Source organism: Struthio camelus, chromosome 1 (assembly GCF_040807025.1).
Source record: "Struthio camelus isolate bStrCam1 chromosome 1, bStrCam1.hap1, whole genome shotgun sequence".
Classification (NCBI taxonomy): Eukaryota; Metazoa; Chordata; class Aves; order Struthioniformes; family Struthionidae; genus Struthio; species Struthio camelus.
The window spans coordinates 40,679,266-40,967,623 of record NC_090942.1 but is presented as its reverse complement, the minus strand read 5'-3'; the positions used below and the strand labels follow the sequence as shown (position 1 = coordinate 40,967,623).

The 288,358-nt window shown below is 40.9% G+C and overlaps 7 protein-coding genes across 15 annotated transcripts; 2 read left to right on the top strand and 5 right to left on the bottom strand.

Annotated features, from left to right (window-relative positions):
- Positions 1-59,039: 59,039 nt before the first annotated feature.
- On the bottom strand, positions 59,040-104,273 carry MYRFL (myelin regulatory factor like). 3 transcript variants are annotated; one of them, XM_068935478.1, is made up of 25 exons: positions 103,987-104,273; positions 97,457-97,547; positions 93,707-93,774; positions 93,369-93,624; positions 91,815-91,906; positions 89,830-89,977; positions 86,365-86,560; positions 85,146-85,222; positions 84,126-84,236; positions 83,454-83,544; positions 79,208-79,408; positions 78,690-78,798; positions 78,101-78,210; positions 73,617-73,780; positions 72,933-72,996; positions 71,661-71,743; positions 70,814-70,885; positions 70,684-70,730; positions 70,405-70,569; positions 66,013-66,087; positions 63,114-63,201; positions 62,817-62,891; positions 62,330-62,438; positions 59,628-59,702; positions 59,044-59,538 (listed from the first exon to the last, which is right to left on the bottom strand). In XM_068935478.1, exons 1-25 carry the CDS (start codon positions 104,030-104,032, stop codon positions 59,452-59,454), a joined length of 2,700 nt encoding a protein of 899 aa, XP_068791579.1. In that variant the 5' UTR covers positions 104,033-104,273; the 3' UTR covers positions 59,044-59,451. The 3 variants fall into 3 exon arrangements, with proteins under 3 accessions (XP_068791592.1, XP_068791579.1, XP_068791586.1); XM_068935485.1 differs by having other exon boundaries at positions 70,684-70,727; XM_068935491.1 differs by lacking the exons at positions 97,457-97,547; positions 103,987-104,273 and adding an exon at positions 93,903-94,854 and having other exon boundaries at positions 59,040-59,538.
- Positions 104,274-106,700: 2,427 nt separating this feature from the next.
- RAB3IP (RAB3A interacting protein) lies at positions 106,701-141,944 on the bottom strand. 2 transcript variants are annotated; one of them, XM_068935468.1, is made up of 11 exons: positions 141,845-141,944; positions 133,327-133,602; positions 132,869-133,130; positions 125,499-125,594; positions 122,860-122,937; positions 122,286-122,489; positions 114,867-114,995; positions 112,825-112,937; positions 109,369-109,468; positions 109,207-109,276; positions 106,701-107,063 (listed from the first exon to the last, which is right to left on the bottom strand). In XM_068935468.1, the coding sequence occupies exons 2-11, from the start codon at positions 133,575-133,577 to the stop codon at positions 106,981-106,983; spliced, it is 1,386 nt and encodes a 461-aa protein (XP_068791569.1). In that variant the 5' UTR covers positions 133,578-133,602; positions 141,845-141,944; the 3' UTR covers positions 106,701-106,980. The 2 variants fall into 2 exon arrangements, with proteins under 2 accessions (XP_068791569.1, XP_068791564.1); XM_068935463.1 differs by lacking the exon at positions 125,499-125,594.
- A 14,065-nt stretch (positions 141,945-156,009) lies between these two features.
- Positions 156,010-181,006, top strand: BEST3 (bestrophin 3). 2 transcript variants are annotated; one of them, XM_068935452.1, is made up of 10 exons: positions 156,164-156,206; positions 159,934-160,103; positions 161,866-161,960; positions 162,601-162,834; positions 167,192-167,346; positions 167,963-168,040; positions 168,450-168,602; positions 172,551-172,631; positions 173,837-173,988; positions 176,435-181,006. In XM_068935452.1, the coding sequence occupies exons 2-10, from the start codon at positions 159,952-159,954 to the stop codon at positions 177,339-177,341; spliced, it is 2,007 nt and encodes a 668-aa protein (XP_068791553.1). In that variant the 5' UTR covers positions 156,164-156,206; positions 159,934-159,951; the 3' UTR covers positions 177,342-181,006. The 2 variants fall into 2 exon arrangements, with proteins under 2 accessions (XP_068791549.1, XP_068791553.1); XM_068935448.1 differs by lacking the exons at positions 159,934-160,103; positions 161,866-161,960 and having other exon boundaries at positions 156,010-156,206.
- A 1,313-nt stretch (positions 181,007-182,319) lies between these two features.
- On the bottom strand, positions 182,320-192,081 carry LOC104140686 (cathepsin E). Its single transcript, XM_009669602.2, has 9 exons — positions 192,012-192,081; positions 191,662-191,839; positions 189,488-189,605; positions 188,458-188,576; positions 187,409-187,608; positions 186,291-186,413; positions 185,507-185,651; positions 183,678-183,776; positions 182,320-183,592 (listed from the first exon to the last, which is right to left on the bottom strand). The coding sequence occupies exons 1-9, from the start codon at positions 192,065-192,067 to the stop codon at positions 183,413-183,415; spliced, it is 1,218 nt and encodes a 405-aa protein (XP_009667897.2). The 5' UTR covers positions 192,068-192,081; the 3' UTR covers positions 182,320-183,412.
- Positions 192,082-196,662: 4,581 nt separating this feature from the next.
- LRRC10 (leucine rich repeat containing 10) lies at positions 196,663-197,499 on the top strand. Its single transcript, XM_009669603.1, has one exon. The coding sequence runs from the start codon at positions 196,663-196,665 to the stop codon at positions 197,497-197,499; it is 837 nt and encodes a 278-aa protein (XP_009667898.1).
- A 2,796-nt stretch (positions 197,500-200,295) lies between these two features.
- On the bottom strand, positions 200,296-223,789 carry CCT2 (chaperonin containing TCP1 subunit 2). The gene is made up of 16 exons (XM_068935378.1): positions 214,670-223,789; positions 213,430-213,504; positions 212,883-212,948; positions 212,673-212,784; positions 211,723-211,799; positions 210,583-210,695; positions 209,151-209,353; positions 208,861-208,961; positions 208,645-208,772; positions 206,463-206,566; positions 204,546-204,665; positions 203,789-203,917; positions 203,597-203,700; positions 202,413-202,512; positions 201,347-201,488; positions 200,296-200,622 (listed from the first exon to the last, which is right to left on the bottom strand). Exons 1-16 carry the CDS (start codon positions 214,670-214,672, stop codon positions 200,592-200,594), a joined length of 1,608 nt encoding a protein of 535 aa, XP_068791479.1. The 5' UTR covers positions 214,673-223,789; the 3' UTR covers positions 200,296-200,591.
- Positions 221,364-277,168, bottom strand: FRS2 (fibroblast growth factor receptor substrate 2). 5 transcript variants are annotated; one of them, XM_068935386.1, is made up of 7 exons: positions 276,976-277,157; positions 236,020-236,126; positions 233,494-233,585; positions 231,459-231,645; positions 227,940-228,098; positions 226,867-227,030; positions 221,364-226,038 (listed from the first exon to the last, which is right to left on the bottom strand). In XM_068935386.1, the coding sequence occupies exons 3-7, from the start codon at positions 233,557-233,559 to the stop codon at positions 225,088-225,090; spliced, it is 1,527 nt and encodes a 508-aa protein (XP_068791487.1). In that variant the 5' UTR covers positions 233,560-233,585; positions 236,020-236,126; positions 276,976-277,157; the 3' UTR covers positions 221,364-225,087. The 5 variants fall into 5 exon arrangements, with proteins under 5 accessions (XP_068791487.1, XP_068791508.1, XP_068791498.1 ...); XM_068935407.1 differs by lacking the exon at positions 276,976-277,157 and adding an exon at positions 241,967-242,239; XM_068935397.1 differs by lacking the exon at positions 236,020-236,126 and having other exon boundaries at positions 276,976-277,168.
- Positions 277,169-288,358: the final 11,190 nt, after the last annotated feature.

Here is a 288,358-nt window from a genome sequence, read left to right as displayed (position 1 = left end):
CTGCACGCTGGAGAAATGGAAGGTGCTATAACTGATGCAAATTCCAGTTTGGATCCATTCATCTAATGAGGGTGCTTTTGGCCTAAGACTGCTACTAGCATAGGTCCCTTACGCCTAAGGCCAAAGCTTCAATCTTCAGCACCCAAAGGAGGGTCGGATAGGGCTATCTGCCATGGCTCCACTGAAAGACTCTAATACATCCTAATATGTGGAGGGTCACAGGCTTGATTTTTGCTCTGGGGTCCCTGAAACCTCTGCTCACCCATATGCCTCACTGGAGACCCTGCCTTGACAAGTGATCTCAACTGCACAGAATAATGTAACATTGTAATCAAGACATTGGTGAGTCTTGATTCACTACTCTTGATGACTAAAACGTAGTCGTTTGAAACCTCCGCAGGTGAAGGAGAAGATCCCTGTGGTGTGCATGCAGCTATACAGCTATAAAATGGCTGTAAGAGTGTTTGAATTAATTTAACTTTTTCATTTCTCTGCCTTAGAGCTGCACTCCCAACACACACAGTTAGACTGAAACTAAATTGAAGCATTGATAACATTAGTATAAAGCCATTTCTGCTCTGTCCTAGGAGGCGTTTTAATACCTATGGTGACCTGGGGCTCTTGCGGCAGGCATTTCGGTGTCACTAGTTCACTGCAGCGTAAGCAACTACCAGTAGCACCTGGAGTATCTAAAATAGCATGTGGGTAAGAGATTTTATTTGTTCTAATTTTGTTCCACGGTGAGATAATTCTCCCCCAAAATATGCTATTCAGCAATATTCCTTGAACCTCACGTAACTGAGCTGTGTTATTAAAGCCTGCCCACCACCTGCCTTGCTCAGGCCTGCTTTCAGTTGCTTATAACCAATGAGTTGAGGCTAGCATCGCTGAGGCTGAGCACAGGGCATGGAGCCACGAGGGGAGCAGAGGGAGACAGAGCAACCAGGAGCACGGGGAGAGAAAGCGGAGTCGGAAAGTGTGAGTTTGGGAGTGGGCAGGAACCAGGGGAGGAACGAGCGGGGAGGAGACGATGGGCTGAAGATGTGCCGGCAGCACAGGGGCAAGAGGCAAACAGGAGAGGAGGCTGTTTGGACACAGGGTCCAGGAAGAGAAAACACAAGAGACAGATAAGGATAAGGAGCAGGGGGATGTCACAAGACAGGGATTAATTGTTGAATTTTTGGTGTTCCTACTACTGCAGTGAGGACAATCCCCAGATGACAAATGGTTTATTCTGTTCAGCCTGGAAAGGTACCATCATTTGACAGTCTCTGCTGCAAGGAAGCTCTTTTCGCTTGAATGAATGAAGAGCCAGCTGGCTCTTCATTGCCAAAACCTAGGTGAAGATCAGTTCAACAACACTATTTTGTGCTCTTCCCTTGTGAGAACTTCTGTCCTGGCTTTGTAACGCTCACTTGTGATTAAAGCTGTGAGCTGAGTAAAGGCTGAGACAAAAGGAAGGAGTTGTTTAAAGTATTCTCTGCAAAAGAGCTGAAAGCATGCATTTGGGGCTGTTCTTAGCCCAAACAATCCTCATTTTGCAAAACTGCAAGAGCTTTCAGAACTTAGGGCCAAAGCAAATCTCTTATCTTCAGGTACTTGTCAAGAATGGGAGTTCAGTTCATAAAGAGTGGATCAGACTGGATTTACTACAGAAAATCAAAGCAGCATTGAAACATCAGGGAAAGCTGCAGTTCAATTTTGAAGAGGCCTCGGATGCAAGCAAAGGACCAGATCCACAAAAGGGTGTAGGGACAGATCCAGGAAGGGGTTCTGGTGCATCAAGGGGAATGTGGCACCTTAACCCCAGAGTGTGATCTGCTCAGCTAAACTCCATAGTGCCTTTTATCAGAAAACTCCTGTATCCCACTGAATTTCATCCTGCAAAATAGAATTTGGGTTCTGCTGAGCCCAGTGGCAAATCTAACACTAAGGGCATAACAGGGAGGTACAGATGTTGGCTGCCATCCTTCCCTGAGGCTTACCATCTCCGGTGTCTTTGGCAGATGTCCCAGCCCTTCTCCCCTCTCCCTCCCAACAGCACGGTGCCCAGGGCAATCTCCTGGGAGCTGGAAGAAAGGTGTACGTTCAAATGCCTTTGGGAAAATGGTCATCCGTGTTGCGGGAGAACATGCCCCTATGAGGAGGGCAGCAACACGACCATCCATACGTGCAAAGGTCAGAGCAACTGGTATCACCCCTCCAATGACCCAACGCACCAGCATGTGGCTTTTCTGTGGCGACAACAGCACTTTGAGATACGAGCAGCTATGAATTTTCCCCAGTGATACGGCACTGCGGATGCACTCTTTGCCGGAGATATTTGGTACTGAGCCCACAACAGCTTTTCACCTTAAAGCAGTTATGTGCAAACACCGCACTGGGTACTGCAGCATCGCGCATGGCCCTCTGAGAGGGACGCTCTCTGAGGCCTGTAAAAGTTGTGTCTTTTGTGCCTCAGGCCGGAACAGCCATGGCTATGTGAAGTGCACACCAGAGCTATGAACCATAAAATCAAAGAAATTAGTGTTAATCTGTGCCTGGAGGTTTCAAATGCTGTTGCACAGGGCTGTACATGGCAGAGTTTCTGTTTCGCCCAGACAGAGAGGAGTCAAGGGGTGGGCTGGCAAACAAAGCAGCAGATGCAGATTCAGTGGCAGACAAAGTAAGCAGACCAGCCAATTAACAGCAAAACACCGAATTTTTTCGTTGCTGAGCACAATGCAAAGTCCCATTTTAAAAAGCCAAATCAGAACTAAGTAAGGAGAAAAGCAAAAACCAAGGGCTGGTCAGGAAGACAAAACTCCGATATGAAAAGAAAAGCGAGTGGCTGGCAACGACGGGTTGGCCGAGCGGGGCCGTGCGGTGCGTATTTACCCCGGGAGCTCCCACCAGGGCTCCGCGGCAGAGGCGATGCAGCTGCGCCGGCCGCGCTGCGAGCACGAGCGCATGCTGGGCGCCCTGCGGCTGGGCTGGGGCCGGCTGGGGCCAAACAGCTGGTTTTGGGGCTGGGAAAGTCCGTTTCCCCTGCACACCTGGAGGTCTGCGGGAATATGTTGTTTCTAAGTGACCGAGCTGTGACTGCTGTGGATCCTTAACCTCTTCCCCGACCCACCCACTTTACATGTCCTGCTAACAACCAGAGCTTACGTGTATTAATAGTCACCTAAAGGGGTGACCTGTAAATCTGTGCTAGAGCAGCAACGAACCAACGGTCAGGGCTGTCTGGAAATGGTCACCAGAACTGTGACCCGGGGTCTCCCAGAGCCCAGGAGTTTGCGTAGAGGCAGTGGGAAGGAAGCAAGCGGAAGAAATGAAAGGGGTTCAAAGCAGTTCTTCCTCCCCACAAAAGTAATGTCATTTATACGAAACAGGCAGTCACCCGGTTGCGATAAAAATCACATTCTTGAATGGGAAAGTGGACAATTGCTCATCCTCTCTCTAAAAGGGAGGACATGCAATTCCATAAAAAAGAAAATATGCAAAGTATGAAACCAGAAGCTGGTGACTGTTTAGGAGAATACAGCAGTTCGTGCACCCAAAATAAAACACCTCTGAATAACCGCAGTCTCTGCCCTGCTCACCCAGCCTTGACTCTGAGGTCAGGCCCAGGCAGGCAGGCTTGGTCACAGCGCAGGGGGCCTCTGCACTTACGTTTGTTGCCTGTCTCCCATCATCTGTCAGAGGTCTTCTACAATGATAAGTTCTTCGTAATAGGGGATGGCATCTCCTTATTTTTTGGTGACCCCTTGCAGTATTCAGCCTTTGTTTTCCCTGAGGTTTCTAAGTGCTGTTGCCACATACCTAGAGAAAATAGGGAAAGCACTGTATGTCTGCTACCAACATTTGCGATTCGACATTCTGGCACTACACACAGTCTAACTATCTAGAAAGACTGTCCGATTATGCCATGAAAAAAAATTCATCACAATGTTGGATTGAAAAGAAAAACCCTTAGTCCTAGAAAAACTCATTATGGTGTCATTATTAGGTGGAACTACCATAGCAGAAGGAGGCTGGTTTATGTGTAATGGATTCTTGCGTATGTACAAAAGTGGTATCATCCCTCCTGGTGATGCCATTAAGATGCAAGATTGTAATGCTAAACAATTTCAGTGGAAATCTATGGAGACCCCATTGAGCTACAGAAATGAAACAAGATTCTGCTGTGCAGAAGTCCCACTACCACTTTACAAAGTAAGAAAAATATATATCATCTTTGGTTTCTATTTTGCTCTAGAGTCTCATAAAGTAAACCTCCCACCTTTGTTAGTGTTCCCACACGTGTCAGCCGTGGGAGGCTGCTGGCTGCTGTTCTCGCTCTTGCAACGCAAAGTGCACAACTGGTACAGAGCATGCAAAAGCAGAGGATCCTGAGCAGGAGGGTAGGTTTCAGTTCAGAAAGTCTTAATGAGGTGTAATACACCTTAATATGCCTAGGTACCTTCAAATCACCATCAGCAAAGAGGTGGGTGCGTAACAATGAAACATACATCATATGCTGGAAAAATGTTTACCCTGTCTTTGTTAAACACAGAATTGGTTATAAATGTTTGTATATCTTCATGGGGAAATAATTTTTGTAAACATTTGGCTTGGCCTTTGTCCCATCCTTGAGGGAAAACATAAACACCTTCTGCATTAGGAGGAACTTAACTGTTACAGGAGTTTGCTTGGAGAGCTGAGTGGCTATGAAACCCTCAAGTTTCTTCAGGTTTTCCCACTCTCATTTCATGGTAGCTTCCATTCACCAGGGCCCTGTTGCCAAACAATAGCATGGTTTTTTTCTTTACCAAATTGTTGTACACAAAATCCGGACTGTATTTAATATACTTGAAACTTTTCAGTTGCTCTGGTGAACCCTGCAAAGCGCCAGCATCTTTAAGCGCTGCGGAGGTGACTGACGCGAATTGAGGGCGTTCAGTGCTAGCCTGGAGAGCTGCGATTAAAATGACTGAGTACTGAAACGGTTCGTGGAGCTCTCAGCTGTGACCCCACTATCTGTTCTGAAGACAGAAAATACCATCACCACTTAAATACAATAAAACAGATTTGACAAAAGGTGTGCAAAAGCCTGAACTCAAAAATTCCTGAATCAATAAATGATAAACTGACACATAACCTGTCTCTGTCTCTCTCACTATGGATGAGTACATCCTACCGACTGCAAATGTCCTCACACAGCAGTCGAAATCCTAGGGTTGCATGTTGCACGCACCATTTTTTTCTGAATAACATCTGCTTCCCGTTAGTCTGTAACTGACAGCTTACGTCTATTTTACAGCAAACCAGTAACCGTACTATTGTGGTAGCTGGAATACACTGTGGTGAATAACATCCACTTTCATGACAAATACAATGGAGCTTCTTTTGTTTTCTGTTTTATCCAGCTGCAAATAGTAGAAAAAACACTGTTCGAAAGCAGGCAGGTTTAATGTTACATTCAGAGTAATTCCTGAAGTCAACCATCAATTCTCGGTGGTATTTTTCTACCCGTTTCCAAACCCTGCTGAAACAGGAACAGGAAAGGTTGCTTTAAAGTAACCCTCTAGAGGGGAGGCCTTCGGCTCCTGCTGCGCCTACGTGGGAGAGGCTCCGTCCGCGTTTCAGAAATGTTGCCTGTGCTCACAAAGGCAAACGTTGGCCATTTCAACACATAGGTGGATTGACCGAGATGGGGATTACCAAAATCCATACAAAATACAGTCCGTTCTTTCAGTTTGAAAAGTGTTGATAATGCTTGATGAATGCTGTGACTAAATATATAATTAGATGGGAGCCAAGTTTCTTTGATCGTGACTTCCTAATTTAGCTTTGAATGTAGCCTGAAATAGCTGCATATAGTCAAAGTGTAGTCTGAGAAGGAAACTGTGCCCCTAACAGGGCTTGCTTGGGAAACTCCCAGATCCAGGTGGCTCAAAGGGAGAGCTGGCTGTTCGCCAAGACTTGTCCTACTCTTTGGATTAATTCCCAGAGTAATTTCAGGAAACTTATCGGCCATTCTGTATAAAAAATACCTTTTCCTATAAAAGATTAAGCCTTAAAATACCCGCTTGGGAACAGACTTTGGAAGTAAATGGCTCTACAGAACAGTGTTCCGTGGCCCAGGGAAGAAAAAGACTGGACGATAGTGAGAAATAAAATTTCTTCTTGCATTTCCTTGGGCCCCTTCCTTTCTGTTTAGAATAAATGAGCTATTAGTGCTAAGTTAAGTCAGATCACTTTGGCTTTTTGTGCAATATGTAAGTTATTTAGTGAGGCAGTAAGCAAAGGCATGAATTCAGCCAAAATACTAGTCATTCAGGCCAGCTGATGACTGACAGCGACATAGACAAAAATTAGCGAGCTAGCACATCTAAAATGTAAAAGTGGGTGTGTGGGCCTGACTGTTGTGCTCAGGACAAAAATCCCACTGACTAAATTTTCACCATAATTTGGTCAGGCAGAAGGAAACGATTACTGTGGGAAAGCTCTCGCTAGCTTTGCTAAGATCTGTGTCCATTTGTCAAATGATTCCTCACCAAAGGTTATAGTAACCTAGTTAAATTATGTGTATACCCATAACACCCAGAAACCTCAATTACAGCTAGAGATCCAATTGTACCGTTTAGCGGCATTTGATTTGTTGCTGTTAAATGTTAAGAAGAAAAGAATAAAGGGAATAAATGGAAATTATGCTCGTGCCCTCAGGAGTGCAGGTGTGGAATGGACATGATTAGTACATGAAGGGGACTCTAGGTGAGAAAGTAGTCCTATATAGCTATACTTGGAATTGCTGATTTTAAGAGTCTGGCAAATCATGCTAGGCCTTAGTATATTAGGAAGCTGTCTTAGATATTATGAGATTATTAACCAAATTATTTAACTGCATTCTAGTTTGAAGGCTATGCTCTTTCTCAGCTTGTGATTTTAGGACTTTTTGTGCTATCAGGAAGAAATTTAGATCAGAAGAAGTAAACATGGATGACAGAGCAAGGACTGGAGATGTCAGTGATCATGTAGTCCACCCTCCATTCCAAAGGTCATAGTCAGCTCAGTCTACGTGACTTCTATCAGATGTTGGTTTAACCAGTTCTTAAAGAGCTCCAGCTGCAGAGATTCCGTGAATGCAATTTATTCCCAAGATGTTTGCAAAAGCTTTTGTGACAGAAAGGCTAAGATTAGTCTGACTAGGGAATGAATGGAAATGTCTGAATGTGGAAACACCAGGAGAAACAGCAGAAGAATGGCAGGGATTGAAGGTGCCTTGGTCAGCAGAGCATCAGGATCCCAGCACATCTACAAGTAGCTTTGTAGGACACCCAGACTGGGAAAACAAGGAACTACCTAAAACAGAGGACAGCCTACGTACAGACTAAATCAAAGAGTCACGTCCTTAAGAGATGATGGTGGGAAGATAAAAAAGATAAACAACAGGGCTGAAACGTTAAAGTATGCAGAGAAGAAGGCAAAGAACAGTGGGTAAATCCTGTACACAGCTGGGACAGGATAAAGAAACAAAATATCCCAATTACTTTCAGCTCCTAAAGGGTGCAAAAAGCACACCCAAAACCGGCACAAGGTCACCAAGCTAACCAGAATCCAGGAGAGGTGGTGGGGACTCAAGCTGGCTTCTCTTGTGCTCCTCATCTTTGCAAGGATCTTGACCAGACCACTTGGATACTTGCATGCCACTTTCCAGTACCTAAAGGACACCATCAAGAAGACAAAGCCAGGCTTTCTACAGAGGAGCAAGGTGGGAGGATGAGAAATAATGGTTACAAATTGAACTTGGGGAAGTCCTGCCTTGACCAGGAAAATAAGTGTCCCAAAGAGGTTGTGAAGTCAGCATCCCTGGAGATTTTTAAGACCAAAATGGAAAAAGCTCTAAACAACCTGGTCTGAATTCAGTGTTGACCTTCCTTGGAGCAAGAGCTTGAACTAGTGACCTGGCAAGCTTCTGTCCAGCCTGAACTACCTCACGGTTCTGTGATACGTACATTTTGGTGTCTACAAGTATATGGCTATTAGATCGTGTGACTGAGTGAAATCAATTTTGTATTAATGCGATTGCCTCCCCCTGCTATAAGGCCTTTCATGAAGATATGCCACATCACTGCTACAACTATGCAAAATTATTTCTTAAATTTGAGGATATTTTTTGTAACATCTAAGCTAAAACCTTCCCTGCAGAAATATATACTTATGTCTTGTCTGATCCACAGTGAATATGGGACAAGACTCTTTTCCACCTTTCAGTTGCCTTTTACATACCTAATGTCTGTTATCATGTTTCTATTCAGTTCTCTCTTCTCTACATTTAACGCCTATCTCTGCAAACCTTGTCTTGTAAGGAATGCTTTCCAGACCTCTTATTCTTCTTCCAGACTCTAAGTGGTTTGCACCTTTGTTAAGAGTAAGGGCCAAATCTGATCATGGCCTTCCGCCTAGAGCATTTTTGGTGCAAATCAAGGGAAAAGAACAATATGAGATGCCTATGAGGCCATAGTGCTTACATATCCATACCATGTTTGCCTTCTTTCCTAATAGCCCAGCATTTGCTTGTACCCATTCGTGATCTGTTATCAGTTCTCCATCCCCTTCTGTGGAGCAGCTGCCTTGGCTGGCATCTGTCACCCAGTACCAGTGCGTACAGTTACTTTTACTAAACCTGCCTGCAGCTCTGCTCTGCTTAATGAAGTCTGCATATTTCATAAACATACACCCATTTCCATCATCCAAGTCATTAACAAAAACATTGCCAAGCACCAGACCCAGGGCAGACCTCTGAAAGGCAGAGAGAGAGAGGAAGAATGAGAAATTCTCACAATCAATTCACTTCTGAATAATGTAAAACTTACACTAACAACCTGAGAGTTTCCTGTACTGTGCGGTTCAGGAGCAAGTTGCAGTCCAAGTTAGGGGTCAGGATGGTGGCTGCAGGGAACTGCTTCTGCAGAAACAAGGGAGAGAAAAATACCAGAGAAGGAGGAGTGCGCTCGGCACCTCCTGCCCAGCATCACTTTGATGTGCTCAAGGCAAGGTACTGGGGGGGGTGTCTGTAAAGACTTTCCATCAAAGCAGAGCAAAGAAAGTACATTTGCATGTGCACTAACACATGCAGACTCAGCATTTAAAGCCACTCTGCTGTGTCCACACAATCTGTTCCCCATGACAGCAAGGTAGATATGCCTGCTGCGAAATAAAGCTTCAACGGCACAAAACAATTACATTAGTAGTAAATGAACCTCTGGCATATGTACATCCCTCACTGGACATTGTCTAGGAAATATACACTTTCATGTGAGTTTATTAAGGCAACCACAACCTGAAGATAAATATTTCCTTTATAATGGTATTCCTATATTAGATTATATGTAAAACAGGAATGAATCCTCAGTTTACACATGTTCTGTCAGTCTACAAGCAGAGATGCTTCCAGCGCAGTCAGCCTCCTTCCTCACAAAGGCACTGTTTTCAGTTCAGGATATTTTCACCAACCTAATGTTGAAGGTGGAACTGTGGTGCTATAAAATATCTTCTTTTCTTAGCAGCAGGCGTGGATCCAGCTCTGAGTGCCAAAATCACAAGTGATGGGCACTTAATTTTCTACTGCTGTGAGTAAATCTAGGTGTTCAGAAAAACATTCTTAATTACAGATTTTTTTGGCTGCATTCGTGGTTTTTGTATCTGTACTGAAAATTAAAGCCCAGTCTCTCAAATACAGGCAACTCCACTATCATCAATATTAGGCTTAGTGCACGAATGTTTACCAAAAAAACAGCATGACGACAGACTGCAGAATAATACCTTGGTAGCTTATTTACCATTATTCGTTTTTTACAGGCCATGAGTGCTTGCGCTATTAGTCCAACAGTTTTATGCAGTTACTCAGTCCTTTATGTTCTGCTAATCACTTGGTAGAGCTGAATCACTGTAGGCCAGGATATTTCCATACCACTACCCAGTAGCCTGCAGAAACCGGCTGCGGGCTGTTTCGGAGGCAGCCTCACGCCCAGGTGCGGCCTCGTGCCCTGGTGCCCGGCGGGGAGCACAGCGCCGTCCCAGGGCAGCCAGACCCTGGCTCACAGGTGGCTTTGTGCCAGAGAGCAGAGCAAAGCCAGGGAAGTGTCTTCTAGGGCAGGAACAACAAAGATGGAGGGATAAGCCTGTTACTTATCGGTACCGCGCGTACCACGTATGTCCCTCGGCTAATGGCTTCCAGCTGTGACCTCTAAAATGTTCTCAGAGAACTTAGGCCTCCTAATGATGTTCCTGGTTTTGTTCTTAGTTGTCTTTCACAGACAACTTGCAGAAGTCACCCCTGGATGCCACCAGACCACAGGCTGCCAACTGCTGCTCAGAGGCACCAGTGGAAAGATTTCACAGGAACAAGCACATAAATGATGGCTAATCGAGGAGGAGAAAGGCCCCTTACCAATACTTTCCCTCCCTTCCTCACCCTCCCGGCAGGATTAGTCATACCTGAGAGTTTAATTTCTAGAACTGGTTAAATAATCTGCAATTTTGAGCTCTGGGAAAAAAGAGGAAATCATACACAGAAATTATCAGGAAATAGGGTAACTTTTTTTCTCATCTGGCAATGGAGATTCTCCCTCCCTCCATGCTTATAAATAAGCATTGTGGGGACTACAGAACAGGCTACTTTCATCACAGATGCCCATATGGGGGCTACTATTAAGTTCCTACCCACAGTTCCCATAAGCAAGCAAAGTTAACAACTACAAAAGGTCCTCCAACAAAGAGGTACTACAAAGGCCACTATAAGAAGCAGTAGTGTTTATTTTTGTTAAGATGATTACATGATTTATTCTGAGACTTTGTTTTTTAACATCAGTGTGTTTATTATAATCCACCATATGGATTTGCCCTGGATTTAACATTTAGGAAAAGATTTTTAAGTTTGGAAGGAGAGCTCAGAAAATCCAGGACTTCAGCAACCAGACATGAGATTTGATTTGCAATCTGTGCAGGATATATCTATTGCTCTCAGCCTGGCTTTCATTTCAGAAATCAGTAGTAGCATGTGGAAAGGGCTCAATATCACCTCTTTAAAGAGGAAACGTTTCTGTTCCTGCTTTAAATTGTTCCTGCACATTCTTGGCTGTCACTCTGCAGTCATCAAACCAGATTCAGGTGCGTAGCTGGAACAACCCTGTAGGAGTGTGGCATTGCCCCAGCTTTCCAGGACTGTTAATGACATCCAAAGCTCAGCCTTGGAGATTTTCCTTGCTTCAAATAAGGCGTAAGGCAATTGAGGAAAAGTTAAATTAGAGAGGGAAGATGTAATTTCTGAGATAGAAGTTAATTCTTATAAGTAATTGTTATTCCCTCCTCTCAGCAATGCTTTAATCTTCCTGACAGTGCTCAGCACAGAGAAATAAGGCTTGGCACGGCTCCAGGCTCAGCAGACATCAGGACATTTTGCCTCATGTATCTTCTCACAGGGGCAAAGCTTCACATGCAGCAACTTGAGCCAGGGAGGAGGAAGAGGATCTTGCCTCTGCGAGCAACAACGTCTTCCAGCTCCAGCTGATCTCATTGATAGCTGGGACCCGGACCCTCCCGTTCCTGCAAGAGGCAAGATATCAGTGGTGTCTTGCCCCTGGGAGAGGTAATAACTCCTAAACCTGTCTGCTCCAGACTGGCTGAGGACACTGAGCAGGAGCAGACACTCCCACTGAATGCCTCACCCCAACTGCAGCACGTGACACCAAATGCAACAGGATGTTGGTTTCCTAAATTTGAAGCACAGCAGCATGGCGTTCTGCAGCATGCAGCTTGTCCTGGAGCACTAAAGCCCATTGCAATGAGTGCAAGCCCTGTTGGTACAGATACCAGCCTCTTGCAGAAGTCAATCTGCAGAAGCTGAACTTTGCAAGGGATGTTACCATGAGGCGAATCATGCCTTAGAGGAGCTGATCCTCTGTGTTAGACCTCTGGGCTGCAAACTCACCGAAGACCGTTGCTGACCCCCTAGGACAAAAAGAATCCTGAAGAAACTCCAATATTTAGATGGCATTTTCTGAAGGGAATTTGCCTTTTTAGGACAGGCTCATAACATTTGCTTAGCTATGGACTTGCTGAGAGTTTGAAACAGGATGCCAAAATACTGTGGTCATGTGCTGGCAGTTTGTACCACACAATACAGGACCACAGATCAAACCCAGCAAATCACCAGATTGCCAGATGGGCTTCTGGAATACCCTATCCAAGCCTTTGTGCAACCCACTGCTTTTGTTCATGAACACCCTGAAAATAAGTAAAGGTTTCATATCCCAGATTATTAGAATGATATTGTCATATCATTCCCATGAATGATATGACAATAATCTAGCCCTACAAAGCTTAAATCAAAGTAAGATGTTCTTTTCTTCTATGATCTGTACTTTCAGGTTTGCTAACAAGACCCCAACAGCATCAGTTCCTATTGGAAAACTGAATAAAACCCTTACCAACAGCCCAGTAAAATGGTTACATTTGCTATTTTCCCTTTCCAGCTTGGACACATCATAGGTTATATCAGGCTGCACTGAGGCAGCGTGCTGTTGCAACATGTAAAGCATAAAAACAGCACCAAATGTTTCACTCAAAGGCAACCATTTATACTATTCTCCTGGAGACAGACAGCTATTTTCTCATTATTTAAATAGGACCCAAACTCTGTAAGAGAAGCTGCAAGAAACAGTCTCATTGTGTCTACAAAAGAGGCTTGCTAGTTGCTGGCTCTAAACCAGCTCTTATTTCACAGCCATGCTACAAGTACATCTGTGTCAGGAGGCATAGGCTGACAAATTTTGTCTGGAAACAATAATTGGGAAAAGAAAGCAATAACCAGGCAGAGCTAATAATTTGTCGATCAATTTTATACTCCTAAAAAAGCTTTTCCCTGGTTCTTATTAACATATAAATTAACAGAGAATGTAGATTCTGAATAGCACACAAGATTAATAATAAAACATTAGGAAAACCCAGAAAAATATGTAATGGACTCTGAACACTCACCTGAATGCTCTGGAGTGGGGAAGTGAAGCAGTAGCTTGACAGTTGCCATAAGAGATAGGGATATTTGTCCAGTCTAGTAGGAAAGACAATTTGCTTTTCCAGCTCTTTCCCTGGGAGACGAGATACCAACTTGGTCATCCATTTTTCTTTATCTTGCTGCATTCAGCGTTGATTTCTAAACTCTTATTCATTACACTGACTAAATGATTGTGCCTTTAAAGTAGCCTGTTGCAGTGAAGTTTCTAAGCACTGATTGCTATTAGTGTAAAACTGCAAGATATTTGTGGGAGGCTATTTTTCCTCTACATTTTTGGAGTTTCTGATACTTGAAGTAGATGCCTGACTGAATGAGATTGTCAAAGACTGAGTTACAGCTGTGCCATAAATTTATGAAAGTAGTGCTAAGAGGCCAGCTAGGATCAGAAAAGATGGTTGCAATGATACGACCAATGATCTAGCTTGACTTTCTGTGTAAGAGATGCCAGCTAGTCATTTCAGTATCAAGGTGATTTCTTATGTTTGTGCTACAACAAGCAGAACATGTCTAGTGAGTACCAAATAGACAAGGAAATGAGACCTTCCTGGGTAGACTTTCAGAATACCAAACCTCTCACTTTCCACCTATATTTACCATCTGATACCTGCAAGCGCCTGTGGTGAACCAAGAGTTTCTCCAGGGTCCTCAATGCACCTATCTCTCCATTAACTTTTGAGATAACGTAGGGAGAGTAGGTGGTGAAATCAGACATGTAAAGCAGAGCAGTGCAACAGCTCCTGTGTGGCACTGTGGAAAAAAACATATGCCCGAAATAAGCAGATCTGAAGATAATCTGTTCCATCATAAATACATCACAGAGACCAAGTGCTTCAGTAGAGCTTACCAAGAAGAGTCCTGTAGTGGCTTGATAGACTGCCAAAAGGTTATGGCAACCACAGCCCTGGCATTGTCTCAGGAGCGAAGCACAGAATTCTTTCAAATCCAGGGATAAGACGAGAACCTTTATAAAAGATCTCTACCTTTTCTGGGATGGGTTAGCTTCAGATACTTTTTCAGGAAGTTTCCTTTACTTGGAGAAGACGTATACTATCAAATGTAAGATCTTCTTCCCTTTTTGTCACAGAGGTTTGCCAGACATCAGCTGATCAGGAAAGAAGTCCTTGCTCTGTTTAGCTTTGTCATGGAAGTAAAGCAACATGGCATAGATCATTTCTGTGAAAAAGAAAGTGGTGGCAGCCTGCTCACCCGTGTTGGCTTCTGGCCTGGCAATAGGTCAAGCACTATTGCAATGGAATCAGGAGTGATTAGCGGGCGAGGAGCACAGGAGCCTCTTGTCTCTGATGCCTTCCCATGCCCGAAGAGCGGGGTCTGGCTTGAGGAGAGTCTGTAGGGGAAAGGAATAAAAGCAGAGAGTAGATGCGGTAGAAAGGAGAGAGTTTGAACTTGCCTAGGGATGGGGGGAAGCTCTAAATATATAAAATGTGGGCGGTCATGGAAAGGAAAGGAGGAAGTGGGAAAAGCCTGAACATGGGTGGTCATGAGGAACTCAGTGAGGGAGAAAGAGAATTTAACAGCATAGAACAAGCTTTTTTTCCTAGCACAGTCAATTAAGGATGGGTACTTTCTTCTTTAAAAGGTTTTGGGTTAAACAAGGTGCATCCAACACACATTCAGAGCATTGACCCAGCTGAGCCAACTGATTTGATTCTCCACCAAGGGTTTTAAGTGTTTCTAGCATTTGATTTTATCCTCTACTTCTCCACACAATCAGTTCCCCTTGCTACACAATTCTCTGCCTCTGTGCAGGGTAGGCAGAGCAGGAGGCACGTGTGTTACAGGAGTTTGCATGAAAACATGAACGTGAAGCACACTCAGGGCCTGTCAGAGGGGCAATACCCAGCACAAAGATGTGCTGCATTTTCTGCTGCCGCTGCTGTTTGGATGTGATTGCCTTTGAAATACAATAACCATGCATCCATGCATACCCAACTGTACTCATTCTGAACATTCACAAATCCTTCCCAGCAGAGGAGGACAGCACTCCACACCATTTGTGACCATAAAACAAAAAAAGGTTCATTAATCATTTGTGTAGTTGGGATGATGAAGCAGTTAACGAGATAAAGTTATTTAAGGCCAATAAGCTGGGACTGACAACCTCCTTCCCTTTTTTGTAACAAAGGTTCACAGAGCTCAGTAACTATAAGAAACCTCTGAAGGAGGCAAAATGAACAGATGCTTCTGAAGAGTGAGGAAAACTTCTAGTGGTCACTAATGTGCAACCAGATTTTGACACACTATAGTTTCTTTCAGACATCCCAATGTTCATTTCAAAATACTAAAAGCATTATGTTGCTTAAAAATATCAAAAGATCAACACAGAGACTCTGTAACAAACAATACATTTCATTCCCACACAGTTCTTCCCCCAGGGTTACAGATCATTTAATGGCAGGATTGGTTATTTCAAAATGAACTGTTCATTATAGTACTTTCATTGACAGTTCAGTGAAAGTGTCAGCTCTTCTTTCTCTCTAATTGCTTTTGATCAACAAAAGAAGATCTTGAACTCTTGAAAGAAAATTATTTTGATGCAGCTGGAACTGCTCCCTGTTTGAAGAGACTGTCATATAAAAGAGCAAGCAACAGGCAATAATGAGAAGAGATAGAAAGAAAAAAAATCCAACATATTTTCCCAAACATCACTTGTTACTTCAGTATTTCTGCAGACAAGTGCAGAAGAACTTCTTTGGCTCTACTCCTGCTATCACTAAAGAAAAAGCCAATTCTCAATGATCTGGGGGGAAGTAAGTTGTTAGCTTGTCTTGCATGAGTCAGATTTCTCCACGGTGCCATTCCATCAAGCTACAGAGATTAATTTGGGTATATAATCCGGTTAAACCTGCCGTGGAATACCAGTAATTGAATTTAGACTACAACTCTAGTCATAACATAAGTTGTAGTCATGTAATTCTAAACTATACTGGAAAGTGTAATCTGTCAGCACTTATGTTTTTACAGATTTTTGTAAAATTCCTTGCATAAAAAAGCCTTGATCCCTAGTTGGTAATCATTAAGCATTAGTACATTGCATAGATTAGTACATGCTCATTTAAAAATTAAACCAAAATTCACGTTCATTTTTTGTCCTATTCCTTTTCCCCAAATGCTGAAATATGGAATAGAGAAGAAAGAAACATTGCATTCCAGTTACGTTTTGGAACCAGAATAAAATCAAGACCTTGCATATTCACAAATAGTACAGGAAAGCCTCCAAATGTTGACGAACCGACGAGCCAGTGCATTCACTGGATCCTTTGGTGGGCCACATTCAGATCCTTTGCAGTCTCTTGCGTTACAAAAGTCAGAGCATGGTTTTGAAGCCAGGTCTCACCCATCTGTGTGCCTCTCCTGCTCATTTGCAGCTTTCCCTGCCTGAATCTCAGAGCTCTTCCTTTCTTCTCTCCTAGCGCTGTAGCCTCCACTGCACACATCAATGTGCTGCACGAACCAGATCTCAGCCATTAGCTTCATCCTCCCTCGTGACCAAAAGCACCTGGTTCCCTTTGCAGGGCCAAGAGCATCAGGCTTCACCCAAGCAACCTGTGAGGAGGCTGAAAGCAAATTTCCCAAATGGTGATGCTGGTAAGTTATATTTGATTCCCAGCCAGAGAAGTCAGCTCTGATGTATGAATTCAGGAAAAAGAAAGCAGCAACATCTACTGCCTAGCACATCTGGTTCATGCATCAAAATGCTTTTTGAAAAGGACAACGCGGCTTACGGGCAGTTGGGGGACCGGCTTACTCGTTGTTATGGTCCTTCGTTCTAACAAGGTCCTTGATTTCTGGACATTAAAGATTATAGTTGATTTTGTTTTAAAAAATGTTCTTTGCGTATAGTGGTATAGGGCTTATATTATCTTCTAGCCAAAACAGTTACACTTGAGATTTCAGCAGAATATATGAATGCTCAGCACTTCCGGGAATAAAATCACTTAGATTAAACTGTGCAAATATGGACTTAAAAGCTTAATTTCTGACACGCTTATTTGGAAATGTGGCCACCTTGTTCCTGGTTATACATATATGAAACAGCGGTAAAAAAATAATAATAACAGAAAATGTCACTTAGCCTGAAAGATCCTATTTTGATGGCGGACAAAACAGAGGAGCATCCTGCGGGAGCATATCAAGGATGTCTGTGTTTAGCTGAGAGAGCTGAAAGAACCAGACTTTGAGACCAGGCCTTTAAAGTTCAGCTAAAAACTCCAGAAGAAAAGAGAGAAAAGAGGAGCACTCCACACGTATCTGAAAGCCCTTGGTCTAACCAGTAAAACGTGTTGATCCCTAGCCTTTGTCTAACCAGTGAATTTTCACAGTATGTTTGAGTTGGATAAAGTGTCTTCCTCGCTCTGTAGAAACAAGGCAATTTAGAAAATCACTCTGGGCTTCACACAGTCACATTTTCTGCGTGGGTTTGAATAAGACTATTCGCACAGATAAAGACACAGGGGTTATGCCATATCTCTGAAGTGCTACCATTATTCAGCCCAGAAATGATCAAGCATAAGAAGGGAAGGAGCCAACAGAGCCCAAATGCCGTATCTGAATCCTGCAGTGATAGTAAACTTTCTTTTTCTCTGATGGCTTAATTTTTTTTTCTTCCTTGCTCTACAGCTCTCCTAGGAGCCTCCCACTCAGATTTCTTCTAATTTTGCCTTTTTTCTATTTATCAGACATTGATTATTTTTACTCCTGTGTTCCTAATGTAGCTTGAAATTAATGCAGCCTTTTTATTTATGTATCAGCCTCCTCAATGATATATGCACAGTTTGAGAAGAGAAATAATTACAGGCTGTTGCAGAAGAGCACAACAGGCTGGTATCATTATGTCCTAGACAAACTCCAGCTTTGTTTGGAATTCAGAGCATATGGGATTTTTTTTTTCAGAGGTTTGATCTGAATGTCGTTTCTCTAGACAACATAATAATTTAAATCAAATCAGGATGCAGGCAGTTTCATACTGCTCCTAAGCAGTGCAATGTATACAGTGCCTTGTCCAGCCTCAGAAATAACAGAAAACAGGGCTGAGAACAGGACTCAGAGAACATGCCCCTGCTGCCTGCTAGACAGGGACCTGGTCTTTCATTCAGGAATTTCTGAAGCCAAATAAAGAACAGTAATGTTTTGACTAATGTTTTAGTTAAAGCTTCCAAATTAATACAAATAAAACCAAGAAATGAAGACAGAACTTTCAGAAAAACCTACACTCCCTATGCAATGCCATCACTGTTGGATCTGTAATATATTATCAAGCCCTAGATAACTCCCTGAGAGAAAAAAACCCCTGATGTTTCTCACGCTCCCGTTTCAGAGCAGAGGTTCTGCTGTGACCCCCTGGCGCCAGCCACGGCTGTGGATTTCACATGGTGGGGACTGCAAACGAGGAAAACACCAAATGTCAAGTGCTGCCTTTTACCTGGAGGCTCTGACTGGAGACAACAGTCGAAGAATGAGAAAAAGAGAAAAGGAGAGGAAAAAGGATAAAAAATTTCCAGTGTCATTCCAGTGGAATTCAGTGGTGTATTTTTACTGCGGTCCCTAAACGTTTGGATAGGATGAACACAATTAAAACGAATATGCTTTTCTAGTTTAAAAAAAAAATTGCCTTTAGAACAGAAGTATTTCTTGGAAGCCTATGGATTTTGAAGAGCATTTCATCAGGAGCTGCCTTAGGAGCCAAAAAGCAGGAGAAGGTGAAACGCCGGCTCCCACGCAAAGGGCCCTGGTCCCACCTGGCACTCTGCTGCAGCATGTGGCTTGCAAAGCTCCACCAGGGAGGGAGGTCACCCAGCAGCGAACAAGAGCAGCACTAAAACAGAGCCAGTCAAAAAGGGTCCCAAGAATTTAAATTTGAGGGTTTTTTTTTTTTTTTCCGTGACTCAGCCTATATGGGCAGGAGTGGAAGAGCGCCTCTCGTTAGACCTCCCAAGGTATTTACGCTGTCTCCGAGCTGGAAATCGGCATTGTTCACAGGTAGCCAGAGGGAATTTCTACAGAAAAATCTAACTCCTCACCCTATTTCAGTGGTGAGTACCTGTAGCAGAAGGGTGTAAAAGTGCGAGAAGGGTGTATTTGTGTTTTTTTTGCTGAGGACAGGGCAATGGGTACATTGCCCCCCTGCAGCTGGCGTTCTCAGGCCCAAAATACAGGAAAGCCTTATTCTTCGGGTGACCAAGAGAGGAGAGCTACAGGACACACTGTGGAGCGCTCCTGGCTGGAGGGACTGACACAGACACCACCACCACGGAGTACTGCGAGTGTGGCAGCGCCACTGATTTTCATCAAGGCATAATAACACCGTAACTTCACTGTATCGATTCCTTGGAGTTCACTGTAATTAAGATTAACAATGGCTGGGAAATGGTTTTCCCATGCTACAGAAACCACAGAGTTTCTACAGCCTCTGTCTCTTTCCATCAAAAAAGAGGTGATGGGTGGAGGCCTAGACTGGATTTAAGAGGAAAAGGCAGAAGAGCAAGAAAACCCCGAACTTTCAAAATATGTAAAGCACACACATCTCATACTAAGCAGAGCCCCATCTAGAGTGTCTACGTGTCTTTACTTCCAGGAGAGATTTTACTGTACCTCTGGAAAGCAAGTGGGTTTTATCCTTTTTATTTATCATTTCTATTCATTGCCAAATTCAGTTTCCATTTAAGAATATTTGCTGAATGTTCTTAATTTGTTCATTGCACAAATTTCATATATAATATGAATGAAGATAGGAAATAATGAAAGAATTGCCTATGAACATGAAATTTTAATTCATTTTAAATAACATGACACTTAGTATTATTTAAACAAGGTGCCACTTTTTATTTAACAATGTTATGATTTATTTTTCATGAAATAAATTTGGAGTTGCAACCCAGGTACTGAAGCAAGACTATTTTGAGCATTCTCAGTATACTGTGCGATCAGTAAGATATTTCACAACCTCTTGGTCTAAGGACCTTTGTAAATGTTTAAGAAAATGGCTAAATTGGGGTGGGAATGGTAAGCTGGTCTTATTTTGACGTAGTCTACATTAGTCTAAACTGATCATCTAGGCTCCTTCTTCCGTCAAAGCGGAAAGAGAGGCTTCTCTAAAGGGCAATTCATCCGTAAGTGTTGAAGACTAGCAGGTTAAACAGTCTTCTGTGGGTGCCACTCTCCCTGCTCTGAGTATAGAAAGCCTAGAAGAGTACTTTTGACAACAACATTTAGTGTTAGATGAATAAAAATAGGGAGCTGAATCTGCATTTTAGTAACCTGATTAAATTAAAGCCAAATCTTTCCTTTGTTAACTTTGTCATTAACTGTTGCAGTAATTACTCGGGAAAAGAGGTGACATATTTTGGAAAAAAAGCATGAAAATAGAAAACACAGCACTTCAAAAGTCATTGTTCCAGGTAAGCAGTTCTATATACAATGATAGATCAAAAGCTAATTTATAAAGAAAATCAAAGAGAGAGGGAAAAAATTAAGCTCCCGAGGTCAATACAATTTCACTCTGATAAGAAACTTTGTTAAAATTGCCGTTGGTTCAGTTGTACTCTGAAAAGTACATTAAAACATCTCAGAGGGAAATCTCATTACACTAGCAACAGCAACAACAAAACCATTTTTCTACTTGGCCAGCGGAGCAATTCTACAGAAATGCATATGAAAGAATTGGACATAAAGAAATGGATGGATTTTGTTTATTTTTACACAGAAAGTTTACTGGATAAGTCGAGACATAAACTTGGACAGCCTCAGCTCTGCCAACTTCTCGGTGTAGCAGGGAGTAGGCACCTCTCCCACGGATTCCTCAGTGAGCGAGAAGAAAAAAGCTGGGAGACAGGCTTTGTGCAATGGCATTGAGAGGTATAGGAAACTACACAGTAAAACTAGGGAACACACGGTGAAAAAAAAACCCGACCCTTTGGCAACGGTTTGAAAAAAAAAATCCCACAAGGCAAGGCACTTCCTTAGCACAAAAATAAGAAAACAGAAAAATTCATGGACGATTTCAAGGACTATTAAAGACAAAGATCAGTGTATCAATGGCACTATGTTAAGCAAAGAAGTTCATATGCTGATAGCGGTACAGACACAAAGTTTTATTTCTAAGTGTCTGTGACAGCAGTCTCAGTATTCCCATATTTGCCATATTTCTTCTCTGTGAGTTGGAAAGCAGCCATTTGATGCGTACGTCTAGCATTTTGGGAACATATGCTTTCATTGCCATTTAGAGTCATGCTAGGGGATCGTGTCAAGGTAAAAGCTCACTTCCAAGAAGGTTCCCCTCAGAAAGCTACATATTGGCCTCACTGCCGGCTAAAAGACCAAAACTCGTGGTGGAGAGAGAAAAGTGTTCCTTGCTGCACAGCCGAAAAGGCAGAAGAAAAAGAAGGAAAGGTCATTATTTAAAGAAAAAGCTTGACTAATTATTTACATTTCAAATGTTTTGCAGTTTTTATTTTAACTTTAAAAAAAACAGTATTTTTTTCATGCTTGTTTTTTGCCCTGGGGACTAAGCAGACCTAGATCTCCATGCTCAGAGCACTGAACCCCTTTCCAGTCCCTACCAGCATGGTCATGTTAATATTTTAAGTCATGGGGCCCATTTGGGACATTAAAGTCACCACAATACCACCTACAGGTTATACTGTATCACTATCAGCTGCAAGAATAAGCATACTATTAAAAGGCAGGACAGAGATATAGTAATCCAAACAATTCAAATGCTTTAAATTGGCTGCCCTAGCATGAACCTGAAAATTACTATTACAGTATCATGCAATTTAGTCCTAGTTTAAGTAGTTTGAAACTATGCATTATATAAGAGCACACCAAGCCGATACCAAAGCACTTAAGCCTATATTTATAGACATAAGAAAGTGGATTTTTTTAAGTACCTTCTGCTGAAGTTCAGTTTGGCCTTTCTAGCATCAGAGACAAGGTTTTGGGGAGGCTCCAGACCTTCTTTGATGGATGAAACAGCACTCCAGCCTGCAGCAGGGTGGGGAACGTGTACGTGATGCCAGGGAGAGAGGGGGTCACTGTGCCATTGGCCTGTCCCCAGTGGGGCTCCTGGGAGCCCGAAAGGTGTTCCCTCTTCATCCACCTCAGGTGCAGCCCCATGCGGCAGCTAGTTCTCCCAAAGAAAGGACCTTATATCTCCCTCCCTTCTGCCTCGTACTTTACAGGGCAGTCCCACGAGCATCCTCCTGCTCCACAGCATCACACCTGGTCCAGCAGGTTGCTGGAAGGGAGGAGGAACACAAGGTGGAAATGAGTTGCACAAGCCTCACATCCAGGTGAGACTCGACAGGGCTGTTTTCCCCTTGTAGCCAAAGCCTACTTATTTTGGCACAAGAAGAAGAGCCATTTAAACTGAACAGAGATACTGGAGCTGGACCCTGCCCAGTTACCACCCTGAGCAGGTCCCAGGGGACGTGGGATCCTCCTGTGTCATTTACCCCATGGCCCTGCAGCACGGCTGGTGCTCGTCCCTGGTCCACGGGGCTCTCCTCTGCACTAGCAACCAAAGGAGAACCAGTGCAGAGAGAAATGCTTCCTCTCTTGCTGCTCGTAACCTGTGGGATCTGCTGTCTCAGGAACCTGAGGAGGAAAAAAAGGATAGAAGGTGTTTCAGAAAGAGTTTAGATAAACTCATGGGAGACAAGTGTGTCAGAGGATGTTGCAACCTTTAGCTAGGAAGTATTTAACCTGTCCATTGCCAGAAACTGGGAATCATCCAGATAGGTAGATGGAACTGCCACTCTATGCTCACCCTGGTTTTACATTTTTCATTAAACAACCATTTCTGCAAGTGCCTGAGACGAAATACTAGGAGTGAGACACCTTTCATTTGACCCAGGAGAACTGCTGCTTTGACCAAGCTGAAGGCTTGTGAGGTCTGGAGCAAGACTTAGTCCCTCCCTAGGATTGAAAAGTACAAAAAACATGTCCTGTGAACACTAAGAAGAAAGAGCCACTGTTTATAGGCGACAGAAACATGGGCATTGTGTCCCTACCCCATGCGCTCGTTGGACAGATCCGTTCTGTGCCCTGCTGCCCGTTGCACAAAGCCCCTTTGTTTCTTGTGAATTAAGTGTTGAATTTCACCCATATGTAAACACAAAATGTTCCCTACAGTGTTTTATATCTCTCTCTTACAAGGTAGAACGCAGAATTCTGCAGAGCTGGTTGACCCCAAGCTATCTAACAAACAGCTGCAGAATGCAATATTTGAAGAGAATGATGTCAAACGCTCAGGTTATTTGACTGTAAAATCACCATACTCTTTACTGAAACCAGTATCTGTTAAAATATGCTACATTTCAATGTGATATCTTGTAAAATGGTAATAGTGCAATAGGCATTTGACTGCTGCAAAGGTTGTGTAATTGCATGATTCAGGATATGCAGAGCTTTTGGAATACGTTGTTTTTGTTCCTTTTAGCAAGACGGCTAACATTTCCTTTTAAGACAGTGCATAAATTTTACAGTGCAAAATCCCCCATCATCCTAGTAGTAGAAGAAAGTTCGGCTGGGCTGAGTTACTTTCTCTGTACTCTTTGCCATTTCATATCCTTCCACCATATCTCTGTATTCAACTCCTTATCTAAATGAAAAAAACATTTTTTTCTCCTGTATTTCACAGAAAACTTTTCTTGCTATCCTTATTTTTGTGGCATGTTTCTGAGCTCCCTCTGCTCTGACAGACGATGAGCAAGCACAAAATAGCACAGCATTTCTGGTAAGGGTGGACAGTGAATTCCTAGAGGGTCAAAATAATAATCCCACATAATTTTTTTTCATTCTGTTCCTTACACAATCTCACACTTAGCTTGTTATTTTTAAATCACTAAGCATGTCAGCTAGTGGGTCTCTGTGATCTGTCCACAGTCACCTCTAGCTTTTCCTCTCCATCCATCCTGCGAGTTAATCTAGCATCCCCTGGGGTGAATCCACCCTTCAGATCATTCCTGTCAGCAGCACGTCAGCGTTTCAGCTGGCTCACCAGTGCCAGCATCCCCCCGAAAGCTAAAGCTTTCAACTGCTTTCTTTTCAAGGCATCAGCGTCATTTCCTTAAAATAACACAGACTCCATCCTTTGGCCCTGCCCCTTGCCCCAGCCTGCAACTACAGCGGGAGCCAGCCAGTCCCCAGCAGGATCTCACCCCATGACCGACTGTCCAAGGGTCGGCAATGACCTCCTTTTCTCCTCTGCTCCGTTCCGTGCTCCCCGCAGGACTGCAGTCTGTGACCGCCTGACCCAGAGCTGCGTCTAGGACCCCTAGACCAGCTGCTTTCCCATGCAGCCCAGACCAGCTTTGCCCTCAGGTTTTTGTGGCCCAGCTGAACTTCAAGCTGTTGCTTGATCCCAGCCCTTATAACCTCGCCTGGGAGACAGCTGCTTGGAGGGTTCAGCTGCCCTAAAGCAAGAAAAGTCAGGCATTTTCTCTATCAATCATCAGAGGCATTTTATCTATCAGCAGAAGGCATGCTCAGTGCTAACTTTCATTTATCATCCAGGAGGGGCAGAAGTACTTTTGGCCTCCACTCTCTACTGTAACCCCAATGGCTTGTGCACCCCCTCATAAACACTAAAATACAGAAGTATTAGGTTGCTTTGTCTTGCTGATTTGCCTGTTCCAAAAGGGAAACAGTTAACTGCGAATGAATAACAAACCGTACATTTGCATATTTTCTTTTTTTCTTTCCTAACTTAAATATTTGATGTAACTTGCAAACTGTGTGCCTAGGTTTTTCTTCATTCCATTTTTAGACTATCAATACATAGCACAAAGACAGAAGGCAGAAGTGTTGGTCTTCTGAACAGCGTCAAGTTCCAAACAGATTGCTGATTTTTCTCTCCCTCCCTCTCCATCAGCAGAGAAAAGGTCGCATTAAATTCTGTTCAAATTGACTACTATGTACCTCCATGATTTGAGGCAAGATATTTCCACAAGATGTTAGAGGCACCAGAGTGACTTAGTTTGCTAGAGTTACTTCCCTTCTCTTTACTCAGCTGGGGTCAGAGAAACGACATATAGTCACATCCTGAGGAGTCCTTCCCCTTGGAAAATCCGTGATGTGACGACCAGTGAGGGGCAGGGATCAGACTCGCTTAAAGCCCGTCAGTATTGACTTTGGACAATACAGCCTCTGTGACACAAAACAAAGTTTTCACGGAGAAAGCAAATTCTGCCTGGCTGGCTCAGTGTAAAACCTGGCGGAAACAAAACCCTGATCAAAAATCTTTTACCTCAGCATCACCGTGAGGCAAGGCTCAGCTAAACAAAATACAGGCTTTGCCTCAAGTAACTGCAGTATAATAAGCAAATCTATCTTTGCTGGGATTTTTACATTACTGGAGCTAATCCAGTGCTAAAAACCTTTCTTGCAGTGAATACTTTGGCATTGAAATCAAGCTTTGCAGGATACTCCCACCCCATAAGAGACAGTTACTCTGCCTTGCAGAGTTTATAACTTGTTTTCTTCTCTCTTGAAAAGCTTCTTAAAGGCTAAAACATCGAAGAACAATGGATTTTCTAGTCTACCTGCAGAAAGCTTGAGTACAAATAATTGTGCTTTATGGTGCCTGAGAGAGTCCAGCAAGCACTTCAGTGTCAGCTTTTCCACTGAGAGGAGTCGACCTTGCAGACTAAAGTACTATTAAACATACTGAAGATGCATAACTCTCAGTAAACTCTAAAGCTCATCATATTGTAAATGTAATTTCTATGATGACTACTGTGCCATTAATTCAAACACCACCAGTCCTTGTTTTTTAAGCAGGCACAGTGCTTTTTGGGAAGTGCTGAACTGACAGTGCTGGGAGCTGAATTTCTTCATTCGTAGACCCCTTACGGAGATGCCAGTGCAGTACTGGCTGCAGCAAAGTGGCTCGCCCGCGTGTGTTCGTGTCTGCCTGGCAAAGCTGCTGCTTTTGGAGCATGAAAAAGATCCATCCTTCACTTGTCCCCGGGTTGGCCGCCGCAGCAGTGATCAGCAGGGCACACCTGCAGTCCCAGCTTTGCAAGCGGTTCCCCTAGCAGGCAGAACAACATCCATGACTAAAACCCCTCCGGACTATATCGGTGAAAACCTGCAGGGACACCAGTCCTTACCCCTTCGCCGTCCACAGGAACGTCCGTCCACTTCCATCTCATGCTCCACTTCTCCAAAATGCTCCTGCTGCAAGATCCTATATCACTTGAAGCCTTCTTTATCGATATGAATCATTTTTCTCTTTCTAGTCATAACATATTGGACACTGTGTGCCCGTCATAATTTATGCAGTATAGTAAGGAGAAAAAAACCCTAAAAGTTAACAGTTAACTTACCTGAAGGAGAAATGAAGGGAAGCAGTTGAGAGAGGTGAAGAAAAGGAATATATCAGCAAATGGGAAGCGAAAATAATAGAAAGAGGAAAAATGAAAATGAGGTGGGGATTAAGGAATAATTGAAAATGTTAGAATGGAAAGGAAGAGGGAATTAAAGCCATTATTTTTATGTTAGTAACAGAGAGTCCTAATTACAGGTGCGATCTTCAGCATACCAGTTAGCGTAGAGACAACTGAAAACATAAAATCCTTCTCAGGAGCAGATTTTAGAGATTGTATTTCGTTAGTCATAAAATTATGCTTACTTTCTCTGGAGATAGGGCAACACTAATATGCCCTTTTTTTTTTTGTTTTATTTTTCCTCTTAGCTCAACAAGGTCTCTTCAAGCTCACACCGACAAAAGGTGAATGACGGAAACAAGAGCAGCGCAAAGACAGGGACGTTGCTTTGAAATTAATGCGGGGGTGTTTTGACAGCGTAGGAAGGAGAGCGACCTCCTTGATACAGCACCTCTCAAAGGCGTCTACGACTGCTCCGCAAAAGAGCTGCCCATCTGGTCCAGGGGTGCAGCTCTGTGTTATAGAACATTAATGGGTGTGCAACGCTACTGTTATTTTGTGTGCAAACCGCCAGTCCTGTACTTGACAAAGCCCTGTCCAAAGACACATACCCGAGATCAAGCCTGGGAAAGAGGGATGCAGCACCCTTTTTCCATCACTTTTTAATCTGCACCCTGTCCCCCCTGGTTGCCTCTTTCCTCACCTCCGAAGCCTTGCCACCCGCCGGCGGTGTGAGGGCGAGGGGGGCTGCACAGTGCCCCGCGGCGCCCCGGTTCCCGCGGCAGGAGCCTGCATCGCGGCCTGCCCGAGTCACGTCCCTGGCCACCAGCCAGGAATAGGTCTCACAGCAGGCAACGGCAAGGCAATCCGGCATTTCCATCGTTCATATTCACGTGACCAATACAGATTTACTGCTTAATTACTTCTCAATGAGAAGGGGTCTTCCTCTCCACAGAAAGCATCACTGATACCAGGCGGAGGCCAGCGCTGGCAGGAGTGCAGAGAGGGCGGCTGAAATCTCTGCTTGGAGCAAGGATCTCTCAGAGGGCATCTCGGAGCAGGTTTTTTCTCTTGCTCTATTTTAAGTAATCCGTTGTGGTTTGATTAGAAGTCAGCAATCACAACAAATGTCTGTTAAACTGTTTAAAACAACAGTTGTGCATTAATTAAAAGTCACTTGAATAAAAAGACTTGAAGGCCGATAGCTATGCAACAAATTTTATGTTTCAAAATTCTTGTTCTCCAATATTATTTGCAAAAATCAATTGACACTTAATTAACCTTATACCATTGTCCCATTAAATTAAAACTAATAGTACTTAGGACATTTAACCCAATCTATTAACAACCTTGTTAAACAAAAGAATAGCCAGAGTCCCAACTATGCTTTCATAAAGAAATTTCTTGAACGCAGGTTCTGTCCCCAACTACTCTTAACCTAAGGATAAGTCAGAACATATCAAATTTAACAGGAGGTAAAAGGGAAGGCACTGCTGTGTCATGAAAGTGTTGCAGAGTCACATGAAGCGGTATTGGTCGTCTCCGCTGGTCTTCCTCTCACCATGCTCTTTCCAGAGCTGAACAACACCCCCCAACCGCGGCTGCAGAGCACTCATTCCTGACAAGCCATCTTACTCTGGCATTGAGGAGCGAAAGCAAACCACCCAAGCCAGCGCCGCCACTCTGTCTTTAAAAATAAAAAAAGGAAAAGAAAGAACGAGACATAGCCATGGTAAGTGTATGGCAACCGAGATTCTCTCATGTATGGGACTTTGAAATGGCAAATTAAAAACATCTCTGCAACACAACATATAAGCAGGCAATTATAATGCTAAGATTAGGATGATGAAAGATGCAGTACCCCAGGCGTATTCTCATACACACGATTTGGCAGCCATCTGACCTAGTATTTAAGTTCGTCCGTGGACACAGCTCATGGACGTTTTGAGGTGGTTAGAGTCATAACCGAGCTACTAGGCTGAGGGTGGCCTGGATGGTACATCTCACGTCTTTCCCCTAACTGACTGCGGCTATGAGATTGAATGTATTATTTGTACAAAATGCCATATTGAGCTGGATAACCTCCCCTCCACCCCCAAAAAATTCTGGAGAAGTACTGGGATGACAGGCCCACAAGGAGCAGCCTCTGTAGCTGCCCACACAAATGCAATGAGTTGGCCAACCTGCTATGGGCCAGGCAGGATATGTGGCGCTCAAGGTGGGCACATCGCCCTTTTCCCAGATGCACATGCAGTTTCTTTTCCTCGGCCCCAACAGCCTCCAGGCAGGCAGAGGATCAGCTGTCCCTTGTTTTTCTTCCAATGGGGATGGCATTTCAGAGGTACCCGCTTGCCATGCTGGGGCCTTCTGGCAGCACCCAGGCTGTAGTCCCCTCAGGTGCACCTAAACACCAGGATGCGCTCCAGCTGCCAGCAGGCCTGTCCTCTTCATCCAAAATCACCTCTCCGAGGGAAGTATGGTCAGACACTGGCTCCTCAGCATGGCCACATTTGCTCTACAGGCAAATTTGCTCCTCCTGCCCTGCGACGCAAATGCAGACGTGGCCACAGAGGTGGGAGGAGAAGGACTTCGCCTCCCCTCAGTCCTCGGGGGCAGCAACACTCATTTTCCCTTGGGACAAGGCTGACCTGCCTCTGCAGAGCATTCAGGCACAGCATCAGGCCCCTGACCCTTCTTCCTCACCCTTCGCCATCTCTTCTGGCCATCCTTTGTTGTGGGAAACAGTCAGATCTCACCTGTGAAAAAGCTGCCGGTGCACCCATACATAAGACACTGGCAGTGCTGACAACTATGTACGAAGCAATAACAGAGATATATGGGATCATACCTTTAAAAAGCATTATTGAATTGAAAGGTTTTCACAACAAAGTAATACCTGTTAGCCTCAGCCTGTTACCACTGCAACTGAAGTCTGTTTATAAATGTGTCATATTTTCATAGTTCACAAAAAACTTAGGAATGTTTGTTAGAGAGTCCTCAGGACACCCTTTCTAGAGTGCAGCCTGCAAAAATGTTCTTATTTTCCATCTAATCACAATGCACTGGAGAAAAATTATAGGGATTATTGATACTCATGCATCAGACACAAAGTAGCTTGTGACAAGGGAAATGCATTAGCACAGGGTTTATGGACGTTTTTCACAGCAACACTGGCCAGTATCAAACACAGGATACTGACCTAGATGTGGACCAGAGGCTTATCCTGGGATCCAGTTCCTATGTCCGTAAAGCAGTGATGACAACCCATTACTGAGAATCCTGCACAGATCTTTATTAATCACCTTCTGACACATTAAACCAAAAGAGAATTAAGACCCAGGGAAAGCACTTCCCCGACAGCCATTTCCTGCATGCTGTACAACCCCACCTATGTACTGCAGTCAGAGAGGCAACCACTGTGCACTGATAACAACCAGCACCTCCAGGCAGCAAGTCTTCAGCGTTAACTTGAGCTAAAATGCAGCCAAACTTCCTTAACTTTTAAAGGTGCCGGAATTTGGAGTGTTCTTTCTTGGTGTCACTTTAGGAGAAAAAGTACACCTCCTGTCATAGCTGACCTGGCACCTCACTCATTCCCAGTAATTCATTAAAATAAGAAAGTTTTGGAACCCACAACCTGGCTGTGGTACTGCACAATAACAGCTGGAGAGAAGCGATTACAGCGTATTTTTGAACTTTCTTTGGCTTTGGTTAAGGACAAAGAATCATGCCAGTGACACTAAACATGTATGCTTTATGCTTATACAGTAACCAATGTCTGGAGCAACACACAGATGCATATTTGGAGGGAGCGGGGACAAAGACTTCAAGCTTGGCACGTCAGGCTGCGTGAAATCCTGTGATACTTTCAGGCACTGACAACTTTTGCTTGTTCGTTTGCTGTATTCACACATTTCACTGTGTTTCTCAGCCCAAATCCAACGTATTGCACCACTGCCCAGTAGGGCAGCAACTACTGCTAACTCAGGGTGGAGACGGGAGCGGGACGGCGGGCTGACGTAAAGGACAGATCGAGCCCTCCTGGAGCAGCAACTACCTCAAATCACCTTGAATAAGACACACAGGCTCACTTAGGGGGTCAGGAAGTGGGGAGACGTCAACATCTCCAAAGGACAACTCATCGCCAGATGGAGGAGCTTATCTCACTCACACCCTCTCTCCCCACATGTCTGGATTAGATCAGACACCTCCCTTTTGGAGAGAGGCCTGAAGTTGGATTCCCTTCCCAAGCCTTTAAGAAGTTTTATGTTGATATTTTCTAGGGCTGAGCATGAGCTCCTTGTGTAAAACAAGCCACAAAGCTGAGAGTGCTAGGCAGTGGTAATTAGCACCTGTAAGATAAGCAACAAGCCAAACTGGTACAGCCCTCGCTTCAGTTCTTCCTGGTACTGGTGCTTCATCTTGACATCTCAGAAAACATTGGAGAAGACAATTATACTAAAACTTAGGTTTTAAAGAAAAAGCCTTGTCATTCGCCACACAAAACCGAGCAACTGATTAAATGCAACCCCATTGCTTTTGCAGTGAAAGGCAAACGTTACATGAGCTTGAAACACAAAAGAAATACCAGAGCAAGGTTCAGTAAGGGCAAGTAGCACACACATGCTTTTGGCTGAGAGTCAAACGCATTGGCTGTCAGTGACTTTATGTTGTGTCTGTGTATAAATATTTTCATGTTTTTGCGTACAACGCACGTGAGGGTACCTGCAGACAATATTTTAAGTGGAGGGCATGAGACATGCTCAAAAGCCAGACCTGAAAATAGGATTTAATCGTATTTTTCAAATCATTTGCTAAGTTCAGCATCAGAGGCTGAGATTAGGATCGTTTTGGATTAACTGACCCAAACCTTTTGCTAAGGGCAGGCCCATATTTTAATCACATATTAAGGAAAAGCCATCACCAGCCAAGATTTAGGTAGTCCATGTGATCTAACTATTTGTTTAGTCTAAATACACCTTTAATAACAGTGAGTAAGTCATCTTTTCTAAATTGTTTTCTCTCATCTATAAAATGAGCATAACACTATCTACCTGTCTCTCAGGGAAAATACACCTTAACATTTTTACTGTGCTTTTACGTTTTGGATGATGTCTAACTCAGTACTTATATTGTTATTTCTCACCTGATTCTTCCTTAGTATTTCAGCGTTGTTATACCCTGCCTGAACACATGTTTCAGGAGACACATAGTCTCTCCTTTCAAGGGTGTATTTATGATTACGAGCTTATTTTAAGTATAAAATATATGGAGTGGTTACCTCTGCTAGATACCAAAATAGTATTCAGTCAGGAGAATTAAGCTTATGCAAGAGACATTAACCAAAGCCAAAGATCTTTTAGGAAGACAGAAATTCTGTGCAATAACAACATGGTTGTATTAACTTTACAACAAAAGGCAATTTGACGGGTTTTCTACAGCTAACAATATGATTAACATTGAATGAATGGAAAAGGCCTCATTCATGCTTGGCTTAGCCCAAATTAATGTGGCTGATTTTTAATGTGGTCTTTCTGCTCCAGCTGAAATTCCTGCGTCTCCTAGGCCTTCTTTATTCAAATAGTCTCACTTTTAAGGGGATTGACCCAAACCAGAAGCAAACACCAGCAGAAAACTATGAGGCTTTTGCTCTTACACTTCTTTGTCCTTTCCTACTGACACCCTGCTCCAGTTTCATACTTACAGGGGTGAAAGTCCATGGCCCGCCTGTTATAGAAGATCCCACTAAGCTCTCTCAGGACAGGTCTTGGATCTATTAATATAATAACCTGAGGAATCATTCATTCCTCAGGGAAGTCTATTTTTATCTTAAATTATTCCCACACTCCACGTTGCCAATTATTAGACATCCGAGACAGAGGCTAATTCTAGACTTGGGATTAGCTGCTTGCCCTCCCTCAGGAGTTTCCCCAGCTCCCCAAGATGCTATAAATTAAGCTGCTGCTGAATAACCTCTTTCTGCCAAACACCTGAGGAACCTGAGAAGACCATATGGGCTGCAAAAATGACAATATGCCCATCAAGTGCTGTTTGTGTTCCCTGTGAGAAGACAAGTCCATACAGATTGACATAAATGTCACTGTGTTGAAGGCTGCAGAAAAATACAGGCTGTATATTAACCCCAAGAGCCTAGCGGCCAGCTGGGGCAGGGGACTTCCCATCCCTCCCTCTCCCCATGCCCCACCTCATCAGTAATACTCTTTCACTGGAACAACCGGCTGCAAATATATCATTGACACCAAGAGCCTTGCCTTTTTCTCTTCTTCATCCTCACCAAGGTACAACACAGACCTAAAACCAGAGGCAGTGAAAATAATCTGCAGAAAATAGTCTGTAAGCTTAGCAGTAGGCAGACAGCTTTCCATGATAGTCACAACGTGGGGTAGGTAGCTATGGTAACGCTGGAATCCACCCCCTTTCTCCCCCAAATCTTCAGCTAGATTTCTGGAACCACACTTATTGGTAAACTGAGTCCTGGCTTTATCCTTAAACACATACCACTTTTGTTTCATGGCTGGTTCAAAGGAAAGTTGCTAAGGATACAGTTGTGCTGCATGGCCAGAGCGCTCATTGTGGTATTGTCACAGACCAGTGGGGTCCTGTCGACCACCCTGCAACTTCTTACTGCCTTTTCAACTGCCAGAAAATTGACTGTGCTCTCCTAAATGGCTATTTTTTCCATATTAGTTTTATTGTTGTGTGGTAAATAAAGTTACTGACATACACAATAGCTCTGTTCATATCTTGGCTTCAATATAACCTGTTTTTATTCAATATTTATTACTTTATACAATTTACTTCAGAGTAGGGTTCTTTTAATTAGCATTATTTTTTTACAACTGCATCAAATGTACCAAAGCACTGACAGCACTGAGTCCTTGGCTGGACCAAACGCAGGTAAGGCCATGGCCTCCACTCCTATGTTAATTTTGTACTTATGTACTTAAATGAAAGCAAGTGTGTGAATACTGCTAGGACCAGCAGTGCCATGTTAGGGGCAGCACAGGAGAGGTGGCTGACCCGAACACAGCCTGGAGGGCACAAAATGCAAGCAAAAGCATAAAGCCCAATTAGCTGCAGCTTACCTGGCTTCTGCTATTGCCTGGCAAGGTACCATGATGGGAGCAGTGGAGATAGCTCTGAGGAGCCAGAGAAAGCTAGGAAGAGGTGGGAGGAGGAGGCCTGAAGAAGGCCCTGATGGTCAGTACATGGGAGAGGAAGAGAGCAGGCTGCTCAGATATCCACAGAGGACACCGACGAGAGCGAGGGAAGTCCCAATATTGTCACATTACATACCATTTTTAATGGCACATGTATACACATTCGTAGCACAAACAGGATGGCCAGAGGTATTTATAGGTTACTTAAACAAATCTGTTTTCAAGAATGATTGATGGAGAAGTTGAATGCCCTGGTTAGTACAAGGAGGTTTTTCCAAGCTAGGGAGTAGGGTACTGATCAGTATCATTGGGAAAGTGAAGGCAGCATCTCCATTTTCACTGTACCTGCCTCAGAACAGCGGCTGAAGGAAATTGTTCAGATTAGTCATTAGACAAATTATTCCTAACACAACTCTTAACACTATAAGATAAGCAAATCTTAACTGCTATGTTAGCTCAGGCAGGCAAAATCCAAAAACAATCTCAGAGCAAAGTTAAACATAAAACCAGTTACCACTGGCTGTGAAGCATATGCCCATCTTATGGGTCTTTGATCTTGTAGAATGGGTCACAGAAGCTTCTCCTTTTAACACACTTTATACTTACTTGAATAATTTGGTTATGGAGTCGTTGCCTGTTAACAAACACACTGGTCCATATTGCAAACAATTTGACTCAGAAAAAAAAAGTAATCCTTCACCAAGTTCACTGAATTCATCTTTTTGGTCTGTTTTCATAAACTCAGGTCAGACACAGAAAAGGAATTCGTGAATGCTTTCTCTAAACAGGATGCAAATTTGAGTACCAGTAGCTCTTGCAAGAGGAGGAGGCTTCCAAAGGTCTTTCTGGCATCTGCAGTGCATATGTCTATGGCAACCAGAAACAAGCCAAATCCCCCACAAGTCCTCTAAGGCCAACAAGAAAAGAATAGGAAAGTATTCTAATACTCTTCCTGGTAAAACTCTACAAAAGCTTAATTTTTTTTACCATTGTGTAGATTATGCCTGCAAAAGAAAATAAAATAGAAAGGAAAAAGAAAAGGTTTCTCCAAGAATGCAAATATAATTTTCAAAGCAGGAATAAGTCCTTGAGTCATGCGAAGGACAAAACTGTGATAATGATAAAACAGTATCACCATGTTTTCAGCCTTACAAGCTCTAAACATTTCATATCTAGCAATGTTTATGTGCATTCTAAAAGGTTAAAATAACGAATTACTACAGAAACAAACATTCATGCATACATATATATATAAAAAATATATATTTGACTCCTGTCTGGAAAAGATGTGCATTACACTGGAAAGCGCTGCAGTACAGAATATATGAGAATGAAAAGAAAACAAAACTCCATTCCGGTAGAATGTATTGTCATAGTTTGCCCTTAATTAAAAAAAGGATCTATGATTAATTATAAAGACTTATCATTGGGACAGATATATGTAGTAGTGTAAGCAAGAGACAGGAAAGACTATTGGATTCTCTTACTAGTTCTACCACTGATTTCTTGCTTTAGACAACTCATTCTCAGTTAATTCATCTATAAACTTAACTACTTGAACAAAAGGTTTTGTGGCACTTAATGACTTTATGCTTTTCAACGTTAGCCTTAAATAGAAAAGAAAAAAGGCATCATAAAACACATAAACCACAAACCATTGTTTCAATGATGATGGTGGTGTTTAATCGGAAAGACTGACCATACACTCTCCTGAAACAGTTATTATTAGGATTTCTAGAAACAAAATAATAATGCTAGTAATACGGCACTTAAGCACCAAAAAGGTGGATATATAAGAACAGTCTTACAGAATATCACTGAAGGATTTGGTTTTGAGGAGTATAAAGAAAGGATTTAACTCTTGACAAGGTAAATGCAATGCCAGAGTCTGAGACAGGGTACATGTGGAACTGATTTCACACCAGGACAAATATCCAAGATCACTGATGTTGATAAAATACACTGTATATCTATTGATCGATCTATTTACCTACCTACCTACCTATCCATCCATCTACCTACCTATCTAACCATACATACACTACATTACACATATTTCTTTAATCTTGCAGGCTTCGCCTCCTCTGTCACACACACAGAGCTTTCCTGGCTGGCTGCTACAAGGACAGAAGCCATTTATCGAAGGTCGTCCCATAAGCAAATCTCTTGGGACAGATGAGAAGCCTGAGCCCTCTGGGGCCTCCTGCCTCAAGTCCTTTGATCCCGGCCACGTGTCCCCGCTTGGCAGCAGGAACGTACAGCGCGCGCTGGCTCCCGGCCAGGCACACTTAGCGTCTGTGATTCCTGGCAGAGAAAACGTGTAACTCATGGGAAGGAAAAGCTTGTCCTGGGCTTCAAGTGAACAAAGCTAAATGATTCCTGGCAGGATACATAGCGGAGATTTTCATGCACAGTGAATCTAGGTATCGGTTTGCAGGGTCATAGATTGAAGGGCTAAAAAGGCAAATGCAGCTGTGAGGAGGAGGAAGGACAGATGGACTCTGAGAGCTCTTACATGGGGGGTGGAGTATGGAGAGAACTGTCCCCCTCTGGGAGCCAAACATACTACTTTGGCAATAACATGATTCAGATTTAATTACTAGGTAAGAACAATCTTAGAATTCCCAAAGGAAAATCTTGTATCGCTCATGGCAGGAATAAAACATCAAATTAATTTTTGTCAGCACATACATAATCCAGGCTGAGGCAGAACTATCATTTGACTTAAAATTCCCTGCAACGCAAGGGAATCTTGGCCATTCCTGACAGGGATCAAATATCCACGAATACTCTCAATTGTGGTAACACAAAGCAATAGGATTTCTTGTAAAATAAACTTATGGAGTGAGGTTTTACAGAGCTCATTTCATAAAACAGACCGTGGAGCTAATTTGGAAGGATTGTCTGTGAACCAAACTTAGCAGCTTCACTTTGAGAAGCACGGGGGACAGCTTGAATTCCAAGCGGGAACATTTGGCTCCCAGGATCAGCCAACTCTTTTCCCTGCAGCCTCAATTTCTCTTCCAGGAAGACCCAACATCCTTTGTTTTTTATGTTTTTGCAGGAGCTAGAATAACCAAGTGAGGCAAGTTTGCCAGCTAAACATCTGCTTGGATAACATTACCCAACAATCACCGCACACTCAATAAGTCTGGGGTGAGATCACTGAACTTGGGTCAAGTGCTACCGCCAGCTGCCTTCAAGCTCAGCACTGCTTGAACCTGCAGTACGCAGCTGAATTACTAGTCAGACAATCTGCTCTAACATCCTTGGTTGATTCCCAAGCGGTGTGTAACTCAACAAATCAAACACAGCAGACTAAGTGGCAGGAAGACAAGCCTATCTTCCTTCAAACCAGTGTTGTTTCTCAACATTCACTCCTTTACTGCAAAAGCAGAAATCACTGGTAGTTTACAAACTCAGATTTTGAGAAGTGTGGATGCTTTCATACAATACTCACAAAGAGCCAAAATTCAGTAAGTCCAGTGGAACTTTCACTGCAGCCCAGTTACAGTATTACTCTGAGTACCAGCCAGCCTGTTGTCGATGCCAGCATACTTTCTCAAGGTATTGGGGTAGAGGGCTGGGTTTAATGCTTTACTTTTTCCTTCCCTTATTGGGAGAAATTAAAGTCACTATAAGAGCAGTATGCTCATCCCTTTGGTGAAAACCAGTGCGTGAAGGATCCAAAGAATCAAACGGCTACGTGCTGGGAAACTGATTGCAGTAAATTTCCATTAGTGAGGTGGGGGGAAAGGCTGCTTGCGAATTCCTGCGGGGCCCTTGTGACTAGGAAATTAGAGCTGGTCAAAGTAATTTCTCTGAAAAAAATGTTTTCTTCAGCAATAGCACAATAAGCTTTGGTGGTCTTCATGTTGGCAGCAAACTACCCATGAAGACTTCGGCTCTTTTTTTTCTTTTTTATTCATGAGCAAGCCTCTAGTCCTTCCCTCCAGGCTAATTTTTAAATGCAAGACAGTTGCTGGAGAGAATCAAGGGAACTGAAACATTTGCTGGAAGTTTGGCAAGTGGGTGTTTTCTTGCTGTACAATCCCCAGTCCTCAGGAGAGGATCATGAAGAAAGCTGTAGACAGCCGCCTGAAATGTCTCTAACGCAGGAAGCGTAGAGATCGCAGTTCATTGTTAATGAGAACTTTGAGTCAGGGCCTCACAGCACGTCTTTGATAAAATAATAGATAAAATAATAAGCATTAGAAAGAAGATATGAGAGCCTTCTTCCACCAAGCGACAGTCCCCACTGATTGTAGCAGCAGCTGGTTCAAACCAAACCCCTCCAATGCTCTTAAAAGGCCAGTTAGACTCCCAGCTGTGCTGTGCACTCCTTTCAAACTGAGGCAAACAGTGGCAAAACTTCCAGTAACTCGATATTTCAGTTGGATCAAGCCCCTTAAAACCTGCACAGCTAATTCAGTTTCATAATTGTCCTCAGCTCGGTTTCTCCTCAGCCTGAAATTATATTTATGGCTTGGTCTACTGCTGGTTGAAATTTCCTAGCAAGTCTGTGACAAAATTCACAAAATACACATCTTCTGTAAAACTAACAAAAGCAAAACACTGAGCTTTTTAACTCTCCTAAGACCATAAAGGCAGACTGGAATTAGCATAGCAGTTACATAAATGCAAGTAGGAAAGAATGAAGAAATTTTACAAGGTGTTACACAGACATAAACAGGAAGGGACCAAGAAACTGAGGGATATCTAATAATATAAAGCTGTAAATATTCCATTAGCTGATGCAAGTGAAGCTGCACAATTTTGGGCTGCTTAAGAGCAAAGCTGACTATTTCAGGCCTGAAGAAAGGCTTGCGTGTCCAAAACCTTGCCTGTTAGATCAGTCAAGACAGCTGGAAAACATAGACGATAACTACTCCAGCCTCCATGTCGTGCTTTGCTTGCGCTCCTGGTGATGGAGCTGAACGCAGCTCCTAGGCCCATGCTCCAGACCCCTGCCCGGGACTCCCCATGGAGCAGTGCCTGGAACGGTCCATGCACCCCGCAGCCCTCACTGCAGCCACCTCACTCCAGGACCCAAACAGCTGCACCAACCCCAGGGTCGCTCTGGGCTAAAGCGTCTTTGCTATTGCTGAGGTCCAGGCTCGAGCAGCGCATGGTGGTATGCTGTGTCACATGCACGCACCAGCCTGTTGAGCAGTAGCTCCGTTAGCTCAAACCTGCCATTTCACTGTGCACGTAGACATGTCCTTTGCACCCACGCAACCCCTCTCTGCATGTTTAACGGATGCACGCTCACAACGCGTACGCCTTTGGGAGCAGCACTGGTGCTGTGCACGCTCCGTTTCTTCTGCGCATCGCAGCAGCTTTCTGCGGCGCCTGCTCATCAAACCGCACACTGCAAATGGGACCGCTTCCAGCATTTCTCAAGTTTCAAACAAAAGCACGGATCTCCGACTGAGTACTTCGGTGTCACTCTGGCTCCGAGACGCTCACCGAAGCGGTGTGGGAGACGGAACAGAGCGGCTCAGATAACCAGATGTACAACTGTGTCTGAACAGCAGCCGGCCAGAATGTCAGATGCAGCAGGAGCTCACTAAAGCAGAGCCATTAGCCAGAAATCTAGGGCACTCTGCCAATTAAATTTTTAACCTCCAGGCGTATTTAAATGCATTGAACACATTCAGTTTTTCTGCTTTTACTGCTTTTGCTGTACTCAGTAATACTTACATGTCATATAGATGGTGCTTTTCATTTCTAAATAGCAAGGTGGTTTACAGGGATAACAAAGCATCTTTATATCATTTTGTAAATGAAGAGAGGGAGAGACTCTTATTCTGAGTCCTGCAGAAGACCATACATCAAGTCAAGGGAAGAGCCAGAAATAGAAGACATTATGGCTTCTGACTTTGTCCAGTGCTCTGTCTGTCAAATCACATTTCACTGTAGAGACATTACTGTATCTGCCACATGCTCATAAAGTTGCATAAATTTAGACAAGGCGCTAAGCTCGCAGACTTAGGCATATGTGTCATATTTTACTTAAGTGAACACTTTCTTTGTTTGCAGTTGGACTGTTGGACTGTTTGTATGGATTAAAGTCATATGTATTTTAAAGTCTTCTAAAGATCTTGCATTTCAAATTCCGTAAGAAAAAAAATTTGCAAAAATGGGAGAATCTGTTAACTTGCACAGTACCCTTTTGTCTTCATCTCTTCTTTCGAGCAAATGCATACTCCCATCCAATGGCACTTTGAGATACGTAAAGTAGGATACTTTGGCCTTAAGGAACCATAAAAATTCACAGCAGCAGCACAGAATCAGAAACTGGCCAGATCCAAGTGGAATTTGATCTTCAAACTACATTTATGGTTTAAAATTCTTGTCTGGGGTTGAAGTTGAAAGAGTGAAATTTCTTTCATTCCTCAAGTCCTTTTCTAATCGAGTCAAAACTTTCAAAAATCACTTGATCATTTAAATCATTCACAGCCAATGGTGCATTTTTCCTTAGCTTGAACTGGGGGAGCAGAGATGTAAGTGCTGTAGGGGAACAGCTGCAGTTTAGGAAACTCAGAATTACAGTTCTGGCTGTGTTTAGATGGGAATTATGCCCTTCAATCCCATACATGCTTTTAAACATTTATTCCATCAACGCACATGTTCTTTTTTAAGCCGCATGCAGAGTTGCGCTCTGCATTAGGAACATTAGGGGAATTCTGACTACTCTCCCACTTCTTCCTTGCAGTCCTATGACTTTTCCAAGTTGGTCAAGTGGTGCCAGTCCCTGCCCTGTTTTCCTTCACACTGTTAACGGGCAAATAGGCAATTTTTGGTACCAACAGGGAAGTGGAGGAGAGAGAAAAAAAATACCTTATGTCAAATTGTGTTGGAGCAGGATCATCTATTCAATATAAGAATATCAAAGAAATTTTTTCTTAAGTTAATATATTTGACAGAGCTTTTGGGGAGGGTCAGGGAAACTACTTTTAATGCAGTCTGAAAAAAAGTTATAGACAAAACTAGGTGTTAAAAAGTCTCTAACTCTGAAGAGCTTCTCATATTGTAGTTTCTTTTGACTGTTAATGTCATGAAGCTAAGAGTTGAACACCATCGTATTAGCATGCTTTAGCACCATCTAGCTTGCATCTAAGGTAACTAAACTCCATTATTTTCTCCTCAAGCAGGCAGATCCTTAATCACATAATTTCTCTTAAGTATGGCTGTCTATATGTTGGTTATTTTGGGTACCTCGGCATTCTAATCCAAGTGAAAGTAAAATTAATGAGCACAGGATAGCTCCAGAGGTGAAAGAAGAAAATTCTCGAACAAATCTTCTGCAACCCACATACACAGCCCCACCTCAGCGCACCCTTGTGCTGTTGTACCTTTAAAAGAGTTAATGACTAAAGGGTCTTCAAACAGAACAGAGCCTTATCTACTGGAAACCACCTAAAGCACTCCAGAATGGATAGGACTTTCACTGAGCACTTCCTTAGGCTTCATCCTTATCTGTCTGTTTCTCTCTCCCCTCCTTTCTGGGCTTGAATCCTGGCAAAGATACATGTGCATGTTAATTTTTTTGAAAGCTTACATTTCACATGTTGCTTGCTTAAATAAAGTTCCTTAGAGGAACCTCAAAGAAGGATGTCATTAAAGAGAACAACAAATAATGGGACAAATTATCACAACAAAAATTATTGTTGCATATGGAAAAGCATCAAATGATAAGAAAAACAAACCACTTCCAAGAACAGTTGCTGCTCAGGGGACAAGCAGGATTAACAGCGGGTACCGGGAATGGGTTTGCTCACACTGCTGGGAGGTATTGAGGTGGGACCCCCTGCCTGTGCAAGGGTCATCGCACCCCGCAGGAGCCACCTGGCTGCTCTCCCTGGCTCTTTGTCCAGCAGCTGTAAAAGCCAGATAGGCTCAGATACAGGCAAGGCAGATAAGGAAGAAAAACCTTCAGTTAACTATTCAGCAATATGGAAGCTGATCTTCAATCTGGCTCACACAGCACATTATACAATACAAATACATTTACTACTTCAGTTGACAAAAACTCCCCTGCCCAGACTCCTCAATGTGAAATTCATAGTCAGGACAGATACTGGCAGTTATGTGAATTGTGATAAGAACTACCATTATCCTGCTGCAGACGTCAGAGGACATCTCTTGCAGAGATAGGTCCCTGTTACTTGATACAAACGCCAAGGGAGCCTTTGCAAGGTGTGAGTACACTCCACTCATATCTCTGCATGGCTTATCAGCCTGGGCTCACTGCCGCAACGCTTGTGGCTACCTCGCCTCCATTTTGGAATTGGTTTTTATCTGACTTGATCACTTTTCCCTGAAAAGCAGTGTGTAGATGAACTCTCACTCATATGGCAAACACAAGCTATCCCTGACTTCCACTGAACAATGGGTGAAGCCAAATTAATGAGTCAAATTCCCCTTCTCCTGATTACAAATGGACATAGCTGAATTATAGCACCTTGGTTCTGGGGTTCCCAGTGCAGACTCTGTGAACCACATCACCCATTCAGGACAGCTACCGTGTATTTCATGCGCATGGAAAAACCACATGCGTTGTGTTTGAATGGGTTATCTAGATCCATTGAGACAATCCAAGAAGAAGGAATAAAAGGCCTCCAGAATGGAGCACAGTGTATATTTCCTTTGCAACACATTGCACCACCTCTGTTACACAAATGGCCATTTCCCTGTGCCGGCACACAGCACAGGCATGGAAAGAGAGGAACGTTTGCTCCAGATGTATAAAAAAGTAGATGTCAGTCAGTACCCATGCCCGGAGCAGAGCAACTTAGCACGACATGGCACTCAGTCGAAGCGTATTCATACAGTTCTTGTTCCGTGCTGGCCATTTTGCTGCATTCATTGCCAAAAAGCATGGGCAAATCTGTGGGAGAGAAAGGATTAATATTCCTGGAGATGCTGAAGAAGACATTTTAAAAATAAAATCTGACATCACTACGCTAGAGCAGAGCACTGCACTGACTACATGTCCTGGGATTACCCAGAACCTGGTGAGGGAGCTCCGTTAGCACTGTTAAAGTAAATTTGGGAAATAGGCTTGTCAGTGCATTTTGAAAGGCTAAATCTTCCCACAGGGGAGGCAGCAATTGAAGAGATGCCTATGCAGGAGTCTTTGAAAGTATTTCCAAAATCAAGTGAGACAGGTGCCTACAGAAGAAAATTAACACAAATCTGACCTGTAAGAGGAAACAAAGACAAGACACACCGGTGTTAGGATTTAGAACTCCATAATCCATGCATATGCTGTAAATCCAAAATGGATCATAAGGGAAGCAACTCTGGCTCCTCTCATCCCTTTCATACTATCCTATGGAGAGCACATGTTCCCAGATACACCATGCAATAACGGCTCCCTTTCCTTCCTCCCCAGAAGATGAGCCAATAACTCCATGAAGCCAAGGGAGAACTTCACTCCTGAGATAAGCATACTTTTCCATTAGCCATTTTGGAAAAACAAAAACTTAATTCCACAGTCAGTGAGAATTCACCCAGCATGAAGCTATTATTTGTCACATCATCAGTGTGACCATACCTGCGCTTATGAGAAATATTATCAGACTACTTGCACTACCCTTCAAGCCTACATATGTTAGCTCTTTGCCACCTGCTGAAATACAGGTACACAGCAGAGCTCATGAAGAGGAGTTAGGAGATGCCTGTGCCAGAGGAAAGGTGAGCTGTTGGCTTGGAGGCTGCTCTGCAATTTAGAAGACGCAGTTTCTGCTCCTTCTTCTGCTATGGTCCTCTTGGGTAACCCCAAGCATACTAGTCTCAGTTTCTGCTGTCCCTGGCTCAGCTTGGCAATTTATCCCCTTGCATCCATTTCATGGCCATCTGGGCTACTTGTCAGTCAAACTGCTTATGTCTTGATATTTTAAGATACACCCTCACCAGTATTGATTTGTCCCGTGACGTTATTCTTTTAAGGGCTGAACCACCTTCAAATTCTGGATATTTAGCTCTTATGACAGCTTGTGAGTGAAAACTCATAATTGCCTCAAAAGGTACAACAGCTGACCAAAGCTGCTGTTGTTAAGTATAATTACAAGAATTACAAGTTTGTCCCTTGAGAGAGAAAAGAAGCTACCCTGCCAGAGTGAAATGTCTTTCTGTTTAGCAAAGATTAGGTCACTTTCCTGTTTGATATAATGCATAGGTGCAGGTGCACAGCCAATTTTTTTGAGAATCGACACTTCAGTTCAGTTGAGGCAAGAGCCTGAATACAAATCTCAATTCTTGCTGTATGACTTAAGGTAAAAAGGTTCATTGTAAGGTTCCCCAAATGTCCTGGGCCTTCACAAGGCAATCAAGCCCAGTAAACAACTTGCAGAAGTTGCCTACTCTGGGAAGAAGTACAGCACAGGTTAGACAATCAAAATAAGTGGGTTCATAACCAGGAGTGACTCAGCCAGCCCTCACTGCTCTCTCAGGATTTTGCTAAAAATACAAATATTATATTATTTACTGATGGCACGAGCGCCTCTCACAAGTTGGCTAAACTAATTTTGTGACCCAGCTCATCACCAAAACGCATGAGATCAGTACTGAGGCAGTCATGACAAAACTAGAGCTTTAGGAAACCTGGTTTTTCTATGAAAAAAACTAGAGCTTTAAGTTTTCTTTGCTTCCTCTGCTAGTGTAATGGGAACTAATCTGTTACGTACTGGAGGCAAAGGAGGAGGTCTGCAGACCAACCACGTGCAACAGCACTGGAGTATGTCACATTAAACTAGTGCTCATATCACCTCCTTCCTGAACAGCCCCTAAGACCACAGTGTCTGCAAGATTAGCTCTGGCAGCCCTGGGGAACAGACTCAGCTCCTCAGCCCTAAAGGAATTTGTTTGGCAAACGGGAGCTAGGGGTGGGCATTGACTCTGGAATCACTCCTAGGTTTGCTGTGTTGAAGCTTTGGAGAGGTCCTCGACAGGTTTATTTTCATGTCAGTGGCTTGACCCCTAAATCGGCTGGTGAGTTACAAAGTGGCAATGCAAACTGAACAGCAACGTAGGGAGCCAGCTCAAAAAGGGGTATATCTAGAGAGCAAGCAAAACCCATCCCCTGCCATACATTTCTGTCTAAACTGCAATATAGCTTTACTTGCTTATAGGAAAAGCCCTTAAGGCTGTCAGTCAAGAGCTTTAAATACAATTTTGCAACTATGGTAAGCCTCCAAGACTTGACTCTTTTTAATAAAATTCGTTGAAAAATATAGGGCCTGGGATCAGTAGGAACAGCGCCCTCCAGGGCAATTTAGAGATTTCCCAGTTCAGCACTATTCCAGGGCAAATCATTGACAAAACTGCATTTTAATGCCTGCAGGTTATGACACACTCACAGAGGCAGAAAGCTCATTATTGGACCTAATCTAAAGCCAATCCTTCCTGATTTACTGTGCACACATCATGCGCACGCCTGAGTTTTTCATCACATTCAGCCTCTGTGAGGATTCCAGTGCTTCGGAGCATTTCCATCCCCGGGCAGGCAGCTCGCGGGGCGCGTGGTGAGAGCATGTGCGCGATGACAGACAGCTCGTGTACTGATGACTTTTGGCAAAGCTGCATTATTTCACAGAGGACATGCCATCTGTCACTGTACTCTGCAACAGAAACTGACCTCACTAGCACTAAGGAAGCCCCAGCAGATTAACATTTAATGATCGTTTCAGCTTCAGCCCTTATAATTTTTCATCTTCCAGAGGGCAGACACAGAAGAGGAAGAAAGCCATATATTATGTACAGCATGTGGGTCTTCTCTGAACCATCTCCTTTGAAACTCCTGACTTTGACAGATTGGGATTTTTTCTTCTTTTTTCACTGAAACAATTTTCTCTCTACACATTTTACAACAAAACAAAACATCGGCTGCTTCTTGTTTTGATTTGTGATAACTAAACCAGTTCAAATAAGTAAACACAGAAGATACGGTTCTTGGTAGCTGTCTGAGGAGAAGCAGGGGAACTACATACTCCTTCCAAGACATTCAAGACAAAGGAACTGGGGTAGATCTGATCTTTCAGGTCAGTCTTTTTGTTATCTTGGAAAAGACACTTAACTCCATTTTCCTAATGCAAAAAGAAATACTTATGGGACAATAAAGTGCCTCAGAAACACAAAGTTTGTATTCTTTTTGTTAAGCAGTTCTGCTGATTTTTGTATTTACTGCCTGTGAGTTGTTCAGCTTGTGCCATGCTATGGAATACGTACAGACAAAGACACCCAGAAGCATGCTCTCCGTAAGGCCTACTTTCTTTGACTTCATATGAGGGAAGATCACCGGTGCTATATGGGGCACCAGCTGAAGTCAGTAAGACTGCCCACAAGCACAGAAACCCATTGAAGCAATGGTATTATAGTATGAAAGCCAAAATGTATTAAAAGTACTAAGAATATTATAGCATGAAAATACAAAAATATAGTGCATATATCAGGGACACTCAGGGGAAGCACTATATTTGGTGGCTGAGCCTCTGCTGGCCTGTATTGATTTGGGTTAACGTTTGTGGGAAACAGTGAGCTTGAAGAGCGAATTACACGAGAAAGCACTGGGACAAAAGTGATGGCCTGAAAGGAGGGAGAAATATGGATGTGATCAAAGAGATTCAAAGTTGCTGAATATTTCTGGAAGATAAAGACAACAATTTTAAGGTTGGCCTGATATTTACCAAGGGAAGAGGCAATAGACTGTTCCTTAAAGCAAGCAGATCACAAAGGAAAGTGATAAGACAACTGCACAGAAGATAATTTGAGGTGCTTCTGTCATGACACAGTAGAAGGAAGCATGATGGAAATTCAGAAGGCTACAGGGGAAGAATATAAATTGAACGCAGCTATGAGTAAGTTCTGTGGCCAAAACCCTACTGCTATGTGCAGATGCGAAAGAAAGCACCTGAGATGGCACATGTTCAGTTAAAGTAATAGCTGCATAATCATGCGGAGAAATAACAAGGCAATCAAAGTTCTTCACCCAGCAACATTTGGGGTTTGGTTTTCAGGTAGTGAACCTTCAGCATCTAAACAACCAGTGCTCACCAGCATCCTAACAGTAACAAGAAGGTCATCACAGCAAACTGCTAGTGCAAGTTTCTATGCCTTAAAAAATTAGAGCTTTGAAAATCATTGTAAATGCCTGGATAACTGACAAAAGTAAATTGGGAAGAAAGGAAGCCAGAAGCAACTTTTCTGGACCCAAGACCTTCCAAAGCATGAAAAAAGGAATGGCTTTTTGAAGATTAAAATGAGCAAAATCGTAAGGCTGCAGCAGCCTCCAAACCATCTGAGAAACTGAGAAATGAGGCTTCCAGGAAAGGTGACTCTAAAGAGGCTTATGGCACCTGCAAGATAAAAAACAGTTCAATTCACAAGACTTGTGTTCAAGTCAGAGTAGAGCTTGTTTTTGGGAAACTTCCTTTTCCTTGGAAGGCCATGTTTTTAACACAGCAGATATTTCACACCTTCATAGCTCAACTCTGTCTTACTCTGCTGTAGGCTAGGTACCCTGCAATGGTGAGAGACATGTTGGGCTAGAGGATTTCCTGCTTTAGAGAGAGAGAAAAACTTCTGGAAAACTCTGGCACTCAGACTCTTCAATCAGCATCACTTACAGCTCCCTGAAGAAGCTCAAAACAGATAACAATGACAGAATTCAAAAGGCAATTTATTCTAATTAGTACAAATGGATGTTTCCAGGTAAGTGCAACTATGGAGATAAAAGAGTAAAGCTTTAGGTCACACTTGACTCCCAGTAGCACAATTCCCAGGTATCAGCAGGCATTATTATTTATACTGTGGCAGCAATCACAAGTATTCATTATCATTTTGTGCTGACTCTGCCCCTACCCTCACTCCAAATGTACGTATTGATATAGTCCCCACCAGCAATAAACGGTAGGGAAGGGAAGAGCGCAGTTAAAGCCTCTATGTAGATCTGCATATTTACACAATATTTTCATTGACTACCATCCTGAAGAGATGTGAGAAATCAGAAAAAGATAGATTACAGATTATATTCAGATACTGCCTCATTTTGTTAATGAGAGAGAATTGGAAAAAATGCATGCTAAAACGATTGCCTAATCATCACACCAAATTACTTATAAAGTCAGTTCATGATGAGCAAGTCTTTTTTGGTTTTTTTCCCCCAGAAAAAACATGCACGGCATGTTCATCGTGCAGTGCGCTCAGGAACATTAATTGTTCAGGGTGAATTTCATCCAGCCTGGACCAATGGTCTGTGTGCAGGGAAGTTCAGACCAAGCAGGACAGTCTGTGCCCCAGCAGCCTTTGGATAAATTTGAGGAGTTAAAGCATCCTTGTTGCTGCTCCATCACCTTCCATTCAAGATCAGCTACTGTCCCTTTGCTGTGCCTTCTGAGGAACCTCTGACACTCAGACTGGTACTTTCCTTTACAGGAACCCCCTGGCCCCCTTCATTCTCCCTCTGCCAGCAAGTTAAAGGCAGTGAGGGTTCATACGCAGAGCTTGCCTGACTAACCCTAACCAAGAGAGGCAGGATTAGGCCTACTGGCAGCAAAAATCCTCAGGCTCTGGCCTATCGTATAATGACATGCTTTTAATCTAGGTTTTAACTGAGGAAATATGTCAGCCCGATACATACAAAATTCTTGCTAAGTAAGTTCATCTGAAGAGCTTTGTTCCAAACAGTGTAAGGCTGTGTGGATATAACGAAGCATTCAGGATGCAACTTATTTCAGGAATCAGCAATACGCTTTAGGCAGAAATCTCAATTTGAAAATACTGCATTCTGTTCCAACAAATTTCTTTTCTGATAGACCATGACCACTTCATAATTCTAGGACAGAACCATGAAGATTAATAAAAAGCAGGAAGAGGATTTTAATCAACACAGCCAGCTGGTCTGTGGTTTAGATTATGTTGTGGAAGGGAAAGCGTAACATTAAGATTGAATGAAAAATGCAAAGCACTGATTACTCCACAGAGTATTTCTGCAAGCTAAATTAATGTTAAACTCAAATTTGCAAATCCTGCTCATATTACTATGTGCAGGCAATGCAATATATTTAACATTAACAATAAACTAAAGCATCACCTTTAACAAAATGAATTTTGTTTTAAATCCTGTTCATAAAAGCCAGTTTCCTTCCTACCCATTAATAAGAAGATGATCTACTTTAAATTTCATCCTTTAAAAGTATTGTAACAAGTTCCTTCTTTGGAAGGAGCAAAGCAGGACAGAGGATAGCTGAAAAACAGCTAGTCAAGTAAGAGGAGAGTGAGCCTGCTAAACCCAAGAGCAGCAAGAAGGTGAAGGCTTTTCCAGTATTTGGGCATGTAGCCAAAGGAACAGCGCTATGGTCTGAAGGGGAACAGTACTGAGTGACTGGAAGAAGCCCAGAGAAGATGACTTCTCCGGGAGACTGACCTGGAGAGCCGGCAGAGGCTGCACTCTTGCTGTTGCTCCTCACCTGCAGACGAAAGCAGCCACCAGTTGCCGCAGGGTGGAGGGAAAAGAGGGGAAACAAGCTCCCTGGATCCAAGCCAAGGAGAAACAAAAGACTTATGTACCGTTGCCACATCGCTCTGCCTATGCTGACCACCCAGCCTTTAACCAAGGTCAAAATTGGGTCAAGACTGCCAGTGTGAAACCTATTATTTTGAATCCAGGGCTCATACTTGGGCTGAAAACATTCATGTGCAATTTTGACAGGAAACATGCTATTTGGGGAAGCTGGATTGGGGGAGAGGAGACTACATTTATGAGGAAGTCAGGCTGCCTGAAGTACTTAGAGTCCATTCATTTTTCTTCTTTTAACCTACTCTGACCTGGACAAGACATACTAGGACCAACTGAATTGCCTTAGCATTAAACCTTACTGTTGCTCTGGTTGTGCTTGGACAAATCTCATCTTTGGAACTGCGCTGGAGGCAGCTTAGGTGGAAACACAGCTGCCTGAACCTGGCTGCTGGACACTGCCCATGGTGCCCTTTGCAGCAGCAGCCAAGCCACTAGCACCTACTGCCAGAATACGACCACCACTCTGCATTCCCCAAAGCCTGGAAATCGGCAGGAGGGGCAGCAAGCTTAATCTAGGATTGGGACATGCCTATGTCTTGGCCTTTTCTTAGGAAGCGCTGTTGTCTCAACCAAACGGTTCTGAGAACGTGACATATTCAGCACCTGCCACTCCACATATTATTTAGTTCTTTGCAAATGCTAATTAACACTATTCATTCTATAGTGAGCAAACACACTCATACCCTATTAAAATAAAAAAATAACAACTACTATGCAAGTATGAGAGCAAGGGGGTGGGAGGGATTTAACTGAAAGTGAAAACTGCTTTTTGCAGTTACTTGATCACCACTGTCCAGAAAGAACTTTTCCATGCTTTTTCAGAAGAAATATTCCTGTAGAAGACAACTATGTCCCAGTATAATGAGCATTTCAGTTAGTGTATTAAGATCAAAGCATTCAAACCAGAAAGGCTGAAGCTAGACATATATACTCCTGTCTTGGCCACTAGGAAAGGGGCCTGATTTTTCATAAGGGCTGAGGTTATTGTTTCACTGAAGCATGATTTGTTTGATTAGTCCTAAACACACCTACCCATTACTGGAACATATAAGCACCTTAGTGCCTTTAATACATTCACCCTCCCAGCATTGCACTGCTTCAAGTTCCCTCTACACCTTCAAGAAGGGAAAATACTATCAGCTCAGTGTTACCAATGAAGAATCGAGGCTCAAAGGCTATGTGACTGGCCCAAAGTCCCTAGAGCAGCAAGACTGAATCCAAACCTCCGTGGTTTCAAATATGTCATCCAAAGCTCCGAATCTACAAACTAGAACTTCCCAAACATCTTGTACGGGCAAAAAGCACCATCTTCCCTGTGAAATCTGAGATGCGTCACTCAAGATTATCATTTGTCTGGAACAAATCAAATCTTGGTTTTAAATAGAACTTAAATTTTTCAAGCTTATATCATCAACCTGGCCTACAAATAATTTTTAACGCATTCACCAATTACAATCAACTCTGAGTCTCTACTCAACCATATTATGTTTTACATGATTCACAAAAATCTGAAGCTGAGCAGAGAAAGAGACCCAGATTCACGGTCCACGTAGAAAGACAGTCACAATTCACTATTTTCAGAGGTAGGTGGAAATCCCCTTTCTGAAGAAGCAGCCAGTCAGTATGAGAGCAGTCAGTATGAGAACGGTCTCCCAGTCAGTATGAGAACAGCTCAAATGAGAGCTGGTCCTGCCTTTTGCCTTGTCAGACAGGTAGAAGTGGGAGGAAGTAAACCCTTCTTGGATGGAAGAACCATGGAAGGCAGGGAAGGGGCTGGGGTTTTTGCAGTGGTGGAGTGTTAGGGATATATATAGAACCCAAATCTGTAGGAAATGTAGGTTCTTTGTTTAGCTGGGACAGTAGGTACAATTATTCCAAGATGAAGGTGAGATCCAAGTGTGAGATTCTTGTAATGACAGTTTCCATTGTTTGTGTCCAAATTTTTTAAGTCTACTATAGTATCACTTTATAAGAGCCATGTCTTAGTATAAAGCATTATATTATATAAAAGTCTTAAAGTACTGCAACCAGTTTCTAAATCATGATGACTTTTCTGTGTATGTTGAAACACTAGCTTCTATACCTACAAGGAACTGACCTATTTTTAAGCCATTCCAACCCTCAGTTCAACAGGGAGAGAAAAAGTAAACACAACATAATCAGATATTCATTTTTTCAGTTAGATTGTCTCAGGTTCCATCTATGCAATAGATTTGTAATTGAATAAGTGAATGACTCCTGAGTGAGCAAATTACCATACTGTGCGCAGGATTTAACCTGTCAACAACTGTAGTGCAAATATTTTTCTGATTACAGTAAAAAAGCTACGATGCTAGAAAAATGCAAATAAGCAGGACTTTATCAAAAGCTCATCTCTAGGTATGTCTTCAGACCTGTGCAGTGCAGGACTTCAAATTCTGATTTTGGATTTATAATTTCTCACAGCGGGCTCACATCATCTGACTACATGAACAGAAACATCCTATTCATTACTTATCAGGCCTCTTCTGAATGAAAGAAATAGCTGTTTTATTTGAACTGAGCTAGAAAGCAGAATGCTCCTTTGTTCACAGCTGTATACAGCTTCAGCTCGGGTTGTGCCTGAAGGTAACGCGGTTGTCTCAGCTATGCCAGCTGCAGAGTTATACCCCAGAATCACTCATTCTGAGGTTCTGCCTTGTGCTTGGTTTTCATGGGGTGCCAGTATAGCATTTCCCCATTATAGCCTCTTCTCTTAGAGTACATGGCTTTCACATATCCTAAGGTGCTTGCTCAGTCTTCAATTAAAATGCTGCCATCACCACTAGATCAAACTGACTGAAACCAAAGCCAAATAGTTTATGTCACAGTGAACAAAAATTTGAACTGTCATATCATATTCTTGGTATGAAAAACACGGCTTGTAATCCAGACCAAACCATACCAGATCAAATTGCCCTATTCCAGCTCTAGGGTGCTCTGCCTCCTGGAGTTAATGGCTGTCTGTATCATCTAGAGTGGAAGGTTTGCTTTGCCCCAGTTCCCTTTCAAGATAGGGGAAAATATTTCAGTGATGTCTGGAATTTGGCTAAAAAGAGCTAAGAGAAGGGGGTTTCACATTCCGGGTACAATGTATGTAAAATGTTAATAACACATTAGTCTATATCACAACACTTTTTCAAATTGCATTGTAATGACCACTGTTAAAAAGTGTAACTTTATCACTGAACAAACAGAAAATGCAGAAAAATGGCTGAAACACTTGGAAGCTTTAAGAACAATGGTTTTCATTCAGAAAAAAATAATCCTTACTTCCATTTAGTTGTTTGGGAAGAAAAATGCTGCTGGCCATATTTTGCCCATGGTATTCTCCTATGGCAGTCATAGTTCAATGTTGCTTTCTTCAAGGGATAACAAGACTAGCTCACACATAAAGGAGGATTGCCAGGGGCAGAGAATGTTGCAGGTTTGGTGGTGTCAAGATGAATTCCACCTCTGTGGATGCAGGAAAGTGAAGGCTTAGGAGAATAAAGGAGTGAGAGTCATTCCTAGATCATGCCAAATCATACCAACATGGAAGAAAATACGGACACGTGCATCACCCTCTGTATTTATGGCAAGGCTGCCACTCCTTGGGTTTGCTAAACCTTCCGAATATGCACTTTACAGACGGCCAGCACACAAATTAAAACTCTTCTGAAAATGTTATCCAGGTGAAAGGAGACTTAAAATATTTCTTGGGATTTCGCAGATGACCAGCAGCCTGGCTGACTCCAAGACAGAGGAGACATAATGCAAGCATAGGCTAAACAGGGAATAGGAAGTATCGTGAATAAGAAGTACAGGCATGAACACTGGGTATCTTCTCTCGCACTTTTGGATCTGGCGTATGTGCTCAAACTGTATATGCCCAGTGACTGTTGTCTGGTAGCTGCTGGTCATACAGAAATCCCAGGGAGCAGCAAAGCTTTTCTAATGGGACAAAATTTCTGAATGGAAAAAATACGGCATGTTCAGGGATGCTCAGAGTTCAGTTACACTACTGTTACTTTCTTCTGGCCTCGCTGATTCACTAACTTATTCTCTGGTACCCCTCCGACAATATAATTCACATCAAGAAGAGACAGAAGTCCCTTCTGATTCCTATTTAAAATGATCAAAATGCTACCGTAAATACACCCTCCCATTTTAAAAGTCTTTCAGCTCACTGTGCTTCAGATTTTCTCAGGAGCCTGAAAACTATTTATCACAGTTCTTTCAGTCAAGTATTTCATTTCTGCCAGTTTTTCCCTAGTTCTTGCCTGACTTCAGGAACAGGCTGAGATGGATTTTTTGTTACCTTGGTCATGTTAGAATGGTAGAAAACAGTCTTTGTACAGCAACTTGTCATCTTAAATCTGAATCAAATCTTCAAGAGTGCCTCACCAAAAACATATGCCAGGAGCAAAGAACCAGTTAAAAATTCTTAAACTGGCAAATTAATTTCTAATAAAATCACTATGAGCTTTTTCATAAAGAAACTATTTGCTGTCCCACACGCATCTCAAGTCAGACTCTAATCATAAGAAGTGTTTTAATGACATTAAACACTGGGAGCTTATACTCTCCTACTGCAGTGCTTTTGGCCATAGGAAAAGTATTTCACAGAATCACAGAATGGTTGAGGTTGGAAGGGACCTCTGGAGATCATCTACTCCAACCTCCCTGCTCAAGCAGGGTCCTCTAGAGCATATTTCCCAGGATCACATCCAGGAGGGTTTTGAATATCTCCAAGAAAGGAGATTCCACTGCCCCTCTGGGCAACCTGCGCCAGTGCTCTGTCACCCTCAAAGGAAAAAAGCTTTTTCTCAGGTTTAGGTGGAACTTCCCGTGGTTCAGTTTGTGCCCGTTGCCTCTTGTCCTCTTGCTGGGCACCATGGAGAAGAGTCTGGCCTCATCCTCTTGACACCCCCCCTTCAGTCTTCTCTTATACTTATACACATTGAGCAGATCCCCCCTCAGTCTTCTCTTCTCCAGGCTCAACAGGCCCAGCTCTCGCAGCCTTTCTTCAAAGGAGAGATGCTCCAGTCCCCTCATCCTCTTTGTAGCCCTCCACTGCACTCTCTCCAGTAACGCCATGTCTCTCTTGGACTGGGGAGCCCAGAACTGGACACAGTACTCCAGGGGAGGCCTCCCCAGGGCTGAGTAGAGAGGGAAATCACCTTCCTCGACCTACTAGCAACACTCTGCCTAATGCACCCCAGGATACCATTGGCCTTCTTGGCCGCAAGGGCACACTGCTGCCTCATGCTTAACTTGTTGCCCACCAGCACTCCCAGGTCCTTCTCGGCAGAGCTGCTCTCCAGCAGGTCAACCCCCAGCCTGTACTGGTGCATGGGGTTATTCCTCCCGAGGTGCAGGACCCTGCACTTGCCTTTGTGGAACTTCAGGAGGTTCCTCTCTGCCCAACTCTCCAGCCTGTCCAGGTCTCTTTGAATGGCAGCACAGTCTTCTGGTGTGTCAGCTACTTCCCCCAGTTTTGTGTTAGCAGCAAACTTGCTGAGGGTGCACTCTGTCCCTTCCTCCAGGTCATTGATGAATAAGTTGAACAAGACTGGACCCAGGACTGACCCCGGGGCACACCGCTAACTACAGGCCTCCAACTAGACTCTGTGCTGCTGATCACAACCCTCTAAGCTCTGCCATTCAGCCAGTTCTCAACCCACCTCACCATCCACTCATCCAGCCCACACTTCCTGAGCTTACCTAGGAGGATGTGATGGGAGACAGTGTCAAAAGCCTTGCTGAAGTCTAGGTAGACAACATCCACTGCTCTGCCTTCATCTACCCAGCCAGTCATTCCATCATAGCAGGCTATCAGATTGGTCAAGCATGATTCCCCTTTGGTGAATCCATGCTGACTACTCCTGATCACCTTCTTGTCCTCCACGTGCTTAGTGATGACCTCCAGGAGGAGCTGCTCCATCACCTTTCCAGGGATGGAGGGGAGGCTGACAGGCCTGGAGTTTCCTGCCTCCTCCTTCTTACCCTTTTTGAAGACTGGAGTGACATCGGCTTTCTTCCAGTCCTCAGGCACCTCTCTGTTCAACCCAGAACAACATGTGATGAAAAGCAGATGGGTCTAGAAACGTACAATCTTTTTTGCAAAATGCACATGCATTATCATCTGTGACTAGGTGACACTTTTTTTTTTTCTTTTTTTTTTTTTTTAGGAATTACCCTCAAGCGTTTACCACTGAAATCTAAAGGCAAAAACTTCTTCTGATGCTTTTGGATCCATAGTTCCAAGTCCTGTTAGTCGCTGGGATATTACAGAACATGTAATCTGCATTATAAATACCTACCAATCAAAAAAAGCCAGTATAAGGTGAAGTCAAAGCAGAGAGTCATTTAAGGCAAACAAAACAAAGCCTAGGACACTGCAGTTAAGCTCAATTACATACGCATCTAAAAAATTCAGTGAGAAAGTCACACTTAAAAGAAGTCCAGTAATAGCGATAAAAGAAGCGCCAAATGAAGGCACAGAAACAAATTAAACTCTCCTATCATGTTGTCAGGCAATAAATATACAATGAAGACATATCAATGTTTACAAAGACTGTGGCGAGCTTGTTTTTAAAGATTTTTTTTCCATATTTTTTCCACTCACTGCTAAATAATTTCATGGGTTGTTCACATGTAACCTTTACACTAAAAATCTTTACAAACCTACTGTTTTTCCATAACATTTACTTTCCTTTCTCTACACAAAACAAATGACTGCTCTAGGCATACCCAACAACACAACTCATACTTGGTTATTATATCTGTTTTCCTTCTGTCTGAGCAACTAATGTGAAATTTCATGCAAACAGCTTTACCTTGTAAATATATTTCCTAATTACAAACAGAAAGATTTCTCCAGGCAAGTGTGTATCCACATCCATCTTAGAAAGTTGTACAGGTAAGACACTATTCCTCTCAAATATTTATATTCTTCAATCACACTAGCACAAATCACAAATGTCAAGAAAACATAATCTGAAATTAGGAGCAAATGGTTCATTTCTCTTTTACAGTTTAAAAAAAGGTAGCTGAAACACATTTCATTCAAACAGCAGCATCATTAAGTTGCACAATCATAATGGTAATGATGGTACTACTTTCTGAAATGGAAATACTTACATGCACCAAAGAATTACCTAACTTTAGAGGGCATTTGCACTGTGGTACATTTTTTTCTCTCAAAGTTTGTTTTGTTTCCATGTTCTGGCTAACACGGGTGACACTGTTGTGGGGGTTTACTACAGGCCACCTGATCAGGAGGAAGTTGTCGATGAGGCCTTCTACAGACAGCTGGAAGTAGCCTCACGATCACAGGCCCTGGTTCTCATGGGAGACTTCAACCACCCTGACATCTGTTGGCAAGACAGCACAGCTAGGCACAAACAATCCAGGAGGTTCCTGCAGAGCATTGAGGATAACTTCTTGACCCAGGTGGTGGAGACGCCAACGAGGAGAGGTGCAATGCTAGACCTTGTACTAACAAACAAAGAAGGTCTGGTTGGAGATGTGAAGGTTGGAGGCAGCCTTGGCTGCAGTGACCATGAGATGGTGGAGTTCAGGATCCTCCGAGGAGGGAGCAGGGCAACGAGTAGGATTGCAACGCTGGACTTCAGGAGAGCTGACTTTGGCCTCTTCAGGGACCTACTTAGGGGAATCTCATGGGGTAGGGCCCTAGAAGGAAGAGGGGTCCAAGAAAGCTGGTTAATATTCAAGCGTCACTTCCTCCAGGCTCAGGATCAGTGCATCCCTCTGAGGAAGAAGTCCAGCAAAGCGGGCAGGAGACCTGCATGGTTGAGCAAGGAACTCCTGGCCAAACTCCAACAGAAGAAGGAAGCACACAGAATGTGGAAAAGGGGACAGGCCACTTGGGAGGAATACAGGGACGTTGTCAGAGCGTGCAGGGATGCGACAAGGAAGGCTAAGGCCCAGTTGGAATTAAATCTGGCAAGGGATGTCAAGGACAACAAGAAGGGCTTCTTCAAATACATCCATAGCAAAAGGAAGACTAGGGAAAACGTGGGCCCGCTGCTGAATGGGGCAGGTGCCCTGGTGACAAAGGATACAGAGAAGGCAGAGTTATTGAATGCCTTCTTTGCTTCCGTCTTCACTGCTAAGGCCAGTCCTGAGGAATTCCAGACCTTGGAGACAAGAGAGGAAGGCTGGAGAAAGGAAGACTCTCCCTTGGTTGAGGAGGATCAGGTTAGAGATCTTTTGTCTAAACTTGACATCCATCAATCCATGGGCCCTGACGGGATGCATCTGTGAGTGCTGAGAGAGCTGGCAGATGTTATTGCTAGGCCACGCTCCATCATCTTTGAAAGGTCCTGGAGATCAGGAGAGGTGCCTGAGGACTGGAAGAAAGCCGATGTCACTCCAGTCTTCAAAAAGGGTAAGAAGGAGGAGGCAGGAAACTCCAGGCCTGTCAGCCTCCCCTCCATCCCTGGAAAGGTGATGGAGCAGCTCCTCCTGGAGGTCATCACTAAGCACGTGGAGGACAAGAAGGTGATCAGGAGTAGTCAGCATGGATTCACCAAAGGGGAATCATGCTTGACCAATCTGATAGCCTGCTATGATGGAATGACTGGCTGGGTAGATGAAGGCAGAGCAGTGGATGTTGTCTACCTAGACTTCAGCAAGGCTTTTGACACTGTCTCCCATCACATCCTCCTAGGTAAGCTCAGGAAGTGTGGGCTGGATGAGTGGATGGTGAGGTGGGTTGAGAACTGGCTGAATGGCAGAGCTTAGAGGGTTGTGATCAGCAGCACAGAGTCTAGTTGGAGGCCTGTAGTTAGCGGTGTGCCCCGGGGTCAGTCCTGGGTCCAGTCTTGTTCAACTTATTCATCAATGACCTGGAGGAAGGGACAGAGTGCACCCTCAGCAAGTTTGCTGCTAACACAAAACTGGGGGAAGTAGCTGACACACCAGAAGACTGTGCTGCCATTCAAAGAGACCTGGACAGGCTGGAGAGTTGGGCAGGGAGGAACCTCCTGAAGTTCCACAAAGGCAAGTGCAGGGTCCTGCACCTCGGGAGGAATAACCCCATGCACCAGTACAGGCTGGGGGTTGACCTGCTGGAGAGCAGCTCTGCCGAGAAGGACCTGGGAGTGCTGGTGGGCAACAAGTTAAGCATGAGGCAGCAGTGTGCCCTTGCGGCCAAGAAGGCCAATGGTATCCTGGGGTGCATTAGGCAGAGTGTTGCTAGTAGGTCGAGGAAGGTGATTTCCCTCTCTACTCAGCCCTGGGGAGGCCTCCCCTGGAGTACTGTGTCCAGTTCTGGGCTCCCCAGTCCAAGAGAGACATGGCGTTACTGGAGAGAGTGCAGTGGAGGGCTACAAAGAGGATGAGGGGACTGGAGCATCTCTCCTTTGAAGAAAGGCTGCGAGAGCTGGGCCTGTTGAGCCTGGAGAAGAGAAGACTGAGGGGGGATCTGCTCAATGTGTATAAGTATAAGAGAAGACTGAAGGGGGGGTGTCAAGAGGATGAGGCCAGACTCTTCTCCATGGTGCCCAGCAAGAGGACAAGAGGCAACGGGCACAAACTGAACCACGGGAAGTTCCACCTAAACCTGAGAAAAAGCTTTTTTCCTTTGAGGGTGACAGAGCACTGGCGCAGGTTGCCCAGAGGGGCAGTGGAATCTCCTTTCTTGGAGATATTCAAAACCCTCCTGGATGTGATCCTGGGAAATATGCTCTAGAGGACCCTGCTTGAGCAGGGAGGTTGGAGTAGATGATCTCCAGAGGTCCCTTCCAACCTCAACCATTCTGTGATTCTGTGATTTGGGAAAAATATATAAATATATATACACACACATAAATAAAATGGTAATCAATACTAAGAGAAATGACTGTAGGACCGAAGCAGGCCTCCTGACTGTCAGTGACATTTTATTATCTTACCGTCTTCTGAAGACTGGAGTGTCTTATTTCTTTTTGTTATATGCACCAGATCTTGTAACTTCACAACAGAATTATTTCTCTGCATATCAGATACTCCACTGCACTATGTCCTTTTAAAAGCAGTTTCTGGAAGTGCGGAGCTTTGATCATGGGTAAATGCTTTATTTGTCTCCTTTTTTTAAGTTAAGAGCAAAACAAACTAGAAAACGCCATACAACTCAGCACAAGGTTTTAAAAAATCCAAAGAAACACACAAGTCTCTTTTTCATACCAAGTGTTTCATTGTTTTTCCCCAAAGAACAGAACGATTGGCAACATTTTAGTTACACTGTCGATAAAAATAGAAGTAGTAATCAGTAAAAAACATTCCAGCATAATGAAGATCTGTTGAGCAGTCTGCAAGATCCTGCAGAAGGAAAATAAAGGAGATTAATATAGGATCTTCTCTCAGCTCAGATGTTGTCGATACTGGGTTCCCATTTGAAAAAAGCTTACCGGTACAGCTACACGGAAATAGTATGCGCTGTCATACAACCTAGCTACAGGGAGAATCCAAATATGCTGATATCCCTAGATGATAAATGAAAGAGAAAGATGTGATAACCTTATTTCACATTAAATTGGAGAGAAAGACAGGCTGTGGAAACATTTCACTGACAAATGCAGTACAAGTAATTATGATAACAAGACTTGATAGCTAGTCAAAGTATTTAAAGACAAAGTGCTGACTTTTAAACCTTGCAAATGTGGTTCTGCTCTGATCAGCTCTGAAGAGGAACTGACAGACATCTGGCTCCCAGAGACTCTCAGCTGGCTCTGAATAACTGAACTCCCTCTCTAATCTTCAAAGCAAATCATAACAGCAAATAGTAATTGTTCCTGATGTGCCAGGTGGCCTGAAAGCTTTAATAGAGGGAAACGGCAATTCTGCTGATATAGAAGTAGCAACATTAGTCTTGTTCAGAGGGCAGTGAAAGTTCCTCTATATATTCAAAAGATATGAGCAGCATCTTCACCTTCACTCAGTATTTCAAAAAAAGATGCTGGGAAGATTTAATTTTACTTTTGATTGCAACGTGCAAATTAATATATTTTGTATCTATAATTTTTATACTAAACTAAATAAAATTCAATCCTCACCTCTTTGTTGTCTAATGATCCATTCTGGAACTCCCATGATATTTTTTATTTCATCAGTTCCTAATGTCTTTATTCCTTTCTCTTACCTTCCTCCCTCCACTTTCTGACGTATTCTTTCTGTTGGAGATGATATGCTTACATGATATAACTTACATGAGAATTGCCCAGAGTCCAAATGATTGCTGTCCTGCCCTTTGGTTGAGGATAAGCCTTCCAGTCCTCAGGAAAATCCTCACGAAAAAAATTCCTCCAGCAGGCAGCATTTCTGTTCTGAGTTGGGTCAAATCTGAATGCTCACTGCTGCTGGAGGCTAGTTAGCTTTAGTCTTTTGATATGGATTTCAGGTTGACACATGAAACCTCTTTGGCCAGCTTGGGCAGTAAGCTTCAGGGATATTTCTGCATGGGCAAACTCTCTGGGTCTGACTTAATTTCAAGGAGTGATAGATTTACAGCAGACAGGTCAAAACTTGGAGAACTTTGTTTACTTGAGTCTGGGGGCTTTGCAGCCATTGTAGACAAGCCTATAACTTTTTGCAAAGGTAACTGGAAAGTTTATTTAAAAGTCAGCTTAAGGATGCAGGTATCCCAACTGCTCTATATTGACAAAGCACAAAAAACCCAATTAAGAACATATGATGTACAGTACCACAGACCAACAGTTTGAAGTTGGTGAAGGGATTTCTAGCTTCACGTAGGCTCCTCCTACCATTTGTTCAGAAATGCTACAGACCTTGCTTCTGTCTTTCCTACTTTTTTTGGCCAGAACAAACATTTCCAAGGAATGTGGGCAAATCTGAGGACCTGGTCACATAAAGAGTCTTCTGTTTCTCTAGAATGAAGGGAGTTTAAGGTCCTCATCACTTCACTGGAGATGATCTACAGCTTTCAAGATCAGGTCTCTAAATAATTTTTTACTGCTAAAAGCTAACATGTTTTAACATCTTTTATTCCCATCAAGACAATCCAGAGAAAGACATGAAAATAACTCTTGCTTTTACATTGAATAACTTTCTCTACAGAGCTCTACTGGTAAACTCCTGTTCGAACAGAAATTAATGGGAATACTACCACTGTTTTCAGTGAAGCCAAGACCTAAAAACTGGAATTTGCTACCCATAAGATAACGATGGAAATAGTACAATAGATGAGAGTTTGGAGGACTCTGTCTCCTAAGGCCCTGGGTGAAAAAAACTCCCATTTCTTAAGTATCTCTGGAGATGTAATGAGTCATAGGAGTGAGTAGGCTCAAAATACCCTTTGTAGAGTCTTTAGAGAGCCACTAGATGGATTTTTATAAAATGCAGCAGAAAACTGACTCACACCAAAAGGTCACATCCGAAGCATCTGATTATGGCCATGTCAAAGCCAGCTATGTCTGGCAGACTTGAAGTACCTTCTGGATTTCTACCACCTTAACTAAGATAAGAATTTAGTGGCTAATAATTTTATGAGTCAGCTTCTAATGGGCCATTTCTTTCCCCCAAGTGCTCACAAATGCACAGTTGACCTGGCCAAGGGGACTAGCTGCCATCAGTTACTCTCCTTTTCACACTTTGGAGATGGAAATCTTCTCCCTGTAGTCTTTTATCTCTTGATTCATTCATTCATGCATTCATTCATTTCTTATAATCAGGGCCCTGTGAAGCTACTCAGTGAAGCCAGATGTCATAAGTCTTTTCCACCTTCTGGATGTCCCTCTGTACCAGAATGCATCCACACAACACCGCCGGAGTCAAGAGCACCTGAATTCGAGGGATCATGATGTCCTCTTAATGAGGCTCTGATGCTTTTATGAAAAATAGAGATAGCTAATAGAAGGAAACATCATTCTGAAGGGCAAGGGGAAAGGAGAAAGCCAATAATAAATTATTTCAGTGCTGTATGGCTCCAAGAGCCAAAACTGTCAGAGAACTCAGCACTTTTTCCTCCACAAAGCTCAACTTTCTTTTCATTTTTTCAAAGTACTTTTAAAGGGAGAGATGAAAAAGCAGCCATGTGGGACACAGTATATAGAAATGATTCCCACAAGCCAGAGTATTACTGTAAAAATCTTACCTGTGTGGTTTCTGGGAAAATCTTCCCACTGATTCTGCTTGTAGCATAATAGGGGCAATAATTTCCAAACGTGACTTTGCAGAGGAATACAATTAATGGTTCTGTGGTGCTTCAAGAAAAAGAAGAAAATAAGGATCTATTCCATTGCTTTTAAGCAAAATAACCATATATACACAATACAATATAAATAATACCAAAAAAATCCAAGCAGTGGAACAAAATACTAATTATGGAGAAATAAAGCAGAGGAAATTACTTAATTGGTTGATATGAAGGAAAAAAAAACTGAGCCACCAACCTCTAAACTTACCCCATTCCCTCTCATGAATGGAGGAATTTTTGCATTTGGAAATCTGGGTGATCTTTACAGTCATTAAGATAAATCTAGAAATTTATATTAACTTCTTTAAACCTTAAACCTAAAAAAACAGTATCAAAAAATGAATCACTATCTTGTTATTGATGCATTATCTTTAATTGTACTTACTTGATTTCCAGTGAGATTTCTACATTTGTGGGTGTGTATTTGTCAATGGGAATAACATAGCTGTAATTTCCAGACCTGATAAAAGGTGATATTAATGCACATATAATTTCAATATAGATAGTGCCTTTGCAAAAATATGGAAATTGCTTTTAAATTTAGAAAATAAAAAATGAGAAAATGTAGAAAAAGCTCATGTTCACTAAACAAAACTGTGAGAAGGAGCCAGTCAAGTAGCCAGGTCACATTTATGGTACTTCCATCCCGCCACAATATAGCATAATAAAACAATTTACCTACCTGCACTGTAGATTTCTACTACAATAGCGACTGTCAATGCTTTGCTGAGTTTCCAAAATCTGTATGGAACTGATTGTTGTATCAATCCCTAAAAATATTAAGAATAATGTTTTCTTCTTGATTATTTCAGAAGTCTTAGATAAGAGCATAATAATATTGCAGTTAATGCAGTAGCATCCACTTGCTTGCTTGCCGCTACAAAGTTGCCACTGGTCTAAATTTACCTTTGGTAAAAACCTTTGGCTGATTACATTCATTCTGAAGTTAGAGAGGAGATGGAATCCTTGTTGGATTTACATGAACAAACAGTCTGGACACCTCATTCTGAAACATTTTCTTTTGACTAGACACTGGAGACCACTTTGATGGTAGTCCAATTGGCATATAAATATGTCAATGCTCATTTTAATGTACTAGGAACCATGCTCATGCAAGTATCCATTAATCTGAAAATCATTTACCTTTGCTGAGATAAATGACTTGGTATGGAACAAAACTTGTTTCTAGCCATGTGTCCACATAAACTATCTAACTCTAAAGGATATTATAGTATCTTCATAAAGCTCTGCCTTTGACTTTTCAAGAGCTTAGAATTCTGTAATGTGCTACATAACAAGAACACCATGAAACATGGATCAAAATACACTCAGCTAACTAAAAATACGTTTCCACTTGTATCCTAAGTAAACTGTGGCAATAGGAGCAACCAAACACAGCACAACTGGGATACTATGTTGATCCCTTTCCAATACTTAGATCCTGATCTTGCAGGAAGTTTACAATCTGAGGAATGGGAATGTGGAACACAAACTCTACAAGTTCATATTCTAAAATTAGCTCAACATCTTACGTATAAATACACACATGTAGGTACACTATATATATACATACACATATATCATAGAATATATTTCAGGGTAGTGTGCAATGCAGTTAAATATTTAGATACGGCTAATTGAAAACTTACTTTCTGAAAAAAAGAACTCAAAACATAGCTGGTGTACTAACTACCAGGAAAGCTGAGTAAAGTGATTGGTTAACAGAGCGGTTATGTCCCTAAACAGACCAGATTAAGTTCCCCAGTTTGCCACAAGCTTTCTCTCTTACCTTCGGCCAGGCCCTCTGTGCCACACAGGCATTACCTGAAGGGGGCTGTTATGATGAGAGGAAGAGTACAGCCATGCTAGCATGGCTCTCCCCTGAGGTGAATAAGCCCTGCAAAGAGTTAGGCAATAAGAAGCAGTGTGCTAACACAGCTGTACCGCTTCTGTTTTCACAGCCAGCCTAGGAACCTCTGCACTGCGCTGCATCCTGCAAAGTTTATTCCTTCTGGATACATCTACAGAGTCAGATCAGTGCTGGTCCACAGCTCGACCATGTCTCAGGCCCCCATGCTAACCTTCTTCAGCCTGAATCATGGATCACCTGAAACAGATTTAATCCCCCCTAAGGGGCCTACACTCACACCGCTGATGAGATGGGGAAGCCCCAGGTGGGGTTGGGATATGTGAGCCACAAGCAGATAGCCAGAATCCAGTTGTTGCCTAAACATGCTGCCAATGCTTTACATCTGGCAACGTGGTGTAGAAAGCATACAGAGGACGTGTTTCAGCAGGCCCAGGTCTACTCTTCAGCTTGTACTACGAGCAGTGCTTTTGTGTTTCTGTTCTTCTCTTCTGCAAAAACATTTCCCTACTCTGCAGAGGGACTTGATGATTGTAGGCTGACTCGTGCTCCTATGCAGTAGCACTTATTTGACTTTCAGCATGCAAATAGCCCCACGTACACTTAAGTGGTGGAGGGAAATTGAGCATGTCTGTCCCAAAGAGCTAGCAGAGAAGAACATTTCTGTTTGCCACAGAGACCCTATTCTGGGGTGTGTAGCCACCGTAAAAAAGTTAGAAGGGGAATGATTTTTCTCAGGTCTTGTCACTTATGTGTACCCAGGCAGCAAGCAGAACATGTGCTCTACTCCTTGCATGGCCATGGGTAGCAACCTGCTTTCAGTGCATGTCACTGCATAGATGTTTTATTATCCAAGTATTGCCCAGTCTTTAATTAAACATCTATTAAAAAAAACAAACCTTAGAACAGAGCATCCACATAACTGAAAAAACAAGGCATAATCCTGCTCATATTAAATGAATGCCAGAATATATCATTACAATATCATTATAATCAGCAGCTACTTGTCATCACAGAAAAGCATCAATGTTTTCAGCCCAGAATGGCTCTGACAGCAGTGCATAGCCATTAAAAGGGGAGCCTGAAATCAAGCTGGAAGTCCTGTGCCCAAGAAATTCATTTCATTTCCACTAATGCAGGCAATGTCAGGATCCCCAGGTAGAGATGGCCCCCTTCAACAGCTCATGCTTTTATCCATCAACTGGGCCAAACCACAAATACTTCCTTTACACTGTAGCATGCACTTCCTGTACACAAATACACCCCCCACATGCTTAAGCATTTACTGCATAAGAGCTGGCAGTGTTGATCATCTTAGAAGATTTTAGCCCCTGTCAAAAAAAATGTCACTTGTCTTGCATGTGAAGCCAAATCTTTTGTCTCAAGTGGTAGCTTGAGGAAATAGGTGCAGGTTCAGCTGATACGAGCTCTTTATGTGTGAGGTAGTCTTTACACAATAATTCCCCAAGGATGAGAGGAAGAACTCACTGAGTTGCCAACATATTTATAAAAATCTAATGAAGATGCAAGAATAAATTGTAATGACAAGAAAATTATTTAGGTATTTAATAGATTCCTAAGTTCTAATTTCCTATAATAACCAGTTATAAATAAAATTTCTCTCACTTCTAGCAGCAGAGCACCAAGCCTGAAGGTAGCCTTTCAAACTTGTACAATTATACATTACAACAGTTGAAAAAAGTGTGGGACTTACAGTCATCTCCGAGATCAAATCTTCTATTACGATTTTTGATTGAATTTCTTTCAAGTAATGTGTTACTTTTGCTTCCTGTGAAATGTGAATGTGTTTATAGATGTTCCCAGGTTAGCTTTGCACAGTTATAACAGCAAAATATGGACACATCAGAAGATATGTTGTTAATTATTACTTGGATAAAGGCACACATAACTAACATGAGAATCCTTTAAAATGCAAACCACCTCTATTCAGATGAAAACAATATACAAACAAGAGACGTTTGTAGATAACAAGAAACAAGTTTTTGAAATTCTACGGGATATTTAATGTATTTCAAAAACAGCCTAATAGAAAAGATTTCATCCCACACAAGGAATATCAGTAATGTTATAAGGGAGAGGCAAAGAGAAAACCAGCATCCAGCCAGGCAATGCAGCACAAGCCTGATCATAAAGCCACATCTTTCTTATCAGTGAGAAAATAAATACATACCTGTCCTGTAAACATAGCCCATGGGAATAAATTAGCTTTTTGAATGTAAGACAAGACATTGAAGACTGACCTACATACTGCTTCAGACACAGAGAGATGAGTCACCAGACCAAAGAAATTAATATAGAGCTCTAACAATGTGGTCACCATGTTCACTGATGTCACCTCCGTAATTTCAAGTGTTGAAGTAGGGTGGGAAATCTAAGCTGATGAGTTTCTTTTTATTCTATTCATTTTCTCAACACTTCTCTAGAAAAGTGAAGTTTAAAAGATCTTTTGAATAATCACTACATAGTCCAACTCGTGGAAGGTAAAAGACCCTTCAAGCCCTTGGGAGATGATTTAAAGCTACTCCTGTGCTTTTAGGCTAATTGCCAACCAAGAATTTGTCCAGGGAAGTATTACTGATAAACTGGTCCTGAGGAATGTTGATCTTGCCTAAACTATTACAATCCATCAAATACCATTTCATTTGGAAAAAAATGGAATCACATATTTCTAGAATGCTGAAATACCGTATTCCTGTGTTTTCCAAAGAAAATATTTTGATTTCTAAATGACTGTTTAAAACAAAAATCTTTGTTTCATTATATAAAAAATTATTTTTAAAAAGTAAGGATTGGAACGCAGTATTTCACAGAGATGGAAACAAAACAACTGGACTGACCTTATTTATTCCAGATTTTGGGTTTAGTTTCATTTCAGAATTGGGAAATAAGAAAAATCCAGGTTTTCCTAGTGTTAATAGGTAACCTGGAGCATGGAACAACAGTAACAACTGGAATCTGAGGGCACAGAAGCAAAGGAGTACGAAAACATCTTTAGAATTTCTGCCTTTTTTGTGTTTTGTTATGAATTAGTGATACTGCTAGTTATTCCTTCCATCCAACCCGTTTATTTGCTCATCATTCAGATCTGTCAGTTCTACCAGCTTAGGTGGCAACTATTGCATTTAGCAGTAATCTACCATCCTATTTCTTTACATTGGGATCTGCTGCCAGACACCTAGAATGTCTACCAAACACATACAATCAGTTGTACACATACAGTAGATCTTGAGGCAGATCTAAAAAGGTTTATTCATTCTTCCTTTCATTTTAAACTAGTTCTCACATCTTCCTTCTCTCTTCTATTTTCTTTTAATAGGCTAGATACATTAACAACATGCTGACAGGTCCCTGAGACTTTGCATGCTCCTTAACAGAAAACTGTCCTGCAGAAAACCTGCGTCCACTGGTAAGGGTAACAGGATGCTCACTGAAAGAAATACATTCTCCCTGTAGGTAAAATAGGTCAGCTCTGCAAGTGTTGGCAGAAATATTTATTACATATTTTGAATTACTAAATATTTGTCACTGTAATTCTTTGTCTGGTAGATGATCAAAGAAAGCATTAAGTCAGTATCAAAATTTTGTACCAAAGTAGGATGAAGACAAATTTATTTTATTATGATTTCAAATTTTTAAACAGAGTCAGTAAACAAGCTAGAAATATATTTTTACTTGTTCTTTACTCTTCATAAAATTACCACTTCATTGTCCTCCTAGGCTAGTCCAATCCAAATGAAATGTAGAAAACTAGACTGATATTATTTTTATTTGGAGTTCAAGATGCCAATCTAGAACACCAGGAACTATGAAAAAGCACTGTAGCATCTTCTAATAAATTAGGGTATGATTCCACTCTGTCACACAGAGCAACTCTGAGAGTTTTCTTAAAAGCCCATGTGGGATGTGAAGATCCAGTTTACTCAATAACGAATAGAAAAGTTCGGACATGATCAAAATGAAATGACGACAACCAAACTCCTGATATAAGATTCAGATAAACTTATCCAATAAATCTGGTATTCTTTTTCCTCACATATTGCCTGGTTTTAATTCATATGAATTGGAATATTCTATAGGCACTGCTGAATTAGCATGGAAAAAACCTGCTGATGATTTCTTGTGATGTTATCTTGCTACATGAAGATGGCAAATGTCAATGTATAAAGTTTTACTGAAATCTACCAGAAGCTCTCAGCAAGCTCTTACCTCAAGGGAGGAGACATCAGGAAAGAACAATGTTTTGATGGAAAGTAAGGACACTCCCCTGCTTACCAGGGACACTTAACACGAATAGATAGGCAAAGAGCATTGCTGGGATGGAAGCACAGAATAGAAAAAGCCCAGATGATGACAAGTATTCACGCTCCTCATTTCCACTGAAAGCAACAGGAGCCACACAGAGGAACTGCAAAAGGTCTGTTGAATATGCCCTACTAAGGTAGCATTATTTCAACTGTAATTGCACATAGTTTTATCTTTCTATGACTTAGACTAATCAGCTGATTCTAAAATATCCACTGTTTGTCTTGGTTAGTCCTCGTATTTAACTCACAGCTTTTTGTTCTGTTAAAACATTTTCCTTTTCATTTATCTTGGCTACAGCTACAGTAAGCAGCTTGCTGGTTTTCTTTCTGTTTGGATTTCATATTGACATTGTTACCTTCTGTCTAGGGATACACTCAGCTTCATTAAACTTGTGCAGATCTGAAATATTTCAGTAGCTTGTGTACTGTGCAGATTTTTCACTCTTGGATCAATGCTTAATGCTATTTGGAGCATGAGACTGAGAAGGTAATGCTTTGTGTTTATTCTTATCTTCCATTTCCACTTAATATCAAAAGCATCCAGCTGGGAATAGAAGGTTTTCATATTTCATTTTCCTCTGCCTACAGTTCCCTCATTTGTAAACGAGATTAGTGTCTTTTTAATTAATCAACACTCTTTCAGGCTTCAGAACAACACAAATCTCTTAGGTATGACCTCTTGAAAGTATTGTGTTGAGCTATATCTGCCACAGGACTTACTGCAGCAGTAATCCCAAGAATCACTTGCACAGACTTGTCTGCAGACAACAGCACTTTGCAGTATAAAGAATGGCCAGTGAGCAAGCCCCACTCAAAATGTTTTGTGGTAAGGGTTTCGCAGCAATCAGCAATGCCTGTCCTTACAGACATTTGCATGTGAAAGGCTGAACTAGGTCACTTCCCAATTTTACCTCAAATTGTCAACTGTGGTTGATGCAAGAATTGTTCCCAAGGCCAAGAAAGGAAGAGAACGAATGCTGAGTTTAGTAATACTAACACTTGCTTCCAGACATGGGCAATGTTAAGATCTGGGAATGGGGAATAGAGATTCCAAGCTTTTTTCTCATCAGGGCTGAACTTTACAACTTCATAAAAAACAGAGTGCTGTTTTTTTCCTGCCACTTCTATGAATAGTATACCTTTATGTATAAACCATTTCTTACAGATATTTTAAAGGTTGTACACAATATGCCTACTGATAAGTTACACGGACAGTACCTGAAAGGGAATTCATTCCAGTAAAAGTAATTCATTTCATAAAGCTCTGCCTTCAAATAATACTTCTCTGCTCAAAACCTCTGCCTGAATGAGCAGAGTTAGAATTCTAAGTTTTATGTTTTGTGACAGTTCCATTTTTATCTCTGCCTGCAGAAAGATGCAGCATCACCACACTGTGACACTATTAAGCGTATCAGTTTTTTAAATCTGCTACTTCACCCTCCACTACCGGAGGCAAATTCCTGGCAAATTGTAGCTGAAGGTTAATTAAAGGGATTAGTGATGTTCAGATTCACATCAAATCATTTAGCAAGAGCGGCCAGTAAGAACAGTGACGCCTCACAAAGCATTTTAGGACCCAGAACTCTAAAGGTAACCAGGCCAGATTTTCAAAAACATATTAACTGCAGGGACAATTAGTTATATTAGGACTTTTGAAATCCTATGGACTACACACTTTCTTAGGAAGCTAAATACTTTTAAAGATTCCTGCCCCTTCCCCCACACTCTTCATACAGTCTTTACTCAAATGGTAAATCACAGAACTTCATGTTTCAACTTACCTTCCTCCTTGGTGTTGGTTTCCCCAGAATTTAGAGATCTGGATTCTGACTCATGAATTGGACAACAATAGACCTTGTCACATGGCAAAATGTCGCAGAAATTCACTTCAGGGATCCCACTGATGGGTTGCGTACTCTGAGAAATTGTGCTTTTCCCCTGCAAAGCTAAATTTTAAAAAAGATACAATTCTCACTAGCGCTGTTTGTCTACTGGCATTTTATAGTAGCACAGAAATTGTAAGCCTGTTACGTGTATGCAGAGCAGTAGAGATACCATACCTGCTACAGTGGTAGAGGGAAAGAGTGCAACAGAACTTGAAGTACTGCTAATGAAGAAAAACAGTTCATTAAGAAATGGACATCACAGTTGCAGACCAAAACAGAAAACAATAGTAATTCAATTACTTGCCTGGAAATGGGATGTTTTTCAAAAAATCTGTCATGCATGCTAAGCACATAAAGGGTCGATATTGTCAGAGCACTGCAGAAAGAGAATTATTCTGTAGATTGATATCCATCTCTTATATAACTTAGTATAAACAATACTTTGAAAGTACCTCGTCCAAATGCAGTAATGGTAAGAGTTAACTGACTGATAGTAACCCTGCTAGCGGGAAAAATTCCCACTGATTTTAATGAGTCAGGTACTTGTTCACAGCTAAATTGAACTTCTAGAAGACGTGGATAGTTTTTCCTTTTAAATAGAATTACAACAGTAGCTCAAGGTACTCAGTACATGAAGAGATTGTGAGCCACAGGTTTTTCAAATAGAAACAGAAATTGGCAATCTGGAAGGCCTGAGCATAGTTTCCCCCACACAAGTCTGCATTTTCACACAACAGAATCACTGTGGTATTTAGGCACAGAACATTTACATAAAACATGTGTGCATGGCTAATGCATCCTGCTTTGGATTTGTAGCACAAGCCACTGAAAACCTTCATACCTTGTGACACTGACAGAGATTACAGCTGTGTGTGTACCACGTGAATATTTCATTTTTCTAAAAGCATTTTGACTTTGCGACATTACCAGGCGTATGCATTATTCATTTGAATATATTGTATTCTTACAATGGATGAGAGAAAGAAAAAACAGATGTGGTTCATTTTTGAAACTGCTACTTTCTGGAATACTAAAAATTAATTTAAGCCACTTATTTCAAGCCAAAATCAAGGAAAAATTGCAATCTTTCTAATGAGACAAGTGAAAAAGGAAAGAAGAAACAAGACAACTTGTTGATAATTAGTTCTTACCATAGTGCCATAATAGCAACTAAAGCTATGATAGTTATCCAGAAAATCTTGGAGCAAGACTTTTTCTTCTTTGACAAACAAACCTGTAAGAAAAACAATGCGTGGTCAACTTAAGTGGCCTATAACTGAGCTACTACTAGTAGATTAAGAAATACTACATTAGTCTGACTTTAAGTTAACCTTGTTTATTTCAGAGGAACCATACAAGGTCATACTTTACTTCACAGAATGGTTGAGGTTGGAAGGGACCTCTAGAGATCATCTAGTCCAAGTACTAGATGCAGTAATGCAGTACTTAGATGCAAGGCTTGACTGCTAATGAAAAAAATGTAGGTAATGAAAGGTTCCCTAAAAATGTGCAAGTGTTGCACAGTGTTGATAGCCTGGGGACACAAATACTACGCAGGAAAGAAGGATGGACAAAAACAACAGTTCCTTCTCTTCCTAATATTTTTCCTATTCTTGGAGTATTTTAAAATCAAATGAAAAAATCAGTGAGCAATGGCCACACCTAAAAGACAAGCTCCTTCCAGTATACAGTCACATCAGGTCAAACTGGGGCTGATATAAATACAGAAGAAAACCACTCTCCAAAGAAGAATAATAGTCTCAGATGATGAAGTATTTGATTGTCCTTATGGAATAAAGAGGACTTGACCTATTACTTTCTCTTGTTCTTTGGCACTGGCATGAGCAAGGTAGGCGAAGGAGCAGCAGTTAATCTTAAAGAACAGGACCTAGCAGCTTAGGAAGACTGTCCTGAAGAAGGCCAGTCTATGTTCTTTAACTCATTTAATCCCTTTAAAAGGAGTCTCCTCTTTCTTTAACAGGATATGGACAAGAGGTAGTCCTCCAAATATAGCAAGGATATCCTAGCCAGGTCTTAACCACCTGAAGGGCGGTATTATCCAGTACAAAACAGGAGATACAAACAGAAGGCCACAGAGAAGACGCATTCAAGGAATATAGCTGCAGAAGAATTATCACTGTGCAGACCTTTGAACCCAAATCAGCATTTCCACATAGGGCCGCACTGCATGTGACACCTACACACTTAGCAATTATGCACACAATGTACAGGCAAGAAGCAGAACAGTGTCTTGTGCATGCTTTCTACCCCAGAACGCTGAGCTTTTAAGCTTCTGGCATGACCCTAAATAATTCTGGCAAAGGAACTTAATTCTATACTTAGAGACAAGAAAGCTTTCACAAGTATTTCAGCACTTACAAAACTCTCTCATAGACATATTTCACGTATTTAATTTCACTCACCTTGCTAGATTTTAGCAGGACTGATTTTCTTGACGGCAACAGACTAGTAGCTCTACTATACCTACTGTAAGAGACAAGATCTCATTGACATTCAAATATTTCAGCAAACAATGAATGAAAAAGAGATGCTTTGTTATGGGGTTAAGGTCACTCCCTCTTGCAATTGTAACATTTAAAAAGAAAAAGGCAGAAAAGCCATTACATTTATTTTCAAGAACAAAGGCCTCCAGTTACCCCAGTCTGGTGAATGCTATTTGAGGCTACATTTGATTTCAAAGAAAACTTGGGAAAATGGTTTAGAAAAAGGGAATGCACATCATTTTTCCATTGAAGCACTAGTGAAGATTCTTTCTTGTAAAAGAAGCTCTGCAGATTTCTCTTAGCAGCAATTTCTAAGTGGCAAGGTTGTAACTGGAGGTGGTCTGCCCTTGTTTTACACTACTGAAGACATCACAAAAATGATTGCAATTTAACAGCCATTTCAAATATTAATTTTGTCAGTAATTTACAGAATGCGTGAATTTGCCTTTTTGGCACAACTTAAATGATGAAGATTTGAAAGACAGAGCAGCTGGAGATGAGGTGGACTCCACTGGCAAGCAAAATTAGTTTTCTCTACCACAGAGGCTTTATCAATTTCTATGATAAATAAGAGAGAACGTCCCAGAGCTGGGACGGTGGTACCTGACTGTACTCTTTTCACTGACTGTTGACTTTAAACTGCTTAACCGTTTCAGCTTGGTCAGTTTTCTATTCCACTGTTCCAGTTCTTCTATTCTGATTTCAAGGTTGTTGGTCAGCTTACAAAGTTGCTTTACTGCACCAACGTTCTCCATAAAGATCTGATCCTGAGAAGCAAAACAACGACAAAAGCAAGATACAGTATACTCATCAATCAGATGCAACAATCAGTGACGTGTACAGAATTCACCTATGTAAGGACAAATTGAATATTTAAAACACAAACACAAGTTACCGTCACCATAAATGGGAGGTCACTTAGGGCTATAAAACCCATTTGCCAGAGTGTAAAAATTGCTCATGTTCAATCTGCAGCGAACTGGAAAAGGAGGGCTTGCAGAACAACACAACTGAGCTAAATGGCTTTGTAGACCAAGAGCTGAAAGCATATTTTGAACTCATATTGTGCTGAATTTTAAACCTGAAGACTGTCACAGCAGGCACCTGCTATTTGAGTTTTATCATCGCAGCTAAGCCTTGATTTCAGAATGCCCTAGCAACACAAACGTTCAACCATTTACCTACAGGATAGACTAACCAGGGGCAGACAAGCTAGAATTGCTGTCCACATTGTGTATGGAACATGAATTATATAGGAAGTCGGTGAGACAGAGAAAGATACAAAATAGAGGGCCAAGCATGCTACTTCTAAGACTGGAAAGGGCTTCAAAAACTGTGATGGCAGGATATTTTCTCTCCTCTCCAACCTCTACAGCCTGTTACAAGAGTCCTATGCGTTCTAATACTGTGTGATCAGTTCCTCAGCTACCCCAGTTCACATACCCTCCATTTACTTCATCTGACTATTTTACCCAGCACCAGGAAAAGCCTTCAATTCTTCCACCACTTCTTCGCCTTCTGGATACCAATTCTGCTGCTGGAGAAGCTCTCAGTACACCCATCCAGGTAATAAGGGTTTCCTCTATTTCTGAGCAAAAAGTGGTTACTGATCCACTGCAGCAGCTCGGCAACAGCATTCTTTCATTGCTGTGTTTGAAAGAACAGCTTTCTTACACTAATGTAAAGACAGACTGTTGCCAACAAACCTGGGATGAAGCTACTACTGTGGTGAATGCTGCTAAGCATTCTAGTCTACTCAAGGCATGGAGAAACAAAGCAAAAGGAGAGTTTTGCTTTTCACCTTGTAAACACCATGCAGAATAACTTATTTTAAAGGTGACTGCATTCTACACAGTGTTTTCACAAACAAAAGCAGAGCACGTGTATTGGTGTTAAGTTGCAAAGTTCTGTGCTGCCGGAAGATGACAGTCTGTTTACAAAAAAGTGACTTCAAAATAACCTCCTCTGTCTAGAATTGTGAAATTAGTTATAGGGTCACTTGTTATGAATTATATGTAGCAGCTGCCCTTTACATTCTTTTCATAACATGCATGAATTTCTTCTAGGTGGCTTCAAAAAGCTGAGAAAATGGCTCACCTGGGAAAATGAAGGAGTGCTTTCTTTGGAAGAAAGGGCTGATTAGACTTTTTTATGCCTCCCTGATGACACAAGTATTGAGCACAGTGGGGCTGAGGAAAAATATTCTTACCCCAATATAGCCAATTTCCCCATGGTTAAGACATTCCCTTAGAATGCTGCAGAGCCTGGGTCAAATGTTTAATACAATTAATTAATTCTACAGAATGGTAATTACACAATTAATTAATTTTTACAGAACTCCAAACAGGCAACCGACAAACAAGCACGACCAAACCAGCCAACATCCCACTCATGTGAAACTATACTTGGGATGCGAGATAAAGGTCAAGGCTTCCTCATCTGCCTGACGGAAACCAGAGATACAGAGCGCTGTCACCCACATGTCCACTGACTACTCAAAGTGCTGAGGTATTCTGCAGACAGGAGCTGCAGATATTTAGAGCAGATATTCCACCTGGGACATAAGAAGTCCCAAAACTCTGAATTCAATATACATCTTAATTTGTTAGATACAGGCACACCCCCTCCACCCCAAGGTCACAAAATGCTGTATACGTTGATATTCACATCCTCTACCACAGACATTAAGAGAAAGAGAAGATACAGATAGCACTGCAGTGATTTACCTAACCTCATTCAAACCAAGTGTTACAAGTATTTGTGAAGTGATCCCAGAGCTAGTCAAGAAGGCAAGAAAAAAGGAGGTAATAATAAAACCATGTCTGTAACAACACATTCCTGCTTGGGCCACATCCATGGCAGAATGACATCCTGTAGGGTGCAGTAGGCTTTCTCTGTTTCCTAGGTCACACCACTGGAGTGCATCCTGTCAAGTGTTATCCAGACTCCTAGGCTAGGGAGGACAAAAGGAACACAATGGGCCCAAACAGCACTGCCTTATGAGGCACTGTGAGAGACAGTATTCTGTGTGATGTTTCAGCAGAAAGAGGTATTTCCATCAGATACATTTTGTAGCAGTTTTTTTCATTACATTAGAAGTGCACTTGCCCAAGTCTAAAAGTCTTGTCAGAAGAAAACTGACCACCTCAAAGCAGTTTTGTGGGCAAATGATGCTGCAGCTGTCACACATTGTAACAGGAAGGGCTAAAGGGCAAAACGAGCCCAGTGTCAGCACCGTTGTTCTTCAGTGAGGATCTAGAAATCAGCTAGAAAGGCTGGAACCCTGACCAAACAGAGCAAATTTTCTAACAGTTCCCCTTTCAACAGTGGTTCTAGAAAGTCCCACTCCCAGTGTTCAAAAAGACACAAGGTCCATTTGTCCATCCTGTAGGAGGTAACCCATGGCTTCACTTGTGTTTCAGCTAGATAAGACTCCACGAGCAAAAATTAAAAGTACTTCAGTCACCTAGTTCAATCCTTTACTCTTCCAAGTTGTGTAATAGATGACTTAGTCTAGAATGCAGAGTTGTGTAGTAGATAATTTAGTTCAGAAGAGTCTTTTGAAAGTCCCCATCCTATCCATCAACTTGCACACGCACCATGAGCAGCAGCACACATCCTTTCTGAAAGTACAGAAAAACTAGATCCTTCCCAGCCCTACTTAGTCTGGAGATAAATGGAATATCCTTTAAATGGTAGATGGAACAGAAGGATGAAAAATATTCTGGTCTCCTACAGAAAGGAGAACTGTTGTGCTAGGAAATGATCTGATTTAGCCTGGCTGATCTCCATGCTTCCCTTGACCTGAATTCACACACTGAATGATGATAAAAACACCTTACCACTTTCAGCACTCCTGGGGGCGGGAAGGGGAGTGGAATAAGAGCTGTAAGCCACAAGCAGCATATGGAGCATGTTTGCTGTTACTGTCAGTAGCCTCCCATTTTCCTGTTAGCCACCTGAAACCTGATATCACTCCTGTGGATAGCATGAGTATTGGGAGGCTCAAGAAAGTGTGCTTTCAACAGCTTTATTCAATGTGTTTCACTGGTGATTGCTTTATATGGAATATAGCCTAGCAGATTTAAGCTATTAATTTAACTTATTTGTAGCCTATAAAAAGAAAACAAGACAAGCAATACTTTTGATAGATCTTTTCTCCGAGTTTGGTGGTGTAAACTTGTGCTTTCCATAGAACAAAGAAAGAATACATGACTATAATGAACGCTCATATTCATGACATAACCCAGACAAGACAAAATTACCCATCTGTAAAACTTCCCTCTTCCCATTATCACCTGTCAGTGGGATGAAGCTGGGAAGTCGTCCCTGACCTGCAGTGAACCAGTGGCTCAACAGAGGAGCTGCTCTGAGTAACATTCTGGATGAGTGCTCCCTGCAATCATGCGTTACTGGTCTCTGAGACTGATTAGTCTCCTACGATCCTATTCTACATGGAACGTAGGAGGAGAGAGCACAGGACAATAGAAGGCTTTGTTTCCAGCCTAGGAGCACAGTAATTATTTTGTGTGCCACAAACATTTCATGATATATGATTTTGAAGCTATAATAAGGATTTAAGATAGTCAAAGAAATTTCCCACAGAGCACACAGAATTAGCATTTGCATTTGGTATAAAGAGATTACACAGGCTATTAGAGTATGGAAGTTTTTATTTAACAGATAAAATGCCACCATTGCTTAATTTATCTCTGAAGCATCTGATTAATTTAAACACTTAGATGCAAAAGAATGTTTTGGAGGCCCACTTGTAGGACCAATGTTCTGAAATCTTTATCCAACTTTATTCAGCAAAGTTAATTTAAATTCCTTGCCTTTACTGCTTCTATTGTATGTTTGTTTATTACTATAGAGAGCTGTTAATGTAAAATCTTTCTATTATCAAAAGATTCAGTCTTTTACCAGCATCTGGGAGTTCAGTTTTCCTGAATGATTTTCCCAAGATCATTCTTGTAAATACATGTACTGGTCTACATCTTTGTATAAAACATAGTATATGTTTATAGCTCCATATGAGAAGGGAACAGTCTAAATACACACATCCTCTTTCTCTCTGAAAATCATACCTTATCAACCATGAGGAAGTTTTCTATTTTTTCTCCATCATTACAAGCAACATCTCCAACTTCTGTAACGGCTTGAGGTAAAAGCTCCTTTACTTCCTGGGCTATTATTCCTGTTTACAAAATAACAGAAACTAAAGTCAGGAAATGCAGTGACATCCAGACATGCAGTGACCATGCTTGTGTGCTTTCTTCGAGTTACTGTTCCCAAAAGCTACAGGTAGGGCCAAGCACGATCTGGAACTTCCCTGTGGTAGGAAAATCCAGGATTTCACTTTTTTCTATCCCAAAACAGAAAACAAACAGAAACCTTTAGAACTCCCTTTTCTCCCTAGTAACAACAGAATTGTTTCTGTTCCAATACTCCATTTTCATTAAACCTGTGCAATAGGTTTACTGTATTATATCTTTAAAAATTGAAATACAAGTTAGAAACACACCAGAGAAACACCAGAAATGCTTCATTTTGGCATTTTCATTTCACAAGAGAAACATAGCAGAAGTATACAATTATAATATCCTAAGAGATGAAACACAGGCATTAGACAACAGTTGAAGCAAATGAAAAACTGGAACAGAGCTGACTGAATACCTGTTTCATGAGTATTGCTTATTCCCATAACAGATGCAAATTCAGGCTTGTAGTCATACTCCACCAGCTTCATTTGCGTTATTCTTCTCAACTGCTCGTTTGTATCAACCTAATTGCACAAATACCAGGATTGACATGTTGAAACATTAAGAAGCAAAGTGGCATCGAGGACTCCACTGACCTAGCAGCAAGTCTGATACAGCCACTTGGCCAATCGTCCCATTGGAACATACTGACAGTCTTTCCATTCTTCCTTAGCAGAGCCTTATCTGCATTGGTGATCCCAGCTACCCTTCAGTCTTACAACTCCCATTTATACAGGTACCTCCAAACTCTATAGTCTGCCTTTTCAAAAGTCCTCAGGCAACAGCTCCACAGAGCAGTCATACACCCATTTTCCTTAGGCCTGCATTTCAGCACACCCAGGATATAGAAGCTACTTTGCATGTGTCAGAACAATGATCCATACATATGCTGCAGTACAAACATAAATGTCTTAAATACTCCACAACCTTTACCTCTCGGATATTCTGTTTTGCTCGGCTGTCAGATGGATGCATGACTCTACCCATAACTTTTGCGTTTCCGCAGACAACCAGCGCTTCATCTGGTGCGTCTGTGTTAATTCCTACTCGACCATGATAGACTACCGTCTCTGGAACGTGTCCTCGTTGCCACAGTACATCACTGTCATTCTCAAACTGCCCTGGGTTAGATGCCTGGAAAAAATAGATATAGTATAACACAGATGTGCCTGTTGCTTTAACCCATTTGTTGGTGAAAATCAAATGCCAAATCTTTCATATTTAAATTGCATTCATGAGCTTTTTAATACACCAACACAAAAAAAAAAAAAAAGAGTGGAGTCACTTCTAAGTAATTGCTTCTGCACATACAGCCTTGGCCTCACTGTTTGTTCCCTTGAATTCTATTATACTTTAATATTAAGTTAAATCATGAAGCTCCAAAGCTTTTCAAATTTTAGGTTTGAAATTATGCCACGTAATCATTCTTGATTTGCTAGTAAATTTTAGCTGAGCTTCCAGCCTGAGGGCTGGAAATTACAAAAGAGAAAATAAGCCATATGCAGTTCAAAAATATTTTTTGCTAGGCTTTGGCCATACTGGTTTCCTTCTTTTACATGCTGTTTAACAAGCTTTTCCAGCATGTATCCAAGGCCTGTGCTGAACAGATCAGAGGGGATCTTGGACTGAATTTACAGGTCCTCATCTCCTAAAGCACATGCTCCAAACCATAAACTGCGTGGACTGCAGGTTTCTAGAAATAACTCTTGAAAACAACTAAGTGGAAAAAAGAGGTTCAACTACGTTACCTAAATTGAGAGTTACAAAGTTAACTGTAAACCACTTGTGGAAGGGATTTGTTTTGTTCTTTGTTTACAAAGCACCTAGCATAGCAGAGCAGTGCTCCACAATAGTAATGTTAAAAAGAGGAGCAAGAGGGGAGCCAGGAAAAGGTAGTGATGCTCCCCCCCCCCCCCCAACCCCGACCCTTTTCATCAGCATCAAAACATCTGCTGGAGAGCTGTGGTCTCGGAAGAGGTGTGGTTTTGCTGGCCTGAGATTTTCTTTTTAGGCCTAATCCATTACCCACAGACATCCACCTCTGCAACCCGAGGGAAGGAAGAACTGCAAGGCAGGGGGAGGAAGGCACTACCAAACTATGACCCAGGGCCATGGCTTGATGTACCCCTTCCGCAGCAGGGCCAGCGTAGGCAGCCCGCTCCTCATCACCCATCTCGACCTCGTCACTCACTTCTGCTGATACCCGATAGAGGAACCAGCCTGACTGAAAATTAACCAGCAGCAAAATTAGATGTCTATTTAACCCAGACCAGCCCCCATTACACTTCATCACAGGACCCCAGAAAAACAATCATATCAGCATGACAGGGGGAAGTGTGGAATAGGAACAAGCAGCCTGACAGGAGCAAGCAGGAGCCAGGCATTGCTCATTGCAGTGCAGCGCTGAAATGAAACACGCAGCAAACTTAACTTCCTTCTGCGGGTGTTCCACAACACATATTCCGCAACAAAATGCACACACAAAAAATTAAGTCGGTTACTAAATCAAAACATGTGACACACTCTGAATAGCATAAGCCTTAATAATATGCCTCAAAAAGAAAACAGAATGATAACTTCTTTTCAATTATTTGTGGTTTTGGACTGGTAGAAAACACTGCTCAATGAAACAGATAGGAACAAACCCATTTTGTAAAAGCAATTGCTGCAAGTCACAGCTACCGACTGAATTCTGCTTTTATTCAGTAGCCGAGATACTGAATCACATTCCCAACCTATCCACTAGGTTCCAGAGAACTGCAATGTTTAAAAATTGCAGTCTCTGTACAGGTCACCATCTGTAAAAACAAATAATCTACTATGTAGTTAACCAAATGTCATTTTCACTGAGGTATCCCAGAATAAACATAACTACACATTCTCTAAAATCCTTGTTGACGTTTAAAATTAACTCATGTTAGAAATACCATGTCAAGGAAACAGGATCTCTCAAAGAATATCAAAAAAGGCATCGAAAGAAATGCATATAATTAGAAAAAGCATTCAGGTTTAATAATTAATTTTGTTAATTTATGTTTTTTAAAAGAACTCTGAATTTCAGCTTTACATTTCGAGCCTTAACAAAAGTATGACCATGGCCAAAAAGTCCATGCTCATTTAAAAAAGCTGGAGTTTGAGTGAGGCTTTGCGGTCCACAAAACAGTGTTGCCCACTTATTACTCTTTGCCCTAATTAGAGTACGATCCCATATGCCTGAGAACCACTACTCAGCTGATAGTTTTCTAATGTTACGCTTGACCACAGCAAAAGGCCAGAATATTAGCTGCCTTCTATCACAGGGCACTCACCCAGCTTTGTTACTTTACAGCAACCAGTGGCCGGTTCCTGGTACCCGACCATTCACAACTCTTTCAGACTTTTAGAAAACCACCTTTTTCCCCCCTTCACTCTTTTATTGTTGACAGTTTCATCGGTGGCATGAGCCTCTGGTGTTGTTTCCATTTTTCTGCCTTGCTGTTTCTTTGGCTGGCATTGGTAGCCAGGTTTGCACAGTATCTTCTCATTTACAAGATTACCATTCAAAAAAACTCACATAATCTGTTCACGCATATATCCAAAGAGCTCTGCCCAGTGAAAGTTGCACACAACATAAAGTAACATTCTGAAGAAAAATGCAGGTTTCTAAACCTTATATAGATGTATATATGTCCTAGGGTAACAATACGGCTGACACTAAATAAGCTATATAAAAAGTACGATCTTACTAAATTAGCAAACGGACTACTTTCATAACACGGCTTGCTGCAGAAGAGAGAAAGTGGGATTAAAGCACTACTGTAGGAGATAAATGGACAACTATGTAAACGAGCTAAATGTACAGGAATTAAATAAATTCCATCTTTCCATGTCTGCTTCAAAAGATGAAAAGTCAAGGCCTCAATGCAAAGGAAGACAACCCAAAAATCCAACACAGTTTTGAAGCCCCTTAGCATTGCCCTGGGATTTCTCTATCTCTGAACCCTACCTGTAGCTTGAGGTTTAACCTTAGACAAAAAAATCAACTGACATTTGATTTACGTTTCATCTCCCTACTCTGAAAAGCCATTTGGCAACTCCTCCATGGCCCCACTCAAAACTCAGGGCTCCCATTTCCCTCTCCCCTAACCTGAACTCTAACCCTAAGACTAATCCCAGAAGAGGGATGAGCTGCCAAATAGCATCACCTTACGCAGGCAAGACAAAAAAGTGCCCATACCAGAAGTCTTTGCCCTCTCCCAGGCACTCACAACCCAGCACTGCCATTTCTCTCTCACCTAGCTCAAATCCATACCCCAACCCCAACCCTAACTCCAGGAAAGGGCTGAGCTGCCAACATGGACAAGACAAAAAAGTGCCCACATCAGAAATCTTTTCCCTCTCCCAGACTTCCTCTGCCAACCCCCTCACAGCGACACTCACAACCAGGCACTGCCATCTCTCTCTCCCCTAACCTGAACCCTAACCCTAACCCCAGAAAAGGGCTGAGCTGCCAACAAGCACCACCATACACAGGCAAGACGAAAAAACGCCCACACCAGAAATCTCTTGCCACTCCCAGACTTCCTTTGGCAATCCATTCACAGCCATACTCACGCTCTTAGCTTTTTCTCTCTTCTAACTCTAAGCCCTAACTTTATGCAAATATTGAGATCTAAAAGGAAAATGTGGAGTGGGGCATTTAGAATTAAAGGCCTTGAGGAAAAATATGGAACTCTTGTTGTTTTGTAACATTTATTATAAGCACCAAGCTAAGAGCTCAACTACTCTGAACAATTCAAGCAATAAGTCTTACCCTAGTACACCTTCTTGACCCTTTTTGTTTGATTTTTTTTCCACTCATTTCAAAATTAAGGATCTAGCTAAATAAAGCATTTGTGCATTTCCTGGCATATGCAAGAATTTGTTGCCACTCAAAACAACCCCAAATTGAAGGTAGTTTGTATTGCAATTCAAATCAAGTGGGTTTTTTAAAGTTTTCTGTAACCTTATTTTTAAAATATTGAAACCTTTATAGTAAGACAATGACAAAAAAAAAAGAATTAACTATCCAACATACTTTTTTCAAGCTTTCTGAGTTTATATTTATTTTCACTGACCAAGTATGACCCTTCCAACAGTCCGTTGTGAATAACAAAACAGTAAACATTGTTCATGTGAAAGCAATATATTTTCTACCTACCCTCACAATGATCCTTTCAGAGACGTGTGCAGAAAGTAAATAGAATTGGTCCTGAGAGACTGCATACAGTCCAACCACCAGCATGAAGTATCTAATTTTTTAATGAAGATAATAATTGAAATAATGCCTCATCACATAAAACATTAAAAGTTTTAAATACAGTGGTTATTATTGACACACAAAAAGACAATCAGATGTTCATTTTTAAAACACATTTATATTATACTACAATGTGAAAGAAAAAAAGTTTCCTCTACCCTCAAGTAATATGCCCTTTCAACCCCCAAAAGTCACTGAAAAGGCAACAAAGATTTCAGTGATTTTGACAAGTTTCAGTAATAAAGACTTAAAGGCGAAGTCCTGTCTCAGAAGAAAACAGCTTATTTTGTTTCATTTGCTTCCTGATTTATGAGTCCATCAGTCAACATTCTGGTTATAGTTTCCTCAAATAATCTTTAACTATGAGGATGAGACATTTACTTTTCTTTTGTTTTCATATTATCACGTGATTCAAGCAGAAAGGCCTTTAAGCAGACACCAAGTATCAGAGAATTTGCGACAAAAATCACACCAGTTGGCAACACTGAGATTTTTCACAGACATCAGCCCCATACAAAACTAGATGTTCCCTTTTCCCCTTCACACACACAGGTCAACTAGCTACAACAATACCTTTGGTCAGGATTAGGTTTCCCTTTTTTTCGCATATTATTTGCTGTTGTTTCACTAAAATGCAACCTTCCCAGCGTTACTTTGATTACCTGGTCCCCTGGCAGATCAATTCTAAAACAGAAAAGGAAACAAGACAGTAGAAATAAGCATCTTCCATCTGGAGATCTACTAGGCTCTATTCAGATTTCCTCATGCTCATTAAAATAATCCTAAAAAACACCTGACAAATGAAAAAGCAACAGAGGAGCACTAGTATAAATACAATAACTCTAGCATATACTAATGTAATGCATTTCCTTTCTCTCTCACAATTCTCAGGCAAAACACTCCAGTCACGTTTATCCATCACAGTGACTATGTCAAGGAGATAAATAAGCAAGAGACCAGGAGTGGGAAACTGCTGTTAGTAGGAGTCATCTTGTTTTTCTTAGTCTGTCTGTACACAGTCTTCAATATAATAAACCATGTGTGCTCTATATGATGGGTATTTGTTGCTTGAAAGGGCAATATTGCTTATTATTGGCTCTGAATTTATATACTAAAGTATTAAATTTTAGTTTGACTCTTTTTTTCACCTGCATCTAATTTGTGTGTCTCAAAGTATAAATACACAGCTAAATCTGAAATACATAGTGGCATCACTATTGGAAGTGATAAATAATATAATTAAACAGTGTGCATGGTGAATTCAACAGCCTACCTATTGCATTCACATCTGGTATAAATCAAAACTACACCATCAAGACCCATGAAAAAAATACATCTGCCAACCAGCTCTAGACACCATATGTTAGCTGAATATAAATATTTCGGCTGGGCATACATAATATATTTGTAAAGATGCTTGAATTTTTCCTTAATAGAGGGAAATCAGATCTATATTAGTACTGTGATTCTATGCACTCACCTGCAGTGGAATTTGAATAAAGACCAGAAGATTGGCTTAGAGCTAGTAGGAGTTTTCAAGAAATAACACATTAAAATTGAATTAAAATAGAGTAAATTTTTCAAAATTCTTACTTAACAGGATGGAAAGTTTTTTTGCTTCGATCTGACTGAGACTGTTCAATAGCAATTGTTTGATTTGGAGCTTCCACCTATAAAGAAACAGAAGTTTTTGAAAATGACAAGAACATTACATATTCACACAAATAGATTTGCAGTAGAAATTAATAGCCAAATTATGTCTGAAACAGTGGAATCACCTTCATTTCTTGTGGAACTGCACAGAAACTAACCTGGGAATTGATACCTTATCAATTGACACCTTACTAGTGCTTTGTTCCATCTGGTCTAAAACTCTAAGTCATTCTGAGGCCACAAATTGGGGGGGCCGGGAGGGGAGAAATCAAAGGAAAAGTTGCACAGTAATTTGCAAAAGAAATATAGCTTCCTGAATCTAAACTGCTGCTGCCTGGTTTCTCTCCCAAGGCATAAATGTAGGTATTTAACACGACAATTGAGCCAAGGCAAGGCAGTTCCTTAAGTTATTTTAATGCAAATGTCTGGACCTTTCTTGAATGCCAGCAAATAGCACTTTGTTTCAAAGAGAAACACAAGACAGTAATATTCACTAATTCCTTCTATGTTAATGTGTTAGAAAGCATTAAGGAAAACTGGTACTAGCTGCCTTGTACAACATCTACATAGTTTTTTTAAATCACTGAATTTCAGTAGCAAGTAAAAAACCTGAGAAAATCTTTCAGAAAGAAAGAAATTTCTTAGTATTTCTCCATACGCAAGATTATGGACCCAAACTGAAAGGGAAGAATTTGGTTCTTACAATGAAAATGGAAAACCTGGAAAGAAGAAACGGGGAAATTTTGTTGGTTTTCTGCTTGTGAATTGTTTGGGAAAAACAGATTTGATTCTTCTTTGCTTTGTGAATCGTTTTTCTCAAATAGTCTTTTGACTTAAAAACCAGCTAGTACCACCGCACTACCCACAAATGGGCAACATTTCAGCCAACGAGAGGGAAGCTGGTGAAACCACAAGTCAGGTAAAGAAGACACCTTTCAGCATCTATCAGCACAAGCATCCGTAAAAACATCATTCTGTTAAAAAGTTCCACATAACAGCCACTGGTAACTTTAAAAGCTGTCTTTGGTCAGTTCTTGGTCAAAAATCACTAATAAAAAGAGTTCATTTCAATTGTTTACCTTATTCTATGGATAATCACATAGTTCTTAATGAAAACTAGTAAGAAGAAAAGAGAAGCACTGAAAAGAGAAATACTTGCCTTTATTCCAAAGGCCTTTAAGTAAAACTTTTCTATTGGCTTTGCCCCGAGGAGAGTTTTGACATATTTTGGATGTCCAGGGATTCTAATGTGGATTGTGATCTGGAAATGGTTCTTCTTCTGGCACACAAAGGCATCATCTGTTATTGAAAAATTAAATCCTTTGTCTGTGGCAATATGATAAACTATGGCAGGTCTATGAAAGCAAGAGGGAAAAATAGCAACCATAAGTACAAGTACATTTACTTGAGCGACCTCAGTTCCTATTTTTTCTGTTGACTGAAAACACACCTGATTTTTACTGATAAAAATGGGAGTAGAAATACTTCTTCACAATCATCAGTTCTACAGGCATTTTCTTTCGAGCCTCTTAGAAGTGTAAAAATGAAAATATATAGAAAGTGTACTCTAATCCTAGTCCAACACATGAGATGTTTGGACACCAGAGATGGGGAAGTTCACATAATCCTCACACACAAATCTGACACAAAATAACTCTGCGTACCTAAAAGCACAACCAAACATTTTAGTGTATTCAAGCACCTATTATCATACTGCTATAAAGCACAGAACTGAACTACTGCTGCAGACAGCAACATGATAATAAGCCAGTAAGATACCCTACTTTGTTCCCGAATTCCTATACCAAGGGCTTCTGCAGAAACTGTTGGGGTTGAATACGGTGAATAAGATTTTACTCAAGCTAAAAGTAAAGCTATTGATGCTGATCCGCTCACCAGGTCACCACAAAACTCTCTTTCATAAAGTTGCCCATCCTACTCCAAATAAAGAAATCCTATTCTATTTATTCAAAGGACTAATTTGTCACTTAGAGAGAGAGAGAGAGAGAGAGAGGAGTAGTCTGTCCTTATGATTCACATCAGACAAGGAAGGTATCCAAAGATCTTTCTAAAAGAGCCAGTGAATTCACCACTGCAACAATTCTTCCAGTCATCTGATTACAGTGATTGATAATTCTGAAATAGTACGACAAGGCTGTCTTATACGGACAGTGAATTCCCTTGTTAATGACAGTTTGGTAATGAAGATCTGTTTGATGCTACTGGAGAACCTCTCATTAACACAACTACTGAAGTTGGCTTTTCAGCATTCATCTTTTCAGAACTCATTTGCTCTTTATAAATTGGAAGAATTAAAATGTATAGGTTTGTCAAGAAATGTAGCAGGACTCTATTAGCTTTCTATAAATGATGAGTTAAAGGCCCCTTTCAAACAATCACAGATAATCTGCCACAGGGAACAAAAACAAAAGGCTTCAAAACTACTAAATCTTACTGCTGTTAATTCACTTCTTCAACTACAGTAACGTGTCTACCCGGTCCTCAAAGCATTGATATTAACAAAACAGAACTCCTTAGTGTTCTTCCTTCTGCCTTCTTCTACCTTCCTAAGGCTATATTTTCTGTCTAGGCATGAAATGCATGTGTTTTGTAGTAGGAAAAGGAATAGATTGTTCAGATATAGGTGAAATTGAATTCATTAAGCTGATATTCTTAAAGCAATTTTAGGATATTTGCTTAAACACAGGAAAGCAGGCTGAGAAGCAGAAGTACAGATCACCATTTCTCCAAGTAGAATTGTTTGGAACAATGACTCCAAAAAGGAATTTCATGTTTATCATTTTCTGAGTTTGCCATTTACAGCAACTAAGAGCAAACGCATATTTTGATCTGATCTTACAAAAGGTGTCAGCAAGACAAAGGATGGTCAGTCTTAGCTAGCAGTACAATAAAACTTGAAGAATTTTGAGATAGCAAGGGCCCCTCCCTCTGACATGAACTGTCCTACTAGAAATTCACTTTAAATTCCTCTTTTTCTTTAGAATTTGACTGTTAAGACTACACATTCAGAACAGAGCCTCGCCAGTCACAATGAGTGACTAAATGAGTGCTTTTTTTAGGGGGACTAAAAAAAGCACCCAGCAGACTCAATGCAGGGCATAATTAATGTTAGAGTAACCTCTTCTAATAAATCTACCAACAGCTACCCACATTTGGTTGTTAAAATGAAATATTCAAAAAGTTAAAATAGTGGATGAATAAAACAGAAAATAATAATAAACATGAGAAACGCTCTTAAAGACCACACAGCAATTTCAAGAGGTACAGGATCAATCCGTCTACACTGAGCAGCGATAGGCATCTGTCTCTCTTGAGGCTAAGAGAGTACAAGATCACTAATCAGAGAAAATCTGTGCACTTTGTCACAATTACAGTGCGTCTGGAAGCAAAGGTTACTGGCATTAGGATCTCACCTAAATATAACCCTGATTTCCTCTGCAAATAATATCACCATCCCCTTCCACAGTAATGGTAACAACATATGTATTTGATGTTTATTGCTCAGCACATCGTTGTATCTCTGCTGACAGAAGCCACCAAGAAACGTGCACCTGGAACCTCAGTTTTAAGTTCTGAGTATACGAGACACAGTAATTGGGTTAGCTGCAGGAGGTGGAGTCTCCCACCACCAGCTCATAGCTTTAATGTAGTCGTTGACCAAAAGCATAAATAAGATTTATCAGGAGTTGAAAACCACTTCCATTTAGAGTAACAATCCATGTCACAAACGTCTGGAAGCATTGGGAGATTTCTTGGCCCATCTAGCTCCCAAGGGGTAGAAAGGTGCAGACATTGAAAACCGCCTGTTCTTTCATCATGTCATTCCTTTAGGTAAAGAATTTTGTGGGACACAGTAAGATGTGTATTCCCCTATCACACTGCGCACAGAGAAGGAACGTCAGAGTCCAGCACTGACATGCACTGACTCCAGTCTGCCATGTGTGCTTTTGACATGTTGAGCTAGAGGAAAATTCAAATGTACCGTGCTATTTAGGTCCTGCTATTTAGGTGTAGACAGTGACAAATTGTTTGCTCCAACTCTGGAGAATAAACAAGCTACTACACAGGGGCTTCAGTTAAAAGGGATCATTCACCAAACTCTACAATGTAGAAAACCAGGGATGGAAAGTGAATCTGGAATGAACTTTCCTAAATCTTACAGCAAAAAAATCTGACTTTAGTTCTGATTTACACAGGAAAACTCTAAGTCTTTGATTAAACAGAAGCACACTATATACATCTATAGTTAGGAGAGTCAGGTTATATGAGCCAAGAGATAACAGAGATTTCTTTTTTAAAAAAATATTTTAAGTCATTACAGGAAAAGGTGCAATTTGTTGACAAAAGAAACAAAAATAACAAGGTATTTAAGGTTAAACTTGTTATTCTTTTATCTCAACATCCCTGAAGGGGAATCAGAAAATTTGGTATCATGTTCAACAAGTGTTCAGTGATTCTGACTCCATGACTGCTATGCCCTCTACTCCAGCCCTATTTTCAGTAAGAACAAAGGATGCCAAGTCAGCATTTATTCCTGCAAAACAGCAGTACCAGCAAAAAAGGAAAATAATACATTTTTTCCAAATGCAACATCAGTGCTTACAGTTTTTCATGATTAGAGTTAAATAAGCTGTTCCACTGGGAAGTTTGATATGGTTGCCAGGTTAGAGCTTGGCAGCATTTGTCCAAAGCGGCATTCTGTCCATCACTGTCATATTCTTGCACTCCAGGAGCACAGTCCTTAACACTTGCTGTAGAGAGATAGCGACAATTTAGTTATTAGCTTTGTGACTAGCTAGAAATCTTGCATAAACATTTCTATGCATATATTTACATATATATACACACACCTATAAAACATAGACAAATACATTGCATGTATATTTAAATCTGATTTTCATCTGCAGCTATTCAAAAAGATTATGTTGTATTCCCTTGTCCCAGAAAAAAAATTTTTAGTTTTCCTGATTTGGAAAATATTACACAAGTAGCACATCTTATTTTATTTTCTCCAAAAGGGAGGACAGTTTCCTTTTCAAAAAAAACACAGTGGTAAACTAAGTATTTCATCATAAATCTGCAACATTGCAATAAGACTTAAGCAAAAAAATTATAGATGTTTCCTATTCTCTCTACTGCATGTTACCATCAAACAGTACTCCTGCTCACTGCAACAGGTACTTCGCTCTAGAGCAGGAGACATAGTTTTCCATAACAACTACATTCATCACCACAGCTGGTTGACTGGTTAATGATTTCTGACTGCACAACATAGCATTCTGAAATAAACAGGGTCAACCATAATTCTTTGAGGTATTATACATTTCATGAAGACAGAAGAGAATGTGACAAGAGAGACAGATAAATGAACTGCAGTAAGGAGAAGAAAAAACACGCCAGTGACCATATAAGCTAAGATCCTTTCATGGCCTGAGGCAGCGTAGTTTGCTGGAGACGACCACTACAGGAATAATTTCAGCTCCAAGCTTTCATTTGCAGCACCACGTTTCTGACAGGCAGAATGGTGAAAATGGAGAAAAAAAAAACACAGTACAAAAACTCACACTTCATTTCTAAATGATTCTCATGCCCTTTTACACACATTTATGTTCTTTTTCCAGTCGCATTTGTGTTGGTCAGATTTTACTAACATAGACTTCTGGAGAAAGCATATTTCAGTACCAAAAACAGGAACAGCAACAACTGTAAACAGATACAGAAGCGTTTGCTCTGGAACTGCTTGTCTTCTCTTTCCAACAAGGGTAGAATTAGAGGATCAGTCACAATGGAGTAACACCGATCAAACAAAAGATAACGAAGGAAAGCTAGTCTAGTAAACCCACTTGCTAGTCATTAAAGGAACCTACTAAAAGATTGACTTAGAAATAATTTGGTCTGAAGAAGTGACAAGCAACTCTCAGATTTTCCACTAACAGACGAGGCTGAAATTTCTCAGATAAATTGTTTATTATGAACTGTTGATTCTTAGATAGCCTCCCACACCATAGAAGCTGATCCATTCCTGCACATGCCCTATAAGCTTTTGTATACATAACAATCAGTATAGGCTGAGCATTTTTATTTTGATTAAATCAATTAATTTGGGGAAGGAGTGGAGAGGAGCATACAGTTTTTACCAAGCTGGATACGCTTGGATACGCTTTGTGGAAAAAAATACAGAGTTGATAAATCAGACAATAAAGCTGAAATCTGTTTGCTCATCTACCACATTAATCCCCTATTAAACTGACCCAAGATGGTTTCTTTGCCCAGGCAATTTAGCACGAAGTAAGTCAGCTGAGTATGGTATCATCTGTGTTCTGCAGGCTCCAGTGCAGAGGAAGGGCAGAATATTTCAGCTAGATAGTACTCAAGGAGCACAGACCTCTAACACTTCACCTCCTTTGTCCAAATATATAGAGTTGCTTGTTTTTGAAAACATAGACAAGAAAAACTGGCCCAAATCCGGTAGCAGAGTACAGACTGTTAATATTGCTACCTTCTCAGAGCCACTAAGAGCTCTGCTTTTAAAATGTTCACTTGCCCATGGTATGAAATAATACATTTCATCTTCACACAGTTGCTTACCTTGCCTGGAGCTGCTAGTCCATATTGGAGAATCAGTGGTATCTCCCAAAAATTGTGAGAATTTCCTTTTTTTTGCTGATGCTGCAGAAATACTTTTTAAAAATATATGTTACATTACTCATTTAAGTTTAACATGGAGAACACAGAATCATTACAAGAGAACACTTAGGTATCTCATTCTAACTGTATTGTAGTGACAATACAAATTCTGATTGTTGGGGCAGGGGAGAGGTTGGCTTTTACAAATAGATTTATGGAGTATTTCCTTCCAATAAATATTTTTTGTTCCATATATTCTCTTTTAAAAAATTGCACACTGCATACAAGATAGGGTTTTATTGTTTTCTGACATTTGCAATAGAATTTATCTTGAATAATATCTTGAAAGTGAACTCTCCTTCTCATTAAGTAAACAAAAAGACCTTTAGGAGTTAAACTAACGCATTGATGAGAAGATTTCAAGGGACAACGTTGGGAAATACTTTTCCCCCTTCTCAGAAACTGAGATTTCAAAAACTGCTCTTTTCTCCAAAGGGAAAAACTTAAATTCCAAAATTTTGATATTATAAAACCTAACCTAGAATATTGTGACATCTGGTCACTGTCTGAACGGAGCAACACCCAAAACCACAACCCAGCTCTCAGTCAGGCCAAACTTGTACTCAAACTAGGGTTTTTCCACAAGCAGAGGAAAAGCATGTCCAGCACATCAATTGTTAATCTTTCTCTGGATTTGTTCAAAAATTTCACATTAAGTCAAGACGTATTTTCTGTCAGAAGTTCCACAAACTGAAGTATCAGAAAATTATTTGATTCTGACTAACTGGCACTTTCGTCTGGACAACAAACAAAAAAAGAAAACCTTAAGAGCTTCACTGAGAAACCCAGGGCTAGCTTGCTTTACCCACGTCCTTTGTGTAACATGTAATTAAGCTCTATGCAAAAGAGACAGACAATCTGCAACTCCAAGACTAACGCTGACGAATTTATCATCTTTCTCAGCAACCAGAGAGATTCCCCCTGTGGCCTGGATCAATCAAAACATTCTTACTAGGCATCATGCTTGGATGCTTGCACTACCTAGTATTTTTCTCAATAATTAAGCATCCAGAACATGCAGGTGAGTAAACATAGCAGATGGTATATGAATACCACTTCGCTCGGTTAAATGGATAAGACAATGGATAAGACATTCTTTTTTTTCCTCCTCGTGCCACATGTCGGAATATTCAGAAGACCCTTACGGACAAAACCCTGCAATAGACATTGTAAAACTCCTAAATATTTTTATAAGCCAGTTATGCAGCTGATCCTTCTTTAGCCTCGCAAACTTTTTTAAACTTAAATCCATTCCAACTCAGTTTAAGTTGAATTTGAATCAAGATGTTTAAAGAACTCGCAACTACAGGCGTCCCAAAAAATGTCTAAATACTGCCATCCTGTGGAAAATCCTGCACCTACAGGGATTTTACACTACTCTTAAACCACGTGGTTTTTTGCAGGTCCAGTTTTCTGTATCTGTCTCATCTCCTATGTAAAAGTTTCAGCATTTACCCAGAAGTCTGAGGTACGTTTGGCTGCAAGTATGAATAATTGAAACTCAAGCAGCTGGAGGACGCAGAATTATTCCAAGGAGTCACAGCGTTCTCCGTCTTCAGACAGCAGCCCTGGGGGATGCCACAGGGATGTCCGCTCACACCAGGGTCAGAGGTCTCCGGGAACCTCCAGGGAAACTTGCTAGGTGCCACAGCGGATGGGAACGGGAGCGGAGCATGCAGCCCAGAGGGCCACGTAGTGTCATACCGCGTGGCTGCAAGGAGCAAAGAAGGTGGTAAGTGGAGAGCAGAGGACCTTGCTGCCAGCTTGCCAGAGGCAGAGTTCACGTCACATACCCTTCAGCTGCGGCGGAGAGCATGGCTCCGACCCCGAGTCCGGTGGAGAGTCTGGCAACTGGCTCTGCCTAGGGATGAAAAAGAGATTTTTAACTCCTGCTGGGAGGAGATGTGGACAGCGACGGCTAGGCCATGCAGAAAGCACCCAGGGGGACCACCAAGCTATTGAAAACGGCCTCCAGGAAGCACCACTCACCGTGGTTGCTGCCTCTCCTCGCAGGAGCAATAACCACCACGGAGACCTCGCGTGGCCCTCCACCTCGCCCCCACGCAGCAGCCCCGGCCCCGCCGCCAGGACTCGCCGACTTTCATCCTCCGTCCGTCCATCCGTCCGTCCGTCCGTCCTAGCAGCCGTTCTTGCGCTTACCTCCGGGCACATCGGCAGGAAGTTTAACATGGGGTTTCCACGGGGCGCTCGGGCAAGCTACTTTCCCTCTTGCCGTTCCTACGTACACGTTTCAGTTCAGTTTGGGAGGACGCAGCAGGGAGCCGCTCGTTAGTGCTTTCCCCACGGTACTTTCCAAAGCGCTTTGCCTAGCTCTGTGATTTATTTATTTTTTTAAAGTTTTCCCTGGCGCTGTATCAATCGAACAGGCAGGTCTCTAGAAACACGGAGTCCCCACCCCTGCTTTGCTTCTGGAGATTTCTGAGCCCCGCTGCGTCTTGCCCACGAGTAAATCCAGGGCACCTTCCTCCTGCTCTTGGGGGAAGAAGCAGCGATTGCTTCCCCGCGTGCCGCTGCCGCGCGGGGCTTCGCTCTCAGTCTGTGACTCGACCTGCCTCCGCTGGCTCAGCCCAGTCACGCGCCTGAGGTTTGAGAGAAGCTTGGGGGGGATCGTTCACCCTCTGGCACAATTCTCCGTGCCAACGTTTTGTGCTTACACGGTTTCTCCTATCAGACTTTCTGAGAGACCTGGCAGCCCGCCACAGTTTAAGCAACGCCAAGGCCTTCGCAAGTAGCCTGCAGCAACGAGCAGGTAAACTCAGGCTGTCCAGCAAAACTGCTTTATTCCTCCTCTGTTGGAAACTGGACTAGCTTAAGTCGCGGGCAGATAACTATGCTCCCATCCCCAGTCTGTCGGGGACAGACACCGCTCTGTCACGTTTCCTAACCTCTTTATTTCAAGTTGTTCAGTTCTTCAGAGCGGTGTTTTCAGCTTACAGCCGAAAAATTCCCGTGCTATCTCATTACCGTTTAAAGGAACGATAAAGGGTTCCTGAATTACATTAGGAAGAGATGGCAGTTCAGAAATGGGCTCTTAACCCTCTCAGGCACTCCTATGTGAATTGTAGTCTCAACCCTCACTTTTAAGTACTACCTGCAAGAGCAGTGCTTAAGATCTGTTAGGCTAAAAACACTACGAGGACATTTTGTGAGGCTGCAACCTCCTTCGCTAAGGCCCAATGTTCTGGCGGAAAACGAATACAACAACAGTGCTTAAAGGGACATCCTCATGTTACGAAAACACAGGTGTTTCCACGTGTACAACAAATTCCTTTGAATATCAAAGGAAAATGTCCATGATGTAATTTGCTTTCTACTGTTTCTGCTTTTCAGTTTTATATTTCTGAGTTTGGATGGCATGAGAGATAACAGAGATTCATTTTTGTCATGGCCTATCACTTTACAACATCCTTGTGTGTTTCATAACGGTATTCCTCTTGCTTTTTTAAATTAACACATCCCCAACCCTACATTTTGGGTTAGCCTTCCAACGAAAGCATGATTGCTCCTCCAAAAAAAAAAAAATATATATATATATATATACACACACACATATACATATACACACACACACACACATATATATATATTCTGCATTAGTGGAATATTCCAATAACCATTATTTCCCTTCAGAACAGGAAAGGTTTTTAAAGCTTTTCAGTAACATGTCTATTGCTGTATTCATTGTTTTCAATTTCTAACAAACTATAGTGAGTTGGGATACTTTTCAGTCACGTCTTACGTGGGATACTCAGTTCGCAGTTACTGAATTCCAAACGTGCCTTGTAAAACTTAAAACCGTAAAACTCGTAAACTTCCCTTCTAAATATTCCTAGTTTCAAATGCTGCCTTGGGTACTGACTCGGTGTCTGTTTTACATTAGAATAGCTCTAATAAAATACAGAGACATACTTATAAACACTTTCTAGAAAGAAGAAAGTATTCATGAAGTGCAGATGCAGTGGGGATATGTCTTCTAGTCAAAACTTACCTGCAACTGCAAAGGGTTTGTGTTTTTTTAAAGAAAGAAAAAAGTTATTTTAAAAAATTCTATATTACAAACACAGTATATGATTAAATAACTACAGGGGAAAAAGTATAACCCTTTTCCTCCTCTCATCACTGAACAGTAAGCCCTTACTGTGGCAAAAAGGAGGAAATCACATGGTGCTTCCTGTGTGGTATAAGAGAATAAGTGTAAAGCCAGTGGCCTGTCTGAAGCGAAACAACCTTTTATGGAGCGTTCCAGATGCGCTCAAGTCCTTAATGGTAACAGCATCCTTTCCTTTGCATTCTGCATTCAGTATTGTATATGCCATTTTGTTCATCTGCGTTTTACATATGTGAAGCCACTCCATTTTTTTGCCATTTGCCACATTTTGGCAAATTTTTCTATGCAATTCTGTTCTGTTTATACACAAATAATCTGCAGTACAGATAAATACTTCATAATGTTATATATAGAAATGTAATGATTCAATAAATGTTCTTCCTCATCCCGTAACTAATGAAGTATTACTGTACTATCAGTATAAAAACCTGTTGAGCCTCCAAACGTATGGTAGCTTTACAGATTATTGTCTTGCACATAAATACTTACAGAGCACTGCAACTATATATGTCTAACCCACTTGAGCTACATAATAGCAGACATAGACATTTATTTTATAACAACAAAGGTCATGAATATCTATGTACAGCAAGCCTTCCACTCTTCTTTCCTTCTATGAGTGTGAGCAGAGATAGGATCAAGTCATTATTCATGATTTAGAGTGAGTAAAAGCCTGTTTAGCCCATTGTAAATATGCAGTGCCTGAGTGCGTCCAGAATGAAAAATGCTGTGGACCGTTTAATTATTTTTTAAACATCCCCTCTTGCTCTGCCTCTTGGCAAAAGTCAGCTTGTTAATAATAATATTTTGTATTTAACAACAGTCATCTGGCAGTTGTAGACATGAATGAGTCTTCGATAGATCTGTGTTGCATAACTTTCCACCCTTGCCCATGGCCCTTTGCATTATCTATCCTTTGTAACTCAGAAAATTAGTCTCAGAAAAGATTAATGGATAGTTTCTCTTTTCTAAATCAAGCATTAGGATTTAGCCCTTTCCCCCTCAAACTGGAAGATTTACATTACTCTCACATAATGTATTAGTCATACTTGTATCTGTTACTCGGTACACACACACTAAACTAGTACTTACAGTTATATTAAAATAGCTCTGCTTTAATGCCATAATTAGTGTAACAGTTTTGAATTATCCTAGACTTCATTCTCATTCATTTTGTTGAACTACAAGAAAACCATATTTCCATTACCACCTCTAATTCATTTTTCCAAGTCATCTTACACAGTTTCAAGTAAGTAAATTTATCAAACAGGAGCCAGACTCCTATCAAAAAAAAAAAAAAAACTTGCAGATTTTGAGTCTGAACGCTGCATTCAGATTTTACCAATGCACTAATGAAACCAGAATTTAAGAAATGTTGCTAAGGAGTAGAAGTGCACGTTGCTTCAGTACTTACAAGGCTCCAAACTCAAAGTCACTACTGATGAATTCTTCCAACATACTTGTGTCTACCGTGGGATTCTCCAAGACTCCATGTACATCTTGCCCTGTATTTAAAAATGTGAAGAAGACTGAAATACTGACAGTGGAATCTGAAGTCTGCTTCAGTACTGCAGAACAAGTAATGCTGCCCACCGTGTTACAGACAGGAAAACCAAATCCGTCCTAACACAAGTGAATGTCTCGCGTGTAACATGGGTTACGCTTCTGCTCGGAAATCTAGTCACTGTGACAGAAAACGCAAGGTGAAAGAGGACGTGCAGGGGAAGATGATAGAGTAGTTCATACGTGTCATTAAGGCTTCATTAATTATCAGGACAGTAGGATGAAGGGTTCCAGTCTGCAACCAGAAAAATTAGGCTTTTGAAGTTAACATCATATTGTCGGACACTGGGATCAAAACAGGTGACTAAGTTAGAGCTCAGACATTGTCACACATAGATCTGCTTTCTGCACTGGTACGGCCAGGGAGTTTCTAAAACACTCAGTGTAAAAACCCACTGTCCTGAGCTTAGATTGAGAAAACAGAAATAAAGCTTTAAAAATGTTACGGGAATTCGTGGCTTCGTATTATTTTCCCAGCAAAACCAGCCCGCTAGCGTGCAACTTATTAAGGAGTGGAAAGGTTCAGTACTTTGTCCTTTGTTGCTTGGTAACTGAAGGCTATAAATGGATCTTATGATTATAAAGTCTAGAGAATTCACGAGAACTTTTTTTAAAAGTCAGCGAGAACTCTCTTAAAGAAAGAGACAAAACTACTTGGTCGGCTCCCCACCTTTCCAGCAAGTGGTCCATAAATACAGGTGTGGCCAATCAGAAAGCAAACAAGGTCTCTGGTGAGCTACAGGATTTGTGTGGCTCTAGCCCACTGCTACACAAGATAAAACGGACTAGCTTATAAATCAAGAGAGCTGTGTAGCTCAGCCCCATGTGGCTGACACAAAACACTTCCCTTTAACTGCAGCAGAGCGGGAGAAGACAAAAGGTCAATCACTGGCGCTGAGCGCAGGAACAACTGCCTTTAGTGCATCAACTCAGTCTTCTGACTGTAGCGAACAGCAGACATCTGCATAGTACGAGGTCATTCCGTAAAATTTCTTCTATTTTTTTTCTGTTTTCTCTTTCCCAGATGTTTCCATCTTGACCCAATGTTTAGACATCACTTAACTGTAAGGAGCATCAAAAATCCACTTCCGTCAGCTTGCACAGGAATTCCCTCACATGTGTCTGTTTTAATTCATAACCTCACGCTACTAATAAGCCTTTCCTAAATTGCTTTGTGATCTCAGAGGTATCTAGAGATCATTTGCTTATCAGTGTTGTGGAATGAATTTCAGCTGCCCTTCACTGTGATCTGGCAACTTGCAGGCCTGTCACTGACAGACAGATCCTTTTGCATCTAGACATACTGGTTTCTTACACAAACCTGTCCTCAGCAGACCAGACAAGAACAGATTCAATAGGTGCAGTATACCTGTTTGCCTCAGCAAAATTGTAACATGGAAAGTCTTGAAGGAACAGTGGACAAAGCAACCGTGGACAAAACAACTTGAAAGTACAAAAGGGACTAGCTGTCTTCAACAGCATTCCTCAGATTTATTGGCTTCTTATTGCTTCATTCTTCCTATCTGAATTTAGGATATTCCCCCTTGTGTCTCAAAAACTTCTTTCACCACTCCTTTCATGTGGCCCACAGGAAAATGACTGAATCACCTTCTCCCATCTATTCATCCTATTCCAATTCTTTGGCCCTCATGCAGAATGATACAATTTTGCTATTAACAGGAAGGTAGAGGTCAGGTACAAAGTGTTTTGCTTTACCACAGAACCAAAAATTCCTTACTTTGACCAAGGACAGAAACAAGATCTTTTAAAGTACAGCCGTGAATCAAACAAGGACAGGGCCTTTAGTCCAGAGACTGGTGCTGTTGCTAAGGGATAACAGCAAAATAGGTATCATTCCCTCTTAATCTCTCCACTTGGTGTAAATAGTTAAAAGGGTGGGAGGGAGAAGAGAGGAAAAAGTAATTCTATCCTGGGAGAAGGAAGAAGCACACCAGGGAGGGGGTAGGATGCCACTAACGGAGGTTTCCCAATACAGATACACAGAAGAGCCAACCTACATTTGACTGCACCATAAAATTTAACTCTTAGTAACAGAATTTTTTCTTTCTTTCTTTCTGAATGTACTGTCCTAGTCTGTGCCATTGTGTGCTTGTATTAGCATTTGTTTCAGCAGAGTAGGAACTGCTGGATCATACGCAAATTTATTTAATATGGTGGCATCCATTCCGTGGGCATTTGATCACAGTAAGTATTTAAAACAGATACGGGTTGTGGGAGGAAAAAGTTGACTGATCTTGACGGGGTGTTTGTTTACTGATCTTGTTGCTGCTTGGTAGTATGCAAGCCAGTTGCTCACCTGGAAGTCAGATCGCCGCCAGAGCAGAGAACTACGTGTACGTACATGGATAACCCCTGCGAATATACAGGTTCCTGCACTGAACTGTGTGCCCCAGCTGAGAGCCGCCCTGCAGTGTGCACAGTCAGCAGCCTGTATCAGCATGCGCTCAGGGATCTCTGCTCCCAGTCCACACTCCACTGCACAGCACAACATGCCCATATGTTTCTGGGAAGTCTCTGTGCTGGGCAACACAGTCAACACTCCTGCTTTAGCATCAATGTACAGACATTTGCCAGCTACCCAAGAAACTGATAGCATCATAAGCGGTCATCGTTTATGAAAAGCAAGACAAACTGAATGAGCAAGACAGTATTGCGTTTGGGGGGGGTTGTACGGAATTGTTTACAGAAGAGGAATCAGAGACTGCAGGTATAGGCAGTACCTGATCATGTTTTGCTGATTTCTCCATAGGCTTGATTTTCTGTTGTTCTGTCCATTTCAACCTGAAGAGTCTAAAATCTCTACTGCTGGCTCCGTTTCTCTGCCGCTTCTCAGCTAACCTGCCTCTATTTCCACCAACAGGCACCCAGCCTCCAATCTGGTAGTTGCTTGCCTCATAAGTGTCTTTTTGGCAGACATCTGTCTTCCAGCCATGAGGCTGAAGCCACCTGGCTCTTTCATGCTAAAGGATTCAAAGTATCAGTCACTATATAAATTGTTCAAGATAGCCCATTTTGCTTTGACTGGAAGAGACCTAGAGTCACTGCTAAAAGCTGTTCCACCAGCACAGCTAAGGGCATCTACCTCAAGCACGCAGTAGCAATAAACAATTAGAAAAGGGATGGACAAAAACAGCTTCAGCTGGCAGAACTGTAACCAGCAAGGACTTATCTACAGCCTACAATTACTCAATGGCAGAAGACCTAACACTCCAATAGGTAAGAAGTGAGCTTGTGTCAAGATAGATGTTTTAAGTACTAACATTCTCCGGAAGAACAGAAATTTTACAGTTATTATCTAAAATGTGTCACTTCATCTACTTTTATTTTTGCTTCAATCTCTAAGCCTTAGAATGGTATAAGATACCTGTACATTTTAAATGTGTCTTGTTTAATAGCATCTGTTTGTTCAATAGCTTAATTTATTTACCAAGAGGCCAAAACTATACTTAATATTACCATTCAGAGCATGCACATATACAGAGGTGATGATTCTCCTACCAAGTAAAGAGACTTCTTTAGATCACAGAGAGGACTAAGGCCAAACACACACATTTCAGACATCTCAAACGCTCCAAAATCCATGCTGAAGCAATAAAAGACTGAATTTAACAGTATAACTAGTTCAGCCTTCATTCAATTTCTCAATCTATTGATAATTTCAGCAAGAATAGGTTGCTCTGCTGCACAGGGGCAGGCACAAGAGCTGATAAGGAGCTCTGACCTTCCCTTGGCCCAAATAGGAAGTTGCAGATTAAAAAAAAAATCTCATTAAAAATATTATTTTCAACAGAAATTGTGGAGAAAACTTGCATCAAAGAAGAAGTCTCTAGTGGGGGAAGAGTGAAATGAGAAAGAAAAGAGAAAAGACAAGGACAAGAACTTTCCAGAATAGCCAATAGCACAAGAGAAAGGGCATTTACTTGGATGAAAAAAGCCAAGGTCAAATCCCTGTCAGACTTTTATTTAATCTAAGAGGTCAACTGAAACTACTGAAAGTAATACTTGGCAGGAAAACAAATACTGCATTGTCCCATTTTTATTGAAAGAACTCCTTTTTCAGATAATGTTGTCACCTTTCAACATTGCAAAACCTAGCTTATCTTACTAATGAGTGTCAAGATAAATATGCACTATAAGGAACACCAAAGCAACAGGAAAAATGGGATCCTTTTTGCCCATGAACTTAAAATAATCTTACAAACAAGAGCTATAAACATGATTACTTGCTAGTCGATCCATTTGGAAATCAAAACTGAATCACAGACAAAACAGGTATTCCTTCAGCAGCAACATTCTCAGCCTTATATTGCAAGATGCAGCTTTTTAGGAGCCTTTGAAAACAACACCCTGATGCCACTACCTTCAGAGGCCACCAAATTAGAATTAGCAACTTATTGCATTTGTCCTTTAGGGTCATATTCTAATGCAAAACCTCAAGCCAGAGTGCTTAACTGGAGACAGGAGATCAGTTAAAGTTGGCGTTACTTCCGTGAAGCTAACCTCTCCTTGAAAAGGCTGCAAACCCTCCTTTAAATCAGCTTGCTGCCTTTTCAGATTTACTTGTAGTTTTAACGGCAACCAGAGGCTTCTAGCCACCTGCATGTGTTGAGTGAAAGAACGATTACCATTTGTAACCTTGGCATATATCTACTGTCACTCTCTCAGTAATGCAATTCAGCCATTGAACAGCATCCTCACATACTGCATCTCAATAGCAGACCTTTGTCATATCCTACTGCTATGTAGGAGAACCACACAACACTACTGAAGGAACATAATCTCCAAAACGTTTCATTTTGCTTGAGATTAAGTGGAATTGACAGGACTTCTCCCATTTGCCCAGACAGATGTTCCACCACACTGCCTCCTAAAGAGTTAAATTCCACATTTATTAATTCTGGTTAAAGAGCTCATACAGCTAAAATCGCCAAATCGCCAATCGCTCTTCCACCATCGCAGTGTAACCATCACAAAAATCAATATTGTCTAGCCCGTACTCCCTAGAAAGCCTTAGTTTCCTGGTCAATTCCAAAAAGTTTTCTGGTGATCAACTCTTTATATAATTTTTATATAATAGTCCATATAATAGTCCAAAACTATTTTGGGTATTTAACAGTTATGCAGTACAGCACAGTACCTGAACAAATAGCTCGATAAATACAAGTACTATCTTGCTGAAAGCCAAGAAAGTTTGTTACCTTTTGATCTCCATAAGTTAGCGTGAACTTAATAATACAGTAAGTATTTCTAAAAGTCTATAAACAACAGATGTGAGGCTAGCAGCTCTAGATTGTGGTTCACTGACTTAAATTCCTTGGCTCAAATATATTTCCTTTAGCAATGCCAGAGAATCTTTAGTTTGCCATTCCGAAATTAAAGCTCAAGGTTAGAATCGCCACTTCTCAACCAGGCCAATAGAGCACCAGCAAAGAACTGAAATAAGTTATTTAGCACAACAGAAAACAAACATGGGCAAATAAAAAAAGTCCATGTTACCTAAAACAGAAAAGGTAATTTTCCTAGTTACTTGGAAATCAATATCACATGAAGAATATTTACACAGATAATAGAAGGAAAACAGAAAAAAAATGAGAACCTTGGCATTGAAAGGTTAGTATTAAAAAATTGCAAAGTGAATATTGGAACAAGGGAAAAATATTTAAAAAGTTAAAAATATATGAACTTTTGAACAGCCATTTTGAATCACATCATGGGAAGTTCTGAAAAATGGAGTTTGATTATGGAATCTATTAGAAAGTAAATTTTGCAGTACGAGAAAGGAAAGAGACTGTACTGGGACCTGCCTGAGTGTCAGACATCTTTGGGAAAAAAACATAAGACAAATCACAGCCAAAAGACAAAACAAACATTTGCTTTTAACTTCTCAGAAAAGTCCAGAGGATACTACCATAATTACCATTTTACCAATTATATTCAAGTAATTTCAGAGGAATGTATCAGTGGAAAGTAAACCCCCTTTAACCTCACAGGATAGAGCAGAGAGGGGGCTATCTAACCTCCTGAAAAATCACGAAGATTTCACAAGTGGTGAATTAAAAGGAGACCTCAGCTACCTCCCAGTGGCTTCTTGGTAATTACCACTGCAGTACTTAAAAGTTCTATTGAATCCACCTTTTCTTTATTTTTCTCTCAAAAGTATAAAGAACAAACTACAGCACACCTATACCACTTACTTCATTCTCATATCTCATTTCGTAGTTATTTTGTGTAAACTTGGGTTTGGGTTTTTTTTTTTTTAATTTCATCCTCCTTTCTTCCTCAATTAATCCCAAACACTTACTACTGTGTTTTGATGCCACCAGAAACTGCTAAAACTGTTTCTCGAAACTAAACTCTTACCTTCAAAGAACTGTTGCAAGGCCTCATTTTCTCCCACCACATCCATGGCAAGCCAGAAGTGTTTTGTTTTTCTACCGCTTTAAGAGTTCCACTGAGAAAATCACACTGTCTCTCTCTTCCAGATGATTATGAACATGTTAAGGAATCCACATATACTTTTTGCTGAAGGTTTTCACACCCTTTGTTCCAGCTAATTGCATTATTTCATATCTAATGTCACAGACTTATTTAAACTGTGGTACACGTCAAGAACTTAACAAGACCTAAGGCAAGACGAAGGGCACATGTTTTCTTCAGTTCAGTACATACAGTGTTCCGTGTTTTAAGGACCTTTGATCCTAGTACTGCCCATGATTACACATGCGCAAAAAATGCAGCAATAAAAATTATCTTGTCTCTGTCCTTTCATATAGATGATGTAATTAATACTATTGATAAAACTCATCAAAAATGCAAGAGCCAAGCCATCTCAGGTTTCAGTATATGCACAATCCCATTTCAATGGCTTCAAGTACCAGCCTATGCAACTGCTTAAAACAAACAAAAAACACTTAATCTCATAGCATGCTTTGATATTAAAGAAGCAGAACTTCTGCATAATTACTGTAACAAGTACAGATTAACTGCTTGTCTAAGGTAACATGGAAAAGTGTACAGGAAAGCTGAAAATTGAACAAAGGTCTTTTAAGGCCTGTAGCAAACCCTGATTCACATTCTCTCAATTAATCTTCGTACAGTGCAGACTGCTCATCTCCCCACAAAGAGGAAAAAAAACCCCATGTTTTAGTAGGCATCTCTAAGAGGCCATGGGTTATGAACAAAAGCTTCAGTAAAGTCAAGAAACCTGGAAGGAGGCCATTTTCTAAAGTAGCTTTATTCATCAGACAAGTAACTACTGTGTATCTGTGACAAACCCCAGCCATCTATACTGACACTGGTTTCTCGCGATAGCCAGTTTATATTAAAAATATGGGAAAGAATTTGGAAGAAGGGACTTGACAAAAGCAAGCAGATCAGTATTTATAAAACAGTGATCTAATTGAGCCAAACAGCCATTACCACTCCAGATACATTGGTACATCTCTGCAGGCCCTACCTGTAAGAAAATAGCCTCATAAACTTTTGGATACCTTTCAAGTCTTGACACCATCATTTATAGCAAAAACCCCTTTTTGCTGCTTGAATGAGCATACTCATAAAGAATTATCGTGCTGGAATAAGCAGCAGCTACCAGGTGTCATTTAACTACTCTTACCTAATCCTGAAAAGGGCTTGGTTTCAATACATAAGCTAAGGAGTAATGACGATTTATTTAGGGCATTTAAGAAGCATCTATGAGTGTAATACAAAATATAACAGCAACAAATACAGTCCATTTTCCAAGACTAAAACCAAACTTCTTTAGCTGAGGTGAAGTAATAAACTCCCAGTGATGGAAGTTGTAATTTTTCCAGGTTTCTACAGCAACACCTAGTATCCAGTGATATATGGATACATCTGTCATCAGTAGTGAAGTAGCCCACACTGCACATATTCCATTACTAGTAAAAGATTAAGGTTCAATTATTTCTTCTAATCTTAATGTTGAAATGACTGGCCAAAGCCAACACACTCAGAGCGGTTTCAGGCACATACGCATGCAAGCAACACATGGATGGTATTAAATTTTGCTGCCCACTCTATTTACTATCATAAAAAGGGAAAACACTTCAGTTAAGATGTGGTGATAAAGTGTTATTTTTGTCTGGATCATCTCATTAAAAACCTTGTAACCAGTAAGATGCTTCTTGTTGAAGAACCAACTATGTAAAAACTTGCCTTTACTTTTATGTTTGTGAGCTTACCTGCCAATTGAGAAAATGCTGTCATGATCAAACACAAACTAGTATTTTTCCCAAAGGGCTTTTATGTAGCAAATTACCACATAACCACAACTATGCTCCATGTATCCTAATCAGTTGTCTGCTGTCAACTTAAGAGTCCAAGGAAAGTAACAGGACTAAGTAAAGTGGCACTTGAACAGAAAAAGTATTCTTCCTAAGAAGTCGTGATATTTTTTCAGGTTCCCTTTTGTAGCCAGTTGTAATATTATTAGTTTCTTCACACGCACAACTACTATAATCAGCATATTAAAGAAACTCATGTAAAGGATATTTTACAGATGCAAGAACAGCTGTGGGAATTTGATGTATAAAAACACTGCAACTTAGATGTACCAAAAAAGCAGAAGAAAAAAATCATTTAAAGGAATGAATAAAACTAATGAAAGCAAGTTAGAGGGGAAGAAGACGTTTTTAGCAATCAGAAAGGGGTCAGAACAGATTTCTAAACTTTGTCTAAGTGAGGGCCAAAGAGTGAAAATGTGATTTTATTCTTCCTTGATGTGTTTGAAAAGCACCCTAGCTTACAGAGAAGCTATTCAGATCTGTTATGCTGCTAACTCCTCATAATACGTTTTCCTCTTACATTGTTTTAAAAATGAAAAATGTAGAAAATCAACACTTCAAAAAAATTCCAAGTTCTCCTAATTATTTGTCCATTAACTGTACTGTGATACATGTATCTAAACACTTTACTGAGGATAAAATGGCAGGCATCCATTCCCTCTCCATAAAATCTTCTCATAGTCATACAGTTTGGAATGAATCCCATCTGTAAGGGAGGTTCAAATCATTCTGTATCACAAACTACTAAGAACAGAAGACAGAGACCACTTCAGACTAACATTTATTTAATCAGAAGTTTTGTTTTTAACTGTAAATTACAATCACTAATACACCTGCAAGTGCTTACCACATTTGTTCAACTATCATATGTAAGCATATACAGCATGAGTCAGTTTAAAACAATCACAGTACTTCTTAGTGCAATCTGCAAAAGGAGAAAGATCTTGGACCCACTTTGTGGAAATAAATATCAAGTGACAAAAAGATTCAGCCATTTTAGAGTTATATATATTAAATGAAGTTCATGCACGCACAAAAGTAAAAAGATTTAGAGCTCTTCCTTGTAGTAGCCAAGTTTTGCTAGTGACATCTCTCTTCTCAGCTGCATAACTTCCCAGAACATCTGATCCACTAAAACAACAAAAAAGGCAGAAATGTCATTAACATAATAAAGTAATAAGAATATTTTATTTTAACTGAGATATACAGGCTGCCTCAGTGTACATCAGCTTAGAGAAACTTCAGAATTAATGTTAACATCCAGTAAAACAAGAATCAATGCATGAGAGCTATTATTGCTTGGTTGGCTTTAAAGTTTTTTTAAAATATTTATTCTGAAAATTGTAAAAGATTGTCCTATAAAAAACAATTTATTTTTTTAATTAGGAAACAAAAATCCAGCAGTACTTGTCAGCTTCAATTATTTGCAGTTTCTCAATTTTCAGTTTCCCTGTGCATCATTCTCATTTTCTGTAAATGTACAAGATGGCATGAAGAAAAAAATAGTATAATTTGTAGAATAAGCAAAAATTGTTTCATCACAGAACCTCTGACTTTGTTGAAATACTTCCAGTTGTAATCTTTCTTCCTTCCTTTTCTTTCTCCCAGTAATCTGACTGCAGCAATGAATTGGAGGGGGAAAAAGATTTTTTTTTTTTTAAATTTCATCTGTATTTTGCCAAACATGATGGTTCATACCTCAAGCTCCTAGATGTCACAGTAATATAAATCAAAAGTCAACCCCATAATTGTTCAAGACAAAATAATTTCCATGCAGCGAAACTACTATGGTGTAGAATGAATACAAAGATTTGTTTGTGGAGGGGAAAAAAAAAACAAGGGACGCACCTCAAAAATGATATGTAGAAGTGGAAATACATGCAACGTGTAATGTAAACTATCACGAGTGTTCACATTCTAAGGGTATTATTGAAATACTTACATTAAGCTACAAATGCAAATTTTGTTTTTAAATGGTAAAGATAACTTAACTGGAACCCCAAACCCAATTTTTTTAGCTCATTTGTTCTTCACAAGAAGCTTTGATTTTGATAATGCTGAAAACATTGACTGCTTGATGGAAAGAAAACAGTATTTCAATTTCTTTATCTCAGTACTAGCAGAGTAAATTTTTAGTTGAAACTATATAGGCCCTTGTAGTCAAAATAAAAGACATGGACAGTCTTAAATATAAAACAAATTAAAACTGAAATAATGTATTTTCAAGACTTTCTGCAGTGTTAACAAGTCAACAATAATCATCACTGATCTGAATGTTGTAAAACAATTTAATGTATGAAATAAGTCGCTTTCTGGTGAAAACAATTCCCCTTGGCATGGAAAGTTAACAGCATTATTTGTGTGAGGAATTATGTGTCAATTTGTCACCTCAGGGATGCTTCAGGTTAGAAACGGAAAGAAAGGATTTGGGTATAGCCAATATCCTGAGCTCCTGAAACAAGGAAAGATCCAAAGAGACGACTATAGGCGAGGCGGATCAAAGTGAGACTACTTGGACCAGTTGGGCCTATCCAACTTCTGGATGAAACAAGCCTACGCTGACTCAGAGACTGGAAAAATGAAAAGCATAGACAGCCATAGACATTACTATGCTATTTTATTTTACTTTCAAAAATGCAACTGAACTCCAAAAAATTATCAGATTTTAGAAAGTGAAAGTAATTTTTTTAAAAAAAGTAACTATTTACAAAAGGCTAATGGCACAATCAAGTCATCCTAATTTTCTTTTATAGTGATAAAACCAAACTGAAGTCTTTTGGTCCTTCTAATCAATCCAACATTTTTGAGTGAAATGACATATTTTATTAGAACCAAAATTCTCGAGGTCAGCTTCAGGCATTAACAAAATAAAACAATGGAACTGAAAGGTTAAAATGAGATATTGTGAGACAGGGGTAGAAGAGAACTGAACCTAAGACATCTCCATATTCTGTGAAAGAACCTTAATTTCTTGAGTATGGTGTGAAAAACTATCACTAACTCCTCCCATCACAGTTTTTCATAAAACTTCTCAGTGAACAATGTTGAAGTTGTTACAGATGGACTAAAATCACTTTTTTCTTTGTTGTTAAAACGTTCAGAGGGCGTAAGCAGAGTCGGAGGAATATCACCAAATTCTAGTAATTATTACAATGAGTACCAACATACGGTTTTCCTGTAATGTCAGGTCAGTGTTGTTACGCACAGGTAACAAGTTTTAGGCAGAAGTACTATTTAAATTGCTACTTAAATCTGCAATATTTTTGCTACTCACCATCTTGCTGCTTCAGAAGTCCTTGTTGGATATATCGAATATATGTAAAGAAGTTGCACACAGAGGTGATCTGAACCAATATAATAGTGGTTAATCTCATGTTACATGAATGTATGGAAAAATAACTACTACTCAAAATTAAACGACAGTAAATCTACTTACCCTGTAGCGACAGAAAGGAGAAATGTAGTAATAATTGCCTGAATCCCCTAATTTGATTCTATGCTTGCATGACTTGCTTTGTCCACTGAGAGCACATTTCCTACAAAATAAAAAGTTTGCATAATTTAGTAAACAATTCTGACATTAATGTCTAAATACCTACACATGTGTACGATGCTAATGTAGTTGCTTTATATTGGGACAGGTACCCGAGTCTGACTTCATTTTATGTTACAATTATTATATTTGGTGGCCAACTATCAGAGTTCCACAAGGATTAATTTTGTTTTAACACTACTACATCATGAAATATTTTGATTTTTTTTTTAATTTTTCTTTAGCTCCTGCATACTTGATCAGTTCTGTTCAGGTACTCTCATATTCACTAGTTCAAGTGGCTCAGCATCTTTGAAACATGAAGAGTTAAAGAAATCCCACTATGTGAAATAAACAGTTTAAATTATTAGTTGATGTCAACATTTAACAGCAAGCAGAAATCTTCTGTTCTGTTACATTTCAACATAAAAATATCAGCCATGTAGAATAACAAGTCAGTTCTCTGAAGGTTGTGCAAGATGCTTTCTAAGACCAGCTTTGCATTTATGCCCAAATTTAAAATGCATTTTAAATTCAGAGTATAAGGAAAGGTCACTAGTCATCAGAAACTCTTCTGAAACACAACTTGAGAAAAGACACACTGAGTTTAAGATATTTTCTCCAACATTCTTCAGAAAAAAAAAAAAGAGTTTTGCATCTCTTGAAAAAACTGCTATTAATACAATCTTAATAAATCCAAATTAATCAGATTCCTGGTTTATCTGCAATTTCTATATTGCAACATCTCAGATGAACTAGGTTGCTATGGTACCCACTGTTTAACTGATTCTAAAAGCTACTGGCTCTTCTCACTTGCACTGCTACCTTACATAAAATTAGAGAGTCAAAGACCAAGCAGCCTTTCAAAAGTGAAACAAAAATAACTGTGTGGTTCTAAACAGCAGTCCAGAGGCCCTCAAACCACCAGCAGCTGGTCCACAGAGCCACATAAAACATAATAAAATAGAAGAGTGCATAAGGCTATCCATAACAATTTATGAGGACCGACAGCAGCCCATTGATCCGAGAAATCCTATAGTAGCCAAAACAAGCTGATTTCCATTTCAGTCAAGCTTTTTCGAGAAGACAGACAGACTTTCAAATAAAGCTAAGAAAATAAAGTCCTTTTTTCCTCCTTGCTATAAAATTACCTTCTGTATTTTATCTTCTATCACACCAGGTTAAATGCTGGCATGACAGTTGCAACTAATGACTCAGTTCTGTGCTGTACTGAATACTTGCAGCTTAGTACTTTGTTCCCCACAGGGACAATTGCTCAAATCCTGTGGGGAAACCCAGCTGTCTTACTGTAAGGCAGCACTTACTACACACATTATCACAAAAGTTATTGAATGGTGCCTGTATGTCAAGAACCTTTCTTCACTATTATCACAACTCTCTGTCTTCGTTCCCCGCCCCCCACCACCACTACCACCACCTTATTTTGCTGTTGGGTTATTACACGCTATTTTATGCATCTGTTTCCCCCCCACACACACACACACACAAGCAACTGTACAAGAAAATAATTTCATTAAGAACATTATTCTAGTTTGGTATTATTTATGATATTTTTCTATACTATACTACCTATTAAAGAGCATTGTTTCAATTAAAAAAATTGTGTTTTTCACTTTAAAAGTCAGAAATGTGAAACTCATTCTGATTCAGTGAAAAATGGAACACTGTTTCCCATCAAGTGCCAGTAATGGTATTTAAAGCAAAGCACATTTGCTGTTAAATTACACTTAAATACTGCATATTCCTTACCTATTACTTATCCACAAGCAATAGACCAAAAGTTTCTCACTAAATGACTGTTGGAAAGGGGAGCAGGAAGTAAACCTATTTTTTGATATGCTTTAAAGTAACTAAAGTACAATTTGTATGTATCTCTAAACAGTTAGTCTATAGCCAGCCAACTGTTTGAGGACTATAAGTTTTCATTAAGAATTTATCTTAGAGGGGAGAAAATAGGTTAAAAATCTCATGAAACTTTTGAAGGATGCAAATGAGTACCCAGGTTTGAGTTACTATTTCATCAAGTCAAGATGTAGAGAAGTTGCTTGAATCACAATGATTTTAAATCAATTTGCCAATTGCTCTTTAATGACATATGACTCGTTTTAGTAGCTTCTAGTTGTCCGCATTCTCCATTGCATTCATGGAACACATGTCTTAGCGGTGTATTTTGGAATTGAAATCACAACCCCTTGAGGAGCTCCATTATTTGTGGTGGGCCCTTCTGATGGGGGGCTGTTACAGCTCAAAGTACACCTCTGGTGACAGGAGTAAGTTGAAGAATATACAAATTCCTGAATTCCTGAATTTTGTAGGCTAGAAATGATGAAAGACTAAGTCATAAAACGTAATTTTCATTTTAAGCAGCTTACTTAAAGGAAGAGTAAAAACTTCCTTTGAAGTGTGTTAAGAAGTATTTTCTCTTCCACTCAGAAATAACGAGAACAAGAACTCAAAAACAAGGAGTACAGGAACAAAAAGAAGAAATCTCATGCCAAGTAGAACCAAATAACAACATTTTGATATGAATTTTCTATCAGAAAATGGAGTCTGGCCAAAACAAGTCAATTTGTTCAAGAGACTTCCAACAAAAAAGTCAGATTTTTTCAAGACTTAAAAGGCTCCAGATTGACACTGGCTTTGGTTCCTTAACTCTAACATATGCTGAAGTGCACTACAAATCCCTCTCTCCTCTTCCATACCCAAAGTTCCTCCCACCTGACTTTAAAGCCTTCATCAGTGCCCTCACACAAAAGTCTTGCCTCAGATTCTGCTAGGACCATCCCAGTTTTGTAACCTTCCCTCTGGTCATTCAATCACACTTCCCACTTTATGTTCAACTCACTCATCTTAATTTCATTCCTTCATTATAGTCCTCCTGCCCACATTCAGGGGATTTGCTCTATATGCTTCCTCTCAAATCCTTCAGCTGCCTTTGCCAGTGTTATATATCTCTTCAATTTCTTATATCACAAACATTCTAGATGTGTGGTATTCAGTCTGTACTACTTCATACATGTTTTTTTCCATAATGCCTTCCACGGCACAGCCCCTGTTTAAAGTATAATGATGGTCTTCCAGAGAGTGTTACTTTCACAGTCATGTACTACAACTGAAATAAAAAACTCTCCCCAAAAAAGGGATTTCTCTTGAAGGCTTGTTTTATATTAGACTTTTTTTGGTAAGTTTGTTGTTTACCTTCCCCATAAAATTTTAGGAAATATTTACAAGTTTAAGATAAACAAATTTGAATGAGGTGATCAGTTGATGGCAGTTTTCTCAATCCAAGAGTTATCTCAAACGGGTCAAGATTCCCCTTTGTCTGTTAGCTTAACATACTTTGGTCCCCCACATTCAACTGCAGAAGCTTTTACAAATCGAACGGGTTGCAAGCCAACAGGTTCGATGCTCAGAGTGTTGTTTTCAACAGCTTCCAGAACAGCTGAGGCCAACTGCAAGAGAAGTTTAGAAAGCAGTTAAAAACAGCTTAGCATGAGCCATTGTTCTTAAAGTAATGACACATTTCTGCTCCTATAAAGTTAGAAATACTGAAAAACTCAACTCATTCAATTACAAATCAGATTTGCCTTGTACACTGGTGTAAGCAAAAATCAAAAAGGTCCCGTTCCCAGACTCCAGTTTAAACTCTGCCCTCCACCTTCTGTGAGGCAAGATAACTGTCTTTACAGCAGAGTATGCAGTCAATCATGTTTTAACTGTTAACTGTACATTAAATTGATTTCTCATAAGCCCAAACAACAGATACATTTGGACAAGCAATAGTTTTGTCAAAGACTGGACACGGCACAAATCCTTATTTTAAAATTGCTCTAATTTTATCGTGTTCCATAGAAAAACAAAACGATGCAATATGCCTTCTCCATCTTGCACAAAGAAAATAAGTGTTATGTCACAGTTTTTCAAATACAGGTTTAGAAAAGCGTTCAAAGAAATAAAACTGACCAATAAAGAGGAAAATGCACAGGTCATTGCAACTTTAATACAACGGCCTAGCTAAAACATCGTCTTCGTGAAACAAAGGGCAGCTGTCCTTAGTGTTTTTTTTTATGTTAACTCTTTATAAACACACAGCCTTTAAACGTTAGAAACATGTTAACTGTTTGATAGGACTCAACAGTTGCCCAGGTTTACTCTGCAAGTATGGCCAAATAATATTCTACTGTGCATATTTTAAAAACAAAGTTAGCATTCAAGTAGTTCAAATATTTCTTCTCTGCTACCTCTCAAAAGGAAAACAGAACAGTACACACGCAAGAGTTAACTTCAGCTAGTCAGCTCACTGCATTTCCAGTTATTCAAAAACATAACACTTGTAATTTGTTTAATTTAACTGCACATCAGTGGATATTCAAAGGAAAATTGGAGTTGGTCACTCCATGCACAACATCTGGAAACAGTAACTGATAAAACTGACAAGTACTAGAAGCCTCATTCTTTCCTCAAGAGGAAGTACAAATCTACAGTAATTGTATCACCACTGAAGTGGTAACAACGAAATGAAGTTGCTGGGGAAAAAACAGGATGGCCTATTTATACACACTGCAGAAGCAAATCAATTCCTATAGTAACAAGGTAAACTTTTTAGTGCAAGAGGTTCATATGATGCTCTGTACCAACCATAATGAATTAGTATGCAATTAAATAGTGCATTTTCCATGTGAGGTCTTTCAGTTTCTAAAAAATTTTCCTTTTTTCATTTTCTTATAAAAAGCTGCTCAACAATAAGGACTAAGCACAACACTTGCAGCTGGAACCAGTTCCACATTATTCTGTCTTTCATCTGCATTGGAGGAGGGAGAGGAAGGGAGATCACACTAAAAAAAGTCACATCGTTGTTTTCATTTAAAACTATATTGCCAACCTGTCCCTCTTAAGCATTAAATCCCAAAGTTGAGTTCTTGCAACTCAAGCCTCCCTTTAAAAAAAACATCCAGGTTGCACTTTCCAGCTGCTGCGGTTGATAGAGAGAAAATACTTCCACAAAATCAAATATATTGTGGTCTCTACTGCCCTCTATCTAAAGCAGAGACAGCTCTAGGACAATATTTCTACAAAAACGTATCTTTGAAACGTCAGGGGAACACCTAACATCCATTCCTACAAACATCTCATTCAGCCAGACAGCAGTAAAGTCTAAAAAAGGGGGTAAACAGCCCCTACTTCAAAAGGCTGCATCTGGAATAGCAAACAGCAAAGAAAAACTGATTATCTCAATACTCCTACTACACTACTTCACTGTAAACTGTCCCACTGCAATGAAATAAAAAATGCATCATACAAAAGCATTTTTACTGCAGTCTATTATTGGCTTTATGCAATATATTCCAAGGAAAAATGTCAGCGACAATACAGACTATTACCTCACTTTTTGAGAAGGTTAAACATGGAAAAATATCTTCCCGATAGATTTTGTCCAAGAAAGGGCATGTTCTGTCCATAGTAGGCTCATCCTTCCAAGATCTGAATTCATTATACAGAGATAGGTCAGCCTAAAACATACAAAGATTCACATTTTTTGGTACTGTAGTTCTCACACCAGTATTGAAAACGTGTAAACATCCACAGATAAATAACAAGCATTAAAATTAAACGCTTTCCATTGCACTGTGAAAGTATGCTATTGCACCCCAGCTATGAGCACCTTCTTAAACCCACTTTCCTAAGAATATAAATATGAGCAATTCAAAACATACCATTTTCAAGACACAGACTTGATGCATTCATTGGTCACTGTGACACTAATGACAAGCTAATTACCTCTCCCCCATTTCCTAAGCTTCCAGGATAGCTTTGAAAGTGTACCAGCTATTGTTTAACAGACAAAAGCCAATAATTTGCTTCTTTGCACATCTTCATTACAGTGTTTTAGTCCATCTGTTTTTGTGAATCACAGAAAAGCAAGGAAATCTTAAAAAAATTGCAGTCTTAGACATTTTATATATTCACACAGCATTGGAATGTAATACATTGCTGTCTGAACACAAAAAAGAAAATACACATTTAACAGTAAATGTACTAACACAGGAAAACTAGAATTCAATACACAAATCACTTCAAACTTTACTCTTATGCTCCATTTTACATTTTCAAGTCCCAACTTCTTTCTACACTATGCTACAACAGAAAGGGGAGGATATTCACAGGGCTTCATATTAGGCTCCTCATTTGTGAGCCAACTTCCCCACAGTTCCTATAGTCAATGGAAAAATACTTAAAAAAAAAAATCACAATAGCCGTTATATGAATTAGAAAAATAGAAGTAAGCATGCTCTGTATTAGGAAGAGATGTTTTTATCTGCTTTGAAAATACCTTGTTTTGTTATCTCCATGTCGCAGTTTTCTGGTGGGAAGGCACCTACCCAGTATGGTATTCAGGAGACCGGTACTAGGTCATCATTAAAGTCAGCGGTTCCATTAGGAAAAAGCCTATTCCATGGGATGAATGCCAGTAATGCCTGGGTACCCGCCAGGCATCTGCAGAGCGCATCATCTGGTTTCGTTTCACCTGACAAGAATCCTATTCATGAGTGTCATGACTGCTCCAAAATGTGAGCCAAGCCCAGTGGGGATGGCTGCTGCTGAAGCACGCTCCTAATCCAAACCCAAATACCAATGTAGGCCTCCCTCCCCCCATCTCCCACAGGATCATCATCATCCTGATGTGCACTGACTACTCAGACTGACTTTGAATCTATTGACACATACCTTCAGTGCCTTTCCCCTCCAACTGCTTGTTAAATCCCTTTCTTGTACTACAGCAGGACTACTCTCTCCAAAGCCAAGACCTGTACATCTGCTCACTGCGAGGCACTACAGGAGCCTACTGGCATAAAGGAGATACAAATCCAGATGACAGCGTTGGAAGAGATCTAAAGCTATATGAAAGGATATAAGCAAGAGGCCAGCAAAGTCAGAGGAATGAAAAACGAAGATGATAAGAGACAGCAAAAGTAGGAAGCAGGTGGTCATGGAGAAAAAGCATCCAAGCGTCCATAGAAATGGTGGCAGATAGTTATATAGAATGAAAGAAAAGAACTGACTGCAGTCAAGCACAGACAATACACAAACAGGTTATTACAGCAGGAGAAGCAGATCCTAATGTTACTGCCTCTGCAGACTCCTTAGGTGGTCTCTCCACCCCAGAGAGTATGGAGAGATACAAATAGAGAGGAAAGAGGGGGTTAGGATGAAAAAAAGTATTTTAGAAGAAAGGAATTAAAAAAAAAGATACCAATAAATATTAATGCTGGTTTTACAACATGCATCTTAGAAAGCAAGTGTGATTTTAAAATCTTCTAACATTAAAAAAAAATAGTGCAGATGAGATACCAAAAAGGGAAAATAATTCATGCTAGAGGTAACCCAATTAAAAGATTGGTATACACCTTTGAACCAACCTCCTTCAGTGTTCTGTTCTTCCCTAACCCCCCTCCCTTTCTTTGAGCTTTCAGCACTTCACCATTTTCTTTTACATATGTATTTTGGGGCGTTCTTTTGCTTTTGGGGGGGGGGGAGAGGGGGGAAGGAGGGACTGAAAAAACCTACAAAAATTAGATTGGCAAATTTGTTTACCATTAGACCCATTTGCCTTTCACTCAAGTATAATCAGAAACAACTATCTTAATTAAGCTAGTCCATAAATGCTCTGGTTGCTAAGTCACCAGTCTCATTGTATAAATGAAACTCAATAGGTGCAACTTGCTCCCTAAAGGAATATTTCCTTACCTTAAAACCTATCTCAGGTCTGGCTTCAAATTGAACACTATCAAGAGATATCCATGGGGGGAAAAAGGCCATTTTCAGTTTTCTCTATATGATTCTAACTATTAAGATGGATTTCACAGAATCATTTAGGTTGGAAGGGACCTCTGGAGATCATCTAGTCCAACCTCCCTGCTCAAGCAGGGTCACCTAGAGCATATTGCCCAGGATCATGTGCCAGGCGAGTTTTGAATATCTCCAGCGAAGGAGACTCCACCTCCTCTCTGGGCAACCTGTTCCAATGCTCTGTCACCCTCACAGTGAAGAAGTTTTTTCTCAGGTTTAGGTGGAACTTCCTGTGCTTCAGTTTCTGCCCATTGCCTCTTGTCCTGTTGCTGGGCACCACGGAGAAGAGGCTGGCCTCATCCTCTTGACACTCCCCCTTCAGATACTTGTACACGTTGATGAGATCCCCTCTCAATCTTCTCTTCTCCAGGCTGAACAGGCCCAGCTCTCGCAGTCTTTCTTCATAGGAGAGATGCTCCAGCCCTCTAATCATCTTGGTAGCCCTCCGCTGGACTCTCTCCAGGAGTGCCATGTCTCTCTTGGACTGGGGAGCCCAGAACTGGACACAGTACTCCAGGGGAGGCCTCACCAGGGCTGAGTAGAGGGGCAGAATCACCTCCCTCGACCTGCTGGCAACACTCTGCCTAATGCACCCCAGGATACCATTGGCCTTCTTGGCCACAAGGGCACACTGCTGCCTCATGCTTAACTTGTTGTCCACCAGCACTCCCAGGTCCTTCTCGGCAGAGTTACTTTCCAACAGGTCAACCCCCAGCCTGTACTGGTGCATGGGGTTATTCCTCCCGAGGTGCAGGACCTTGCACTTGCCTTTGTGGAACTTCAGGAGGTTCCTCTCCGCCCACCTCTCCAGCCTGTCCAGGTCCCTCTGAATGGCAGCACAGTCTTCTGGTGTGTTAGCCTCTCCCCCCAGTTTAGTATCATCAGCAAACTTGCTGAGGGTGCTCTCTGTCCCTTCCTCCAGGTCATTGATGAATAAGTTGAACAAGACTGGACCCAGGACTGACCCCGGGGCACACCGCTAGCCACAGGCCTCCAACTTGACTCTGCACCATTCACCACAACCCTCTGAGCTCGGCCATCCAGCCAGTTCTCAACCCACCTCACCGTCCATTCATCTAGCCCACACTTCCTGAGCTTACCTAGGAGGATGTGATGGAAGACAGTGTCAAAAGCCTTGCTGAAGTCAAAGTAAACAACATCCACTGCTCTGCCTTCATCTACCCAGCCAGTCATTCCATCATAGCAGGCCATCAGATTGGTCAAGCATGATTCCCCTTTGGTGAATCCATGCTGACTACTCCTGATCACCTTCTTGTCCTCCACATGCTTAGTGATGACCTCCAGGAGGAGCTGCTCCATCACCTTTCCAGGGATGGAGGGGAGGCTGACAGGCCTGGAGTTTCCTGCCTCCTCCTTCTTACCCTTTTTGAAGACTGGAGTGACATCGGCTTTCTTCCAGTCCTCAGGCACCTCTCCTGATCTCCAGGACCTTTCAAAGATGATGGAGCGTGGCCTAGCAATAACATCTGCCAGCTCTCTCAGCACTCACAGATGCATCCCGTCGGGGCCCATGGATTGATGGATGTCAAGTTTAGACAAAAGATCTCTAACCTGATCCTCCTCAACCAAGGGAGAGTCTTCCTTTCTCCAGCCTTCCTCTCTTGTCTCCAAGGTCTGGAATTCCTCAGGACTGGCCTTAGCAGTGAAGATGGAAGCAAAGAAGGCATTCAATAACTCTGCCTTCTCTGTATCCTTTGTCACCAGGGCACCTGCCCCATTCAGCAGCGGGCCCACGTTTTCCCTAGTCTTCCTTTTGCTATGGATGTATTTGAAGAAGCCCTTCTTGTTGTCCTTGACATCCCTTGCCAGATTTAATTCCAACTGGGCCTTAGCCTTCCTTGTCGCATCCCTGCACGCTCTGACAACGTCCCTGTATTCCTCCCAAGTGGCCTGTCCCCTTTTCCACATTCTGTGTGCTTCCTTCTTCTGCTGGAGTTTTGCCAGGAATTCCTTGCTCATCCATGCAGGTCTCCTGCCCGCTTTGCTGGACTTCTTCCTCAGAGGGATGCACTGATCCTGAGCCTGGAGGAAGTGACGCTTGAATATTAAACAGCTCTCCTGGACCCCCCTTCCTTCTGGGGCCCTACCCCATGAGATTCCCCTAAGTAGGTCCCTGAAGAGGCCAAAGTTAGCTCTCCTGAAGTCCAGCGTTGCAATCCTACTCGTTGCCCTGCTCCCTCCTCGGAGGATCCTGAACTCCACCATCTCATGGTCACTGCAGCCAAGGCTGCCTCCAACCTTCACATCTCCAACTAGACCTTCTTTGTTCGTTAGTACAAGGTCTAGCATTGCACCTCTCCTCGTTGGCGTCTCCACCACCTGGGTCAAGAAATTATCCTCAATGCTCTGCAGGAACCTCCTGGATTGTTTGTGCCTAGCTGTGCTGTCTTCCCAACAGATGTCAGGGTGGTTGAAGTCTCCCATGACAACCAGGGCCTGTGATCGTGAGGCTTCTTCCAGCTGTCTGTAGAAGGCCTCATCGATGGCTTCCTCCTGATCAGGTGGCCTGTAGTAAACCCCCACAACAGTGTCACCCATGTTACCCTGCCCTTTAATCCTTACCCATAGGCTCTCAACTTGCTCTTCATCCACCCCGAGGCAGAGCTCCATACATTCTAGTTGCTCCCTCACATAAAGAGCAACTCCACCACCTCGCCTTCCTGGCCTGTCTTTCCTAAAAAGCACATAGCCATCCACGACAGCATCCCAGTCATGTGAACTATCCCACCATGTCTCTGTCACTGCAATGAGATCATGGCCCTGCGACCGCACACAGATCTCTAACTCTTCCTGCTTATTCCCCATGCTGCGTGCATTGGTATACAGGCATTTCAGAGAGCCAGTCAAGCACGCAGGCTTCCCAGAAGAGGTGCAAGAGGATCCTCCATAGCCATGTCCCATGCTGTCTCCCCTGGTTGTATGCACCCGCTGGAGGCATCCTGACTTGAGCGGTGTTTTCAACCAATGAGTTGGTTATTTTCTATATTTAACTCAATTTCACCAAACCCATGATTTACAGAGAAGCTGCCTTTAAAAAATTGCTGTGAACATAACTCTATGCTCTTCCTCTCTGATCTACAGTGCGTGCTGTATGCGCATCTCCTCCCCGCCTTTACTTGCATTTCCATTAGATCAAAGTTTTGACTACTTTCAATTAAATATACAATTCAATTGTAATTACAATTCTGGCTGAATTTTTAATGTTTTAATTTTACAGTAAACAATTAAAATACAACAGAGAAATACTTCAGTTCTTTGAAAAAAACTGATGCATTTAGCAGCATTTATTCCGAATGAATGTTACCTGCCTGCCTAAGGTCCATGCAGCTATTTAGCTTGCCTAAATCCTGTTGATGCCTACATTCATTAAGCACCCAGTCTACTTATCCTTGAGGTCACCCACACATGCCTGGTAGTATTTGTCTGGCAATTTGGCACCTTGCAGTCTCCCCTGCAATTTAGGGTAGAAAGTCACTCAGACACTGCCTGTGTTCCACAAAGAAATCTGAAAACTGACATGGCTTCATCCAATGTCTGGGAACAGAAAACTCTGCATTCCGGGCTCTGCATGAAGGTATTGCAGCCACACCTCCTGCACCCCGCGATAACACTGTCACCACAAGGCCACTACTTACCCCTGAGAGCAAGAGCATTCTCTGCCCCCCCCCCCCCCCCCCCCACCGAAGCTCAGTCTCTAAAAAATCAGGAGAACGGCACGCAAAGGCACAACTAACTCAGTGGTGAGAATATCTAGCAAAAAAGGGGGCAGAATTGGAGTTCCAGATCCAGCTCCCAGAAACGCATAAGCATTTACAGTAGGTCAGCAATAAACAAAAGCAGTTCTGAGAACAGGGAAGATAAACAAAAACACACAGTATCGGATAAAACACCTCAGACATCTCTTTCACCATAGAGTCTCCTAGCTTCTCTCCATACAGAAGGACTTCCATAGCTTTGAACATGTATGTCACACTTCATATTTTCATTACATCCTGAGATGGAGATACAGCTGCATGCAGAATTAGACACATACATTTACTGTGTTTGTACAGCAGCATAGTTCTTTTTGTTATGCTGTTTATTCCTTTCCTGATAACTTCTAAGGATATGCTGGTCTTCAACCATCACTGAGCACAGAGATGGTGTATTCAGAGAATTATCCCTAAGGACACTACAGGTTTTTATTTTCTGCACAATGTACCTAATCATGAGACCACAGCTGCATGTCTACTAGGATTGCATTTTTCACTAGATGCTTTATTCTTTATTTATTGATTTTCAATTTCATCTGCTGTTCTATGATCCAATCAGTATCATGAGATCCTTCTCAACTCTTCAGTCATTTCTTGCTGCTATCATCATGAGGGCCTGAGCACCAAACTATCACCTCAGTATTTCTGCATTTTCCATGGCATTTACAAGCAGATTTAAAAAAAAAAAAAAAAAACACACACACCACACTACAGGGGCCCCCCACAGACCCCTGGAAGATTTCAGTGGTAACTCTCCTCCATCTAGCTAACAAATTATCATCGACGACTACTTTTTGTGTCCCCTCCGACCTTTTTCACCCATTATTGACCTATAAAACGATTCTTCTCCTATGACAATTTAGTTTAAGACACTTTGGTGAGGAACTTTGAAAAAAGTCATGAGGACCGTTATTCAGTTATATTACTTTTTTAAAAATTTTTGAATATTTCAAATTTTATCTCATTCCCCTTCTCCAAATATTTAAAAGTAAAAAAAAACTTAAAAATTTTCTTACATACCAATAGCTGGTGATTTTTCTCTTTTACTGACGAAAAGATATCTCTGAAAGTATTCAGTACTACATAAAGATTTAACATATAGGAGATTTACTGTGATATAAAACAAAACAATAAAAGCAGCTTATCAGCAAAAAAACCCAACAATCCTTGCACAGTTACCTCTTTACAGTCTTTTACAATTGGCTGCACCATGGTAAGGTCCTGATGACTGCCACCCATAGCACTACTTGTACTCTTGTTTCTTGCATGCCCTTTCTTAAAGGGAGTTTTTCCACTAGACTGAAGCTCTTTAGTTGGAGATGTCGGTGAAGTAGACAGTACCAGTGTTTTCAATGCTGCTACTTCAGCCTGAAGGACATCGATCTTGAAAATAAAAATATAGTCATTAACAAACAATATCATATTAGGGCATGAATACATTAAGTTGTTTAACAATTCCCAGTTATCTTCATTCAAATCAATACTTCATCTTCCAGTAGTACTAGCACACATCACATCCATGTGCAATCGCATACTGTAGTAACACTGACTTCCGATGCACCTGGCCAGCTATCTGATAACACTGTTTGAAATGCCAGTTGTGCATTAGCTAATATGTTGAGGCAACACAGAACAATTTAGTATATATTTTAAAAACCTACAGACGCAAGGCTCATTTTTATGTCTTTATCATTCACACTTTAGATTCAAAATTGCACAAAAAGACAAAGCAAGAAAGTTCAAAAAACCTCACCTTTCCCTGTGCTTCTTTTAACTGTTTTTCTGCTGCAGCTTGTTTAACATTAGCTTCTTTAACCATTTTATGTGCTTCCTATAAAAAATGTTTAGATAGAATAAATAATTAACACAAGTTCACAAGTTCCACTTAAAAAAAACAAAGTAGTATATTATACTCCTTTGCTTCATGGATATTACTTGTGATTAATAAGTTGTGCAACATTCTGCTGGAATTAAATAGTTACATACCCCAAAATACCTATGAATCTATCCATTTGGACTCATCACTGGGCCATCAAGTTCCTTTTCCTTGGGCCCGAGCCCAGACTGAGGAAGTCAGCAACTCCATTTGCAGCTAACCCACCTCTGGCAGACAGAAACAATACCTCTCAGGAATGCCAGGCTCCAGTCATGCCTCAGAGGCTGCCAATTGAAGTTCCTTGACCCCCAAGAGAAAGACTCAAACCAATAGCAACAAAAGCAACGTGGGCACAGCAGCACATTCAAAAGAACTGCACCCTTTTTCTGGCCAGAATAACCAGTTTTAGTCAACAGTAAATTTCGGCATGAAGAAACTGGTCAAACAACTATGAAGTCTGCTTTCTTACTATGAATAAAACAGGCAAGGTAAAAGCTAAAAATAGTTTATGTATTAATAGGCATTTCTTAAGTAGAACAGAAAAGGAAGTACTAAAAATAATCCAAGTAAGCAAGCAAATCAAGAAGAAAGTGTAAAAGGACTGGGAATTTTTTTTAAACCTCAAGCCTTCTGTCTGCAGAAGGTATTTTTCTAGGCCTTGATCCAGCAATTTGCTGCCTACGATCAAATTACTATTCTTTCTTAGCATCTACTGAAGGCAACACAAACCAAAGGATCAGGGCCACCAACTAAATTACTTGGGATTTAGATTCTTCTTATATCTGTAAAGCGCCTAGCACATATCTGGAAGCTATATAAATAAAACAAAAGGTAATACATCACCATACCAAAAGATCTGGCTCCCACTGGCATACAACACAGCTGTATAATATGGGTTTGTAAAAGTCTCTTAAATAACAGACACATGCAGAAATGTGAAGATACACATTTATACAATGTGTACAGATACATTTAACAGTGACCATGCAGTTTCTGTCTGGGGATGCACCTTTGAAAGCAAAGTATGTTACATTCCCAAAGCTACCAATGCAATCATGTAACATATACACCCAGCTATGCAGAACAGGTCTTGATCCTCCATTGGGATACATTAATGTAAGCTCCAGCATCCATTTATACAGTCACTGCAATTAGTAGGATTCAGAATAGAACATGAATCCAAGGGCTGTAGATCCCAGTGCAAAATCAAGATGCTACAATACTGTCTTTCATTAGAGGCTCTTAGTGAAACCAAATAAAAGACAATTCAAGTGACATGCCTGTAACAGTTGGTGGTTATGAATAATTAAAACTCATTAAACAATCATTACTAATGTGTTATATTTCAAATGTAGCATTAACAGATTAAGTGATACATTGCTCTAAGTTATGAAGTGTCATTAACATAACATTTCACGAGCAATTTTATTTTTATTCCTACACAGTTAAGATACTTGCCCAACATTTTCTTCACCAGTTTCCTCCCACCAACATACACATATATTATGCTAAAAAGTACCTTTCCAGTCTTTCTTTATTCTCCACACTCCAAAGCTGCTTAGCTTTAAGTAAGTTTGCCCTACTGGGATGATGAAATAAGATGTGTAACCAACCTACAGAGCAGTTTGTAATTTGATTTTGAATGTTAATATTTTTCAGTTTCTGATAGCACTTCTATACCAACGAAATATCATATATTTAAACACTCTTTCTAAAACATACCTAATGTTATAACCCTATGCATATTCTAAAACCCAATATTTATAATATTGTAAATGTACAGAGCATCCCTGCATTATGAAATTTATTCTGACAGTTGCGTGTATCACAATTGAGCCTCTAGGCATTCCATGATAAAACAACAACTGATCCTGCTTCCAGTATGGATTTAAGATTTTTTTTTTTTTCAAATGTGATGCAAGATCACAAACTTTGTTGGCATCACTGCCCTCTCCTCAAATTAAAAGGTCCACCTAAAGTTCAGGCTTCTCACTTTGCAGCTAGGTCCATCCTGGTGCATTACTCAAAGTTTCATGTTTCTTTTCAAGTTCGTGGGAGTAACATGCTGCCAGGCCCAGAATTCAAAAGCTGAAAGCATGAGTAGTTATATACTGTGCTGCCTCCATTAATCTCAAACTATCTTATTTTGAATTTAGTCACCATGGCAACCCCAAATTTAGCTCTTATCTAGATAGCCTTGTTGACAGACAGAGAAACTGTCTCCGAATAGTTATGCTACAAAATAAGCCTAGATAGTTTTAAGCTTCCTAATACATGGTCCTTATTTTCTTTATTTTGTGCCTAAGCAGATTGACAAGCTCAGCAAGGTCTCTTTCATCTAAGTAAAAAACAATCTACCACTTGCTCTTAAGCCTCTTTCAACACACACTGGTCTTGAGGACACAAATCCCTTTATAAGCTTATTGCAGAAAAATTCAGCATACAATATACTGATTCTACATAACATATCTGGCTCGGCCTCCTTTAAGTATATCACATCGAAGACTCCAACAAACCTCAAACAGACTAGCTGTAAGTTCTTCCAATTCCTGTCCAAGTTGATCTCGCACTTTAGAAAGCCTTTCACATTCTTCATCTTTTAACTTCAGCTCCTATGGAAAATTGAAAGTTATTTATTCTGACTTAGAGTAATAATTTGGCCTTTTAAAGCTAATACCACAGGGGAGAAAAAAAGGTGGGGGGGGGGGGGGACATACACAACCTTTGCTAAACAAAGTCTTTCAAAACATTAATCTTAACACTAGAAGCAATAAAATTAACGCTGCACATAGCTATTCCTGCTATAGAGGAACCTACCAGGCCAGTCTAAAGCATCTCTAACCTAATTAGCAGAATTTCCAAAATACTCTAAAGTACAAAAAGCTTTTTCTTCTTGAAGTATAGAAGACTAGTCACTTAAAACATGGATCAAATTAAATATTGAAACAGGTAGAGTACTACTACTATTACTGTTTGCCCATTCCTCAACATACACTTAAAGTACTTGTTTTAAAAAAAAGTTTCTTCCAAAAATAGCTTTTGTCTCAGGTCTACTCACAAAATCTTACAATATATTTCACTGTAAGTATTGCATCTCCTGCAAATCTCCTTACAACTAACACAATTCCAAAAATTATACTCCAATTTTATCCTTACTCTTGTTTACACAGTGATATCAAAATAAATTTAAAGCAGTTTAATGAAATTCAAAATACGTTACTTGTCTTCAGTATCACTAGAACATGGTTAGAGGAAACCTGGTCATATCACTTGTACATATGAGCTTGATACAGTTTTGACAGTATAAGGGTTACCCATGCCCAAGCTTATTAGTGTTTTCCCAAGTCTGAGAAAAGAGCAGGGCATTTTTGCAGGAGAGTACAAAACGTTTGACAGGAAAATTGAAAGAGTCACTCTACCCTTTCCTATCCATTAAGCACTGGAATGCCTTTGTAAGAGAGAAAGATGGAGAGGGAGGGGGAAGAAAGTAGCATATAACCCACTCTGATCTTTCAAGCATTTTTTTTGGACACAATTCCCCTTCCATTCCCCATCCCATCTAGTTCTTCCTTCTTATCCTTTTCCCCTCACCAAGCTAGCTATGACACTACCACCATTCCTGAAATGCAAGACTCAAGGCCACAGGTCTGTCACTGACACGTTTAAGAGAACTCAAACGCACACTAGCAATAACTTGCCTCAAAGACCTCCAGAAGCTCATAAAGAACACAGCTGCCTTCAGAAAACTCCAGGAGACCAGTCACTACAAAGTCATAAAACCAAAGGCCAAAAATCTCAGCTTTCTGCATGTTTCTGGGAGATAATTATCGTTTCTCCCAAAATCTTCACGACTGAGTAACTTTTTATGCAACTCTATGGGAAACTACATTTTGCCTTGTAACATGGTGATATTAGGTCTTGCTTTCAACTCCTGCAGCAAGACTGGCAATATATTTTCCTCTAAGATGTAGGGTCCTATTATTAGACTTCAGCTTCTAGACTTCACAAGTGTTTAAGGACTACTCTGGACTTAGATAGTATAAAAAGCATTAGTTTGCTTTCTTTCATTTGGTTTTAACTTTTGATATTTTGACGGATTTTTATTCTAGTTGTTCACTCTTTCGATCTTCTAATTCCCACATGCAGCCTTTTAACTATTTTGAAAGGCACCACTTGAACAATGGGGCTTTTTCCAAACACAGTATTTCTCAAAGAGTACTCAAATTCCTACTTACCCTCTACTGTTCTGTACACAACTAGCTATTCTCCCCCAGTACACCTTCCACAAAAAAGAAAATACAAAGAAAAAAGGGAAAGGGAATATAGAAAGCCAAAGGGAAAAAGAGAGATACTGGAAAAGAAGAAATAAAATTAAAGAAAGGGGAGAACAACGTTTAATATTTTTGTTTTTTAAAATCTTTGTTGGTTTAAAATTTATTTTCCATGTAAAATATGGCTGTTAATAAAGAAATGAAAGATTGTGAGGCAAAACATTCAAAATTCAAGTTTTGTGTGTTCCTATACATGTGGAGAACATGTCAGCACTTTAATTTTTCAGTTTATGTCACTAGTTTGTAAAGGAAACACTACATACATCACTACCTTAAAAGCAAGTTATATTAGTTTTCAAGTCAAGAAACTCACAAAGAAGTTAAAACTACCCTGGCTCACTTTGAGCTACACCATCAATACTCTGTTTTAGGTAAGGTTGTTAGTTTCACTTGTAAGTGGAAAGTTTAGGAGGTTTTAGATTAAGTTTAGGCAGCCCAGTAAAGCTACTTAATGAAAACAGAGAGAAGACCATGCAGTCCATTGCTCAGGGCCGGCTTAGCTATGTTTGTCAAACATTGGGCAAGTTTCCATGACACGATGCAGAAGGAACATAACATAACACGTTATTTTGTCAAGCAAGTTTAATAGCTTGGGTTCATGTTTTTTAAGCAGGGAAGAAATACAGAGTGCCCAAAGCAGAAGCTTATCAGTTATTGGAGCCATTACTGCAGCCTGTGTCTTAAAGCTGTTACTGAACACTTCTAGCCATACACAACATAGAAGCAGAACAAGCAACTGGGTATGCTAAGCTAACCATCCAAGCTGCAGTCTTTCCCATATGACTACTCTGAAAAAATAGAGAATGGAGAATATGGAGAAGATGAACTATTATTAAGCAGAACACACACACAATTACTGAAACAGGTAATTAATCTGGGGGGTTTTTTTCCATGCAAGTTAAAAGTTGAAAAAATATTCTTATATCAAATAGTCATATTACTGCTCATTTTATTTTGATCTTCATGAACAGAATACCAGGTGGGTCTTTAGAAAGAACTAGTGAGATAACAAATGCAAATTCCTGCTTCAAAGCAATTAATGTTTTAAAGTCTAGAAAGACAATAATCCTGAATCTAACTCAGCAATTTAAACAAGTTAGAACTAGAAGCAGAAGATCCAGAAAATAGCAGAAGTTCTCTAGAGAAATCACCTAAAATCAGAACAGCAGAATACTGGTGAATTCCAGAGCTGTCCAAAAAAGCTGGTACCTATATTAGAATGCATTTAAATTTGACTGGCTTTCATTCAACACACCAGATAAGTATATTAAAAATTATTCCATTGCAACTACACTTATAAAGATGTTTAATGTAAGAGCAAGCCCAGAGAAGTCTCCAGAGACATAAGAGTGTTTCATGAACTATTAAATTATAGCCTTATGGAGCAGGTGACTATGCTTCTCTTGCTTGTATGTAGTCTTCTACTTGCCTGGGAGAATTTCTAAGCTTGTTATATATTGCAGCACTGTAAGTCAACAGAGGTGTTCAAATCGAAGTTTTCCATCATTCAAAGACAGCAATGAAATGCTAAAACACCTTTGGAGAACTCATCTAACAGCTGCAAGGCTGTTACACACAATTTAACTGCAATTTGTTTTATAAAAGTTTGAAAGTACTTCAGCAGAGTTCTGGGATAGTACATTATTCAGGATGATCATCACTTTTATTCTTGGTTAACTTACAAGCAAGCGACAAAGAATTTAAGAACGTTGAATGCTCTTCTACAGTACTATTGGAACTGATGGGCAGTTGCTGTGAATCTAATTAGTCATTAATTCAGACTTTTTAAAATGTCAAGTTTTACTTGTATTAGCCTAACTTGTGTTAGTGTTAGCCTCTGTTATGTTAGATTCTTTGACATTATAGCGTTTCTGAGCAGGCTATTACCAATGCAGGCAGAACAACGGAAAAAAATCTACTTTAAACCCTCATCATGTAATATCAACACAAGACCTGAAGACAAGAGATCAGATCGGAGAATATGATTTTGTTTCTGAGATGAAGAATGCATAAAGAAATCATAGCCTTTGAAACAAAATCCAGAATATCTCAGTATCAGGTTCAACAAAACCACATTGTAATTTACAGTACCATGTTTACAGTTACCTCTTTCACAACAGACACTAGAAAAGTGAGGGAAAGCCTCTGGATTTCACTCTAGTAGAAAAGTACTCATAATTCCTATTTCTGGCATAAAAATTAGAAATGTTGTTTTACTTGTTGCCAGCTAGCCTACAGGTTTTACCCTACAGGCGGTAGGGATCATAGAGCTCTTCATTCTCAAACTGAATGAGGTATTTCCAACCATAGTCTCTGGTAAACTGCTATTTCCTCAGACAAGGGTGCTAACCACCAGTGACAGCTGATAATTTTAAGACTCCAAGAGAAAACACATCACAATGGAAAATGGTTTCTTTCTTTCTGCAGTCATGGATGTCACCATTATGTTGACATTCAGATCAATGAGGAAATAATTTAACTGCTAAAAATTCAAGGGAAACATTACCATGAACTGCCACTACGCAGATATTACAAACAAGCTATCCAAAATGCATGCAATGCGCCAGTTGCGCACTATGAAAAGCAAACAAAAGGTATTCCCTTGAAAGGGCTCTACTAAACTTACACATTAAGAAATACCACGTATTAAAATACCATCGCTATCCTCTGAGACATTACATACATGTGGTTGGCTTACCTTCAGTAACCACTGTGTCACAGCTCAATCCAAGCATGGCATAAAAAATACTATGCAAATGCACAGAAACACAAGGAGATGAGGTCTTAAGCATAGAATCACTAAGCCTCAACACCTTCTCAATTTTCTTGATGTTGCCTTAAAAAGGGTAGCAAAACAAGGAAGGTTCAGACCATTTGAAGAAAGGACTCTTCAGCTCCACTTTATAGAAGACAGCCAATGAAAGTAAGTCTTAACCAAAAAAACAAACAAACAAACAACAACAACGTGCTCTGAAAGGGCAATAAGTGAAAAATTATGTCAATTTTTAATATGACATTTTTCCACACAATATGTCCAGTACTGCCCTGATGCTATCTCTGACCTAACCTTTCTCCAAATCTTATTATATGATTTGGTGTTGCAAATCAACTAGATTGAAGTAGAGAGTATATTTCCTCTTACCGAGGCACAAAGATTTCCCCCCTACGCACACACAACCCCCCCCCCCACCACCAATTTTGCCAGTGATGCTGTTCATTTTGAGCAGCGAAGTCCAAAGTCTTACAAGAAAAAAATACATGGTATACACAAGGAGAAAAAGCTTTTTCTGCTGATTTTATTCAAGAACCATGCTAATATGCATGGCATGTAGTTTTTTTTACATTTATTTTCTAATATAAAAAATGAGTATATTGGAGAAAAGTCTCATTCAAAGAAGCAGGGACATAAACACAATTAGGTAATGAATCCCTAGGCTTCAGAATTCCTATTTCCTTTTTACTTGCCCTTCCAAACACAATCGTAACAAATTAAATTCGATATGTCTAATGCATATTACAACAGCATACAGTTTCGGTAAGAAATCTGGAACAAGTGAAAAAGGTAAGACACCAGATTTGCATTTACTTTGTTCGCTCTGAGGAAGTCTGTAAGCTTTCAAGGCTCAATGAACTCACAAAAATTCAAGTGCAAATCGTAATTCTCATTTTCGTCACTGTTACTAACAAATCTCAGACATTGAGGAATGCACAGAGTCACAGAAAACATTAAAACAACTAGCTAAACACAGGCACCAGGTATGGGTTACATTCCTGTATATTTTTAAACTGAGTACTCATGTGAACATAGGAGGTATATATTTGGAAATAAGTCTCAAGACTGCATAGCACACGTCAGTACTGCAGAGTGGACACGCTCCTATATGAACAGCCATGACTTTTGGGAGAAAGTAATCAGATGCATTTTTAGGAAGCGCAGATGGTTCAGGGATACAAAAGAACTAGCTCCTATACTGAAAGAGGAAGAAAGTCGATATTATGGCAGGAGTACTGTGTATTACTGTACAGTCTGTAAGTACTTCTGTTATGACTCCTGTGGTACTGAACAATTCTGAAAGAGTGAAAATTCAGGAAGACACTCAAAAGTAGTTATCCATCCAGTATAACACTGATGAGAAACAATCAAATGGGCTGAGAATTAACAAAGACTTTGAAATCAACATTCCAGTTAGAGATGAATTGCTATTGTTAGGAACATCCAAAGCATTTGAAAATACATAACACACAGTGTGTTCAAACAGCTTTAATGTCTTTTCCTTAAAAACTAGTTAACAAAGTATGAGCTATGAACTAGACATAATCACCCACGCAAGTTTCAGACTAAAATAGGAAGTATTTCCATTTTTAAGAGACAAGTGAGTATACATGGGAATAAAATTGTCTTATTATTCAAAGGAGAGCTGTAACAGATCTGAGTTGAAGTTTAAGCATGCTAACTGTGCTTTTATATCTTCTGCAGCTGGAAGAGCTTTTCTGAAGTTTAAACTTTAATTTGTTCTTGCTTTCTAAGGTTCCAAGTTTAACAGCTAGAATTATACATTCACATGCAAAGCCCACAAACTTAGCTCTGTTAAGTGTCCTGTTTCTGGTCAAAGGCTAAGCAGATAAACACCTTACAGAAGGAAGCAACTACTCTGTGATAAAACATCAACAGAAGTGATATCAGAATCCATATTTAAGATTCACGTTAACAAGGGCATACGTAACTATGACAGAAGTGATGACAACATTCAACAAGGAGAGCTAACAAGCACAGAGGAAAACAGGTTCAAGCATAAGCTAGGATGAGCTTAAATCTAGACAAACAAGGAATCACGTAGAGAGAGAAAAGGGCACAGAGATAACATAAAATCTACAAGGAAGTTTAAGCACAGAAGGATGTTAACACAATAAAGAATGGTTTTGTATTTATATAGCACCTTCCATCCAAGCAAGATAAAGCGCTTTACAAATATTAATGAATTGAGTCACAGTGTCTTTAAAGGTAAGCATATTCAATTTGAAGAGTGGTATAATAGTACTCCAGAGAACACCAGTGACATCTTTATTGCTTCTTTCACACACAGGCATCCCTATGATACACCACAAGTACCTGCGCTCTAAAACATTTCTATATTCCATGACACACACTGTACTTTTATAGTGTAGGGGAGAGAAGACTCAAGAGGTACGTTGTAAGTATTTATAGACACTGATTAAGTAACATTGGAATGACAGAAAATTATTCCTATTCTCAAATGTCAGAATGAAAGAATGGCCTACTTTTTTAAAGAAAAAGTACGTTTAACCACATATTGCAGCAAAAGCTTTCCACAGTAAGTAGCAGAAGCACTAGAAAAAGACACTATCAAGGGATATTTCTAAGACACTTGCACTGCAAACATTCAGAATAACTTTACATAAAATAACTATATTGTAATAATTCTATAGTAAGTGAGTAGACTCAGATTGCACCTTCCAGCCCATCTATCATTCTGCAATACAAGAAGCACTTTGAAGGAACAAACAGCAGGAAAATACAAGACAACAAGCCTTACCCTCTGGGCTTTTGCAAGTTCTTCTTTCAATCTTTCATAGCCCTTTTCTCTTACTTCCAGTACAGATGGGCTCCGTAAGTGAGATAAACTGTCTGTACTCAACCCAAAAATATCTTCGTTTCCTTCAGCAACATCTGCTACTGTGGCACCCTGCAAAAACTCTCTCTCTGCATTATTGCTCTCCTTTCTGGAATTACTGTGATTGAATGACCCACCCTGGAGGCCAGAGGTAGAACAAAGTACTGCGTCGGTAACATTGATGCTGTAAAGAGAGTGATATTTCTTTAAATAGAGAACACAAGAAATATTTTAGGAATGGCATTAACGGTGTTGAATGAACTGTTATGAACACAGTTTAATTTTATACGTTATAAACATATTAAAATTGTATTTAGTAAAACAAGCAGTTTATATGTAACAATGTAATTAATTTAAATAAAAAGTCACACACAACTTACCTAATACCTGATACTTCCCCACAATTCAGGTGTCGGGGAGATGAGTAAACAGGCTGTGTGGGAAGGTCAGAAACATTTAACGCATTGGGTTGGATCGGTGCGGAGGACACAACAGAAGGATGCGGACGGTAGATAAGGCTGGGTGAGGTAGTTTGTTCCTGAGTCCCCGACTCATTTACTCCAAGAAGATCTGGTGTAGTAGGCGAAGCAAGGTTCACTTCATGAAAGCCTTCCAAGGGGTCACTGGCCATAGTAAAAGCCTCATCATATGAAACCCTGAATTAAATAATCACATTATCAGAATATGAGCAGGAAATAGTTAATTACATCTGATAAGTATTTGAATAAAAAAATATACACAAATGTTTTCAGACTACTTCATGATATAACAGAAAGCATGGACTAATCTTGCAGAAATATCAACTTCAACCACCAATAACACCTTTTCCCATACTTTGGACTGATGAGTTCAGAAGCTCTGATAGTAGACTCCACATCTAAATAGGGTAATGAAATCAAGGATATGGTCTGTATAATAAAAAAAAGTCATCTTCAATACAGTCTAGAGCTGTTTTGCCTCAGAATACAAATACACTATATTCATGAAAGAGGGGGAGACATGGAAAACCATGGAGGGGAGGGACCTCCTCCTCTTTTTCTAAACTCAAAGCTCCTATTTTCATCTCAATGAAACAGAAATAAAAGGGAACAGAAATATCCACTTTCTAGAGACAGAAATCAATGTACCATTAAGTAAGTTACAGTCCATAGCATTTTTTAGTTAAATTATGTGTGATCTTGTAACAGTTCACTGAAGTGACAGAACTAGTCAATAAGGCTTCTCATGAAGTATGATGAGGCAAGCAAAAAAAAAAAAATCTGTAATTGTGTATTTAATGAATATCACACCAAAAATGAATTCACTGTACATGATTAGGTAGAAATGTACTATGAATAGGTTCTTTACTTGGTATCTTTTATTTATGTTTTTATTTATTCCATATGCCCATCATGAGGTGTTAGTTCATGATTCTTAATCAAGATTGACAGAAAATAGGTACAGTGGATGAATTTTACAAGTCCCAACAGAGACAAGTAAGCGGTTTTTCAGCAGTTTATCAGAACTTGCAGTACTGTTAAATTATTCAAGACAATAAATTGGAAGTAATTTGGAAAAATTTCTGAAGAAGTTACTTAGCAGTGGTTAATCACGGCAAAAAATATTTTGCATGTTTTACAAACAAGGAATAGACAAAACTAAGGCTTCACAAAGGTACATAACAACATGAAAAAGAACTGTAGCATCTAAAGTTCAGAACACATTGCATTCTACAGAGAAATCTGCTTGGACCTTATAACTTAAGAAAAGGAGAAACAAAGGATGAAGCAGAAGAGATCTAGGAAAATCATGTTCCTAACCACAAAGAGATGATGGTATCTGCTTACGGTTGCATCTATATCCAGTTCATTAGCTATTTCTTAAAACATGGGGAAAATGTCAAGAATGGAAACCTAAAATTAGGATATGAAGTAATCTTAATTATATCACTGCTTTTTGAAAATCTTAAACTCAAAGAACACTGCCCAAAATTGTTTTCTATCTAAACAAGTTGTTTTATCACATTATCAGGTACATTTGGAAAGAAAGGTAGAAGTTACTTTGTTTGGACAACAAGAACATGTTATTTACTGTTTCTCTTGTTAATTGTCCCCTCTCCCCCCTCATAAAAAACCCAATATTGTCTAAGGAACTGCCCAGACTTAAAGCACAACAATGACCTTGCATGGATGAAAAGGGATGTCAATACATTTTCCAGTTATTTGCAGAAATCTGTTCCATTTTGAACTATCAGCAAAAGTTGCACAAGCGTAATTTACAAAGAAAACACTGCCACAGTTTTGTGCTCTGGAACTTTTCTATCATAGCACAAATATGAACAGTTTATTTTTAAGTTTCATTTAAGTAAGTTCTGACAAATAATCTTGTCTATTTTCCCTACAGATCTTCTTAACTATCACAACATTCTAATTATGTGCACTGCTTGATGATAAAGCCCGTTGAGCCAATAAATTAAAATGAAGGGGCTGTCAAACCTACAGGCCATTTCTTTAAGGTTAAACGTCAACTATGCTTTCAGCTCTACAGTGCAACTCTTACACGTTACTGTTTAACATTTAATAATCTAAAAAGTTGCCAGCCTTGAAAAAAACATTCCAGAACCAGCCCTTTTAAGTTCACCAGCTAGTTGAAAACGTCCATACCACGAGTCTCAAAGTCAGGCTCAAATCTATATAAATGCATTCACTTTCAATGAACCCACCCTCTTTTCCACTGCCAAAGCCGTTCCCAATACTACTATGCTGGCAACAACGCTCTTCACATTCCCAATTCTCCCGTGGACTTCAGTTTTCACAATTAACAAAAGATGTGGGAAGATTCAGGCTTCCGCACAGCCATGCGGAAGGGGCTACCTGGAGGGCTTGCCTTCTCTTTGCCAGCAGCAACTAGGAAATTGCACCAAAAACAGCAGAACAGAAGCAAAGGAGGAGCACGTAGCTGACACAGCAAAATAAAAACAACTTTCCTGCCAGTTCTTCCTCTGCACATGAACAAGGATTCATACAGCTAACACTATTTAGCATCGTTTCCATCACTAGTTCTTTATAGTTGCACGTCACATTGGACTGAAATTTGTTTAAGGTTTTTTTCCCTAGTTTGATTTTTCATAAATATTATTTAGCCACCTCCAAGAAAAATGGCTCATGAAACATTTTGTCATGTCTAATGAGTTCTCAGTGTCTCAGTCTCTTAGGACTTTAATGTTTGAAGCAAATACTTTAAGTATATCAAAGAGACGACAAGCTCAAAGATCTACCATTTTTTTATCCTTACGACAATTTACACAAATTCAGCTACATTACGAAGTTCGGAAAGTCACAGTCTCACACAAAGAAAAACTGTTTAGAAGCCTGCTTACTCTTTTGTAAGTGTTCAAGCCCATTTCTACCCCCCAATACATCAATCCAGATAAACAAAGTAGTATGTTTATCAAAATATTCTATTCCCTCTATATAATCCTACTCCTATGAGAAATATTCCACTTAGCACTTTTCCTACCACTTTTCCACAAAACCTGCCTACATCCTGTAGTGTACTTAATAGTCATAAAAAGACCAAAAAATATTATGGAACTGTATTTACAAACCATCATTCCACTTATACATCAAGTATCAACTTCCGTCAAAACAGAAAAGACAGAGGCATACTATTAGTAAGTAAATCCATGCATGTCTTACCCATTATTAAAAAGCAACCTCATTCTTACACAGTAAGTAAAGAAGTCTTACAAATTATTCCTGGAAGAGTTGGAAATAAAATCCCTCAACTATACTTTTTCCAGTCTGTCAAATGGGCACTCTTCAGCATACCATCTGTGTAAAACACTTTCCATTCACAACTTCCTTCCTTCCTAGAGTTACTTCTCACTTTGCAGTGAGCACGCAGAACTTAGGCACATCACCAATACAAGACAAAGAAGTCCATATTAAATATCTCACTTTCAAGACCGACAAAAACCAGAAAATTGCTACAAAATTGTTAGCTAATGTTATGCATTAATGCAAACATACATGCAAAAAAACTAAGCAGTCTTAAAAGTAAGAGTGCTCTTTTGGGAAAAGAGCTCTTGAGAAGAGAAATGGTAAGCAAAAAGAAAAAATGCTAAATTTCAGTGATAAAGATTATAGGTTTGTTTCAAGGCTTTTTTGGGTTCATATGATTGGCTGGGAGGCAGCAATGAACAGCGCTGCTATGAAGAAACATTAAACGCATGGTAAGCAGAGAAAGAGTTTTACTAGGAGCCATGCTGACAGTGTATTAAAAAACCACACTGTTGACACAGCACTCTTTAGGGGTCTAAATTCTGCTACTGTGAACAAAAGCTGATACTCTGACATATTCCAGGGCAGCTAGCTGTTATTAAATAAAGAAAATCATGAATTATCTTAATACTTATTACATCACAGTAATATAGAGTGAAAATTTGGAATAGCATTAGTGCCTTGCAAATATATGATTATTTTTGTTTTAGGTGATAGGATGCAGTTCGGATGGCATACAATATTCAATATTGTAATAATCCAGCAGGGAATATAAACATAAATTAGTTTCCTTATACTTTCATCTGGAAAGAATGAAAATTTGGTGGAGGTTGCCAAAATGTTGCACCTTTTTATTTTCACTGCACTATCACACTGGGATTGCTAACTACCCACATAACGCCCTGAGGAAGCTGCGCGCAAGTCTTGTTTTATCTAATATTAAATAAAAGTGTACTGCGAACAAGTCAGTTGAAGGTCAGTATGATACATCTCCATAGCTTCTAATAGGAAGCTAAAACTGAACATTTTCAAACAGTAGTCAAATGAAAATGCTTGATCTAGTTTGCCTATTGTTACTATAAGAGTAGCTTGGCTACTTGTCTGAACCAAAGCAATCAAAAACCAAATGCTCAAAGGCTTCCTGAAAAGCAATAATTATATTGTGGTTTATTTCCTTTTGAAACAAAAGCCTGATGTAAAACGGTCTCCTATAAGCTCTGGAGTCTTTCACAGATTGTTCAAAGTTGTCATCTTCAGTCTGTCTTGTATTTAAAAGCAGTTTCCTTGGTTAACACTAATAGTCCATTTATTAAACACCATCACTAAACATTTGTTGCTTCAAAATTTCAATTTTCACTTTAACAGTCGCAAGCATGATGACAACAGAACTGTTACCTGCTCAAATGAGGGGGGGAAAAAAAATCATATAAGGGAAAAAAGGTACTATTTCTAAACATTCTGATGAAAAGTTAATTTTAATTAGCATTTAAAAAAATATATCAAAGTGCATATTAGCTGTAGTGTTTTAATAGTCACACAGCAGGTCTTTCAAAAAAGTAATAAAGTCTCAAAGACATCATTTATTAGACTCCAAAGCCTGCTTTTATTGACTTTTTTTTTAAGGGTAGGAGAGTGGATTTTGTTCCAGTTCTCCAAAAAGACTGACATTAGCCCTCTACTAGTCTTGCATTCTTTTCCATAGGGTTAAAATACATTTTAAAAAGTCTTGAAATATTTTGCATTATGTAACCTGGAAATTAATAGGCTTTAAGTCCTAAAGAACTGAATAGGGCATGACAGTGTAGCACACTAGCAGACTAAGAAGTAACTCTTAAAGAGGCAGTCCAATTAAGTACAGCCACTCTATACCTACAGATATCAGATGCAAGCAGGTATTTTTCATAGGAAGTTAAGAAAATAATATTTCTGTAAAGCTTATGAGGATATTAAATTAAGGTTTAAAATACCCGTATAAGTCACACCTATCCAATTATGGACAAAAAAAAGTTTGAAGGGTTTTTTCTTCAGGGCTACACAGTGTTTTAAGCTTAAAAACTCATTAGTCACAAAATTCAAGCAAATTTAAATGCTTATCGATGCTAGTTCATTGCACAAACACAATTCAAGATTTGGCATAGGAATTCCCTTAAGGTTTACAGAAAACAATTCAAAATTGAATCATAAGTATGGTTCACTGCCTCCCTCCAATCTACCTTGGCATGGATTACAGCTCACCAAATAACCTTGGCGCTCCTGTAGCCCTTGCCCACCACATAAACAATGAGATGCCAGCAGCCAAAGCCTTTAAAGTGTTGCAAGCAAGATATGAAGTTTTTGTTTAAGCACCACTATGCAACAGATTGTGATAAAAGTAAATTCTTCACAAGTCTGATTTATTAAGATTATATAAAAAACAACTAGAGATAAAATAAGATAGCGTGGCCTTTAGCTACTTCAGAGACACAGAAAAATTACCCTACCTTTAAGGTTTTGCAATTATGATGGAACTTTCTACTTAAGCAGCCCAAACAGGGAACATAATTTGGGAGACAGCAAGATATGAGAGAAAAGAAGAGCACTGAACTACTCCAGTCTTCAGATATTCTACTTTTATTTGAAAGTGATCTTACACAACATATTGACCTATCAAAAGCAAAAGAAACAGTGAGGAAAGTTTAAAGAACAAGCAAAAAAAAAAAAAGGTTCAGTTCAGTTCAACAGGGTTTTTTTCCTATCATATTTCTATTAGTTATGCCATATGAAGTCACTATGATCAGGGTCTTTTATATTCTGTACTCTCATATTAGACATACAAAACAATTTTTCACGCTGTTTTAAAGAAATATTTAACCTATTTGATAACAAGATTTTATCAAGTCCATTAAAAGAATTTTTGTTTTGCTGAACTGATGATTAAAAATCTCATTTGAAAGTGTTATCATTGGGATAGCTTCATCTAGAAAAGTACAGGTGACTGCAAGTGTTTTATCTCTTACAAAAATAAGTAGCAGGCAAGATTCAAAGATCTATATTTATGAAGTGTTTGTGAAACCTATAAATGCAGTCTAGAATCCAGTATACCTTTTACTAGAGAGAGAGGAAAAAAAAAAAATCAGTGCTTTGCAAGGTATAATGCTTGGAAATTTTATTATAAACAAACATTCAGTGAATGCTGTTCGGTTCCAAAAGCCTCTCTAAACCAAGTTAGTTTTACTGTGAATATTCATCTCTTTCCAGATACTGCTCTTTTTAAGGCACAGCACTGTTCTGCCTTGTTTTGGAAACAGCTTTACAACACCTTATCGGTTTTAAGCCTGATCACACTGACTGACAGCATCACAACTCTTGCCAAAACTTCAACTAAAGTAACCCTTTCATTTTTTAATTAACACTAAAAATATTTTATTAATAAATAAAAATGATTACAGTTTTCACGGTTTTTGCAAAGCCTTCTAAAGCTATCTGTAAACGCATTAAGGAAATATTTCATTTTCTTAATTTCTGAAAAAACTGGTTACCATACTACGTGTAATTGAAGTGTCTTAAACTTTAAGTTTTGGCAAAGTTACAGTAGACAAGACTTTAAGCACCATATTTAAAAGGCTCTTAAAAATAAAAATCCAAAGTACATGTTTTCTGAGAAAATCCATAAATTTAATTGGAATAGCTATGAGAGCAGTTTATTTAGCATTTTAAAATTAATTTTAAATGAAGTCAATACAGCTATGAAGATAGGTGTAGTTTGTAATCAGAAGATTTATTTTAACTTTCCTTATAGAAAAATTTACCCTTTTAAATATACTGTAACAAGATGGATATTTCAGTTGCAGCTGTGAGGTGCACTCACATTTGTTATTTATTAAAAGCATAATGAGAATGGTAAATTATTCATCCTTCTTTGCTCACTAGGTAACATTAACCAAGCGCAGCAGAAGAGCGACCGCTGAGACAGAAATACAAAAGGCCTGATTTTAACCCACCCCAGACCTCATTAAACCAATCTATAATAAAATGAAAACAACAATAAAAATATTAAAGCAACAAGAGCTAAGGTTCTTCCCTTATTTTACTGAGGAATGTAAATATTCGAACAGATGGTAGCTGCCACTGCATGCTTCTAGATTGAATAACCTTTCGTCTGCTCCTAAAGAGAAGCTGGTAATCACAAATACTGCTAGTCTTAACTACCTAGATCACCGTTTCTCAGATTTTCTGCGGAAGATGCTTACAGATGAACACAACGAACAAATCAGCGAGCACACAGTCAAGTAAGCCATCCGCAAACAAAGCGGACCACACTTCCAAACTGATGAAAACCCGGTTGCTTTTTGTCAGCAGTACTTCTGAGTTTACGGCATCGTCCAGGATCTTGCGCTTGGTGTGCCCCTGCTTCCTGGAGTCCTACGAGTATCAGGGAGCCCCCAGCAGAGCGCGAGCACGTCGGCAGCGCAACGCTTCCGCACCGCTCACCGCCTTGCCACCAACTCGCAACCAGAATTCCCTCCGCGCGCCTTGCTCTCCAGCGTAATCGCGTTAAGAAACGACGGCGAGCTGCAAATCCCCGCTCCTGAGCTGCTGCAGCAGTACGCAGTGGCCGCCGAGCCGCGGGCCCGCCGTCAGCCTCGGCAGCGCTCGCAGACCGCGGAGCGGTCGGAACCGCGCCGAAACCAGCCCGCCACCGCGCCGACCGCGCCTCGCCCCAGCCCTCGGGCCGCGCCGCCGCCCGCCCTCCCTCCGCGGACCCCCGCCCGGAGCCGGCCGCGCTGCCCCGCCGGGCACGGGGAAGCGCTTGCGAGCAGTGCTAGCCCGAGCGCGGCTCCCCCTCACGCTAACTAACGCCAACCGTCAGCCCTCCCTGCCGGCCGGCACCGCCGCCCCGCAGCCCCCCGGCCCGGGGGCTCCCCTCCCCCCACCCCAAGCGACTTCGCTGCCGACCGCGGTTCAAGCCAACGGCACCGGGAACGAGCCGCGCCGCGCCGGGCGCACGACGCCTCCCCGCCAAGCTGGCCCCGGCAGCGGGCGCAGAGCCCGCCCCACAGCCGGCCGGCACCGGGAAGCCCGCCGGCGGCTCCGCACCGGACAGGCGCGGTGGGGCCCCACGATGGGGGGGGGGGGGGGGGGCACCGCCGCCACTCACCTGCCGAGCCCAGCGAGAGCGGCCGTCTCCGCACCGCGTCCCCTCAGCCAACCTCGCCGGTGGGGGGGGGGACTGGAGGGGGCGGGACGCCTCGCAACCACTGCGCATGCGCCCCACCCGCCGGGGGCGGGAGGCAGGCAGGTGCGCGAGACCCCGCCCGGGGAGGGGTTTAACCGTCGCCCCAACCGCCAGCCCCGGCGGGAAGGGGGTGGGGCGGCGGCTCGCCTCCGCCAGCAGCCTCTGTGGGGCCTGGTCTCCATTCCCCTCCCCCCCCCCCGGAGTTGCCTCTTGTCCTCGGGAAGCGCCCCACGCTGTTGAGCGGGAGCAGCCGGCCTCGCCAGCGACTCGAAACACCTTAAAGGAGGCTCGTAGGGCGGCCCCTGCCTCACCCGGCCCTCGGCTTGTCGCGCTGTCGGCAAACAAGTCGCGTTCCCAAGGGCTAGAGGAAAGGAGGCGCGGGCTGAGGGGGGAGGACAAGCTACACGGCCGGAGTGGGCCCGTTCCCGGCTCTTCTGCCGCTCTGATGGCTGCAGCGGGTCTGCTCCGGGCTCGCCGTCACCTTCCCTCGACTGCCAGCAGCACCAAGGACTCTCCTGGCTGATGCTCTGGCCACAACGCGCTCCCAGCTCATCGTTTTCAGGCCCAACTTGAAAAAATACTGAATACTCACCGTTGAAGTGGTGCACAGCATAAACTGTCTTAGGTGCTGCGGTTTGCGAGAAGGCAAACTACAGGTAGAGTTGTGACTTTGGAAGTGGTTTGTCAATACTTAGCTCCTCTGATGGTGAGCTGGAAAAGAGGGCTAAAACATCACTTTTGTTCACAGGCAGGTGAGGACAAGATTGTCAAAGTCTGAGTGTTTTGTTACCTGGAGCATCTTTGAGGGGGGGGAAAAAAAAGCAAGGAAATGAGTAGTTCTGTATTTAATTGGTATACAGTAATAAAGTTACAGGACTGCACAATCAAAAATGAGAAACCTGATACTTACCCAGGGATTTTCATTCATGGGGCATGCATCTCCCTAAATGAGGGCCTACTCCTGTCTAATATATGTAATAAAAGACTGAACTATAATGCATATGCACAGGAATGATGAAATAAGGTCCCATAACTAAAAAAGACTATTATTAAAAAAAAGCTTTGTTTTTCCAGCTTTACTAGTTTGTCCAATAAGAAGTTATTACTATTACTTCTAATCTTGGCTTGACTATGTCCTTAAACCATCGTTACTGCAACCGTGACAACTACTATAGTTCAGGCAATTTTCTGACTTTGTGGCAGTTAACATGTAGCCTTCCCTTTTTCCTTTTGAAGTCCCAGTCTGTATATTGCTTTTAGAATCAGTAGTCAAAACATTAGAAGGTCTCTATAAACAAGACTCCATTTTACCACTGTTCTGATTAGGCAGCCAAAACTTATGCTTCAAATGACAGCAGTATTGACTGTATCATTGCTTATTATTGCTTATTGTCAGTAGCAGCTGAACTGAGTGCTGCACTGGTAAGTAACTTTAGCAAAAAAAATCCTAATGTAAATAAGATCGCCCCATTCATCAGTTAAAGAATCTAGGCCACATTCCAGTCAATTATTGAAAGGTTAATTATCTTGACAGCTTTCCACTGAATGTGAAAGAATGCTGCTTGACCAGTCCTGCAGGACACAGCTATCGACAATTGGACAAATAATGTTCTTAACCATAGCTTCCACAAAGCAAAAAGTTCATTGAGGGCAAAATAATATGACAAAGAAGATGTCAAAAGACAAAGATATCAATGTCATTCATCATAAATATATTACCTATAAATAGTAGTATCTTTTAAAATGATCTTCAGTGCATAAATCTACACTGACCGCAGGTGGGGTGGGGAGCGGTCAGGCAGCCAAAAAAAAAAAAAAGCTACATAGAATCATCATCAACTGCTTCTCGGGAAGTAATCTAAAACCAATGAACCAAGTAGAGCAGAAAGTGGTGTAGTTGAATAACAGTATAATTTGAAGTTTGTTGTGAAAAGCCTCAGAGTGGAGATGCTCAGGTCTTGGTGCTCCGACCTTTAAACATACAATAGAGACCAGTCAGTGCTATCAGAATACAGGTTTCTGAAGTTAGAAGATACATCAGAAAGTTCATTAAAAACATGATTGCAAAAGAGACCTGACAAGTGGAATCAGAAGTTGGAAACAATGTATCAGGATTTAGTAAACTGACAAGAGTCTATAATTAGGATCTGTAATCCTATAGTTCTTAATCCTGTAGAATGACTGTACTTGGCATGACAGTCTGCTGTTCTAACCAGATTAGATGTCTTGCATTTCAAGAAATAAAAGCCATACAGTTCTAAAGGTATTTGGTTGTGCTAAAATTAATCATGAACAGATTTATTTTGTCAAAGTATTCCTATATTTTGCTATGTATGATACTTTGAAAAGTCAGATGGCAAGAAACTGTAGAAAATATAACTTACATGGTTAAAATTAGAAGTTGAAACAACTAGGATCAAGTTCAAATATATTAATAAAAATTAGAGTCTCTTTTCAAGAAAAAAATCTGTTTTAAAAGAGTACTTTTAGGCAACCTTTGGTTTCTTCCTGAGCTGCACATCAGCACCAGGGAACAGCAAGAATGGGGCCACTCCACCGTGGATAACTAGTTGGGACCAAGGGTGGCCCCAACCGGCAAGGGCACAGTCATGCACAGGGCTGGGATGGTGACAGCAACAGTTTCTGTCATTCATCTAGTGACCATCAGAAAAGGTGAGATTTTGAATCACGTCCAGGATCCATCCTAGAAGTCCACCCAGGAACAGCAGAAGACAGGACCAAAGACCAAGCCACCTACAATGTAGGTATGAGCTTCGTCCAAGGGGGAAGGAACAGAGACAGGCTCACCCAAAACACAGCTCAGGCAAAACCTGCAGTCCCAAACCCAAGCTTAAATGAAGCCCCTAGAGCCCCTCCCCACTATGGAAAAAGGGTGCTTGGGTGGAGATCCCAGGTGAAGCTGGTCAGGACAATTAAGGCCTAGTAGTGCCATCAGGGTCCTGGCAATTAGACACCATCAGGAAAACTGAAAGTCCTTTTATAAGCAAAAACATACATGGCTGTTCTTTTAAATGAGCAAAGCCACTGTGGCCAGTAGAAAGTGAGGTACAGTTTACAGCTTTGCTGGAATAAAATATGCCATGAATGCTGTCTCTGAATAAACAGATGTAGTCTGACAGGACCTTTCAACAAAACTGCACAATATATAAAACGTGGAGGATGGAATTTTCTGCAATTGCGTTGTTTCAGTATTTGCTGCTCCTAGAAAATCTATTTACTCAGCTTGTTGAATCATTTCCTATGTTCCTTTTGGACTCCTTAGTGTGGTTAGATGCCCCAAAATAGAAATTCACATTCTCCAGCTAGATAGAAAGCTGCATCCTATCTTGCTGCAGTCAGACTCGGTCTCAGCAGTCCATATACTGATAACTGACAGACTCATTGCTGTAGCTTCTGTCCAGACATACTGGTGCAAAATGTGGTGAATATTTTCGCAAACATATTCCCTCACTGCACACAATCCCTCTGACTACAGCATCTTTGTCTGTCCAAATCCTCTATTACATTTAAACCACTGGTGTGAGAGAGCGTGTCTCCAAATGCAGCTGTATTCTTCCCTAATAGTTACCTTTCACTGGACTATATTTCAGTGAGGAAAATCAGTCTCGGTGAGGAAAAAGCACAGGGGAAAAAGATGCTTCACAGAGGCTAGGCCCAGACTGTAGCAGGCTTCTCTGCTAAAAGCCAAGAATGACTGCAGGATTTTAAAGTGAAGTGCAGTGTTTCCCTTTGATCTGACTTGACTTTAATAAAGGCTTCTTACATGTACTCACAGGCACAAACACTGGCTAGTCAAACTGTTCCTCCTGCAGGCTGGGAGGACTAAGAAGAATGAGGTGGTGGTTTTCTCAAGAGAAGGTGTTCGAGTGTGTGGTAGGGAAGGATGCCTCAGCAATTTCACAGATAAATAAAGCAGATAAGGTTGGACTCTATTTTCTACTTCCTTGAGGTACTTCTTGCTTGTTTCTTTTGTTAGCTTTTAATATTGCATAAACTAATTATTACCTCACTTTCAAAGAAGGTATTACAAAACAATAAACTCAGGCAAACCAAGGGATAAATCTATTAATAGAAGTCGTACATGCATTGCAACACCATAGGACAGTGAAGAGAAGCCAATAAATGTTCTACTATGTACATATAAGGAAACTAAGGTACAGAGACTATAAATCTTATCTACACTAGAGATTTTTTTTTCCTTCTGCTAGTTCAGCTGAACCAGTGCTAGCAGTTTTGGGAACCGTGGCATAGACAAGACTTCCCCAATCAGGCATATTTCGTCAGCATTTTAGCTAAGCTTTTGGAAAGCAAATCTAATTGGTACATTGGTATAAATAAGCATCCAGCTATGGGAGTGCTAAAACCACGGCTTTTGTCTTTACTGCCCCTGATTTAACTGATAGAACATTAAAACCAATGAGACCTTATTTTTCTTCAAATTTATCCACTAAAAAACCCCTCCAGAATAAGAGCAAATAGACAGGATTGATGTTAAATACTCCTGACATATAGCCTGTTTCTCAAAATTTCTGGTAATGGAGATTCCACAGCCTCCCTAAGCAATGTATTCAAGCGCTGAACTACCCTTGGAGATAGAAATGTTTTCTGAAGTCTAACCTAATCGCCTTTGCTGGAAACGAGGACAAGAAGTAATGAGCTTATCTCAGTGGATGCTGGAAGCAAGAATCTTTAGCATATTTGAAGACATCATCTACCCCTCGTTTTACTGGAAGACTAAACAAACACCGTTCTTTTAATCCTTCCTTGTAGGTCACAATTTTTAGACTTCCAGTTGCTTTTATTGATCTCTCTGGGCTTCCTCCAGTTGGTCCTCATCTTTGTAAATGAACAGTGTGCAGACCTAGGCACAGTACTCCAGATGAGGTCTTAACAGCATTGGCTCTAACATATCACACACCTGCTTGTATTTCCCAGCAAAAGGCTTAGGATTTTTGTTCTGTTTTGTTTGTTTGTTTGTTTTGTTTTTATGGTAGCAGAATGATGCTTAACCAGCCTTTCTCCAACTCATGTTTGTGACTTGGCTTGGGAACTTGTTTCTAAGTCCATTGATTCTTACTGAATTCTAATCCTGTTCTGAAAAAATGCTTATGGCTCTTCATATCTTGCAAATTTAATAAGCGTACTCCCTCTTCTATCAACTAAGTCCTTAATTAAAGTATTACACACTATCAGAACCTGGATGATCCCCTGAGAAAAGTTGCTTTACTTTAACAAGAAGTTATTTAAAAGCATGCTTTGAGAACAGTTTTCAGATCAGTCATGCACCGACTTTGCAGCAGTTTGCGCTGGACAGTTTCCCTCACTTTTTTATGAGATGTCATAGGAGGCAGTTTCTAAAGCCTTACCTAAGTCTAGGTGTATCACATATATTGCTTCTTGGAATTTGCTTTTTGTCTTGGAATGACTTAAATGATTCGCTCAAAGCACGCAGCAAATCTGTTGCAAAACCAAGACCCATAACCAGTTCAGTCCCCTCCTCTGTTAGGCATATCAGCGTACTAAATCGGCATAAGAAATATGATGTCTAAAAAGTGAGTGTCCATTAAAGACATTAATTAAATGTCAAGACTTGAATAATAAAAAATGTAAAATTGAGGAAAGAAAATCCTTTTATACACAGCATATACCTATGCACAACCTGTAGAACTCATTGACACGGTATAACAGGAATAGCAAATTTTTAGTTGTGTTTAAAAAAAGACAATTTTACCTTTTATATGGCTAGACAGAACCCAGACTAATTAGGGAAGATACAAATGAATAAAGAATATCAATTATCATTTTCAGGGTATAAGGCAACTATTAGCTGACAAAGGTTAAAAAGAAATTTCCCCTCTGAGCAAATTCGTTCATGACTGTGCACTTTGACCATAAGACTGATTCTGCTTTTGTATATAAAATAGATACCGCTTCTAGTTTTTTTTTGAAGATGCTTATAAATGTGAAATAATACTAAACGGAAGAAACAAAAAAGCTGAAATGGCCTAACTAACTTATGTAAGGAGTGACATGTGGTCTCATTTATCTTTAGAAGCAAGCCAGGGACGGATCCAGAGTATGAATAAAAATAGTACAACATGTTCATCCCTAGTTGGAAAGTGGCAGGGATGCCAAACCTGAATTCAGAAACCTCAAAATCAAAATACAAAATGCATTTTCTCCTTAAAATTAACCCCCCAAAAAGAAAACTTCACAGTCCTGACAATTCTGTTGATAAAACTAGAGAATCCTTTTGCCTGATGAGATTCCAAAAATAGCTCCACCAAATACTCCCAGTAGTGACAGTGAAAACCATAGGGCTAGGATTCAGGACTCCTATGTTTTATTCACATCTCTGCCTTGTATCTGGGTAGCCTCCCTGTGCCTTAATTTATCCGTCTTGAAATGGATATTCATGAGCCTTCTCCCTCCTCCCCCATAACATATAGTTATGATATAAAGTTTAAATAATGAATGTGTCAGAAGTCTTCATTTATTTCAGACCAAAGTTGCTGTAAAAATTGAAAATGCGGTTCTAGTGGATTGATGTTTCCTTAACTTGCTCCATGACACAGAGATTCAGAAATAGACTTCATCAAAGGCTGCTAGTTATTGCTTCATTCTTCTCTGTGAGGTATTGCTGGTCTTATAGAAAAGTTTTTGCAGTTACCAACCATTTTCCCATGTGACAGAAATTTTATTCCTCTGCAGTCCCTCATTATCTAGGTTGTATGGAAATTACTCCACTAGACATAAGAATACCTTCCAGTTTAGCCAGTGGCCTTGTCTTCTCTTTTATATCTGACTTGCTCATGGTGGCAAAGCTTTGTGAGTTCAGCACAGCACATCAGAGAGGCATTTCTGAAAAGTAGCCTGAAATCGTTATTCAGTCACATAGACTGTAAAAATGTTGAGGCGGAATCCAACCCAGGGCAGGTCCAATTCCGGAGAAGCGAGGCAGTACTCTGTTACACCTCCCAAACCTCAGCAAAGTGCTCTCAAAAGGGCCAATCCCTCCAGCAGTCTTGTCTCTGCTAGCATTTACAGCAGTGTTACCATGAGCGGAGATGTACCCACTCTCACCATGGCAGAAAAAGTTTTTCCCCAGCCCACTAAAACAATCAGAGCATGGATTTACCCGGAGCAGTGGAAAGAAGAAATTCCCTGATCAGCACCCTTTGGTGCCCATATGTATTCTGGATCATGTGCTGGAAAAGCAACTTCATAGCATGCTATGCCCCCCTTTCCAGGCCAGGTTATAGGTTATTTCATCCACTCTTGGCTCACAGACTAAATCTCATTTCTAGGGGAGCAACGAGACTTTTGATTCTGAACCAAAGTAAACAAATGGAGCATAGTGCATATTTTGCAAAAATTTCCAAGGTTATTCAGGGTTTTTTTAAGGGAAAAGTTACAGAAAGCAGAGAAGGAGAGGACTGGTTGCGATGCAGAGTAGAAATGATTGGGCTAGTTGTCCACAGAAAAAAGGAAAGGCTGGTTGTGTTTGTCTCTATGGCTTCACTAAACTCGCTATTCTTTCTCCTGGGTGCGCCTTTCTCTCTTTACATACCGCTCTGCAAAGCAGAACAAGTAAAATTTGAAGGGAATTGTTTAGTGCTGAAGTGTGCCAGGGAGGAAAGCCAGAGCTGCTTGTGCCGTTCAACATAGGACTGGCAGAACCACCTGGGCCGCCGAAGTCAAGTCCTTGGTTTTATCTCAGGGACTGTTTTGCCTTACTAATGAATAATTCATATGTGTATCAAGTGCCGCTTTTAATAACGGTACATATTTTGGGGGTTTTGGAACTAAAACCAGATAAATAAGAAAAGGAAGTCCTGTGAGTTGCGCTCTTTACAAAGAGAATTTGATGGTGGTCAGCCACTCTGATGCAACCCTGTTTACGTACAAATACCAGCAATCCTGTCTTCTCAAATGCAGCAACAACAAAATGTTCACAATTCCAAGCGCTTTTCAGACAGCGCATAATTCAGAAGAATTTCCCTTTGCTAAACCTTTTTGCCTGCAAATGCTTTTCTGTCTGTTCTCAGTCCTCAGCTTTTCTTTGAATCTGTTCTGTCCCATCTTTCCCTTTCTCTCTCATGCTGCTCCGTGCAAATCTCTCTGCCCAAGACACAACTCAACAAAATCCTCCATCCTTATAGTCCCAGTTGTGTTGCATGGTGACATATCCCTACGTTTTGGTTTGAGGCCCCCTTTAATTTGAATGCAGACAATGTTTAACCTGAATGAAGAGTACAGTTTCTCCCATCCATTTCAGCATGGTTTAATCACACCTCTAACAATGGTAATATGGTAAATCTCACCAGAGCTTTATATCAGCCTTTACTGCACAGTGTTTATTCTCTTAAGGTCATGCGCTAATCTGGATTTCCATTCTTAGAGATGTTTTTTCATATACACAAATCACAATATAGTCATAAAGAGAATTTCTTCAAAAAAATAAGCAAAGCTGTCCTCATGATTATTGCGTGGGGGAAATAGAACAGTTCAGTTATACTGTTATGTAAACTGTGTATTATTATATATTATTATTATGTTTCCATGTAGGGAAAAACAAGCAGTTACCATTTGCTACTCTCAAAGATTCAACAAAATACTGGATTCACTGAAAATGCTAGATTCACTAAAATGCTAGCCTCTTAAGCCATAAAGGACATCAGTTTATGATATTTCCCTTGATATCTCAAAAATCTTCACTGAGAGCACAAAAATGCCTGTTCTGCAAACAAAAGTTCAATATGAACTGTGATGCAAATACATTTTTTTTGTATTCTTATAAAAGGAATATTCTGACACAAGAAAAAGATCCCGCTCGTATATCTAACTCAGTCATGAAAAAATGCAGGAGACAGTAATATACATTTTAAAGCAGAGAGTATGCATCAACCTTCAAAACACTTCCAAGTCCACTATAATCCAAAATTCTGTTAACATAATTTCTTCATTAAAAATTAAAGAAATTAGGCTCTTGCATAATCCAGGATACAAAAAAAAAAAGAGATGATTATGCAAATAGCTTTGCAGTGAGCTGCATTCTTAGGCAAGCAAGGAAATTATCTAATATCTAATGCTTGGCATTGCACAAGAAGCTTTGAAATCCTGGTCATCTTGCAAGGTAGGATGCCACTGTCTTCAGAAGACCTAGTCCATAGAGCAAAATCAAGGACTTTTCCTTCTTCAGTGGCCAACTAACTTGCACAGCCTGTTTCAGATAAAAAAGGTAAAGAAGCCCTTTTGAGAAGTAGGCCTTAAATCAGGAGAAAGTCATGCCAGTCAGTCCACATACTGGCTGTTGAGTCCAGCTCCTGGACATGTCATTCGCAGTCGCTTTGTTGATCCCATCTTCTATTAGACAACCCCCATGCCTTGACATCAGTTTGTTTTTGTGCGTACGTGCCTGAAGGTGATAAAAAGATTGTCAAGGCTGCTAACAATCACAGTAATAATAATTCTAATACAAAACTCAGTGCTGCCAAATCAAAAATTATGTTTATTTCATTACAAGGAAATTGCAAAACAAAGTATTTCTGAACATGGTTTTACAGTACTCTAAGAATTAATCTATTGCAGGCTTTATCCTGCAGACTGAATTCGTTCGTAATCCTCTGAAGTATTCTACCATGTGACTTGCAGAGATAAAGCAGCCTACTTTAAAGGATATTTCCACAGCCCACAGTGAGTGATGCTAAGTATGGCAGTATCTCTCTCACTAGATTTGCTTTTAATTATTACAATTTCTCTCATGAAAAGGTCTGTAAGATACCACAGCAGCTCTCTGCATATTCATTCTAAGGTCAAAGGACGTTCTATGTTAATTTGTTCATTTGTTAATTTGTTTAAACCAAGAATTCCAACAGCAAGTGGCAGTAAGTAGAAAAAGAAAGCAAAACCTAATGTTTTCTAGTCTGAGAAAATCTGACAGCAGCTTCTTCATACTGCTTTTTTCCCAACATTTTAATTACTCACTTCTTTTCAATGAGAAAATTATTTCATGTTGTTCAAACCACATCTTAGCCGAGTTATTATGGCATTTCTTTGGATATTGGCATTTTGCATTGTTGTTACAGCTACTGACTTGTTAGCTCTAAGCTTCACTAACACATAGTATGAATTAGTCTCTGTTCCAGAAGTCCTCCAGTCTAAACGAGCACAATAATCAAGAGAAAGGAGGAGGAGCAGAGAGCCCAAAGAAATGAAATAACTTGTATCTGATGGATTACTGCAATCTGTTGTACTGTGTTGTTAAACACCCATTAATGATATTAGCAGAAACCTGTCTAGTTACACAGTGCTAAAATGCTTTTGTTTCTGTGTGATTTACATGTGTCCAGAGCCCATCAAGAGAACATAAATGCAAAATAAACCATTAGCAGTGAACTACATTAGTCGAGCTGCATGTATACAAAAAAACTCCTGAAAACTATTTTGTAGATGAGACCTCTCAAATTCTTATCCTCCACATGCACTTAACGAATGAAAGAACCCCCTTTGCTGCTAGTGGAGAGTGATGCAACAAAAACTGCTAAAGACATCCACCAGGAAAGATCAAAACAGGAAAAGAAGTGATAAAATTAATTGCAAATGGTCCTGGTTTACACACTTTGTAAATCTGTCCTTTTTTGATAGCTTTCAGGATCATAGCGTATACAGGAAGAATTTCTGCATGCTACCTGGCAGATGGCACCTGTTAAAATAATTCCATGTGATAGTGAAGGTGTGAATATTTTAAATGAAGTGTTTCTTATCATGTCTTGATGATATCTGGATTAATATTCTGTAATAATAGGACTCCGTACAAATATTAAGTGATGTGCAGTATCTGTAACGTTAATCCTTAAATATAAAGGTGAAAAACTATAGTTGTTTATGGAATGAAGAGCACTGGAATTTTACCCGTAGTTTGCAGGTCCTTGTCCATTATTATGAGATTTTAAGTGTTTGCTTTAAAGCTTTATTTGCGGCCGTGGACTCAGTTTCATTTAAAAATCTAATAAAGGTCATATCCACCCATATATCTTACAGTGGTATCCAGTCACACAGCAGAAAGGAGACAATAAAAATAAAAATCCTTACAGAAGTTTCTCTTTTATTTCCTTCAAATATATATATATTTAAATTCCTCTATTGGCTTGTACTTGTCAACTGCCCGTTAGGTAGTTAATCAATTGCCACCCTATGCGAACACGTGTCTTCACTAAATAACGATTAAAGGGGCGAGAAGAGCATTCAGATTACCCAAGTGTTTTTCAGTAGCCTACGTTCAACAGATTTGGTAGAAGGAAAGGATAGCATCAGGGATTTATCCCTAGGAAAGCCTGAGTGAGGCTGCACACAGAAATCCCTGTGCTGGAGGGAAAAGGAAAGAAGTGACTTCCACCCAACCGCTGCCCCCTTGGAGGAGGAAGGGCCAGCAGTGGTGTCCATGAAACCATCCCCTTCACCCCACTGTGTGCCAGCTCTAGCTTTTCTCCTCGAAAAGGCTGTGGGGCACCCTGTCCCTCACCGGCACCACAGCTATAGTCGCCTGGGCTGCCGCTGCCCCCCTGGTCCGGAGGAGGACGTGGCACAGTTGCGCCCTGCAGCTCTCCCTCGTGGCTGCCGTACCCTTGTGAGACTACAGGGAAAGAGGAACGGGTGCCACAGGCCTCCCCACACCCAAAGGCCTCCCTACATCTCTGCTTCACTGGGCAATCACAAAAGAGTTGTACTGCATAAGGCTTCCTTATTATCTGTACGCTCAAAACTCCAGCAGGCGTTTCCCGCACAGTGGGATTATCCTGGCTCTGTCAACGTCACCCAGAAGCAAAGGAGTCTGTCTGTTGTTGACCAATATTTTCTCACAGTCCTTAGTCTTAGCTGACAACACTGGTGCTTTTTGTCTTAGGTCATCAAAAGCATTTGCTGTTGTTTTCTTCCTCCCCCCCCCCAAGTTCCTCTCTTTATCCTCTGCCTTTAAAGCAGAAGGCAACTCCTCTTAGCGTCTCCAGGAAGGGATTTTTTTCAGAGCTCTGTAGCCAGTCCTTAGTGCAACTGGGGGCGAAGGAATTATTGTGAAGGGCTTTCACAGCCCTGCTGTAATAAAGGAGCTTTTAGAGCCCACGACCAGTGTGTTGGTAACGTTGTGGATTGGAAATACCAATATAAAGCTAAATGGAAAAACTGCCTCTAAATGTTAAGATTGTCTTAAAATTTACAGCAATTTACACTCAGTCACACTAGCACAGATATCGGCATCAGCTAGAGCAGGTTATAAGTTCATCAAGTAGGGACTTTGCAGCGGCAGGTATGCGCTGTCAGTCTTCCCCGCTTTCTCTCCCCTTCAGATGGATAAAGGCAACCTGTGGGATCTGGCAGCTTAGCACGTGAGCGCTATTAATGGGGAAAGGGTACGGCCAGCCAAGTCGGGGAGGCAGGAAAGCCACTCAGCAGCCTTTGTTACCGGCTCTGCCCAAACCAACCCTGCTTCCCCCGCGGAGGTGGGAAATGGAGGAGGAGAGATGAAAGCATGGCTTGTCTTTGGGAAACATCCACCTGGGACTTAGAGGCACTTTAGAGATTAAAAAAAAAGGGGTATTTGCTGCAGAAGCAGCTGCAGCTCCAGTGCACCTACACATGTGGAATCCTTTGTTTATTTATTTCTGCCTCGGAAAACATAAAAGCTCTAAATCTTGTGCCTCTGAAAAATACCTCAGAGCCAACGGAGCAGCCTCAGCTGCTGCGCTCTGCAGGAGCACCGAAGAGCCGCTGGGAAAACCACCTGATACCCGCTCTCCGATACCCACTGAGGTGCTATTCACTGCTCAGAGAGACGAGCAGAAGGTTATCTTCAGCAAAGAAAAATGTCTTAGGTCCAAGTAGTTATTCTAACGGTGACCTTAAAATACCCCTGCTGTTAGGAGTTACTGTAATAGGATCAGGCAGTATGTTTCTTCCACGCCAGATCACTGAACGTTGAACTGATTTGTTGTATTTCACCCCAGGCCGCTGCCTGACGCGCACATGCCACGCTCTAACATCTCGCCCGATTTGACGTCAAGGGTCGTCCTTCTCCAGGACGGAGAAGGAGAAGGAAGGCGAACTGTAACAACAACTTATTTCCTTTCAGAGACAGATTTTAATTAAATAAGTAAATAAGTAAATAATGAAATAGTTTTGTACCTTAAAATGGGACTGCGGCAGAGAAAAAACTGTGATTAAATCCATATTTCTTGCTTACTCTCTCCCCTTGCAATTTTTCTATTTATTTTGCGGTCACATTATTTCATTCTCCACAGAGATTTTTGTCAACGTTATGTGGTATCTCCTGGGTTTTCAGAGTCTATCACCTTTTACAACTCTCTCTTGAGGTCATGAGTCATCAGAGAGAGACTTCATCCTGACTTACAGAGGGGAAGGGGGAAAGAGGTGATGTGCAGACCCCGTCGTGCAAAAGCTTCTTCAGCGCTTAAATGTACTATCAGGAATAAGACCGTTGAATCTGGTGGGATTTTTGCTAATCGTGACTGTCCCTGCTGTGAGGCATAGGCGATTTCTACATATATCCATACATATGTGTATTTCTACCTAGACCCAGGAGTCCTGATTTCCCAGTTCAAAGCAGCAGCGCAGAGAGAGAGCTAGGGCGCGCTCCGGGGGGGGGGGGGGGGGATCAAGGTGCAGCGGGGCACGTTCCCAAAGCTGGGAGTTTGGGAGCGTGGCCAGGTCCTCCTGTCCGGAGGTAGCCCGTGCTGTTCACGGGCACGTCTTCGCAGGGCCGAGCCCAGAGAAATCACTGTTTTAAAGTCACAGAGAAGAAATGTTCCCTTCAGGTCTGTCCCGTTTTGGGGACAGGAAGGGAAAAGGAGAAAACCGGCCGCGCCAGCCACACCATGGCAAGCCTCTCCGTTCAAATGAAAGGGGTCTTGCCGGCGGCGAGCGGCGTTATAATTATAGAGCAGAAAAGAGCAAGATCAGCAGCTGCCGCTGCTGCTGCTGCTTGCGTTTGTTCCCAGCGTAGCTGACGGGCCAGAGGACTTGGCAAAAACACCCTCCCAGAAGTGGAAAGACATTTTAACCCCTGTCCTTGTCAGTCTGCTCCTCCCGGGGCGCAGGAGGAGCAATGCCCTGACGGCCCGCGCGCCTCGGGTTCGGAGACGAGCGAAGCGAGCGTTTCAGACCTGGAGGGTACTTTGCCGGGACGCCTGAGGACGAGGAAAGGTCCAGGAGTTGTCTTCGTGCTCGGGCTGCCAAATCCAAATAGCAGGTTAGTGCATACAGAACGTGCTTAATGTATTTTTGTATCTGACTTGCCACCGATCTCTCTCTCTTGCTCGCTCGCTCGCTTTCTCTAACACACCATAAAACAGTAAATAAAGCAAAACAATGACAAGGGCTAGTTCTGTGCAGAGGCATTATTTATTTATATATTCTGTAATGTCTCTTTAATGGTCAATTAGGGAATCCTGATTGCTGTTATTTTTTACTACGGTTTCTCTCTTAATAGCAATGCATCCTGAAATCCTCAGCTGGGCAAAACTCCCACTTACAACTGGGCTCAATATTAATAGGAAAAAAAAATCTTTTTTTTTTTTAGGCATTTACGCCTAACAGCTCTGATGATCTTAGCAGAAGTGGAGTAAGATATAACTCACATTTTGCTCTGCGCTTGAGTAAGTTCCAGAGAGGGAACAAACACTGAAGAAAAGGAAAAGACATGTCACGGATAAAAGCCAAAGTTTCTGCAGATGTAAAATGGGTATAACTGGTGTTATGTCACCAGAACCGGCAAATCCATCCCAGCAGAAAGCCTGGCCCTATAGCTGCTAATGAAGCTAAGGGCACCACGATTAACAGGAAGGTCTTTCATGGCACCAGTGACTGGGGTATCTAATCCAGCGCCCGTTGTCCTTTGGTGGCCCTGGCCAAGAGCGCTGAGCCAGGAATGTGCTGGGGGGCATCATTATACATTGCTCTTCCTGTCAGTCTCGGTTTCAGCTTTTTAATTTCCTGTGACCATGAGTAATGTCGGAAGGACTCTCAGGCAACATGCTGCCCATGAACCAAGGGCCTGGGACCACCACGCGGGAATCGGGCACAACGCCTGGATTTAAACCAAAACTTCCCGGGGTTGGAGGCGTTATACCCAAATGGTTGTAATTGTTCCTGGAGGGGGGGAAAAAAAAACCCCACACAAGTGCAGAGCTACGTGTGTGCTTGCTATGTTGTGAAATATAATCAAATAGGCCCATTGCTCTCTCTCAAAGCTTCATACAGTTTAAAGGATCATCTAATCTGGCCTCGCATGTATTTGGGGACATTATTTTTCACCTTGAAGCCCCTATTGCTTATTGCAATTATTGCAACATAATGCTTATTGCATTATTGAATGACAAACATTCAATAAACCATTTTGCTCAACAGGAAATTGAAATGCGGTGCCTCACAAGCAAGGGAAGGGAAGGAAACCGAGGCACCAAAGCCTGTAACAGCCCCCCAGACTGCGGGTTTGCCCCCTTTCAGAAACGGACAGCAAAAGCTGCCGGCTGCCAGGGCCTGCCCAGCCAAGGTGCAGCCCCTTTGCCCGGCCCTCCGCAGCTCCGACTGCAGTGCTGAGAGAGGCGGCTGGGGTCTGGCTGAGCGAGACGCAGCCACTTGATTCAACGGGCAAATCGCGCTGCATGCAAACAACCTTCTCCCAGCCTAGTGTGAGGGGGCGTATTCTTAATCCGGAGCCCTGTTACCAGCCCAGCTCGGAGACTGTGGTCAGTTGTAGGGCATTGCGAGGCCGGATTTGCTGCACCTCGGTGAAGCGTTCCTCCCCTGAAGGGAGGAAGGCTCCCTCCTGAACCCTGTAGGCTGCCGCGGTGGGACACGGCTTTGGTCATAGCCGCTGTCCTCCTGCAGAGCTTGCGAATGTCGTGAGGGCCCTGCGGGCAATCTCGTTCTCCCCGTGGCCCGTGGAGGAAGGGGACGGACAACAAGTTTCAGAGCTCAACAGACACCAGGGCCAGAAGAGATCGGGAGAGCTGTATAGCCCGACCCCTATACACCCCAGCGGTGTGAATTCTTCCAGAAGATTATCTTTTAGAGAATTATCTAGTCTCATCTTAAAGAGCCTAAACTACAGTGAGTCTGTCCTGCCCCTTGTTCTAATACTGGGTTGTTACCACAGATAGCAATTTCTGTTTTCCTTCAGACTGCCCTTTCCTAACTTCATCGCCTCGCCATTGCACCTTATTGTGCTGGGGAGTCCGGTTGCAGCCTTCGCACTATCCAATATCTTTCCTGTACCCAAGTTCCTACGCACAGGAAGTTGCACTGAAGGTTTCCATTACAAACTAGATATTACTGGGGAGAGGGACGCGTTTCTTCCCTGTATGACCCGAACGCACATTTTCCCAGCATTGAGCAGGGGGGACTAAAGGCTCCTAGAGCTGTCCTAGGAAACACGCTGTAGCATTAACAATGTTTTTTTGCCCAGGTCCTACCCTGCAGTCTAGCCACAGGCTTCTCCCCGTGTTTATAAAGGGCTGTTTCTGCAGGAGACTGGAAGTCTCTGCTCCCTTATTTTTAGATGTTGCATTCTGACCAAAGGACCGGACTGCGCTTCTGCATACCAGGCAGTCCGTTTGGCTCCTGAGTTGCACTTTTTGGAGTTCAGCAAAAAAAATAAAGGGAGGTGCCAGCTCTCAGAAACAGAAAAACTATCAATTATCTGGAGGCTACAGAATAAAAACCGTGCATCCTGAAAAAAATTACCAAGTCAAAAACCCAAGCCCCAGCTGGCAAGCCTAGAGCAGGCGTTCTGCACACGAGAAGAGACAGTCTGTCTGCAATAGCAGGCTTACGGTGGCTCTTCCCTGCTGATTTCTCTGGTGACTAAAAGAAAAAGTGGCACTTCTACAGCTTTACAGTTCACGGCTTATTTTTCCATTCTGCATCAGAGGCTTAGTCAAGTTGTGCAAAATACTATCAAGTCATCTATTAACGATGGGTTCATACTTTTTTCTGAATGTAAATGACCTAGACTGGCATCAAGAAAATACAGACAGGAGGCATATTGATGCTGGCGTCTTACACAATAACTACCCGGAGACTTCGTGCTCGTCTTGTTTACTCCCTTCCTTGAATACTGTACAAAGCTGCTTTCACCCATATTTGGAGCTAGTTTTTTTGTAAGCACCTAAAAGTTAGTTTATCATTCCTACACTAGGTGAGCAAGCAAGAAAACCGGAGTAAAATCTTTACCTGTATACTTTTAGTGCCTCCTTAATTACGTTGCCTTGCACGCTGCCTGCCTGAGCAGTCCTGTGGCTTTTCTGCACGGCCATGCGATGCTGGAGTGACAATATATGGATGACTATGTCTAGCTGCCAAGCAGAAAAATAATAAGGCTCCCCAGCTGATCTCAGCTGCTGTGATAGCTGTTAATGAAAGAGGTAGTCTCCAAATCTCTTTTGGTTTTAGATGAGTGTTAAGCGCCAAAGCCGGCTATAAACAGTGGCTGGGGAGGACGGTGCAGTTGTGAAATTTAGTTTGACTTCACTTGCTGGAGTTGTGACAAAAGTTTTGAAAAATTACAAGCAAATTTGTTTCCTTCTCTTTGTTCACACCAGCCTGGAGCCACCTGGGGGTCAGCGGAGGCCTCCGCGGTGTGATGAGTCCGGGCGGCTGGCACAGCCACCCAGGCCGGCAGTCCCGTTTGGCACTAGCTGTAGCTCCTTGGGCGGTCTTCGGGGCAAAGCCCAGAGACGGCATTGCGTCAATCGACCTGCAGGTCTCAGCGGGGCTCCTAATTGCAGGATTTGTATGTTTCTCTCTCTTTATGGATCTATAAGCACACACTCACTATGTATTTGTGTATACGTACACTATTATGTGTACACGTGTGTGTAGATCTAAGTATCTATCCTCTTTTCATGGGTGCGCTCAGGTTAGGATACGCTGTCTAAAATGTTGTTGGTTTCCTGCTTCTCTTCTGCTGTTTCTAGGCACAGCCTGCCAAGACGATGACAGTCACTTATTCCAGCAAAGTAGCAAATGCCACTTTCTTTGGATTTCACAGATTACTCCTAAAGTGGAAGGGCAGCATCTACAAATTGCTGTACAGAGAATTTATTGTTTTTGCTACTCTTTACACAGCGATAAGTGTATTATACAGGTACACTCTTTCCGATTCACATCTCCTTAAATGTTATATTGAAGTTTCACACTTCACAGCGTTAGGCTGATGAATGGCTGTTCGGGGGGGAGGTTACTACACAGTTATGATCTTTTCCTTAGACCTTTTCTAATGTCCTTTCATTTCCACGTTTACTTTAAAATTCCAGAGAGAGCATGCAGGATATAAATAAAATACTATCTAAATATCATATTCAACTGATTCTGCTTTCAGCCCTGTGCCGCTGTTGACCAACAGCTCTGCTGATGTTAGGCTAAGTTAAAACCCAAAGCCAGCCTGCGTTATACAGCTTCTGCCGTTCTGACTTGGCAAGGCTCAGCATGCTTTTCAGCCTGAAAGGATAAGTGTAGACCTTTCTACGTTTCTACTTGCAGAACGTGTCTTCTGTTGCTCAGAGGTAGTTTCGTAGAAAACACTGAAAGGTAATAATTTGAGGGCCAGTTTATGTAGTCTTTTCTCAGGAAAAGTGAAGCTTTGCTTACAGTAAGGGCAATATGATAAACTTTATTTTTACAGACCTAAGCTTGCAAAGCTAAGGGCTTGGCCCTTTGGCCAAGCGTAACCACAGGGAAAACCGAAGTGACCTCTATGTCACGAGTATATACACAAGTACCCGTGTGTAACACGGCACCTGTGAAGGTCAAGTTAGAAGGAAAATTACTTCCTCCGCCAAGGTGTAAATTAAACGCTGGTTTGACAGAAGCAATGCATCAATTAGTATATTGAAAGCTTTAATTGATACACATAGGTATCAAAATCAATGATTCAGCTCTTGCCTTGATCTCTACTTGGAGCTCAATGTTTTCTTTTTATGTGAAACAAAGAGAAAATCACTTCAGTTTGTCAGTGATTAATCACTAACTTTCCAAAATGTTCAGGAGTCTATACCTGTAAACTCAGAAATAAGATTACAACACTAATAGGTAAAGAAATACAAATCCATAATTTAGTTTCATTGAAATGCTAGGCAATTAAAGAATGTAGAAAATGCACCATGGAAAGCATGCCATATGCCCTGCAGATTTTGTTACACAATTGTGAGCAAAAACACACCAAGTACTTGTCATGTATAATTTTTGAATGAAATCAAAGAATAATTTTAATATATATACAAATAAAATAATTGTTTGTGTTTAAGCTTGTTGTATTTCATTAGATATCTTTCTCCATGGGGGGAAGCTGCTATTCTCCACTCATTTCTTTCTAGCATCTGGTGAATATTTTCCTCACTACAAAATAAATACAGTTGTTGAGCTTTTTCACCTTATGGATAAGACAAATTTCTTAGGAGTAAGAGCGAAAACTGCTGCAGCACTGCGGCATTTTCAAATAACAGCAAGTGCAGATGAGTAACCTTTTGCAATTCAGGCAGACCTGAGCATTTTTATTAAGTAGCCCTCTGAAAAATGAGAGCAAGCTCTACTTGCGAGGTTCTCTCTTACTAACGTTGCTGGTCTGAATGAGGCAGCATGCTAATTCCAAAGGCATATTGATTCTAATTCGTAGTGCCAGTCTCATTAGTCCTGAGAAAACTGCAAAAACCAGAAAACAGTATTATCTTCTTCTCCAACTTCCTTATTACATGCTACAAGTGTTCATCACTTTACCTTTAAGAATTCACTTGAAGACATTAGCCAAGGTTGCTCCTGATTGCACATATATGATTATTTATATTTGTTTGCACGCTGTAGCTAGTGCCAGAATATTATGAAAGCACATATACATTTTATTTTTGCTGCAGATTTTTTCTTACAGGAAGCCAAAAACGGTTCTTTGAAAAATTATCAATTTACTGTGACAAATATGCTGAGCAAATCCCTGTAACTTTTGTGCTTGGTAAGTACTGGTTACATGCGAAATTATTCTCCAGCACTGCCACTGTGCAGGCATCATGAATGACTGTGCATGGGAGCATTTCAGAGCTGAGGGGCATCTGGGAGATTAGAGACTCACAATACAATCATCAGCCTCCATTAGAGCTCCTTAAGGTCAAGCTGCTTTTGTCACATCAGTGCATATGCTTCAAGGCCTTTAATATACTAATGAAAGAGAATATATATGTGTGTGTATATATATACACACACACACACACATATATATGTATGTATGTGTGTGTGTGTACATATATGTGTGCATACATATATATATATATATATGGAGCCCACTAACACAGATATATTGTACCTAATCTTTCAAAACACTAAATCCATTCAACTTCTACTAGAGTAGAGGCAATCTGGAAGTTCGTATTAGTATACCATGAAATGCTTAGGGGCAAAGGGCTGTGAAATTGTAGTGTATATTAAATAACAAACATTGACTGCATGCATTCTGTTTTTTGACACAACTTACTGCTTTTATTCTGGAAAACGTGGTGACTCAGTCATGTGAATAACACTCCCCAACCTAAATCAAAAAGTAAGCTAAACATAAACCCTGAATAGGCACTGATTTTTTTTTTTCTTTAAACCCACAGGCTTCTATGTCACTTTGGTGGTGAATCGTTGGTGGAACCAGTTTGTAAATTTACCGTGGCCAGACCGACTTATGTTCTTGATCTCTAGCTGTGTTCAGGGAAAAGATGAACACGGTCGCTTGATAAGAAGGACTCTAATGCGTTATGTGAATTTAACGTCGCTGCTCATCTTCCGCTCCGTGAGCACCGCCGTCTACAAAAGGTTTCCCACCATGGACCATGTGGTAGGAGCAGGTACTGTCAAGTTCTTGTCCTCAGCATTTCTTTCCTTCCCTTCACAGGTGGGTGCATGGGGAGGGGAGGGATCAGCCCCTTTTTAAAACTCTCCTCTTCAGCCCCGTGTCTCTGTCATACTGATCCATGTCAAAGCTGCCACGTTTTTGTCAGTGGCTTAAATGAAGCACATTTAAATGGCCGTTTATGTTGCTCTCAAGCATCTTCATCTAGTGACACTGCAGAAGTCACAGGGAGCCTGCAACTCCTGTCTGGATCTGTTTTCAGACAACCTAGAGGCAATAGGCCTGCCTGAACAAGCATATGCAGCAGGTACAATCAAAGTTTTCCAAAAGCTAAAAAATAACGTGGTTGCAATGACATATAATGCAGCCGCGTTGCGTTTTCTAGCCTATCAGAGACTGGCCTCCATAGGCACTTCACAAGTACAGCTTCATCTCAATTGTTAGTGAGTAGATTGTGCATGTCATAGATTGACTGTGATACAATTAAAAAATGAATCTTTTTTTCTTTAAATTTACAATCTCACCGTAAGTTCTTTTTTTCAAGGATAAATAATACAAAGTATTAAGCATATATTTTATCTTCTGTTTGTTTTGATTACACAACAGTTGATTATAATGATGGGGAAGAGAGTTTAATTTTGTAAGGATTTGTTTGTCTGTGAAGGAGTGGCTGCTGAGTATTTAAACGTAAGGTGAGATGCCAGGCCTTCTGGGGTGACTGGATCCGGCAGGGTCAGGGCTAGGGCGCCAGCACAGAGATTTGATAATCTGTTTCAGATAGGAAAAGTCATATGTTTGTGCTGAATGCCTTGCATTTCTTAAATGCAGCCATTTAATGCTTATATACAGTGTGCCTATATATGCACACATCCATATACATGTGAGAAGCTTTGGCTATTAAAAAAAAAATCTAGGCAGAATGCACTCTTCTTATTGACAGAAACGGTCCGTTTTGTCTCCTCTATTCCAAATACCGGTGGATTTTGAATTTCACTCCCTTGTGCTTTTCAACAAAATTGTTTGCCTGAACCTGTGAGCGGTCAAGGCAGCTTCTGTCACTCTCCCCAGCAATCTGCTTCTAATACACACTGGAAAATTACAGCATTTCCAGCAGGCTAATCCAGCTCTGCCTCCCTATTGCTAAAGACAATCTGTTCTAAAAGAGACAAAATGTCACAGCATTGTACAAAAAATGTAGACCGGAAAGCAAGTTTTTTTTACACACTGGAAAATATTATGCACTGTGCAGCTAAGTCTTGACAGTATAGTCAGCTCTATAGATTTTAATGCCTATTCTACCACAGATATTTTGTTGATGCAGCACTGAGTACTTGAGGACATGTTCTGCTACTCTTACGTACCGTGACTAATACAGCACTGTGCAGTTATCCCGTCCCTCGTTCCCTATGGCTTTATGGAACAGGCTGCACGGGGAGTGCAACATTTAATATCAATACGGGTGGCAGAATCCGATACTTAAAGAGCAGTCATCACTGAAGGAACTTCTGCCAGTTTTGCATATCAGATTCAGAATTGCCCTAGTAAGAACATTGCTACACATTTCCCTTCTCCGCAAATGAACTGCTTAACTGCATAGATTTTAAATCAGAGAGCAGTATTATGGTAATCTAGTCTGACTCATCCATAACGCAAGGCATAAAAGCTTATTCACAACGCCCTTTATCATGTTGTAACTTCTGACTGAACTATAATTCCTTCTAGGGATATAGCCAGCCTTGATTTAACATTTAAAGGAGCACAATGGAGAATCCAGCACCTCCTAGGTGAATCGATGTTCACAATGGTGAACTCCCTATTGAAAGGCGGATTTGTCTTCTGAGCCTGAACTTGTACAGAGTCATCTTCTCCTCTTTGGATTTTTTGATAGGTTTGGTGGTTCTTTCCTAGTTGGATGAAAACACCTTTTTCTCTCAATAGCTACCTATTAGCAGAGCACATAAGGGCTTGAATAAACTTAGTAGCTCGACCTGCTTTAGCCCCTTCCTACAAGGTATATTCTTCAGTTCTGGATCTTCCTTGTAACTCTTTTCTAAATTTTTTATGGAACTGTGGGCAGCAGATTCATGTCGATTCATGACATCATGATGCTGATGCATGACCTGTGTCATGAGTGTCACATACCTAGCCTTCCTAAGTTTGCAAATCCTGTTTGCTGAACAGTACAAAAGGAAAGCTGGATGCTCAAGAACATGAGACACAAAAATCAACAACTGGGCAGAAAGCAGCCTGAACCAGCCAAGAGGAAATACTGAGGAGATACACAAAGTGCCTTCACCAGCAGTAACAGCAATCCAGAACTGTTTAAAACTTTCTGTGATAAGAATACGAGGCATTATTAATGTCCATCAAAGAGAATATTTAATTAATATAAACATGAACACTGTAACTTTACAAATAATGACAGTTTGAATGTTATTGTTAAAAGAATAATGTTTTGCTTAGTTTTTCTGAACAAAAAGGTACCCAATTTAAGTGGAGAGCTGAAGTGACTCTTGGAGCTTTGCTATTCTTCATGACCCTCTGGCTGTGTCCTTCTAGATAATGACTTCCCAGACCTTCTCACTTGAATTGCATCCAGTGTTTCCTCCAGACTATCAATTTTCTGATATTCTGGCACCTCTGGTTCAGCATGATAGAAGCATCTTTTCCTGCCCTGTACTAAGGAACGCTGGCCAGCCGAAAATCAAAGGTAGCCTAAAAGGCTGACGTAGGAGTCGTGCCTAGCATGTCAATTTGTCCCGTTGCCTGATTATTTCTGCGTAGATGATTATACAAACTGGCTGCACAACCGTCCAGAGACCTTTTGAAAGCTATACCTTATTCTGTTCTTCAGTTCCAGAACAATTCAGGAGTACTGAATCTTGCTGTTGAACTTTCCCTCTTCCACAGAACTTTCTTCTTGCCCAACGGCAATATGTGCTTCATTTCAGTAGTTGCAGTACCTCACGTCTTGTGTTGCGTCATTGCAGCTGCACAACAAAATGCCATTTTGCTCACCAAAAAAAGTATTTAAGGTCACCTGATTAACAAATCCGTTCTTGCATTATTCACCTCTTTATGGAAAAATAAACGTCGTATGAACTTATACATATACATATATATATATACTTTTCTGCTACTTCATGTATCATTAGCAACATTAAAAATAACAACCCAACTGGAAAAACTTAGTTACTAGTTGGAGACTAGAAAAAAATTCATCTCTGTTTTCAAGTTCCATGTTAAGTTTTCAGCACTCAAACTATTGCTGAAACAGCAAATTAATTGAATGAGCCACTTAATTTTTATGTTGCTTTGCTACTAGACACTGCCTGTCCTGTTCCAGAACTAATGTTAACACAAGAAAAGAAGCCTTTATACCCACCCTGGCAGCTGACCCACACACCTGAGCAAAAATTAAGATTTCCCCAAACCTAAACATTGCTCCATTCCCGGAAAATATACGCTTCAGACAAAGGAAACTGTGCATTTCCCATCACAAATTCTCCCAGGCGAGTTTTCTCAGTGGCACGGGCAGAAGGAGAACAGCAGGGCAGAGCTGAGCTTTCTCGCCTGCAAAGCCCAAGGGGGCCGAGGTGCTGCTCCAAAACACCAGCTGCTCCCGCGCCGCCCCGAGCACGGTGCTGTCCCGGCGGCGATTCTGCCAAGCACGGCCCCGGGCTCCCCTGCCAGCTCACCTTGCAATTACTCGCAGTAGAGGGAAGCAGGATTTCACAAGGCCAGGGTAAGTCTTGCAGGAAATATAATGCCTTCCCAGCACCACGGCAAGGCAAATTGCCAGGCAGAGAGCAGCTTCAGCCTACAGATCCAGAGCACATGATTTGGCCCGGTGTCCCGCTAGCAGTGGGATTTCTATGCGTGAGTCCTTTTCTGTCTCTTTGCAGACCTTCACAACCCCAAAGAAAACAAGACACACAATCTGGTGGAGAAGTATTTCACTGGCAGAAGGCACGCTCGCTACTGAGCTCTGCTCACGGAGTGCAGTCTTATCCTCTGTTGCCTGCTCACTGCTTTGCAGCTTTACCCCAAAATTATCAGACTCAGAAGGTTATGTGACTTCCTTTATAAGTTCTTCTTCCCTTAAATAGTTATTTCAAGAAGAAGTTATTTCAAGCAAGATCCATCCTGGAAGAAAACTCCAAAAAAGGAAGCTAATAGTTACAATTATAGATATTGTTCTGCATACTTCTATGCAAATATCACATAAACATGCTCACATATGCCTCAAACCAGGCAACTGCCTGGAAAGTCACATTCCATTAACGTTTATAACATTGAGTTGTACTGGTCGCACACAATAAACCAACTTTTTTTTTTTTTTTTGTAAATAGGTTTTATGACAAGGTATGAAAGGAAAATATTTGATGATCTTAAGTCTCCCCATCTTAAATACTGGGTTCCATTTGTCTGGTTTGGAAATTTGGCATCAAAGGCACGAAAAGAGGGTAGAATTCGAGATAGCGTAGATCTGCAGACACTGCTGAATGTAAGTAAAAAAGTAAATACACAAAAAACTAATCTTAGATTGCTACGTAGGCTTTTCACTTACACAGTTTGTTTTAGTACATACAACTCTCCGATCTCATCTAAATGCTCTTTCTCAAGATTTATACCCCTTTTCTCTGTGTACCAATGCGCACAAATGCAAATATAGCAGCAGTTCACTGGAATTATATTTATAAACTGAGAAGATATTGACTGAAAAAAACAAACTGGGGAGCAAAAAAGAATTCTAACATATACCTCTTCCATTGCTGGAGAAGGGAAAATAATCTACCTAAATAAATGGTCAAACATCCTTTTTATGACATAATATATCCTTTTTAATATATCTCTGGATTGTAAATACCTTTGAGAAAATGAAACAAAAAATAATTTGTGAAATACAGATTATGCTAAACACTCTGAGTTCATAAATTAAGTGAGTATTCAAACATGCCAACAGGCTGCTGCATATAACTAGGTTATCAATTTGTACTACACTTTCTCTTTTTCCTCTCCTTTTACATGTATAAAATTTAGTTGTAACAAAGTGCGTACCATTTAGAATTGAACATGATACGATTTTGTTTTGTGGCGTTTTGCTTTTTTTTTTTTTTTAGGAGATGAATAAGTACCGCTCTTGGTGTAGCCTTTTGTTTGGTTACGACTGGGTTGGAATTCCGCTGGTCTATACACAGGTACTGCGATATTCTCATTTGAAACCAGAGCTCCAAAAAAAAAAAGAGATCAGTGCAAAGCATCCAGCCTCTAGACTTAACTAGAGTCTCCGAGCTGCTGAGCACTCATTGACTCCCACTGGATTTACTCTATAGGATGGATGCTTGGCTAAATATTTAAGTCATATTTAATGCAAAGATGTTTGCAGGCCTTACATAATTTGGGAGAGGGGGAAGCACTGAAATATTTCTGTGTTTTCTGGGTCCACTTGCTGGCCATAATTACTTCATGGAGCCTCTTTATTTGTAGTGACTCTCTAAAGGTTTGTAAATAACCTTGTGAAAGACATTCAAAGGCCTTTGGGTACGTGATGCCTTATGTGTGAGACTGTATTATTACATGATTTCAATTAAGTTTTGTTCTTTGCAGGTTGTTACTCTAGCAGTCTACACTTTTTTCTTTGCCTGCCTGATAGGGCGTCAATTTTTGGATACTGACCAAGGGTATCAGGGACACGACTTAGATCTTTACATTCCAGTCTTCACACTGCTACAGTTCTTCTTCTACGCGGGATGGCTCAAGGTAAACTAGTGTTCTGGAAAGGTAATGGGGGAACCCTCGCTAGGTGAGTTGGTGAAGGTGTCAAGCTGAAGTCAAGGTATCAGATTTATGGCACGCTATAAAGTCCCTGAAGAGTAATGGAGTTACGCCAAAGCTGAATTCAGCCCCAAGTGTCCTGTGGTTGATCCTTAGGAAAACCTTTAAAAAACCTCCAATACATGTTTAATTCCGTCCAACAGATCTTACAGTAAGAAATGATCAGGAACCTGAAAGAGCCCATTTTATTAGGAACGGTGCACTGACAACTCCCTAAGGAGGTATTGCTCTGGCAAAATCCAGTCCCAGGACCTGGACTATAAATTGACAGATGGAAGATTAAAAAAGCCCTTTCTCCCACTCTGCCATGTGATGGGAAAATACTGTGGTAGCCCTGGCACAGACTGAAAGGGACTGAAGCACAGTTTCTTCCTATGGTCAAGCAGTTCTTCTTATGAACAGCAGTACCTGCTGTTAACTTAATCAGATGCAGGCAGTTAAAGGTCTCCAATTTCAGAGGGCTATCAAACAGTGACAGCTAATATTGGCTGCAATTCTACCGCATTAAAAAGTTCATTAAAAAGAACGAACTGCATGCCACCCATCAGCCTGCTGATGGCTGGTCAGTTAAAATATCGTCATCCATCCAATAGTTATGTAATTAAGCCATATACCTCATATTAATCCTCTCCTCTGCAATGAGTATCAAAGTAGACTAATTGAAAAAAAGCTTCAAATAAAAAGCAAATGCGTACATTAGGGCCTATGCGCATTAGGATTTCCTTTTGGGTTTATTAATCACGGCTGGAAGCTCAGAACTGACTTGTGCATTAGGATACAGGTTGCACAGAATCGGCCAGTTTTAGGGTCTAATACCGGCCGCCCTCTTCCCACACCAAACTGAAAATGGCACGGTAAAACAGGCAGCGTCCCAAATCGGCAGACTGCAGGAACAGTAACGTGCCTCCTCTGCAGAGGCCCGCGGGGTGAGCTCCTCTCGTCCTCCGGGTACAGTCTGGGGGTATTTGCGGTATAGCGTACAGCCTGGAAAAGAGATGGAGAAAGAGAGACTGGCAGCTCACTGCTCCTGCAAAGCCCCTTGATAGGAAGAGCTTTGTACGTGTGCAGCTCATGGGATAAGCTCTTCTGTTTGAAAGACACCCCTCCAGTTTTGGTTCATTTATGCCGCCAGCTGAATGATGTTTTGCAATGTATAGCTGGTGAGATACTTATGGGCTTTAAAAATCGTGTATTTTCAAAGCAACTTAACTCTTTTTAAGTTAAGTTGTCAAAAATGTATTTGCATCTGTGGACTCTTGTCTTCTAAGTCAGGAAACATCAGGGAAGATTAGTCAAACCCCACAGCAGGGATCTTTTTTGGCTGCTGCTTTTTTGTCTGTTTTCAAAGGTGTTGACTCACTCCGTGTACATGTGCTTCTTGTGCCTGTCTCTCTGTGTCCATTAGACACGTCAGTGCAGACAGGCAGCTGCAGCACAGCTTTTCTTTGAAGTTGCAGATGCTTACACCAGCGTTTATGCGAGGCTTTATCCCTAGGGAACGTCTCCTAAGATTTTACTCGTGGGTTACAAAACCGTAAACCGTTTTGGGCTCAGTCTTCTGGCGTTTGCCCCGCCTGTGGCACGCAAACAGTGGAGTAGCTCCTCGTGACCGCCCCGCGCTGTGGCCCCGAGGGGATCGCTTTCCCCTCCATGCGCGCCCCAGTCTATGGGAAGCACCTTTTCCAGGGAGGCCCAAGGCTTCCAGCTCCCTCCGGACAACATCAGGAGTCAGTTGTCATTACGGCTGGAAAATCTTCTGCACTAAAAAAAAAAAAAAAGAAAAAGAAAAAAAAGGAAAAAAGGGAGGAGAAGGAGTTTAAAAAAGCAAATTTAAAATCGGCAGTGCTCCCTCAGACCGGCGGGTTGCCCAAACCTGCAGTGCCACAGGATCCGGGATACGTCTGTCGTGAAGGCTAAAGCCTCTCTCCTGCTGAGCGCGTCGGACCTTGGCTGCCAGGCTGTAAAAAGGGCCCAGAACCATTGACTTCCAGGAACGTAGCAGTTCCTCAGAAATAATGGCTAATCTGAGCTCATTCCTTGGCCTCAGGCCTGATTTGTTACACGGACATACAGCACAGGGGCAAAGCTTCCCATGACGTGAGACACTTCTAGATCCCCATGTGCATGTCCGTACTAGACAGGCCACCGCAACGCGGGGCTCGGCCGGCCGGCGTTACGCTCCCCTCCAGAGGGTGAAGCCATGCCGCACATGCCGGGAGCAGGTCAGCCAGGCAACAGGCCACCGCTGCTGTCCCCTCTGCCTTTACCCTACTCCCTTTTCGTAAGCTTTCATGACAGGTTTTGCAGTGCATTTTTGCGGGGTGATTCCCCAGTTTGCGCTGAATTGATCCGTTGTTTTTTTTCCCCCCGCAGAGCCACTTGGGCAATTTGCTTTCTGGCTTATTCCTATTGCAGCAGTTACGTAATTATATCTGCAATATATGCCATGGGGCAGAACGACGAGTCTGAGCACAGATGGTCCCCTGGCTCCTTTTCAGTCCCCCGTCCTTATCTGGGGTTTTTATAGTGTCGGTCTTCTCAGCAGCTGATTTGTCATCTTCCACCCCTAGCCTGGGAAGCGCTAGCACAGGAGAGTCGGCAAGCAACCGCCTAATGATACGAGCTAGAGAGACTGAGACATGAGGCACATGTGAAAAAATAGCCATGGAGCGACTGCCTTACTGTTATTTTAGTTCATATATAAGTTATTTTAGTGAGGGGCCTGCTCAAACGTTTAGCAGAGACCGTCGCTTTGCCCACAGCCGTGTCGAGCCCGGGCTGCTCCTGGCCTGATCCCGCGGTCGGCCACCGCTGCCATCCACGGCCCCGGCGATCCCGGCGGGATCTGGGGGGTGCTCAGCAGCAACGTGCTCAGCGCCAAAGCTCGGGCTGGAGAAGACAAACAGAAGGAAAACAGTACCGGGAGGAGAGAAGGCACACAAATTTTTTTTTTTTTTTTTTTTTTGCATTTTTTCCCATTTCATGTGTTTCTTCCTCCCCAGCACAGCTGCTGTATTTTGGTGATTATAGAGATGAGGCGAGCAGTCGCTGCTTGCTTTCCCATTTTTTGATTATTTCAGGAGAAAAAAAAGACATGTAATACTACAGGAAGCCCAAGAGGTTTCCTTTCCCAGCCCCCAAGGACTAAGGCACCTCCCTACAGCGGCGCCCGACCTCACGTTGTCCAGTTGTCTCCTCCCCACAACAGACTGGCCCCCTGCAATTTTATTCACTTCCTTCAGAGACATCCAAAACACTCGGCTGAATCTAAGAACAAATTTGGATTCTGCATCTGGTTTTTGGCTAGGATGACACACAGTTTTGATTTAAGCCAAGACTTTTTGGTGGGCTGCTTTTCCTGAAGAACCTTAGCTTCAAGAAATGCAGTCAGTGACTCTGTGGGTAAATAAGCAGGGGCCGAGCCAGACAGACAAACCGTATTCTTTCCAGAAAAATTCGGTTTTGTTGCTCAGAAATATTAACTGAACAGGCTGGCAGAGTATCGTAGAGCGTAATGCAATAACAGAGCCTTTAGCTGCTATACCGTCGATTTAAATCAGCCCAAGGTAAGAGTAACGAAAGGTAATGGCTGTCAAGTGCGACAGCCAAAGCAGCTTGGCCGTTCCTCAGTTCCTAGTAGCCGGCTGGTGCCGACGATGCCGACTGGCAGCACCACCGAGGCACGGAGGCGCACTTCTGTAAGGGAAGCAAGCTGGCGCTTCGCCGGGCTGGCCAAAACGTCCCGCTGGAGCTCGGGCGATCATTGCAAGGGATGCGGGGAGGGGAGAGAGGAAATCAGATGGTATCTGCTCTCGGGCAGCAGCCCTGGGGTTGCACGCCAGCCTCTCTTCACTGTCTCGTTTGTCGTTCCAGGTCGCTGAGCAACTTATTAATCCGTTTGGAGAAGATGATGATGATTTTGAAACTAATTGGTGCATCGATAGGAATTTACAGGTTGCTGTTGTTATTTCTGCTTCCAGCTTCACTGCATCATATGTTATGATTTAATTTAATACTAGTTCTTGTATTGCGGTACACCATTATGGCAGCAAGTGTCACGAAAACAGAATCTTTCCCTGAAGGAATACCTGTGGCTGTGATCCCCATATTTCTGTTTTTACATGCTAATGCAACATGCATTTGGTATTTGATGTTTCTTATTGCCTGACTAAGGATGCAATCAGCTGACTGCACACTGTAAGCTCAGTCTATGCCTGGAAAAATAAATAATGTAGGTCAATCCTGCAAAATCCCAAAGTCATCTATTCCCTTATGGATGGAAACATGTTTTGGCAATCTGAATGGCTAGAGATTACATTATTGTATATTAATCTTTCTTTAAAAAAAAAAAAAAGATGATGATACAGAAAACACCAAACAGGGCCCTGAACCAATAAACATGGCTCGTGCCATGATTCATGCCCGCAGCATCGCCTGTGGCCAGCATTGGGAGCAGCTTCCTCGGTGGCGGGAGCTGCTGGGGTAAGCGTTCGTGGCACTTACTGCCAAGCGGCCCCTGTCATCCCTCTGCCATGCCACGAAAGCGCGTAGGGGCCTCCCTTGCTGTCTGACTGCAGAGCTGCTGGGGGCGAAAGAGGCTGCAAGCGGAGCCCAGTTTTGAGAGGGCGCAAGGGCAGGAAAAACGAACCCGCGTATCCAGCAGAGCAAGCGAGGCAGGTGAGGACCCAAGGGCGCTTGCACAATGTCGGGAAGCCCTAAACCAGGGCAGGCACGTGCTTAGCACCGCCTGTGGTAAGATGTGGACGAAGGCTCTCAGAAAGGCCCTCTACCTGTGGAAGTCCGAGGGAACGTGATTAATAGCCTAGGCAGACGTCCCCTAGCACATGGAGAGTCACATGGGCCGTTTAACCACGTCATCCTTGTATTATGCTTGAGGAAAGGGAATTCAATATGAAGCAAATATCTTTGCAGCCCGGAAGATTCCAGTTACAATAAAATTTATGCTTTCACGGGAACAGGAGGGTTCGAGGGGACTATATTTTAATACTGTGTCTCTTCGCAATGCTCAGGCCAGCATATGCAGCTTACTGAAAATACGCAGCTTCCAGAAAAAATCCTTGACCAGGCAGTACAAAGCAGATTATTTTGTACACTCTGCTATATTGAAAGTGACATGATTTATACCAAAAAAATCTAAGGTCTCGCTTCTGGCGGTGGATGAGATGCACATGAACTTACCAAGGATGGAGAAAGACATATACTGGAACGACTCCTCTGCCCGGCCGCCCTATACCAAAGCAGCTGCCGACTACTGCATTCCCTCGTTCCTCGGGTCGACTATCGAAATGGGGTGAGTGGCACGAAAGGGCTCTAACGCCCTCAGACACAGCACCGCGGGCACCTCCCGCACCTCCGTCCCCTGGCGCGAACCCACCGCGCTGCCGCCCCCGGCCACGGTGGCTGGGTCCGGCCCCGACGCGGAGGGACCCCCGAAGGCCAGCCCCACCGTGGCAGCTCTGCTTTGGGGCAGCCGCCTCAGGAATTGCACTTTGTAATAAATTATTTTAAAAGTGCAGTTCCACTGGGGAGTGGGGTGAAGCGGCAAGGGGTCAGGGGTGTGAGCGGGGAAGGCAGGGACGGGATTTGGTGTTATTCGGGAAGGAGAGTCAACTGATGTTGACGGGATGGTGTCTTCAGTGATCCATGTGCTCATGTGCTGTGCACCTCTAGCTTAAATGATCTAATCAATAAATGGGGTATACTGGTGGGGGCTTGTTGATAATCTCTGAGTACAAACGAGTATCTGAACACAGTGACTGACTTTTCTTAATAACTTTCAATTTACTACAGCCTCTCCACATCCCCCCCCCAATTAGCATAATCGCTTTTTCTTTGGTTGTTCAATCAGCAGATGCTTCCTTCTATCAGCTGGCTAAAATCAATTGAGATTATTGCAAAGGTAAACAAGAAGTGATCTTACATGTTGTATGACTTTTCGTAGACTAATAATGTAGGCACGGGAGTTGGAGTGGTCAGATTTTTCTGAAGAGAGAAAAAGAACTGTTTGCAGAGATCATTACAAGAGCCATTATTATAACCACTGCGAGGATATAGCATTGCCCAGTACTGTCAGGATCTATGTTAGAAAGCAGTGATAGTCCAGTCAGCTTATAAGCTGCTGAGTTTAAACACTTGTGACATGCTGTAATATAAAACGGATCAGTAAGTGTGAATCAGGGCAGGTAGACATTTTTATCTGAAAATCCTTTTTAAAAAAATCTTCATAGCAGCCTTTTTGTAGCTTTGAAAATTATCTTGAGAGGTTTTCCATTTTTTCAGAATTTTCCAATCTTTATTAAAGTAAAGCATGCTTAATTTTTTGCTTCATTTGGCTTTGAAAAGGAAGTCGGTGTTTTCTCATTTATTCCTCTTAGTTTTCCATTTTTGCCATGCACAGAAACAAAAAGAACAATGCTATTATACCAGTTCCTTTTATCACACAGAGCCTTTTCAGAAACTCTTCTAGTCTGGAGAAATTATAAAATAGCTAAAATAAAAGCAGAGAAGAAAACCCCATAGAATATAATTTGTTTTATTGCAGTTGCTGGGGGGAAAAAAGAGGGGAAAAAAGAAGAAAAACAATTAAGTCTGAGATCTGTGATTCTTTTTATAAGAAGCACTTCACAAAAATGGGAGAGAGTGGGGGAAAAAAAAAAGTTCTGTGTTAAACCCTGTGAAATGCAAACAAATCCAATATGATGCCTTTTTTTTTTAAATCAAGTAGTTTCTCCTCATAACTGTTTCTCCACTCATTTTTAAAAAGGATATAGGTAGTTCTTATGTGAATTTCAAAAACGGTCTAAAGACTCATCCAAGTCTGAAACAAATATAGATAACTTGAGACAAAATCCAAACCCTTCTCTTCCTCATCCACCATGTTCATAAATGCTGGGTGAGATTCCTCTGTCCCTCTGGGTTAGCATCTCCTCCCTGTGCTCGTCGCCTCAAAACCGGCCTAAGCCCCTTTGAAATCCTTGTCCTTAGGACTGATAACTGGGCCAGTGTGCCTGGTCCTCTGGGCTGCACTGAGTCAGTAATATATGCTGAATTGCTTGGCAGATGAAGCAGTTGTCATCCTCTCTAACCACCCAGACTGGGCAGGAAAAGAGTAGCAGTTACAGCTGGGACTTTGAAATGCACTGTCATGCTTTAGAAGTAGATGAGATGTGAGCACCTGGGTCATTCCAACATATTTTGAAACCCTCCCTCTCTATTCCCCTCCCTTATAACCATCCCTTACCTCTATTTCTGTTTAGGAGTAGATTTTTATTACTGTCATTTTGTCCAAAGAACTCTGCTGACAAAGTATCTACAGCATTGGGCAGGGATCTCCCCTTCCCCTCACCCTAATGCCAAGCCTAACTGCGTGGGGTTGTCATAGGGTGCTGCAGCCTCTCAGCGCAGTAGCCTAGTGTAGCTGCCCTGGATCCTAACCCAAACACGAAACGGGGCCAGGGGCCCAGTTTGATACCTTCACAACTGGTCCTCAGGCAAAGAGGCACCTGAATGCTGAGAGCTTTCCAGGAGATGCAGCAGTCACAGAGGAACAGGCACTGTTGGTTGGCATCCTCACCCATTTTTCATCCCTTCCATGCTCTTCCTCAGGGACACATTAGGGCTTTGGTTCTTAAATATTCTCTGTTATTGCTGTCTTCCTACCAAGACATACATATTTGCGTATATACTGCCTACTTCCTGTATGTACGTGACACCTGCTGCCTGGCTTTATTTGGCAGGCTGGCTGATACAGAGTTCCTCTATGGGGAAGAGTGGCCATGGGAAGAGGAGAAACACAGAAGACAACGTTCGGTTCTGAGAAGAGTTAAGAGATTTCTCAGCGTCCATGAGAGTCCTTCATCCCCTGCCCACCGACGCTACAATCGGCAGACAAGTGAAAATTCAGTGTTCTTCCCAGCAGACGAAAAGGGGCACATCAGACATCTGCAAGAAATGCACACAAGAGGGAGACATTCTACCTCCAGCTTCAAGAAGAAATACGAAGGACCTGACAGAAGTAACAGACTTCATAGCAGCAGAGATCTAGGTCCTATAACCGAAACCTCTAGGAACGAGGCACAGTTTAGCGACAGTGACAGCTCACCTGAGACAAACAAGCCAGTTCCCGAGGTTATCTTCTCTGAAACCAAAGAGAAAGGACCTGACGTGCTGGGCAAACCAAATCTGCAAACTGACCCCACCACAAGCGTGCCAGAAGACAAACTCCAAGGGAGTCCAACTGCGACAGATGCAACTCTTCTGGATCTTCCGATTGTCCCTCCAGAAACATCTACATACCACGCTAACTCTGAGACACATCAGTCACTTCCTAGTGTGATAGGGGAGCGGAAACATGAACAGCACAGTAGTAGTATAGCAGGTTTCATAACAGATCATGACAGAAGCCCTCAGCGATGGAGTTTACCAAATTTCCACAGTCACAGTACAATGTTAAATGCCGACTCTGCACCTCCTTTAGTAGATTCTGGGACAGTGTCACAACAAAGGACCTTAAGTGATGGAAAAGATGTTACTACTGCTGCTGCTCCAGATACATCAGAAATGCATCGCTTATTGGAACACCTGGATACTAAAGAAACAGCTATAGTCGAATTTTCTAATGAGAAAAGTGAAAGAAACCTTTGATAGTGCTTCCTCTGAGTCTGACTGAACTCCCTGTCTTTTCTTGAAAATGGTTCTCAGGCAGATTTTTTGAAAATACAGAACAGCAGACACAATGCTCAGACAAGTCCTGAGCAAATCCAACAAAGGATTTGGGCACCTAAATATGAAGCACTGCAGTGACTTGCTTTAAGGCGCCTTGTCACTGGCTTGAAATCTGTGACCCTGCGAGGAGTACTTTTATGGGGAGAAATGGGAGCCTCAGGAGTGGATGCAGACCAGCCAGCACACGCGGCAGTGAGCTGCATAGGCTCACCTATAGGAAACATGGCGTTATCAAAAGAGCAGAGGTGGTTCTATGCCCTTTGGAGTCAGCCCGAGCACAGGCACCACTGGCCGCTCTGTCAGACTAAGGTTCATAAGGTTCTTTTATGGGATCCACCAACAGTATTGGTTTCTAGTCACGTGGCTAGAAGGGGAGATGTGGGCTCAGTTCCCCCCTCAGCCTGGAGAGATTTAACAACCCCCCCAACTCACACCACCCTGAGGAATGCCCTGGAAATCAGGCTCCTCACTTGTGTGGGGTGAGAGGCTGTTCCACTCCTGCTGAAGCTATGCCACTACACAGTGGAAACAAAATTTTAAAAAGGATTAAATATTTAGCTTCACTAGGAAAAATGGAGGAGACAAAACTGATGAGGACCTGGGCACAGGAGCCAGCATAAGGTCTCTGCTCCTAGGAAAGTGTATGTGGCTTACTGTAAAACGGCATTCCCAGCCAGCCTGCCTGGTGATGATGGTGCCATGGAGCTCTCCCGAGAGGTGAGAGAAGTGAGGGGGACCTGAGCTTAGGGCTCTGCTCTCATGGGTGGGTGTTACACCAGGGCTTTTCAGCTGGCAGCTCACACGCTGCAGTCATCCCACAAGAGACAATCAAATGGCCTGCTGACTGCTAGCAAAAATTGCTTTCCACTTCCTTCCCTCACTCCCTGTTCCCATGCTGCCCAGATATGCTACACACATTAATGTAAACCCAAGACAGCAGTATGTGGCTCCCGCTGCTCCTGTGGTGCCAAGCCACCTCCCTGCACCTCCTGGTAGCAGCTGACCTTTCAGCTGCCCCTCCTGCAGGCCCCAAAAGCAGCAGTGACTCTTTGTTTTTAGCTCTCCCCTATGTATACATGCACACAGTCAAGAGAGACATGCCACCACTCCCCTAGAAGTGAGTATCCAGCTGGTCACTCTCCCTCTGGGCAGGCAACTGTATCTGCAGTCATGAGGACAGGGATCAGCCAAAGTGGGCTGCAGCCTGGACACATGAGGCAGGGTAGCTCAGGGCTGGGAAGAGCAGGGAGAGGGGGAGATGCAGAAAATGATGGTGGCTGCAATAGCCAACAAGTGTTGTGCAGATTGCATGGGCAGCAGCTCTACACAGCTGTCCTGCACAGATGACTTCACTTCAGACACCAAACCTCCAACAGAGCAACTGGTAGCACCAGTAGCTACCCGGAGTCTTCCGGACCCCCTGAACCTGGGAAGCAAATGAACGGACCTACCTGCTCCTGTGTCTCTTGCCAGCAGCTTGGGTGAGGAAGCCTTGCAGTAGGCTATCATATAAAACAGGACTCTATCTCATCTGGGTAGGCTTTGAAAAAAAGCAACTAGCCTCCTCACTTCCCCTTCTTCCTGCTTTGCTTCCATCTGGGAAACTGCTCCCCTTGGTGTGCATTAGACATGGTCTGAGCCATGCCACCATGCCAAATCCTTCAAGAATGCTACACAAAAGAAGACAAAATAACACGTATTTCTGGATCCTCATCAGTTCAGAGAGCAGAAGACGCTTAGCCCAAGGAAGAGCGGTTCAAATTCATATTAGGGCAGCTTCAGGCATGTGGAGAAGCCAAATGCAGGTTATCCAGGCACCTAGGAAGGTGGTACTCCATATGGTGAGATAAGATGACTCCAGTGTCAGATAACATCTGAGAAGCGAGTTTTGAATCAGAGCTTTGGCATAAGGTGTTTTGATGCAACCTCATCCTTGCCATGTTGGAACAAGTTCTCAAGCTACTCAAGTTGCTGTGTTCAAGTGTCCCAGTGCAATAAGGACCCTGACAAAGTAGCATTACAATTAAATAAATAGCATCATTTTCTGGATGGGCCTTACCAGGCAATAACCTATTTATGGCATTGTTCTCCAGCTTTTCAGTCTTCAGAGCCCTGGACCATTGATTCTCCCTGGGGAAGGGGACTCTTTTGGCATATGACAGTGCTGGAAACACATAGGTTATCATAGTACATCAGCAGAAAAAAATATATATGTTCCTCCAGCATTCTGCATTTCTTCTTTTAGCTGAAGCCACACTTTCCAGGTCAATATTTTTTCAATGCAATTACATCAGTGACAGTCAAGGAACTCTACTTACCAACATACTCAACTTTAAATAGTGGTAAGTTTTAAGTTTAAACATTACATTTTAAGGACACTCAAGCAGCTCCAGGCACACAGGTAAAGTTAAGGCTGTCTGTGGGAGCCTGAAGCACTCCTTTATAGAGCTTCATCAAAGTCAGGAGAGCAACACAGGCTTTGGTTGCTGTTTGATCATACTCTTCCCAGCCATGCACGTACATGAAGGATGTTCAGTAGCTGTGGAGAAAACGTGGCCTCTTATCTAGCTGAGAGGCTTTTCTCTCTGTACAGTACAGAAGCTTGAAGCAATGTGCTTCAAGCTACAGAGAGAACTCTGTAAGGGGATTTAAGCCAGAAATTAGAGATGACTGTAATCAGAGATGCACACTCTCCTGTTAATCTAAGACCCCCAACAAATCTGCACAGCAGGTCCAGTCCCACCGCATCTCCTCAGCCTTCTCCTTCCACAGTGCTTCCACCAGGGCTTTAGATATTGGAGCAAAGTCTCATCCTCCCCACCCCAAACATCAATGTGTTTTCTCCCGGCACTGCTAAACTAAAAAAAGTCTTCCTGCCTTCCTCATCACTCGGCTGTGCTCATTTCTCATCATCATCTTCTCTGCCTGGCTGCTCTCTAGGATGCACGGTGACACTTTCCGACGGGCAGTTATACGTCCCCTGAGCAATGGTTTTGCTGCTTGACCCTGCCTTTCCCTCTCACTCCATCAGCACGCCCTGGATCAGTGACTGCGTTCGGTCTTAGAGGGAGGCTAAGAGTAGCGACACAGTAGCCATTGGGTAGATAAGCTTCAGTTAAGTCCCATTGAAGCGTCTATTACATGTAGACATATGTTAAATTAGAAACAACAGCTCCAAAGTCCCACAGTATCTTTTGCAATACCCAAATACCATTCGTACATAGCAGGTTAGTTCCAAATTAGGGACAATATTCTATTCATTGCTTGTGAAGAAACTAGTGCTGGGACAGAGTTATCAGAACATTTTCTTCTCCTCAGTTAGTCTGCTATCTCATTTTTGCAAACATCTGTGGACTCTGATTTGCATTAAATTAGCTTTTGGGATTATGTGCTCTCTTAGGCACTTCTCTCATGTGAAATATTTGCCTTAGCATAGCAAATGGGCTATTTTAGCAAACCCAACAATTTACAGTTCATGTTTACTGGTATAAACAATGTAGAATTATTGCATGAATAAAGGCATTTTGAATAACATAGTTGTCTTGACTGCACTGAACTGTCAAGAAACACTTCTGGCAAAGGTTTGATCTACCATGCAAGTCAACTTGATGTCTAAAAAGCACAGAAAGACAGACCGACAGAAGTTGGCAAAGCTGTTAAAGACTGAGGAGAGAATAGGGTTAGGATAGATAAACATGTCAGAGCAACAGCTTGCTGCCGTCAAATGGTGTTAATCTTGAACAGGATGGGATATATCAGGATAAAGAGAGGGCCGGTCCTTGCACTCTATGCCTAGCTTTCCACGTATTTCTAGGACATGTTCCCACTCCACGCTAGAATTCACGGAGCCAAGATGACGGTGTTCAAGCTGCATGGACACGTCCCACCACCTTTAAAACCCTTAGTCACAAATAACACACCACCAAGTCTGACTGCAGTTTCCTATTCAAGGGCTATATATGTATTTTGGAAATAATGGAACTATACCAGAAGGCTAAGTCAGCTACATGACGGAGAAAGCAAAAATTCCCAGCTGCTGCTAAATTAATGACATAGCTTTATAGATGCTTGTTTGTCTTGACTTAGGCCCAAACAAATGAAGCTTTCTGGACAAACAGGCTTGCTTATGGTTACTGTATTCTTCAAGAATTAAACGGATAACGAGAGGACAAAGGCAGGCAGGCCTGGAATAAATTGTAACTTTATATAGTTTAATTTTTTTTGCAAAAAGAGACAAATGGCAACTGAGCTGCTTCTGCTAGAGGTTGGTAGCCTTGATGCCAAATGCGTGGCACAGTGTAGTTGCAAATAAAGAGCCGTGAAAACATGCACTGGAGAGAGAAAACATGTCCCACTGGAAGGCAAGATCAATATTTCAGAGATATCTACATACAAACCTTCTTGCTTTATTAATACTTACCAAGCCTTACGACTGAAGCCTTAAAATCTAAGAGGCCGTGATCGTAACTCTGCCAAAGCCGATAACGGATGTTATGTTTGTCCTGTGTTAAACACATGCAGACACGCAGCAGCAGCAAATCCCCCGCGAGCACCGGCTGGGCAACCCGCCTGGGCAGGAGCAGCTTCACCCTTCAGCCTCTCTGCCCTGCCCTGCGACCGCCTTTGAAAGCCTCTGAAGCAGCACCACTCGTTCTGCACACACAGCTTTCCCGGGCAGGGACTTTTTTTGGCCTTAGCGAGAGAAGAGCAGCCCAAGTATGTCCCATCTCTCCCCTCCCTATCCCAGAGCAAACTGGGGTTTTTAATGGCTGTTTTACCTTCTCCTCCCTTCCTCTCCCAGCCTTGGTGGTGGGAGAGGCCACAAAGGAAGCCCGCATGGCATAGGGCCCACTGTTAGAAAATTTAAACTGAAATTGAAACAGCATTAAGTCAAAAGGAGATTTTCCTTGATTAAGTTTATTCATGTGCACATGGACATTATCAGTTTTAACAAGCAAAACAAATATTCAAAGAGGCATGATCTAGGTGAGTCGTTTTTTCCTGTACCAGTTACAGAGACAACATAGCTACCTGTGGCTGTTTCACACCTCCGGCAGAGCTGTAGCTGCTGCTGACCAGATGTTGCTCAGGAAGGGACAGTACAGGCTTTAGTGCTGGTGCTTTGGCCTTGCAACTCATCTGGACCGAAGGGGTGCTGCCGGAGGATTTCCGAACAGCTCCCTTTCCGATGGTGGCGGTCTGACGTTCGTCATGCAAACAGATGCGGCTCCCGGCTGCCAGAGCAGGCCCAAGGGCAGAGGCAGCATCCGACTAAAGACATAGGCATCAGACACCAAGACTAGTGGGACCGCTAGTCCCAAGGGACTAAAGAGAGAGGGAAAGTGTCAGGGGAGATTGAACCCAAGGGAAACGGCAGGCTGGGGAGGCGGCGTAAGGAGCAGGGAGCTGTAAGCGGCGAACAGCAGTGGAAAGGGTTATGTTCCCACAGGGCTCCGTCCAGCAGCTCTGTAGATACACCAGTTGGAGCAAGCCCATAAAGAGAATTTATGCAGCGCTAAGGAGACAAGGTTGGTCAAAATCCCAAAGAATAAATTATAGCATGGAAAACGGTCAGGAAAAGGGAGTCAGTAGGAAGTGAGATGGAAGCTGACAAGCGAGAAGAAAAAAAAGATCCTTGGAGCAGATCAGCCTAGGATTAGTTTCACCCATTTGTAACCGCCGTTACGTCACCCTTGCACTGCTTAGTGTTTTTATCCTTCCTGATCTTTTGCAAATCTGAGTGGTGAGTTGCTTTCATTTCATCTAGAGAGCTGTGGTATTTATCAGTTATTCAGAAAAAAAAGTTTCTCAGTTGTAAACAGATAGAGGTTGAATCAAACTACACAATTTGGACCAAGGATCACCCCAAGCCCTTCAAACCTGGGGGGCTGCATTCAGGTCCAGGGTTTCAGTCAAAGCCCTTCTTCCTATGTGTGTTGAAGATCACTACAGTAACACTCCAGTTCAGGCAGAAAAAATGCTGTTGGGACTCAGTAGTAATCCTTCCTATGAGCAGATTTTGCAAATCCCACTCTGTCATTCCCACGGTCAAAAATGCAGTAAAACGCAGACATAAAGACATCTCCTAAAATCCAGAGCGGGCCTGTGCGAGTGGTGATATCCAGAGACTGAAAGCCACTCATGCAGAAGGTTTGGTCTTCAATAGACTCCTGCAAGGGAAAGCACATTTCCCTCTAGCGGCCCGTAGCTCGCTCGCTGCAGCAGCAGAGCGCTTGCCAGGCCGCCCATACGCACCTTTACCACATAGTGCTCAGCCGTCAGCTTGTATTCGTGGTGTCCAATAGTGAAGCTGATGTGAGGCAAGCTGGACAGTCTTCTGCAGTCTACGAGAAACTGTATGCAATGCACTGATTGATACATGATGAGGTTTGGGTTTTTCTTTTTAATATTGTTCTTTGAACTCAAGAATTTTGCAGCAGCTAATGGTGAATTTGCTACCAAAACCACCGTGAGGCTGATTTACAGCCCAGCATGGCCAGCCCGCTTTCCAGTTCCCGCACTGGGTCAAACCACACTACCAGCCTGCAGCTCCTGCACCCCTAGGAATTGGGCTGACAAAAACCCTCCCAAGCCCCAAAACGTGGCAAGGTGAGGGAGGCACCCTGACCCGTGCACAGCTCGGATGCAAGGCCAAGCTCGTGAGCACCCTGGTCCCCCCTGCGAAGGAGATATGAGCAAGCTCTGCCGAACAAAACTCCTCCGATGCTCTGGCTGGGGCTCAGCCCGGGAGCTGCCTCCAGCCGGCGCAGTCAGCATCTCGCAGCTGCGGCTCTGCCCCTCCGTTCAGCAACATCATATTTTTTTAGAAAAAGGGGCCCATGCAGAAAGCCTGTGAGGAATACCTAATTTTATACTTTACTCTTCCCTGGAGTGGAATTTGAAGCACAGAACAAGGCCTAAACTCTGGCATGGCCATTAATTTCTCTAAATATTGCATTCACTTACAGTAACACAGAAGATCATTTCCTGGCCTCTCTATTTATTTCATGAAACAACTGGGATATTAAATGGCGCTGCAGAATGCTCCAAGCCCCAGAGGGATCTTTGCTGTAAACTGTAGTATTTAAAGTCATTGTTTTAGAGGCTTCCCGTAAGGAAGAGTCCTCTTTTTTGTTGTTAAATCTGCTTTATGAAAACATGGTACTAAATATTCTGTATGCCTATCAGGTGTCATACCATCGGTGCAACAAAATAAACCAGGGGATACAGAGGTCGAGGGTAACAGAGCTGCTCAAATGCAAGAGTAGGATATGAGAAGCAAGACGTAATTTCATTTCCATAGCTAGTATGTCTAGGACAAATGATTCTTTGCTGGAAATAGGTGGAAGTTCTGGTAAAATCACTGATAGATGCACATAACTATACCAGGATACATCTGAGCCAATATACTTAGTCTATCTGTGGTTGGTACAAAACCAGTGAGGTGTTTTGTTTTGGTTTTTTTGCCCAAACTGAGATGCTTGCTGAGTGCTATTTGCTCAGCGCTGTCTAAACATACGCTCCAATGCCCTGCTTCTTGCGCCATTTGCATTAATACAGCTACATTTGTAACACATTTTGTCTATGTCCCTTTGGGTGTGTCATAAAAATATAGGCTTGATATCAAAACGTCCTCTTTGACACGTATCTGAACATTAGGGTGAAAACAAAATTTACGATTTAATTGCAAAAGAAGTCAGGAGTCTCGTGGGTTACAGGGGTGCAACTCCAAGTCTTCCGCTTAACAAAAGGCGGCAGATTTAAAACAGCACTTTTCTCTCTGATCTTTACCCAGCGCCATGGGGGCTCGGGGGGGGCTGACAGCTGCAGCCAGGCACTTGGAAAGGCAACGTTAACCCCGAGCTGCAGTGATGCAGCGATTCCTTAGACAGGTGCCCCCGTTATGTCCTTCCACGCCGTGACCGAAGAGCGTTGAGGAGGACACGGGCGCGCGGGAGGCAGCAGCCCGGCTCTGCGTGCGCTGCTTTCTCTGAGCCCCCTCCTGAGCTCCCATTTTAACTATCTTCTCCCTTCCAAAGACTTTGCCTTCCGCCTCGGCTGTTTTCTGGCCGTATTGTTTTTACCTCTCCCGTCTGTGATGGACTTGCCCCAATATACTCCTGTAACCGCCTGATTTGTGAAGAGGGGCCAGTGATAAGAGAAGTGCCCGAGTCGACGATGGCTTCGCAACCGTGGGAGCAAAATGCCACCTGGCCCTGGATCTTTATACTGCAAGTGAAAAACAAAACACCTTTAAGCAAACAGTACATACACTGTGACGGAAACAACACCTTACTGCTAGCTGGAGCGCCGAGTCAAGCTTTCACCGTTTGGAAAGACAAGGACGTCTTTAAAACACATGAAAGTAATAAAAGCAAACAGCATTAGGAAGACTTCTCCTTGAGGGACCCACTTTTCTGTCGTAGGACTCCTGTAGCCCTGATCGTTTGCTGCCTGCTGATGAACTTGTGCTCCCCCACAAGGTCTGCGTCCTCCTCGTTGTACAGAGGAGGAACAGGAACAACAGGACACCGACTTGCTTTGACCAGGGTTAGAAAGCAGGAATACAGCAGCAACCGGAGCTGGCTTCAGTTCTTTGGTGCCTTACCCCCTTACCTGAATAATCTCCCAAGAGTCAACTTGACCAGTGGGGTGTCATATTAAAACCTATTAAAATGCCCGACAGAAAGCAGCTCCCCACGCCACAGCAGAGTTAGGAGGCTGATGCTTCTCAGGGCCCCGCCAGGAAGCCCCTTCTTCGGGAGGAGCAGAGGCAAAACGCCGCACTGAGGCCTTCAGTCTGCAGTGCTTTCTCCACAGGTTTTACCCGGACAGGTGAGTTTCACCGGGCGTTTCATGCATACATACCTGTTCAGATGTATTTGCCAGTAGCTTTTCTCAGTGACGGGGACCCAGTGAATGGAGCCTTTGTAGAGGGAATGGTCTATACCGCCCAGGATCAGCTCACCACCGTTCTCGCTGTCGTCTCCTCTAAAAACAGGACGCGAGTTAACAGCGGCGCAAGAGGAGGCCAACAAATACCGATGAGATTACATGTTAAAAAGCAAAAGGTGGGCCAGGGCCCTTTCTAGATTCATATATGGATGGCTGAAACAGATTATTTTTAAATTATAACTGAGTATGTCCCCCTACAGAGCACCCAAACAGCCCCTGAGAAAACTTACCGTCGGTTGCTGAGGACTAAAGACAGATGTTAGGAGCAGCCTGAGCCAGCTGCTGGTCTCACCTCAGAATAAATACTAGCTAAATCTGTGCAGTTGCAGCTAGGTTTAGACTAGGGAACAAAATTTCTCCTCTGAAGTGTGGCCACTTGGGTGTAGCAATGCATTTCTGTTCTTCTCCACCAGCCAAAAGAAAATCACTGGCAACACAAAACACTTCAAGGCTGAGCTAGGGGTTTTTGTTTTGTGTATGATGAGCTCTGGCAAGAACAGCTGTTTGTTCAAAAAAAATTTGTGGTTCCCTCCAACACACTTTTTCTTTTCAACCCCTTTTTTTCAGTGGTGAGGTGAAAAAAATGAAGAAAATGGGAAGGAATCCACCAGCCTCCAAAAGCGAACTGTTTTTTTACCAATTTTCAACAGATAGGAGTTTTAAGTGGGGGGACTCCTCTTTTTCTTTTTCTTCCCCCCTCCTTGAATCTTTGTATTTAAACATATAGCCCATCCAGAATGCAGATCTGAACTTTCTCACTTTTTTCATTCTTTGTATTAATTACATATAATATAGCAGAGATAGAAAGAGGGCTAAAACAACAGGTATTTTAAAGACACAGATTTGGTAGCATTTTCAGACACAAGATTTTAGCTGCTTCGCTTCCCCACTGATCTCTCTTTCTAGACACGCTCCGGAAAATTATTTTCCAGAGTTGAAGACTTATACAGATGCCAAGTTGTCTCTATCTGCAGCTAAAATATATTTGCCTTTTTTTTTTTTTTTTTAACATTGCGACTTTTAAGACTGACCTTTTCAGATAGAAAGAAAAGACTGGCTTCTCCACCAGCTGCTGGTTCATGATGCTGTCAAACACCGGCAGAGCGTTGCCCACCACTAAGGAAGGGTATCCTAAACCCAGCACCCCATCAAAGTGGGCCAGGGCAAAGGTTACTCCTGGCTCAAACACAGACTCGCCAAAGTCCTGCCCCTTGATGGAAATGTTACTAATCTGTTCAGCCCAAAAGAAAAGAACAAATAAAAGTAAAGTCAGTATCAGTATCAGCATGAGTCGTATCGACTCATTCAGTTTATTAAATGTACTGGAAAGAGCCTGGAGGTCCTTGCGTGACTTGCACATACAGCTTGTGCCCGGCTGGTGAGAGGCTGTACACCTTCCTTTTAACGTCTTAATTCTGGGGCTGCTTTTTCACGAGCCTGCGCCAGGAGGACATGCAAAATGAAATCTTGGGGATTCATCCTGTCTGGGGAGCACAAGGCAAAAGCAGCAGCTGCTCCAGTGCAGCATGTCCTGAAGGGCACTGATGGCTCGCGCCGGTGCCAGGAGGCCACCTTGCATCTCCCAGCAGAGATGGCACCTACCTGCACCTCTGGGCACCTCTGGGCACTCCTGTTGGGGGCACCTCGGATGTGGCCTACAGGTGAGCCCTGCAACCCAGAGGGTCTGGGAAGCCTGGGCTCTGCATTAATGAAGTCTAGGGCACTTAATCTGCGTTACGTTTCACAAGCGCCTTTTCTACAGCTGAAAATGCACGTTGTATTCAGACTGCCCATTGCTCCAAATGCCAGGCCCAGGTAGCGCGATCCTTACCTCACAGCACTAGCCAACCTGCTGCTGCAAAACCTGGGGGTTTCCTGCAAATCTGGGCTCTCCCGTGCTGCTACAGAGCAGGGAAGTAGTGCTGTCAACCGGGGTCTCCCCACAACAGGAAAAATAACCTCCCTCCTTGCGCAAAGCAGGGCCCAAACCAGATAAGGCCTTGTAGGATAAAGCCAGTATCTGATCTGCCTTGAAAACTATTGACCTGGATGCTGATGCCCATTTTAGGTAGACACTCACCTGCAGCGTGTCTTTGCCAGCAATGCCCAAAAGCTGACCTGTGCCATACTGCAAGGAAAAGGCTTCCCCTCCGTGCTCGTATGAATCCGACAGAAAGGACTTAAATCTCTGGTGCACCCCTACACAAAGCAAAGCAAATGACACCTGCGTGTGGAGGGACGGTGCTGGGAAACTCACCCCGCTCCCCAGCACAGTACTGGCCAACGCGCAGGTAAAGCAGATTTTGCTTCTCTCATAAGTAACACAGCGATGGAGGCTGCCCGTCAGCCTATAGGCACCACGGCTTTTCTGTTCTCAGGACACCTCAGGGGTTATTTTTAAATGCAAACAAAAAATCAAAACAAAAAAAACCCCAACATTTCCACAGCTATTTGTAGCTGTTGCTGGTTTCTTTTGCTGCCTTTCTCATCAGCCACCTGCTGGTGCAGAAGGCCTTTTGGCAGCTGCAGCTGGTGTCTCTCCTGGTGGCGGGGAGGCACGAGGGAACAGGAACGGCAGTGTCTAGCGGCGCGAGAACCAATGTTTGGGGGGCTCCGAATACTCCCCTCCCACCTCCTGGCAATTTCACACAGCAACCTCTGGCCCTTTCCTGGACCTGAGGAGCCCTCATGCTCATGGGGCGTCAATAGAAAAAGGAGGGTTCCCCCACTAGGCCTGTGCCTGCATGAAGATTTAGGCTGTGGCCTTCCCAGAGGAGTACACCGAATTGCGGCATGCCTGAGTTGGAGTCCCTGACTGCCAATATTTTACAGGGGAAACTGCAGCCATCTGGCTGCAACACATCACTCTGGGATTTCACATCTTCATGGTCCAGGAGGAAGATGCAAAAGACCCGGGGCCTCAGGGTCGGTGCACGCGGGCCGACCTCGCCACCGCGACATGCAACAACGTGAGGGTCGGGCGAACGCCAATGGCAGGGGCTCCCCCTGGGGCACAACACCATTTCTTGTGCCGGGGAGCTCCTTCAGGAAGGAGAAAGGGCCACCTTACCCGAGACATGGACAGTGTAAGGGACCGTAACGTTTCTTACTGCACGCTTCGCTGATGCAATAAGCGGAGGGGACCCAAAAGTTGGACGATCCCGTGTCAAACACCACTGTGAACCTCTGAGGCGGCGTGCCAACGCTCACAACCCCGTAGTACTGAGCCTGGGGGAGGGAAAAGCCAGTTAGGTGAGCACTACCTCAGGTAAGGTAAGTTATTCTTCAGAAAAAGACAAGACTTTGAGGCATAATACAATGCTTTCTCAAGGTTTTCAGTGCACCTTGATTTAAACCCAAATGAACCCTGTCTCTGCTGGGCAAGGAATTATTTCTGGCTCCACGGGTGACTGCTGACAGCAGATTTCACTTCAGCTGCATGTATAGGAGTGCAGTGTTTTAAAGCATTTTAAGCACATGTTCAATCCTGTTCCCAAGGAAGTCAACGAGCCGTCTTCCTCTGATTTCCAGGGAAGCAAGGTCATCCCCAAAGCAAAGCTCCCACAAAAAAATGCAGCCTTTTAGGTAGTTCCCTATCGATATCAGTACAAAATCGGTGATGCAAAGCCAGTAAGATCCAGCTCCGCCAATGACCAAGGGCACAGCCAGACCGACAGTGCAAAGGCCGTCGCAGGGGGGCCGTGCTTTTTCCTTTGAACACATTGTAATTAGTCGTTAGCAAGTTAAAATGAGTTCTGGCTTCACAAACTGTATCAGAGGCAGTGAACAAAGTTTATCAAGTGGATAAAGAAACCACTGAATGTCCTTGGATATCAACAGAAGATAGAGGCAATCTGTGAACACGTGAACTCTGAAGTGAAGCCAGAGTGCGAGCGTCTAAGTGCCCCTATCTGGCCAAGAAAGAGCACTTGAGCATTAAGAGACCTATTTTTAGGAAGAGGCATTTCTGGAATTCAAACGCAGATAGAAAAGTAATATCCAGTGCCAAGTCTTTTGTAGCAACGCAAATATTTGAATGTGTAGCTTCAAGTGCATACTTGTTAATTAATACACAAAGTATGGTTTCTGGCCCCACAGTTCCGTGCTAAATGAGATAGTCGCTAAAAACGCAAGCATGCCTGCCATGTAGCAGCACACCCAGCCGCACAGCAGGATTTTATTAGTTATTGTATTAAATAAATCTTTATTGCTAAATCTTTAAAGTGAGGCAGCTCTGCATAGTGTTGGTCAAAAAACCCAAACAAAACATAAGCACACTGCACCAAAACCTCCACAAGCCTGCTACTGGTGGTTGTTTCACATGCTGAGGAAGTGTTCTCTGTTTTGTTATTTTGATACTTATGTTATTTTGATAAGCTTTAGAGATGGCTGCCACTTTTCAGTCTCTTTTGTTCTTCTTCGCACACACATCTATCTCATCTTCACACATTTCTTTACAGCCCTCAAGTGTCAGGATGTTCTTGCTGAATTAATTTATCTTTCCTTTCCCTGTTCAGGCGCAGCCTTCACAGCAATTTCTATAACTTAGCCTTCCTTTAGATAAACATTGCAGCAGTATCAAATAAAATAGAAAACAGACCCACAAAACAGACAAAATGCTAACACCAGGAAAAACAAATTACAAAAATGGCTGACCTGCTAAGCTGCTATCTGAGATCTGCCAAACGTGTTTCTTCTTCAGTTTTTCTTCAGTTTAAGTGCTAAATTCACCCAGGTTAGTGTTTGGCCTAAGTCTTCATCAAATACCCGTTAAACTCAAGAGATAAAAGCAGAAAAATAAAACTACTACTTGGGTCTTTAATATTGCTGATCACACCCCATGTGATCAGATAAATGAGATTTTTTTTTTTAATAACATGCAAACATCCAAGCCTCTGATAAATAGCATATAGCTAAATGAACTAATCAGATTCTGCTACTAAAAATCCAATCCCAAACCAAGATGACTGCCGGCAGACCTTTCCCATTTGTTTGGGGACTCAACAAACTCCAATACAGGCTTACACAAAAATTAAGCTTGTCCCAGGACTGCCATTGCTAGGTTACATCAGCGTTCTACCTCTCCTAACCTCGTTCTGTGTACGTTTTGTGTTGCAGACTGGTAAATGAGTTATTGGTCATTTAGTAGGTATAGTGTACGGCAATGAGCCATTCATCTCAAGTGCTATAATTTCACTGAGCAATCAAATGTGCCGGTGGAAAAAAAAGCTACCTTCAATAGAGCAAAGAGTCCTTATACTTATGTTACCAAAAATGTACTTACATTCATGTAATCATACAGCCTTTCTGAAGCGGTTCCTACTGATAAGGCAATATCTGCAGGGAAGCAGTGCAGGTACCTCCGAGCAAAAATGTCAGGGTGGTGATTTCTCCAGAACTCCTCTAATTCTCCCTTTTCTTTCAGCTGTTTCTTGATAGATTTAAATCGAACGAGAGGTATTCTAAGCGAATAAAATCAATGCATAAAATGTTAACGGGATCTCCTTTCTAGACAGCTCAAATATGTATTTTTTCCCGTTGTTTCTTTCTGAACGCCTCAGGCAGCAGCATGCCGAGGTCACTGCAGGAGGTCAGCTGAGACACAGTCCCGTGATGCCGGACATCTTTCCTTACCGTTCCAAGGCCACGGTGAACGAGATGTAAACCACAGCCAATAGTATCACCCTCATGGTTTCAAGCGGTTTCAGAGTCTAATGACACTCATTGACTCCGAAGTCTCTTTTTTATACCTCATTGGCAGCAGAGGGCTCTTGGCCAGGTCAATCAATCACCAGAGGTCAGTGCTTTGGCAGAAAACTCATTAATGTGTTCTCAGAGTAACCGCTGGATTGTGTAAATATTGGTGCCCGGTGAAAAATACTAAGGCACAGATAACCAGGGCACAGTCTAGACTAAAAATACATGTTACTAACAAGCATTAATATCTTTTACATAAATATAATGAATGGGGCAAGCTTGGTGTCTCTTGGCATGAGGAAGGGAAGGCAGTCCAAGAAGTTGCCTGGTTCCCTCCGAGCAAGCTGCTTTTCAAGCTCCCTTTAGTGACAGGTATCACAGAAGTGCCCAAGGCAGAGAAAGAGGACCTAAACTATAGCTGTGTCGCTTCTATACGGAGACTTTTCAAGTGGGATCGAACACAGAGACGTTTGGTGGTGCTGTGGCAGGTCATCCCCTAACAGCTGAAGATTAATTCCCTATTTATGTGAAAGTTCTAGTCCAAATATAAATGTGATTGCCACCCAAAGCAATGGATCTCAAAAGTCAAAAAGCTGACAGTCTGCAGCATAAAGTACTAAATAGCCAGTGGTTTTCTCCTCTCACGCAGCTGCTAAGGCCGTTTCTAGTTGAAGCGCTGTTGTACACATTTCAACGAGGCATTTGGAATCGCTCGCTTGGATTTATTTTCTCATGAGTTTCCTGAGGCTGGCAGTTCCCATCCCTACCTGACATTTGGGTTTTGAGTCAAGTCAGCAGAAAAATAAGGGTCTCAAAAAGAGATTCTGATCTGACAGAGGGCAAAAAAGCCCATTAGATGTCTGTGAGGAAGCTCAGCACTGAGTCTGCGATTTACTTAAGAGATTTTCTGAGTCCTTCCTCCGTAAGAGAAAGCGTGAGCAATTTTACACTGCAGAATAGAATACATTAAGGCTAAATATGAATAATTAGCCATTTTTGTTTGAAAATGCTGGGAAAAGAGCAATGACAATTTTTTCCATGTTCCCCTGCACTTCAACACTTAGTTAAAAATAGACTACTCACAACATGAAGGAGAACTGGAAATAAATAATCCACCTTCAGAAAGGGATAAAATACATGAAATTGCACAAAACAAATTTCTGGAACATGCAAAAGAAAGAAGTAATCATATGCTCTAACAGTAAAGTTCCAGTAAACAAAACCAACAAAAACAAAGAAGCATATGGTATTTGTGAGAGGTCCAAACACCAGTTACAGATTTTAAATAAACGTAAAACAAATAATTATCAGTATAGAGTAAAGATATTTTTAAAATTGTTCCTCCAAGCCTCTTCCCTTTAATATGTCACCCTGACTAAAAAGAGGCATAAGAACCGTAAAAATAACAAAGTTAAAGCTCTCCTCATTAGTCTCTCGGATTTTAAAATATACACTTTACTTTTTCTAACTTACCTCCGAAATTGTGAGGGCTAGAAAAACTGTTCCCAGCAAAGGCTGAGTCTGGTGCAGTCACCCAGCTGCAGAGTCTTGGATCTAAGAAAGCACCAGGATCTACAGTCAAATCACTGCGTTATCTTTTGTTTCAAGAAACAATCTCTAAAATACAAGAATAATAAGGTATAGTTTTTATATTGATTTACATTCTCTTGCGATTCTTTTTAGAAGTGTCTAGCTTAGAGGAGAGTTCACTGCTTCTTCTAGACTCAGAAGTTATGTGCAAGTTTTCAGTGAGGAATGAAGTTTTCTGTCCAGCCACCATGCTCAAGAGCTGCGCCCTGGAAACGAGGACCAAACTGGCTCCAGAGACGAGACTAGCAAGTAAAGATGGGAGCAGGGGAATAGATGTGGTCAGCTGGGGGATTTCAGAAAGCACAGACTTCGCCTGAGAAGGCTCCCCAAACCCCCTCGCACGTAGCCGAGCAGATGCCATGCCCTCTGCTACGGCAATGTCACTTTGACAAGAGCAAGACAATGGCTGCGCTGAGCGCCTTTATCTCCTGAACTTTTCCTCAAATGCCACAAATGCTTCTGGGAAGTCATTCAGACTCGTGTTGTAGGGCATCAGGGATAACTCTGAAGACATGAAGTGACTTTCAAAATACTGCACTGGGTCTACAGAAGGGGCTGCTTTTGCCTTATGTCCTCCACTGAGTCACCAGTTCTCAGAAGGATCACTTATTGCAGATGGAGCCCTTTGTTATCCCACCGGCAGGAAGGTTATTTTTTCCCAAATACTGTGATCTCACAGTGTGTGCCAAACAGACTTTCATTTAGCCAACAGAGGTACAAAATGCAACAACAAAAGGTCATTGTGACTTTTTTTGATAAGCTGGAATAATGATTAAACTACAATGCGGAGAATCCCTAAGAGATATTTACCTGAAGCATAAAAGTTTCACTAATCAGCAGGATATCTGTCTAAGGGACATATTTTTGTCCTGGATGTACGTTCTACCACTCAGCCTTTATTACTTACGCCAAAAGCATTTGCTTTTTCATACCTCTAGTACACAGCATCTTAATAGGGCAGGTAACCTTGTCTTTAAAGGGTGCCACAGCTTCTTAGAAGTGCAAACAACTACAAAAGCCTGCTGAGGCCCATAAGAACATCTTCTTAAAAATCAGAACGTATTCCAGGGTAATTGCTGTGAAATCCAGAAATAATACACTTTCCCTATGGTAGTCCTCTGAAAGGGTACGCCATATTACGGTATTAAAAGAGCGGCAATTCTGTGAAGCTTATTTCCTGCAAACTGGCTCTTATCGCTGGCATGCTACACATAGGGTCCATCCTACATTTTGTAGCTAGAGCATTTGCAATGTCACTCTTCCACAGTGAGGCCACAGACAACTAGAACGTAACTTTGTCCTCCAGGCTTGAAGTTTCTGCCCAACTCCTCAGTCCAAAACCTAGTTTGTGGCACTCAGGTTGCAGCACTTGCTGCTCTCTGTCCGGCTGCAGCACTGGCCCTTCTCCTTCTTCACCAAACACCTCCATACATTTCATACCAGCACCTCTGCATGGCACAGCCACTTATCTCGCAGGGAAAAGATGAGTAAACATCCTGTAGCCGATATCCAATATTTAGTTAAGAGCTGTTTTACGTTTAAAAGCAAGTGATGGTAGTAGAGCTCTGTGTTGTCAGATTTGACCGGAGATCATGAGGCCACCTTAACTGTTTAATATTGTCGTTTTCTCAATCTTCTGTTTGTTCTACCTTTTATTTTTCCAAGCATACATGGCTCTCAGCAATCATGTATTTTGTGTGTGTAGCGACTAACTCCCGGAAACCGGCTGCAGGCTGTTTGAAGAAAATATCATTCCTAAATTATGGTAAGTGTGGAAAATGTCAGCGCTGAGCTGTAGATATCAAAGGAGACAGCTGGAAAGACTCACAGTTAAATGCTCTGCCAACTTTGAAATCCAAAGATCTTGGGAGAGCAAAGGCAGAGACGCAGGTGGGACAAGCCACAAGAAAGCTTGAAAGCAGCAGCTCCAGAGGTCAAAGTCCACAAAGACGTCTACGCATTGGCAGCATCTCCTAGAAAAGAGGTGCTCGGGCCCAAAGCAGCGTGGGTCTGGCAGAAATGAGCAGAGCAACAGTCTCCATGGCGCAGTTGCATCTAAACAGTCATAACTAAAAGCGTGACTCTCAACGTAACTAAATCCAGGGCAGCTTCTTGCTAGGTAAGTACGGACGTGGGAATTGCAGTAGCGCAGTCCGAAGAAAGCAGAACAGCCTTGGCAGGTTGTGATGGTGAATGTATCAAACCGGGATTCAGCTGAGAAGCAAAATATAATCTAAAGAAAAAGGCCCTACACAGTTAAGAGTGCCAGATGCTGTAGTAAACACAGTTAAATTAGGAACATAAATACTCGAGCAGCTAAAGATAGCGGTTTGCCAAGTATTTGTGTTAAAGGTTTAAGATATGCACTGGGTGGCAAGTTACATTGTTAAATTATGTATTTGGCACCTTGCAAAGTAAATCCATAAAAGTGCCACTCGTCTGGAAAGTTAGTCAAGTCTTGACAGGTATTTTAAACAACAATTAGATTACATCTGACATTTCCGCTGAAAGTTGAATAAAAGCTAAACATTTAAACATTTAAAAATTTGGTCTTTGGTGATGTTTACTTTCTTTAGCCAATCCTCACAGGCAATACCAACTGCACAGACAGCATAACCATAGCAAAAGGTGAGGGGTGGGGGCATCTGAGAGGCTATGTGGGGCAAAATTTGAGAACATTTATAGCGTGCAAGAAGAGGGAAGATGGATGGTTTTCTGGGTGAGCAGAGGGGGAGGAAGGGGAGGGAGCGAGACTGCGTGTGAGCGAGAGAGGGAGACCTGTACTCTAAGTCATGATGTCCGTAATCCCCATCACCAAACACTCATTCGCTTATCAGAAACATTTCAGAGCCCTTGAGATTAATGGCTGGTGCCATGTAAACAGAGCCTTATATTGGGAGGAAGGAGGCACCAGCAGACCAGTGCACAACAGGAGACAACCAGGGAGGGCCCCTCTCCCTCGCAGCCCCGGGGATTTCTGAACAAAGAAACTCCCAGGATGGGCAACAGTCTGAAGGCGGTTGTTGCTTTTGTGCCTTCTAATGAGTGCCAGAAGTACCTCCTGGAAGACCTAGAAGAGATGCCAGCGGATAAAATGGTAGATCTGAGCGGCAGGCAGCTGAGAAGGCTCCCTCTGCACATTTGCTCTTTTAGGGAGCTGGTCAAGCTATACCTGAGTGACAACAACCTGAACCACCTCCCCCCCGAGCTGGAGCAGTTGCAAAACCTACAGATCCTGGCACTGGATTTCAACAACTTCAAAGCGCTGCCCCTGGTCGTGTGCACACTGAAGCAGCTGTGCATCCTCTACCTGGGCAACAACAAGCTCTGCAACCTGCCCCTCGAGCTCCGGCTCTTGCAGAACCTCAAGACCCTCTGGATTGAGTCCAACTGCCTGCAGTACCTGCCCGAGGTGGTGTGTGAGCTCAGCCTCCTCAAGACACTGCATGCCGGCTCCAATGCGCTGCGTGCACTCCCCAGCCAGCTGCGGTGCCTGCAGGAGCTGCGCACCATCTGGCTCTCGGGTAACCTGCTGTCTGAGTTCCCCCCCGTGCTCCTGCACATGCCTTTTCTAGAGGTGATCGACGTGGACCGCAACGCCATCCGGTACTTCCCCAGCCTGGCTCACCTCCCTGGCTTGAAGCTGGTGATCTACGACCACAACCCCTGTCGGAACGCACCCAAAGTGGCCAAAGGGGTGCGCAGGGTGGGGAGATGGTCAGAAGAGAGTCCTGAGCCCCGCAAGCGGTCCGGGGCCCTGGTAGACATCTCACCCGAGGACATGCCGTTGCCACCTCCCACCGACAAGCCCGAGCTGGAGATAGAGCCTTGCTGACTGTCAGCCACCTGTTGGCAAAGATGGACACGTACCCACAACACCCTCGCTTGCTTGCTTGCGTCTAGAGAACAACATGCCACCTGGCTAGTCTTCAGGGTAGGTGCAACGGTTTAGAGCTAGGTAACAGCAACATTCTTTTACAGACACCCCCCTTCAGGTGCAGCACCCAGCCCTCTTTCTCTAGAGCCAAGATTTACTCCCTTTGCCCCCTCCTGCCATGTGGGGACCACTACGAGTTTGCAGTAGAGATGAAGACTCCATTTCAATGTTTCCCAGTGTTTTGGGTGAGCTGTACAGACCCCGTACAGACCCCATTCAGACTTGCTTTTCTTCACTAGAGGTAGCCCATGCACTCTCTCTCCCTCCCCCACTCTGCTGAGGCGCCTGAGCCCAGCTGGAAGCCACTGTGGAAGGTGATTATGAAGCGCAGAACACGCTGCTGAGGCGCACCTTTAACCCACAGCGTTTGTCTCAAGTGACTTCAGTTTGAAAGGCAGCAACAGAAATAACTGTGACAGTTTCCCTTCCCACCGCACGGGAAGGGCTCGCGGACTCCTGGCTGCACTACCCAGGAAACAGCACATACCAGCAAGCTCTCTTCTTACAGCTGCTATCTTCTTTCCAGAAAATGTGTGCGACCATTACTGTTTCATTATCTCCAAGTAATATTTAAAGTGATTATGAGGAAAGGTAGGGGCTTTTTTGCTAGTATTTACATAACCACTAACACTACCTGTAAAGATAACAACACAGGTCAAATTTTCATGCAGTAGCAAAGAAGAAAATCAAAAGCTGACTAAAATGGAAAAACTGCAAGAGCTGCAAAGGTAAACTTGCCTGAATAACACCTAAGATGGGAGCCCGCTCTTACAAACTTGCACAGAAGAGGAAGTTCAGCCAATTTTTACTTGGTTGACTTCAGCATGATATTTCTCCAGTTCATAAAGCTGAGACCTGTTTGGATTTCCTTGGAAATGCACAGAGAACATTTACACCCCTCCCCCCCCCCTTTTTTTTTTTTTTTTAAATAAAGGTATGTTTGAGAAATACAGAATAGTAACCTGGCTCAAAACGACTTGACGCTTCTAGCTTTTCATTTCATAGCACCGAGCATTCAATTTAGTAAGAGACAGGTTTTTTTAAGCCCTTAGTGGAGCAGAACAGCCACTTTTCCCCTTCCTTCATTTGTCAGGGGGAACTTTCTTACCACCACAGCATGCAAAAGTGACAGTTGACGTCCCATAAACGGTTTGATTCAACGCCTGTTCACGACTGCTTGATATCATTTACATTCTTTGAAAAATTATCTGGAAATATACAGACTCAGTTAGCACTTGCTATCTTGTTAAGTAAAGTCTGAATTTGGACCTGGTTGGCACCCATGTAATGTAATTACTATTCATTAAATTAATTTTACTAGTCTTACTGAGTTTAACTATTTTTCTTTGGAAAGAACCGATTTACCTTTTTTCAGATTCCTTATCTAACTCTGTTTCAACAAACTATTTCTTTCAACAAAGAAAAACTATTCAACAGGATGAGTTTTACTTTTTGTTTGCTTTTTTTTAAATATCAAAATCAAATGTTTCATTTTCTAAAGAACAGTCATGGTACTCTTACTTATCTTGGGGGTGAGGGAAGAATGTGCTTTCACCTGCCTTTTAATGATTTATATTTAATGCAGTACTCTTCAGGACAGTAATGTCACTTTTGGTTGTTTGAAGAGAGCCTATTTTGAGAGTTTGGAAGAGTATTTCATAAGCAGATGCTCTTCGTTTCAGGAAGTCTAGGGGAAAAAAAAATGTTCGCACAGATACTTTCTTGATTTGAAAGTAATCCTCCTGCTTTGGCAGCCTTCCCCTGTTACTCGTCAAGGTGCTGCTTTACACTTGGAACAGCCAGGCAGGTCATACTGCCCAGCTGGCACCTCTTTGCATGTTACTGTGCAGACAGGGGTGCTTCTGCTTGTTGCTGCTTACAGCTGTCATTGAGAATCTAAATGAAAACTGCAGCAGAAATCACAGGCCTCCTGATGATCTGAATATAAGTAAATTAGTTCAATTAAAAGACATCTTGCTTTTGCAGAAGCTACTGGAATGAGAATATTAAGACAGGTCACAACAGCCATGGAAAATCACCACTAACAGAATACGTTTGATGAGACAGAGATGAAAAAACAAAAACAAGACAGAGAGGGAAGGGGGATGCAGTGCAGTCTAGCACATTTTCCACTAACTGCCCTTCCATCATAATAATACATATTTGTAAAGACTAGTCCAAGTCCAATATTTAGTAGACTGCACTGAAAATAAACCCATGAACTTTTTAGTTCAATGCAAGATGCTGGTATTTTTCCCCAAGCTGTATCTTCCTCTCAAACCCCCCCCCCCCCCCAGCAGAACTCCTGTCTCCTTAAAAACATACTAATTCATGATGCAGAAAGCTTTAAAATCACTTTGGTTCTGCACATTGACTAACATCCATCTTCATCTTTTTATCTTCCCTTCAAAAAGGCGTAATATTTCAGTATCATTACAAAAGGGTAACATATAACTTACTCTAGAACCCATTTCTAGGATCCCAACTCAAAACCCATACAGGCCAGGAACAAGTTGTGTATACAAAACAAACTAAAGCACCACAAAATAGGAAACTATAAAAGCATGTACTTCAACTTGAGAAGACATCATTTGCATTGACTTGCCTGACCACAGTTTGAAATGTTTCAAGACTGAGGACATGCGCTGTCACTTATCTAATAAATTTACACTTCTATACAAAGACAAATACGACTTTGATGAATCCAATTTTTTTTTTTATTTCAGTGTATTTTAAGTGGAACCTGGAAAGGAACAAAAATAGGGTTGTATAAACCTGGGTATAAAACCCATGTTTTAATTGAAAGCGAATCTTCCCCACAACGCATAAACTGAAATAAGTTAAAAATCAACAGAAAACTGTCATTTCATGCCACTGATGGGAGACGCTCATCTTAAGCTTCTGTTCCATAGCCTCACAAGAACTAGATCATTTAAAAAAAAATTACTAGGTGAGATCTGGTCCACACATCATCAGGCATTGAAGAAAATTTAACATGGGCGATGGTCTGGGACGCGTTTTCTAGAGAGAAAAAGAAAAGTCAGAATGTTTTCCCCCACTGATGTCTACCTGTCATTCCCCCCCACAACTTATTTTTTTTTTTTTAGTTCATAGTTTATGTTCAATACTAGGTTTTATCTCACATCACAAAAGGCAGCATTCTGTAAGAGTTATGCACCAGCTCTGACCATGGTTTAAAAAAAAAAAAAAAAAAAGATTCAAAAAACAGTGAAAATTATCTTGTAGTAGGCATACGTGGGTTAACCTGCCCACAAGTGGAATTTCTTCCAAGCCTCATTTATAACAAATGGATTTTTTGTTTTAGCTGCAGATTCACTTCAGAAGCAGCTGGGAATTTAACTACCACCTTCGCCCACCTCAAAAGTGGAAAAAAAGGGACAAAAAAAAAAGCCAGTGTGATACCTTACATTTTGCTCAGCCAGAATTCACTTTTGCAGATATCCAAATACTATATATGGCACATGAGTAACTGGCAACTGAAGATTAACTAGGCAAGGCATGGGCATGCTAATCTAAGCATGCTACTGGCTTTTATTAAAAGCTTGTTCATAGCGCTAATGCATAATGCAAAACATAATCATATGAAATGAATGTTAGCATGTCAGATATCAGTATTCATTTCAGATAGAGTATTTTTAAACAAGACTTTTCTGCACAGCTACTTTTTCACAGAAGGTCATTCTAACAGTACTATAATTGACCAATGTAGATATTCTAATAATACCTTGGTGCCGCTTTAATAATGTCATCTACGCGAAGAATCATTTCTGCTGCTTCAGCTGCACTCAGCAAAACCTGTCTCTTGACTTGGAAACTTTCTGTTACTCCCAAGACTGCCATGTCTCCAATGATACCGTCCTTCATATCTTTAAAGAAAAAGACATTATGGGGTTTTTTGTGTTTGTTTTTAAGAACATTTTAAAAAACTGACAGCACGATAGCTTTCCTGCTCAACTGAACCATATTGATAGTAGGGGGAAATTAAAGTCTAAATAACTTTCACCTGAAGGTTAATGATTTAAGCTTATCTTGTTGCAACTACATACAAAGGTTTAATGTTGAAAACTTCATACCACTGGGAAATTGGTAATTGGTTTCATAGGTGGAAATCATCCTCTTCAAAAATGATAAAGGAATATAACAGATTGGATGGTTACATTCTGTGCAAAGCAGACAGAACTAACATAAATGTCCGCATTATCAGGTTGCTACACAAGCAAGTTAAAGTGACTAACTGCATACATCCTGAAACTTCTGCTCAATATGAAACACATCTACCATTGAAGCTCTTTAGGCCTAGTGTAATATATGAACTTGAAGTAGTAAATTCTTTACTATAGTTGTTCTTTTCAAGCATTTATTGCTATTCCAAGCAATAAACTGCAACGTTATTGACTACAGCAACAGAAATTTCCAGTTTATACAAATAGTTCATCTTCTATTTACCATCACTTTCTGACATTATTTGATCTTGTTCACCAGAGTAGTAATTGAACCACAGAACTGTGATGTAGAACCAACACTGTATCAAGGAATAAATTTAAGTTACCTGCAGAGATTTCTATTTCCCTGAAAACAAAATGAATTTAGAAAAAACAAACAGATTCACAGAGTAACAGGAGTGCGACCTGATAATGCAGGCTTTTAAAGAAGAAGAAAGCATGCACTGTGGCATTAATGTATTCACTTCTTCCAGCTGAATGCATCAGTGACAAACAGATGTGACAAAGTTTAAGGAGCCTAATCCACACCAAACACCAATCCAACAGAAGTAATATCAAGCTACTTACCAAGTCCATAAGTCGTTTTGCCCTCACTGTGAGCAGCTCTGAGCTGAGCAACCAAATCTGCACTGTCATAGCCAGCATTATCAGCTATGATTGTTGGGATCTAAGGGGATAAAAGCACTTTTTTTTTAATTACTATGCCTTACTACTTACTATCCCTGCATGAAACATGAAATATTTACTTTGTTATTACTAGTTTACTATTCACTTTTAAGAATGGTAAGTTTCAAAAACATGGCAGATGATCTGTTATAGTGATCAGAAGTTAGAAAAAAACCTATCAAACTACCTTTCTAAGGATGTTATTCCCTTTTGTTTAAGATATAGTTACATTGTAGCTGAGGACAAGAGTACATCAGTAGATTTGTCATTCAATTTCACATGAGCAGAAAGAAAAGTGTCTCCTCATTTATCATTTCAGACTAAAGCTGCAGAATTTGTTTCATTTTAAGAGCATAAGTTTGCTGGTAAGCGTTAACCACCAGATCATTCTCCTCACTGCCTAGGTGACACCTGCACAAATTGCACAGGCAGACAGCACACTGTGACTGAAGAGGTAATAATTCCCTAAGAAATTTTCCTATGCACTTTCATTTCCTAAGAAAGGTTTACCCTAATTTACAACAGGAAAACTGGATAGCAATTTTCCTTCAAAATGACAGGCTGTTAGCACACTATAAGCATTTTCTTTTAATACTTTTTTCCCAAACCAAGATGCAATCATCAATGCAAGTCTAGAAACTTCTAGATAGTGTTCGAGCACGAATAGAATCAGATAGTACTAGAGTATCAATATAAGACCATCAACGAAATCAGAGAGTTGCTCTTTTCTCCCCAAAATCAGTAGTCATATAAATCAGCAGTCAACTAAATCAACTGACATTTGTATGTGCTATTTCTGCTGCTCTTTTGACTGCGCACACAGAGAAGCAAAAACTAATAAGATGACTAACAAGTGAACACTGATAATTCTATAATATACCTAATTTTTAAAATACCTCATTTTAAAGAAAGAGAGTGGAAGATTTTTCCTATCCCTCACCCAAGATATATTGCTAAATTCCACTTCTTTGCTTCTCTTTCAAACTTCTGGTTTCCTAAAAGTAACTACTTGATGCCAGAAGTTAGTAAATAATCAGCTCTCGAAACTTTATGTCTATTCGTTCATCAGTTTGATTAAAACTTACCATTCTCAAAGCCTTTGCAAAAGACTCCATTGCAACAGATTCTTTGCCAGGTGTTCTGATGGCAAGTTCTGCAACAGCGTTAGCCATCAGCATCTCTGAACAACCTATTCATTGAAGACACACCAGTGTTTTATATCTGACTTGAATAATAATACAAAATGTACACTATGTACAAAGTACGTTAATACTCACCTCCACCATAAACAGTTCTGGTGTCCTTCACGGTCTGGGCAAGAACACAGAGAGCATCATGCAAAGACCTCTCTGCTTCATCTAGAATCTGCTGTGTTGCTCCACGCAAAACTATGGTGCACGCTTCACCTAAAAAGGTCCAGTGCAAAAAGATTTTTAAAAATTACTTCAACAAAGACAGACCAAGAGTTTGACGAGACACAGAAAGAGGCTACCACAAAGCATTTGTTTTACTATCACTGCAGTCAAGTTTTATGCAGACGGATAAATCTAGGGGGAAAAAAAGCATGACGACACTGCACAGGGAGAAAGCAATAATTAATACCACACTACTGTTTTTATCAACGAACTGCTGCAGAATACCTTCTTTAATAGAAAATGAAGATGTTATCTCAAAACAACCCCCTGGAAACTTAACAGTATTGGCACATATCAGAACAACAAGCTATGAAGTTCTTAAAGTATGACAGGTTGCTACTTTTCCTGCCAATTCAATCTACCAAGGTAAGTGTAAACAGCAGAAATTTTGGATCCCATCCTTACAAAAGTTTATGCATGAGTATAACGTTATGTAAATGAAAAAAAATTAACTATGAACATACATCTTTGCAGGATTCATGTTTTATTAAAGAGCAAGGCTTTAATAAGAATAGTTATAAGAATCATTCCAAATTTCTTATGCCAACTTGGTAACTGAACGGTGTTAAGGTAGGGTAACACCAATGCTGCAATGTGCCGTTAATAGTAAGACACTTACCCATAGCCACTCCAGAGAAATGAATGAGTTTATCTTCACCAATCATGACTTCTTCAATTAGCTTGCAACTTCCTAGTTTTACTAGCTCAGGATGATCAAAGGTGGATGCGATTTCACCACCTACAAATGTAACATCACACTATAGTCAACGAGCTCAAGATGAAAGCATCCACTGCAGCAGGGATTAACCAAGAAAAACAAAATCTGATGAAAATAAAAATCATCTGCATAATTGCCCAAAAATAAATTTAAGGTAACAAAACAGATAAGCCAAGTTTTTCCAATGTCAGCATAAGACAGTGTTGTTGACAAGTCCTTAGAACATCAATATTTTGTTTTATGCCACAAAAACTACAACAGCTACAATGCTTCTGAGTTCTCTCTGGATAAGAGACTGTGTTGATATATACCAACCCTGAAATGTAAATAACGATGATCTGTTTAAACTTTTAGTAGCATTTACAGTTGAAGTACTTATAAAATACTAAATCAAATCCGCATGTTTTTAAACTTGTGTCTGTGCCAGCATTCCTTTTGTTTGCTTGACTACACGGCTGAAAAAGACTTGCCACAACTGTCCCGAATCAAGAGTCTGGTGGTACATTATAGCAGCCATGTTGCATGCTATCCATAAACTGCTCTAATCCTCTATTGTAAACAAAAGGGATATTAGAAAGAGCAAACTGCCTCTGGATGGAATACTGTTCTATTACTTCACTCTTCCCATTAGAGGATTACTTACGGGTATTCATTCCCAGTCTATGTACTTTTATTCCACATTAGCTTGCAGTGCTAGTGGTCTAAGGCAAGACAAGATTTGCAGGTAGAGAGAGAGTTTGTGCTTAAGAGCTTCCCTGATTTTTTCAGCTATACTACTTGATCCAATATGGTCCACCAGCTCTGCCTGTAAAAACTGTTTTGAATTTGTTCGAGCATAAGCGATGTTCCTCTCACTGAAGCATCTGCCTATGTCAATTTACCTAAAGTTGGAGTTGTATGTACCTGTCTGTAATTTTGCTAAGCTAAACTACAGCCAGTATCTTTTTCTTTCTCCCAACAAAGCAAGTTCTCCATTCTCCTGATTACATTAGTATTCAGTTTTTGATTATGTTCCAGCTAACCAGTTCCAGTTACTGCTAAATAACTTAGGCAACCAGAATCATCTGCAGCCTTCCCAGAAGCTGTTTCATTTTCACTAGCTACTAGAATCATGTTGACACTGTTCACTACTGAATATATCCTACAATTGCCCATGTTATTTGAAGTCTACCTCAAATTGACTACTCCGGTCCACGTTTTTAACACAGAATGACTCTAGTCTTCTGTATTGTTACAATCAAACAACTGCCGTTTATAATAAAATGGTATTAATGAACCTGTAGATGCGTCATCTCACGTTTCCTAAGTTTCATCTTAGCCACAGAAAACAAACACTTTGGTAGTTTATCAAGCAGGGACTTATCTGAAAATAGGTATTTTTAAAATATTAAAGAAAAATACTAACTAGCACACTAAATGCGGAATTTTATTTCACAGCATTAAGAACCTTTATTCACAATTGCTAGGGAAAAATATTTTTGAATCAGTGTGCAGGGAGGACTCAGAATCAAAATGAACATTTAAAATGTAAAGAATAATACTGAAGACAGAAAACGCGCTAACCGCTGTTGAAGCAGTACTGAAATTCATACAATAGCTGTTAATTCAACAAAATAATTTCAGTTACTCTTGGTCAACTTCGTAAGGCACTCCATGTTTGTACTTCAAAGTAATGCTCGTTCTAAGCAGTTTTCACATTCACAGATTTGCTTAACAGTTAAAAGAAAGTACAAACTAGTCAATCAAGCAGTAATATTTAGTAGAGATCAACAAATAACATGACTTTGCCAATGCAGTACTACAGCACGTTCTCCATACCTGTAACAAGAGCCAGACGTTCTACACCAGCAAAGTCTGCATGTTCAATAGCCATAACACCAGCAGCCCCAAAGAGCTGTTCAGGATAGTTGTAAATCAGCTGTCTACAATTAAAACATAGGCACATGTTCACATTACACAAAAAACAAACCTTTTAAAACACCACCATAACAAAGGATATCTGATTCTCAGCAACATATACATGGACAGATTTCTAGAAGTGACAGAAGCAGTCAACATGTGAGGCACGCAGAAAAAGTCACTCCATGCAGAAACAAACAAACAGCAGTGACAGGAAAACACATTAAAAACTAACAAACAAACCAAAACAGAGTCAAATAGCTATAGGTCTTTGAAATACACTGCCCCTGAAGACACACTGCCACTGCACACGGACCCATATGCTTTAAATTCCAAATCCTCTGATTGCAAGCACCTAGTGGGCATTTAGTTGCCCATTACTGGGTGCACTACAATGTGAAAAGAAACGTCTTTAATTCCTTCACCAATACGAAACCCAAATAGCACAGACTACAGGAACAAGAAATTCCAGTCTTGCAATATATACAGACAGCAGATCAGAGAGAGTATGTGCTTCTGTATTTATAATTATACATAAAAATGTATCTTTATTAAAAGTAGCCATCCAAAGCAGGGTCAATAACCATTTAGAAGGGCTATGCCAAATTATTTTTTTCCTTTCTAAATTAGAGATTGAGAGTGTTGTGGAGATTCGGCAGGAGCTGGGAGGTATCATCTCTCTCAAAAAAAGATGCTTTTGCTCTGTCTTCAAAGGAGACAACTGGCATTGCTGGGTAAATATTCCTAATGGATCCATAATAGGCTTGACCGCCACCAAGCATCTTGTCAGTGTTATTTAACTGGCTAATGCTTACAGTATCTGACACAGAGATAGATCTACAGCATGCCTAGAAGCAGAGGTCCATTTATCAGTAAATAAATGAATAAAACCAGAAGTCAGAGTCAACCTAATTGGATTGCCACCAGCCTCATTACAACAGCTGACTGCTACTTGATTTTCCTTAGGACAACCACCTTTATTGCAAGCATAGTAGATGACAGGGATGGAGTCTCAATTTTTTTTTTTTTTTTTGCCTACCTCAAAGGATTCTTCCATCTGTTTAATTATAGGACTGCTGACTCCTTTATATTTGCACCATGTCCATTGGACACATACTGGTTTTACATACACTTGAAGATAACATATGTGAAACATGACATAGGTAAAGGGACTATAAGATCCACAAGTGCATAGTAGTTCTCATAAATATCTAACATATATTTTGAAGATGTATTACAAAATACACTACGTCCTGAAAAAGGAGATCTTTGCTACCGTGGAAAGCAACGCCACTCTTGAAATTCCTTTGGCGTGGTGCTAGCTAATCAGCTTCCTAGCAGACTACACCAACTAGACCACACACTTGAAATACCAACTATCAAAGTTGCTCATATGTATGGCAGCTTCGTTCAGATGCAAATTACTGAAAGGCAGAAGTATTTCTCGTATCATTAAATAACCAAAGGATTTTTTGCACTGTGATACTTTAATAGAGACGCATACTGCTAATAAAAATCAACCATTTGGATTTTGACGTTTCTTGTGACCTGAAAAAAATCACTAAATTAAAATGGTTATCTTCCATACTTCCAAAGTAGTCTGTAGAAGGTTCATAGCAGGAAGCACAGAGCCCTCTGAAACCGCCTTGAATTTGGAGCAGTACTCCAGCACCAGCATTTTAATGAAGGATAAAACATAGCTGGTTCAATTTGAACTAAATGTATTCAGCAGCACAGACTCTTTCAGTACCAATTTCCCTCCCTCAAAGCGGGGTAACACTACTGTCATTTATAAGTGAATAAATACGTTAGCATAGAAGTATGGTGACATTGCTTCCCTTACTCCAAGCTTTCAGCTGGTTAAAACATGGACCCCCAATTAACTAAAACCTTTAGAAAAAGGGTGGAGGGCGGGAAGAGGCAAGGGAAGCACAGAAAGAAATACTGGCCTCACTGAAGTTAATGAATTATTAAGCTACCCATAATACATCATTTTACAGATAGGGGCATAACAAGTGTTCTTCACGCTCACACAATATTAAAATCTTGCTACTTTGTAATTGCATTATAAACTCTACCCCTTTTCCAAGGAAATGCATACCTGTTAATAAAACAGTTTATTCCATGCTTAAGAATACGCTCTACCTTCTCCTTCATTTTTTCTTTTTCTGCCTGTTCTATTTCTGCAACCTTTGCTGTAGAGTCCACTCTAACCCGAGAGCCAAAAATCTAAATTGAAGAAAACAAAGAGTTTAGTCTAAAAATTAATTCCTTTCACAAAAAAAAGTTGTTTCAAAATAGCAGTTCCATCACATACCTTAATCTTATCTGTATCCATACCAGTATTTGCAATAAGAATCTTTGCATTTTCGATTCTTTTTGGTTGATTTACACCAATCTTCTTGTCAAGTAAAAAGCCTGTAGTAGTAGGAAGATCTTATAAGACTTCAGATTAAAAAAGAACAGTTCATCTAAATTACAAAAACTGATATTGATTATTCAATTTAGTAATAACATAGCGTTTCCTGAAACAAATTTGCATACACATGTGTAACTTTAACTATTTCTTTTTTCAAGTGCACTATTAGCCAACGTAAAAAGACTTACCTTCGTCTAAGTAAGAATCAGCCAAACTTCCACCGAGTTTCTTGATAACATGAATAGCTTCCAAGTTACCAGAACCTTTCAACCTAAGAACAGCTTCTACAGCTAACTTGACAAAGTGATCTTTATGATGAGTTAGTAATTTTGAAGAAAGAGTAGTTCCCGCAATGTTCATCAAATCTTCACGGAATTTCACTTCATCATCACTAAAATAAAGTGAGTACAATTAAACTGGAAACTCTGAAGCCTTAGCTATGACTAACCCATCATGGTAAAGCCTCCCTCTGCTTTTTCTAACCTCCATCTATCTGTATCATATTCCATTTCGAGGAACGATAAAGAGAATTCCCCCAGTGTCTCAGAACATAAACTACTATCTGAGATATGAGTTCAATTAAAGTACCTTGTGAAAAGAAGTTTATTTTCCTGCTAGCAAAAAGACATACATACGCGTATGTATATACTTAACGGATGACATTTTGACACCTGCGTTTCCCATACATATGAGCAAAAGTTATTTACACTGACTAGTTTAACATACATATTTCAAAACACTTTGCAAAAGTAACATCCCTACTCATTTTGAAGCCAGAGAAGTCAAGAGATGAAATACTTTTTGAAATTTAATTATATTTTAACCTGTTTTCGTCAAAACGCTGTTGTTAAAACAAGGACAATTAACAGTAACTAACAACAATTTAGTCTTACAATGACTTAGGAAAATTGACCTGATTTTGCCAGTTTGGTAAGATACCATGGTAACAGGTATTCTGTCATCAACTTTTATGTCAAGATGTCACCTCACTGAGACTTCTGACTGGGAAACGTGGTAGCACATTTAAAATCTATTCTGCTCATGAGCAGAACAATAAATTGCACAGCTCACTAAGTCAAACACCAGGAACTGTTTCTTCCCAGGTTCTCTAAATAACATAGTAAAGAAGAAGAAGCACCAATTTCTAGCTAAGACTTTCAAAAATCTCTCACTTCAAAATACATTCAAGCGTTTGCATTGGACTACTGAATTGGTATCTGTGATGGGTAATTTTTTAATAAGTAGTTTAAATTGACGGTTTGAAGAATAAAACCTTTGCTCTCAGTTTTAAACAACTTTCAAGGCATCTGGAAAAAAAATAAGCACATTTAAAATCAGAGTATAAAATACAAATTAACAGCTCAGATTTTTATTCTGGGCAGCAAGTCATTGCTCATACGTTTCTGTACATCAGAAATAATTTTAAGTAATTTCACAAAGCTTCCGTAGTCCATCTAAGAAAAAAGGCTATTTTTTCTTTAACTGTTCACATCAATCATACATTCAGCCCTTACACTATTCAAAGCAACGTGAGGAATTTCCTAATGTTATATAATTCTCTCCAACGTTTTAATCTTGAACAGTTTACATAGGGAGCTATTGCAAATGTACATTACTAACCCATGATCCACAGCAGCTTTCAAAAGAGCGTCCCTTGAAGCTTTTGTGGCTGCTCTCCAACCTGCAATAATGGTCTGAGGATGAATCTTCTTCGAAATCAGCAATTCTGCCTCCTATTTAAATAGAATTAATAATTATTTTATTTCCACCATATATTTAGAGTAATTAGGAAAAACATTTCAGAGCAATCAGAAAATTCTGAATGTAAACAGAAGCCAAACAGCTATAACAATCCAATTAAAGTGGACAACTAAAAGGAAGGGAGAATATTCTAGTCACTGTATTGCCCGTTTTTCCAATCTAGACAAATGGGATCTGCCCTTGGAATATCTTGTAAAATTTTGGATTAATAAAAACCATAGCTGTCATATGAATAGCAACCAGACACATACTTAAAAAGAGTTATCTTTCACTTCATGGGTGAGATCAGTTTCCTGTTCACTTATACCTGTAACTCAAGGGGTAGTTGGAAAAAAAATCTTAAAACTCCATTTCTGCAAGGAAATCAGCAAGTTGAACAATCACTTCTTAGATGCTCTTGATCTTGATCCAGGAATCACGGCCACTAAATTTACTGTCAGAGTTTGGTTAACAAGAACTCCTCACTTTTAAAGTCTCTTTCCTATTATTTTCAGATTTAGAGTTTGGCAGCATTCAGCACGCACTGTTTAAATAAACAATATGAATCGATGTCTCACGCACAGAGGAATAATATTTAACATACTTTTTTTTTTTTTTAAACTTTGTGGAAAAGGATTTTAAAGGACTGAACATCAAAACTAAGCAGTGCTGCATGCTGCTCAGTGCAAAATCCAAAAAGTCAGCTATAGCAGTGTGACCACTTTTGTATTTTACTTGCATAATGAATGTGAGAAAATAAGTTTCAAAAAGGTACCAAGTTAAAATAAGTTGTGAAGTTATAAAATAATAACACAAGGAATTGAGATTTAAAATACCAAGAAGAGTAAAAAGGCAATATCTAAGGGTTTTTTCCCTATCAAATTGAATAGCACTGTAAAAAGCCTTGCTATACTCTGAGAACCTTCTTCATAAACCTCAATTAATGGTACTGCCTCTTATTGCTGTCTCAGGACTACATTGCCAAACCTAGAAACATCTGAAAAAATTGTAATACATCACCCTCAGTAATTCAGCTGCCAACACAGTAACAGATGTAGTTCCATCACCAACCTCATCATCTTGAACCTTTGACATATCTTTAAAAAAAAAAAAAAAAAAACACTCTATTCATGTCTTGATTCAAAATACCATGCTCAAAGGTACCAGCTTTAAGTACAAATATTTTTATCTCACGTCAGCTTGGAGAAGAAAAAAGAATCTTGTTCCTAGATGGTTTAAAGAGGCTGTCAAGTTATAGCCACACAACAACTAGAGATACAAATCAAATTCAGCATCCTTCAAACGACTGCTCCTCATTTGCAACCTACACATCAATTCTGGCCTGCCAACGATCCAAAGTTACTCTGTCCATTCCCAAGGAAGGTCATCAAGAGGAACTAAGGCCAGATAGAAGCTCTGAGGTACACACACAGGATCACAGAATATGATAACCACATACGTCACATGAACTGTTGACAAACAAGAACTCAGCAAACACAGCAGACTACTCAGGGTGCTGCTCGTCATTAGAACTGGACTGTTTGCACATTAAGACAGCTGATGACAAGGGTAAACTCTGTCCAGAGAACACTGTAAATCAGGTAGCAAAGAGATTTAAATTGGGGAGAACCAGAGAGCACCCAGTACATTTTTGCTCCTGTTTTACTCAAGAAGAAAGAAAGGCATAGAGCTGCCTTCTGTCCCTTCTGGCTCCTGGGACAAAGGAGGGTCGAGGGAAAACAACGTCACTATGTCAGAACAGTCTTGCAAGAGCAGCATATACCTCAATTTTATTCTTGCAGAGTTCTGAAACTCTTGTAATATTCCCGTGTCCTTACTTCAAGAATTCCTCTCCTCTTTCCTTTAATTTTTCATGCTATTTGAAAAATCTTATTCTAAGGACAACTACAAAATAAAACTACAAACGGAGAAGTCCGAAATGCAGCAATGGCAAGCAGTTAAGAACTCACCAACCAAGACCTTTGCAGCTGGGTTGTCAACTCCAATAGCTTTCAGGATGGTTGCACCATCATTGGTCACTGTTACCGTGCTATCTCTTCCAGTACTTAAAAGAATCTTGTCCTACAAGATGCAAGATTTAGAATAGTGCTTGAAAACATACTGTAACTATTAATACTACTTTTACAGGTATGATATCCGAGGACTTGTAGCTATCTTACCATGCCTTTAGGTCCCAGAGTGCTCTTGACCAGGTCACCAATAGCAATAGCACCAACAAAAGATGACTGAAAGGAAAACAAATATACCTTAGGAAAAGTTTTTTTTCTACTCTAAAACAAGGAGTAAACGCTAGACTATCGCTTCCAATGGGACATCTTAAGCCAACCCTTCCACCGCCATACTCCTTTCAGCAGGATATGGTTCCAAGTTTTTTTTAACTGCTACATTTTGATAACTAGACCAAACAATTATCTTCACAGATCATAAGAGCATGTCTCATGACGGAAAGAAAAGCCTTTCAATGAACGTCAAGCTTCTGATCTAAGGAATAGGTTACTTCGTTTCTTAACCTTCACAACGTTTCCTAAATGTTCGTATAAAGAAAACATTCCTCCTACTTCTATCTCCTGTTCACAGACATGTAACAGGACTAATAGCAGACAGTTGAAGTTCCATATTACCATAAATTAAAAGCACGTTTAATAGGAGAAAACATCAAGCTTAATTACACAAAGTGTTATCAGTTTCTTAGAGAATTAAACTTACCAATCGAGCAGTTTCTGCCTTTTCTTCATCTGCACCTGCCTTGAAAATATTCACGGGAGCAAGGGAAATGGATGCCTAAAGGGAAAAAAAAAAAAAAAAAAAAAAGAGTTAACATCAGAAGACTTTTATAGCTTTAGTAAGACGCATCACAGGCACTAACAATCCAGAACATCTTTTTTTTTTTTTTTTTCCTTAAAGTGTTCTATTTCTGTACTCGTCCATTTGGTTTTGATAAAAAGTATACTCAAAAGTATACTCTCCTAAGTTCTCTGCTGCGGATGCTATGTGATAATCATAATATCTACAAGCCTGGAAGGCTTCGACCAGTATCTTACCTTATAGCAATCTCTGTGTTGCTGTCCTGTGTGGCTCGACATCAGAGCCAGACAAAGCAAAGGTACGTAAAATCAGTGGAATCTAAGAAATCTGGCTACTGAGCACATCAGCGCTTTTATATTTGTGTCAAAATCTAATTCTTTATGCTTTCATTTCCATGCAAATTATATTTGCAGTAATGAATACACGCTTCTGAAATAAAAACTAATACTTATTTAACTCCTTGAGTTCCTTGTCAGTCAGGAAATCCCAAAACGGCAAATGTTTCAGCCCTCCTAATACAACTCAGCGGCCTTTCACTTTGCTGCGTGATCAGCACACGATTTTTGCTACAGGCTTCATGTCCCTTACAACACCGTCTTGACAAAAAATACAAACAAAAAAATAAAAATAAAAACCGGCTATCAAGGGTGCGGTAGGAGACTCCGCACGGCATGATAGCGGCTCTCAGCACGTCAGGGGCCTTTAAAAGCAGGCTTTCATGCCCGAGCACACGGCTCTGCCTCTCTTTTTGGGGGGAGTAAAGAAGCGGCCTCCCGCCCGCCTCCCCGTCAGCCATGCTGCGGGCGGCCGGCGCGGGCGGGCCGCGGGAACCTCTCCTCCAGGCCGCCCGCCCGCCCGCCCGCCCGCGGGCCCCGGGAGCCTCCCCGCGGCGGGTCCCAACGGGCCCCACGCGCCGGCCCGGCCCGGTCGCGCCCTAACGGCCGCTCCGCGCGCGCTCTAGAACCTTCCAGACCCAACGGTCCCCTCCCCCCTTCCCCCGCGTGAGCGCCGCAACCGCCCCCGGACAAAGCTGGCGAGGGGAGAGGGAAGAGGGGACCGCCAGGCCCTCGCGCGAGTATGTACGAGCGGAGCTGCCCCACGGCCGCGGCCCCGCGCCCCTCCCCGCCGCCCCGGGACTCGCCATGGTGCCGCTGACTCCGCCGCCGACCGTCGTCTCCCACGCCCGAAGAGTCAGCGCCCGGCCGCCGCCCCACCCCCTGCCCCCCCACGAGCCGCTCCCGGAAGTTGCGTCAGAGGAGCGGCCGCTTCCGCCCGCGGCGGCAGCGCGCAGCCTTCTGGGAGCGGCGGCCGCGGCCGTTGGGGAGGCCGTTAGCCCGCCGCGGGGCCCGGGGCCCTGCAGGCTGGTCGACGAGCGAAGCTGAGCCGCCCCGCCGCGATCCCTCCCGCCACCACGCGCGGCCTTGGCTGTGTTTGCCCGCGTCCCCGTTGCGGGGCCCTAGCGCAAGCTGTGCCCTGGGCACGGCTTTCCTGGAGCGCTGCGCGCGCAGCCGCGACAGCCGGCTGGCACAGAAACATCATTTGTTATTAATTGGGGGGCTCGCAGACCCTTTACCTCTTTTCCTTCGTTTTTTACAGCGGCACCTCGCCGACTTGCGTTCTCCCTGCGGTCCATCACAGCACGCCGATCCTTCTGCAAAGAGCTGTGACCTGCCAATTATTCCCCGTTTCTAAAGAAGCCTTCCTTCGACATAAGCAAAGGAGCTTGCAGGTGCCGCAATTTCTACCTTTTTTGGAGGTCGTTTCAGCAAGTCGTCAAAAAACATTTTAAATCCTGCTCCTGGCCTCTAAGCATACTGAACGGACAATTCCAGATTTTTGCTTTCTATTTTATCATCTAGGTTGCCAACCAAGAATAGTAAACAGAGTTAGATACAAAACTTTGCTTTGGTATTAAAGCACTGTTAACTCTTTTCGTGGTAGTTTTGGAGATGCGTAAGACCACGTCAAAACCCCTTATTCAGTCACTGCCTTTTCCACACAAAAAGTTTCTACCTGGTCATACAGGAAAAGTGAACTGGTTTTATATGACTTTCTTTTTTTTTTCCCAATAATTTGCTCCATCTGCTAATCCTTTTCCCAGCTGCTTAAAAATACCCTGTACATGTATTTGTTCTAGAAATTGAAGTCGCACTAGTTATAGTTTCCTACTTCCAGTTTGTTGGGTTTGAAGACCAAACCCTTTAGCAAAGGCACGTCTACCAAGCATAAAAATCTCCTGGGATGTATTCAAAACTGTTCAGTGTAGATTCAAATTGGCTGGATACAGAGAACTATCCCAATGGAGACAGCAAAAAAAAACACTATTAAAACGCTGCCAACTTTCACATCTATTTTTGGTCTTAAGTTTGTCAATACCAGGTTAGGATTTTTTTTTTTTTTTAACCAAAGTTGCTTGGGCTTCTTGTTGCATTTTCCCCAAAGGGTAAGATATGCTTTCCCGCTAATCTGGTTCTGAAAACTAGAGTACTAATTGAATTATAGTATCTTCATTTTTCCTTGTAGTTATGGAGAAAAGTTTTAGCTAAGACTGATAACCGGACTAAAACTTTAGCTATTTTTGTCCAGACATAGAGCATTCATAGAGATGTGCACTGAACTAACAATTCATTTTAATTCACATTTTCTGCTACTGTGCTGTGAGTTGGGGGAAAAAAAATATCTTAAAGTGAGCTTGGACAATTCACCCAAGTTTTGTGCTTCGGATTGTCCTGTAAAATAACCAGAGATGAAACAATAGCCTTTAACTAGGAAGATTATTTGCATTTAAGTATTAAAGAAAAGCAACGGCAACTATTACCACGGTCAAAGCTGCATGCACTATCTTAGTTCTGCCCGTTGAATAGGTACAGCCTTTAGAAGATCAAATACTCAGAAAACTCACTACACAGAATTTGCAAGTATGATTTAAGGTAGGTTTGATTACTAGTAAAGTATATGTAATAAAATTATGATTCATGAAGTGTAAAGTAACGATACCATCGTAGGAGGAGCTAAGAAGCAGTGTTAGCCAAAAATGTTGCTACCTCTCACCTCCAGCTGCTCAGTGAACTTGCCTCAGCTCTGCTTACAGTTTGTAGCGTCACAGCGTGAATAAAGCGACCCAAGGTATAAGTGCTCCATTTTAGTAGTCTCACAAAAGCAGAAACTCCTTAAATAGACACTAATGCTCAACTCCTCATACTGTGGAATTGCTGCCTAAGAGCAAAACCTACTTTGTAGATTACCACATCTCGTTCAGGCTTTAGTAGCAGCGTTTCAGTCCCAAAGACCATTGGACGTACCCAACAGCACAGGGTGGGTTGCTCAGAGAAGAACTCGGATTAAGAGTTCCACGCCCTCCGGACCTACCAATAACACTTTAATACAGATTCAGCCCTTGTGCTTACAGTTGAGCCATTAAGAACGCAGGAGTAACAGAGCAGCGCTGTTTCCTATTTTCTCCAGGACTAGTAATTCTGACACTGATCACAGAAACTAGTTTGAGGCTTATTTCAGTCATTTCGGCCATTTAAACCTTTAGGCAGATGTAAATTTGTGGAAGGAAAAGAAATAGACTCTCCACAAAATACAACTCTTTGGGTGATCCTCTCAACTGAAAAATTACAGATAGATTAGTGTGATTTATTTATAATGATTTTAACAGGGCAGCTTATGTCATTACTGGAAATGCTAATGCCATGTGTTACAGGTAGGTGGTTACGCCTTGGATCCTTAATACCGTATGCTCCGAGCAAATTTCAAGATGTTATTGCATAACAAAGCATCATTAGGTCAAGAATGTGAGGCATATACATGTTTTAAGGGGAATCACTGACAGTTTTGTTTCAAGTGCATGATGTTTCAGTTGCAATCATATTGCTACCATTTAATTTTGTAACTGCACACACTTTACCTACTGTCACATCATAACTGTTGCATCAAGCATTTCGACCAAACGTTACTGGAAAGTTTTCTTGCTATTTGAAATGAAGATGCAAAGAACCAAAGTTCCTACTTAATTCCATACTAACACGATTACAGTTAAGTGTGATAGATTAAGATAGACTCTTAAGCAGCCATTCAGGTTCGGAAGCTGAAAGCTGTTGGCCAGATACAAAACACTTCTTAAGAACCGAGTTTTCAGACTTCTAAGTTATCTAACTAACATTTTCCAAGAACTACTTAATGCTGTTTCTTAAGAGGTTCTGAAAACAAAGTATTTCCTAAAATTTCTCAGGTTTTGTTCATTTGTTGCCTAAAAACATCTTGTTTATTGAAATTATGCTTTAGAACAGGGACTTAGAAAGGAGGGAGAGAAAACACTGAATTTTGATAAATCACGACGTTATAGTCCCTAGAAGAAAGTGAAAAGGGCATTTGGAGAGGGCCTCAACCTTATTTTCTTACTGCATTCTTTCTGAATTTATCAGTACACTAAAAATTTGAGTTTTGTGAAATCTTAATCAACTAAAAAGGAGTACATTCAGTATGACACCACATGATCCAACAGTCTATGCACATCAGAAAGATGTGAAGGACAGAACACTGGTGAAAACAAAACTAAAGCTGTGAGAAAGGCTTCCAAACTCCAGGTCATCATGTTCTATTTCCTTACCACTAACAAAACATCAGTGGAATAACAAGGGGAAGGGAGAGGGGGAAAAAAAAAAAAAAACACACACAGAAATTCCCACTTAGCTAGGTACCTGTAACAGTGATTTAAGAAAAGCAAAAAGGTTTTTACTAACAAAATACAATACAGTAACACGAACAACAAACATCCTTCCCATCAGTAAACACTGAAGTAACCCACACATTATTTTCAATGAAAAAAATCAATAGTTTATTGCCATGCTACAATTTTTTTTTTTTTCAAATGAAGTTGGCACTGGTAAAGGGGACAATGTTGTCATAATACATACACATTTTTTTTAAATGCACATTTGGTAAGCTTTCTCAATAATGACAGTTTAAAACAAGTGAAATTAATTTTTTTAAAGGATGATTTGGAACAGCATAAAAATACACTCTTTCTGCATAGTACAGTATCACTTTTGTAATAAAAGAAACAAGGAATGTTTGTAAAAACAAGCTAATCCAACAGGGCAAGTTAACTGAAATTTTATAAACAATTTGGCAATGGTACTCCCACTGTTTAGACTTTTTTTTAATAAAAGAAATAAAAATCTAGAAAGCTACCTTTATACAAAGTTGCTATATTTATGCCTTTAAGTAGGAAAAAACATTTTATAATGCAAATTAGAACATACAATAATCTTACAATATCATACAATGTAATGACAAGAAAGGAACATACAACATAAGATTTTGGCCTTTGTAGAAATGTGTATTTCTGCATTTAATAAATGCATTTGTGGCACACTGGTGACTATTATATTCTTACTACTACCAGTCAACTTCCACGCTAGAACTGTATTCAGCTGTACTGTAACGGCAGGTCTGCAGTTTAGGTAAAAGTACAGACAATGGTTCAGGAGACAAACAGTGATGCTGCAACGGAATGAGATGTGACATGCAAAAAAGGCAACATACCTGCTGGTTGAGACATTCTACATTGTGGGATACCCTATGACACCATTTTCTTTCTTACCAGAGCATTTCTTATACATTCAGTCATCAAGTACCGAAGTCTTACAAGTGAGAACATCTGTGTTCAGGATTTGGCAAGTTTCAGGGAAAATACAAAGTTAGTACCAAATATATAATATATTATATATAAAACGTGGGTGTATGATATACACATATTCTAATGCAAAAAAACTGCATTACTGTGGAGTTAAATTTGCCGAGATCCATTCCTCAGTAACATAACCATTAAAAATACAGGTGTAATCCTGGTCTTTCACACTTCAGAATCACTTCCTCTTTCATACATAATAGTTAAATCAATATATATGCAAGTATGACTAAGAAATCAAAATTCACATAGTAATCTGAACTCTGACCACAACAAACAGGATTTTTTCAGTACATTAGATATATTTATACAGTATTTTTAGACCATTTCTGAAAAACTTGACCGACCAGGTCCTCCTAACAAAGCTGTTATTGTCAGCAGAACTCGATTGTGTAGCAACACATCCAGTGGCCCAAGTCAACACACACCATTCATTTGGCTTCAAAGGATGCTACATGAGGCCCAAACAAGCTCTGGAAGGATCGCCCTACTAACAAAGAAGGTTCCCTAATGACATCAAAGCTCCTACCTCAGACTTCCTTTCCTACCGCCCAAGGGAAGGACTGCGGCAAGGGACATGCTGGCCTGGGGCAATCCGGGATGTTTGCAGGTGGCACTGGGAACGACCCTGTACGGCACAGCCCCAGCAGCAGGGAGTGGCAAGGTGAGCTTCACGGCACCTGGCACCTTCGTACTAAGGCTTCTCATCGACAGCAGAGGAGCTGGCCCTCCATGTTATGATCACTCCATCGTTCAGTCACCACAGGTCTAACTGGGACCCCAAGGCATTAAGTACTTTGCAGACACAGAGGAAGACAGCCCCTGTTCTGAAGGGCTCAAGCCTATTTCTTAATCATATTTTTTACATAATCTCCTTTGTATATACACATATTTGCTACATAAAATAGAATTACACCAAAGTAATGGATATAGCAGAAGACATTGCCACAATATATGTATATTACCACACTAAATAATTACTAAAACTGCAAGAAAAATTTCAAATGCCCTTTGTAATATATAAAAATATAGACACGTCCAACACCTGTTTCATGAACTTTAAAGGTAACTTTTTATCTCATATTCTATCAGTCCACCTACATACTTCCAAACAAAACACTGCGTTAATCTGGAGTAAACATCATGTTAGGATAATAACCTAATAAAACATCTGACGCTTAGTCATACTTTACAGCATAGTATTAGAAGGAATAACACATACGTGGTCAGAGTTACAGCTGCTATGGGTTTTTTTTCCTCCTTATTCACTTAGCTTGCCCAAAAGAGGAATTTCTGAAGGTTGTGAAATCACCTTAACTCAAGGCTGTCTTTTTAGTATTTATCACGTACGAAGGACATTAGCAACCTTGACTCCATCTTAACGCAGTTTTTTGCGGTGGAATTTCTTCTGTTTTGGGGGGGGGGGGTGGTGGTGGTGGTGTTTTTCTGGAGTGCATATGGATTTACAATAAGGTTATGGTAAATGAACTTATGTTTACATTATGTGAAGACTGTCGAATATAAATGCCTGAACTGCTACCTCAAGGGAACGATGAACAAGTTCTTCAATTCCAGAAATGCCTAATTCTATCTATCAAACTGGAGGACCAAGCTTCTTTTGGTTTCTTGCGGGGAAAATTGGGAAATTTCAAATTTAAGTCCACTATGGACTCCTAGTCAATCAGTTTCATCTATTTTGCAGCCGTAAACAAATTAGCACAGGGCAGAAATGGCATTTCATCACTGATTCCACCTTACATGAGGAAGAGAATACTGCTAAGAGAGGTCCAACTCAGACCCAACATTATATGCTCAAAGTAGTAACTGAAATTAATCAGAACTTGCATTTTTTACTTCGCCATCAGTGCATGTAGGCAACTTGCTCTTTCCTGATTCTGTCTCACTGTGAACATAGTTACATATAAAACTAAGACAAGTATAGCCATATTTCGAGCCAATGCACACGGGCATAAATCCAACAAAATCAGCTGCTAGTCTGTCCCCTGCAAAAGAGCAACCTTGTTCTGACATTGTTTCGGGCTTTGTACAGCTCAGACCTTTCTGTGGACCTTGTTACATCCAAATCCTTGTCAGAGGTTTAAACATGCAAAAATATCTAAACATCTCAGGAAAAAAAAAAAGGTATTTTATGATATGAAATGTTTATTTAAACACATACACTTCTAAGTCAAGTTTTGTAGACCTAAATAGGAACAGGGTTTGAGAATGCACACCATTACATTCAACACCTATCGTATGCAAACTGTACTCATCAGTACACCTGTATAGTTACTTTTTAAAAATATTCCTTGAACAAGAGCGTTCTAAGGATAGCTGAAGTTTTCAGAACCGTCTTTTTTCTTTTGTTTTATGGAGTCACTGAGAAACACTACAAAATTAAAATTGGACCTCTTCTTGGTACGAGTTTGAGAAGGAAAACAATATTTTCCTGATATAACTAATGGATTATATTCTCATCAATGGTATTTCCGATGCAATCTTTATTATGTATTTTTGGCCACTGCTCCAGCTTTACTATTTCTATAAATTGAAAAAGAACTTCCGTGTTTAAAAGGTACTCTAATTTATGTCTTTCTCAAATCACGGCACTGCAGGAATATCTACAGTTTAAGGCTTCCCCTAGTCTTATGTCTTACTTGAAGAGTAGCAGTCAATTGCCTGGTACGGATGAAAAGTGGAATGAAGTAGATCTTGCCATTTTCGCAGGACAAAAGTTCATGTAGAATTAACATGTCTCAATTATTAAAGAAAATTGTTACATATTTGTAACTTCTCGCTCTATACGCTTGTGAGCCCAAAATAAATATGATCTAAATACTGTGGAGACATTTAATTTGAAAACCGAACCCTAGATCTACAGACAGTAAGTCTAACATGACAACCTTTTAAAGAGACTGAACTGCAAAAATATTTACCAAGTCTCCAAGGGTAAAGTGCATTGCAACTACATCTACTGCAAAGGGCAGAAGAGGAGGAAAAGGAAAGAACGCTAAAGACGGGGAACAAGGACTACGCAGTATTTTTCCAGCTTACACAAAATGAGAAAGCATTATCCCACCTGCAGAATGAAAGAGGGTAAAAAGATGCCTGGAAAATATGGTGTCAGACCGGTTAACATAGTTAAGGCTATAGGCGGCTTTCCCTTAAATTCTGCCTGATGTATTTTCTACTGAAGATACTAACAAAACGCCAGGACTAAGCACTCAGAAAGCACAGAAGTTGAAATTTCACTATGTCCTCAATTCCAGGCACCAGAGTTCGGAAAACACCTCCTCACACACAAAGTACTGCGACTTGCAAACTTGCAGCAACATAAAAAAAATTACTCGGACCATCCTTTGCCTCTGAGACTAGTCAGTATAAATGCACAGGACAATGTACCGGAACTAAGGAGGAATACGTTTGCTTTCTGGAATTTCAGCAGGTCACTTACAAGGTACCTAAAGTCTCTTCCTCTATTTGTCAATTAAGAGTATTACTTCCCTGCCTCACAGGTATGTTTTAAGGAACAAATTAACCTGTACTTCTGAGACACTCATGCTATACAGATGAGGACCAAACATTTCTAGGCAGCTAGCTAGGTCAAACAGTTTTGCCTCAAAACACATGCTGCACGGTTAGTATGGCTCACAAATTTAAGTGAGCTATAAGCTAGGAACAAGCATCACACCAGTATCGTTAATCGTTAATATATTTCACAACACTTGGTAATCTCTCTTCAGCACAGACCAAGACCGGTCCACAGCTTAAGATGAGGCAATGGCAAAGATGCGAAGGAGCAGTAACACTGCAGACCTGCAAAATGCTCTAGCTAGTCTTTACCTTCTTGAGTACCAAGTTCTCCCCAGATGTCAATGAGCCCATCACAATACTATGCGTAGGCCGACAGTGGAATCACTAATGACAAGTTTTTTTGATCGCCTTCATTTTCTCATAATGGTCTCAATGACTCATCTTTCACTTCTGCAAATTGTTCTTTGTGCATCTGGTATTTCAGTACCATACAGTCTGTAAAGAATAATCAAAACCTTTCAGAGCAAAAAGGTTGCCTGATATTATCCCTTAAAGAAGTGACAAGGAACATGTATTTCAGGTGCTGTCACTGTTGCCACTACCAAACTGACAGAAGACCAAAGAAAAATTAACAAGGGAACAGGAACACACTCCAATTTACATGACTGGAAATAGTTTTTAGTAACACTTCCATTCAACTATTGCATGAAGACCCTTAATTCTTTTTCAGATCCTCCAATGGCTTTTCTTACACGTTTTCCTCACATACAGTTCAAGGGTTTTTTTTTGTTTGTTTGTTTGTTTTTTTCCAAACACACCAGTACACACAAGTGTCAGTTCCTTTGCAATCACTGGCTCAAGAGTAATCACTTCTGCTGCTAATACCCAGGTGTACTGGAAATACTGCCAGAATTCTAAAATTATTCAGAATTACAACAAACAAAACAACCAACAGCTAAGGGTGCATCTGGCATATTCAACAAAAGCATGCTACCTGGATGTACCTGTAACACTGAGCAGCTACTATTGTAACCAACTTCACCAACTGCAAAAGGAAAAGAAGTATGCTCATAGATAATACTACCTTCAGATAACTTACTACATATTCTTTCTAAATTAAAGTGTACTATCAACTATGGGTGCACATTGCTAGAACGTACAATTTGCTATAAAGAACTATCAAGTCCAGTACCCTGCCTCCCGTGTAACCTGTGTCTGATGCTTCAGAGGAAGACAATAAATGCATAATAAACCTTTCCAGTTGTGCAATAATGCATCCTGCTGGAGAGCTGGGATATTCCTGTCAGGCGTAAAAAAGTACAACACTGGACAAAGACAACCATTTGACCTCCCAAGAGTCTTTCTTTGTCAAATGCAGAGAATAAGACAAACACACAAACAACCCTGAACAGTAATAAAAGCTATGTACAAAATTTTGACTCTTAAAACAAGACATTATAGGACAGGTAAAAAGAAACACAACTGCAAAGGCAGGCAGGCACATCAAACTAAGAAATGACAAAAGAGCCTTAATACATACAGCCAACCTGTGAATTCCTTCACAAAAGACTAATGAGAGCAACGTTTTGTCAGATTTCAAAGGGAACTTGATACACCACTTGAAATTCTCTTCTGGCAGAAGTGACTTAAGGCTGGTTTCAGATGCATTTGCAGCTCTGATCAAGCAGGCTTTGATATGACCTCTCAGACATCACATAAGCTAAGGAATTTGAGGCCTTCTTGCCCATGTGGTCTTAAAAATAAAAATAAAAAAAAAATATATATATATATATAAAAACCGAACATAAAAGGTGTGGTGTTTCTATCCCTTGAGATGAACCAAGATATCTTGTGTAAGTCAAACTGAGTGAATTAATGAATTACATACATTTCACTCTGGAGGAGCCGTGTGAACGAAGACCGAGTATGAAGATATGGACCTTGAAAGATTAGGTTTACCTGCTAATAATGCACATATCAAGAGGCTTTGAAAAGTGTTATAAATGCCATTAATGACTACAGGCACCAGACCAGAATATTTATAGATTCAAAACTGGCACGTCACTCAGACTCTAATAAATTTAAAGAGGCACTGTGAAAGGTGGCGATGCTGCTATGCAGTAATTACTACTACTGTAGAACGAAATAGTGTTACTTAAATGAATATTTGCTCTACATTAATTCCCTTTAGTTAGACAAGTACATGAAGTATGCAGAAAAACTTCTATTAGTCTATAAAAGGCGTTCGTGTTAACAAATGCAAAGTACTTGTATCTTCAATTTTATAAACTTCACAAAAGGTGCAAATGATTTAATGCTTTCCAGGCTCACATAGGCAGGTCAGTACTGTTATGTCTAGTTTTCCTAGAAGTACCATCATCTCGGGGCAGTGCTTTTTGCAAGCTTGACATAGCAGCAGTTCTTTCAATGTCTATCACAGCATACAGCTCTGTGCGCCTGGTTGGAGTTTGCGGAAGTGGAGTGGTGGGGGTTTTTGGAGTCTGAGGGTTGTCGGAGTCACTACCACCTTCCAAGTCAACCTGTATATAGTTGAGCTGCCTGTGTTCTAAACTTGGACGCCTAATGTCAAAGTTGAAGACTGTTGGGGTACAGTCCCGACGTCGTGTAAATTCTACTTTATGAGCACTTGCTGGTACTGTTACATTCTCCGTATTGACATAATTATGCATTGGATCTAGGTTATTGTGGTAGCCATTCAGAGATGGGGTCTTTGGTCCTAAACCGTCATCTTCATCTCTACTCAGCTTGCGGGCTTCCCAAACAGGAGGCAAGGATGGCAAGTTCTCATAGTTCAATAACGCAGTTCTCCTTTGAGCAGAGTTGTTAATGTTCTGGGTATCCGAGGTACTGGTTGATGTCAGACGACCTCTCCTGACCCCTGAGGCACTAGGGATTGATAACCTATTTATGTTTTCATAAACCAGTTTATTGCCAGACGGTGTTTCTCTGCGTTCGTCGCTGTCGTACCCCGTGTCCCATTCAGTGTTGTTTGTGCTGCTGCCACTAACTTGGTCTCTCCCAAGTTGCTCCAGTTTCTCTCTTTCCATTAACTGCCTTTGAACAGGTGTTGGTCCTAAAACAAACTTGACTCCTTCAGGCTCTAGGAGAACCTGAGCGTCTCTGTCATCAGTACACATCTGATCTTCCTTCACTTTATTTGTTTCCGTGTTTGAAAGCTTTGATTCCAGTGGCGCATGCACACTTGATCGATTTTTTCTTTCCTCTTGTACCCCAGTAGTGTTGACGTAAGTGTGCACCTAAAAGGGGGGGGGGGGAAGGAAAAAAAAATTCAAACACTTCTTTTTTTTTTTTTAAATTTCATTCCTTCTTACTCTCCACTTTTTTTTTTTTTTTTTAAAAAGGTGGCTAGGGAGCAATTTAATTGCTGTTTTCGACCACTTAAGAGATGGTTAAAGAGAAGACAGAGCCAGCCCTTTTTGGAGTTGTCCAGCAAAAGGATAAGGGGTCACGGACACAAGCTGGAACAGGAAAAAATCTGACTACGTATTAGGGAAAAAAGTTTCACAGAGGAGAGCAGTCAAACATTGGAACACACACCCCAGAGACACTGAAATCTCCTTGCATGGAGTATTCAAAGCTTGATTGGACAAGGCTCCGAGCAGCCTGCTCTTAACTTCAGAACTGGACCTGAGTTTGGTTCTGCTTTGCCAAGGGGCTCTAGAGGTCCCTTCCAACCTAAATTATTCTATGAGTCTATGTACAGAAAGCTTATTTGCAAAGAAGCTTTTTGACTAGGATCTTTAATCATAAAATACAGTTTGTGTGTTTAAGACATAGCTACTGAAATAAAAAGCTTATATGTAAAATATATATTTACCTATTTGGGTATATTTTATCTTTATTATATGTATAAAGAACAACTTAAAATAGCTATTCTTCCCCAGCAAAGTATGATTTTCAAGTGGCAATATAAACACTCTTCTGAGGCAATTAACATATGGGAAAAATACATTACACCTGATACTGAAAAACACAAATGAAAACGCAAGCCTAACAGTACCAGCATAAAAATCTGAACGGATGCTGAACACCAATTATACGAAAGGAAAAAGAAAAAGACCCACTTGTTCCTCTGCTACCAGTAAAGGATGCGTTGATTCTTCACCAACAGAGGGGAGGCGTGCACTTCCAACAGAAGGATGCCTACTGGAAGGATGCGATGAAGCATCTCCAAAAGATGGATATCTGGGATAGCCATTAGGTAGGCTTTGCGCATTGAACCCAGGAGCTGATTAAATTAGAAAACAAGCAAAACCATATTAGAATAGAAACGTTTTACTGTATATGAACAAGATGCTTTAGATCATCCTCCTCAATTTTGAAAAGAGGAATCAAAACATGTAAAATAGTATTAAATAGTCACAATGCTCAACTTTGCTAGGGGGAAGGAAAGGGAAAAGCAAACTTCAGAGTAGACTATCCCAGTGTTTACCTGAAAACATGTCTGAAGCAGTCACTGAAATCTACCTGTGTTGTAAACCACAATTATCCCAATAAACTCCCCATCCGACTTCTTTTTTCCACTATTAACATGTTTCCCTAAAAACCAGGACCTAATTCATTGAAACTTCTATTTCTCTGAAGTAACCTGCAATAAAGTGGAATTCCTACTGTCAGATATTAAGCCATATGCCTAGGATTACCTTAGAGTCCCCAGAAGTTTTGAAAGGGCTTCTTTCTACCTAACCATCTATACATAGGAGGAGAAAAAAAAAAAAAAAAAGATTCCAAATTCACTGTAGACGTGGCATGACCATTACACTTTTTCCCTAACAAAAAGACTGGAGCACTGCCTAACCGTAACATATCTGAACAATGCTAGAAGAAAAGTATGGTGATATTTTATAAAGCAACTGAATAAGCATATACTTAAGCAGTGTTCTGGTGCAAAAACTAAGGTCGCAAAGCTTAGTTTTTCAAGCTGAAGAATTTGACTACAGCAGTTTTGCTCCCAAGACTTCAGATTCTGGAAAGAAAGTCCTCAGAAGTATCTCAAGGGACTGCATTACTGGCAGTTAATCTCTTAGCTGAAAATAGCATTTAATTTGCATTAGTTAAGTACATTTAAAAATCCAATTTAAAGCTAAGTATCACATTACGTTTCAGGTATGCCATTCAACAGTATAACCACGCTTACTGGTAGGTGTTCGAGGGGTTCTTGGAGCTTCCAATTCAGTTTGATGATTATTCCTTTCTACTACTGGTTCTTCTACCACATTTATGCTATTGTTCTGCATTATCTCTTGCAACATATTAAATAGCTCTTCTGCACGGGCACATTTAAAGGCAAAGATTCCTATAAATACAACAGGAAAAAAAAAAAAGCCAAAATCCTTTTAAGAAAAGTGCCTTACAATGTAACTTATTTTTAAACAACAGAACTGGAATCCACATAACAAATACCTGCTAAAGAAGGAAAAACATTAACAACTTCTTCTTGCACCAAAACACAAAAATACAGCAAGAACCTTTCAAGTGTTTAGCTCATAGAAGAATAAACTTTCCATGCACCAGAGGTTAAGTTGGAACAGAAAAACTGATTCAGTTACAAAGCAAGTCTTAAATTTGAGTACTAAATAAGGGGGTAAAAGAAAAAAAAAAAGGTAATTTTTTTTAAGAGTTGATAAAAAAGGAGACCTGTTAAATTAAAAAAAAAAAACAAACCACTGAAACCAAACAACTTTGGTGCTACAAGATCATATTTTTAAACTAGATTTCAACTAAATTACCATAAAAATAAGATACCTGCACAACAGGAAAGGAGGATTTAAAAACACTGGATAAAAGTTTAGTTACCATAAGAAGATTAAAAGGAAAAGCCAGTAAGACAAACTGCATGAAACGGACAGTAACACACCAATTGTTTTAGGCTAAAGGATAGACACAGAACACAAAGTCAGCAGCAATACCATGTATTTTGGTTGTGTATTGTGCCACTTTGCCTTTGAACAGCAGGGAGCGCCCAAACTTACCCTCACCAGCAAAGTCGCAGCTTTCGATTATTCTTCCATTGAAAGCATGAAGTTAAAGTTGACATGCTTGTTAAACGTGGGTGCAGGTGCTTGTTTTTTAAAATGCGTATTACAATCTTAAAAACACTCTTCACTAAAAACTACCTACCTCTGTAACTATTTCCGCAAGTTAATTTTGTTAATAGGTAGTAATGGCCAGGGTTTTTTTGTTTTGGTTTTTCTTTTCTTTTTTTTAAGGGCACAGAACAGTGAGAGATGAGAACTACGAGAAATGGCAGAAGTTCACAAAGACCTAGCTGGGAATATCCCAAGTGCGCTAAGAGGGCTGATGCCCAACCATGAACATCCAGCTGGTACAGTGAATAAGCTTTATGCTCGCAAGGCAGCAGCTGCAGAGCTTTCACTCTTTTCCACCAACCCATGATCCAGCTGAACACAGTAATACTCTAGTTCTAATTTTTCCTGTGTGTCCAAAAATCACACTGGATATTTAACCTTTAATGGACAAAACAACCGTGCTACCAGCAACAAAGAAATTCAAGTTTACAAGCTTTAAAAAGCTCCCAATTTGTTTCTGAGAAATTCAGCGGGCTTTGTCCCCCTTGTTAAAAATAATACATTAAAAAAAAAAAAAAAAAGAAGAGTTGTGCTTCCAAATTGCTAATTCCTTAAAATATGAAGTTACTTGAATTAGCAGTGAAAGCATAAGGCAAAAATACCTTGACGAAACCTTGATCTGTATTCATTACACTCGCATTAAAATCAATACAACCTGTGGCTTAGAAAATACGGCAACACACCAGCTCCTCTGGGTTTTCTATGCTAAATTATCTGTCATCTGTGCTCCCAAAACATATCCTTAAGGATTTCAATAGCTAGCACAAAGTCAATGTTGGGCCATCGGTGCCTTTTGACATCTCTGTATATTAAATTTGAGAGAAAATGCAAAACATAAACAAGAATATTGACTGAAGTAAATCACTAAAAGTTGCTGGGTGGCACTCAGTGTATTCGCAAATGAAAAACTGCTCAGTCGCCTCACCGACTAAAGATGAAGTTTTGCAACCGTGGCCACAAAAACTAGCGTAGGTCTCAGGAACAATGCTCCGCTGCAAAATGGCAACAGAGAGAACATTTTCTGCCAATGCCATTTCTGCCATTTCTTTTTTCTTGTCTCAATATTCACAGTACTTGATATTATGTAAGGCAAGTGAGAAACAAAAGAGGGAAGAAAGGGCTGCTGCTCACACAGCCTGCTTAATCTTCTCTATAAAAAAATTCAGGAGGGAGGCAGAGAAGTCAACTAGATTCAATGGAAAATTCTGCACGCTTGCTAACAGGTCAAGAGAAAAAAACCTTCAAAATAGGATTCTCAGCTGGACCTCATTAGTAGCTGTATTACACATTTAAAAGAAACATTATTAAACTTGGAAAAAATCAACTAAAGTACATTTTCTTTAAAACAGTTCATAGTTTTCTCTTTTAAAATCTGAAAGTTTAATTAAGTACGGAGTACACTGTAACATTTGAAAAGATCCCTATTTGTCATTGCAGCCATCCCACGAAAATGTGGGAAACGCTACTGACAAAGGAGCTGAACCAAGAATGCCTTTTAAACTCTTACTGTAAAATAACTGTCTGCCCTCACCTCAACTTGGGCAACGAAGATGGCCAGGTGTGTTTCTAGCCAAGTTCTTTCATGCTCTCCATTTTTTCTACAGTGACGTTAAAATACTCTGTTAGCATTTACTAGTATTTTTACCAATATTTATCAGCTGCAAAATGTTTAATAAACTAAAAATACCTCTTAATTTCACAAAGCATCAATACGTAAGAATTCCTACTACACACAGCTGCACCGCAACAGGAAAACGCGCAATGAGGCAGTAAGTACTTTGCTCAGGCCTCAACAGCTATGTCCTCCAGGCTGTTGCAGTGAAGAGGAATTAAGGACAACTATATCTTTTCACTAGGAGCCAGTCTTGGCCAAGATCGGCCATGATCTGGGAACTGGAAAGGTAACCACCTTTTTCTGATTAGCACCACGTAGAAAATAACGGAGTATAGCTGGAGTCTGAAGACTTCATACAAAATGTGTCAAAATTTAAGTGCGATATTGCTGACATCAACGAAAACGGCATTCGTTTTAGGAAGAGGATAAGACGCAAATGTTGCTGAAGACAATAAAGAGGGTAGGAACACCCAGATCATACCAGTGCTCCTGTTGCTTAGAAATCAAAGAATTCTCTATTCTTAGATTTTTTGACAAAACTTCTCCACATTTCCAAGGCTACATCCAACTGCCAGGTTACACTGCCCCTTCCACTGGCCTTGCCTGACAGCCCAGTCAACCTCTGAGGCAGGAGTTTTTTTCCTGTCAAAATCATCTTCAAAGTTGACCGTAAGTACGTAAGTAAGACGCAAGCACGACCTACAGTGCCAGAAACAGTAAGTCATTTCATCTTAAGACCAATCTGCTCTTGGACCCTGCTCCTAATGCCAGCCGCTCACCAGGACACCATCTTCCCCTCATACCGTAACTTACTTTTTTCCAAAAACTACATTCATATAAAACTACACTTTTTACACCCTTGCTGAAGGAAAGGCGAATATACTTCTTAGAAGTTGTCCTCCAACATCAGGGCACTTTTAAAAACGCTTTATATACAGAAATTCTAACATACCTTGTCCAGTTTGACACCTTCGACCACTTTCAAATGAGAAAAGATTTGAGTCATAGCCATAGCGACGGAGACAGAGGTAGTGCCATTTTACAGAATCCCTTTTACGGGTGTATAAAATTAGTTCTGTATCGGTAAGTTCCATTATGCCAGAGCCCAGTTCATTACCATCATCATCCACGTTAATAACCTATAAGACAGAAGTTAAATAGCACCGGATAAGCATTCTTTTTGAGTACTAATACAGCTAATACAATTCTAATGTTTCACTGATCCACTCCATCCGCTCTATCATGAAAGTTACAATTCATGGCATAAAAGCTTAAAAAAAAAACCAAAACCTCAAATGATCTCCTTTGCTCCTCACAACCTAGAACTAAAATAATACATATTTAGAAGTAGCACGAATGAGACCACAAAATACTATTGCAAAATCTGAGGTGAAATTCAAAGTAAAAAGGATTCATAAACTTAATAAATATTTTTTAAACTGACTTTATGTACATATTCCAGCATTTCCATGTGGATGACACACACTTCCAATAATGAAATCTTTCAGAGACCTGTTTCTTAAAAAAAAAAAAAAAAAAAATTTGCTTTGTCATATAACCTCATTTACATTTGGGTGATGAAAAAGGAGAGGGCTCCAAAATAAAACCTCCTTCACATACCTGTATAGCCTTGCACTGTGCTGAATTCACTAGGCTGTTTCAGATTGTTTCCTGACTTTTTCATTGTCAACAAGTAATTCAAATACCCCACGGTTATTTTGTGCAAAAATACATGATGTATATGAAGCTTAAACTCTGTCCTTCTGCTCTTCCACCGCATGGAGGTCTTCTGCACCCTTTATGGAATTCGGACAACATGTATTTTCCCCCCATATGTATTTTATCTCATAATCCTGCATGTGTTTTATCTCATAATCCTGCTTTTAGTGGGTTTCTTCCTTACGCAATAGAAAGGCTACAAACATCTTCCTTATGGTATCAATTAATTTTACTCCTCAAAGAAACGTTTTCAACTTGAAATCTAGTCAATTAAGAAGAATTAGGAAGAGTTTCATCTGCCACTGAAGCCTATGCCAATTTTCCTCATGTTACAACTTACATTCTTTCATCTTCTCCTCCCCTGCTGCTAAATCAGAGACTCACACAAACAACAGAGAAATTCTACAAGGAGAAAAATAGGAACTAGTTGCAAGAAGTGATGTCAAATTCAGAAAAAGCAAGAAAACAGAAAAATACATTATCCATCAGCTTTTTGTAACTGACAGTACGACACATTTCGAGAAATTCCCTTGTTCGTTTTAAAGTTCGTTTAGCATTCCCCTAAGGCAAGGGCTGAGTCATTTTTCACTATGGAAGCATTACATTCCTTTGCCAAATTCACGAAGACAGTTTGGAGTACAGAAGCAAACCTGACTTGTGTGACTATGCAAAGGTATGTTTGCTTAAAGCCACTAACTTCAGAAACTTCATGTTAAGCAAAGGAACAAGTGTTCACAAGCTTATAAATTCCTGGGATATATCGTACAGAAGCACATTCATAAACAAGGCTCCTTCAAGCGAAGGAAAAAGTTCTCAGAATGCTATAATCAATCAATAGCGATCTTCAGCACTTCAAAATTTTTCATTGCTGACCCCCACATCCAGGTTCACTGTCACACTTCTGCAACAGCTTTTCCATCATGCTAGTGACTCCCCTTGTAAGTTCCCATAACCTCTCAGAGGTGACAACCCTTAAGGGGGCCCTACCAACTGAAATGCAGTTAGCCTGAAAACACAGGGCTTTCCTTCCTTCCCGAAGATCAAAACTGTCCTAACAAATCTAACCTGTCTAAAGAATTCCTGTCACTGATGGTATGAAAGGATTCTTGAAGGGGCAAGAGAAACCTGTAATACAGACACCTGTAAGTCTCCAACTTTTTGACTGTTAGGTAATTCTAACACTACTTCCATTTAAATGTTTTCAATCACCGACTTACTCTGCAAACAAGCAACAAAATAGTTTACAGCATATGAAGTCAGTTGCTTACCTTAAACTTGTTTCGATGGTTATCTGGGACAGTTTCTTTATCTGGACAGCTACAACAGCTACCCATGACTTCTTCAGAAGACCATGTGATCTCTAGAGGCCAATAAAAATAAAAAAATAAAATCAACAAAATAGCCCAACACAGATTACTCTGAAATTGCAATTCTTCATGACAAACTTGCAGAATCATAACTTCAAATTTTTTAAACATTTAGGTTAGATTTGGCTGTGAGGAGTGGCTGTACTAAGCTGTGCAAAAGTCCTACTAATAATTAAACTCGAGGTTACTACCAAACAGACCTATTCGACTTGTCACCTTCATTCCCATGGTAACACTTGAGAAAACACAATTCTCGAGTGTGATTCTCATCCCCGAACCAGGGCCCTTACACAAGACAACTACCTGGGTTCCAGTTCCAGCCAGATGAGCACTCTCCAGCTTAGACACTGCTGAAGACAGCCCTAAGGACTCCTACAAAAGCCCTCCTTTGTAGGAGGTTACTAGGCACAGGCAACACAACGAGCCCGCATGGCAATCCTGAAAAGCTGCCTCAGCTTAGACAGCTCCAGGGCTAACTTACAATAGAGGGTGGAGGCATTCCAGGCCTGGAGGCAGCCCCTGTGCTGGCACTGGTGCAGTAAAAGTTTTGCGCTTCCACTTTTAAATGCTTCCCATATAGCAATGTACACAAAACAAGTATTTTTAAAACTAGTTTTTTTTTTAATTTCTATTAAGTTCCCTTTGGATTAAACAGTGTTATACAGTGTACTCTACTTACTATAAAACAATAAAACATCTGACTAACATAGAACAGCATGGCTAAACTAAGGGAACGGAAAATAAACATTTGATATTCTTGATGTTTACAGATTTTTGTATGCATGACAAAACTTTCATGGAACAAAGTGTCTCAGCTCACTTCTCTTCACTCTATCATCCCACTATAGATCAATCTTAAATATAACAAAGTCAGAAAAAGAAACTTCCCCCTCTACATGAACTTTATATTGGAGGAGAACTAAAATTCCCTCTATACAAATGAAAAGTGGGGCGAAGTCTTGGAAGAGAGCTAATAAGTCAACAAGAGATATGACACTGAGGGTGAAGGATGGATAATCAAGACAACACTAGTCCTTTCCTTTTTCTCGACTTGAAGGGAAAAATCACATGCCACCTTAAGAAAACCAGGACTTGCTTTCTATCCAGGCATTTGTATTAGCATGTAACAATAGCATCTAAGTAGCACTTCAGCCTGCTGAAAAAAGGTGCAAGGAATACAGTGAAGCGCAGCTAACTCTTCGCTCTTCTTGACAAGAAAAGCCATTCAAAATAGATGCAACCACCCTGGAGACCGTATAACCCTCTCAGTAGCCACCAAAATCTTGCAGGGGTCAAACGGAGAACTTAACAGAAAGGCTAGCAACAATGGTTTGGATTAGCCTAGTAACAAAGAGGCTGAGTGCCAGACGTGTAGTTAAAATCATGGCGTTTCGCTGATGTCACTAGCAGCCATAACATGAAAACACGCGTTAAAACTTGACAGAGTCCTTTTCTTGACTCAGGACGGAACTGGAAGGTTTGTTTGTTTGCTTCTACTGTTGCAGAGAGAAGCTATCCTACACACACCTGTTTGCTGTGTTGTGAAGAGAAGCCCTGGATTTTCTTCAACAGAGCAATCACTCTCTCAATTACAGGCTACCTTCAGTAGTCTTCACACACATACCCCAGTATTATTTTAACGGCTCCATTTTTTTTGCTGAATGTTTCTGCCCCTTTTGTTTAGAAAAGGAGATATAGCTAAGAACATCTTCTATTATTAACTTCTTGCCCTGGCACCCCATAATACTTCACAGCAAGGTTCAGATGTTGGTTTTGCTGGCCGATTCACGCTACCCGATTTATTCTGGTAACGCACTGCTAAAAGAGCCATGTGTGAAAACAGCTACAGGGCAGATGAACAATGAATGTAATATAAACTTGCAACAAAGGTTTTTCAAGCTGTGGTCCATACAGCACGTAGTTGCAGAACAGATGCTTCTAATAGTTTTCAAGCAGAGATGCTTGAACTTCATAAAGCCTCGTCTTAGGCCACCAGAAACCTTTTGACAAACTGCAAACAGAACTAGACAGCAGCATCCTGCGATACTTCTGTGACTTCTTTGCATTCCTCATAAAGATAGTGGTGATCAAATTTGTTGGAGGGAGGTGCCGGCAAACGTAAAGGACCATTAAAAAAAAAAAAACAAAACTGCACAGTAATTTGGAAAATTGCTAGAGCTGCAAGTAAAATGACGTAGTGTATGAAGACGCATGAACTCCAGCCACCACATTTCGAGAGACAAAGAAAGGGGATGCAGTCGATGATATGAGCTCATCATTTTGTCTCCAAAATATTCTAACATTAATACTTCAGAAAAATCAAGAACTGTAAAGCTACTTCAAAGGAGAGATGCGAATCAAGGCTATGAGTAAGAAATCCCCACATCTGAAACGGCTATGGAAGTGGGAGAGGTAGAAATCACTCACCTAGATTTGGCCATTAATATTCCCAGCCTCTGCTGCAGCATCAGCACTTCTGTCATACTTCAAAGTGTCATGCTGTCTTGTCACAGAAGCAAGCACTTGATCTAAAACTACGAAAGTACATAAAAATGTAATTTATCTTAAAAATTCCAATCACTAAACTGGAAGACAAATAACTGTTTATTCTGGAGGCATTATGTCTGGAGTGAACTCTTCATGGCTAGGCTGTACCTTCAAGAGGTGTCTTACACAAAGACAAATTAGTCTTAGAGCTTCCCCAGCATTTTAGGGCCCACCTGGTCTTGGAAGAAGAAAATCTGGTATCCATTTCTGCAGAGCAGCCTGTCACACTGGAGACTCCACTCACTCTCCACTCCCTCCTTAACCAATTTAGTCCATGGAAGTGACAAACGCACAGCTTCCGCTATATCCTTAGCGCATACCAAACCGAACCAGGGCAGACGGAGGAGCAGGTGTAACTCTGCTCGAGTCCCTCTTGCTTACCCTACTGAACAAATGCAAATGCTGGCGTGCACAACTAACACATCACCCTCCTCTCTTTGCATCCCTCATGACTCTTACTCCTTGACATTAATCTTAAGTTGTTTGCTGTCACTTATACGTTTTTCCTCAATTATTCCCATATCCCATCTTCTCATAGTTAACACTGGAAGATCAACTCCTGCTTCCATCAGGCTAACAGTCGGCAGCCTCCCTTCTCTGCTTGTAAAACTGCCAAACCAGCCCTTCATGTTTTCCTGCTGCTTCTCAAACTCAAGAGAAGGGCTAAATATTTTAAAAACTATGTTACTAGCTTCTTTCTTATCAGAGTTTCAAGATGTCTATGCAAACCTGACTGAGACCACTGCAATTCTGTTTAATCAAGAAGATTCGCACAATTCTCTGTATTTATCTGCTGTCCTTCGCATTACATCTGGATTAGAGCGTTTCTAGAACCCAAAGCACTCTTGCTTTTTGAGTAGTGTCAAATGTAATGCAGTCCCAAGCTTCTCACAGGTCCTAGGCATCATGATAGCAGTTGCAGAAGGCTATCAGCAACAGGACAGCAAAAATTCAGGATTTATAAACGCAACGCAATGTATCTAGCGGAGGAGCTCGCTCCACCTCTCAGGAGAGAGCAGTCATGACCACAGTGCAACGAAAGCATTAGCTCAATAGCCACCAAAAAGCACATGAAACAAGAGTCAAACTAAAAATACCATCCTTTCGTACAAGCCCACGGTGCATCCAGATATTAAGTAACATATGCAATGACGACTCCCGATCTCAAAAAGGCTATGGTGAAAGAGATGCTAAGAGTGACACGGATAATCAAAGGTACAGAACTGCTTCTGAAAAAAGGAATAGTGACTAGGATCCTCAGTCTGGAAAAAGGGACAGCATTGGAGAAGTCACTCGGAAAAGATAAATTAAGCTCTAAATGCAAGTACTAGGGAGGAGCAGATGACGTTATCAATTAGTAGGTTCCAAAAACAAACAGCCAGGAAGAGCTTTTAAATTCAAGGATGCCACTTCTGGCTCAAAAAGTCCCTGACCTGCAGCTATTTAGAAGGGTATATAGAGAAAGGTCCCAGCATGTTCCCCCTTCTTATCCCCTTCCCTATATATTTACTATTGGCTACTGTCAGAAACAGGACACCAGACCAACTGAAACTTCAGCCTGACCCAACAAAGCCATTCCTATTTAACAGGAAAGGATGATAGGGCCTGAGCACAGGTTTTTTTGAATGCACTGCTTTAAAATCTCAAAAATAAACAGTTTACAATCTGTATTTAGCTTGAAAGGAAAAGCTGTACTTCACACAGGTACAGAGGGACAACCTTATAGAACTGTTCTATGGATATGCAGATTTGCGTGCACACACAGCAAAAGGAAAACATCTATCACAGTTAATACAAAGATGTTCTCCTGTGCCCAGGCCGTAGTTAGCATCAGGAACTTGCAGCAAGTCACGTACCCTTAATATAATTTATTTGCCCTTTAGCCATAAGCTTTCTGGATCTTAGACGAAACTGTGCACAACTGACTTCAAGACCTATCCCTCTGCCAACCCACAGGCCCTAGTTCCACGACAGCCCAACCCAATCTAACTATTGAAATATTCTCTTTTTAGTTAGTTTGGGGTCAGATTAGGTTTTTGCTGGCTTCGCAAACCAAACCAGCTCGGCACCCAGTCCAGCAAGTGCCAGAGCCAACTGGGGGACAGACTCACAGCCTCAGTCACCTCTGCCCAGTTTTCAGAAAACCAAGCCCCTTCAATAATGACCAGGCTTTACCTAGCTTCCAAATTCCCTGCCACAGCCTTCAGGAAGGGAGAGAGGACCAAGGAAGCAGAAAGCTTCACTCACCCTTGCTGGGGACTGTGTTCATCTGCAGCATCTTAGAAGTGGTCACTGCAAAAAGAATTTCCACACGTGAACTACTCTGAAGGAAGTGTCTGCACTAGTATTTACCCCAATATTCTTCCTAGCAAAGTTTTAAGGCCTTCACATGGTTTGCCTACCTAATGCAGGCTAGCCTGTTTCAGTTACCTAAGAATATTTCTTAAATGATCTAAGCACATTTTTAACTATTTCTTTTAACTGTGAAGCAGTAACAAAATTCTCCAACGAGTTGTTTTCAATTACAAGTTCAAGTAGCCTTTTTTTTTTTTTTTTTTTTTTTAAATGAGCTACTTATTCTGTTTGGGATTTTCTTAAATTTTCCCAGATTGCAAAATATTTACACAAACTTATACATACACGAAGCAGCAGACATTTTCACAGTTACAATTCTAAAACTAAGTCGTCTTTTCAGTTATGTCTACAATGACAGATTTAGGAGAGGTAATTTCCCGTTCATGGAGCATCTGCAGTGCTTAGGTACAGTCACACACGCTGGGGGGGGAGAGAACAGGATGGGAGGGAAGAGGAGAGTATTTTCTGATTCTGCCTAACACATTAAGGCACTGCAAGGTAAAAGCCCCAGGAAAGACAAAACAAGACCAGCACTTATCTAAACTTTGTTAGCAGAAGTGAAAATTAGAAGCTGCCATAACTTCAGTAAGATTTATTACTCGGATTAGTTAAGTAAAACATGTCTCTTTCCCTCACAGACTAAGCAGAGCCTTACACCAAAAAAATTTTTTTTTTTTTTTTTGCAACCACAGCTTCTGAACTGGTACTACCAGCGTATTTGCACTGCCAGTAAGTTACGCTACTTTCTCAAAAGACAACGAAGACAAAGGCACTAGCACAAACACAGTAGATAAGTCACACCATCATCAAAAATGGTTAAAAAAAAAAAAATTCAAAACCCTAACTACCTTTGCAGTTCTGCGATCTGCCCTGGGTTGGGAGTGGGCTGAACAATGCGTATATTCCCTCGTGCAGGAAGGGCCCCACAGACAAACAGCAGTCTTACTCTCCCTTCTGCTCATGGTATCTGGTAGCCCCATTCATACCAGACCACAGTTGCACAGCTGATCTAAAAACTGGCAGTAACTGAATTCTGCATGCTTTGGTTGCAGGATCAAACATTAACTTTCAGAGATTTTTTTCTGTATGCAGTAATTGCTAGCACACATCTTTTAAAAAAAATCAGGGAAGAAAAAATTCCAAACCACAGCACCCTTGTGAAGAGGTAGGGAAAAGCAAAAGTGCATTGTCAGTAAACCCATCTTTTGCACATGCTTTCTTCAAAAGGAAGAGTCACCACACAGCCTTTCAAACCCAGTATTGCTAGGTCCTTTACATCTTGCTCCCAGACCTCAAAGTAGAGAGTAGATAATGCAACTGAAGTGCCGTCGCTTTACTGTGAACATAGTTTTAAGTTTTTTATACCACAGAATTGGGGGGTGGGAGGAAAGGGAGGGGAAAGAAATGGAAAAAGATGACAAAGATTGGGCTTTTTCCTCCTCCAGAATTTTAATATCTAGAAAGTCCAATGGAGTAACTGGAGAAAGCTGCCTGTGGCATACACTTGATAATACTTTGATGGCAGCTAAGTCATACACCCATACACTATCATTTTTGCCTACAACATTCTCAATCCCACAATTTGGAAGACCACATCACTTTTTAAACCTTAAAATTAAAGTTTCAGCATCCATCCTTTTCAAAGACTAGTTTTTGTTTGGCCTACACTATTTAAAACAATATTTTAAAAAAGGACTTAATTCCAAACACTGGAACCCAGAACTCCTTTGTGCTTTTACTTCCTCGTGGTATTCAAGACGTTTGTTTAAAAAGATAGATTAAAAAAAAAAAAAGTATTATCAAAACCTCTATATTTAACATCATTTTCTTCGGAGCTAAACTGGTCGTGACAAAAAACAACAAAAATGCTTTAAGTTGTGGAGGTATTTTAAAATCCCAAATTCATTGACAGACGGGTGAATCAAAACCAGAGGAGCATTTCACTATTTTATTTGTTTCTTTAAACTACTCCATTTAGCATACTGAATAGAATAATATTTTTCAAATCATCAATTAGTTTTAAAACTTGAGGCCTCACATAAATTGAGGCTAGCATGCTTGGCACTTTACATTTCTTTTGTTGCCAATAACAATTGAAACCCTTACAGCTTTAACTTTGCCAATTCCTAAAATATATTTTTCAAGATGTGCTCCATTAGTATTGTAAGGAGTTAGTCACGGTTTACTTAAACTTGGAATACGTTAGCCAACAACGAATAGAATGCTTTACACCAACCCTGAGAGCAAGTATCACAATGCAGAAAGCTGACAAGTTCAGTTCTCCATTTAAGACATTTTTCAGCTGTACCAGCACTGTAACACTTGAAAGTTTTAAAACTGGAGAACTGCGTTCTCACAGCTGTTTGCTATCAAAGACGGAGCAAAAGGGTTATATTCAAATTGAAATTTCATTAACGCACTTTTAATATACAATATAAATGAATGGTTTCAACACCTGCTTCTTTCTCAACTTCGTAATTAATGCTGGGATCAATCAAGTAAACAAAAAATAGAAATTAGTTGTACTTGACAGCTCCAGGGGAAACCTTTAAGTTTTTGAAAAAGAACAACTGAATACTTGGGAAGGGAAAGGAGAGAACACACACCGTAACAGTTGTCATCTGTATGGAGCCTAGCAAGGTTTCAATTTCCTAACTGCCTCCTGTGAAGTAAACTGAAGTTATTGCCAGGAGACAGCCAGAACAGATTAAAAAAATAAAAAAAGAAAAAGCTATTTTAGAGAGAATTTTGAATTCTCTTTGACTTTCAATAGTTGTATTTATCAGGGAACACCAGATGTATGTATGAAATGAAGGTAGTTACTTAATAAGAAGTAGTCTGCTGAAAAAAAATGTTGCAAGAGGAAGAAAATTTAAAACAACGACCATCACTTTTTCTTCCTAAGTTCTTAAAACTTGGAGAGTTTCATCTCAAGAGCAACTGGCAACAAACGACACAACAGGAAGACAGACATTTACTTGAAGGCTTGAAAACCCACGTGTCCCGGTCCACAGCAGAGGAGCACCTGCACCAACTGAAGGGCATTATGGAAAACTGATCATTCTCCTCAGGACTTACCAAATAAGAAACAACGGTTTGTTTAGGTGGTATAGCATTACAGTACCCAGATCAATGGATTTACAAGTAACATAACTTTACTGACTCCAAATAAACAATCAATACAAACATACAGTGTAACTATATACAGTGGTGTTTAGGGGAAGCTTCCAGGAAAAAACAACAAGGCAAGTAAGGTTCCAAAGTAAGTGAGATGATGAATGGTATCGATGCGTCTATATAAGAAAGGGAAAAGGGGTGGGGGGGAAGATTGCCCTGATCAGGCCACGATGCAGCCACATCAGATGGTGTGCTGATCGCCGGTATCACCGTAACCCTGTATGCGCCATGTGGCCGCACCGAACGGGGTGAGCCGATCCCCAGGAGCAATGCCCCTGTTAGTGGACTCACGGACCCTCGTGCAGCTGCGTGAATAAGCGTGTCCTGGTCCGGCGTCGCGTCCCGTCCCAGGGGGGAGCGGGCGGTGAGGGGGGCCTCGGGAGAGCGCGGTCCCCCCCGCTGACGGCCGGCTGTCCGGCGGCCTTCGGCAGGAGGTCGATGTCGCCGCTCGATTAAGGTGAGGCTATGGCCCGAACTGACTCTGCTCCTACGAGCCCCGCTGCCTCGCCTCTCCCCCTGCCCTTTCTGCTGTCACACCAGCTCCAACTGCCGACCACCACCAACTACCACGCGCAGCACTCGCAGCCGCCCTTTTATAGGTAAGGCGCGGTTGGGGGGGCGTAGTCATACCGAGCCTTGTTTCTGCCTCCTTTCTGGAAAGTTCCCTGTGATTGACAGCCAGGGACCCCCCTAGCCGCATGTGACTTCTCATGGCCAATGATTTTAAACGAACCCTGGTGGGAACTCTGATCAGGGCTGGGCAGTCCGATGGGGTCAAATAAAGGTCAACTACATAACATCACATGCAAACTCCAACACCAGGGGAATAGCGTCCTTCACAGGAACAGCGACCTTATAGATAAAGTAATTGGTATAAAGTAGAAAATGCTTGGTGGCTTCCTAAGCCACCCTAACATAGTGGCTGAAAGCCAAATTTCTTCTTTCTTCTTGACGGGAGGAACAGTGGTAGGCACCAGACCTTCTACATAATTGAGAAGACTCCTGTGACGCTTTCCTGAAGCCTCCTCAATTGTCTTGTTGTGGACTTAAGCCACATGACAGGTTGGAGCCAAGTTTTCCTGCAGCACGGTCGAATCTCTCCACGAACCGTACCACAGGCAAGCTGCGAGCAGGCATCCTGCTTGCCACCTGCTGTGTCAACCGACTGGAAATGCGAGAAGTTAACGGTGACCCTTTTAGTCTCCCCTCATTTTAGAGGGGGGAAAAAAAAATTCTCAAACTAAAGCAGCAAACAGGAGGCAGCTAATTGATTTCTTTCCGAAACCCCGTGAAGTGTTCACTAGGAAAGATAAGTCTGTTGTATCTGCAGCTTAAAGGTAGAATTAGCTCGCCATGAAGATCATCCAAAAGCCTGGAAAAGGCTCACTCTCCTGATACAAACGTTCATATCTATGTAAAAATATGCAAAAATTGCTAAGTATTAAAAGAAAACTCCCCCGTTCTTGCCTCCTCCAAGCATATTAATATAGCGCCTCTTATAAAACACCTTAAAAACAAACACTGTTCTCCTCAGAACTATTAAAAGATGCTTAATATAAACTCCTTCATGCAGGAATAGACACATTAGATTTCTAAATTTTGCCTCTAACACATCTGTTTAAGGATCTACCTAACACAGCTGAGAAAAATAAATTATCTCAGCTAAAAAAACACAAGAAAATCTAGGGAGCCTGGAGAAAAGGATTCTTCTTTCTTTTATTTACATTATATTATATATATATACATATATATACACACACACGCATATATATATATATATATATATACACACACACATATATACACACACACTTTTTTATATATATATATATATAAAAAATGAGATGAATCCAGTCATTTAATATATATATATTTTAGGTAGCTAACCTGAATGCTGTTAATCAACGCCATCACTACAGAGAGGCTGACCTTTTCCCTTTCAGTGTGCAAGAAAGTCTAAATTTTGGGCACCCAAATTGCATCTACACTGGATGCTAGGAGTAGACATCACAAATATTTTGCTAGGCAACTAACCACATTGAAATGGGAAAACTACGTTCAATAACCTCCTCTCAACATTCAAAACTTGCAGTCCCCGCTCATTCGGCGGTTTACGTTTAACCAGTGATTTACGTAAGTACCACCTCCAATCCAGAGCAGGTATTTCAGCCACCATCAAAACAGCTGCCTGGTGCATACTGCCAGTCTGCCTCTTAGACAGCAGAGCGTTTGGCGATAGAGGTGACCCATTTAAAACAAGAAACCTGATTTCATTGTACTTGGATGACTAGCTTCCTACAGGAAACATATAGATGTCTTAGCATCGGTTTCTTTTTCAGAAGTTAAATTGTTTTAAATCTTTTTCATGACCTTTATCATAGGGAAAGGAAAATCATTGCCAAACATTCACAGATACAAGCCACTACTAGCTCTGTTCCGTAACTTACTTTTCATCTCTCTTCCTGCCCCCTACTTTTCCTTTACTTTAAAGACCTACTCTATAAAACATTTTTCTTTTAAAAACTTTTTACAGAATGATACTAAATATGTATTGATTCATTTCAGATTTAACATCCTTCATGCTTTATCATTTCCATCCTTGCATACCATGTTAAAGATTGCTTGATATTTAATGACATCTGGTGTATTTAGGTTTAACAGTGAATTCTCACACTGCAAAAATATAAGCAGCAAGGATGGAACGCAATTTATAAAGTGATCTTATTTATCTAGATCCTTTATAAAAAAATCCTCAATTCTGGATGATGACAAAGAGGGAAAATATGTTTTAAGAGTACTTCATGAGCTGTGGACTACATCCTTTATTTAAAACATTCACACCAAACAGGGGCAAAATTTGCCATTTTATTTGTCAAAAATCTTCTTAGGACGGAACCTGACGCCGACATACTCGGTTCCTTTGAAAGCCAGCAACTCCTCTCAACTTCTATTTTCAGTAAAACAGAAGTTCTCCCTAGGATGAGCCATACAGCACAGATCCTGCCCCTCCCCGAAGCTCATTCCAGTACATCTTTCCTTCCTTTTAAACTTTCACAATTGGAACTATTTGAAGAAACCACAGCCAAATCTCTACAGGTGCATCAGGAGAAGTAATTCTCTCAGCTCAGACTAAGAGTCTTCGTACAGCGGTGGTACTGATGGTTATGCTACGGCACGAAGGAATCCCACCAGGATACTGTCACCTCAAAGACCCGTGCACAAACTTACAGTACAACCCTGAGCGTCTCAGGTAACACGCATGCAGTTAGTTTGTAAGTAACTCGTGACATCTGCTGATCATTAACTGGAGATGTCACTACAGCAAAGCTTAAGTTTTTCTGCACAGAACACACATTTTTGATCAAAGTGAAAGCCCAACAGACATTTGAGACAGCAAACCAGCTAACAAACTTAACGTGTAGGAAAAACGCTATCGGAGTAAGATAACAAACATTTTGTGGCCATTTTATTCCTTCCAGAAGATAGGCAAAGAAGCCTGAAATGGTACTACAATCAGTCCTTTGAGTTTTGCTCAGGACTACTTACTTGCTGCTATCCGGAGACTGCCCATCTTACAACCAGTCAATACAAGAGATTAAATGGATGACAGATTTTATCTGATGTGGCAATCCTGGGTCTTCAGAGTCTTGATGTAATCCATGGTGGCAAATTCTATATGATTTAAGAATCTTGGTATCCTACTTAAGACTTAAAATAGCCCATACTTTGACCTTCTGTTTATTTTGGCTAGCATATGTTCGGTACTGTGAGGCCAAGTTCTTTCAATAGGAAAGCAAAACTTAGGTTTCTGGAACATGGGACTCCCACGTACCAGACCTCACATGCACATAAGAGATGCTGCATCAAAATAAAGCATTTGCTCTAAACTGGTAATTACAGATTGCGGTCAGCTCTAAGAGACTTGTTCCCTCAATGGTTGCAGAATGCACCTCTTCACTTCATAATTACTTAGGGGGGAGAGAGATTTCTGCAAAGACTGACTAATTCACTTTAATGCTTGGAGACAGAACAGAGGTAAGAGGTGCCAGAGCTGGAATGTTCTCCCATGGAAACACAGCAGTTTAAAGGGATACGAGAGGGTTCAGCAGAACAGGGAAACAACTCTGAGAAATACTGCAAAAGGAGCATGAAGCTCTCTCCTTGCCTCCCCCCCCCCAAGCTACCATCCTGCAAATTAACTGCTTTTCTTTCAAACGTCCTGCTAGGCCCTTGCCTTGCAGAGTCTGACAAAAGATGACATAACAGCAACCGACCCCCAAATTGGGGACGTATCTCAGAGAGACAGTATATTAACAGTAAAGCAAGTTGAACTATGCCAAGACATAATTCTTGCCTTTCATCCATTTAGCAATGATAATTACAAAATTAATATTGGAGGTATGCAAGTACTACAAAGGATGAAAAGCTAACAGCGCTAGAAGTACTAGCAGGATGAAGAGGTAGCAGTGCTAACAAACCATAACAGAGTTAAAACTGCAGCAAAGGAGATCCAAGAAGAAACTAAACATGCTGAGAAATAGTTTCGTGCTGCTGGCTGCAATTATGAAAAAACAAACTATGAATGGTAGAGGTGAAGTTGCAGAATCTCGTTTATAACTTGCTTTATGCTAACAGGTGGAGTTTTACCTCAAGATTTTTATTAAATGAGCATGCTGTCAGGCTTATGATTAAAATACAGCATTAAATGTATGCTCCTTTTCTCCCTTTAGCCCTTTCCAAAATAAAAACTTGGCAAAAATCAAGCTGAACCGTAAGCCTCCTGGCTCCTATGAAAACAAAGTTATTGCAACCACACACAAGCTTCGGCGCACAAGCGTGTAGTTTGTGCGCACCGCCCTCAGAGCCCTCTTTGAACGTGTGATTAGGAGGGCTGAGGCAGGATCACACCAAATTCCTCCTCTCTCTGTTCACACATCAAGAACTTGCCCTCTCAGCAGCATTCCTCCCCACGCGGCTCCCGTAACCGTGGCAACCCGCTGCTCCAAACGGGCCCGCTGGCCGGCCGAAAAGCCGGCCCGGGAGCTGGCAACTGCCTGCTCTTCCAAGTTAGAAGCGGGGTTTTTTTCCCCCCCTCCCCTCCCCTTTTTAATTCTCAAATTTATATATGCGCGGATTTCAGCTCTTCAAAACTCAAATCGATACGTTGGTTCTGCAGCACAGGTCTGCTTAGTTTTCAGTATTCAAATTGATCAGCAAATTTTACTCTCTCTTCCTTCCCCCAGCCCCCCACGCCTAGCTCGTGCTATATAGAACAACGACCAGAAAGCATTTAGAAACCTGAAAAAATATGAAAGGAAAACAAATTTAGAGCCCCATATTTTTATTTTTTTTAATTAAGCAAATGTTGCTTTCATGGCAAAATGTTTAGAAATCTGCCAATTGATCTTGAAGAATCGCTGTATACAATTTAAAAATTGTATTAATATTTAAAAATAATTTTTAGATCTTCTTAAAAGTGATTATTGTAGCAAAATGCTCAAATTCACGTAAGTTACTTCAATATTTGTTGGAACAGTATTCATCAATGATCTCCTACAGATACATACTCACTCTGACAGAAAAGCTCTTATATTCACCCCAGTTACAGTAAAAATCAAGATTAAAGACCAACTCAAACAGTCGCATTAGAACTGCAGCAGGCAGCAATGCTATGTTAATCTTTAAATACTTTGTGATATTGAAGACGATGACTTATGCACCACTGATCATACTGCACGATAAACCCCTTCCTAAGAGCTCTCTCCCATATGCACCTCCAGACCTCTCCGCTGAGTTCTAGTGCCACATTTTAAGATCCACACTCCCCTATCCTCAAGACAAGGCACCCCACCTTCTGGCCTACCCTGACGTGATATAGAAGGTAACAACACATTTCATCTAGGTGCTAGGTTGGTATCAACTACTCTATTCCATAGTTGCATAGATACACACAACATTAAATGGAGTTTTAAATCTTCACCTTAGCGTGTTTCAAGAACCCTGTTCAAAACGCACACCATTGTCATTAACGGCCAAGGAGCATGCAAGCCATCTATGCCAGCATCCGCATTAATCCTCCTGTGGATGCGGGACAACATTCCTTGTTACTTTAATTGCTCTCTGAAAAATGATCCTCTTAGTCTAAGCTTCCAGAGAAACAGATTTAAGTTGTACTTGGTATCATTTTTAAAATGACCTACACACATGCAAACACTTTTGCCAGAACATCACACTCCAAACCACGCTAGGTTAAACAAGCGAGCGCTGCTAAACTATTTTATTCTTGGAAATTCTAAACCCTTACAAAATATCCTCTGAGGAACAGGAGATACGAAAACCATGATTTTTATGAAACAACAAAACAGCAGAACTGGAATTCAAGTTGCGCGCATCACTGCTACACGGAAGCCTTCTGGATATCAAGGAGAAGGGAAAATACAGCAGAAGCCTGCAACAATTAAGTCAAGTGATGAGGCCTAAGAAGAAAGAATCAAGTTTAATTCTTGAAAAGGATGCCCGACTTGAAACTATTTAAATAGTGAGTCAGCTCTCCAATAATTTAACCACAAATGCCTTCTAAAACTTGAGGCCCACAGCTCTTGCCAATTCTTCAAAGCCAGATACGTGCTAAAACTCATAATTAAATAAGTGGCATTGAGTTTGTTTTTTTGTAATATTTTAATCTCTGACATTTTGTTCATTCGTGCATTTTAGGAAAGGTTAAGTTTTGCCTTTATGTTTTGATACATTCTGCGCGCGGTCTTGTAATACATTAACAGAAATAACATTTAAAGAACCTGGAAACTTTTTTTTTTTTTTTTTAAACTAGAAGGTTAAGCAGGTATAGTAAGATTTATCAAAACTCAGGCCATGCCACTGTGTTTTATATAAAAATACACTATCAGTTTATATTCTCAACATAGGCCTTTCTTGTTCATCCATTCACTGGCTCCTGTTTCTCCATCAGCCAGTTCCTAGCACTTGGATACAAAGTAATCTGGCCTTACCCAAACACTGAGCTTTTATAGCTGTTTTTTTTTGCCCCCCCCCCCCCCCCCGTATTACAATGCAAATTCCATTCTCATAAGATACTATTAAATCTGGGTTCTTTTTGAAATAATTTGTCTCCTGTATTTATGATTTCTTCCGTTTCTGCACAGATCTCCTTTCTTCACATCTGAAATACTTGATTTTCTTAGCTTTGTTTTCTCTACATGACTCTTCTTGTACATTTTTTCTCCCTCCTCTTTAAGGATCAATTCTAATAACCAGTTAACTTCCCCTTCCCTACCACACCAATTTGTTGTATAAAAGGGGAAGATTAGCAAAAGCCATTTACACCTGACCTTTAAACAAGAAGGTCTGTATAGACTCGTCACTAGTAGCTGATGAGAAGTAAAATCCATGACCTTAGGGTATCTTTTGTCACCGCTGAACTGCATCTGTCAAAAAGGCGATTTCGGTTACATTTTTTCTTTGCATTTGCAATAAGTAAGAGCACATACATATGCATTTAGCTAATGTGGTGATTTGTTAAGACATGGAAACTCGACTATGTAGATGCCTGTCCATGCTGTGGGCTATAGCAAGTGATTAAAATTCTGATTATGAGGGTCTTCCCAGCAGATTTAAGTAGAATCCAACCGTAATCATAATTTTGCTCCTAAGCAACCATTTTGCTTTGTTCACCACTGAATTTTAGGGTTAACTTACATGCACTTAAATAATTTGTCACTCCCCGATATATCTTCATTAATATTGAACACTCTTTTGTTAAGGTTTTAACACGCTCCCTAGTAGTCCAGTTGATCCATGCCCTAAAATACTCTTCTCCTATTCAAGATAGGAGTTATCAAAAACTGTAATTTTCTCTCCACTCTACAGATGGATCAAAGTCCCATTAAACTAAAAATCGTTATTTCTTAGTGTTTTATAAGTAATACAGGTAAACAGTCCATTTCTTTAATATTATATTTTCACTTTAAATAAGCTCTGCTTTGGGTCTTAGAAAACGTTCCTTTCCTGAGCACTGCTGAACATTAAACAGAAGTGTCTATAGACGTGGATCTCTCAATATGGAGCCCTACAAAGCTTCATTTTATTAGATGACTGTTATACTACATTTGACAACTGATGTCCAGTGTTAATATCATGCAGCATTTTCATTCAGCAGAAAATAAACATACCCTTTTACAGAATCCATAATGACTTGTCCCCTTGGTATAACTCTCCTCTAAAAAAAAACTGTAAAAGTAATATTAGACTGGTATGCAACATGAATGGGGGGGGAGGGTGTAAACACCAGAAGGAAGAACAAAACAAGAGTTAAAAGAATAAAAGCTGATGAGTCTTAAAGGATAACAGATGGGTCAAAAACTAATTCATCACCAATCGAGAGGATCCCCAGAGGCGTCACAAGGACTGGACTGGCCCTTTTTGCTTGTCCTGTGTTGCTCCTAAACAATCCTGGCCAGACCACTTGGGCACACGTCCTGACGCTTGTTGAGTACGTGGGTGTGAGAGTGCGAGTGAAAGAAATCTGTCAAAGAATGAGTGTCAACTTATTTAGAGTTTAGAGAAATAAATATCATCTTCCTCTTCCTTAGGATCTTGGGCTGAACTTTTTCAGACAATCCTCCTTAAAATATAACCTAATTTTTCTTTAATTAGTATTTTAATATAATCATTATACATCTATTACAAACTTGAATAACCATCTGCTCTCTTCTACTGTTCAAAATAACATTCTGACATTAGAATGCATACTCTTTTTCACAAATTCAGGAATTTTAAAATTCTGCAATGCCACTGGTTGTAGACCTCATGAGTTGCTATTACCTGCATCTTTTTTTTTTTTCTTTTTCCCAGGATCACCTTTCTAAATCTCAGTCAACAACCATATTGTTACTACCTGAAACAGCATATCTGGGGTGAGATGATCAGACGTAGAGGAAAATGAAAAATCCTAATTTTATTCTTTGTATAAGAATTAATTCTCCCTAAGACATTAGGGAAAGCTCTTCCTCAGGCACTCCAGTTTCCCAAGTTCGTAGACTGAAAGACTGCTTATATAGTAGAGTTGCTGACTTTGACGAATGGTCATCAAAAAAGTCAAATATGCCTTTATTTAAAGAAGTCCTTCCATAAGATTCCTTTCATTAACAAGTTTGATGAGATACCTTCCGGAAAAATCACTTCTGAAAAACTTCTATAGAAATGATTTTCTGGAAAAACTTCTATAGGTTTAAACTATCAGAGCGCGTGACATCAAACTTAGATGTTCTGGTATTTTCCACTGGACTGAAAGTTCATAATTCTTTAAAGTAAGAATATTAGTCATATTCAGCTTTGGGTACAGGAATTATCATCTTTATCTCAAGTGTAAAATAATCTTTCAGGAGAAGGATAAACCTTTCTGAATTCTAGTCTCATTAGCACATGCATGTTTTCTAATAACTATGATGCCTGAATGTGTGCAGCACATGGATTTCTAACACAGTAGTCATTCCTCTTCCTTTAGAGTTGCACAAAGACATTTTACAACCAGCTCCCATCTGCCAGTTGCTTCTCCAGCTCTCTTTGGTGCATCATTTAGAGCAAGATCAGCATTCATCAGCATCTGAAGAATCAACTATCGCTTTGAATGAGCAAAACGAGTGATGCAGCTCAGTTAAAAAAAGACTTAGGAAATGAAAGGTTAAGAAGTACACTGAACTTTCCTGGTGATGGGACAGCAGCCTTAATTTTCAGAAGCCTCAAACAAACCACAGATACCTCCATTCCCCCCACCTGGGCCATGGGGAATTCTTCAAGTACTGCACACAGTGTCAAATACTACCCTCAAAGACTTATTTCTTTCTCCACAAACAGCATTCAGTGGGAACTTCTATATGCAAGTTCACACTGACTCTACTTGGGACTAAAGACCCCTGCTAGAAGGAAAAAAAAAAGGGGGGGGGGGAAGGAAGGGAGGAGGAGAGGAGAGAAGGAGAGAGAGAGAGATTGAGAGAGAGAAGGAAAAACCCAGCATGCTCCTTTAATACATTGCATGAAGTCTTCAAGTACTATGCTCTTTAGCTAATATTACTACCCAAACAGATCACACTCTTCATTCTGTGCCAGTTGTACTATTTAAATGGTATTGAAGTAGTACCACTTGACAGAGTACATTAGCTTAAAAGGTACAAACAGAAGCTCTTCTGTTATACTTCTCAATATTAAACTTCAAAAATGCCTTCAAACAAGAAACCGAAATAAATGTACTACTGTGAAAGCCTTGCAGAACTCCACAAAAGTCAATGATTCCGAAATATTATTTGAAGTTAACTTCTTTATGGGCTAAAGCAGACAAGTTGTCCCCATTAAGAGGGGGGTCCCTATTCATACTCCATCCACCAAATCTAAAGCAGCACTCCTTAAACGGGAGTCCCCCAAGCTCGGGACTCATTTCACTTTCCCATCACTCCTCCTTTGCCATTCAGTTTGAGGAGCACTTGCCAGCAGGCAGTGCGCCCTGTGGGGCAATGGAGAATTGCAAGGGTGCCACTGGAGGAGAGAAGGGACGGCAGGGGTAACGCAGCAGTAAGGCAGAGGGACAGGCAGGCGGTGCAGAGAGTAGGAGCAGGAAGACTCCTAGGCTGCTGGGAAACACACGGCCACCTTTCAGGAGGTCAAACTCCTGGCATCAGGAGGCCTCACAGTAACCCAGGTCAGAGGAAGAGTGATGTGAACAGCGATGCGCTCCCTTGCCCACTCCTAGCCACAGGTGAGCACTAGCTCTCGTCGGTCTCCGTGGTGAGCTGCTCCATGAAGCAAGGCCAGCAGAAAATACATGTTGGAAGGTTACGTTTCAGCCAGTTGAGCTTCCTGAACTGCCACCCCACTGGCCTAGTGACAGAGCTGGCAAAACAGAGAGAAGGCAGGAACGTGCCGTGCAGGTGGGGAGAGCAAGGCTACCTCTCCCCGCTGCAGCTGCTGCCTGCTTGGCTCTGCCGCAGCTTCAAGCCATAGCCAACAATCGCAGCTCTCTTTGCACAACTTGACCCAAGATAAATCGACTTTTATGCCCCTCCTCCAGCTAATGTGTACAACATCTCAGTCTACGTACAAGCAGAATATTATTTACTGCTACTGAGAAGTAAAATACAAACAAGAAACTGATAAAAGCCCATAACTACCTACATTTCAGCTCTCTCAGGTGATACTTTCTAGAAATGCTTTTTCAGTTACCCACCCCTCCCACACACCAATACTTCCCTCATAATTGATTTGGGTTGAAAATAATCATTATTTTTCTTGCTGGGTTATTTTTAAACCAGCTTTCTAATCAGGTTCATCACAGGAGCACACAAACACAAGTAAGCAGGTGGGCACTGCTTACACAAACAGCACCACAAGGAGAAATGCTCGGGAAACTACACCCACACACATCCCACGGTAGTTGCTCTGTTCTGTGCTGCAAAGAAATAATCAATCATAACTTATTTTCAGCAAAAACTCGCACAAAACTTGACGGAAAGGAAAGAACGGATGAACCCAGATTTAGACAACAGGAATAGAAAGAAGTTCAGTCTGACCCATCCATGGGACGCTGGGGGACGACTACACCAGATAAAACAGCTGTTCTGTTAATAAACTCCAGTTTTCTGAAAGTATCTGAATGCTCGGGCAGGTGAAATGTTAGAAAGTGAAGCAAAGTCCGAACCGTTTGGTCAGAAAAAACGCTTAAGATGCTCATACTTAATTCAAAGAACAACAAATCACAAATTGCTTTTAAGCGGTTGCAAATGAATACACATACCAAAATTGTAGCTAAGTATATTCAAATATGGTTTCAACAGTAAGACCACGGAATCCTTCAGTAGTCTCACGCTTAAGAACATCACGTTTATTAGCTCATCATGATAACTCTTTCTGATTATAAGTCTTATGTATTTATTAGTCTTATACTACCCTTATGAAAGCTGACAATTCACTAATTTGCTTCTTCAGATCTTATCTTGTGCTTCAAATTCAAGATTCTCAGTTTCATTACACCAATCCCAGCAGACTGAAGAAATCCAGATCTAGTCCCTTGGGAAAAAAATCTGGAACTATTTCAATTTACTGTTTGTTTTTAGACCTTCTAATCAAGAAAGCTTTTAAGATTCTCTTTGAGTTGGAAGACTGGAAATTTTCCTTATAAGCACGAACTAAAAAATTGCATGCAATTACTTGATTCCAGAAGCTGGAGTTTCAAGAAAATGCCAGGTATTTTTTAGAAATCACAACTCAACACTTCACTTTCCAACCTTCAAGCGCCCATTTTTTCCTACTTCAATAGCCATGTACCTTGCAACGATGCGAGGCTGCTGCCCACCAAGAATATCACACATAAAAGGTGATGTGTATTTGAGTTGTATTTTACAGAGCCCTTTCAGTCTTAGAATTTTAAGCTAACTGCCTGCAACAAGCAAAACAGATTCCACCCCCATCCAACAATTTTCTAGAAGATGGCAGGTAACTTATTGCTGTTTCGAGTATGCAACCAACTTGCTGCTTCAGGGATTAGTAGAAGTCTGTCCAAAGCATGATACAAAAACCAATCATTCACAAATCCTACAACTATAACATTGGGATTTTGCAGCAGAAAACACGGAAGGTCTTTAAAGAAAGACATACAGTATGGTTTGTTTAAAAATACAGGATGTAGAATGTTTTGGCATAAAAAAATTTAAATAAAAGAAAAAACAAAGCTTGATGGCACTTACTTTGACAATGATGGAAAGAAAACACAGTCAGCAAAAAATCTATTCTAATTCACTTAATTCTGAGAACTATATTTGTATTTTAAATTTAATATTAGATTTGCTTGACCCAATAACTTAAAACATACTTCAACTACAGACCAATGCAAGCAAAATATCTCCAATTTAAATAGATATTTAAGTTGACTTACCAAGTCCCTTCCAGGTTTACTATTTTATGTGCAAACTCAAAGCAGTGAAATACCTGTATGAAGCACTAGCTTCCCCCTTGTTATTTTTCTCTACTCCAGTTCATTAGCATCTCTGCAATGAAACTATACATTTTAACAAATTTTATTTCAACTAAGAGAAATTACTTGCCACCAATTAAAAGAAAAAAGTTACAGGATCTTCTCACTGTCCCTAACGCATTTGAACTGCTCAGGAAAGCCCATAGACTGATACGCAAATAAATCGGAGTTAGGGAAAAAGGCTTCTTTTCTTTGGTGCGTTTTGTTGGCTCTCTGTAAGCCAGGTACAGCGGAAAAGATCCCAAGCAGAGTCAGAAATGAAACATACATTTCTGTACTCTAACTAGCACAGCAGTAGCCAGGGGGGGGACGTGTGGAGGGGCACACGACTTCTCTCTTAAGAAACATCCACAGAGTGGCAGCTCTAGAGGCAAATCCAGACCCGTGATCTACCCAGAAGAGGGCTAACTCTCAAAGATCAACTTTCAAAGACAAGAGTACTAACCTTTGCAATGGATTCATATTCTTCGGTTATAAATGCAGAACTCAGCTAGACAGACCGAAAGCCTCTGAACTGCGGACTGGAGCAGCTTAGAAGCTATATACAAACAGTATACTAAATCTCCACCTACACCTGACAGAAATGCATAAATCAGGTCCTCCACATGCTAGGAATTTTTTTTTTTTTTTTAAACATATAATACTCTTCCAGCACACCAGAATTCAAAAGGTCTAAGCCAGCTACACTGGAACAGCACTGTCCACAAAAGAGGGGGCTTTTTTATTAGTTATCATAATTAAATACTGTAATTTAATGAAATATATGTTCCTTAGGATTTCCTGTTAGCTGCACACACTGTCACTTGTGACCCATGCGTTGTTTTCTTCTATGAAGAAATGAATTAATGATTTTTGATGAGTTGAAGAGAGATGTGGGATTTTGCCAGATACCTGAGCTGTTCTGTTGCGAACAAATAAGCTCTTTACAAATGGATTAAGATGGGATTTCTGGCTTTAGAAGCTCCAGCTTAATAAACACTTGCAAAAAAAGCATTGATCCAATGGAGAAAAGAAACTGTTTACACTTTAAGCTAACTTGATAGAACCTTTGAGAATAAAATAATCTGTTTTTAAAGACCATTATTAAGTATAAAAACCACCAAATAAGTATATAATAAATACACAGTAATTAATGTCTGTAATAAATTGACAAGAAAACTGGTGGAGCTTTGATCTCCTGAATGGCTTTAAAATCAAAGTCAGATACCTTTCTGAAATGCATTTAGGCAGAAAGTTAATTGGTCTCAGTTCAACAGTAAACAGAAATGTAGTATCTTATCACAACAAAAAGGAGTCAGGCTAAGGCTTTTATGATGAAGGTTACCATTTCACATTGAGTTTAGACAAAAAAATAAAAAACACGTTCAAACAATTTAACAATAGCGCAAGCATGTATACCATGGTCTGTGCAAGCTTTCCCATATAAATTGACCTAAATATATATATAGGCTATGTAAAAAGATGTCAAATAGTATCAAAATAAATATAAACCATTACAGTTTTACATTTAATGGCAACTAATACAAATTTTAATGTAATTCAGACTTATATGCATTTTCCAATTCACTCCTTAAAAGCCACATCTTCAGTTATAAGAAACTGATGCTTTCACATTAAAAATATTTATCTTTAGTTGTTCTTACTTATTTACTTGATCAATGAAAAAGACAGCAATAGCAATAGCAAAAGCACATGTTATAACATGTGACTGATATCACAAGCTTGCTGCTGGCTCAGTGCAAAGCATGGGTTCTCAGTTGTCTTCAAGCAACAGGGACAGACTGAACATTTCTGGGGAAAATAAAAAAAATTATTGCGAACAATTGTGTCTAAGATCACCACCTGCAGTTAGTAAAACTACAAGCTAGTATTAAGAATTTGAGTTTTGCGTAATAAAATCATTCCATCACTTTGAACTTTACAGTGAGGAGAGATCCCAAATAATTTGGTATCTTAATCTAGTCTGTATATCAAAATAACATTACTAATTCAAGCAGATAGAACAAGGGCAGGCTGCACACAGCCAAAAGCACACTGATTTTTATCGGCAGCAACAACCATTCATACCAAAAAAGAAATATTAAGGTTTAAAAAAAAGTGCTCTTTCTTTTCTTATAAACAGACACTCATGTTAATAAGGGGCTCACAAATTTTATGCCCTTCAGAAAAAATTTTAACGTTATAGGCAGACATCTTTCAAAACAGTTGGAATTAGGAAAGTTCTTTTTACCATATATTCAAAATTAGAGATAAGCTTTTAACAGTATCTTTTAAGTATTCAATTTCACAAATAAAAAAGCTGTACTACCTTAAATCACATCCCAGTAACCACTCATAAGCATGTGTGGTGTTTGAGTGACTTGGGGGGGGGGGGAAGAGGAGGGAGAGAAAAGAGGATGACCAAAAAAATCCAGTTTACAAAGCATATTCAGTTGCATTTTTGTTTATATATATATATATATATCTATATATGTATATGCACACACATATAAATATACACACACACACACCTCTCAATTCCATTGTGATTAGTATCTATGCACTTTAACCAGAGCAGCTGACATTTATTCCACAAAAGGAACAACTAAGATCACTGTACAATACCATTTGTTTAACCAAGCCAAAAGCAGAATGAATATCCAGAATCACTAAAGACCACTCTAAATATTGCAGATTAAAGATTGGGATATTGCATAAAATTTTACACTGCCAATCCCTGCTCACGCCCCTCAACAAATTTTAAATAACTTCTCTTAACAACTGTTGTGAAATCACAAAGAAATCGAAATGACTCAATACTGACATTTATACATCTACATACCAGGCAACTCACTGCTTTTCTTTATGCTGATACTGAAGTCCAAAAAAATGCCAAAAGAATACACCACTATTTAAAAAAGAAAAAAGTAATTCTCTACTAAAACTGAGAAGAGGCAAGAGTTAACAGAAATACCCCTATCAAAAGCAAGCCTATGGTTTTGAGGTAACAAAGGCTTAATTTACAATAGTTCTATAGCTTATGTTCTTTCTTGCCACATAAAGAAAACAGGCTCAGAAAATGACAAATTGAGTGACATTAAAATATCCTTCTTAAAAAAAAAATTATCAAAAGATAGAATAAGATAGAATAGATATTATTATAGAAGAGATGTTATCATAAAATAGAGTATCTCAAAAAAACAAACTGCCTTGTTCTTCTTTCTCAGAATGCTCTTTTATGCTTCTTTAAGCTGATTTAAAAGGTGGCTACAGCTGAAAGACATGGTTTTTACTCCTCTGGCTATTCTTCTGTTTAACCAGACTAATTTTAATCCAGACCAGTGTGCTCATCTAGCTGATCAGAAGGCTGCACTATTACTAGTGCCAACAAAAGGGAGGAGAATGAACCACGCAGCCTAAGAAGCGGCAATACTTTTTTTTGGCAACAAGTCATACTTGGACCAATTTAAAGTGGTCATGAAAACACAGCTTTATTATAATATGCAGAGCCATTACATGGATCTGCTAAAACACATTTGCCTGTATACCACTTTTATAGAAGTCTATATAATACCTAAGGGAAAAGAAAAGAGCCTGTAGTCTCTGAAACTGCTCTCTTTCAACTTATTCATTATTATAACTTATTCAAGTTATAATTTATTAATATTTCATTTTCAACATTAAAAACTGATAGCATATTTAATTTCTCTTTACACTGCAGGAGAAGTGTCAAATATTTTGCAAAAGTATAGCTTCAAAGTTCCCAAATATTTAGCAACAAGAACGCAGACCATTTGGCCAACACTTTTATTTTTTTTTTTAAACATTCTACTTACTCCTGTATCTTCTTTAAAACAAGAAGATAAAACTCTACTTGAGCGTACAAGATAAGATCAAGCTCCTGATGTTTCATTTTCAGTTTCATTTCAACTGACAGAAGTCATTACCATCACTTTTCGAAAAGTCAACTATGGATGTCCAGCATCCTTATAAACCTTCAGCTCAAGCACTTACCCAACTCAGCGTTAAATTATATTTTACATAAAGACATAATGTTAAGTCTTTCGAAGTTTGTGATTTGCTAAAACCTGATTACTAAAGTGTTCAGCAACCATAGCTGCAAACAGTAGATTCCCCTTGCCCACAAAAGATCTAGAGCACAAAGATTAATTTAGAGTGAGAACATAAACTTTAAGTCGTCATATTAAGTAGCAGATTTCACACTAGCAATCAAGTCTATCTGATTTCTAATGGCAGTGGAAGATAAATGACTTTCGCCTTAAAATTCAGTAAACTAGAAAGACAATATTTTTAATAGGTTATTCCACTACTTAGTATTTCAAGTTAAAAGGAAATCTTTGAAATGATAACTAGAGTATTGTTTGAAAATATTTTGGCTCTGGCACAGCTTCTGCAGAGAACAGCCCAAGCTTTAACTTAATTATCCTCCTTACAAGAATTGTGGTTTGAAAAAAATACAACAACTTCATAAACATAATAATCACTAAGCATAATAAGCCTTTGGCAATAATGTTCCAAAGCAAGTTTGGATAATCCAAGATAAACCATGGCTCTTTTCCTTCTCTCTGTACTTTTGCAGTTAATATAGAAAATTCAAAAGCAAATGAAAATGGTGTATCTCAGACTGTACAAGCAAACAAAATGCAAGCTTCTGTCAAAGCAAAACATTGCATCTAACAATAACTGAATTAATCAACAAGAACATGTTACAGAAACTGCATTCCAACCAAAAAATCTGCAAAAGCTACCTTATTTTCTAGAACAGAAATAGGAATGAACTAAAGAGTAGACACAGTTACAGGAGGAGTGTGAAATCGTCATCATTATGCTACTCTCGGTGCACTTTCATCCCAGATATTCTATCCATTTCTTTTAACTCCTTCGTCTGCACTGGAATACGATCAGTCCCAAAGCAGAGCACTGAAGCTGCTTATCTGTGCAGAACAATACTGCAGAAATTTTAGAAATAATTTAGAACTAAGAAATAGGATAACTAGCCACAGCTAAGACAGGGAAACATAACAACATATTGTTTTTTTGGTATAATATCACCTTTTACATATAAAACCTAAGTCAAGCACCCAAAGTTCAGAACATCCTTCCTACTGGTTCCTAGTCCCCCTGCTTTATCAGTCCGCATTCAATTCCCTATGCTCTTCTATTACCTTATCTTATCTTTCCCCAGCTCCCAGACCTCTGTTTAATCTCACCAACCATTAGGCTTCTCACCTATATGAAATACCCCAGGTTTCCACAGTTCCAACTCTACATCCGAATCAAAGGAATTCTTTATAGTACCTGACCACTATAACACATGCATAATTTTCTTATTCTAAAGTTTTTACACATTTTGGTACTGTTATATGACTTCAAATAAGTTATTTAACCTTTAACACTTCAAAGATTAAAAATGATCCTAACGTCCCTAGGCTCCTTCAAAAATTCCAACCCATTTATCTTGACTGTCTAAAGACAGGAGTCAATTGCATAAGCTACAGTGGGAAACAATACAGTTTTTCACTTAGAAGCAAATACTCCTGACACTTGTTCTGGAAAATAACTAGGAAAGCAAGAACATGATTCAAAAGCATATGCACTCCTGGTACTTTCTTTGGGAAGGAAGGAAAGGACTTTTAATTTAAATTATTTCAGTCACCCTACATACAGGCCAAACAGGACAGGTGAGGGCAGCAAACTGTAGTGCACAAGGGAAAATAAGTAGTTGGCAAATTTTTAAATAACATACCACAGAACCACCGCCAGAGCATATTCATCCCTCACTTCTGCACTGCTAGCAACGAAAAGCCTGTGATACACAGCAAGAAGGCCATTCTCAAATTCTGACACCTGCCCAGCGCTGCAGATTGATGCACGCTTTTCTACTGCAGCAGAAATGGTGACTTAGCTTCCCAGAGATGGTAGGAACCCTCAAGATTTCAGTTTATTTACAAAATGGGAAAGGAGGAGCAGAGTCCCTGAGAACTTCAGTTCATAGGAAGGAATGAGAAATATTAATACCCTCAGTGAAACAGCCTGCTAGATGTTAGCGTGCAGCTGGTTTGAAGCAACTACACCCTTGCTGCACCATATGGCAAAGTTGCACTTTATGAAAAAATGGCACAAAACCTTTGCTAACTCAGTTTGCTTCACTGTGAGTAGCAAAAAGTTGAAGTTTATGAACAGCTTGTAAATTTTATACTCAAACCCAAAAAAACTTACAAATGGAAGAAGCTTGACCTTCGGTATCCAATTCATCATCAAGGCACTCCAGAATATGGTTTTCCAAGTACCACTTATTCAGGTCAAAAGTTTTATTTATTTCAAACTGAACATCGCAACAAAAGAACAGAATCTGATCAAGCCACTTTGTTACCATCAAAAGTATATTAATGCCTATAAATCACTGCAAGTTTCTAGACGCATCTTTCAGGACAGATGGATCATGTGAAATCTGGAACTCTGCAGAAGGAAAACACATTAAGTTATCTGCGATCAGGAGAATATAGGAAAAATACAAAATGTTCATTTCAGAAATTTAGCGTTATAAAATACCAGGGAAAAGTACATCAGCAGCCTTTACAAATTATATTTTGATTTATACTACGATTTGTATTTCTACCCATATTGCTCTGTCACACTAGCTCTGATTTTTTCCAGCTGATTCCATCTCCTCTCTGAAATTTCCTACCCCATTTTTTTCCCCGACACTCACCAGATATATACTATGCTCTGGCTTGCGTTAGTCCACCTTCCTGCCCATAGAGTCCTCCTTTTATCTCTTCCCCCTTCTTTACTCCCCTCCTACAAAAGAGCCCAAACTGTTACACCCTAAGCTTTAGCATAGCTTACCCTGTCCAGCCTATCCTCTTCACAGATCCTCACCACTCCATAGCCAGAGTTCCTCATGATCACCCCAGGGATGAGGGGAAAACCATGCCATGAAGCGCTGCATCCATTTCCTTCCTCCAGAGACTATCCATAGACTCCACTGCTTTCTTCTGCACTTTCCCCCACGCTAAGCTCCCAACAGTCTTGTCTGTGGCGCAAACACAACAGCAGCCTCACAGCTCAACTCGGCAAGCAGCACAGCAGGAAAGATATTTCTGACTAAGAGTCCAAAGGGAATGCTGGGGTGCACAGGATACATCTCTGCCTTCCCCGAGAGACCCACCCTTCTCTTTCAAGCCACCTGTTCCAATGCCTCCTCCCACCACGCACACTACCGAATTACATTTGACACTGTATACATGCTTTGGAGCAAAAGAGTTATTAATTTGCATGCATCACCTCCACGATTCCGTTCAAGAGTAGGATGATTCATAGTCCCTGTAGAGCAGTATTAGTAAATCGTACCTTCAGCTTGTCCAGAAGTTATGTAACGGCAGAAAGTACTGCAAGGAAGAGCATTAGTAATTTCATGGTATTCGCAACAGCCATTAACCATGGACTTGTAGATGGTAGAAGCTCATTCACAGTGAACTACAGTAAATTAGGGTGTAAATTTACACAAATATACTCACTGTTCAGTGGCAGTTTTTGCTGTGAAGGTTCTTAGAGCTAGGCTATAAATTTATATACTAGCTTACTGCCCACTCTCTTCTCACTGTGGACAAACCCCAAGCGTGCTTTAGATACAGTACAGAAACTCTGAATAGAAGCATCCGAGCTACAAGTTTATCCGCTCCCACCAAAGTTGCTACTGAATAGCTCTTAACAGATTCTAGAGACTCATCCATAATACTTCATTTCTTTGTCATGAGTTCAATCAAATGTAGTGAGGTTACACTGTATCAGCTCAACAACTCTCCACACATCCACCCAGCGCCTCTCCCAGAAATTTGCAGGCTGTCACACCACACTAGCCTGCTTCAAATAAGGGGAATAACTACGTAACTTCCCCCATTCTAATAGCCCTGCAGAGCAGAAATGCGGATCAGCTAGCCCCAGTGGTGTAATTTTTGTGTCATTCAATTTAAAATGCATTAATCCTCAGCTACTGAGGTGATTAATTTTGTCAAACTATTACATTCACTGAGCTAGGGCCAAACTGGATGAAACACATTTCTACCGGTATGTTAGTTTTCCAAACTTTTGCAACTCATTTATGTAGTAAAACGATAGCCAATGTCTTCAATCTCCAGCACATTTAGACTTTCCTACTGGCCACCAGATGGTCTAGGGAATGAGAAGCAATCACAAGATCCTCAGAAATCAGCCTACCATTCATATGGCACTTTACAACACTCTTAAGACCTTCCCTAGAGAATCACCTATAGTCGACACTTTTGACCAGTTCTATTACATTTGCAATTGTTTAAAATCTCTGTCAAGTCACTACTGTAGACTTACGTCATTAATTGTGACAGATAACCCTAGATAATGCCTATTTTTTTAGACCACTAGTAGAAGTTCAGTTATTAAAAGACACTCCCAAAATGTACCAAACTGTATGTATAAATAACACAAAAAAAAAAAAACTGTAAGAAAAATATCAGGGCTAATGTCAGGCAGATGGTACCACATTAACCCATTGGTTCATTTCTTTAGAGTAGATGCAGCCTTCCTGATATGTCAACACACAATTCATAGGGAAGATTTACATTTTTTTGGAGCTAAAAATGAAATTCTGGGAAGTAGATGCTAGCACCACCAAGGAGCCAATAGATGAATTAATTATCCTCATAAGGTTCCTCCCCACAAACACACACACCCTCCCTATCTCAGTCAGCACATAAATACTGAGCCACTCGCAGGATCAGTTGTTAAATTGCTGCAGTTCACAGCATGGCTTTTAAAGCAAACCAAAAGAAAAATGAAAAAAAAAAAAAAAGACTATAAGGCATCCTGTAAACTGATTCACAAACAGTTTAATCACTCATGTACAAGGCGGCTATGCAAAGCAAACAGAAGAAAAAAAATGTACTGGCTGTCCCAAGCTATGCTGTCACTACTTTTGAATTAAAGTAAAAACTATTGACATCCAGTTCAACTGTTACACTTCACCAAACTGTAAAGCAGCTGGAACAAACCGTACCGTTAAAACAATTTACAAATATATTTAGGGAAAGTGGGAATGAGCCAGTTACTTTGTACCTGCACCAACAGAAAAATTTCAAATCTTAGTACTAACATGAGTTTCCGTACTAAAAAGCAGAAGTCCTCAGTCCCAAATTACACATTCTTAAAATGTTCTTCTCATGTAATATTTTTATTCAACATTTCTCTGTTTTGAAAGAAAATATGATGGGATTTTAGCACAGAGCAGAAGAAACTCACCTTTTAAGACGAAAATTAAGAGCAAAGGTTTCTGAAGTTTTTTTTTTTTTTTTTTTTACCAAATTTCTGTTCTACAGTGCCTTTGCTCTCACCAGTTATGTAAAAGCAATATGTTCTCAAGGATGGATTTGAAAACCCAAAGAAAGTCTATTTAAAGTTTGTTATTAGGGTTAGCCTATAAGGAACTTGGCAAGAGTTTACCTTTTAACATACACAATTTAACATCAAACATTTTAGCAACAGTTTCAGTTACATTTTATTTATAAGTTTACATGCCAAACAAGACACACGCTTATTCTTTCTAGTTTTATATTTCTCTTAATTACCACTATGCCTAATATCCCTTAAGTTATAAAATTTCATACAACTACCCACCTTAAAATAGCCCATTCATCATGAAAGGTAATCAGGGATCTAGCGTCACTAAAACTGTGTTTGGTATTGGAATTAATTTATATAGAGCATTTACAATGAAAGTAAACTAAGTTCACTCTCAAATCACTCCAACAGCCAGCCCAGAATATTTATTGTTCAAGTAATATATAAAAATACTTCTACTGTTCACCATACATTGCTAGGCTTTATTATGCCATCTTTTCAAAGCATTCTTCTGTGATATTTCCTTGTTTGTTCTTGGAGTCAAGAATACAAAGTGCTTTCTGAAGCTACATTTCCTTGGTATAGCACAGTTGAGAAATAACATTTCACACACAACAAATCTAGAATCTAACTACTTAGAAACCTCATTAGCACAGTATTTCACTTATTCCTCTCAAGCTAACAAGGAAGTTCTATATATTTCATTATACAAAAGTTTACATTCTCTTCAGCTCCTGAATTACGTCCAATTTTTGACAATTTGAATGCTGGCATTTCTACACGCTAATGATGGAGTCGAACATACTGAAATGATGGAGAGCACTGCAAATTTGTTTTCTATAAAAGAAAGAACACTACTCATCCCATCCCCATCCTAACCACTCTCAACAATTTTAGCTAATAATCAACAATAAAAGCTATGTTAACTTGCATAGCTCCTCTAGGGAAAAAGAGAGGCACCTTTAAGTCGCAAACTTTTACATAGGGTATTGGAAAACAACAAGGAAAAATATGATCTGCCTATCCTAGACATTCTGACATCTGACAGTGGGAGTAGAAGATAGGTTTTATTTCAGATATGTTTATTTACTTGAAAATTTTCTAGAACACTATGTAATCAAGTACTACAACAATTCATAAAGATAAGGTTTAAAAAAACCTAAGTATGCAGTATGAGGAAAAAAATACTTAACATTTTCTTTTTTGGTGCAAAAGTCTAAACATTCTTACTCCATGCATTGTATTTCATTCACTACAGTTTTAGTAAATTATGCCAGCACATTTCATGAGAATATAACATAGAGTCCTTTAGGTACTGTTCACTCTGTAAGTCAGCATTAAGCTGATCCATCTATACTATCACTGCAACCAGTGAGAGTGGTGTGACATATCACAAAACAAACTGGTTAACACCGCTCCACTTTTTAGCACAAAGTATCTTCTAGTAGTCAATATTTAATCACTTTATTAAAAGCTTTCCCTAGAGCACACGACTTATCACAAAGTACTTCAGTCTGTCCTCAGTCTCAGATGCACAGGTTTGTTCCTCCTCAGACATCCTCCCACTCTGAAGTAAAAAGAATCCAGCTCTTTCCTGCCATTATAAGAACTTACAACCACTAAATTCCAGCCTGACTGGCATATGCCTAAATTGCGCATTATTTTCTCTACATATCTTCCTAAATTTTGTCAGGTATAGCTCAACAAGACGTCCATATATTAAGCAAATCTTATATCAATCAGGGTCTAAATAAAAGAGGCGCTTAAAATTGTGCTCCAATTTACACATAAATAGAGTGTAGGAAGCTATCAGAGGTGAGATGTGAACAGTAAATCTTTAAAACTTCATTTAACTGTTTGCCAATTAACTTTCACATCCTTGTACTTGTGAGTCCTAAAACTTCACAAATGTTTAGCACAAGTATTCAGAGCTTCCCTTAGGCTGAACCCCAGGGTAAATCAGAGATGTTTGTGTCCTTGGAGGGGAAGATAGGATAGAGGAGAGACTTTGCTGTAATAGTTACTTATTTTAGCATCAGCAATGAAGAATTCACAGAAAATGCTAAAAGAATGTGGTACCAGTACAATCAAAACTTCAGATAACTTTTTTTCATTTTACACTACTGACATTACACTATTTTTTATTTTATTAAACTATTTTTAAAAACATACTACTTAAAATTAGTCAGTTACATCCATTTAACGCACTATTACATATTTATATTAAGCCAGGTAATTTTACAGTTGACATAAGAAGTGCAAACTCTCGAAGTGAAATGAATTTAAACTGAACAGACATACATGAAGTTGTGCTCTATGGGACCAATACATGCAGTTGTGCTCTATGGGACCAATTTACAGGGGTTTAACAGAACAAGGAACTCTGAAGCAGGAAGAAATAAATGTTTATTAAGCAAACACACTGACACTTATGGAAGAAAGTCACAGCAAAAGAAAACACATTTGTGAAGGTCAGATCCATATTCACTCTAGGCACGAGAAAAAAAACAAGGCAAATAACTTAAACCCCAGTATTTTAGGGGCACTTTGGTGCCCTTTACTACTAGAAGCATTTCAAGATACTAAGTGGCCATAAGTATCTTAAAACAGCAATCATAACATACGCTTACACTTAAAGACTGCTGCCAAAACTAGAAACTACTTAGATCTAAGTCTATGGTATACATTGTGCCTGTAAGAGAAAACAAACGTTGCTCTAGAATTGAAGAACCAGCAGACCATAGCCCGAAAGTGCATGCGCTTTCACTGCTTCTCAAGAAAGCTGTGGAACTCTGTGGGGAACGCCATCTCTGGGTGAGAGAGGCTCATCCATCTACCTGTTGACCGGAACAAAGGGTAACAGGAGGAGAAAAAAAAAAAAAAAAAGGAAGAAAAAACAAGAGAAAATTTGATCATGTAGCACATTCCCTTTTTCCCTCCTGTATACATTTTTTTCTAGTCCAGCGATTTTTAAGACTTCCTCTAGAGTTGTAGGACTGACTGATCAGTATGTATTACTCAGAATTTCTTTAGGTTCTAGTATTATTATAATACTATTATTAGGCCTACCTAAATACTCTAAAGTTCAAGTTTAGAGAACAATTTACTGGATAAAATTTGTTTGAATATTAGCTTGTTCGGTACACTTTGTAACCTAAAATCCTAACCACACTCCTTTTAATAACAAATATTAATGCTTAATGTAATGATTTATGTATCTTTCTCAGCAAAACTGTACATGCAGAGAAAGTTCTCTTAGCAACTTGATACTATAGTCCAGAATATATGCTATAAATGAAGATAGAGAGATAGACTACTAGAAAGACAAGAATACTGAAATTAACATTCACACAGAGCCTCCATACATATTTGTCAATAAAATGCTTTTAAGAATGCTAAAGTATGGGCCAAATACAAATTATTTAACTATTTAAAAATATCTCCAGTTTAGCAACCCAAATACTGTGTGGACTGATACGAAACATCCAGGTTACTTCAGCATTAGCACCTGTAGACCTGAAAAATTAACATTAAAACTACTAGTGTCCTAGTTCTTCCCCATTTACTGTCAACAGTCATACAAGTCGATGAACAACTTGCATACTGCACCCTCAATTTCAAAGCATGAAAATCTGCTCAGCAGACTTTAAGAGAATGAAACACAAGGCAGCTTCTATGGCCCAGAAGAGATTCATGACAATATAATTCTAATATGCGGCAATATTATTAAGACCGGTCCAGAGAGCTATATATTAAAATGGATTATTATAATTGCTTCACTTTTTCATTGTATTACCAGCTGAAAACATTCAAATGATGCAGAGTTTAGGAAGTTTCACTTTCCCTCAAAAACAAAACCTTGGATTTTCACATGTCACTTGACTCAAAAACCTTGTAACCCCAAGTTTCATGAGACATGAAAAGAGTACTTAAGAAGCACTTTGCTTCCCTTTTCAAAAAAAAAAAAAATCTTTCATAATGTTAACTTTAGTTTTGCAAAGACGACAAGTATAAGACATGGCATTTAATACTACTTTTGTTGCCACTTTCATTAGATTTTTATATTATTTAAATAAAGTTTGCAGATTACATCTGATTTTTCTCAAAGAAACTTACCAAGTGCAGCAAAACTGTTCACTAACTGAAATTACATACAGCTATATATAGAGAGACCGCTAAATCTGACATTATACCAATAAAACAGATTTTAAAGCATATCACCAGTGCTCTTTTCTCATTCCAAAGTAAAAGGTGAAGTTATCAGACAAACGAGCCAGATTTGGAAGATACAGCAACACTAATTTCATAGGTCTCTGAAAAGGATGAAAAGCTTATAATGCATCCCTATCAGCTTGGGTAGATACTAAGATAATTCATCTGTACAATGAGAGAGACAACAGAATAGTCTAATACTGTGGAGAGAAATCGGAGGTGCAATCATTTTCTCACGTAGAGGCATTAACATATATAACACACAGCATATTTAGAAGTTTCCTAAATGAAAGTGGAGAATATTACTAAAATTATGTAGTGAAACCAGGCCCTATCTTGATAAACGAAATGAAACTTAAGTGAGGAAATAGAGACAAAAAAAAGCAGTGATAGTTTTGAGTGTCAAGAATACAGGGGAAAGAGGAGGATCACGTGGGAAGACGAGATGCAGATCTTTCAAATTCAAGGACAATGAGCTTTAACTTGATGAGGGAAATTAGCAGTCAAGTAGACTACAGAAAATTTTCCCAACTGTATTTTAAACAGATTGCAGAGATATGAATATCAGGAGAGAAGGATGGAGGTACTTGAAGTACTCCAGATGACAGCTACAGGCCTGAACTTTATTTGTAAAGACAGAAAATGAAAATGTGGTCTTGGAAATGTTGTTTGAACAAGGAAGAAGGAGGATATGAATAAAACATGACTGTGGATCCAGAGAGAAGAGAGAGAAGAAAAAGGGAGGGGAAAAAAAAGGCTACTCCCAAACTACTGCCGTGGGCGCCAGAGGATTATAGTGCTGTCAGCAGCGTTGCAAATAGTGAGCAAATGAGATAACTTTGAGAGAGATGATAATGAGCTCCGAGACATTCAAAAAGTTTATGATAATATGAAACACTGCAAGGAAAAGCAAGACCGAATGAAAGCACATAGAAGCATGAAGCTCTACAAAGAGATACAGTAACCTAAATAAAAGAGATAACATGCAAGTTTTCTATAAACACTGTACACCTTGGGATTAGTGAGAAGAGGGTGCAAAAGAAGGAAGATAGTTGCAGCAAGCAGCACCACAGATGCCAAAAATGGACAAAGCCATGAGAGCCAGGCAAGCTTCCACATGTTATATCTTCTCTTATTCCCACAGAACTAAAGTGGCTCTTAGCTACACACTTTAAAAAGCACAATTACACTTTTAAAATGTAAATAGAAGTTTGACTGGATTATTGTACTGGTTGATAGATGCATAATAACTATTTTCAAATATAGTTATTGCTGTGATTTAAAAGCAAGAGCATATTTTATTTAAACTAAAATTTGTAATCTAATTACATGCTTCAATCAATATTTGTATTACTGGAAAATACAGTCCGATACAAAGAAAAACCTGAAAGGAGTATTATATCCTCTACTTCTAATGGTTGGCTGAAAAGGCCAAACCTTTTGAGTGACATTAAACAAAAAAAAGTCCCCTTGAGTTCCAAAAGATTCTTTTAAGCATATTTTCCTTAAAACAAGACAAAACAAACAATGCTTTACAGGAGTAATGCAAAGCTACTTTTTTTTTTTTTTTTTAATGTAACAAACTGTCTCTAAGATGTCGGAAGAATCTTAACGTACTTCCCTGAAGTAGTAGCCCTCCCTGTGTTTGCTTGGTATCTTAATTTGCCTTTGGTTTCAAAACTCCAGGCTTGCCAAGAGCTATTCCTTTCAAAACCTCAGGAATTCCATTACTAGTTTTAAGCTAAATTAAAGGAAAATAGAAGCATTCAACGCATGGCAAAAGTATGCACAAAGTGTTTGTTGATACTCATAAATAGACTGAAAAATTTAGACATGTCTGAAGGATAACTGCTGTATAGTCAGCTCTGTTTTGCTCTGCTATGCAACTAAGCAAAAAGCTGCTGCCATCATTTCAGAAAAGTGCAGCATAAGATACATTGCTACCAAATGGAATACACTAAACACTAGATCATTCATTTTTCATTTGAATAAGTTTGTATATATAAATATAAATTATATATATAAACCAGAGTCTGCATTTCTGCAAAGAATAGTGGGAGTTTCCCCTTTAAAAGTGTTGCTTCAACATCTCTATGTGGAGAAAAGATGTCACCACCTCCTAAGTCATGGTAAAGCTAGCCAACTCTCCTTTCCTGTCAAACATCTCAGAAGCCATGAAAAAAAAGACATTCCATCTCAGAAATACTAACAAGATGAATTTTAGGTGAACATTCACATGCAATAGTTTTCATAGTAATATACGATAAAGTAGATATTAATATAAACTTTATATTTTCAACTAATATTCTGCTGATGAATATCTTTCCAATGTTCAAATAATAAACAAACCGCATTACTAAGGTCATTTTTGCTGACTAAATTATGACAAGGAAAAAAAAAGTCTCCATCTGCATGCTGTGCCAGGTGCTACACTACTGCACAGGAAGATATGGTCCCTGTCCCAAAGTATTTAAGACAAATTTTCTTGAAAGACGATTGCTTGATTTGCATCAAGATGAGTAATCCCAGCAAATAAGAACTATTATGCAGAGTAACTTGTTTTTGGTGGCAGTTATAGTAAACCAGTAGAATTATCAACATAACAGTTTATTGCAGCTCTGATGATAAATCTGTATTTTCCATTAGAAGCTATAAGAATCCAGGTACCAGCATACTGGATAGAGGGCCTATTATACCCTTGAAAAGGCAAGAAACTACAGCAACTTCTCATCATTGAGCCAGCACACAGCAATGAATCAGTGGTTTATGCTAACCATCACCACTGCATGAATGACAGCAGTAGCATCTCAGCCCTGCCAGGACCAAAATCGCTATGAAGAAAATCCAAAGGAGGAGAAGGTCTTTTCTCCAGACTAAAAACGCAGCGACCCGCTCTCTCCTGAATCTGGAGCACAGTCCAGAAAAACTACCACTATTTCAGACATACCAACTGCCCTATAGCTCTCAGCTTTTATCACAAATATAGACACTTCATACAGTGTTTCAGAAGCAAATTTTCCTGAACAGAACAGACAGATTTACAAGAAAAAGCTGAATAACAACAAATATCTAGAGTACTTCCAATTTATGTATATCATAAGTAAAGGTCAAAAAAAAAAATAAGGATAAACTAAAACATACACTTGGGACCTTTGTTTAAATCTCTGTTCAAAAACGCACCAACACAGAGCTATTTCTACCAACAGCAAATATTATATTAGAATCTTTACACCAAAAAAAAAAAAAAACAACTGAAGTCCTTATCAGAAGAAGTGGCAAGCCTAGTAACTGTGGTAAATTCTGAAGATGAAATAAAGTCAATCACCTATAAAAGTTAGCAATGATAGCATCATTTTACACTTGTAGTAATCCAGAGGAATACACTCTGCAACACAGCTATTAGTCTTACTTTGTCAACTGAGGTTCAACCAAAGAGTTGAGGGACTTTCCTGGGCCACCTAAGAAGTCAGTGTCACATGAAGCAGAGCTCAGGTGACAAAAAGCTTCTCATCTCACTACACCACATATGGATGTGAAAGCATTTTCGGTAAAGAGCAAATAATGTATAAAATTAACATATTCAAAGCAAGAGAAGGAAACAACACCATGTCCACTAATTAGAAAAGAATACCTATAGTCAATCCCAAACATGACATAATCATGAAGTTTCATTGCATAAACATCAGAAATAAATGATTAGCTCTTTTTAATCAAAGCCAAGGGATAATTCTTCCTGTTTGCATTTCAAACTTGAGGGAAAGATTGATATTCTGGAGACTCACATAGCTCTCTAAAGCGTTTGTCACGGTTGTTGCCACCCAGCCAGAAGCAGCGAAAACAAAAAATACACTCTACTTGGAGAATACACCATTATGTACATATTTCTTATATATAGCTATATACACACATGTATGAGAAGACACCGCACACCCGTTTATCACCATTTCAAGTTTGAAAAGAAATTTACACATGCTACTGACTACATAAAAGGGCCAACAAAAAGATAGTATTTTTGAGTGGAAAATTTCAAGGCTGCTATATTAGGACTGCTATCATAACTGCTGTAACACTAAAATGTCAGCTCCATATGTAAAATGAAATTGCACAACTGACATGAGTTTTCAGCCAGTATCTCCTCAAACAGCTTCGATAAAGAAGAGTGATGTTATCAGTAGCAGACAAAAATAAAACTATTAAATTCATTTCAGAAAACGTGATTGAAAAGCTGCAGGCAGATATCCTCCTCCAGATTCAGCATGGCAGTTAATGCTACAACCCATAGTTACTCATCACCACCCAACAAAGAGAGGTTGCCACCCTTACAGACTGGCAACACAAGGAATCATACCAGAGCTCACCAAACCACTTCAGGCAAAATCAATCAACGTAACCGGCCAATGAAGGTAGCTCGAGCTGAAGCTGGCCATTTAACTGCTGATTTTGCCTAAAGCAGATAGCCACACTTAAAGCTACTTTGATGGAAGAGATAATTATAAGTATGGTAAACTACAGCAGAGCAGTAGGGACAAACAGCTGGGGAACACAAGATCTAAAATTCTCACAGATTTTTCCGAAAAGATCAATGCCCATCCATGTCCTGAAACATTAAGTAAAATTACTGTAATAGCCTGAAAGCTTTAAGACGCATTTTGAAGAACATTAAACAGCAGATTAAGCAGAAGAGGCTCACACTGCCTCCTCAGAAACTGTCTGAAGTTAACAAAGTCTCAGGTCAGGCTCATAATTTTCACAGGTTTGGGGTTTTTTAAATTTGCTCCCTGTTACTATAAAATGTCTTGCAGTTTCCTTAGTAGAAGCTCTGATTGCCATCTTTTCTGATTTTAGCATTTTACATTTGAAAACTCAATATACATGCTGAACAAAGTCACTGTTTCAATAAGTTACTTTCGATGAATGAACAGCAGTTATAAACAGGAGCATATTTTCCCCATTAAATCCTGCTAAATGAAACAGTAGATACCAAATCAAAACAACAACAACAAAAAAAGGAATTACTACACAAAAAGCCAGATTCTTCCTTCAAAATCCCTTCAAAGTGCATAATGAAATCAGAGACACACTGCCATGGATTAAGGGGTCTTAGACTTAAAATGTGCCCGTGAACCATAACTGAACGATGTATTCAAACCCTCAGCGCTGTATGAGCTTAACCCCACTAAATTAGGCCAGTATCAAATATACTTTAAACTGGCATAATGTGTCACTGTCACCAAAAGAAACAGACACACCCTGCTCCCCTTACTGCTTGCTTCCACCCCCATCTTTGCGCCAGCACGAATGTTTGTGCAGCAAACTGATCCAGCTTAAACCGAACCCTCCCCTCCCTGCCCTTCCCCCAAGTCAACCCCAACCTCAGCCCAATCCACCACATAACCATACAAGTATTTGCCTGCACGAGGGAGGAAGCGGCACATAGGGGTGGAAACAAACAGGACCATGTTTTTCAATGGCAGAGCTGCTATATGCCAGCTATAAGTTTATGCAAAGCAGTGGGTTCCCGGCTGAAGCTCCATAACATCAGTCACACCAACTCAAGTCCCACAGATCCACCATATCTCTTGGATCCCGCCTCTTTACTCACACAGGCGCAGACAGATATGCAACTCCACGGCAAGTTGATTTAGGGAGCTGAGTCAATTAAAAACTAACCCTCCCCCCCCCCCCCAAAAAGGTTACCAGTTTTCAGCCAGTTCAGCTTCCTGAACCAGCTCACTAAGCAGTCACTGCTGGCACAAGGGAGAAAGAAAGAAAGAAGCCTGGGAAGGCAGAAAGTGCAATTCAGAACAGTTTAGGATGGCATGGAAATGCTCATATACCACCATACTTTTAATTAAAACTTGCCAATGAAGCTGAGCATGATGATTTTAATAAATTTGTTTTTAACTTTACATGTTGTCCAAATTTTTTTGGAAACCTAAGCAGCCACAGTCTACTTGGGCACAAGCAGCAGGAAGTGAGACCAGTTAACTACATTAGCCAATTTCACCCAACTTCATTCTTCAAGTTTAATAAAATGAAGATAGAGTATTAGTTACTTTAACTTAATAATGATACTTTCGCCAGACATGCTTTCAAAGATCACTGATTAAATCATCTCAGGTTTTTGCAAAAGAAGAACATAATAAAAGCAATACACCCATTTAGATGCTATTTTAACCATCATTTACTATTTATAATTAATTTAAACAATGCTTTCAGGTAATTAAAGTAGTCTTATACACCTCTCTGCTCAGCAGTGAATTTCATCCACTTTCTAATCAAAAAAGTTGCCTTGCTTAAACAAAGCCCAGAGGTCAGAGAAATGAGCAAAATTGATGTCAATGAGTTCTAGACCAGATCCCTAATGAATATGGATATAACTACGCTCAAGCTAATTTTTGAACAGTAAAATATCTTAGGTACAGACAGATTGCTGCAAATCATCTTGCTAACTTCCAAACAATGGGATTTATTACTGGATGGTTACATTTAACAGGGAATATTTCCACGGTAAACAAAGAGATTTATGTTCATCCAGTTAACAAGAGAGAAGAAACATAACAACTCAATAGAGAAAACATAACAATCTTACAATTCGAGATCTGTACAAGCGAAGTGCAGAATTAGATTCACATGTCTGCAGACTAGCCTTCAAAAACACCATGCACATTTTATATTTCAGTTCATGAAACTTTCCTTTTCTGTCAAGGATAGATTCTTAGATGAACTAAGATGTTACTTAGAAGTTGCCTTGCCATTGCAACAATTTAAGACAATGCAACTGCAAATCATCTTTTTAACAGAGATTTCTGTACAATGAAAAAAAGTGTTCCAAATCACTCTACCTGTAAAAGTTACATAGAAATGAAAACTGTCTGTTTTGACTACAACGAACCATCAAAATTTAAGACAAGACACTAAACTGGAAAGCAAGCAAAACTCTGGAAAGCCATTTCACCAGATATAAATATAACTGCTGGAATGTTGTTTCAACAAGCATTTTCAAAGCATTCCTGTCACAGAGGCAAATAAACGTGGGGATTCTCAGTCAAGGAACAGTATTTTTCATCTGGAATGGAATTAACAGTTACTGAACTTAAACGGGTGATTTATACTGATACCAATACATGTATCTTTTTAAGCAGAAACTGTTTTTTCAAGTGCACTTGTTAACAGAGGAGAACACACAATGAACTTCTCTGACAGCTCTGTCGACTTTAACAGGAAAACAGGATGCTTGTTGGAGCTGAATCCATACATCTTAATACCAAATCGCTTTTAACACAGCAATAAATCTTACAAAAAATAGTTTTTCATTCCCTTCAATAAAAATATGTTGTAGAGCTAGCAGAGCAGATTTAATGACAGATTCATAATGTAGAATTATCACTAATACCATTAAGGCAAGATTTAAAATATTTATTCAGAAAAAATGTTTGCCCATTACCCTAAACGTTGCTATGTCACTAGCACTTTAACAAAAAGTTTAGAAAAAAATTCAAGATGACACAAAGAAATTATGAGGATAATAAAACAACATTTTTAAAAATATGTTATGAATCTCAAACCATAATTGGCAACTTCTCCAACACTTATTAAAAATCGACCTTGATTTTCACTATACATACTCACAGCACAGTATTATTTCCAACTAATTGTCCAACAACATTCCTGGTGAATTCTAATCACAGTTATCACTTCTCACGCATTAGTGTGGAGCAATACCACACCTGGAGTGACCAGGAAGTTGACAAAGTGTGTTTTCATTTTCTAGAAAATAACGTTTAGAAGCAAAACTGAGTCACACTAACATCTGAGACACCTTTCAACCTCTGAGAGTCTTCAGATCTATCACCACTACATCCCCACGCAGGGATACGTCAAAGAAAAGGGAGTATTAAATGAGTAGCAAGTAACCCAGGTATTGTTTTTCAATCATACACAGAACAGCACTTCGGAAAACGTAAAAGATGCTTTTCCCCTCAGGAGGCTCTGCCTGCTGGCATTAACCCGTCGCCCGGACCGAGCTCTCAGTTACTCTTAGTCTCAGGACCCGCACCTCGAAAGCTCCTGGGCTTGCTCGGCGACATGAAGCCGAAAACGCACTAGTCTTAAGCATGTGACAGAAGCAGCTGACCTAGAGGAAGGTGCAAGTGCTTGACAGGTCACGCCAGACGAGACGGAGCTATCGCACAACCCAGGCACGGAACAGGCGGGCGGGCAGCCGGGGCTGCACCCCGTGCAAGACGGGCCTCCAGACAACTCTCATACCTCGCCTTTTGTTTTTTCACACTCGCACTCCACTTGTCCACCCCCGTCCCCACCCGGACCAGCCGCTAACCTCCCCTCCCAGCCTCCTCCGCCTCGAAACAGCCCCCCACCGCAACCCCCACCCGCCCGCGGTGGCCCCCACCAGGGGCGGGGGGCCGCCGCCCCCAGGCCCCCAAACCCACAGAGCCGCCCGCAGCCCGGGCAGGGGGAGGAGGGGGTCAGGTCCTGCCGCGGAGCCCCCGCCGGGCCCGGCCCGGCCCGGCCCGCCTGCCGCAGGAGGCGGCGAGCCAAGAGGCGGCCGCCGCCCGAGGGCGAGCCGGGCCCGGCAGCCCGCCCCGTCACCCTCTCCCCGCCGAGCCGGCTCGGCACCCCCGCCAGAAGGAGCCGAGGGCAGACGGACCAGCACTCACCTCCGCCATGAGCCCCGCGCTGGCCGGCTGGCTGGCTGTCCGAGCCAGCGGGCCGGGTCGGGCCGGGCCGGGCCGGGCCGCCTATGAGGGGCGAGACGGCGGCCCCGAGTCGCGCCGCTGCTAACGGCTGCGCCTCCCGATAGCGGCAGCAACAGGGCCTCGCTCTGGGCCGGACTGTGCCCGCGACAACTTCCGGGGTAGGGAGCGGAGCGCTTCCGGGGGCAGCGGGCAGGGCGGCGGGGGCCGGCGCGGGCCGCGGGGCAGCCGTTGGGGGCGCGCGCGCCGCCGCCGGCCGTTGGGCGCCCTCGCCGCGCCCCTAACGGCCGGGCGGCGGGGGGAGGGGGGCTGCTCCGCGCAGCGGCCGGCTGCTGAGGGAGGGGGGGCGCCGCCGGCCCGCTGAGAGAGCGGCTTGCCGGGCAGCGAGTCCTACTGGTTTCTCAGGTTAAAATAAATAAATATATATTTATTTTATTTTATTTTATTTTCTTGCGAGGCGGCCTGAGTAAGTTTGTGTTGCGCGCAGCATCGCAGCGTTGCTTTAGGCGCTGTCACGGTAACTCATTTGACGCCGTTAAATTTGTTCTGTGTTCCAAGCGTAAATTGCGCACAGTCGAAAGCAAAGGTAAAGAGCACGTCTGTGAAAAAAGGTAGAGCAAAAAGAAAAGTGAGGAATGGAGAATGAGAAAAAGCGGCGCATCCAGCACGGTGCAGTTTTGTGAAGACAAGTCAACGCTTCTGTTAACCAGTGGAAAAAAACCACCGTTCTTAACTGTCGTTATCCATATATCATCTTGGCTGTTGCTAGTTTACAGACCAATAAGTACATGAGGTCTTGGGCCAGAAGTCCTTGCAATCTACTATTAATCTTGAATGTCTGTGTAATTAACGTCTAAACATACACACACAAAATCAAGCACTTTGCTCACAGTTGAGAGCAACCAGAAACCCGCACAAAAGCACTCTCATCTCTTGTCTCAGATCACTCTGCGGATGTTTCCCTGCTGTTGTTTCTTGCTTCTTTGGTCTCACTCTAACATCTGACGTGTCTCCAGCAGACAAGGCGTAGCATGTAGTCAGTTCACAGCACTGGTCTGCCCATATACCTTACTTTGTGCAACTCATGTTTTGACTGTCTTTCAGCTATCTAAAGTCTTTGGCCGGCAGCATGGTGAGTCTTGCTATGACAGCTGGAAATATTCCTGTTCCCACCTGCCTGTGCTTCTCTTGACCTCTCTAGCAGATGTGGCAGAAGCAAATGGATGACTATACTACACGACCCCAATGTTCATGTAACCCTTAGGCTGCCTGTGAACTGGAGCAGCGGAAGGCCATGCAGAGATTTTCTTCAGCTGCATGTGCGAGGTGGTGATAATATCTGGCAGAAGGGAAGGGGGAGAGGGAAGACAACTGTGGTTTAATGTTTAAACCATGGCAGCTGTCGGCTTCTGGATGTGTGAGTCAGTGCTCTGGAAGATGGATGGACCAAGCAGAGGGAGTGAGGTTTTCCTATAGCTGGGTCACATAACACGTTAGGTCACATAGCAAGCTGCCATCTAGCATACTGCATATGCTTATATTCCATAAAGGTAGCACGCCTAGCGGGCTACAAAACAATGAGTTGCTCTTAAGACAAACATCTGCAGGACTGCTTGTGTCCTTAGGTCCTCTGTTTTGCAGGCTTGCCTTAAAATCTACTTGGCCTTGTTTGTTGATCTTGAATCTGTACATCCACATCCAATTAAGTATCTGTTTGTTGCAATTTTTCTGTAGCCTCAGTAGCATCTGGATAAGCCAAGAACAAAGTCTCCACAGGTCTCTTCTGCTGGATCTTTTTTTATCCGCTCTAGCTCTCAGCATGCTGTCATTAGCTCATGTGAATGGCTTCATGTAAACTATGCATCACGATTTGTATTAGATCTTGATAGTATAGTTTCTCTTCCAGGGTTAAGTTCTCTGTCTTCATGAAAGGTGAAACGCTAAAATTGTTCACCTGTCAAATTGATCATCTTCACAGTTTACCCACGTGTTTACTTACCTGGCTCTTCTAGACTTACTGACAGACCAATTCCATATTTATGTGCTGGAATTTGACTGCGGTCTCTGGCTATTCTATATCCTTCTCCAGTTTTTATTTCAGCTTGTAGTGTCTCATTCCTGTTGGGACGTTCTAAGCCCCATCTCTTCTCACTTCATAGATCTTTTGATCCATGACATTTTGTTTACTGGTCACACTTACAGTCGTTTTTATCATCCCAAACTGAGATACTTGGAACCCTATCCAGATGCTTCATAGATTGCTATCGTTTCAAAGATTCAATAGCTGCTTGTAGACTTCTGCAATTTTTCAGCTTACATTACTTTGATTCCTTTGATGGCATCTTCAACCCTGTTTTAGATCTTCCTAAAGTTTCTTTTGATCAAATTAGAGTTCAGAGAACCCATCTCTTCTTTCACGGTCAACTTATATTCCCTCTTTTTAAAAATCAGATGCTGCTGCTGATACCACCTTTACAGTTTTTCCTGAAGTGATTGGCTCAAAGCTAGAATTTGGAGAATTATAACTATTTAGTAACTAAAGATTGAAATGTGTTTACTTGGGCATTTTTCTAATGGTCTTATAATAGGCAGTGGCCACTGGATGTGCTGAAGACATGGCTTTTCCAAGGCAATAAGAGTAATCATACATGTCATCGTTCTCTGGTTCATGACTGGCTTACCCAGCTAAATGTTGCATTTGTGTTAGTTTTTAATATATTTTATATTTTAATAATATTAAAAACTTCATTAATAATGAAACTGTTACCCCAAATGAAAATTTTCAGTTTAATACGTCATTTTGATTCAAAAATCAGAAGGTCACAGAAATATTTTGAAAAGATTCTTAGTCTTTGAAGAGGAAATAAGATTACACTGAGTCAGATGCACTATAGCTTGGTATTTCCCGAGTTCTTATTTCACTCTCCTAACGTAGTTCAGTCCTGGCTCTCAGACCTTTCTTGTTCCAGTTCCCGGACTCTTACAAGAAGGAACCACCGTTGCATGGCGAGTTTTATTATGAAAATTGGACTAAACAGATCAAGGCCTTTTCACTGTGGCCCACATTTGGTTTAGGTAGTGTTCAGTTCTGTAGGCGAGAGAGCAGTCCGCTCACATACAAGATTTTAACAGCAGATTTATCTGTTTAAGAAGGCGCTCCCTTAATCGTCTTCTATTCTTTTTTAAATCCTGGGCCTGACAAAGCGGGGGCTCGTGGAGAATAGAAAGCCAGACTCTCTGCATTGTGTTTTCGCAGTTTGCTTTCGTATGTTGTTTACAGATTCATGACAACAAACTTCTTCAGGGGACGAGGATGAGGAGCTGTTTTTCTTCTTCCTGAGAACTTTGGAACGCATCTCATTTCGTTTATAGTTTGTCTTCTCATTTGGGAAGTCTTTTCTGATCAGCATGAGATATGTATCCCACAGCATGAATACTTTTCTTTTATTACAGCCTGAATGTATTTTTGGAGAGGGACACCGATTCAGATCTTTAATGTTTCAACCATAAATTCTGCTCTTTAAGTAAGCATAGGACAGTAAACAGCTTCTCTTAAAAATGAAACCGTAGCAACAGCCCTATGACAAATCATCGAACTTTGCAGTCACTTTGTTTTGTAATAAAGAAGGCCTTTGATATTGCTATAGGCACCACCTAACCCAGCTATAGGTGAGGGCTCTATTATAAACACTGTCTTTCAGGGTTTATGACTCAGCAGCCAAACATGTCCCTGGTTGAAATGTGGTACAGAAGCTCTCTCTTTCTCTACTGTAAGGCTACCTAGAGTGTAATTTTACTCTGTCCTCCCCCTTCCAAAACCCATTTGACACTGCAACAAAAACTTCTTTTTTAAAAAAACACACATTCAGTCTATAGCATACATTTCAGGAGCTGGAAAACAAGATTTATAAAGAGAGAGAGATGGACTTAGTGAGCTAGCTGAACAGACTAATGCCAGTCACATTTTGCCTCCCTTCATGTGAGGTATGCTCAGTAGAATGACCTTTTGTATGTCAAATCAAGAAGTTTTTGTTTTTGCAGTCGAATAAAGCCCTTGCATACAGTAAGGGAAGTGTAGCAGCCGCTTGAGCAGTGGCCTGATCCTGCACTTCTGAATTTTAAAGAACTAAAATTTTATTTCAGAAAGAAGTACAAGATTGGGCCCATTTAAACCAGTAGTTCATTGAATATTGCCATCATTAGTTAGATTGTCAACATTTCTGTTAAAAATTGAAAAAAAAAACAGTTTAAATCTAATGGTAAATGAAGGCGTTTGCAGCTTAATTGCAGTTTAATTCATATAGCAAAACGTTTCCTGAAGTGACTGCTGGAACATAACAAAGCTTCTGCTCTGGTGACATCCGGAGAAAAGTGGAGCAGAACCGGTCCTTCAGGAATTCCTCAGCTGGCTGTTTGTATTATAATTGTTTTTTCCTCAGATACATATATTGTCTCATACAGATATATACCACTGACATGGTTAAAAGATCCATGAGCTCTAAATAATGTACAGTGAAAGAGAGGATCCTTTTCACTTTGGCAGTTGGTCTATAGACATTTAAACATACTACAATGAGCTACAAAAACATAATTTTAGGCTTAGTATTTTCTCTGACCTCATTTTATGGCTGAGCTTGCTGGCAGAGATACTGTGTATTTACTACTTGAGATAGATGTTTGGTCCCTTATCCATGTGCATACTGAAAGCCTGAAAACATCATGACAAATGAAGCTGCCTTTTGGGCCTCCCGCATATATAAACAAATTCATTTTGCCTCACAAATGAATGTTGTGCTTAACCAAATTCAACTATTTTCATTCCCCTAACAAAGGCCGCCTCATGCAGTTCCCGTAACTTCTTGCTGGCCGTTTTGCAGGCGTAGCACCAACTGCAGAATGTGCACAGGTCTGTTACCAACTAGCCTGTGATAACCAAGTGGGATGTAAATCTAATTAAATGCAAAAAAGCTGCAGTATGTTGCAATAGCATTCAGGATCTGACTTCAGCTGAGAAAAGCAAGGAAATTCAAAGTGAAGATTGCCACTATGTCCTTAATTCACCCCGTTGTATTGCAGAGTTTCAGAGCCTCAGAACTGTGCATGCTTAAATACCTACTATGTACAAAACAGTGTTCAAAGGCATTGTCACAGTGTCAAACTTTTAACAATTAGGCAACTTGTGCAACAGTAATTTGACTGTCTTGTAAGCACAAAGTATGATAGAATTAAGTACAGTATCATACACCATTTTTCTATTTGGCCCAATCCTCATTCAGGACACAGAAGAGATGGTTCTCACAGGAGAAAACAGATGGTTATTTTAGACCTCTGCATGCAAGGAGTCCCTTTTGCCTTATTTATTTTTTCATTCAGTGAATAAATATTTAGGTATTCTTAGGGCATTTATCAGTGTATTAGTGATGCTTCATTAGCGTTAGTGGGATTATTTGTATGTCTCCTTTTCAAGGGAAGGATAATATCTTCATTTTACAGACAAGGGAGTATGAGTTAGGTCTACAGAGGGTCTTGGTATTGCAGTGCTCAGTGTTGCAGCAGTTCACCTTAAAGAATCCTGCAGCTTGGTGCAGTCACCAGCACTTCCTGCCCTATCCAGGTTTCCTGTCTAGTACCTGGGGCAGGCAAGTGGGGGTTGGGACCATGTGGGATGCACTCTAAGCTTCTCACTGTGAAATGCCAATGACATTTATGTGACTGAAGTCTCAGTGTCTGGGGCTTAGTGTCGAAGACATTGTAAAATGCTGGGCTACTGATATTACGGCTACTGCTACTGCAAAATTTGCAGATGGACAGTGTGCCTTAACCACTAGAGTGTGAATACAAGAGTGTTAGGTTAGGACCACGCTGCAGATTCATAAGCAGGACGCTGACAAACATTCAGTTTTGCCAACTCTGCTACGCAGGAGGTGTTCCAACGCTGAGGCAGAGCAGGCAGGCAAGTATGATTGCAACATCTGCCGGTGCATCTCTCCACTCCCTCAAAACTAAAACTGTGTTACAGGGAGCTGCTTCCTCTGCTAGGAGGGAGTTAATGTCTTTCATGGTGTCAGAAGCCTAAGATGGCCCTTTCATATAGGACATGAGCACCGAAGGCACAGGAGAAACCCTCCTGTCCTTTCCCTCCTGTTCAGTGATTAGAAACCCCAAAACTCCTGCTTGTGGGAGACCTGGTTTGGTTCCAATCCTCCATCTGTGAAAATATGAATTCATATGTTCCTTCTTTTGGGGGATGCTACAAGCACCACAAGGACATTACAGCTTCCTTAATCCTAGCTACTGAACTCGTTCAGTTTTCATACTCAAGGCTGTCTAGACTGGACGCTTAGGAGTGGAACTAGATTGCTGGGAATCATATACTAGAGCAGACATAGACCTGTTTTGGGAACCCCTCTGAAATAAGAGTTTAGGGAATGTAAGCAGCTCCATAGCTGGAAAGCAACTGGGTGAGGATTTTGAAGACAGTTATTTTGGATCTAAGAATTGTGAGTCTCCATTTTCAGCACCTGAGTCCTGTTATTGATGTAGTAGTCACTAAAACTTGTCTGAGGCCATGCAGCAAATCCGTGATGGAGGGTGGGGTGAGGATTCAGCACACAGACAGATGTGATTGATAGGCTGTAGAAAAATCAACACGTCTTTTTGTTGATTGAAAAACTTTGTCATAATTGTGAAGTTCTTTAACAACATCAACAAACAGATAAACCAGGCTGATACAATGTAGTGATTTCAAAAGAGCTTTTGACACCATCCCTTGCCAATGAAACTAAAGAAGCTGAGCTGTCACAGATTCAGAAGAAAGGCTGTCTTCTGAAGTAGTAACTAGTTGAAAGAGAGGGGTTGATGGGGTAGCAATAAATAGTCATTATTTATACTGCAGGGAAGTTGCAATTGGACTCCCACGAGTATTCATGCTGGGACCTGCACTAGTTAGCATACTCAGAAATGGTCTTGGGAAGAGAGTGAGTAAGGAAGCAGCACAGTTTTGCTCCCGGTGCAAAATCATTTGCAGGAGCGGAAGTGAAGCTGACAACAGAGTTGCAGAAGGATCTCATCCTGTGGCGTGTAGGGGTTAGACTAGAAGATGAAGTTCAGCCTCAATAAGTGTGAAGTAATGCACAGAGGCAAAAAAAACAATCCTAACTGTATATGCATAATGGTAAATTCTACATGAGCTATTATTGCCAAGGAAGGAGATCTTAGAGCCTCTATGGGTAATTCTTTAGAAACTTCATTTCCAGTGCCACGTCAAAAATATCAGAAATTATTAGAAAAGGAAGAGAGAAGAGAGTAGAAAACATTGTGACATCTTTGTATAAATCAGTGGTATGTACACATCTTGAGAACAGTATGAAGCTCTGGTTATCCCATGTCAGAAAGAAGGTAAAGGTAGAAAAGAATAATCAAACATAGAGAATGATTTCTGTTTAAAAAGTCGCTACCAATACTAGAATTTTCTGTTTGAAAAAAGACAAAGCTGACAATGCCTGGAAGACTGATAAAAGATGATTGGAATATATATAAAGTAAGAGGTGGTAGAGAGAAGGCAGGGAACTGTCATTCACTTTTCCTTGTAAGTGGGCACTCTGAGGAAATATTGGACAGGAAAAGCAATCAAAAGGATTTTTTTTTCCAGAAGCTGGGGAGGTATGGAGCTCACTACTTCCAGAAGTTGTGGGAGCTAAAACTATCATTGCTTTCAAAAAGGGATTAAACAAGTTTTGTGGGAAGTAACACCACTGGCAGCTAATAAATGCAATGGAGCACATGCAGCCTTTGGTTCAGGATGTCCCTAGCCAATGACTTACTGAAAACTCTGAGTATATACCAAGAAGGATTATTGTACTATACTTGACCTATTCTTTATACTGTCTTCCTAACTGTTCAGTCCTGGTCATTAAGATCAAAAAAGAGTTTGGCAGACCCATAGTCTGACGCAGTATGGCCATCACAGGGAGTACAGCAAAGAGACATCAAGCTGGTAAGGAGGCTAGAAATTATGGCATGTGATGAAAGACTGAGAGAACTGAGTTTGTCCAACCTTAAGAAGGCGGCTAAAGGAAGATCTTATTGCTGGTGCATGTAGCGAAGGCCAAGGCAGATTCTTCTTAAAGGTGCACAGTGGCAGGCTGAGAGGTGATGGACACAAGTTGAAACATGGGAAATTCTGATTACATAGAGAGCTTTTTGGGTTTTGCTGTTTTTTAGCCATGAAGGTGGTCAAATATTGGAGCAAGTTGCCCAGCAAGGTTGTGAAATCTCTTTCCTGGGAGATATTCAGAGCTTCAATGGGCACGGTCCTGAGCAACCTGCTCTAACTGGCCCTGCTTTGAGCAGGAGGTTGCACTAGGTGGCCTGCAGCAGCCCCTTTCAACCTTCTATCTTCTTAAGATAAAGTCTTACCTCATGTTTATGCCCTAAGCCCACGTTACTCTATACAGCATGTTAACTCATGGAAGTGGGACATTTTTGGCCTAGGTTAACTAATGTGTGTTAAAACTCAGTGTAAGAACGCAGTGGGGACAAGGCACATTGGATTTAACATGAAGAAAGCAGGACTCAGCTATAGGACTTTTTAGGCTAGTGACTTGCCAGTCCTCATTAAAACACTTTGCAAAAATGAAATTGTGTCAAGGAAGAAGAGTTGTTTGCCAGGGTACAGCCGTGGCAGGAGTCAGTAAATGGTACTGTTGCCCATGTTTGTAGTTTTTGCTTTTTACTGTGCAATGTCTTCTTTAAATAAAGGTACATAGTTAGTTTGCCAGACATACAATGATGGAAGAGAGATTGGCTAAGGGAGTTACACTTTGCACCGCATGTGCTCCCATGTCACAGGATGTGATAGTGTAAGTGCACTTTCTCCCCACCCCGACTGAGCTTGTCTCCAACAAGGAAGCAGGTAGAGAGATGTTCCTCTTCACCTTGATTTCTCTAACTAGGGTCAATGCTTCCTGGTATTTGGGTTAAGATTTCTGAAAGATAAGATAGGTACGGTGCTCTTTGTGACTGACTGCTTATGTTCCACAACTGGCATGCGTGGCATGAACAAATCGTTTACGCTACAAAATGCCCCAAACTGCCCATAACTGTTTTATCCCAAAATAAGAACTTTATTTGCAAGATGCAGGCCCTGCTACTGCTTAGCAGCCAAGTGACAGTGTATTCACAAACAATACTTACAGAATGAGCTGAGTCTGATCGTTTTTAATAAGAACAAATGCTCTTCAACTTAATTGCAGTCAGGCCTGAAGAAAAATTAAAGGGTTTGCATGTCTGCTAGCCTACATGTGGGTAGAAAGGCAGTGAGGTTAAGATAATAGGCTCGAAATGTATTCTCAGAAAACATGTGAAACCACAGTAGGGTGTGATTGTATGCAAATAAGTATTTTTGCAATAGCAGATTAAACACCTTATGGAATTTGTATGGAAAACTGCATGCTTGTACATGATGCAAAGTATGATTAAGCACCAGTGCGTGGACTTTTTGCCTTCGGTAAGAAATTAAAGCAGATTTAAATCTATCAATGGTTTTCTCAGTCTTTTCACAGTATATATTGAACATTATGAAAGGTGACTCCTAGAGAGAAAATGTTAGAAATAACATTACCTTTTCCTACGGCCTGCATCCTTACAAGAAGGTGTCCTTCTAGGGTTTCCAGTCAGGAAAAATATTGTGCTAGCAGAAAGTGTCTGGCCATAGGATGGCAGCGTATAGGATCTGAGACAGTGAAAAAAGAAAAATGACAAATCGATGTAAATTTTTACTAGAATAGTTATTGGTATGTATATTGCCATCAGCTACTTACAGAATGTATTTTATAAAACTTCCCAAACATCTTGTTAATGCTTTTCATGAATGGGTGGATTTGTCATTCCAGATTCCAGGTCTACATTTAAATAAACTTTTTTCAGGCTCAGAGATTCTTAAAATGGCTCTGAGGGGACCAAATGCCTATAGGGGCAGCAAGTATCTTCACAAAAATGCATAGTTAGCAGTGGTGGAAAAAGGTGCTCGGCACAGGCAGATAACCACGGCTCTGCTTGGCTATTTGCATACGTAAGGGACATTGCACTTGGCAGAATGACTCAATTGTCTTCGGGAAGTGGTCTTTAATGTCACATCCTAATCTACATGACATACCCGAGTTTTGTATCTCCTTTTCTGAAATCCTTTTCTCTAATGCACAAGTTACTATGGCCTCTACAGTTTTTCAAAAAACTGCCCTGGCTTTTTCAAAAAAAATCGCCTTTTAGTGTGCTGAGCAAGAACATTTAAAGTTGTGACCTGGATTCCCCCCCCCCCCCCCCCCCCGCCCAGTTGTTATAGAACTGACTCAGCAAAATTAGATATAACTCTGTGTTTGTTTTCACCCAGCGTTTTCCCCGTCTAGAGAAGAAAAGCTAAAATATATTAGATCAAATTAGCCTTGATGTAACTATTGAAGTGAATTGGCCCCACACTCCCCTTCTCAAGTTTCCCTGGGGTGGATATATTACTTTGTGCAGGAAAGAAAAGCTGCTCTGAAGAAGTCAAAGTGTCAGGTTGAAAAAAAGTGCAAGCACATTCTCTCTTCCAAATCAGCTCTGCCTGCTCAGCAATAAATCTGCAGAGGGAACCCGAGCGCACGCTGGCAGGGTTATGCTTCATTCCTGCCTCTTAATCATAACCTGTTAGTGAGAGCAGTGGTCAGGGAAAGTGCAAGATCAACGGTTCTGAGCACCAGCAGAGCCGGCTTCCCCTGCCTTCATCCGTGCGCCCTTGTCCCGCAGGCTCCGAAGCACATCTCCAAGCGAGCGGATAACCGAGGGCTGTGATTCATGCAGACAGATGAAAATTGGAGGCCTGCGAAGGGTATCGCCTACCCTTCTCTCGAGGAGTCCCACCCCTGCTTGGGGGAAGGCTCATTCCCTTATGAAGCCGCTGCTGAGCTACTGATCACAGCCTGGCGTTTCGAGAGAAGAAAAAGATCAGTGCCGGTTTGCCTTGTTTCTCCGCGCTCTAAGCGCTGGTGGTGGAGGAGCTCCTTCAAGAAAGTGAGACCCTTCTTACCAATGGGGGCAGAAAACGCTGTGTGAGGGTAACAGAGCGAGCCATCCAAGGGCTCGCTCCAGCCCTCAAAAAATAGCTTTTAAAGTTAGAACTGAGGCAGCCAGCCTGAAAGCCCATGAGATGTCTTTGGGCATGTTCCCTCAGAAGAGACACAGAACAAGAACGGATGAAGTATGGCAAAGGGGAGTTATTGGTAGTGGAATATAAAGGTGCTTTTACAGTGCCTCGGTATATTATTTCTTACTTCTAGCAGTGCCTAAATTTACATGTAAACATGGTATG

Excerpts from the sequence above, each read along its gene's own strand:
- MYRFL (XM_068935478.1), bottom strand. The coding sequence starts at position 104,032 with ATGGATGTGGTGGGAGAAAATGAGGCCTTGCAACAGTTCTTTGAAG. Across the intron at positions 84,237-85,145 it reads AAAACTTTCCATCCTGTTAA|AATTGATCTGCCAGGGGACC; the intron begins GTAAGAATTTTG and ends TTTCTGTTTTAG. Across the intron at positions 71,744-72,932 it reads TCCTGCTAAAATCTAGCAAG|GTTTGTTTGTCAAAGAAGAA; the intron begins GTGAGTGAAATT and ends TTTTTCTTACAG.
- RAB3IP (XM_068935468.1), bottom strand. The coding sequence starts at position 133,577 with ATGGCCAGTGACCCCTTGGAAGGCTTTCATGAAGTGAACCTTGCTTCG. Across the intron at positions 125,595-132,868 it reads AACTTGCAAAAGCCCAGAGG|GAGCTGAAGTTAAAAGATGA; the intron begins GTAAGGCTTGTT and ends AATTTTCCATAG. Across the intron at positions 122,938-125,498 it reads TTACAGCTAGTCTGTTTGAG|GAAGCACATAAAATGGTTAA; the intron begins GTTTGTTGGAGT and ends CATTTTTTATAG.
- BEST3 (XM_068935452.1), top strand. The coding sequence starts at position 159,952 with ATGACAGTCACTTATTCCAGCAAAGTAGCAAATGCCACTTTCTTTGGA. Across the intron at positions 161,961-162,600 it reads CCCTGTAACTTTTGTGCTTG|GCTTCTATGTCACTTTGGTG; the intron begins GTAAGTACTGGT and ends TTAAACCCACAG. Across the intron at positions 168,041-168,449 it reads TTCCGCTGGTCTATACACAG|GTTGTTACTCTAGCAGTCTA; the intron begins GTACTGCGATAT and ends TGTTCTTTGCAG.
- LOC104140686 (XM_009669602.2), bottom strand. The coding sequence starts at position 192,067 with ATGAGGGTGATACTATTGGCTGTGGTTTACATCTCGTTCACCGTGGCC. Across the intron at positions 189,606-191,661 it reads GGCTGTATGATTACATGAAT|GCTCAGTACTACGGGGTTGT; the intron begins GTAAGTACATTT and ends TCCCTCCCCCAG. Across the intron at positions 188,577-189,487 it reads TTGCATCAGCGAAGCGTGCA|GGGTGCACCAGAGATTTAAG; the intron begins GTAAGAAACGTT and ends TGCTTTGTGTAG.
- LRRC10 (XM_009669603.1), top strand. The coding sequence starts at position 196,663 with ATGGGCAACAGTCTGAAGGCGGTTGTTGCTTTTGTGCCTTCTAATGAG.
- CCT2 (XM_068935378.1), bottom strand. Across the intron at positions 212,785-212,882 it reads CTCTGGGACCTAAAGGCATG|GACAAGATTCTTTTAAGTAC; the intron begins GTAAGATAGCTA and ends TGCATCTTGTAG. Across the intron at positions 203,918-204,545 it reads TTTCTCTGGAGTGGCTATGG|GTGAAGCGTGCACCATAGTT; the intron begins GTAAGTGTCTTA and ends GGACCTTTTTAG.
- FRS2 (XM_068935397.1), bottom strand. The coding sequence starts at position 233,559 with ATGGGTAGCTGTTGTAGCTGTCCAGATAAAGAAACTGTCCCAGATAAC. Across the intron at positions 231,646-233,493 it reads ACCATCGAAACAAGTTTAAG|GTTATTAACGTGGATGATGA; the intron begins GTAAGCAACTGA and ends TCTGTCTTATAG. Across the intron at positions 226,039-226,866 it reads TACTGGTAGCAGAGGAACAA|GTGCACACTTACGTCAACAC; the intron begins GTGGGTCTTTTT and ends CCCCCCTTTTAG.